Below are 263800 nucleotides of genomic sequence, written 5' to 3'. Positions count from 1 at the left end.
GGACTCAAACCAGCTCTCCAGTGTGGAATGCTGGCATTGCAAGTGGCTGCTCAACCTGCTGTGTCACAACACTGGCCCCAAACCAACTTGTTTAAAATGCATAAAACTCCTGAAGATATATTACCAGGAGTGCCCCACAGATGGCCAATAGGCATGTGAAAATATGTTCAACATAATTGATCATAAAGGAAATGCAAATTTATACCAAAATTGGGTAACACCACACACCTACATGAATGAATGACTCAAATCCAAAACTGCCACCAGTTAAAGCTGGTGAAGAGGTGAAGCTATCGGACTCCTCATCATGGAAATGCGAAACGCAGCAGGCACTTCGGGACAGTTTCACAAAGTCTTACATCAACTTAAACACACACTTAACATCCCACAGTGATCTCAGGCCCCTTACCTGAGAGGAAATTGCATCTTCGCAAAGACTTGTACACAAATGTTTGTAGCAGTTTCATTTGTAGCTGACAACAGCAGAAAACAAGGCCTGCTCCTGAATGGGTGATTTGTGGCACATGGGAAACCGCTGAGCAATGAAAAGGAACAAGAGACACAGGAACCAGCAGGATGCATTTAGAGAGTGAAAGAGGCCAGACCCAAAAAGCTACCTGGCTTTTGTTTGGTTCCATTTCTAGGACACGCTAAGGAATCCTTAAACAAGAGGAACAACAAGTATCAGAGCAGTGGTCACTTGGGGCTGCAGGTGGGGTAGGCTGAGGACAAAGGGGCAGAAGAGAACTTTAGGGGGTGATAAAAACACTCTATGAGGCACTTCCAAACATGTGGAAAATGGAATTAAAGGACAAGTTTATTTTAATGAAAAAATATCTGAAATCTGTGAATACAAGGGGCCTTCAGAAAGTTTGGAGAAAATGTATATTATGAAAAACTATGGGGGGCTGGCGCTGTGACGCAGCAGGTTAAAGCCCTGGCTTGAAGCGCCGGCATTCCATATGGTCGCCGGTTCTAGTCCTGGCTGCTCCTCTTCCAATCCAGCTCTCTACTATGGCCTGGGAAAGCAGTAGAAGATGGCCCAACTCCCTGTACCCCTGCACCTGCGTGGGAGATCCGGTAAAAACTCCTGGCTCCTGGCTTTGGATCGGCGCAGCTCCAGCCGTTGACTCCATTTGGGGAGTGAACCAGTGGAAGGAAGACCTTTCTCTCTGCCTCTCCCTCTCACTGTCTGTAACTCTAACTCTCAAATAAATAAATAAAATAAAAACAACAACAACAACAACAACAACAAACCACTATGCACGGGTTTCAAACATTTTACACCAAAAATAAGCATCTTTTAATTCTGTCTTCTAAATTGTGTTGTACTGTTGGTTATCTTGATTGTGGTTGTGGTTACATGACTGTATGCATTTGTCAAAATCATGTAACCAGATGAAGGGTCTTTAAAAAGTTCAGGAGACAAAAGGGGGGGGGGGTCCACCGTTGTGGTGCAACAGGTTAAGCTACCGCCCATTTTGCTGGCATTCCATATGAGCACCAGTTCGAATCCCAGGGGCCCCACTTCTGATTCAGTTCCCCGCTAAGGTAGCTGGGAAAGCAGCAGAAGATGGCCCATGTCTTTGGGCTCCTGCCACCACAAGGGAGAACAGAATGGAGTTCCAGACTCTAAGCTTCACCCTGGCCCAGGCCTGTCGCAGCCATCTGGGGAAGTGAACCAGCAGAAGGAAGATCTCCAGGCCGGCGCCGCGGCATAGCAGGTAAAGCCGCCACCTGAAGTGCCAGCATCCCATATGGGCACCCATTCGAGTCCCGGCTGCTCCACTTCCGATCCAGCTCTCTGCTATGGCCTGGGAAAGCCATGGAAGATGGTCCAAGCCCTTGGACCCCTGCACCCACGTGGGAGACCCAGAGGAGGCACCTCTTCGGATCAGTGCAGCTCTGGCCATTGTGGCCATTTGGGGAGTGAACCAGTGGATGGAAGACTCTCTCCCTCCCCCACCCCGCCCCCGTAACTCTGCCTTTCAAATAAATAAATCTTTCTTTTAAAAAAAAATCATAATATGAAAAATCTATGCATGGATTTCAAAAATTTTTGCACCAAAATATTTGTCTTTTAATTCTACTTTTGCATGGACCTTTCTTCCTATTTTATTTGAAAGGCAGAGAAAGGGGCTGGCATTGTGGTACAGCAGGTTAAGCTGCTGCCTGAGACGCCAGCCTCCCCTGTGAGCACCAGTTTGAGTCCTAGTAGCTTCATTTATTTAATAAAAGAGAGAGAGAGAGAGAGAGAGAAGGAGGAAGGGTTAGAGGAGGTAAAGAGAGATTTTATATCTGCTGGTTCACTTCTTAAGTGCCTGCAATAGTCAGGATTTGGCCAGGCTAACGCCAGGAGTTGAGAATCCAGTCCAGGTCTCCCACCCATGTGGCAGTGACCCAAGTACTTGAGCCATCACCTTCTGCCTTCCAGGGTACACATTAGCAGAAAACTGGATAGGAAGCAGAGGAGCCAGACTTAAACCAGGTACTCCAGTATGGGATCTGGGTGTCCCACATGGTGACTTAACTACTATACCAAACACCTGCCCCTTCCATGTGCTTTATTTTTTTAAGATTTATCTATGGAACTGGAGTTGTGGCATAATGAGTTAAGCCACCACCTGTAATGCTGGCATCCGTATGGGCACCAATTCAAGTCTTGGCTGCTCCACTTCCGATCTAACTCCCTGTTGATGCACCTGAGAAAGCAGCAGAAGATGGTCCAAGTCCTTGGGCCCTTGCACCCACATGGTAGGCCCAAAAGAAACTCCTGGCTCCTGGCTTCAGCCTGGCCCAGCCCTGGCCTTATGAGGCCATCTGGATAGTATACACAGTAGATGGAAGATATCTCTCCCCACCCCACTCCACCATGTAACTCTGCCTTTCAAATGAATAAATCTTGAAAGGCAGAGTTACAGAGAGAGAAGGAGAGAGAAACAGAGAGAGACAGAGAGATAGGTCTTCCATCCGCTGATTCACTCTCCAAATGGCTACAATGGCTGGAGCTGGGCCAGGCCAAAACCAGGATCCAGGAGCATCTTCTGGGTCTCCTACATGAGTACAGGGATCCAAGCACTTGGACCATCTTCTGCTGCTTTCCTGGGCAATTAGCAAGGAGCTGAATGAGAAGTGGAGCAGCAGGGACTCGAACTGGTTCCCACAAAAGATGCAGGTATCATAGGTGGCGGCTTTACCTGCTACACCATAATACCGGCCCCTCCAACGGACTTTTTGAAGTACCTTTGTACACTTTTCATAGGGTGCTTTTACTATACATAAATGTTTCAATGAACAAGACTTTTTAAAATAACTATAAGAAATACCAAAAAAAAATAGGCAACAAAAAGTAATGCTTTCTCTATAGGAAAAATTCAAATGCTATAAAAGTGGACACAAGCAAAAATGAAAATCCACACTCTGCCTTCTATATTCCCAGTTCAATGAATAGTTTGTAAATATTCTCCCAGATGTTTGCATGCATACTCCTTTATATCTGTGAAAATATGCAAAGAGTTACGCACGGGAGAGTTCCCGGTTCTGTGACCCGCTTCATTTGGGGGCCTTTTGGTGATGGGCGTCCTTCCCTGTCATCTCCCACCTCAGCACGTGCAGCTCTGGGATGCAGGGGGCTCTCGGTGCATGTTGCTGGCCGGGTCCATGTGCCAGGAGTCAGCTGGCCGGCGAGGGGCAGCTTGACCAGCGAGGGCAGACATTCCGGCAGCTGTCTGAGGCCAGAGGACGCCCTGTGCTTTGGATCGGTTGCAAAACCAGCCAGGTCAGTTTCTCCTCCTATTTCAAAGCACATTTCCTCCCGTCCTCTTGAGCTGCCACAGCGTTCGGCCTGGTGTTACTTGCTCCTAGAACTCTGGAGGCAGGGCGAGATGGTGGCCGAAGAGAAATAATTTTGTAACTGCCGAGCCGTAGTTCACAAAGATTCCTGTTTATTCACTTAGTATTCCTAGCCCAACCAGCTCCCCTGGCCCTTTAGAGTTCTTTCTCAAGGTCACATGAGCCCTTGGTAGTGACAGGGAGGAAGAGGAGAGCGGCTGTGTTGGCTTAGGCCAGCAGATGGGCTGTGCCAGGCCCTGCCACCCCTACCCGAGCCAGAGTGCAATGCCACAAGCCCGAGACTCAGCGTTGGCAGCCAGAAGTGGCAGCTGGCTTTTGGAAAGTTATGTGACAGCTTTGGCACAGGTGCCACACTCACACCTAGAAAGAGCACCAGAGTCCCCCAGGCAGCCATGAGGCCGCTGCCCTTCCCCACCCCAGCACCCCTCCCGTCTCCAAGTGCACAGAAGCTTCGGAGGGTCTCCGTGCACAGGAGCGGTTCTCCGTTCCGCAAACTGGAGGGGACGAGGTGCAGAAGTCACTTGACGGCGACAGCCGCAAGCCGAGCTGTGGGTGATCAAAAGGCGTGGCTTGGGGGTCCCGTGACCAGGTCCCGTCGTAGGGCCTTCACCTTCTCAAGTTCCTCATGGTCCCTAACCCAAGGCTGCGGTGCCACGCACAGCGTGAGCCACAGTGGCGGAGCAACGGGGCTCAGGTCCTGCCTCTGCCACCTCCCAGTCACCTGACCCTGCCAAGCCTCGGTTTCTCATCTTCACTGGGCTGTTGGGAGATTTCTCTGGCATAAAGCAGGGCTTGGCACAGCACCTGGGACCTAGAAAAATGCTCTACTGTGGCTATATTATTACTATTATTCAGAAACTTATCCATCTAGGAGAACACTCAGCATGTTTTCTAAATACTGCAAGGATCCTCACTCTGATTTTTTAAAGATTTATTTATTTATTTAAAAGGCAGAGTTACAGAGAGGCAGAGAGAGAGACAGAGAGAGGTCTTCCATCCACTGGTTCACTCTCCATTTGGCCGCAACAGCCAGAGCCGCACCAACCTGAAGCCAGGAGCCAAGAGCCTCTTCCGGGTCCCCCACATGGGTGCAGGGGCCCAAGCACTTGGGCCACCTTTGGCTGCTTTCCCAGGCCACAGCACGAACTGGCACCCATATGGGATGCCGGCGGCACAGGCAGAAGCTTGACCAACGACACCACATTCTGAGACGGTTGCAGAATAAGGGAGGATGTCGCAATGTGAAGGGCAAACAGTTTTTTTTTCCTTTGAACAACTGCTATGATACCCATAACGAGCGGTTCTCAGAGGTGATTGGCTGTGGTTTGGATGTTAGCTTGGGTGCTGAACGCCCCGCGAAGGCTCAGGCGTGAAAGGCGTGGTCGTAGGGTGGTGGAGCCCTAAGGAGGTGGGCCCTGGGAAGATGGTGCTAAAGAGAGAAGCTGGTATATGAAATGCCACGTTGGGCCCCAACACTGTCCCTGCTTCCTGGCTTGTCAAGTGCTTCTTCTGCCATTGCCATCCACTCCCGACTCAGAGGCCAAACCAACGGAACCTCCTCATCTTAGACTTGAGTCTCTCAGACTGTGGGCTAAGTAAACCTTTTCTTTTTTTCGTATATATATATATATATATATACACACACACACATACATACATACACACACATATAGATATAATTTATTTATTTATTTGAAAGGCAGAGTGACAGAGGGAGGCAGAGACAGAGAAAAAGAGATCTTCCATCCACTGGCTCACTCCCTAAATGGCTGGACCAGGCTGAAGCCAGGAGCCAGGAACTCCAGCCAGGTCTCCACATGGGTGTAGGATCCAAGCACTTGGACCATCTCCTCTGCTTTCCCAGGCACATTGACGGGGAGCTGAATCAGAAGTGGAGCAGCCAGGACTCAAACTGGCACTCCAATATGGAATCCAGGATCATAAGCGGCAGTTTAACCCTCTGTGCCACAACACCACCCCAATGTGGTCTTTTTTTTTAATTTTTAAAGATGTATTCTTTTATTTGAAAGGCAGAGTTACATAGAGGCAGGGCAGAGAGAGAGAGAGGCCTTCCATCTGATGGTTCACCCCTCAAATGGCCACAACTGCTGGAGCTGGGCCAATCCAAAGCCAGGAGCCAGGAGCTTCTTCCAGGTCTCCCACACGGGTGCAGGGGCCCAAGGACTTGGGCCATCTTCCACTGCTTTCCCAGGCCACAGCAGAGAGCTGGATCAGAAGTGGAGCAGACAGCTCTTGAAAATCGGCACCCATATGGGACACCAGCACTGCAGCCAGTGACTTTACCTGCTATGCTACAGTGCCAGTCTCCCAGTGTGGTCTTTGTATAAGGTTAGTTTTCTGGGATATTTTGCTATGTTGATGAAAAACTGACTACTACATTATTATTGAAGAAAAGCAAGGGTTTATTGAAGAAAAACAAGAGGGGGAGCTAAGTGACTGCTCGAAATCACAAAGCTGGGGCTGGTGCTCTGGCATAGCAGGTAAAGCCACCACCTGCAGAGCCAGCATCCCATATGGGCCCTGGTTCAAGTCCTGGCTGCTCCACTTTCCATCCAGCTCTCTGCTGTGGCCTGGGAAAGCAATGGAAGGCGGCCCAAGTGCTTGGGCCCCTGCATCCGTGTGGGAGACCCAGAAGAAGCTCCTGACTCCTGGCTCTGGCAGTTGCTGTCATTTGGGGAGTGAACCAGCAGATGGAAGAGTCTCGCTCTCTCTCTCTCTCTCTCTCTCTCTCTCTCCCCCTCTGCCTCTGCCTCTCTGTAATTTTGTCTTTCAAATAAATAAATAAATAAATAAATATTTAAGAAAAAATCACAAAGCTAACGAATTTGCTAATCTGTTCCCAGCCTCCAGTTCCTCCTGTGTGCCAGGGACGCATACAGCTCAAGGCACTGTGCTGCTCAACTCAGCCGTGCTCTGAGAAACGTTGCTCTGGGCAGGCAGTACCACCTCTGAGTTTTACTAATGTTAAGCTAACATTCACTGAGCACTTACTGTTTACCCTGCACTGTTTATCTGATCCTTTTTTGTGTTTTTTCTTAAGATTTATTTATTTGAAAGGCAGAGCTAGAGAGAGAGAGACAGACAGACAGACAGAGCTTCCATCTGCTGGCTCACTCCCCAAAGCACTGTAATGGCCAGAGCTGGGCCGATCTGAAGAGGAGCCTCCTCTGGGTCTCCCATGCGGGTGCAGGGGCTCAAGGACTTGGACCATCTTCCACTGCTTTCCCAGGCCATAGTAGAGAGCTGGGTCAGAAGAGGAGCAGCCGGGACTCGAACTGGCACTCCAATATGGGATGCCTGCATTGCAAGCAGTGGCCTTACCTGCTGCACCACAGCACTGGCCCCTGTTTATCTTATCCTTAAAGCACACTGTAAGTACCACTTATGGGCTAAGACACCTGGGCAGAGAGGTTGAACACACAGCCAGTAAGTGAAGTCAGGTTGCTAGCCACACTCTAATTTAGTGCCACCACTTAGTGAATGACACTAGGATCTCCAGGGTCCCTGTCAACCTGAGTCACGGTTCTACAGGTCTTAGGACTCCAAGGTGCTGAGTGGCACTCAACTGTGGAGTACAAGATGATGTCCTTGTAACTCTGCCTCTGGGTACTTCCGCAAGGCAGTGGGAACAGACCCACTGCAAGGCAACAGGAGAGCAAGAGCTGGGTCCGTCTCCGGGCACTGGACTCCCAGTCCAACCCTCTCATGCTGGGAACGAGTGGCTCATTCCAGCTACCTTTCCCACAATCCCTTGTGTTGACAAGGGGCTTTCTTCCCAGGATAGGCTCCAAAGACTGAGCTGGGGCTTACGGCCCAATTGTGAGGCAGCCAGCAAGGCCGAGAGCTGAGAATGCAGCTGGCAGGGTAGCCCTGTGCGAGAGGCTGCAGAAAAGCCCAGGGAGGGCTGGCAGAAAGCCTGAGTAAATTAAGTAAATGTAGATTTATTTATTTATTTGAAAGTCAGAGTTACACAGAGAGAGGAGAGGCAGAGAGAGAGAAAGAAAGGTGTTCCATCTGCTGGTTCACTCCCCAATTGGCCGCAATGAGGGAAGCTGCGCTGATCCAAAGCCAGGAGCCAGGAGCCAGGAGCTTCTTCTGGGTCTCCCACGCTGGTGCAGGGGCCCACGCACTTGGGCCATCTTCTACTGCTTTCCCAGGCCATAGCAGAGAGCTGGATGGGAAGTGGAGCAGCCGGGACTAGAACCGGCACCCACATGGGATGCTGGCACTGCAGGCGGCGGCTTTACCCACTACACCACAGCACCAGCCCCTGTTTGTTTGTTTATTTACAGCACTCCCATGCTCTAGTGCACTCTTCAAATGCCTGCAATGGCCAGGGTCAGAGCCGGAAGCCAGGGACTCAGTCTAGTCTCCCACGTGGGTGGCAGGGACCCAGCTACTGGAACTGTCACCTGATGCCTTCCAGGGTGCTGGAATTGGGAGCAGGAACCAAGACCGAAACCCAGGCACTCCGACATGGAACCCGGACCACATGACCACTCCAACCTTAGTTTTTAATTGCATTTTCCATGACCTGTTGAATTACCCACATGCTATGTCATGCTATTCCTGTGGCTTTCTGGAACAGATATAACTGTGGACGTGGGGAGTTACTCAGGGGTGGTTTTCAGGGGCTGGAGTGGCAGGAAGGGCTGACTAGACAGCAGCATGGTGGACTGAGGGCAGTGGAACTGCTCTGTGTCTTGACCATGGTGCTAGGGTGTGTGAAAGTTTAAATTTGTTAGACTGGCAGAACAGTTAACACACTGCTTGGAACACTCCCATCCCATACTGAAGAAACTAGGTTCAAGTCCCAGCCCTGCTTGCAATTCTAGGCTCTTGGCCCTGGCTTGGCGCAGTCCAACCTGCTGCAGGCATTTAAGGGAATGAATCAGCAGACCTCTTTTTCCCCATCTCTCTCTCAAATAAAATACAAAGAAACTTTAAAAAGAAACTGAACCCTAAATTTTACTTTTTATGCAAATTATACCTCGATTAAAAGAAAACCAAAACAAAATATTCCTTGCATTTATGATCTCATTTTATACCCATATCTCCCTCAGGCAGGGTGGGCCCTCTCCTTAGTGCTGTATGCGAGCTGGCTCATGGAGGCAGTAAAACACGCGCAGAATCAGAACCCCAGGCCTCTGAGCAGGAGCAAGGTCAGGCCTCGCTTCACAGCGTCATCATGAGAAAATCATGGAGTGTGTTGACACAAACTTAGGGAATGCTGGTCAGTCACCCTACAATCAAGAGATGCTGTGGGGTGTGAGACATTTGGTTTAGCGGCTAAGACATCTGAGAAGACCCCCCCATCCTACAGCAGAGGGTCTGCAGTTAATTCCTGCCTCCAGGGCTTGATTTCAGCTTCCTACTAATGCAGACTCTGGGAGGCCACGGTGATGGCTCAAGTAATTGAGGTCCTGCTGCACACATGGGAGACTCAGATTGAGTTCCCAGCTCTCAAGCCCTCAGCCCAGCCCAGGTCTGTTGTTGGCATTTGGGGAATGAGCCAGTGGATAGAAATGTGTGCTCTCTCTCTATCTCTATCTCTCATTCTGTGTGTGTGTGTGTGCTTCTCAAACCAATAAAAAGTTTTTTTAAAAAAGGAAAATGAAACCCAGTGAACATGAGATGTTATAAAGCTGTTGCTGCCATAACATGGCATTATTTATTTGAAAGAGTTAGAGAAAGAGAGAGAGAGAGAGAGAGAGAGAGAGAGAGAGAGAGAGAGAGATCTTCCATTTACTGGTTCACTCCCCAAATGGCTGCAATGGCCAGGGCTGGGCCAGACTGAAGTCAGGAGCCAGGAGCCTCTTCCAGGTCTCCCATGTGGAAGCAGGGGCTCATGCACTTGGGCCATCCTCCACAGCTTTCCCAGGTGCATTAGCAGGGAGCTGGATCAGAAGTGGGGCAGCTGGGACTCAAACCAGCATGCATATGGAATACCAGCACTGCAGGCAGCGGCTTAACCTGCTACGCCACAACACCAGCCCCAGTCAACTTTTTTTTTTTTTTAAATAACCAGAAGGAGTGCTTACTAGAATATAGTAAATACATATACCAGTAACATAGTTGTTTATTATCCTAACTACTGTGCACCGTACATAATTGTGTGCTATATTTTTATACAGTTGGCAGTGCAGAAGGTCTGATAACACCAGCATCACCACAGACACAGGAGTAGTGTGTTGTGCCACAACCTTATGGAGGCTACAACACCACAAGGCAATGGAAATCTTTCAGCATCATTACGATCTGATGCGACCTCCAGGTGCACACATCCCAGGTGGTCTCTCTCAATCGCTACGCCAAACACTCACCCTAGATCAGCGATTTTTATTTGTTTGTTCTTTGTGAGTTCCATTAGCAAAGTTCCAGTGCACGTTAGGAGATTCATCCTGGTGTTAACAAAACAAATCCTTTCTGGGTTCTTTTTACAAAAGCTTTGAACAAATGCCCCTGGTTTTTCTGACCAAGGAGTCAAATTAATTCAGACTTCAAGTAAGGCGTGGGCTAAACGCAGACCAGCACTGGACATCTATCTCGTCTGTGGCATACCTCCACAGGCCCTAGGTCCTCAGGGGTATGAAAGACATTTTGAGGGTAATTCAGAGCTTGGCATTACTTCAGGGGCTGCCCAGCCAAGCACACCGTGTAGAGCAGGAGCTAAGCAAATAGCCTCTTCAGTCTTCCATCAGCCCCAGGGTGTTTACATTGGGTAGTACCTCCTGGCAAAGGTACAGCAGTCTTCATGATTTGTTTCCAGATGCTTCTAGAAGGGAATGTCCCATGCAGTCGATCAACAAGACAGGATAGAGATATAAATGGTCGCAAGGTTGAGTCCCACAGTGTTTATGATGTCTCGGTCCATTCAGGCTGCTATAACAAAACACCAGGAAGTGGGTGGCTTCTAAGCAATAGGCATTTATTCCTCACAGCTCTGGAGGCGGGGAATCAAGATCAAGGTGCTGGCGGAGTCAGTGGCTGGCGAGGGCCATTGCCCCCTGGGCAGTGCCTCCTCACTGCATCCTCACACGGCAGAAGGCGCCAGTGAGCTTCCTCGGGCTGATTTCATAAGCACACTAATCCTCTTCGCAAGGGCAAGTGAACTCATGACCCGATCACCTCCCAGATCCCTAGGTCCTAATGCCATTGGCTAGGATTTCAACATTTGCATGTTGGGAGGACACAACATTGTGCGCCCACCATGGAAGTAGGTACAGGGGTATGACCAAGAATACAACAGTCAACACTGGCCTCATAAAACGTCTGTTCTAGTGCAGGCACAAGTCAGTAAGCAAACACCAAATAACAACTGATGGCAACAAAGGCTGCCTACCTTAGACAATAAGGTCAGAAGCCTTCTCCCAGCAGCCGAAGGTGAGCTGGACACTTCCACAGACAGGGAAGCCAGGGCCTGGCCAGGGTGCTGGGGTGAGGGGACTGAAAAGCATGAAGACGGTGCTGGGAAGGAGGTCATGGAAGGCCAGGGCTGGCTGGGGATGATGATGAGGGCTGATGCCGGGAGAGCTGAGGTCAGACCGGTGGGCAGAGGCTGAATCGCACCGGCCTCCCATGCTCGGTAAGGAAGTGGGACTTGCGGTCACCGAAGCTTCAGCACAGAGGGTCGTGGTCTAATTTACCTTTGTAAGTGATCACTGCAGCTGAGCAGAGAAAGGAACAGCATGAGGTGACTGTGGGAGCAGGAACCCAACTTTTTATGAGTTCAGGTGCCTACTACGTGCCAGGTCCTCTGAGGAAGATAAGACATAGAAGGGAAGGATAGACAAACATCATGAGCTTTGCTGTGGAGACCGCGCCAAGGGACTTGGTGATGGTGGGAAGGAGGTACCCTGCTGAGAGAGAAGAGATTTAACTCCCAGATTTCAGGTTTGGTAACTGGGTGGACAGCGGCACCATGTATGGGAGAAGGCAAGATTGGAGGAAGACTGCCATTGGAAGTTTGAGATGCCCCAGTGTCACCCATAAGTAGATGCCGGGTGCATTGGGTGATGGAAAGCCATGGACAGATAAATGATAATGGACCTGAATAGCCACGGGAAAGAACTGAGCCCCAAGGACTTCCAGCAACCAGTCAAGTTAAGGAAGAATCTGCAAGTGGGCAGTGGGATGAGAGTAAAACCACTGAGTGCATGAATAAAACCAACCAAGATACAGGGGGGCCTGACAGGCAGCCTCGCAGTGGGGAGAGAAGTGAGAACAGAGTCACAAAACTGACCACTGAGGCAAAGCACTAGGTGCGATGGAACAGTAGGTGAGCACCTGCCTTGGAGGATCCAGGAGGCCTTCCTTGGAGGCAATGATGCGTAAGCCCCAAAGGAGAAGAAGAAAATGGAAGTGAGTGGGAATAGCTGGGGGGTGAGGATGATACTCAGAGCAGAGGGAGCAGCATGTGCAAATCCTTGGAGGTACAAAACACAAGGTCTTTGGTGGGGCAGATAAGACATTCTGCATGGCTGGAGCTGGAGAGCAGGGAGGGAAAGATGCGGCTGACAGAGGAGCTGGATCACGAAGAGCTTTATGTGTCAAGCTGCAGAGTCCAGGCTGAGCCCGAGTTCACGGGGCGAGGCTGGAATGCTGACTCACGGGAGGGAAGCTGCTCCATTCTCCATAGCTTCTTCTGGCTGCAGAGTGGAGAAGGGCAGAATGAGGGTGAGACTGGAGTCGGGGGACTCACGGAGGCTGTCACCCAGCTGAGAGACGGTGGACGCCCAGATGAGACAGGACTCGCCACGGGGACTAAGATCGCAAAAGGCCTGGAACATGCCAGACCTGCTGATTGACTAAAGGAGAGATAGGCGGGTGAGGGAGGAAAGTGGGGTGTAAGAGGGCCGATAAAAACCATGCAGGTCTCCCACACTGAATTTAGGTCCAGTTCAGGGGCACGAGTCAGACAGATAGTGACAAACACAGTGGCTTCATTGGTGATAAGGCTGAATTGGAGAGCAAGGCTTGGCCTGTGTGACCTTGATATTTCTTGAATGAACCTCACCTACCCAGCCATGGCAAAGCTGGGTCCCCACAGTCCCCTCCAGAAAAGGAGAGAGTGGATTGAATGGAGGATCAAATAGCTCAGGGAGAACGGGCTGATCCATGGGGCAACCCGTTTCTCCTTTAAACTCACCAAGCTGATGAAGGAGTTTGAGAAAAGCCACCGCAAATATGCCACTTTTGTGTGCCAGTGACTCACAACCGTGGTCACCTGGGAAAGAGCAGAGGCATAGCAGGGCTTTCTCTGAACTTCTCTTATCTGCCCAAAGACAGCTCCACCCCAGGGAATCAGTAGTCATGGTCACCTCCCCAAGGAATCTCATCGACTAAGGGAAGATGAAACTCACATGGCAGAGAGGACTGGAGGACAGCGCCACGCCCACACACTTTGTCACATGGCTTTGAGGGCCACCAATTCCTCTTTTCTGGAAACCCTTTACTGTCCCCTAAGTTACCTGCCTCCCCACCCCACCCCCAGGGGCTGTACAGGCTTCCAGATCTCACTGGGGGTTGAGGAGTCCCTCTTCTTTCCCGTCATGCCCCTGTGCCTGTAACAAATGTGCGCATTTTTTCTCCGGTCAACTGTCAGTTTATTTGGAAGACTCCCTTGCTGCACCCTCAGAGGGCAGAGCACAGACGGGCCAGTCACTCAGCTCTGCAAGGGGAATGCAGGAGGGGGCAGAGATACCACGAGGATTCCTCCTAGACTCGTCCCTCCCTGCTGCGTGCATTGCGAGTCCCCTAACTTCTCTGAAAACGTGAGAGGCAGAGGGTTCCTCCTTAGAGCTATCCCTCTTGGTCATCCAGACACAGCTGCTCGGAGCCCTGGGGCTGGTCTCCGACCATGGGCCTCTCCACACAGGCCCTCTCCCAGTTCTGGTCACCATCCTGTCCTCCCAGCGTGGCAACAGAGTGTCAATGGTACTCAACAATCTCTTGTCGTTTCCTTAAAACCTGCCCATAGATTGGTAAACAATCTCTTTATGAAAAACTCCTCCAGCGCTCCTACTCTGAGTGTGCCAGCTGGTTCCTGTGCGGACCCCCGTGGTTACACCCGCTCTCCGAATAAGGAGAAAGCAACCGAATAAGGAGAAAGTGAACACAACTTGACGTGAAAAAAGGATAGGCTGTCTTCTGTGCTTGAGAACGATAACAGGCTTGTGGAGATAGTGGTTGTCTTTTAATAGCTCTCCTCGGGGCGAAGGATGATGCTGCTTACTGAAAAAGGAAAAGCAAAAATCATCCCCACCCCCGAGCAAAAGACACATGCTATGAATAAGACTATTCATACAGATGTGCTTAATCTCACAGGAGCCGCTCATACTCCAAACGCTGTAGTGAAACCTACTTTTCCCTCACTCATCCGTAAGCCTTGAGTATTGAGTTGCCTGTGGAATAACCCAAGTAGATGCGTGCAGAAAGCAATCGCACGTAACAATCTAGAGTCAGAGATTCTGTCTCTGTCACAGCAGTGAGCGTCGGTGCTGCAGGAAGTGGAAGATCCCAGCGTGCAGAGATGGGAAGAGAAGAGGCGGGGGCGCCAAGCACAGAGCCCCTGGAACTCCCACACTGATGCGGCCGTGGGACTGGAGGAGGCCAAGACAGGGAGCATCAGGGAAGCAGGAGGAAGGCACAAGAGTTCTTGGTCTTCAACAAAGAGGTGTGCAGGCCAGCGCCAGTGCTGTGGCCCAAGTGCTTGGGCTCCTGCACCCACGTGGGAGACCCAGAAGAAGCTCCTGGCTCCTGGCTTTGGATCGGCCCAACCCCAGCCATTGCAGCCATTAGGGGAGTAAACCAGCGGATGGAAGATCTCTCCCTTTCTCTCTCTAACTCTGCCTTTCAAGTAAATAAATACATCTGAAAAAAGAAAAAAGGAAAGAAAGAGGTGTGACCAACAGTGTAGAATGCCACTGGCAGGTCAACTAAGATCAGGGCCTTGGATTTGCAATGAAGAGGTCACTGGTGGCCTGGAAAAGGCTGATGTTAGTCAAGGGGTAGGGTTGGAGCCAAATTCTAAAACCTAATGTACTTCTGAATAGGCTTCCACATTGCTATCAAGCTCATCTGACTTAGTAGGTTTGGGATGGAGCCTGAAGTTTTGCATTTCTTTTTCTTTTTTTTAAAGATTTACTTTTTTTTCATTTAGAAGCCACAGTTAGAGAGAAATCTTCCATCCTCTGTTGTACAGCCACAACAGCCAAGCCATGAGCTTCTTTCAGGTCTCCCAGGTAGGTGCAGGGCCCCAAGCACTTGGGCCATCTTCTGCTGCTTTCGCAAGCACATTAGCAGGGAGCTGGATCTTGGAAGTGGGGCAGCTGGGACTCGAACAAGTGGCCACTAGTGTTGCAGGCAGCCGCTTTACCTGCTGAGCCACAATGCCAGCCCCACAGTTTTACCTTTCTAACAGGCTTTCTGGTGATATGTTTACTTCTGCACCACAATGAAAGTAGCAAGGGGTTGACAAGGGCTTAACAAGTCCCCATAGGCCTTCACCAGACTCCAAAGCGTTTTTACTGGAGACGAAAATGAATTCTAAGGGCCCTAGATTGTTATTCACATCAGAGAAGCATGAAGAAGGAAAACCGAAGGAAATCTCTGTTCTCCTATGCCTCCTTCCTTCCAGCATTTGTGACTTGCTCATGCAAGTCTTGCACCAGAGAGTACGTCCTGGGGTGACATTTGGCACAGCAGTTAAGACACGGTCTGGGACATCCACATCTCATATTGGACTGCCTACGGTTGAGTCCCATCTCAATTCCAAACTCAGCTTCCTGCTGCTTTGCACCCTGGAAGACAGCAGACAGTGGCTTAAATGCATGGGTTCCTCCACCCACATGAGAGATGGGATTGTGTTATATGCTCCTGGCTATGGCATGACCCAGCCCTGGCTGTTGTGGGCATTTGGACAGTGAACCAGCAGATGGAATCTCTCTTTCTCTATCTCTCCCCTCCCCCTTTCAAATAAAATGAAAATAGATTTAAAAATTTTTAAAGATTTATTTATTTATTTGGAAGGCATAGTTACGGAGAGGCAGAGCCAGAGAGAGAGTAGAATCTTCCACCTGCTGGTTCACTCCCCAAATAGTCACAATGGCTGGAGCTGAGCTGATCCAAAGCCGGAAGCCAAGAGCTTCTTCCAGGTCTCCCACAGGGGTGCAGGGGCCCTAGGACTTGAGCCATCTTCTATTGCTTTCCCAGGCCATAGCAGAGAGCTGGGTAGCAAGTGGAGTAGCCAGGACTTGAACCGGCGCCCATATGGGGTGCCAGCACTGCAGGCGGTGGCTTTACCCACTACGCCAGCCCCAAGACTGTTTCCATAGAGGAGGAAGGTCCTGGAAGGGGAATTGTTACCTGCTATGCTACAGTGCTGGCCATGATAAAGTTTTTTAAAAATCCAAAATTTCTCCCTTTTTTTAGTGGGAGAAATAAATAAGTAAAACAAATAAATAAAAAAAACTTTTAAAGGGCATTTTTTCTTTTTTTTAAAGATTTATTTTATTTATTTGAAAGAGTTACAGTACAGAGAGAGGTAGAGACAGAGAGAGAGAGGTCTTCCATTTAACGGTTCATTCCCCAAATGGCCAAAATGGTCAGAGAAGAGCTGATCCAAAGCCAGGAGCCAGGAACTTCTTCTGGATCTTCCACATAGGTGCAATGACCTATGGACTTGGGCCATCCTCCACTGCTTTCCCAGGCCATAGCAGAGAGCTGGATCAAAAGTGGAGCAGCCCTCTTCCAGTCCAGCTCTCTGCTGTGGCCAGGGAGTGCAGTGGAGGATGGCCCAAGTACTTGGGCCCTGCACCCACATGGGAAACCAGGAGAAGCACTTGACTCCTGGCTTTGGATCAGCGCGGTGCGCTGTCCACTCTGCCTGTCAAAAAAAAAAAAAAAAAAAAAAGTGGAGCAGCTGGGACTCGATCTGGTGCCCATATGGGATGCTGGCTACTGCAGGCTAAAGCTTTAACCTGCTGGGTCACAGCAGTGGCCCCAAAAGGCAATTCTTAAATTCCAAATTTGTGAGAATTTCCTAGTTATCTTATTATTTCTTCTTTAATTGCATTAGGTCCAAGCACATGCTGAATATCATAATCCCTTGAAACTTGGTGATACTTGCTCAACAAATCATCCATTTAAATAACCCATGAGTTCTTGGAAATAACATATTCTACAGTTGCTGGGTACAGTGTTTTGTCTAGTAGGTCACATTTATTAACTGAGTTGACAGGTTTTCATATATTAGCAATCACCAAGAAGGCAAGTATTAGAATCTCCTGTCCGAGGACAGGTGTGTGGCATAGCGGTTAAGACACTGCCTGGGATGCCAGCGTTCCATATCTAAATACCTGGGTTTGAGTCTGGACTCTGCTCCCAATTCCAGCTTCCTGCTAATGCACACTCTAGGAGGCAGCACACGATGGCTCAAACACTTGGGTCCCAGCTACCCACATGAGAGATCTGGGTGGAGTTCCAGGCTCCTAACTTTGGCCTGGCCTGGCCCAGCCTTGGCAGTGTGGGCATTTGAGGAGTGAACCAAAGGATGGGACATGTGCCTGTCTCTCTTTCTCTGCCTCTCCAATAAACAAATAAAAAATTGGGGAAAAAACCAACCCTTCAATCTCTCTACTTGGGTTGCTTTCCTCCTCACCTCGGCCTACTTCCCAGGCCTCCATCCAACAACCTGACCTGGTCCCTGCAGATCCAGCCCTTGCCCTGATGGTGTTGACTGGCTGGGAAAACTCACACACACTGGCGTTCTACGTCCGTCCTCTCAGCTCTTAACAGCATCCACAGCCTGGACAATTAGCTGGACACTTACAGAGTCTGTCTTCACGGCCTTGCATTCAGCAGTTTCTCTTCTGTCCCCCTGTGAGCAAAGGCGGTTTTACTTTTCTTTTATAACACCTTTATTGAAATATAATTATTGACACACCGTAAAAGTCACTCTTTGAAAGTTCAATCCAGTGGGAGATTGTCGTATTTGTCTTGGCATCCTCTGTAGCAGTGATGCACATCAGAATGGTCTGAAGAGCTTTAAAAATTATTGTTGCCTAGTTCTCACCTGCGCAGGCTCTGGTTTAATTGGTTTGGGGTTCAGCCCCAGGCACTGGAATTCCTTAAACTCTAGAAAAGGAAGAGAGACTGCCGGCGCCGTGGCTCAATAGGCTAATCCTCCACCTTGCGGCGCCGGCACACCGGGTTCTAATCCCGGTTGGGGCGCCGGATTCTGTCCCGGTTGCCCCTCTTCCAGGCCAGCTCTCTGCTATGGCCAGGGAGGGCAGTGGAGGATGGCCCAGGTGCTTGGGCCCTGCACCCCATGGGAGACCAGGAAAAGCACCTGGATCCTGGCTCCTGCCATCGGATCAGCGCGGTGCGCCGGCTGCAGCGGCGGCCATTGGAGGGTGAACCAACGGAAAAGGAAGACCTTTCTCTCTCTCTCTCTCACTGTCCACTCTGCCTGTCAAAAAAAATAAATAAATAAATAAATAAAAATAAATAGAAAAGGAAGAGAGAGAAAGAGAGAGAGAATCTTTCCAAATTTGCTTTCCAAATGATTGCTAGGGCTGGGCTAGGCTGAAGCTAGGAGACTGGAACTCCATCTGGGTCTCCTACATGGGAGCAGGGGCCCAAGCACTCAGGCCATCTTTCTCTGCCCTTCCAGGTGCATTAGCAGGGAGCTCCATAGGAAGTGGAACAGCTGGGACTAGAACCAGCGCTGATATGGGAGGGTGGCGGAGCAGGCAGTGGCTGGACCCTGCTGTGCCGCAGGGGTCATTTTTAACTTGTGGACAGAATGGTCCTCTAGTGTTTTTCACTTTGCAGACACCCATGGACTGTGGGCTATAATAATCAATTAACCCTAACTTCTAGTATCTTGTTAATTAGCTCATCCAAGAGCGACCCATGCCTGTTTTCCTCAGAACCCATCAGCTACCAGCTCTTACCACATGAAGTCTGCTTGTGTCTGTCTGCCCAAGTTCACATGAAAGGAACACAACCAGACAAAAGCACTTAGAAAAACTCAATTCATCTGCAAAGATGTGCAGACTTTGGGACCCAGCTCTTTGGCAGAGTTGGCTTAGCCAGCGGAGCCAGCGTCCCATATGGGTGCCGGTTCGGGTCCCAGATGCTCCACCTCCAATCCAACTCCCTGCTGATAGCCTGGGAAGGCATTGGAAGATGGCCCAAGTGTTTGGGCCCCTGCTCCCACCTTGGAGACCAGAAGCAGCTCCCGGCTGCTGGTGTCTGATCAGCTTAGCTCTGCCATTGCGATCATTTTGGGAGTGAACCAGTGGATGGAAGACCTCTCACTCTGTCTCTCCCTATTAGTAAAATGGCGGCAGTCTTATCTACGGCCCGACCTATACCCCGGACACAATTCTAGGCTCTAGCCCTCCACGCCATTGCTGGAAGCCAGGTGACCCTGTGGCCCAACCATCGGTGTCAGCTCCACCCCCATCCTAACAGGATTTGTTGCTCCTACTTCCCTGCCCACCGCCTTCCCCCCAGCCTGTTCCTGAACACGTGGCTCTTTCTCACTGTCTTTTGTTCTCTCTCTTTTCATTCTTTTCCCTTTCCCTCCGGTCTGTGGGGTTTACCCCACCAATAAACCCTTTGCCTTACTCCGGTGTTTGGTGTTTTGTGGCGGCCTCTCTGTAACTCTGCCTCTCAAATAAAGAAAAATAAATCTTAAAAAAAAAGGAAAAAAAAAAAAGATGTGCAGGCTTCACCAGCAGTGAGAACTATTTAGAGGGACAGAATGGAAAGGGGCGTTCATGCACATCTACATCCAATGTCTTCAGCATGGATGCCACAAAGGTTGTGTGTCCCGTCTCCAGATTCCTGCTTTCAAAAGTCAGGGGTAAAATGGTTCCTCATGTGGACAGCCGGAAGTCAGGGGAAAAGTCCAAGATTTCGCTTATTTTGGAGATCGGACATAAGGGCGGAAAATGTCTTTGTTGCTGTTTTGTTTTTCCTTCCTGTGTGCACTCTGAAATGGCAGCCGCGCAGCGTGGACTTCTGCTTGCCAGCTGGGAGTTGCATGAATGCAGGGGACATGATGGCATCCCCTTCGGCACCTGTTAGGTGCCAGTGAACACTGGAGAAGCAGATCTGTAAAAATGATTTCAAACGGAGAGGCAGCTGCGCCAGTCTTCCAGTCTGCAATTTTTAGCCGCGGTGCTCCGGGCCGGGGCACTCTGCAGACCGCCCGAGCTACGCCGGACCCGGAAGGCGCTTTCACTTCCAGGTACCCCGGCTGCCGGGGGTGGGCTCCGTGGTCCTGGGAGCCTCACGTGCGCCGTGCGGACCGACACTGCCCGCTAAAGGGACGCAAGCCTCTGCGGCTAGGAGAGGTCCCTCGGCGAGGGCGGTCGCGGTGCCCGTGCCGTCACACCACCCCACACCTGCCATCACCACCTCCACGGTTCCCGAGGGTCCGCGTGGGCAGCCAGAGCTGCGCCCCCTGGTCTGCCGCGGCAGGTTACGCCCCAGGGCGCAAAGCGGCGCGACTCCAGCATCCAGGAGACAAAGTAAAACCAATTGCACCAAAGAGAGGCAGCGCTATTTATGCGGCCGGCTTTTCCCCCAGGGCCTCCACCCTGTCCCCCGGGCCCGGCGCCCAGAGCGCAGACGGTGCCCGGCTCCGGAGCCCCAGCTCCCTCCACGTGTCCTGTCTTCCCAGCAGCCTCCTCTGCCGCCTCGGGAGGAAAACCTCCTGACAACTCGCGGTCTGCGGACTACGTCTCCCAGAAGGCGCCGCGCCGCCTCTCTCTCCGCCCTCCTCCGCGGGACACGCAGGCGCCCTGAGCTCCGTCCGCAAGCCGGCCTGGCGTCGACGGGCTGCAGTGCTTCCTGGGATTTGTAGTTCTTTGGGCTCTCGCCGGGCCGTCAGTCCCAAGGACGAGAACTACAAGACTCGGCTGCCCCAGCGTGCCGAGTCCGATCACGTGGCAGGGGGCCGACCGGGCGTGCGTGCCGCCGTTGATCCGGTGCTGCAGTGAGGAGGTGGTTCTCGCCCGTGTTGTGTGTGTGTGCGTGTGTGGGGGTGTGTGTGTGTGAGTGAGTGAGAGAGCGAGTGAGTGAGTGAGTGAGTGTGTGTGTGGGGGCACTTGGCTGCTTGTTGTCGGTGACTTCCCCCTCCCCTCCACCCTTCCCCCTTCCCGCCGCCGCCGCTGCAGTGGCCGCTCCCTGGGCCGTAGGAAATGAGCGATAACGATGACATCGAGGTGGAGAGCGACGTGAGTCCCGGGGCTTCTTCCTTCCCGTGCGGGTTGTCAGGCGGGGACAGCGGCCAGGGCTCTCAGCGGGGCGACGGCGGGAGGGGGCCGGGCCGCAGCCGCCGCCTCCTCCTCCTCCTCCTCCTCCTCCTCCCCCCCTTTCCCCTCCCCGGCCGGGACCGCCTCGGTCGCGCTCCCGGCTCGCTCCCCTCGGGGCTGCCGGGCTGGAGGTGGGGGAGAGGACACGCGGCCTCTGGGACCCCCGGCCCGTTCTCCTGCCGCCACCCTAGCCAGCTGAGGCTCCGTGGGACAGGGCTGGGGTGCGACCGGGATCTCATTGTCCGGATCCTGGGGTCGGCGATCCCCTCCTCCCGGGACCCGCGGATCCTGGGGGGTGCGGGGGGTGCGGCAGAGCGGAGAGGGGTTGGGAGTGTCCCGGCGGCCCGAGCTGGGTCCGAGGGGAGGAGACGGTGCTCGGGAACCCCTCTGGCCCGGGTCGGATCCCGGAAAGAGGGGCGGCGCTCGGGACCCCCTGCCCGGCTACTGGATCCCGCTGGGGGAGGGTGGGGGCGTGGGGCGGGGAGGGAGGGGTGAAGGGCTGACTCCCCCCCCCCCACCCGCCGCTTCCTCCGCCGCCGGCATTTTCTTTCTTATTATTGAGTGTGAAGTGTAAAAATAACTTCTATATTTTCTATTTTTTTTTTCTCTCTTATTCCAGGAAGAGCAACCGAGGTTTCAATCTGCGGTACGTCTCCTACTCTCCATTTCGTTTTCATTTCCGTTCAGTTCTAGTCCTTTCTGGGGTCAGAGAGAACCAGAGATTGTTCTAATACTTTTAATAATGTAGTAAACCCTCCTGTTGCCCGCTAAGGTGAGGTGGGGCCTGAATCCGGGGTGCCGGGGGGTGGGGAGGGAGAGCTGCGAATCCCATAATTCCAGATTCTCAGGTGACTGAGTGCTGAGTGAAGCCAAGACGTGGAATGGCCTGTAGTTTCCACACGGGCTTGCAGCTCCTGCCGTGCGAGTGGGGAATGAGGACAGCCTTTGGAGGCAGATAGTGGCTGGCGTCGCTCCAGGGCCAAGGAGCTGGGAGGCTGAGTTAGGCAGCAGGCGGTGTTGAACCCTAGCCACATAGCTGGGTCCGGCTGAAGCCACATGCAGTAATGGCCCCTAACCGGGAGTCATGGGGCTGGCAGGCCGAGGTGTTGTAGCACCAACGGCAGACCAGCCGGGGCGGGCGGGCGGGCCGTGGCACCAGCCTGACCTGCGGCTCCTTGTGGGCGGCCCCTGTCCCAGTTGAAGGAGAGGGGGATAGAGAATGGTGAGAGCGGCTGAAGACAGCGCTGGGGAAAGGTGATGGAGGCGGTCACCGGTGTTCTCGCGGTGGCTCCCACGTTCTGATGCCAGTGTGCTCGGGCGTGCTCCTGTGCACTCCCACTCGGAGCTCTTGTCTTTGGAGCCGTGCTGCGGGCGTGTGTGGCTAGATCAGAGAAAGCAGAGGAGAGATGCGGAGTAAATCCGCACTGGAGCGGGCAAGAAGAGCGAAGCGTGGCAGAGGCTGTGCTGGTCGTCAGCTAGGAGCCGGGAGCTGTGGGGTGCCCCAGGCAGTGGGGAGCTGAGAGTCCAGGGGAGGGAAGAGGTGGGGCCTGGGCTCCTGGGGGACACAGGCCTCCCAAAGAGGCAGGCGCTCCTCCGCCCCAGTGGGTGGGTATGTGGGAGGAGCACCCGCTGTTGCCAGATCTTCCTGTTGTGAAGGAAATAGTGGAAATCCACAACTTGTATATGACTTTTGTGATTTTCAAAAGAATGTGTGGACCAGCTGTGTGCAGGCTTGGTAGAGTTTGCAGGATGCCGCGGTAGACCCCTGGTGTAGGAATTTAGTAACCACAAAGGCAAGCTCTCTGCATTGTCCCTGTGCGTCATCAGAGCACGCCAAGGTGGCACGGGTTGTCCAAGAGAGACCATTAGGAAAGCTGGCCTGAGAGCTGATGTTTCCACTGAACTCCCAGCGTGCACTTGCTCCTGGCCAGCAGTCGTGAATATTTGCTGTGCTTTATTTCTCTTTGAAGTCATGATGCACACTCGTATTCACCCATGGATGTGAAAATTGAATTCCCTCTTCCCGTTGCTGTTGTCCTCACTAATGTGGCAGCGGAGCCCAGTGTGCCTGCAGCATTGTTTGCCGACCTCTGGCTCAGGGCTGGACCGGGGTTGGTCAGTCAGGTGTCAGTCGCTGCAGAATCCGCCCTGTGCATTTGCATTCCGATGGCTTCCCGGTGAGAGGAAGGTTCTTTTGTGCATGAAATTTTGGCTCACGGTTTTTGGAAGCTTCCTGCTTTTCCAAATGTTCATCCCCGTGGATTCATGTAAATTTGTTGATTAGATTATTAGAGTAGTTCCTCTCCTAGAGGGCGACTCTCATTGTTTTGTCCAGATGTTTTCAGTTTGCTGTTAAGGTGCCTACTTCCCCCCCGTTGATTTTGGGGAGAAGGCAAGGGAAGCAGTTTTGACCCTGTGGTATGAACTTGACACATCTGCTTGTTGGATTTTTAAATGTGAGGCAGAAGATCACGAGCAGCATGGAGACAGAAAGCAAATGCATCTTCCGACGGCCCAGACCACCTGCGCGTGTGCAGGGTGAAAAGGGGTTTTTTGTTTCCTCTGTGAATGCATCTGTTTGCTGAGATTTAGTATAAATAAAAATATTGGCAAAAAATTATGGGGAAAACTGTTTGTAAGTTTTGCCTTAAAAAAACGTTCAAAGGAAAAAGACAAAAAACTGAACAACTCCGTGTTAAGGACTCCAGAGAATTTTTTCGAAGTTATTTGGAAAAGGTTCTGGGGGCCCTAAGCCGTGAAGAGCCAGCCACGGACGTGCTCTGGTGCCGTTCCGGTGTCTGAGCCGTGCTCGGAGAGAAGTGCAGGGGGCAGCAGGCACGGAGCGAGGCAGCCGGGCTGGCTGGAAGAGAAAGTGAAACTGATGTGACGACTGTTTTTTTCAGTTGCCTCTGTGCGAGGGAAAACAGCTTGTCCCGTGGCCAGGAAGCTTGGTGCAAGGAAGCCACGGCCAACAGTGTTCTCCTTTGCTGAACCCCAACCCGTTGCTGAACCCTGCTGGGCAGATTTTTAGTTTGTGTTTGGAGGGAAAAAGGCTGTGTCTTCAAGGATACATTTCTGGAATGGGTCTATTTAGTGCAAGGGAGTGTTTTTGCTTGCTTTCTGCTTGGCGAATGTCTCTGCGCGAGAGTGGCTGTGGAAGTGGCGTGGCGTGGTGTGGCGTGGCGTGGCGTGGCGGCCGAGTGTGTGCTCCGTGTGGTGTTCTCCGTGGCCGCTGACTGGCCAGCCCTCACTGCTTTCCTGGTAGGGCTGTAAAAGCAGCTGTGCGGGGTGTCCCTTCTGAGCCCTGCTGGTAGGAAATGTGTTTGACTTCTCAGAGCTCTGGGCATCCTCAGGAATCGCAGTGTATCCCGAAGGGAATCGGCCTGGTGGCCGCCGAGTTGGAATGCGCCCAGGAGCGCCCGGCGGGCGCCTGACTCAGTGGCGAGCACCAGTGCTGCCCGGGGCCTGTGCTCTCCCTCCGCTCAGTGCTGCCGGACTTGGGGCCCGAGCGCACTGCTGGTTTCAGAGTGGAAGGTGTTCTTCCATTTAAAGAGTCTGTTGTCAGGATGCCAGTGATGCTGCACTGGCGGGTCCGGGAATCCAGCTTGACTTTCTCACTCCGATTTCCTGACCGAGGGATCCTGCCCCGGCTGGCTCTGCTGCGGTGCCGTGTTTGGATAGCACCGTTGCCAAGTGATGGGAAAACCTCGAAAACAGACGGCTCGCTTCGGATGATGCTGGGAAATGGATCCCAGGCAGGAGTGGTGTTAGGAAACTGAAATCCACACGTTCCCGCTGGGGCCTTGGTGGGCTTGTCCCGTCCCGGCCGCCCGTTGTTTCATGTGAATGGGAGTGAACCGTCTTAAGCTGCTCCCGCATTCGGTTGTCTTTATCCTGTCTGGCGTGCATGTCTCAGAAGTAATGGATAACTCTCTGCTGAGGAGAATGTTGGGGCCGTGTATTTTTAATGTCCTTAAGTGTTTAAAAATAATAGCTTGATGAAAATCAAAGCATTAGCTCTCTTTGCTGTAGAATGCAGCCTGCCAGTGTCTTAAGAGCCGTGAGCAGCTAGTCGGTGGGCAACTGTCGGTTCCCCGAATGCTGAGAAGCTTGTCCCTGTCGGCCAGGTCGGCCGGCGTTGTCCTGGGGAACTCGTGCATCCCTTGGGTAATGCTGCGTCCCGCAGTAGCAGGAGGGGAGGCTGCCGGCTGATGCCTCGAGGGAGGGTGCGTCCTCTGGGCAGTATGTTGGGAGGAAATAGTTTTTAAAGATTTTCCTCAATTTTGAACAGCTCTCCTTAGCTTGGATGACCTCCTGCCAGATTAGCAACTTCTGGGCTAACAAACTAATGTTTGCCTTCAACGTCCAGCAACGCTTTAGGAAGCAGGTGCTTGTTAGTGTCAAAGATGGACAAATTGTAGGTGAGGACTTTTTTATTCTGGCTGCCAGGGTGGAAACTTTGGTAGAAGGAGAGCTGAGGTCGAACAGAAACCTTGGCAGAGATGTCAAAGCTGGAAGTGATTTGGTGCCGTGCTTCCGGCTGCGCATCTGTGGGCCACTCTCTGGGTAGCTGCGAGCCGGGATGCCCCAAAGGGAGGGTTTCCGCAGTAGTAACCACAGATCAGCGCTCGCAGAGCAGGCAGAGTCCTGCCCCGGCTCCTGTGGGCTCCGGAGGGGCCTGCTCTGTGGCCCAAGGATACCTCGGTTGTTTAATTAATTCCACAAGGGCACGTTCAGTACCAGCCGTTTTCGTTATCAACCATCTTTCTTAGTACAGGCAAGAGAAAGCTGCCTCATTGGAGTTTTTGTGTTCAAGACACAAATTATTTGCACCCCACACCCTCTACCTCCTTCAAATGGTTTTGATTTCGTGGGAGGATCTCAGATGCCTTGTCCCGGGAGCCCTCCCAGTTTTTCTTTCTCGGCTCTGAAATCTTGGCCCTTTGAGCAAGGGCTGGCAGCAGGTGAAGACAGTTAGGAGGGTGCGGGAGGGAGGGGCAGCGTTATCAGGCTGCATGGACCTGTGGTTTGGAAATGTTTCCCAAAGAGCATTTGCAGCCTGTGTAAGTGGAGTTTTCTAGTCTCCTGTGCTCCTCCAAGCCGCCAGCGATAGTATTTATTTAGGTCCGAGTTGCCCGGGTTCCCTGTTTGTTCTGCAGGTTTTTACCTTGTTCTTAACAGTGAGGCTTGGGGAGCAGAAAAGTCCCTCCTTGCCATTGTCTCTTAAGGGCTTTAAAACTGACCCTGCTTCCGGTGCACAGCAGCTCAGAGGATAGGGCAGTAGGGGCTGGCCTAAGATCCCACTCTTCTGGTGGTTGAACTGGGCCTGGAACCACACAGAAACCCCATCCACTGCTTGGAGAACAGCAGTCCCCAGCCCAGGCCTTCCACCAGGCAGTGGGCCGCTGCCTTCCCTTGTTGAGCCAACTTCTCAAACTTGGCTGGCTCCCCAGATGAGAAGCCAAGATTTCTGCTAATGGTCCACAGCCAAGTTCACTTACAATCCTCTAACCAAAAGACTTGTTGTCCATTTGAGTCCTTTCAGAGCCCAGTGAATGTGAGGGGGGGTGCCCTGCCTGGAGGATTTTGGTGTCAGATTATACTTAGCTCCGCCCCTCTAGTTCAGGCCCACGTGAAAAACCAAGCACAACTTGGTTCTAGCCTGTTTGAGATTTGTAGGGCTCTCCCAGAAGGAAAGCAGACAATTAGAATTTTATTTGTATCAACAAGAGGGATTGTGGGTAACTCTGATGCACACTGCTTCTGTGCACAGCTTCTAAGCTGGGAGAAGGGCCAGGAATTGGAGCGATTTAGTTGACAGGAGTATCTTGGGCTACTGCTGGAGACCAAAGCTGGGTGATTAATTTGCATGTAAATAGGCCGTGTTGGGGGGCTGTATTAGCAAACACTGGAGCAGCAGACACATGTAAATACCCCTTAGCCTTCTGCACTCCTTAGGTGTAGGCCCAGCCCAGCTTATCTCTGCACAGATAACTGGAGGGAACAGTAAGTTAGCTGGGGACTAGCCACTCCAGTGTGTGGAATTCCTTCAGGCTCTTCTCTACAGCTGTGAAAGGCACCTGCTGTTCTCTTGCTCGGATGTTGTGTAATGTAGTGTCTCCCTCTATATTTAGGTGATCTGCTTTTCCAATTTTTATTTCCCCCCCGTTTCTCTGTAATACTCTATTTGTCGCTGTAGTTCAGTAAGCATTCATTTTACAGTGAGTTTAGATTTATGAGATTAGGAGAGCTCTGGAAGTGCTCCCAACCTCTGCCCCCCCACCCCGCCAGCACAAGTGGCACTGGAGGGGGGCCATGGCTGTGCCGGGAGCCACAGGTCTGGTTCAGCAGAGCTGAGGTGAGGTGTTGTGCTTGCGAGACCGCAGCTGCTGCCGGTCGGCGCTCCCTCCGCAGTGACTCAGACTTGTAGGATTAGATAATGGGAGAACTTCAGATCCTTCCATTCCCCCAGTCCTTGTGTGTGGCGTAGATTTCTGTACGTCGTGTCTAGTACAGGGATTCATTTGAGATGGCATTAGTCTTGTGCTAAGGCAAGCTGTTTGTTCTGGTTACTTCCCTTTCAGAATCGCTGGGCTCTGTGTGGGTAGGTGGAAGCCCCGCAGGTCAGCTCAGGCAGCCTTGTGTTCAGGGTGAGCGCTCAGCCTGTCTCTGCCGTAATTCCCTGGAGTAGGTGTCGCGATGTCCTTGCTGCGGGTTAAGTAGTGACTGACTGGGGGAGATGCCCTTGTGACGGGGACCTGCTGAAGCTCTGCGGCCGCCCCGGGAGCCTGTGCTGTTGGCCGCTCTGCGCCTCTGCTCCGGGTCGTTGGCAGGCTTCTCCCTTGCCAGCTGATGGTTCTTTGTAGTTCCGAGCAGGACAGGTGAAAGACTGGGTGTTTAGATAGCGCTAAATGAGCCCAGGTGCCTGAGGGACTTTGTTCGGGGCCTGTGGATGTCAGCAGGTCTGCCCATTCAGAGCTGCCTGTCTGGCCCAGCCTGTGTGAGGGGAAGCCCTCGGCGGGGTCGCACCTCTGACGTCCTTTAGGAAAGGGGCGCTCCGAATGCAGCTGGCAGCTGTCGGTACCTGTGGATGATCTCACTCGTGCATCGGGGTTTTCTAGAGGTTTCGTTTCTGTCGTGTGATGTGATGAGAGCTGCTTAAACCTAGTGCCTTCTGGTGGGCTGGCGAGCGGACCGGAGCCTCCGGTGACGGCTCCCCGTGGAAAGTAGCCTTGCACTAGTGACCTGAGCCCCTGGGGCACCCCCTTCCCGGGGGTCTCTTGCAGTGGGGTGACCGCATCTTAGACAGGGGCCCGCTGGAGGGGGAGGGGCACGGACGTTGCAGCGAGTCTCACTTCGCCCCCACCAATAACTTCGATTTCACTTATGCATGAGCTGGATGCATCGCGCTACTTTGGATGTTCCTGTCACAAGCCTTGCTCACCCCTTTCTCCCCCTGCAGCAGAGCCTAATTCTGGAGACTCCTAACTGCTGTCCTCGACAAGTCCGGCCTGGTCCACTCGCCTGGACAGCGCTGACATCCAACACTCCCAGGCCGTACCCAGCCCACCTTGTACCGAGGCAGAGGAGGGGCATCCCTAACGTGTTCTTTCTCCCATTCTTCCAGGCTGACAAACGGGCTCATCACAATGCACTGGAACGGAAACGCAGGGACCACATCAAAGACAGCTTCCACAGTTTGCGGGACTCCGTCCCGTCACTCCAAGGAGAGAAGGTGAGCTGACGGAGAAAACCGGGCACTGCCAGCTGGCAGCTTGTGGGGCTGAGCAGGGCGCTCACGGATCTGGGAGGAATTGGAGTCGGGGGTATCCGCGTGCCAGTGCTGTCCCTATTTTTTGATTCTTCAGAGGATCATCGCACATCCTACTTGTTGTGTTTTTTGTTTTTTGTTTTTTTACCCTTAGCAAAGCAAAATAGGTCAGATACAGTGGAGCTGTTTGTAAGACAAAGGTTGGAGTTGTCTTTCAAAATTCATATTATCTGTAATAAATTCCTCTGGCAGTTGCTATAAGCAGACGCTGTGCTATATAGAACAGCCTGGAGTTCGTTTGGGGTAACACCAAAGATCCTAGGCCAGTGACTCCCTAGACCACCACAAGAACTTCTTTCCTGTGATTCCAAGTTAGTTCTTACTGTATGTGAACGCTTCCAGGAATGTTCGGACCCGTCTGGGCACCCAGCAGCTGTTGTTTACGAGGTGTGTCGAAGAGCATTTTAAGTTTTGAGAAGAGATTGGAAAAATAAACACGTTCCTGTGAGACAAAGGAAAAAAATAACCTCTCTTCACACACATATGCACCCTCCCCCCGCTGGTGACCTTCCAGAAGCTAGCGTTTTCCCTGGAGGGGTCGGCACCAGCTGTTCCTACATTGGAAAAACAAAATTAGAACCTTTGGGTTAGGGTCACTCCTTGGAATTTGGAGCAAACATCTGTTTGCACGGTTAGTTCCCTCCTTGATACAGAGTGTGGCTGTCTTCTCTTTGCAGCAGTTGGAGCAAGTGAATTAAGTAACAAACTGGGCAGAAGACCTGTGGTTTTTGGTGCAGTGATCCACTGTTGAAAGAAAACAGCTCTTTCATTGAGAGCCAGCTTTGCTCTTCCTGGGCTGGCTCTGCAGTGGGCGTCCTGGGTTTGTTTGGTTATCCAAGATCAAATTCAGAAACATAATTTCCTTCTGTTGGTGCTGTCACTCTGGCGAGTCCTGTGCTTCATGCTTTAAGATGGCGTCTTTCCCTGTAGCTGAAGAATGGGGTAGGTCTGACTTGGATGAAAAACACAACAGGTCATATGAGTCCCTAATATTGTGCAACCAGGATCTGCCATGGGTAAGCCTCCCTAGCGTGGACCTGCGAACCAACGTACTCACCTGGAGTGGCAGCATTCCTGGGGGTACAACACTGAGCGCCACAGGAAGTCTGGGAGAGACCCGCCCTTTTAGTCACTCACTCACCTTTGTAGCACCTGCAGAAGGTTCTCTCCTGCGTGTCTGAGCCGTCGGTGGTGCTTCTTCCTGTTCCGCAGTGTCAGCTCGGATCGCTTTGGTGATTGATGAGCCACGTTGGGGGCGCCTCCTTCTCCTGGGTCTCACACCGAGGCAGGAGGGGCGCTCAGGCAGTGTCTGAAGGGGTGAGCTGTGAATCACCCAGCTCAGAATCTGCGGACTCAGCCTCTCTGGGCCAGCCTGGGAGTCTGTCTGTGTAGGGAGCAGTCAGGTGATTCTTAGGCATTCGTTAGGTTGAGAACAACTGGAGAGGTGAGTCATCGTGCTGCAACTACACCTCTTCCTCATCCAGCCCACTTGACGTTCCAGAACATTCTTCCTAAGCCCTTGGAGTCACATCACCCTGCAGCCTAGCTGCTGAGTCCTTTCTCCAGGGCAGCTGAAGGTTTGAATGTGACAACACTGCAGACAGAACGGTTTGTCGCATGTTGGCCCATTTATCCGTTCCGCGGGTATTTACTGAGCATCTGCTGCATGCCAAGCAGACAAAAGCAGCTCTTACTCTGATTAGAAAATAAAGTGCTAACTACGAGTGTCGGATAGAACTTCAACAGGGAAGCGTGGGTTATGACTTTCATTGGGGCACACGAGAGCACTCCCTGGCAAGGTGACATGCAGGCGGATTTGAAGGAAGGAGCTCTAGGGCTGGGGATGAGCGTTTCAGGTAGCACGTGTGACAGCCAGAGGCAGGAACCGGGCGCATCCCTGGGCCAGCCGAGGAAACCACCGAGAGGCCAAGGTGGACACGGTGGGGAGAGTGGGAGGGTAGAAGCCAGAGATGCCGGTAGGTGAGTTACAGGACTGAGGGAGCTGAGCGCTTAGGGGAACAGAGTTCTCCAGAGCCCTTCAACAAAGCCCAGTTTGAGAATTTACCAGGTGCTACTCTGATTTCAGAATCCTGCTGTCGGGCTGTGTGACACAGAGTGGGTAGAAGAGATGGCTGTTAGCTCTAGACAACCCAGCCCCTTCCCGTCTAAAGAGCGTGGCCTTCCTGTTTCTCTGGCCATCAGCGTTGCTGCACAGGTGCACCGAGTCTGAGAGTCTTGGCCTGGCAGACTTCTGAGTTTCACGCAGTGTTGCAATCTTTTTAAAATGTGGTATTTGAACCAAAGGAAATTGGCTCATTCTTGATTTAGATTGCAGTAAATATGATTGTGACATTATGTAAATATTCATGAAATGATTCACTGTGTGAGTTTTAGGGAGTTTAGATGAAGTTCATGAAGGCAAAGCCTTGGATTTGAACATCTGTGTGTCGTAGATTGACTTCGCACAGCGTTTGGATTGGTTGTCATACGTGTCTCAAGCCTTTCTGTGTTTTTAGAGACATCACTTCTGATTGATTAGGCTCCTGACAGGAATAGGGGACACGTGTGTAAAAGTGTCGAGCTTGGAGTGCAGAGCCCAAACTCCATGTGTTTTTTGTTGTCTGTTTTTTTTTTTTTTAACTTTTATTTAATGAATATAATTTCTAAAGTACAGCTTATGGATTACAATGGCTTCCCCCAACTTCCCTCCCAGTGTTGCCTGTGTTTCTACTGTGAATTAAACATTAGAAAGATTGGGCACCTTTTGCTTATATTAAAAAAAATCAGCAGTAACAGCCATCAGTAGTCATCGGAGGAAGAGTCAGTCCACACTGGCAGTCCGTGAATGTTTGTGCTGTCACTGGGCGGTCACTACTCAGCTGCTGGCACTGGCAGGAGAAGAGACTGCGCCAGGGCCCTGGTTCCCGGCTATAGCGGGACAGGGACTGGCCCCAGGACTCCTGTTGCCATGTCCTGTCTTTCTGCCACACTATCAGGACAGACTGTTTTAAAGCAGGGGTGGGGGGATGGGGAACCTTTTTTCTTCCAAGGGTCATTTGGATATTTTCAACATTTGCAGGCCACACAAAATTATCAACTTAAAAATTAGCCTGCTATAGATTATTAAATCTCGAGTCCAAATGATTTCATGGATCTTATGTGGCACAGGGGCCGGATGTTCCCCTACACCTTGTTTTAAAGGAACCTTGCTTAAAAACTTCTGACTTGTCATTATTTTGGTAGCTTCCCCTGGACGGAGCCATTAATCTTGCAGTGTGTCACCCTGGAGCTACCAGGGCAGGTGTAAGTGTCGCTGAGAGGCAGCACTGAAAATGGCTTCAAAAGTTTATCTGTTTTTTTCCTGAGTCTTCATAGCTGCTCTCAGGCCAAGAAAATAGACCACAATAGCTGGTGTGACCCATTTGGGTTTCACCGTAGGTTCCAGGGCTAGCAAAGGGACCCTTGCACTGACTTTGCTTCCATCTTTTGTGTTCTTGTAGTCTTTCAGCTGGACACGGAGCCCACTGGGAAATCTGGGGTGAAACTGGAACCATCAGCCGATCAGCCAGTGTCCCAGTGAGGGCGAGGTCGACCGTGGCCCATTTTTTTGTAGGGAGATGGTACTTTTCCTGACCAGAAGTTAGTCTTTGTTTTAAGGGTCCTTCGTGGGGTACTAGGGAGTGTTACTCCAGTGGGTTCTTGGCACTGAGCTCACTGTGTTCCTGCAGGAACAAGACCTGGTGGGCAGCTCGTCGGCTGGGCTTTCTGTGAGGGTGTGGTTCTGGCCTCCACCCCGTAAGTTAGCCCTCGTGCCTGCGGCAGAATGAGCATATGCAGTCACACTGTCGCCTTACCATGATTGCCGTTAGTCGCTTTTACCAGTGGTAGCCTCATAGTGGTTCATGGCGACTGCCCATCTTCTCGGTCTCTTCCTCAGTGTCTGTGTATCATATTTACTGCCCTGTCAGGCGGCTGTACTCTGGTTTCTCACTTCTGGCTGGAACTGTGCTGAAAAGAGAGAATCTAACCGCAAATGAAAATTTTTAAAAACTCCAGATTTCTTCTACTCAGCAAGAAGTTCAGAATTTCCTGATTGCAGTGCGAAGCTGCCAGACAGCGCGTCTGTCAGCTCTGTGACAGCCCCTGGCACATACATGGCCGGTCCTCGGCATGTGGTTGGGCACCGAGAGCCCGCGCGGGCTTGCTCAGGCCTTTTGAGAAAGTAGCAGCAGCCGGCACTGTGCGCTCACCTGTATAATTGAGACCCTCACGAGCGGCGTGCAGGGTTCAGAAGTGTAATGGGCGCTGTCTGCTCTGGGGGGTCTTGCTCTCTTGTTGAGAGAGGATTGCACCTAACAATTAATAATACAAGAGCATGCTGAGCCTGGAATAAGAGGTTTAGAACACTGAATAATGTCAGTTTCATTTTCTGTGAAGTCTGCTTCCCTTAACAGGTAGATGTTGAAACCAAATAGTTCCCTTACAGCAGAGAACATGGTGTTTCTTAAAGCCGACTACACTCAGAGCATTTACCCCACTATAGTTTTACGTTTTTTGTTGACTGTTTGATGACTGCCTGCCTGCCCCACCCCACAAGTGCCATGAAGGCGGGGGAAGTGTCTCCTTTTGGTCCTCCTTGCCCTCCGTGCCTGGTACAGTGTGATACACAGTGAGTAGTAACTGAAGGGAGGAAGTCCCGCCTTCCCTGGCCACGGAACTCTGGAAGAGGGCTCATTGCCATGGACACTGGAGGTGAGCCCTTCACCAGCAACACTGTTTATATCGTATCTGGGCTGCTAGAGGATTTTTTTTTTTTAAATCAAGTGTAAATGATAGCCCTAGCCATTTCTCATTAAGGTTATTATCTGGCCAGACTCCAGCTTGGGCAGTTATCTTACATTTTCTACACCTTAAATTGTTGCCCAAATCTCCCTTAAACTTGGGGCTCAGCAACTGTAATTTTTTTTGTTTTTTTAAAGATTTGTTTGTTTGAAAGGTACAGCAACAGAGCGGGAGACAGAGAAAGAGAGCTTCCATCTCCCAGTTCACTCACCAGTGGCCCACAGCTGCCAGGTCTGGGCCAGGCTGAAGTCAGGAGCTCTATCCTGGTCTCCCATGTCCGTGGCAGGGGCCCAGAGATTTGGGCCGTGATGACATGTGCTGCCATCCCAGGCACATGAGCAGGAAGCTAGATCAGAAGCGGAGCAGCCGGGCTTTGAACCGGCGCTTCAGCGTGGGGTGCCAGCCTCACAAGCAACAACAGCTTAATCTGCTGCGGCAAGATGGTGGCCCTTGTGAATGCTTCTATGGAATTCTTGGGGCCAGCACTATGGCATAGCGGGTAGTGCCGGCATCCCATATGGGCACCAGTTCGAGTCCCGGCTGCTCCACTTCTGATCCAGCTCTCTGCCATGGCCTGGGAAAGCAGTGGAAGATGGCCCAAGTCCTTGGGTCCCTGCACCTGCATGGGAGACCTGGAAGAAGCTCCTGGCTTCGGATCGGCGATCGGCACAGCTCTGGCCTTTGTGGCCAATTGGGGAGTGAATCAGCGGATGGAAGACATCTCTCTGCCTTTCCTTCTCTCTCATGTGCAACTCTGACTTTTTTAAACAAATAATTAGATCTTAAAAAAAAAAAAAATCCTCACACACTGTATTTGTGGTGCTGAAAAGCTCCAGGGGCTTTCATTCTCTAATAAGACACCCAGTCTGCCCACTCCTCCTCTGTCCGTTCTTTTTCCTTAAGGTCCAGTGTCCGCCTCTTCCCACTGCTGTCCATGGAAGAGAACCTCCTCCCGTCCAGCCGACTGCTGCCGGCTCCCCCACCAGTCTCCACCTCCTCACCTTCCCCACCCTAGCTGCCTCAGTACTTAGCTGCCCTTAGAGCCGAAGATCTCTGTCCCTTTAACGCCAGCGACTGTTTGTGGGCCCTCTCCTGTGTCTCCCCCGTTTCTGTGGCTATCTTATCCACAACTAAAGGGTGTGCTCTTCCCAGACACCCTGTCGGTCCTGCAGCAGTCCCAGAGAGCAGAGACGCTGGCCTAACAATTCAGCGCGTCTTGAGATCTGGACGGGGAGGGTCCGATGACTACTAGGCCTTCCCTTTAGTGGTTGGTTTTCTGTTTTACTCTAAGAAAGCGTACAGACTTGGAAGAAGAAAAACAAGGGCCCCTTTTCTCTAACACAGCTGCCACTTTCCTTTTATTCCTTAAGGTTCTGTGACAAGGACTGCCCCATTGAAATTTAATGTGAGTCACAAATATGTTTTAAATAGAATTTAATTTAAATACAATTAAACTTTCTAGTGGATACAGTAAAAAAGTGAAAAGTAATAGGTGAATTTATTTTAAGATATTTTATTTAACCTGATACTCAAAAATAAGTGACTTCATGTAATCAGTTTATTAAAACTTTTTAATGAGGAGTGGGCATTTGCCTGGCTATTAAAACACCTCTGGGATGCCCACATCCCACATTGGAATGCCTAGATTTAAGTCCCAGCTTCCTGCTAACGTGCACCTGGGGAGGCATCCACCAATGGCTCAGATAATTGGGTCGCTGTCACCCGTGTGGGATACAGAGACCCAGATGGAATTCCTGGCTTCTGGCTTTGGCCTGGTCCGTTGCAGGCATTTGGGGAGTAAACCAGTGGATGGGAGATAACCTCTGTCGTTCTCTCTCTACCTTTCAAAATAAATACTTTAAAAAGAAAATTATGAGATTTTTTTTCTCTAAGATTTTTCTTGGACTACATCTTAACATGAAGTGTGTTTTATAATTGTGGCACATCAATTCAGCGCAGTCACATTTCAAGTGATTATTAGCCACGGGTAGTAGTGAGAATCTTTTTTTTTTTTTTTTTTTTTGACAGGCAGAGTTAGAGAGATTCAGAGAGAAAGGTCTTCCTTACGTTGGTTCACTCCCCCAAATGGCCGCTATGGCCAGTGCTGCGCCGATCCGAAGCCAGGAGCCAGGTGCTTCCTCCTGGTCTCCCATGAGGTGCAGGGCCAAGCACCTGGGCCATCCTCCACTGCCTTCCCGGGCCAGCAGAGAGCTGGCCTGGAAGAGAAGCAATCGGGACAGAACCGGCACCCTGACCAGGACTAGAATCCAGAGTGCTGGAACCGCAGGCGGAGGATTAGCCTAGTGAGCCTCGGTGCTGGCCGTGAGTATCATTTTGAATAAAGCAGCTAAAAGTAGACTCCTACCACCACCCCCCATTTTAATAGGACCGGAACCAGGCACCATCTTGAAGTGGATATCAGAAGAAACTGGCCTGCCTTTTTTTCCCTCTCTCAAAAGCTGTTAATGTTAAAGCCGTGGATTTGTTGGTGGAGTCAGAGAAGCAAGCACTAATGACATCTGTTTGCGTGTTCCTTCCTGGTCCCTTCACACGCGTGCTTTCCGTGGGTACAAGGGCACTGCTTTCACACGAGCCCGGGCTCCCCGCCCAGGTGACACAGTCTTCATAGTCATTCGGCATGTTTGTGTTAGTCTGGGTTGTGTCCAGTTTTTAAATTTTATAAATAATGTAGAATGAACTACTTGGAATGGCCACTCCGTGGAATAGAGTCCCGGGAGTTGGATTTCTGGGTTGGGCATATGAGCAAGATTTTTGCTGTGTGTTGGCAAAGTGCTTTCCAGGAGGATTGATTTTCATGTCTGTCCTCTTTTCTTACTTTTCGAGCAAATTCTAAAAGCTGGTCTTCGGGTCACATTTTCAGAGTATCAGTTTCACCTTCCTGGGGAAAACACGTTTTTCAAGGGGACAGCTAATTTAGTAGGCAGAACGTAGTGATTGCTTTTATATTTTGTTCATTACCTCTGACAGTAAGTGCTTTTCCACATGTTTGTTTGCTGGCTCTATTTCCTCTTTCAGGATCTGTGTGCTCTTGTCCTCTGAGGCCAGAGTTTGAGGAGGAAGTGCCACACCTTCATTTCAGGCTGCCAGAGACACAGGAGAAGGCGCACAGTCGGAAAAAGGATTTGCGCTGACCCTGAGATCTGCCCGCCCCCTGGCTTTCCTTAAGCGCCGTGCAGAAAGCCTCGAGATGGGTGCCTTTCCCAGTAATCACCAGAGTGCTCCTGCAGGGGCCAGAGGGCTCGGAGCAGCAGGCCTTCAGGGGCTCTTTGCGCTGGCTCTGCCCTCACGGCCTGCCAGCCTCCCTGGTTGGCGTTGGTGGTTTCCATTTTTGAATGAACTTGGTTAACGGAGACCCGGGTTATCGTGTACGACCCTTAGTTTTCGTTTCCAGGAGGTGGCTTATTCAGATGGGAATGTGTGCTGCCTTTGCCCCAGCCCAGCCTCTGCCTTCAAAGATACAGAAGTTGGGAAAGTTTCTGGAAATAGATAGATTCTCTTTGAAGTAACTTGGTGCAAAATAAAACAGGTGTCAGTTGGTGAGTTGGGCAGTAGTTCTGTTTTCCTTTCCCTGGGCATGGCGGTTTGGAGAGTAAGGCAGCTGTAACAGCAGCCCAGTAGGCTGGGTTTTTGACAGTAAAGAGGAAAAGTGATAAATAGAGCCAAGATCGTTATTTCTCAGGCCAGCATTAGAACCCTAGGGATGGCAGTGGTGCCCCGCTGTTAATCTAGTCCTGCTCTTTCCTGTCCCCACCCGCTAAAACAACATGGAGCTTACACAAATGCAAGTCACTGGGGCATGATTTCTGACTCCGCACCTGTTGCAACTCTTGCTTTCTGAATGACAGTTTTTTGAGAACCACTACGTTAGATGGGCTCCATCCTGCACATCAGTTCTGGCACCACCAGGGGCCTTAAAGTGTAGGGTTACGCATCTGGGATGGTTGCGTGCGTGGTTCGTCCTCCCCATCTTGGCCCAGGTTTGCTCCATCCTCTTCAGCTGTCCTGCCTCTCCGGGCTTCTCCCTCCATTTGATTCTTCTCTGCTAGGGCCTGTTTGCTTCTCATCCTCTTTTAAAGGAAAGACAGCCTTCTTCAATGCTGCCTTTTTTTTTTTTTTTTAAGATTTATTTATTTTATTTTATTTGAAAGTTAGAGTTACACACAGAGAGAAGGAGAGGCAGAGAGAGAGAGAGAGATAGGTCTTCCATCTGCTGGTTCACTCCCCAATTGGCTGTAACAGCCAGAGCTGAGCCGATCCGAAGCCAGGAGCTTCTTCCAGGTCTCATGCGGGTGCAGGGGCCCAAAGACTTGAGCCATCCTCCACTGCTTTCCCAGGCCATAGCAGAGAGCTGGATTGGAAGTGGAACAGCGGGTCTCAAACTGGTGCCCATATGGGGTACCGGCTCCCCAGGCCAGAGCGTTAACCCGCTGCGGCACAGCACTGGCCCCTCAATTGTGCTTTTTTATTTTTGTTTGACAGTCAGAGTGGACAGTGAGAGAGAGAGACAGAGAGAAAGGTCTTCCTTTTGCCGTTGGTTCACCTCCAATTGCCGCCGCGGCCTGTACGCTGCAGCCGATGCACCGCACTGATCCGAAGCCAGAAGCCAGGTGCTTCCTCCTGGTCTCCCATGGGGTGCAGGGCCCAAGGACCTGAGCCATCCTCCACTGCGCTCCCTGGCCACAGCAGAGAGCTGGCCTGGAAGAGGGGCAACCGGGACAGAATCTGGCGCCCCGACCGGGACTAGAACCCGGTGTGCCGGCGCCACAGGCAGAAGATTAGCCTAGTGAGCCGCAGCGCCAGCCTCAGTGCTGCTTTAATACAGCTCCTGTCTTACTTTCCACCCAATCATAAAGACTTTAGTCTTCCACGTTATTTCACCTTCCACTGATTCTGGCAGCTTCGTGGAGACGGCGTCCTGCTGGGCTTCAGCGCTCACTCCTTCGGCGGGGTCCTCGCGGACGGCCCTGTAGGCGGGTCATTTCCCCTCCATGAAGTCACTGCCCCTGCAAGTCTGTTCACCTTTGTTCTAGAGCCTCCTGTGTTCTCGCTGTCTTGAGTGTGCCTCAGTCCTCATGTATAAGACAGTGCAGGTAATACACTGAAGGTCGTGGGAGGGTGCCCAGCACGTTGGAAGTACGCAGTGAGTGACAGCTGTCCCCTCATCCTCACTGTCTAGCGCTGTGTGCAGGCCTGGCTTTGGCGTAAGATCCGCAGGGCTGCCAGGTGTCCTCTGTGGCGACTCGCAGAGGTGAGGGAGGCTGAGCGCCACGGTGCGTTGCTTCTCGCTGCTTTCGGGGAAGACCGGGTCCCTTCAGCTGTGGTCTGGTCCGTCTCGGGGCCATGTCCAAATTGTTCTGGAGAGCCATTCCTGTTCAGAAAGGCAGAATCCGAGTTCGTGCCCTCAACTGTAAAATCTCGCCGGCGGGGGCAGGGGCGGAATTCAGCTCCCTGAGTTATGCCAGGCAGCGTCTTATCAGCGCACAGATTGACTGACCGAGTTCTCCTGGCCAGTCACACGCACGTGAAGACCGCCCGTGGACTCTGCGGACCGAGATCATTTCCAGAAAACAGAAACTGAAAGCCCAGTCCCGTTGCCTAGGCCGCGGCTTCTTGGCGTTTACTGTTCACCTGTTATAAACTCGTAAAGCAAGGGAGGCCCTGCCCAGGCCTGCACTTCGCCTGGTCAGCTGATCTGTGTGGTTGGGGAAGACGGGAGGAGGGGATGTTAGAGGAGCCTGGTATTTTCTGGTTTTAGCCTTTCACTTTTTCTCCCCGTGGCTGCACACAGTTGCAAATTTGAGGGAATGCTGTATATTGTGCTTCAATTATTTTTCTTGTTGAGTACCCCAAGAAGGGTAAAACAAAGTGAACTCTGAAGCATGCTTTTGGACCCCTGGAGGGGTCAGGGCACCCCAGGGGACCCGAGGCGCTCCGCATTCCGCAGGCCTCGGGCCAGCTTTACCCCCGCCCAGCTTGCTTCCCAAGGCGTCCTGTGTGCCGAGCATCTCTGCATTTTGTCTGAATCCAAAAACCTCCCTGAAGTCAAAACAGCAGTCACTCGTGGGATCCTCTTCTCTCTCGGCCTGTTTCACTGTGTTTCCTACTTACTTTTTACCTCCTGGTACTAATTTCCTGGTTTTCTGTAAAATATTTGAAGGAGAAACTGGTGCCACAAAGGCTGCCACTTAGTCTGGTCGCTCATTGAGAGTTATCACTGAACATTAGCAAGCACTGTCTGGTTTCAGAAATGTCGCCTTTCCTCCCCTCCCCCCCCACTCATGGGTAGTAAATAAGAGGCAGTGTTGTCTCCTGGGAACTGTTGGTTAAAAAGTAGCTTTAAAACAGGCAAAGTTAGAGGGAGATTGGGATGTAAATACGCATAGCAATTCCATCATTGATGGACAAGATAGAAGTTGGAGGGCTGGCCTGGGTCTCTGAGCCGTGGAGAGAAGTGCACCGGCGGTCACAGAACCCTTCCACGACAGAGGGTAGATCACACCTCTCCCCTGCGTTCCCAGACTTCCTCAGCACTCTGCCACCTACCATGAGTACCACACTGATCATTCCTTTTAAAAAAGCTCTGCTTGAAAGGCAGGGCATCAAAGAGGGGAGAGAGACAGATTTCCCATCTGTCTGTTCCCTACCCAAGTGGCCACAGTGGCCAGGGCCAGGCCAGGCCAAAACCGCCAGCCAGGAGCTGCATCCAAGTCTGCAGCATGGGTGGCAGGGGCCCACGCATGTGAGCCATCATCTGCTGCCCTCCCTGGCATGTTAGCATGGGAAGTGCGGCAGCCAGGATTTAAGCCGGTGCTCTGGTATGGGATGCTGCCATTGCGAGCAGTGGCTGGACCTGCTGTGCCACAGTGCTGGCCATAGCCACTTTCAGTTCTGTCCAGTATCCAGAAATGTGCGTGTTTTAATTAGTCTCTTCTAATTATGTGCTTTTTCTTTTCATTTTATCGCCTAATAATTAGACCCTAATCATGTCCCTTTTGCAGAAATGGGAAACATTGCTAGGCCTGCTCACTCCTCATCAAGCTGCACTACCCAGAGGCAGACAAGTACATCTGGCTCATCCCTCAGCCCACGCCCCTTGGAGTGGAATATGCTCCAGTTCCGAGCGACCTTTCCCACAAACCCCCCTTGTCTGATGCAGGTTCCTTGTTCCAGTGGGAGGGTGTCTGCAGCACAGAGGCCGACGGCTGGCACTCAGGGCCGGTCTCCCCGGCCAGGAGCCATCTTCCCCCGGCCTTTCTAATCTGTACTAGTCAGGTTACACCTGTCAGCACTGCCCTGTGATTTGTCTGTGTGGAGATAATATTTATCTCCTTAACTGGAGAGCGAGTAAGCCTCTGGACACAGGCCGTGATCCAGACCCGTCTCCCCACAGCGTCCGCCCAGCGCACTGCACAGCGCTCTCCCCAGATAAAGTGTTGATTAAATATGAACAGTCTCCTCTTGCGGAATTTGCCTTCCGGGTACCCTGAGGGGAGGGCCTGGTGAATAAGCCCCGCCTCTGATACCAGACCAGCCTGAGGTCTATAAATGGAAGTTGTTGGGGTGCAGTAGGTCCCCTCCCCCCAGGCTGTGTGCCCCACTGAAGGTTCTGGCTCTTAAGAACCCTTTGGGGTTGTGATGCAGAATTGTCGAGCACTGCCTGCCAGTACTAAGTTTTCCTCCCGCTCGGGGCGCCTGCCTGGAATGCTCTACCTCAGCTACTGGAACACCCTGCCTTGGGCTTCTGGGCTTTGTACCCTTCTGCCGGTCGGACTGGCTGGCTGCCTGGCCGTAAGGCACTCTGGTCACATGTGTGGCCTGCAGGGACTCCCCCAGACCGGTTTGACTTCCAGTGGCACAGTAACCCAACAGCCATTTTATTGACCTGTAACTCGCTCGCCGGATGGGTAGCGCCCAGGACAGTCTCGCCATTGCAGAGCCGTAGCTGCTTCCTGCAATGGCCCAGTCTCGTGCCTTCCTGTGCGGACAGTGAACACTGAGAGCTTCCATGATCTGCTCTTTAGCCAGGAAGGTGACACGGTGACACAGCGCCACAGCTGGGGATAGTTCACGACAGTCCAAGGTTTGGCTGCCGTTTAGGACGTTGGTGGAGAACCACACACCCCCAGGCCTGTCCTGAGCCAGCTCGCCCTGGCTCTGGCTCTGGCTCTCGGCTTTCTGCATGAGCTGCCTGTAAGCAGGCCCGAGCTAGGGTGGCCTGCTCTTGTTTTCAGACATGACCGAGCAACCGGAAGAACCGGAGGGGATAGGAGGAGGCCGGGTTCCGGAGTCGGGTGGACCCAAGTTTGGATCCAGGCTCTGCCACTGTGTAGCTGATGCTCTGAGTGAACCAGCACACTTCTCCAGGTCTTGGGTTCCTGCTGGAGCTACTTCTGAGCCTGTGCTTGTAATGTAAGCTCTGGGCAGCACCTGGCACCTGTCTGGCACAAGGAAGGCCCTGAGTAGCCATCAGTCTACCCCCTCAGCTTTGTCCCACCTCATCATCCGCTGGTCTCTGGCCGCCTGTGCCACTGTCACAGAAAGGCTTGGTTCCTTTACTGCCTGGACCCAGTCTTTATTTTGTCCCCTGTGCTTTTTCTCATATTGCAACAGGCGAGCCGGGCCCAAATCCTAGACAAAGCCACAGAGTATATCCAGTACATGCGAAGGAAAAACCACACACACCAGCAAGACATCGACGACCTCAAGCGGCAGAACGCTCTTCTGGAGCAGCAAGGTGAGCGCCAGGCCTGGGGGCTCCGGGCCGGTCCCGGAGCTGAGCTCTGAAGCAGCCTCGGCCCTGCTGTGGGAGCTGGGTAGCTGAGCAGTAGCGCTGAGAAGGGACCGAGCCGCCAGTGAGCAGACAGTGGGGGCTAGGGAGCTGGCTGCCTGCACATTCGGATCTCCCCGTCTTGGGGCTCAGGTGCTCACCTGCCGTAGGGGTCACACCTGGCATTGGGTGTGACAAGAGCTTGGAAGTCCTTGGAGTGGAATATGCTGTGTAAGTACCAGACTCCAGCTGTGCAGGGCCGGTGAGCCCTCCCCATCGTCACCACTAGTCCAGTCAGGGCGGCCTGTGGGCCAGGCCCGTGCTGTTCTCAAATGCTCACACCCGCCTTTTCCTACAACCACAGGGGAAAGCGAGAGCTGACCAAGGTCTTTGTTCCTGGGGAATTCACTTCTCTTCCTCCCTCATGGAAGATGCAAGTAAAAGGAAATGCAAGTAACCACTGGGCTAGAACACCTCACATAAAACACAGCACACTAAAGCAGATGGGCTGACCTGGCAGGCTGCAGGGCAGCGGGCGGCGTGAGCGGGTTGGTCCCAGGCAGAGCGGCTTGCACGTAGGGGCTGTGTGTCAGAAGGCCCAGGTACTTGGTGTGCATTGGTGAGCTCCTTCCAAGTGTCCAGCTTGTCCCTCCAAGTGGATCTTGTACAGGAGCGTGAAGCCGACACGTGTTCTTGGCTGAACAGCCTCAGGCCATCCTTTCCTGCTGTTGTGTGGCCCTCACCCTCTCGTGGAGGCCGGCGCGGCTGGGCCGGCTTCTCTGTCGTGGCACAGCTGACTCCCATGGGGAGCTCACACTCCCATCTTCCATGGCGGGACAGCGGCATCACAGGCCTCCTCTGCAGGCTTGGGAGGGCTGCAGAGTGGCCGTGTTGCTGGGCGCCCAGGTCCAGCTGGGAAAGGAGGGAGGGCAGCGGAGCGTGTGGGTGGAACAGCCACGAGCCACTGTGGGCCGTGGGGGCTGCCAAGCAAGCCCGTAGGAAGAACAGGCTGGACCCGGAGGCGGACGCCTGCTCGCCCTGCCCGCAGACGGCGGTAACGTGCTCCCTTGGTTGCCTTGTAGTCCGTGCACTGGAGAAGGCGAGGTCGAGTGCCCAACTGCAGACCAACTACCCCTCCTCAGACAGCAGCCTCTACACCAACGCCAAGGGCAGCGCCATCTCTGCCTTCGATGGCGGCTCGGACTCCAGCTCCGAGTCGGAACCGGAAGAGCCCCAAAACAGGAAGAAGCTCCGAGTGGAGGCCAGCTAAGCCGCGCGGGGCAGCCAGCAATACAAACTGTCGGCCTCCCCCTCGCCTCGCCTCGGCTCCTCCCGGTCATCGTTAGAGCCCTCACAACAATTTAAGAGACTCTATTTTTCTCTTTCTCTCTCTCTTTTTTTTTTTTGTTTTTTTTTTTAATTTTTATTTTTACGTAGAAGCTCTTGGACAACAGCTCGCGTCCTCCTTCCCCGTTCCCACTGTTTTTAAGAGATGTGTTCCCTTCAGGGATTCCCTGTCCCCACCAGGAGTTTTTAAACCAAAACAGCCCAACTTGGCAGCTTTTCCCTGGAGGACAGACGGCCGGCCGGCCCCCCGAGCACACGGCGGCCCACCCGCTGCGCCCGCCCGGCCGCTCCTCCTGGTCTCCCGCACCCGTGTTTGACAGACTTCGTGAATCTGTGAACTGCTCTCCAGCGAGAAGATGACCAATCTGGAATAATCAGAATGACGCCCCTCCTTTTTAAGGATTTTTTTTCTTGAAAAGTTATTTATCGCTCCTGTCGCAAAGACCAGATCCTGGGAGAAATTCGTGGCATATGAAAGTGGGACAGATTGGCAGCGCAGCTCTTCGGGCATCTATCACTGCTGCTTCTCTCACGAGCTGTGCAAGCCCGCGGTGCGGCCTGTGGGAGGCCCACGTGACAGTCTCGTGGTATGTATGGGAGACAGCAGCCGTGAAGCCGCCGCCACCAGCCAGTGGTGGGGGGCGGTTACTTGGGGGAGGGACAGGGAGGGCGGGTTGGGTGGGGTAGAGGTTTTGTATTGAGGGCCAGTGATGATGTTTTGATATTTATTTCCTGCTACTGAAATTTGAATCTGATTGTCCCTACTTCTGATGATGTCGGTATTGCAAAGCGACAGATTCATAAAGTAATGATCAAATCTTCCTTTCCGTGTGTATTTCTAAGATATAGAGCCAATTGATTTTTTTATGTAAATACCAAGAGCAATTTACCTGGTACTAAACCCGCACCCCAGTGCGGATCCCCCCGCCCTCCCGCAGCCCTGGCCCCACTCCCTTTCCTGCTGTCCAGGAACCTGTCTCCGCTGTGTGACCCGGCCCTGGTTCTGGCTGCGGTCAGCAGATCCCAGTGAAGGCGTTTGTGTGTTGAGGTCTCATTTCTTTGTCTTTTCCTACTCTGTTCCCGGCATTTGCTGATTTCTAGCGCATACTCTGTAGTCTGTCTGTGTTTGATTCCATTCCATGGAAATAAAAGTATGTTGTACATACTGCTCAAGAGTTGTCCTGCAAGATAAGGCTTCCCCCTTTACTATAAGACTATAAATAAAAACTTATTTTATCCTTCTTGGTGGTGGTGTCTTCTTGCCCCTGCAAAGGCCCAGAGGAAAGAGCCTTCTGGAAGCTCCTGGCCCTGTGTGGAAGCCTCAGAGGGCGAATAGAGCTCTCTTCCCTGGGCTTGCGGAACCAGAGCTGCTCCCCTTTCGCTGGGAGGTCTCGACTCAGCCTGAGAGCTGGACAGCGGACAGCGGCTGGCGGGGGCTCTGTTCACTGGCCACGGGCTTTCTGCGGTTCTGTGCTGCAGGTAGGGTTATCAGAGCGACACTTCCAGATCCAGTTCCTGCTAAGCACGTGCCCTTTGGGAGAACTGGAGGCCCTGAGCTGTGGTTTGGGTCCTCCTGGGGATGTAGGCTCGGTGTGGACGTGGCTAAGAGGGGGCAGTGCTGGAAGTCAAGGTTACAGCAGTATCAGGTTATATCTGCTTGGGCCCAGGATCCAACACCAGCCTGCACCCTTGCTTGATTTGGGGAGTAAAAAGCATTTATGGCTAGGACACAGTGCAGCTTTGATGGTCCTGTCTACCCGACGAGGGAGGCAGTGGAGCCGAGTCAGTTCGTTGACTAGAGTGGTAGGGAGTGCTGGGTACATGTCATCCGAATGGCACATCTGTGCTGTCTCCTTGGACACTGAGCGTTGGCTGTTGTTTCTCCCAAGTTTGAAACTCAAACGCCAAAGCCGTGATTAGATTAAACAAACTAAGGGGGCTCCTTCTCAAGGCAGAGGAGAGACGGGAGTTAGCAGTATGGGAAGTCAGGTGATTGCCTGGGCCCCCCAGGACAGCAGTGCCGCCTGCCTCTTTCATCCTCCTCCATGATCTCGGTGTCCCCAGCCTGAGACCAGCCGTGTCATTACCTACAGCTGGTTTGGTCAGGACAGGCACGGGGACTGAGATTCCAGTAGAACCAGGCGCCCAGTAGGCAGGCGGCAGAGCCAGCAGGGTGACGTCCCGAGAACCAGACCCTGGCTCCGGGATAGTGACCGGACAAGAGGGTGAATTTAGGCATCTGTAGATGCGAATGAACAGAAGCAAAAGGGGCACAGTGGCTACTTGGTTCACCTGGCGAAGCCGAAGTCCTGCGTGAGGAGGCTGGTGCTGCCGCGACGGGAACAAAAGGTGAGAGCTCCGGGACTGCACGGGGCCCCCCTGGAGTGAGTCTGTCCAGTGTAAGCACCCCCACGCCCCGCAAGATTGACTGGCGCTTGCCCTCTCTGCCCAGGGGAAGTCAGTACAGTTGGTTTTCCTTTTTTTTTTTTCTTTTTTGACAGGCAGAGTTAAGAGAGACAGAAATTCACCCCCCAAATGGCCGCTATGGCCGGCGCACCGCGCTGATCCGAAAGCAGGAGCCAGGTGCTTCCTCCTGGTCTCCCATGCGGGTGCAGGGCCCAAGCACTTGGGCCATCCTCCACTGCCTTCCCGGGCCACAGCAGAGAGCTGGACCAGAAGAGGAGCAACCGGGACAGAATCCGGCGCCCCAACCGGGACTAGAACCTGGGGTACCGGTGCCGCAGGCAGAGGATTAGCCTAGTGAGCCGCGGCGCTGGCGCAGTATGGTTGGTTTTCATCATTACTCTGCACGCAGTCAGCTGCCCAAAACCAGATAACCTGCTGGGCTGCTTGGTCCCTACAGCAGGTGGCTTCGCTGAGGGGCCTGTTAAAAGTAGCTGCTTTCTCTGCGGCTAGGGTGAGCTCACCATGCCCTCTACCTTTCCAGTCAGACCCGGCGTGAGGGTATTCACAGTGGCCCTGTTTCTGAGGTCCTTCATGGACCAGTCCCATCGTTAAGACAGCTACAACATCAGTAAGAAAATCAGCTGTGCTCACAGAGCGGTCATCTTAGCTAGGGTGGGTCTGCCAAACAAGGCCAAGTACACAGCCAGTGTGTGTGTGCTGGCCCTGTCAGTAGCCTCAGTGCCCTCCTCTATACAATTCCTGCTCTCATGAAGTGATGTTGACAAAGGGCTTGACCTCGGGACCCAGTGAGCACCCAAGTGCTGGCTGCTACCTGAAAACACCTGTGACCAGGAAGGAAGCCCAGCCCCCGGACACCTTCCCTGCAGGGAGGGAGACGTTTCCCACCCCTATCCTGTCCCAGCAAGGGTTACTGAAGCAAGGGACAGCAAGGAGACACGAGGACCCCAGGGCCCTGCGGGTGCAGCCGTCGACTCTGGTGTAGCTCTGCCTGGTTCCCACATTGTGGGGCTGTCTCTGGGCTTTGGTCACCCGTGGAGGCCCAGGCAGAACTGCTCAGAGGGGGTCTTGGGGCCACGCTGGAAGTGCTTGTTAAGAGGATTTCTGGCTCCAGCTCCTGCCACCTGAAGCAGTGGCACAGCCAGAGCAAGGCTAACAAGTTACCCCCCGACGGCCCTCAACCCCACTCAGGTTTGACCTGTGGCGGGGAGAGGCACAGCTGAGCTGAGCGGCCTGCTGGATCTGAGATCCGTCTCCTAAGGCTGTTCGTGGAGGCAGGTGGCTGGGGAGCCAGCCACTGGGCAGGCGCTGCCCTGCTCACGGTGGGGCCCTCACTTCGGGGCTTGGAAGAAAGCCCCGGGTTGCCCGCCACCCCCTTTAGAAACCCGAGCAATGTGCCTGCTTTTAACGCCTCGCACTACTGGCTCTGGTCCCCAGGCAGGATTATAACCCCGCCAGAGCGAGCCCGTCCCCAGCCTGGTCGCCAGGCACTGGTCTCAGCAGCCCCCTGGGTCTAGGAATCTAGACCTAGGGAGGGAAAAGGAGTTTGCTGATGAGAGAGAACTTCTTGATCCTGGGGCAGGGATTAATCAAACCCACCCCCAGTCAGCCCTGGGAAAGGGGATACACGGAAAACATTTTCTGGTGGATTCCTCCGGTAGAAGATCACGCGGACCCAATGTCCCGTCCCTGAGAGTTGGGCTCACCGCCGGGAGGACTGGAGTGGCCACAGCAGGCAAGCGCATGCCCGTTGCTGATGGCCATCGCCCGGCTGGTAAGTGGTTTTGCTCCGGACTTCGTTGTGGCCGCTGCGCGGGAGGGGAGCGCGGGTCAGCAGAGCTGGTGCAGGGGCGCTGGCCAGGGCCTCCAAGCCCGCCCACTTGTCTGGTTGGCGTGTTGGCCACAACCCTTACCTCCCTGGCGATGCTGCTCTGGTTTTGCGGTCACATGGGATCCATCGTAGCACCATGTGGCACGGTGACGCTTGCAGGTGTGCGTGTGAAAAGCCTTGAACTTGTACCTGGTGCTGGGTGAGTGCTAGATCAGTCCTAGCTGCTTGTGGACTGTCTGCCATGCCAGGGCCTGGGCCTGGGTTCTGTTGAAATACAGAGTGAACAGATGCCGTCCCGACGTTCCAGGGTTGGATGCACTGAAGTCCGTACAAGAAAAGGGAGGTGAATACCTGTAGCGTGGCAAAGGACAGGAACAAAAATGCCCGGCCTGTTCGCTGAAGGGACTCAAGCAGGGTCGCAGGTCTGGCACCTCTTTGGACGAGAACCACACCCTCAGGGCTGGGTCAGAGCCACAACCACCGGCCTGCTGGTGACTCGGCCCCCGTTCTGCATTCCCGTGTCAGATTGTCTTTCTGTAGTGCCTGTCGGCCAGCACATCCTGGGCCTGCCCGGTGTAGCTTTTATATATATATATATCTTATATATAAATATATATATATCTTATATATATCTTATACAAATCGTATATATCTTATGTATATAAATCTTATATATATCTTATGTATATCTGATTATATAAATTATATATTATATAAATATATATATAATATATATAGAATCTGATTAGGGTAGTGGTGGAGCCATCTTGTTTTTTCCCTCACAGGGTCCCTTAAGCACTGCCTGGTGGAGTGGAGTGGGGTGGGGATGGACAAGCCCACCGATTGGACCCCCAGGGGCATCTGTTGCATGCACACACACACACACACACACACACATTCACACACCCTGCGGGATGGGCGTGTCTCAGCACCTGAGCTGGAGGCCCTGGACCATTCCCGGAGCACCTATGCTGTGTGCTGGCGCCCCCAGCAGGTCCCGGTGAGGATCACTTTTTTTTTTTTTTTTTGACAGGCAGAGTGGACAGTGAGAGAGAGAGACAGAGCAAAAGGTCTTCCTTTGCCGTTGGTTCACCCTCCAATGGCCGCCGTGGCCGGCACACTGCGCTGATCCGATGGCAGGAGCCAGGTGCTTTTCCTGGTCTCCCATGGGGTGCAGGGCCCAAGCACTTGGGCCATCCTCCACTGCACTCCCGGGCCAGAGCAGAGAGCTGGCCTGGAAGAGGGGCAACCAGGACAGAATCCAGCGCCCTGACCAGGACTAGAACCCGGTGTGCCGGCGCCTCAAGGCGGAGGGTTAGCCTAGTGAGCCGTGGCGCCGGCCTTCCCAGCGCCATCTCTAATGTTGGCTCTTTTTTTTTTTTTTTTTTTAAGGCAGAGAGGATGAGAGAGGGAGAGAGATCTTCCATTTGCTGGTTCACTCCCCAAGTCGCCACAATGGCCAGGGATGGTCCAGGCCAAAGCAGGGGCCCCAAGCACTTGGGCCACCTCCCACTGCTTCCCCAGGTGCATTGGCAGGGAGCTGGATCAGAAGTGGAGCAGCTGGGTCTTGAACCAGCGCCCATACAGGATGCCGGCGTCACAGGGGGAGGCTTGACCTGCTTGCTATGCCACAGCGCCGGCCCCTCTATTCTTAACCTTCTCCAATAAAATAAAAGCCAGGGGAGAAGTGATCAAGAGCCAGTGTTAAGAGCTGTGCCAGAACCTCCCACTCCCTCGCTGAATGTGGTGAATTCAGCCTCTTCCCAAGACGAAGCAAACCTGACAGTGCAGGCTGCTGGAGAGGGGCGTGGCCTCTCCGGAGGCGTCTGCTCCCATAAATGACCACATGGTACGCGTTCACTCGCGCCCGGCCCGGCGGGGTTCGGCTGGCGGTGTGGCTCTTGTGTACGGTGCTTGGGAGCCTCATTGTCCCCCACCTCCTGGTGCCACCTGCAGAGGCAGAGCTAGGCCAAGAGCAGTGTGGCCCACAGCTCTGGGCCAAAAGGCCGGGCTGGGCCAGCCGGTCGAGAAGGCAATGTCTGTCATGCACAGTGACTGCCTACTGCGAGGCCGGTGGGAATGTTTGGAAATGTCCCCACCTACTCCTGAGAAGGCGGCATACAGATCCCGCCTGAGGAGCATTCTACGGAAGTACCCGCACAGAGCTCCCGGCTCGAGACCATCAGAAGCAAGGAGAGTCTGAGGAACGGCCCAGGGGTGCCGGGGGGCGGGGGCTGTTGGCCCACAGCGATGGGGTGTCCTGAATTGTGAGCCTGGGAGAGAAAACTAACAGAGTTAATACTGTAGCAATATTGGCTCATTGGTTGTGAGAAATGCCTCATAGTAAAACAAGATGTTTGGGCACCAGTGCTGTGGCACAGTGGGTTAAAGCCCCAGCCTGTGGTGCCAGCATCCCATATGGGTGCTGGTTCAAGTCCCAGCTGCTCCACTCCCAATCCAGCTCTCTGCCGTGGCCTGGGAAAGCTGTGGAAGATGGTCCAAGCGCTTGGGTCCCTACACCTGCGTGGGAGACCTGGAAGAAGCTCCTGGTTCCTGGCTTCGGATTAGTGCAGCTCTGGCCGTTTGCAGCCAATTGGGGAGTGAACCAGCAGATGGAAGACCTCTCTCTCTGTCTCTCTGTGTGGCTCTACGTCTCTCTGTACTCTGTCTCTCAAGTAAATAAATCTTGAAAAATTAAAAAAAAAAAAAAAACCAGGATGTTTGTAGGGGAAGCTGTTAAATGGATGCACAGGACCTCTGTGTGCTATCCGTGCAATTTTTCTGTCCATCAAATCTTCTAAAGTGCTAGCTTTAAAAAATGCACTCCCTTGCTGGTTATTTTGTAACAAGCTGTGTTTCTGCAGGGGTGTAAGGGGCAAGGGAGAGTTGCCATTGAGTTGGGCTGAGCCGCACGCTCTGTGCCTGTCCTGTCTGCTTCTGTTCCCGGATGTGCCAGAGAAGCAGGAGGGAGGCGCGTGAGGCTGCGCGCGCCAGCTGGTGGGAAGCAGAGGCAAAGCGGGTTATCGCGGGAAAGCGAGAGAACACGTCCAGGAGGCGCCGAGCCACGCTGGGGTCGGGCTGGAGAAGGCTTGGCTGCTGCAGGGGCAGTGGTCAGCTCTCGGAGAGGCTGACTCACCAGGGCCCCGCTGTGAGTCACACGGCGTCACACTGTGCACTGGGCGGGCACGCACTGGGTGCAGCGCACGTAACTACACCACAGACTTGGCAGAGCGCGGGACCCTCGGCACGGGGGAGGGGCGGGGCTGCCCCATGCTTTGTGGCCCTTGACCCCAACCCGGTAAAAAAGCAGGGCAGGCATTCAGTACCTGGGTCATCCAGCCCATGGACCACTGCTCCCCACGCCAGACCTTTGGAGGATGGGCTGTGGGGAGAGCCTGGGGAGGCAGCCGGGTTGGACACGGGTGGGAATTCCGCCACTCACGGAGGGACCCGCTCAGCTCTCTGACCCAGATAGTGCACCTGCCCCGCCCACCTCCTGAGGCTGAGTCAGGGATCAAATGAGGGGAGCCCTGGACCAGGAGGATTCGCTGCGGGTTGCTGTCTGGGTGGATGTGGTGAAGGAGGTTAGCATTTTCCAGGCACTCGGTGAGGACCTGCATGGCCCTGGGTTCGTCTGGGGTAGAGCTTTGTATGTGTCAGGGCACTTGGGGTTGCAAGTACAGACAATGCTCTTCTACTTACAGTGGGGTTACGGCCCCGTGATCTCACCTTACAGGGAAAATATCGGAAGTCCAGACTGCATGTAGGCGCTGGCATTGGGGTACAGCAGGTTAATCCACCGCCACACCAGCAAACTGTATCAGAGTGTCCGGTCAAGGACAGCTCAAGCACTTGGGGCCCTGTCACCTACCTGGGAGACCTCGATGGAGCTCCTGGCTCCTGGCATGGCCTGGTCCAGCCCTGGCTGTTGCAGCCATCTGGAGACTGAACCAGCAGGTGGAAGATCTGTTGCTCTGCCTTTCAATTAAAACTAAATCTTGGCCGGCGCCGCGGCTCACTAGGCTAATCCTCCGCCTTGCGGCGCTGGCACACCAGGTTCTAGTCCCGGTCTGGGTGCCGGATTCTGTCCCGGTTGCCCCTCTTCCAGGCCAGCCCTCTGCTGTGGCCAGGGAGTGCAGTGGAGGATGGCCCAGGTGCTTGGGCCCTGCACCCCACGGGAGACCAGGAGAAGCACCTGGCTCCTGCCATGGGATCAGCGCGGTGCGCCGGCCGCGGCGGCCATTGGAGGGTGAACCAACGGCAAAAAAGGAAGACCTTTCTCTCTGTCTCTCTCTCTCACTGTCCACTCTGCCTGTCAAAAAATAATAATAAAAAAAAACAATCTTTTTTTTTAAACTGCATTTAATTCACCTAACCTACCAAATGTCGTAGTCCAAATATGCATTACTTTTGCAACACTGTGAAGTTGAAGAATTGTGAACTAATGATCCTTTGTGGGCACTGTTTGTGATAGCCAACTCCAGCTGGCTCGCATAACTGAGAATGCGGGGGCAGGAGGGCTTCAGGTGTCGTGTGATCAGGGTTCTGGCCGCAGGCCTCAGGGTGTCCCTGGGTGCTGGCTTCTGTCTAGACAGGAGGATGGGGGCAGGAGGCCCAGGCCATACATTCTGCCTTTTCTGGTAGGAGGGAGCCATGTTTCCCCTGTCGAGTGCCTGGTGCTCTGTTTGGACTGTCACAGGTCACCTGCCTGACTCAGAACCACTCATTGAGGCCACACGGGACATGCTGGCTGGCTTAGGCCGCAGGGGATGACCAGACCTCAACACATGACTAAAGAAAAGAGAGACAGGTAAAAATGATTGGTGGGACGGGCATTGTCTAAGACACCACTTCCGGTGCCCCAGCCCACATCGGAGGGCCGAGTTCATGTCCTGGTTCCACTCTTGATCCCAGCTTCCTGCCAACGTGCACCCTGGGAGGCAGCAAGAGATGGACAAAGAGTTGTGTTATATCTTAATGTTAGCCGTCGCAAAGCACACCGGACACCGGAGTAAGGGAAAGGGTTTATTGGGGAACACCCTACAGACCGGAGTGAAGGGGCGGTGAAGGAAAAAGAGAGGAGACTGTAAGAGAGAGAGACAGAGGAGGGAGAAGAGAGATGAGAGGAGGAGAGAAGCCGAGAGAGAGCAGGAGAGAAGGACCGAGAGAGCCAAGAGCCCAGAGGAGGAGGCTAGAGAGGAACAGAGAGAGAGCAGGAGAGAAGGGGCAAGAGAGAGCACGTGTTCAGGAACAGGCCCTTTTAAAACTTTGCCTGAGGGCGGGCAGGGAAGCAGGAGCAGCCAATCCCATTAGGATGGGGGTGGAGCCTGGCTCAGGTAGCTGGGCCATGCGGCCAACTGCGCCAGTTTCCTAACAAGTTGGATCCCTGCCACCCACGTGGGCGACCCGGATGACTTCCTGGCTCCTTGCGTTGGCTCGGCCCAGCTGCGGCTGTTACAGGCCTTTGGGGAGAGAACCAGCAGATGAGAGATCTCTCTGCCTGAAAGGCTTGGGCCCCTGGAACCCACATGAGAGATCCAGATGGGGTCTAGGCTTCTGGTTGCGGCCTGGCCCAGCCCTGGCTGTTCCAAGTATCTGGGCAATCAACCAGTAGATGGAAGATCTCTTCCCCACCCCTCCCTGTCTCCCCCTCCAACCCTCTGTTCTGCCTTTCAAGTTGATGAAAATAACTAAAAAGACCTAAGACCGCCCCCCCCCCCCCCCCACACTCCCTGGAGAGCCTGTCCCTGTTACAGGAATGCTCTGGACTCTGCCCTTCGAGGCCTTCATGAAAAGGGGCTCCGCAGAGGACGCTACTGCGGGGACCACAGGGCTGCTTCGGGGAGGACTGTCCTTGCGTTCTCAGTGTCTCCGTCACGGGGTATCTCGCCGGGAGAAAGCTGGTCTCTCCTGGAAGCAGGCTCTGGAAGGATTGCTTGTAGTCCTTTGTCTTGATCTTAGGGAGCTCTGGTTAAATAAAGCTCCGTGGCAAGAATCATCGCCCCCTCTCTATCCCCCACTACCCCTCCACCCCGTCCTCTGAGTTCTTGGGTCACCATAGCCCCTTATCTTGTGGTCTCTTGTTTTAATTTATTTCCATTTGAGAGATCTTCCCTCCATTATTTTCCAAAATGTCTGCAACATCTGGGGCTGGGAACTCAATCCGGGTCTCCCCTGTGGGTGGCAAGGGCACAAGGACTTGAGCCATCACCTGCTGCCTCCTAGGGTGCCCACGGCCGCCGGGAGATAGGATGGAGAGCGGAGCCAGGGCTGACTCCCAGGCACTCCAGCGTGGGCTGTAGGCGCCCCAGGTGGTGTCTCAACCTCTGTACCAAATGCCCACCCTGCTGGCTCCTAGGGTTTCTGATCAGCAACTCCCTTGCGGTGTGGGGCTTCCGCAATGCTGACTCCTGTATGGAGCAGGTTGGCACAGAGAAGGAGACAGTGCTGCTTTGTACTTCAAAGGCATAACAAAACCACAGCCCTAGAAAGCCTTTGTTCCAGGAGAGCTGGCTGGGGATCGCTAGGAACGAGGGCGGAGGCTGAAGCCAAGGCCGCACCTGGAGAAATTCCTGACTTAGGTCGGTGCTTTTCCAACACGTCCTCCTCCTGAGCACACCTGGGAAGCTGTGCTTGGAGGTGCTGGGACGCAGCACGTGTGTGACGGCCAGGCGGAAGCTGGGGCTGGCGCCAGGCACACTGGAGCGAAGAAACAGATGGAGGCGAGCCTCCGACCAGCCAGGCTCCTGCACACTGGGCCCAGAACGGTGCCGTCTTCCCACGATTTGTGGGACCTGGGGGGAGCCAGAGCAGAGCTGGCACTGAGCGTCCATCGTCAGCGGTAGGGGAGCTGAGCCCAGAGACCCCGCGTGTGAAGGCGGTCAGGCAAGCACCCTCAAGCTGCAAAACGGCAGCGAGACTGGGCTTCCAGGTTGACTTTGTGTCCTGCGCCACGTGATGTCGCGTGGCTGCAGTCCGACTAGTGGCTTCACAAAAGATCCTACAAATTCAGTGTGGTTTAGGGATACGGCGTCCAGGTGCTGTCACCCCAGAGCGGTTCACGCAGGCTTATCCAGGGCGGAGGGCGGGTCTGAGGGGGAAGCTGGGGCCCCTCCAGGCAGAGATCTGGAGCTGTACTTACTGGTGGGGGTGCGGGACGGTATTTAACTGGGAGAACCCAACTTAATGCCACCGAAGTGTCAGCTACTCGGGGACCAGCCTGCGCATTCTGGGATGGACCCACCTTGGGAAAGGCTCCGGAGTCTCATGGAAATGTCTTCCCCCTGAGAGGACAGGCCCCGGCTTTACCCTCTCCCTTCTGGTAGTCAAACGGTACCTACCCTAGGGCCTGGCTCCAGTCCCCACTCCCTGGTGTTACACCAGCCCAGACGAAAGCGATCCCTTCCCTCTTACCATGCCCATCAGCACTACAGTGGACCACACAATCCCTCCAGGCTTCTGGTGCTAAGAGGGCCTGGCCTTTGGTTGTAGCAATGAGGAGGATGCTTGTCCATGTGCTAACTCCTGGTGCATCCAGGCCGACCCATGACAGCCCTGCCCCCACCGCTGCCAAACACCTGCTCTGGGGCCCTGGAGCAAGTCCCCACTCACGGACTGTGTGGTGTGCTGGGCCCCGAGCAGTGAGCTGCTCCAGGTGTTGGGGAAACCAGCTCCTGCTATGTCCGGCCAGGCCCGCGGCTTCCGCACCTCTCCGGGGTCGCCAGCACCAGTGGCCTGGCATCCCCAGCACACAGGAGACTGGAAGCCCCACGCGCCACCTGCAGTCACCCCTAGCATGGCGTGGTCTCAGGGAACGGATCACAAGTCAGAGACAGCATGGAAAATGTTATTCTTTTATTATTCCAAGGAGGTAACAGGGGGCCCAACCCGCCACAGCCACGGGGAATGAGAGGCAGCCAGCGGCCAGTGGTTTGAGAAGCGCCTCCCGCTGCATCTCCAAGCCCCCGTCTGTGACGGCCAGGTCATAGGCAGGCGACCCCGCTCGGCACCCCACTGCCAGCCGAAGGGCTCGATGTGGAGGCGCCTGGGCCCCTTGTCCCCCACGGCAGCCGATGGCCCTGCCCAGCACTTAACTTTATTCCTGGGAGCCCAGAGCAGGCAGGGTGGGGGCCAGGCCCAAGTCATCAGTCTGGGTGAGAGATCTAGTCGTGTTAATACTCGGGGAGAGAGAAGACAGCGCTGGGAGTGTGGAGCAAGGGGGGACGCGGTGAGTGGCCCCAGGCTGTGGGCGCCACCCTGAGCGCTTTGGGGGATTCTCAGGTACATGATGCGCAGGGACAGGGTGCGAGCCCGGGGGCTGCTTCCCCTGGCCGGAGTGGAACTTGGGGTTCACCTTCCACTCGTTACTGGTTTCCGGGGCCGAAGTCCTCACCCCTGGGGCGGAAGCAGGTGTCATCCATGCACCAAGCGTGGCCTTGCAGGGCTGCATGGTGACTCAGTTCTCCAGCGTGGAGGGGTCGGACAACCGGCCCCAGGAGACCCTCATTCCCTCCACCCCAGCTCCTGTCCCCTGCAAATGACCAGGGTGGGAGGCACGAGGCGGAGGCGGCTCCCAGCGCAGCCCCGTGTACTCCTGCTGTGGGGCCCGGGCACCCCTACGGTCCCCCACGGCCTAGGGCACGCTGTGTACCATGGGAGTGTCTGGCAAGGCGATAGTGGCGCACAGGCGCCGTGGGTGCGGGCGTTCACTTCCAAGCACTGTCCAAGCTGGACCTGCGGGCGGGCACCGCTTCCGCCCAGCTAAGAGATTTTTGGTTTGATAACTTGTGGAAAGAATTTGTGAAAACCACACCGCCGCGTTCTCGTCCCCCAGAGCCACCGGTTTGGTTTGGTTTGGCGTGAAAGGACAGAGAGAGGCAGAGCTCCATAGTGGCTAAGGCTTGTGCCGCACCCAGTGCACTATGGGTCTGGGCGGGGAGGCGGGGGCCGCAGGTCGCCTAGTCGCTGGTGGGCTCTGCCGACACAGACACGTCGTCCTGGAGCTCCTCGAAGCCGGGGACAGGCTTCTGCAGAAAGTGCGTGCTGGCCTGGATCACCTTGTCCGGGCCGATGTTGTACACCGGGTGTGTGGGCTGCTGCGGAGAGAGCAGATGCCGGTTAGCGAGCCTGGGGCACCCCAGTGACACACACATCCTCGCTCCCCCCACCCCCACCCCCCGGCCTCCAAGGCACACAGATGCATCAGAGGCCGTTCAAATCCGGGAGATGGGCCGAACACATCCAGTACAGAGGACACGGGGAGCGCCGCACAGCCCAAGACGAGGCTGTCAGAAGTTCTAGAACGTTCGCAAGTGCTTATGACACTGAGGGAAAACAGTAGTGCACGATACTATCTCTGACTTTTCATTTTTAAAAACTGATGTATTAATTTGTAAGGCAGAATGACCCAGAGGGAGAGGGAGAGAGAGAAGAGAGATTTTTCCATCCACTGGTTCACTGCCCAACTGCCCACAATAGCCAGGGCCAGACTAGGCCAGGCCAAAGCCCGGAGTCAGGAACTCCAACCGGGTGTCCCACATGGGTGGTGGGAACCCAAGTACTTGAGCCAACATCTGCCACCTCCCAGGGACACCGGCAGGAAGCAGGATCACAAGCACAGAGCAGCCAGGACTCGAACCAGCGCCCTGATAGGAGATGCAGGCTGCCTGACCTAGTGTCCCACAACGCCTGTCCCTCTCTATCACTTTTAAAAATGCGTTTGTGGGGGCCGGTGTTGTGGCATAGCAGGTAAAGCTGCTGCCTGCAGCGCCGGCATCCCATACGGGCACTGGTTCAAATCCCAGCTGCTCCACTTCCGATGCAGCTCTCTGCTGTGGCCTGTGAAAGCAGTGGAGGATGGCCCAAGTCCTTAGGCCCCTGCACCTGTGTGGGAGACCCAGAAGAAGCTCCTGGCTCCTGGCTTCGGCCTGGCCTGCCCTAGCCTTGGCTATTACAGCCATTTGGAGAGTGAACCAGTGGATGGAAGAGGCGCTCTCTCACTTTCTCTCTCTCTGCTTTTCAAATAAATAAATAAATAAATACTTTAAGGAGAAAAAAAAAAAAAAACTGATACACAAACTTTTTCCAAGACAGAAAAGTATGAGAGAAGGATCCCATCGGATTTTATGAGGCTACGATATTATCCTGAAACACAAAATGGGAATGAACAACACGTTGAAATCTTAGAGCAGTCTTTCTTATGAACACACGTGCTGGAAACTCCTAAGTAAAAATACTAGCAACCTGACCCGGCAGCGTGCTCAATCCATGCAAGCCCTGCTATGACCAAAAAGCATTTATCCCAGGAATGAAGGGGTAATGCCAGAATGCTGGATTTTAATATTAAAGGAGAAAAAGCAGATGCAGAAGAAGCGTTCAACAGAACGTAACACAAACCTCGCCGAGTAGGAATGGCGACTGTCATGACCCTGCCCACGGGAACGGTCACGGTTAACAGTGACATTACAGAGGCCTTCCCGTTGTAGCTGGGGCAAGACAGGACACCCCCCCCCCCAATACCCACTGTGTCACCACACTGCGGGGCCTTAGCTAACATCACAAGGCAAGGACCTTGAATCAAATGCTGGAGTCAGGAGAGGCGAGCACTCACCTGAAAATGAGATTACTTTCCAATTAGGAAAGTACAAGGGATTCTGTAAATGATTAAGCGAGTCCAGCAAGGAATCCAGATACAAAGTTAATATACAAATAGCATTAGCGTTTCTATATACTAGCAACAAGCTGTTAATAAGGGAGAAAGAAAAAGGTTCCATCACATGGACACACAAACTAAATCACCTAGTGTGGTAATGACACAGAGAGCGTGCCAGTCCTTTACAGAAAATGTCACAAAAGATCACCAAAGGGCAAGACAGGAAAATCAGAAAAACACATATTCAAGAAGCCTTAATATTGAAGATGTTAGTTGTCACCATTGACCTAAAGTTTAGTGCAATTCCCATAAAAATTCACACAGGCTTGTTTCTTAAGATTTTAAAGGCAGAGTGACAGACCATCTGTGGGCTGGTTCACTCCCCTAAATGCCCGCCATGGCTGGGGCTGGGCCAGCCTGAAGCCAGGAGCCTAGAACCCCATCCACCTTGGGCCATCTCCCACTGCTTTCCAGGCGTATTGGCAGGGAGCTGGGCTGCAGGTGTAGCAAACCCACGCTGTGCCGCCACACCACCTCCCGGGCAATGTTGAGGGAAAAGAAAGAGGTGGACAGGATTTGCCTACCTGTGTTCAGATTTGCTTGGGACACTGCAGATAGGCAAACAGGGCAAGGGATGGGAACGAGTGTAGAAGCAGAGCCCTGGTGGACAGAAGCTCGAGTGTGTGTGCCGCACACGCTGGGGACCCTTCAGCAGGAAAGGCTAAAGCGTCAGCAAATCGTGTTGGGGGAAAAGACGCAATTACACCCAACCCTCACTGGCGAGAAATCCCAGAGAATTTACAGTCCAGATGAAAAAAAGCAAACCTCAAACTACTTACTGAGAAGAAAACAGATTTATGATCTAGAAATAAGAAGAGTTCTTTCTTTAAAAATATTTATTTATTTATTTGAAAGTCAGTTACACATACACACGGGGTTGGGGGGTCTTCCATCTGCTGGTTCACTCCCCAATTGGCCGCATGGCCAGAGCCGCGCCGATCTGAAGGCAGGAGCCAGGAGCCAGGAGCTTCTTCCAGGTCTCCCACGTGGGTGCAGGGGCCCAAGCACTTAGCCCATCTTCTACTGCTTTCCCAGGCCATAGCAGAGAGCTGGATCGGAAGTGGAGCAGCTGGGACTTGAACTGGTGCCCATATGGGATGCTGGCATTGCAGGCGGTGGCTTTACTTGCTACACCACAGCGCTGACCCCAGGAGAGTTCTTAGGCAAACCTCTATCCCCCTCCCCCCCCCAAAAAAAAAAACAAAAAAAAAAAACACCAAAATAGTTATGAGCACTTTAAAATTTTCTGTTAAACAATAACAACGAAAAAATACTAAAGATGAAAACTGTTTCACAAACTGGAAGATAGTCACCACCCAGACATAAGTGGCAACAGACTGGTATCGAGAATACACGGAGGGGTTAGCACTGTGGCATAATGGGTAAAGCCACTGTCTGCAGTGCCGGCATCCCATATGGGTGCCAATTTGAGCTTCAGCTGTTCCACTTCCGATCCAGCTCTCTGCTGTGGCCTGGGAAAGCAGAGAAGATGGCCCAAGTCCTTGGGCCCCTGCACCCACATAGGAGACCCAGAGGAGGCTCCTGGCTTCAGATCAGTGCCACTCTGGCTGTTGTGGCCAATTGGGGAGTGAACCAGTGGATGTTAGACCTCTCTCTGTGTAACTCTGACTTCGAAATAAATCAATCTTAAAAAAAAAAATGCATGGAGAACTCTTAAAAATAAGAAAAGGAAAACCAAGTGAAATGCCAAACCAGCATGAAGATGAGCAAAGGATTCGAACTGGCAGGCAATCCGCAGAGACTGGAACACAGCAAGTGTTGGAAAAGATGCCCAGTCTTGCTAGTAATCAGGATCAAGATCAAGATCAGACGGGGACGCCGTTCCATAGCCACCACACTGGCAAAAAGGAAGGGTCTGATGACAGAGCACATGTTGGCACTGCCATGCGCATACAGGCACACAGGCCTGAGCGGGAGGGAAGATGGGTACCCCGCTCCAGCCCAGCGGGATAACGGACGCACTCATGAGCCCAACAAGAATGTTCATGGCAATGCTGTAGTAGCAAAAACCTGAAAACAATCTAAAAGTCAAGCACAGGAGAACAGAGAATAAACCGGCGCCTTTATACAAAGGAGTAGTATACAGCGGTTAAAAGGAATAAGCAACACACACCAACAGGGATAAACCTCAGAAATACAATGGCCAGGGAGAGAGAACCACACAGACTAGCTGGTACACTGACAGTCAGAAATGGGCAAGAATGAGGAACGTGCACAGGTGTGACGCCTGGCGAAGTTAGGACAGAGTGCCCTCTAGGGAAGGAAAGGCAAGACGGGAGGAGGAGGACCTGAGAGGCTAGTGGGGGGACTGTTAAGTCTTGAAGCTGAGCGGTCGCTACTCCGATTTTCTCGGAGTAAGGATGAGGCTGCACGTCTCACTGCTGGGCCGTTTGTGTACCTTCTGCTTGACTGAAACATCCCCCAGATCGAACCAACCCACACACACAGGGAAGGTGGCAGACACAGGTGCACTTCCCACAGATCCCTAGGTGGGAGGTGCTGGGACGTGGTCCCTGTGGACACACCCCCTCGGCCAGGTGGCTGTGGGTCTGGCTGCGGTGGGGAACTGTCACAGGAGGGGAAGGGGGATGTCTGTAAAGGAAGCAGCACCAATCGTGAGGAGTGTTGGGAAGGAGGCGTGGTGGCACAGCTCGAGACCACGGCTGCTGAGCGCAGCGCCCGGGGACAGCTGGAGCCGCCCTTCAGTGCAGGGGTGGGGCCTGTCGAGACTCACAGCCCCTGTGCAACAGCCGACTGGCCCAGTTCCTTGACCCTGGAGGAGAGGCACAGGACCTGTGTCCCAGATAACGTCCCCGGGGGGGCGCTGGGCCTGCCTGGAGGGGGCATTTCCTCCTTGGTCACCTCCGCAGCGACCACCAAGCTGCGAGCATGACTGGCGGCTGCTCTTGGGGGACCCTGGCGAGCGGGCATGCCGTGCCTCCCCCCACCCCACCCCCGCCCGGCCTTACCAGCGCGTTTTCCGGCACACCGAGGATCACGTCGTGCAACATGGCTCCGCTGCCGAAGTGCTGGGCTATGGACAAGCCACTGAGGCAGTAGCAGGTGTGGTAGAAGTCCCGCGACCTGCAAGGACAGGGCAGCTCCGAGCCACACTCCCCGGTCGGCCGTATGCAGGCCGAGGCCTGGGATGCGATCCCACAGCCCACCCGCGTCCGCCGCGTGGCTATGGGGAGCGTGGCCTTCCCCACAGTGGTTCTGAGAGCCGCGTCCTCCAGCCCCCACCCCACCCCACCGATGGGAACTGCCATTCCAGAGTCGGATTCCCCACCTGTCTTCTCCAAAGGGCTCTTGGGAGGTTGTGGTGGGGGCTCGTGGTGGTGCTAAATAGCACCTGCTGTAGAAATCGGCCAAGTTCTCCCCAGGAAACTGCTGGGCCGGCCGTGCCCCTGGACGCCCACAGCAGCGGGCGGGGAGGATGGAGGGTAAGGGGATAGGGCACACAAGGCAGCTCCCATTTGAGTCAGTCACTTACCCTGCCCTGTAGGGGTTGTTGTGATTACAATCTCTGCTTACCACAAGCAGGGGTTTTAAAATCCTGTATCCCGTTCTACTGCAATCAGTTTTGCTTTTTTAAAAGGCTGCAAGCTGCCGGTCCAGCCACCTGTCCGCCTGCCTGGGGTGTGGGAGGGCTGCGCCCTGCTCCCCGGGGGAGGCACTCACTTGCCGGGCTTGTCCAGCAGGCCCCCCGCGGGGCACTGGCAGCACATCAGGATGTACTCCTGCAGGGCCTGCTGATGGAACATCCAGTGGCTCATGCTGAGGGCGGTGTCACCTGCAGGAAAGGCCAAGGGTCAGGGAGGGCCTGGCTGCAGTCCAGCCAAAGCCTCGGGTGTCCTTCGCCTCTTATCATGCGGGGGACACAGTCGGGGTTTCCCTCGCTGCTCCACGCACTCTTGGTACACCTGCTGTCTCCGTGCACGTTCCACACGTCCCTTCTGAACCTTGACTTGTGTCATGGAGCAGCCGGCCCGAGCGGCTCTTCCGCCTTCCTTGGGGGGCGCCCCCTGGTCACCCTGGACGGGCCCGAGGCCACCTCACGGGCAGGCAGTGCAGCAGCTGCTGGGCTCAGCTTTGCAGGTGGCTCCAAAGACTTTCCCCCAGCACAGCTCCTGTTAACCAGACTCCAGGTAGCCAAGGGAAGTCTCTACAGGGGCAATGAAGCCTGCATTTACTCCACTGCCCAAAGGCAGTGGATGATTCTCGGCACAGAAAGTTTTCCCAACAAACATTACTAGGAACTGCGCCCCCTGCACCGTGCAACGTGATGGCCCAAGCAACACTCAGCTATGTGCGTGATGACGCTTAAAGTACACACAATTGGGCTTCATGCTCAGAGAATGTTCCAAGGGCAAACTCGCCAACCAACAGAGCTGGGCAGAGCTATTTCCTGTGCACAAAAGCTGACTGGAGACAGTTCACGGAAGCTGTGCATTAATTCCTGGGTCGGTTTTGTACTCTGATCCCTGGGCTACAGGTGGCAATTGCGAGCTACTGTTTCTTTCTTCCAGTCTTTTTGTTTCTAAGACTTTTTCTGCATAGTCATTATATCTTACATTGTGCTGTAGGCATAAACTTTCCTATTCTGCACAGCCTATTCTGTTGCAGCCATTTGGTGAGGGAACCAGAAGATGGAAGACCTTTCTGTCTCTCCTCTGTAACTCTACCTCTCAAATAAAATCCTTTTAAAAAATGGGCAGATTTAAACAGATTTTTGAGATTTCTTTACTTGAAAGACTGAGTTACAGAGTGAGAGAGAGATCAATCCTCCACCTGCTGGTTCATTCCCTAAATGGCCACAATGGCTGAAAACCAGAGCCAGAAGCTAGAAACTCCACTCAGGTCTTCCATGGGGGCGGCAGGGGCTCCAAGTACGTGGGCCATTATCCACTGACTTCCCACGCTCATTAGCAGGAGCTACATCAGAATAGCAGCTGGTGCTCAAACCAGCACTCCAGAATGGGAGGCCAGCATTACCACTGTGGCAGGTCAGCACCCCAGCGTGTGTTCTTAGCACCTTGGTCAAACATCTGTTGGCTGCAGACATGTAAGTTTACCTCTATGCTCTTTATTCCATTGGTCTATGTGTCTGTTTTTATGCCAGGAGCATGCTATTTCAATACTATAGCTTTGTAATTACATTTTAAAGTCAGGGAGTATATTCTGCTTTGTTCATTTGGTTCACGACTGCTTTGGCTGTTCCAGGTTTTTTGTGGCTACATCAAATTAAAAAGGGAGATCGGGCACTCCCCCAGTGCCTGCAAACAGCCAGGCTGGGTCAAGGCAGAAGAAGGGAGATAGGAACTCAATGGGAGTGCTGTCTCCCAGGGTGTGCCACTGGAAGGAAGCTGGAACCGGGGTGGAGCTGAGACACAAACCGAGGCACTCCACTCTGGGATGCAGGCATCCACCAGGCCACATGCCTGCCTGCTTTGTACAAATTTTACTAGTTTCTTTTTCTAGTTCTGAAAAAAATGTCATAGTTTTTTTTTTTTTTTTTTTCCTCCCCAGTAGGGATTACATTGAATCCATACATCGCTTTGGGTACTGTGGACAGATTAACAAGGATTCTTGTAATCCATGAACACAGAATGACTTTCACTTCCTTGTGTCTGTTGCAATTTCTTTCATCAATGTTTTATAGCTTTCGTTGTATTTTATTTATTTATTTAAGAGGTGGAGTTACAGACAGGGAGAGGGAAGAGACAAAGATCATCTATCTGCTGATTCACTCCCTAAATGGCAACAACGGCTGAAGCTGGGCTGATCCGAAGCCAGGAGCCAGGAGCTGCTTCTAGGTCTCCCACACGGGTACACGGGTTTACTGCTTTCCCAGGCCATAGAAGAGATCTGGATGAGAAGAGGGGCAGCCAGAGACGTCTTCCATCTGTTGGTTCACTCCCTAAATGGCCACAATGGCCAGGGCATGGCCGGCAGAAGCCAGGAGGCCTGCACCTCTTCCAGGTGTCCCATGTTGGTGTGGGGCCCCAAGGACCTGGGCCATCTCCTTCTGCTTTCCTGGGCACATCAGTAGGGAGCGGGAGCAGGATCAGAAGTGGAGCAGCCGGGACATGAACTGGCACTCACATGGGATGCTGACATAACCAGCAGTGGCTGAACCCAGTATGCGCAACGCCAGCCCCAGTTTTCATTGTGTTTTTAAAAATGCATTTATTTATCTGAAGAGCAGAGCAGCAGAGAGATCTTCCACTAACTGGTTACTCCCTAGATGGCTGAAACAGCCAGGGTTGGGCCAGGCTAAAGCAAGGCAGTCTATCCAGGTTTCCCACATGGGTGGCAGTGGACCAATTAGCTGGGCCATCATGATCTGCCCACCCAGGCACATTAGCAGGAAGCTGGTTCTCAAACCAGCACTCTGATATAGGAGGTAACTGGCTGTGCCACAGAGATTTTTCACCTCTTTGGTTAAATTTATTCCTATTTTTCTGTAGCTATTGGAAATAAAATTACTTTCTTGATTTCCTTTCAAACAATTCTCCACTTTGCTACTGAGTTTTATGCGTTGACTGTTGCACCTTCTCTGAATTCATTGATCGGCTGTAGCAGTTTTGGTAGCCCTGTTGGGGTTTCTCTGTATAAGGTCACGTCATCTGCAAACGATGACAAGTTGTCTTCCGTCTTCCCAATTTGAATGCCCTCTTTCTTTTGCCTAACTACTTGTTCTAGATCCTAGAAAGCTTTTCAGTTTTTCTCCGTTCAATATTTTACCTGTCGGCTTACGGACGATGGTCTCTGTTATGCTAATGTACATCCCGGCTATACACAACTTGCTTAGTGTTTTCATTGGGAAGCACTGTTGGGATTTTCTACATCTATTGAGATAAGCATATGATTTTTTCTCTAGGTCTTTTATTTGCTATTTAAATTTTTATTTAGTTTTTATGACATTTTACAAATTCTTTTGGTGTGACCTTTTACATAACAAAGCTCAGAAGGTCAAAAAAATGCAAAAACCAAGATGATCATATGATTTTTTCCCCTTCATCCTGTTGATGTGGTGGATCATGTTTTTCTTTTTTAATTTTTTTATTTGGTGGCTGTGATGGCTGGGGCTAGCCAATCTGAAGCTGGGAGCCTGAAGCTTCCTCTGGGTCCCCCACGTGGGTACAGCGGCCCAAGGACTTGACCAATCATCTACTGCTTTCCCAGGCCATAGCAGAGAGCTGGATCGGAAGTGGAGCAGCCAGGACTTGAACCAGTGCCCATATGGGATGCCAGCACTGCAGGTGGTGGCTTTACTACTGCTACACCACAGCGCTGGCCCTGGATCATGTTAATTGACTTGATGTTGAACTATACCTACAATAAACCTCACTTGATTACGGTTAATGGGCTTTTTAACGTGCTGTTTGCATTGGTTTGCTAGTTGAGGATCTTTGTATCTGTGTTCCAGCACACTGGCCTGCAGCTTTCCTTCCTGTACCCTTGTCTGGTTTTGGTATATGGGTAATACTGACTTCACAGAATGTTTGGGAGAATTCCTTCATTGCATACACATTTATTTACTTATTTCTGTGGGGGGATAATTTAAGAAGAGTTGGTATTAACTTTTTAATTTTTTTTTTTTTTTTAACAGAGTGGACAGTGAGAGACAGAGAGAAAGGTCTTCCTTTGCCGTTGGTTCACCCTCCAATGGCTGCCGCGGCTAGTGCGCTGCGGCCAGCGCACCGTGCTGATCCGATGGCAGGAGCCAGGTGCTTATTCTGGTCTCCCATGCGGGTGCAGGGCCCAAGCACTTGGGCCATCCTCCACTGCACTCCCTGGCCACAGCAGAGAGCTGGCCTGGAAGAGGGGCAACCGGGACAGAATCCGGCGCCCCGACCGGGACTAGAACCCGGTGTGCCAGCACCGCAAGGCGGAGGATTAGCCTAGTGAGCCGCAGTGCCGGCTGGTATTAACTCTTAAAATGTTTGGTAAAATTCAACAGTGCAGCCATCTAGTCATGGACTTTCCTTGGATAACAAATCTGACTCAATTCTGTCCCTTGCTATTGGTCTATTTCGTCATTCTATTTCTTCATGATTCGAGATTGGTAAGGTCTAAGTACCCAAAAATTGGTTCATTTCTTCTAGATCATTAAATTTGTTCTGCACGTAAGTATCCATAGTGATCTCTAACAACTGTCAGTTTGATTGTCTCTCGTCTCTTATTTTATTGATTTGAATCTTTTTTTCTTGGTCTGAATAAGGGTTTACAATCCCGTTTGTCTTTCCAAAGAACCAGCTCTTCATTTCATTGGCCTTTTTTGTATTTTTACTTTGAGTCTCTGTGTCACCTGTTCTTGCGCTGTCATTATTTCCTTACTTCTGCTAACGTCGGCTTCCTGCTTTTCTCATTCCTTGAGGATTCTGAGTTTTGATGTAGGCACTGGTTGCTGTATGTCTCAATGCTGTTTTCTACCATGTATCTCACAGGTTTTGGTACATTGTGTTTCAACTTTCAAGAAATTTTAAAATTTCTTCCTCAAGCCACTGTTTGTTCAGGAATGAACCACTTAATTCCTAGGTACTTAAACAGTCGCCAAAATCCTTGTTACTGATCTTTTGCACTGCATGTGGTCAGGACGGACACTCACCGTGGCTTCTCCTTACGTTTCCTGAGACTTGCTTTGTGACTCCCCTGGGATCCATCCTGGCGCAGGGCTCACGCGTGCTCTGCAGCTGCAGACAATGTCCTGCAGTGTGTCAGGTCCCGGTGATGCAGGGTGTAGCTGCACTCTGCCATGTTTGATGGCTTGCTGCCTGAATCATCTGTCCATCGCTCAAAGCAGGGTGTTAGAGTCTTCTGCTGTTACTGGATTAGAAGCTCTCTCTCCCTTTAGGTTTATAATATTTGCCTTACTTGGATGCTGTAATATCAGGTGTACACAGATTTAGAATAGTTATTTCCTCTCGCTGGATTGAACCCTTTACAATTATTCTGCAATGACCTTCTTTGTCTTCTTACTGCACTTGATTTAAAATCTACTTTATCCCGTGTAAGTACGTCTACTCCTGCTTTCTTCTGGGTTCTATCTGCATGGAGAATCTTATTCCATGTTTCACTTCAAGTTTGTGCGTATCTTTACAAGTGAAGTGAGATTCTTGTAAGCAGCACATAGCTGATCTTGTTTTCTTATCCACTCAATGTTTAACTGGAGAATTTAATCCATTTACATTTAGGGTAAGTATTGATAGGTAACATCTTACTACTGCAACTTAAGTCATGGCTTCTAGTTTTATTTTTTCTTTCTTTTTCTCTTATAATCTTCCCTTGTGGTTAACTGAGTTTATCTAAAAGTGTGCTTTGATTCCTTATTATTTTTCCTGATTATTTTTGGTAAGACTATCTTTTAGGTCTAACAAGCTATTTGAAATGATAGCAACTTATCATAGATTACAACAATAGGAAAAGAAACAAAAGACAAAAGGACTAATAAAGAATGTTATAACACAAATGGATTCCACACATTTTGGATTTTTTTTTCTTTTTTCAAAAAAGTATTTACCTATTTGAGAGGCAGAGACAGAGTCCACACCTGCTGGTTCAGTCCTCAAACGTCACAACAGCCAGGGCTTGGCTAGGCTGAAGGCAGGAGCTGGGAGCTCAGTCCAGGTCTCCATGTGGGCTGCAGGGATCCAACTAACACAGCCCTCACCTGCTGCGCCAGGGTCTGCACTGGCAGGAGGCCGAAACCAGGATCCAGAGGCGGGAAGCAAACCCAAGCCCTCTGATGTGAGATGGGGCATCCTAACTGGCAGGCCAAACGCCCATCCCACCCATTTTAAATATTTCTATATGCCTACATTTTATTTTAAAAAATAAAGATTTATTTACTTGAAAGGCAGAGAGAGAAAGAGAATCTTCCATCTGCTGGTTCACTCCCTAAGCCTCTGAAATGGCTGCAGCTAGGCAGATCTCAAGCCAGGAGTCAGGAGCTTCTTCCAGGTCTCCTGTGTGGGTGCAGGAGCCCAAGTACTTGGATCATCTGCTGCTCTCCCAGGCACATTACCAGTCGCTGGAATAGAAGTGGAGCAGCCACGACTCTAATTGGCACCTTATAGATGCTGGTGTTGCAGGCGACGGCTTAACCTGCTATGCCACAATGTTGGCCCTACTGCCTGTCTCTTAACATATTAAGATGTTTTTCTCTAGACTACATACTAAAGATATGAATGGTTTACATACCATGTTTAGAGCATTCTGAATTTTTTCTAAAGATACATTTATTGGGGGCCGGTGCTGTGGCATAGCGAGTAAAGCCGCCACCTGCATCCCATATGGGTGCTGGTTCGAGTCCCGGCTGCTCCACTTCCAATCCAGCTCTCTGTTATGGCCTGGGAAAGCAGTAGAAGATGGCCCAAGTGCTTGGGCCCCTGCACCCACGTGGGAGACCCGGAAGAAGCTCCTGGCTTCGGATTGGTTCAACTCCAGCCATTGCGTCCAACTGGGGAGTGAACCAGCGGATGGAAGATCTCTCTCCCTCCCTCTCTGCCTTTCCTCCTCTGTGTAGCTCTTTCAAATAAATAAATCTTAAAAAAAAAAAAAAAAGATAATTTATTTACTCAAAAGTCAGAGTTAGTTACAGAGAGGGAGACAGAGAAATCTTCCATCCATCTGCTGGTTGCATCGGCCAGAGCTGGGCCGATCCGAAGCCAGGAGTTTCTTCTGGGTCTCCCACACAGGTTCAGGGGCCCAAGGACTTGGGCCATCTGCCACTGCTTTCCCAGGCCACAGCAGAAAGCTGGATCAGAAGTGGAGCAGCCGGGACTCGAACCAGTGCCCATATGGAATGCTGGCACTGCAGGCGGCGGCCTTACCCCGCTACACCACAGTGCCAACCCCTATTGATGCCTTTTAATGCATTTTATTTTTTTAAGATTTATTTTATTTATTTGAAAGACAGTTACTGGGAGAAGGAGAGAGGGGGAGAGAGAGAGAGAGAGAGAGAGAAGGAGAGGAATATCTTTCATCTGCTGGTTCACTTCCCAAATGGCTGCAGCAGCCGGAGCTGAGCCGATACAAAGCCAGGATCTTCCTCTGGGTCTCCCACGTGAGTGCAGGGGCCCAAAGGACGTGGGCCATCCTCTGCTTCTTTCTCAGGCACATTAGCAGAAGTGGAGCAGCCGGGACTCGAACTGGCACCCGTGTGGGATGCTGGCACTGCAGGTAAAGGCCTTACCCCACTGGGCCACGGCGCCGGCCCCAGTGCATTTTAAATTTTGCTTAGTGTGTTTTTCAGCAGAAGGATTTCTTCTGGATTTTCAGAATGACTTCATCTCTGTCAAGTCTGTTAAAGTAGCAGGACGTTTCTGTGGTCTCGTGAATGCTCATCCAAGAATGTGCGCGTGTCTGCTGCTATCCGGTCGGTCTGTGGCACTTACTCACTCACTGGGCAAGGTTATGGTTCCCAGAAAGTTCTTGAGTCTTACTGGATTGACATCATCTGTGCACTGATGATGCAGGTATTTTTCCCAGTCTCTGAAATCTGGCTTTGATTGTGGCTGACCTTCCAGAAATTCTGAGCGGTCTGCCTATTTCCTCTAGGCCTGTAGATACTTCCGCTATTTCAGTCCCTAAATCAAGGTTTGCCACACGTCCACTGTTGATGTGTTGTTGCCGTTTCCGCCCCACAGGATACCCTGAACCTAGATTTGCCCCTAATCTGCTATTGGTTTGTTGTTCAGAATCAACTGAGGAAGTGTGGAAAATGTATTCTGTCTGCTGGGACTGCAGTGGGCCCAGACATTGAGTCCTGTGGCCCCCACCACTGCGGTGCTAGATTACACCTGGACCCCAGAGCCCACAGAGACCAGCACAGCACAGAGGAGAGACCAAGGCCTACACTGCTGTGCGGTGTCTACTGCTGAGATAAACTCTCAGCCTGACGCCACCATAACCAGCAGATGCTGCTGGCTGGTAGTACAGAGGCCCAGCCAACTGTGGCCACAAGACTCCAACGTGGTACCAGGGCAGGTTGACAAGTTCCATCTGTAGGCACTGTCAGGATCTGCCCTGTGTTGGGTTTTACCTGTCTGGCACTGAGTCCCAAGACACAGTTCCTGTGGTTCCTTGCTATCTGCCCAGGTTGGTGCCAAGGTGGGTCACACCTGGCTCTCCATACATGAGGCTCGCAGTGAGTCCACACCACTGGGATGCAGCTCTCTACCTGATGCTGAGAAGGGCTAAAGGGTCTGTCAGCGCTGGCCTAAAGGAACAGAACCAGGCTTTATCTGCTACTGTGTCTCACCATGGTAGGCCCAGCTCTGGGCTTCCACCAAAGTCCTAAGCTCACGTCTCTCCCTACTTCCCAGTGGCTGGAGTCTTGCTCCGTTGTCTTCTAGTGGTTGGAAGAGTGTGGCAGAAACAGTCCCTGGTTAAGGAAGGTCCAAAAACTCGGTCAAGCAGGTACTGGCCTTGGGGGCAGGGACGTGGGGCCCCTTCCAGGATGGGCTTTTCTCATGGCAGACTCGGCGCAGTGCTTCTAGTCTAAGGCCTGGACTTCATTCGCAGCCCCTCTCCCAGGTGGGAGACAAGGCATCTCTCTCTCTACATTGAGCTCCTTGGAGCCGGGGGGACAGGTGCCACAGCCATCTCTTCCCTGATGATCACACTCACACCAGGCACCGCGGTCTCCCACACAGCTTCCCGAGCGCTTGGCATACGAACGGCTGTTCAGACTGGGGTCCCCAGGACGGCCGACCGCCGGGGCGTCTTAGTCAGCTGCCGTGTGCTCACACTCCCTGACCGCTGACTTTGATTTGCATGCCTTAAGATCATTAATTCGGGGTGCAAACGTTCCATCGTCCTCACTTATAGCTGTGTTTCCTTCTGAGAGTGCCTGTTTGCCCCTTGTCTTCTGAGACCGCACAGCCAATTCTGCTAACCTAGCTTCTTACTGTGTTTGCCGTTTGTCTGCATCACATGCTGTACTTACTGCCTCCATTTTCAGCTTTTGGTAATGTGGGCCTAAAAATACACACACACACTCACGGAGTCTACGCTTAGACCATGAGCATACCATTCACTTTTCCTTTGATTTCTTCTTCAAAGAGCAGAGATAATGGATCTGGGGTTTTGTGGGAGTGGTGATGAAAATGGTCTAAAAGGGAGTGACGGTTGCACCACCCTGGGAATAGATCAAAACCACTGAGTCGCACACTTTCAACAGGTGAATTGTATAATACAGCTATCCTAAAGTTTAATAAATGTGCTTTTTAAAAATAACACCATTACTGAGATAGAATTTTTGTATTATACATTTCACATAAAATAGACCGTTAATTCATATCTTACTACAAATAAAAGCCTATTTAAGATAAATGATAACCTATGGCTAAAACTAGAATCTGCTAAGAAAAAATACTATGTTTCTTATTTAAAAGGATTACACAGTGTTCATTTACTTTTTACAAGTTTGAAAACTTAAAGCTCACAAAACTCTACAAGGGGCTGCCAGAGATCCTGAATTTGAATGCCAGCGCACGCCGTCACAGCAAGATGAAGGGAGCTATGATTACAGGGTGATAACGGCGCACTGGAACCAGCCTTTTTAAACCCTTTCCACCTCTTCCTTCAAGGATAGATCCCTATTACGATGTCATCTTGCATTTCAAAGGTTCCTTTCATCTAAGAAATCCAAAGTCTTTCCAAACCATAGCTGACAGGTGCAGCCACACGTGGCTCAGTTTCAAAGGTGGACAGGAAAAGGCCTGGGTACGTCCCAGACATCACACACAGGAGCTGGTAACCATCAGTCCCAGCAGAAACTCACGGCTCCACAGAACCAAAACACCACTGATCCAGTCAGCATTTGGTATTTCTAAGCCATTAATAATAATCCTTTTTTTTTTTTTTTTTTCCCACTCAGATACTACCAAGAGTGGAAGGCAGGTAGGGACAGAGACAGCTGGTCACCTGGACTCCTGGGCTGCACTGGGCTTTTTGTATTTTGAGTTAGGAACATTATCATTGGCTTTTAGCAACGTATTTGTTCATTAACTAACAATAAAGTAATGCATAAGGAAAAAAGTACAGCACAGAAGGGTACAGAAAACTGGAAGAGGAATCTCTGCCCATCTTCTCCCCCTCCCAAAGGCACCCTGTGTCACAGGAGCCTTGTGCATGCTGTCAGGAGAGGCTGGGGGTGTGCACACACGACGCCCTGGGCCTGACCTTTCACCCCCATGCTGTGTCCTGGATAGCTTTTCCTGTCAGCCACTGCATAGAGCTGTTGTTTGAAGATACCAGAATCAGTTTAACCCCTAACCTTCTGATGGGCATTTAAATCGTTTGCTATTAAAACCATGCCTCAGTGGCCGGCAATGTGGCGTAGTTGGTAAAGCCGCCACCAGCATCCTATATGGGCGCCAGTTCGAGTCCCAGCTGCTCCACTTTCTATCCAGCTCTCTGCTATGGCCTGGGAAAGCAGTAGAAGATGGCCCAAGCCCTGCTTCCACGTGGGAGACCTGAAAGAAACTCCTGGCTTTGGATCGGCGCAGCTCCAACCATTGCAGCCAATTGGGGAGTGAAACAGCGGATGGAAGACCTCTCTCTTGCTCTCTGTGAAACTGTGACTTTCAAATAGATAAATAAATCTTAAAAAGAAAAGAAAAAAAAGAAAGAAAGAAAGAAAACCATGCCTCAGTGAACAGCTCTGCAGGTAAACCCCTGACAGAGCACTTGCTGGGTTCAAAGTGTAAGTGCCTTTATCATTAAACAGATGTCTCCAAACGACGCCAGCAAAGGATATACCCATTGACATCCCCACCAACTACGAAAGCACCTGCTATCTCAGACACAGAAAATCAAGTTTTTAAATCTCTACCAATCTGACAATAAAGAACCAGTGTCCCAGTATTGCGTTTCTTTAACTACGAGTGAGCTGAACAACTTCTCATCCGCTTAGCAGCCACCTGTCGTGGTTGAGAGCAGGGCTGAGGGCAGCTGGTCTGGATCCACACAGCCCTTGGAGGTGACAATCAGCACTTATAAAGGAAGCCACTAAATGGGGACAATGTAAGCATTTTTGGGTGGTTCTGAGGATCAAATGAGAAAATACAAGGCTTCTTCAAAAAGTTCATGGAGAAACGGAATTGGAAGTTTCTTTTGGTACAAGGATTTTCGAGGGGCTGGTGTTGTGGAGCACTGGGCTAAGTCACTGCTTCTGACGTGGCCTCCCATTTCACGGTGCTGCTCTGAGTCCTGGATACTCTGCTTCGCAGCCGGTTTCCTGCCAGAGTACTTTGGAAGGCAGCGGACGATGGCTCAGGTACCCAGGCCTGTGTGACTCAGGCGGGAGACCTGGATGGAGTTGCTGGGTACTGGCTTCAGCCTGGTCCATCTGGGGAGTGAGCCAGTGGATGGAAGCGCTCTCTCTCTCTCTCTCTCTGATTCTCCCTATCACTTTGCCTTTAGCTAATTAATTTTGAAACTCACGAATACTGTTTTCATAATATGCATTTTTTCATGAGCTTTCTGAAGATCTCCGGCATCTGTGAAATACTTGGCTTAGCCTCTAGCCCAGGAGAGAACTCTGCAAGTCTCAGCTGCCCGCGGTGGTGCAGTGGTCCTGGAAAAGGTACTAACACCACAGTTCTTTTTCTGGGAACATTCACGTCCTTTGCTTGCTTTTCAGTTGGGTTGTACTTCCATTTCTTATTGATTCGTATTTTTTTTTTCCGAATTAAATAGCCCTTCATTTGTTCTGACAGTATTTTTCCCATCTTGTTTTTAGAGTTAATTTCTTTAGCAAAATAACTTTTTCCTTATGTAAGAAATGCACATCAACTTTAGAAAATGCAAAAAAAAAAAAAAAACAAAAAAAAAAAACACCATCACCTGTAACTTCATATCCCAGGTACTTTGTGTTTTTTTTTTTCTTTAAAGCCAACTCTTCATTAAAAATCAAATGAAACACAAAGTGCTTTGTAACCTGTCTATAGCAGAAATATACTGTGAATATTTTTTCTACGCTGCATTTGACCCCCAGGATCAGTAGTTTGTTATCCATTCAAAACACTTCCCTTCCTCCCAGACCCCTATCCATTCCAAGCCCAAGGAACTCACTGTGTCCCAGGAGGGGCGACCCTGAGGCCCAGCGTGGGCCCATCCCCAGGCCATGAAACAAGCCCGAAGCACTGAGGCTCCTCAGAGACAGAGCTCTGTGTGACCAAGCTCTCCGGCACCTGCGCTGCAGGACAGGGAGTGCCCGCCAGCGCCCCCTGGAAGACTCTGGAAGCTGGCACTCCCGACGTGGCACTACAGAACGACCGCATCTCATCCCTGCCTGAGGCAGGTTGCTAAGAGACTGACCGTTGACCTCATGCTTGACCTCACCAGTTCTAAATAAGGAGACTGCGAAAACGCTAGGGTGTTTCTATTCTGCAAGCGCTCCTTTTGGGGGAATTCCTGATTTTCCTACTAAAGGTCGAGCCACTGACTGTGCAAGCTCCAGTGTCGGGGGACTTCGTGCTGCATGCCCTGAGTGGCCCCAGCCGTGAAGCCAGGGCAGGCACAGACAGCTGGCACAAAACAGAGAATAGAGAACGAGGCTCAAAAATCCCAAACACCACCAGAAACAGTGTGGGGAGACAGCTAGTGGGACAATCACCTTTCGCATGGGCAGTTAACTCCCTGAGTCCCGAGAAAGGCTTCCCAAGAGATGCCCTGCAGAGAACAGACCAGCAAGCAGCGGGGCAGCCAGGACGTCCCCTCTCCACTGAGCCCAGCTCAGGGCCAACGCGGCCTCCCGCAGAGGAAATGAGGAAGCAGCCGGCCTGAGGTTTGATGAGCCAGTGGCCCCAGGGTGTGTGCTTGCTGTCTACTCTTGTTTCTACGGGGATGAGAAAACCCACGCGCCTTTCTCCACTCCAATGGTGCGAGTGGATCAGACTTGCCTTTCGGTTACTCAGTGAATTTACGACGTTTCTGTTGATGACAACCATGCAGCCAGCTAGACGTGGTGGGTCCTGTCCCTTCTCCCCTGTATACAGTTGCCTTTCTTGTCCCCACGGCGACCACCACGTGCACTGTGTGGGTTTTCAGCTCTGACATGACCAGGCACAGCTCAGTGCTGGGAAACGGTGGCTTCACACCCAGGCGAGGTGGCAGTCTCCGCAGGGCCCGGGACAGGGGCAGGCTGCTCCCTCCAGAGAGCAGGAAGTCAGCACCAGCCTCCTCCTAGAGTTTAAAGGCAGCTCATCCAGCCACCACCAGTCTAAAGCAGCAATGAAAAACCCTTAAACCCCTGGAACCAAATCCTATTTGGCATATGCAGGGGTTTCAGACCCGGGGCTCCAAGTCAGGACAGACCCGAGTTCACTGCAACCTCTCCGGAGAAAGCTCTCTGGCCGCTGGCTAGGTTAGAATGGAGGGAAACCGGGGCGCCCCGGCTCCCAGCTCCCCAGGCTCACCTTGAGCGTGCAGCGCGCGGTGCAGCAGGGGCAGGAGGCCCGCCTGCCAGAAGGAGTAGCAGCCGTCCACCAGCTTGTTGCAGCGGCCCTGGAATCCGCCTTCGAATCGCATCTGCCGGCTCGTCACCCATTGCTGAGAACGACACAGAGGGGAGAGGCAGTGGGGGATGAGCAGAGGGCCCCTCCAGAGGGCGTGGGGGAAGGAGGGAGGGCTTCCGCTCCCTGGGACTTCTCCCTTTCCTCCCCTCTAAGCAACAGTCCCAGGGAGAAGCATTAAGCTCACCCTTTCCAGACAACTGCTCTTTGCTGGGTTCCAACTCAGTGCAGGCACATTGAGGTCACATTAGCATGTAACCTATAGAAGTCCCTTCATACACACACCTCAGAGGCAGGTGTTTTACACAGCTGGCGCTGGAAGTCTGCTGCCTGTGATGCCGGCATCCCACATGGGGGCCAGTTAGAGTCCTGGCTTCTCTGCTTCCTATCCAGCTCCCTTCTGATATGCCTGGGAAAGCAGTGCAAGATGGCCCAAGTGCTTGGGCCCCTGCACCCACCTGGGAGACCTGGAAGAAGCTCCTAGTTCCTGGCTTAGGTCTGGCCCAGCCATGGGCTGTTGTGGCCATTTGGAGAGTGAACCAGTGTATGGAAGATCTACCCCCCAACCCCTATAACTCTGCCTTTCAATAAAAAACATCTTAACAAACAAAAACAAAAACCTCCTTTTGGGACAGTCTTAGCCACACTTTTAATTCTAGCTTCCTGATAATGTGCACCCTGGGAGGAAGCAGGTGATGGCTCAAATACTTGCATTCCTGACTCATGGGAGACCTGGATGAGATTCCAGGCTCCTGGCTTCAGCCTGGCCCAGCCCTAGCTGTTGCAGGCATTTGGGCCTGGAGTGAATGAGCAGATGAGTGCATCTCCACTCCCCACTTCCAAAATAAAATGAAAATAAATACAAATTTAAACACCTTAAATAGGAAATTCAAGGCACGACTGCCAGTAGCTCATTTCTCGTCACTTCTCTACTTGGAGAAGTTCATTAAAAGCAGATAATGGAATTCTGTGATGATCTCAAACTGCCACTGACTTTTCCCGGGCACCTAAGGAAATTCACTCCAGGCCTCTCTGCAAGTGGCTAGCTGGGCTGCAAAAGAAGCCACTTGTCCTGATCACTAGGTGACCACTGCCCATGCTGGCCCTGTTTCTCTCAGGGGGACCTGATTGGCTGATCCAAGCACTTTTTTTTTTTTTTGCTTTGAAGCTGCAAAATGGCTTTTGGTGTCACTCAGGGGTCACATGTGATACCTACCGCCACTCTTCCCTTGTCTCCCAGCTTCTAAACATTCTCTATTGCTAACATCATGGGTTTGGCCCCTAGCAATGACAGCCGTGGCTGGCTGAGCAGACAGGACATCTCACCCTCTCCTCCTCAGGTAGGGGCAGGGTTCACACATCTAGAATATTGTCATTGTAATTAAAATCCTTATTTCTGCCTGGGAATTGGATTTCTAGGTTTCATCCCATTTTGATCAGATTTTTCAATGTCTCAGGAAGGCAGGCACCAGCACCGTGATAAAGACCCCCTGGGATGGCCACATCCTGCACTGTGCCTAGATCGGAGTCCTGGCTCTGCCTCTGCCTCCTTTCCTGGGAGGCAGCAGGTGACGGATGGCTCAAGTAATTACGTCCCTCCTCCCCACACGGAGACAGAGTTTCTGCCTCCTGGATTCAGCCTCATCCAGCCCTGGCTGCGGTGGCCGTTTAGGGAGTGGCCAGTGGATGGAAGATCTCTCTCAAAGAAGATCTCTTTCAAATAAAAAAAAAATTTTTTTTTTAAGATTTATTTATTTGAAAGGCAAAGTTACAGAGACAGAGAGAGAAGTCTTCCATCTGCTGGTTCACTCTCCAGATGGCCACAATGGCCAGAGCTGCACTGATCCAAAGCCAGGAGCTTCTTCCAGGTCTCCCACATGGGTGCAGGGACCAAAGGACTTGGACCATCTTCCACTGCTTTCCCAGGCCATAGCAGAGAGCTGGATTAGCTGGCCAGCGCTGTGGCATAGTGGGTAAAGCTGCTGCCTGCAGTGCAGGCATCCCAAATGGGTGCCGGTTCGAGACCCGGCTGCTGCACTTCCAATCCAGCTCTCTGCTGTGGCCCGGGAGGGCAGTGGAGGATGGCCCAAGTCCTTGGGCCCCTGCACCCACCTGGGAGACCGGAGGAAACTCCCGGCTCCTGGCTTCAGATCGGCACAGCTCCAGCCATTGCAGCCAACTGGGGAGTGAACCAGCAGATGGAAGACCTCGCTTTCCCTCTGCCTCTCCTTCTCTGTGTAACTTTTACTTTCAAATAGAAAAAAAAAAGTTTTAAGTCCAGTGCACAAAGCTGGGGGTTTCGGCATGGAACATCAAGCCTTCCAGAGCCTTCAAGATGACGGTGAGAGCGAAACACTGCTGGTGATACCCTCACAGGTGATAACATGCTCACGCAGCGTCCCACAGTGGTAGGCAGACATCTGAAGTCAGGAGGAGGAGGTGAACGCCAGCTGCAGGTGACTTGCCTGGGGGTCGTGTCTGGGGGGGGTACGTGCTCCCCAGAAGACCCAACGGGGAATGCTTTCTCCTGGGTGGCTGTGTGTGTGTGCACACACTAGACCTCCACGGATCACTCAGCTATAACTCAGACTCCCTGCAGCTGACTGCTTCCCGAGTTCGTTCTGGTTCCTGGCCAGACATAAATGCTCGGGCCACCTTCTCAAAGCAATTCCCCAGCTCTGTCTAGAGAACTCATTACACGTAGCTACTGAATGAGCACAGAGCGTGGTGGGGGATAAAAGCTTGGCTTCAAAATCTTTCTGTAACTTTGTCTTGCAGGCGATCATTTCTAAGATGCTTGATAACTTCCAACTCTAAGAGACGGCAGTGAGTGACAGTATGAGGAGGGTTCTCTGGATCGCTCCAGATGTCTGAGATGACCCTGGGGCTGGCCGAACGCGCCATGTGGAAAGTGCAAAGCCAGAAGATACAGCCGAGACTGAGGGCAGCTGCTCCCTCCTTCCGCAGTCTCAGAACAGTGCTGAGACCTCCAACAGGTGCAGCTAAAGCTTCCTTCCAGCACGTGCGGCTGAGGGGTTCAAGGCGGGCAATGAGCCCTTCCGAGGGCCGAGGCCTGCCCGACATCTCAGCGCAGTCGCACATCGGAGACCTGCGGCCCAGGGCGGGGCACAGCTCGACAAGGACTCACCAGCAGGCTCTTCAAGTTCAAGGAGCGTTCTCTTTTGAGGATCATCAGTGCAGCCAGGCCACAGAAAGTGTAGCCGCCGTGGGCTTCCATTCCTGGCACCCCACCGATGCCGCCTTCCCAGTTCTGACACCTGAGAAGAGATGGGGAAACGCAGTGGGCAGTGAGCAGACGCACACGGTGCAGGACCATCCCAAGTGGCAGAGGGGTTAAGGCATCGACTGCCACAACCGTGAAGGGAACAATGCTGACTATTTAACTCTGGGATTTCTCTGTTCCAAAAAAAAAAAAAAAAAAGAAAAGAAAGAAAAAAAAGAGAGAGAGAGGCTGGCACTGTGGTATAGCAGGAAAAGCCGCCACCTGCGGTGCCGGCCTCCCATATGGATGCCGGTTCGAGTCCCGGCTGCTCCACTTCTGATCCAGCTCTCTGCTGTGGCCTGGGAAAGCAGTGGAAGATGGCCCAAGTCCTTGGGCCCCTGCACCCAAGTGGCAGATCTGGAAGAAGCTCCTGATCAGCGCAGCTCTGGCTGTTGCGGCCAATTGGGGAGTGAACCAGTAGGTGGAAGATCTCTCTCTCTCTCTCTAACTCTGACTTTCAAATAAATAATAGGTCTTTTTTTTTTAAAGAGAGAAAAACCCTATTTATTTAGAAACAATCTGTTTATGTAAGAAACTTACAAATTACTACTTTTGCATTATAACAGGTTAAAATTAAAATGGAAAATTACTCCCAATTCTCATTGGTTTTAAGTACAAGTCTTATGGGTGAAATTTTTTGTTTTCAAAAAGTTCCCATGTTGAACATAAATACTTTTATAACTGCTCAAAAATAAATTTTATTTTTTAAAAAATATAATCTTCTATACAAAGTATCCATTTATTATTTCTTAAAGATTTATTTTATTTATTTGAAAGAGTTACAGAGTGAGGTAGAAACAGAAAGAGAATGAACTAGTGAATGGAAGATCAATCAATCAATCTATATGCCTTTCAAATTAAAAAAATAAAAAAAAATCAACAGAAACATTAAATAAAAAAAGTATGAAAGAATAAACAATTAAAAGCAAGTCTCCTGCCCACTCTGGCCTCTTACTGGACACGATCACGCTGTTTCTGTGTGTCAATCTACACACACACACACACACAGACACACTCTCCACTTTCCCTCCCTTTGTCTTTACAGAGGTGGGAGCGCCTGTGACACACTGTTCTGCACCTGGCCTTCTTCACTTAGTGAGTTCTGTGGGAGTTGTCTTCTAACTGACACAAGAGGACTGAGCACCAGAGTCCAGTAAAATGAGAAGTAAAGGAATCGAAAAAGGTACGCCGACAAGGGGCAGAGAACAGACGGGATATGAGCACAGACAGGAAGTAACACAGTTCTGAATGCTCCGAAAGAGGAAGAAGAAGTGGCCGACTTGGCAGGAGAAACCACCCCTCAAGGAATAGGGGACAGGACAACAAAAAATGAGGTGACTGGCTCCAGTAAAGGCTGACGGGTCCCATTCCCCTTGTAAAAGTGGAGTGGTTTTTTTTTTTTTTTCTTTTTTTTTGACAGGCAGAGTGGACAGTGAGAGAGCGAGACAGAGAAAGGTCTTCCTTTACCGTTGGTTCACCCTCCAATGGCCGCCGCGGCTGGCGCACCGTGCTGGTCCGAAGCCAGGAGCCTGCTTCCTCCTGGTCTCCCTTGCGGGTGCAGGGCCCAAGCACTTGGGCCATCCTCCACTGCACTCCTGGGCCACAGCAGAGGGCTGGCCTGGAAGAGGGGCAACCGGGACAGAATCCGGCGCCCTGACAGGAACTAGAACCCGGTGTGCCAGTACCGCAGGCGGAGGATTAGCCTATATAGCCGCGGCGCTGGCCAGTGGAGTGGCTTTGAACCAAATCGATTGGTTGCAAATTCGCAAGAGAACTGGGGAGACTGCCAGGTGCCCTCTTCAAAGGAAGCCGAAGAGGAGAGGTTGCAGGGATCTGAACCCCTGGACATCCGACAGAGCTGAGAGCAGGTGGGGGCACCATACTGCACAGGGAGTAAGTGGGCGCCTACAGTTTGAACACCAACACCCAACTCTACACCCCTACTAGTATTTCCCAACACTGCTGCCAGCTTCACACCCCAAGCAAGAATCTGCAAGATTCCTCTCTAAGGAAACTGATGAGCCCAAGACAAAAGCCCTGCAGATACCGACATGTGAGCTCCTGGCTTCGGATCAGCACAGCTCCAGCCGTTGTGGCCATCTGCAGAGTGAACCAGAGGATGGAAGACCTCTCTCTCTGCCTCTCTGTAACTCTGCCTTTCAAATAAATAAATCTTAAAAAAAATAATAATAATAAAATGGAGGGGAAGAACTGACCAAAGACGCTGTAATAAAGGTATAAAGGTTCTAAGTACTAAAGCACATACACTCCCCCCCCCCCATCAGAGGTGGCCACGGAGCACGCAGCACAGTGAACGGATGCACATGTGTTGTCGCCAAGCTTCCAAAGAGCAGGGATAAAGATTCCCAGTGCCTCTGCAGGGGGTTGTGGGTCAGACCAACAGAGAGAGAGAAAAGTGGCACCAGTATGCGCACACGCACACACACACATGCATACACACACACACACATGAGCACCGGCGGGCAGCATGGCCCAGTGGTTACAGCCACAGGCACGTCCACTTGATTTCCGTGTACTTCAGCTTCATGTAAAACCAACTATCGCATCATTTGACATTTAAGGAAACTATGACAGGGAGAAGTTAAATAACCTGCCCGAGGCAAGATGCTAGCAATACATGGGAAAACCGGGATTCAAACCCAAGCACTCAGATTTTCATGTCAAGTGCCTTAAAAAACAAACAAACAAACAAAACAGGAATCCCCCTGCAAAGAGCAGCTATGCACACCATACAAAATACAGAAAACAGCTTTCCGAGGCCTCAGCAGACGCCCTGGCTTTTTTTTCTTTCTGGTTCGCCCAGAGTTGATGCAGCAAGTTGGGGATCAGGGAAGGGCAGCTCACACGTTAGCAAAAGGTCAAGCATGCTTCTGGTGGGAACAGTCAGGCTGCCGAACTTAGGGAGGAACCCGGACACAGCAAAGTCGGGAAAGGAAAACCGAGACGTCTCCCGTGTTTAAATTCAGTTCAAGTTTCTGCCTGAACCACTCACACGCTGGGCAAACGGAAAACAGCTTTTACCCAAAGCTGATCTGAGAGAGCTGAGCCACTGTCCACTGCAGGGCGCACGGGGCGCAGTCTGAGAGCTCCCCGGGCTGACTGCCTGCTGAAACTAAACCATCAACACCCTGCCCGGCAACCTAACAGAACCCAGTCTGCACAGCCTAGTGCTGCCCGGGCTGGGACGCAACCCAAAACTCACTCAGTGCACGAAGACTCGGGACAGCGTGCCAGGCCAACACCACAGCACTCGGGTGTTGGAATGACCAGCCAAGGATTTTAAGCAGATTCTACAATTGCATATTCACCACAGTGAAGACAAATATAATGAGTGAATAAAAAGATGGGAAATCTCAGCTTAAAAAGAACCAAACTCCAGCAGTGCTTACTCTTGATTTCTAAATGACAGTGACCTTGTCATTGAGTGCTTCATGGTCCTCGATGAATGTTGGCTATTATGATTATCAGCCTTGTTCACAACAGCACCAGGAGGTAACAGAGCAATGCTTACAAAATTCACGAGGACTATAGTTTATGACCATCTCCAACTTAGAAACCCCTAACAAAATAAACTATCAACAGGGTATGATATCGGAATAAAGATACATGTCACAGCATGGGAATGATCAAGTAAAACAAAACAAAAACATTCAGGAGCTTCCGCAAAGCAGAGAAAGGCAGTGAATTTCATGCTGACAGGAGACAGCACAGTCTGTCCAAGGCTGAGCAGGAGGGAAGAGGGTCTGGGAGGGATGACTCAACACACACATGTGCACGTACACACACACGCTAGCAGAGATTACCTGAAGTGTTTGCATGAAGTGCAATATTAAAGCTCTGGTGAATCTGGGAATGAATTCATGATCTATACATTAACACCAGGAAAACAGTTACACAGGGGCTGGCACCGTGGCTCAGCGGGTTAAGCTGCCACCTGCAGCACCGGCATCCCATATGGGTGCCAGTTCAAGTCTAATGGCCTGAGAAGGCAGTGGAGGATGGCCCAAGTGCTCGCACCCCTGCACCCCAAGTGGGTGACCCGGATGGAACTCCTGGCGTCAGCCTGGCCCAGCCCTGGCTGTTGGGGTGTCTGGGGAGTAAACAAGCAGATGGATGAATTCTCTCTCTATCTCTCTCTCGCTATACCTTTCAAGTAGATGAAAACAAACAAATGAATAAACATTAAACAAAAACTACTATAGAACATTAACGTCTAGGGAAAAAGTAAATATTTTTTAAATGCACAATCCTACCATCTCAACACATCTCTTATAATTTTATATTCTCTTCCAGTCCTTTTTCAATTTTTTTTTCCCCAAGGAATGTCTTGGCGTCCAGCTCTCCAAGAGGCTGGGAAAATGCCCAGCTTTGCTCACCTTGCTATCCACTCAGCCGTGCCCTCGAACAGGTCTGGGGTGATGATGTTGGTGAGCGAGGCCACCGAGGCGGCACAGTACGCGCTCCTGCAAAAAAAAGAAACAGGAAAAGGTGTTACCCCTGGGGGAGGAGGCGACGTGAGGCTCCAGGAACCTCGCTCTGCCTTGTGAGCCGGACTCCCCTCCCGTCCTCACTCCTGGGACACGGTCAGAGGCCTCCTGGGTCTCCAGCTGCTCATGGTCTTGGCTGCACAGAAAGAACACGACACTCTATTCACCCCACAGCCACAGGGCCACATCTACAGCACAGGAAATGACAGCCACGTCAACCCACTGGCTCCTCTCCGACACGCCTGCTGTGGTTCCCACAATTCCACGCTGTCACTCGGCTACTTGGGCTGTGCTTGCTCATTCAGATGCCAGGGCTGTCTCAGGCCCAGGGTTCCCGACTTTAGGCCCTTCAATTCCTGAGGCACTCAAGGCTAACTTTACTTTTTCTGCAAGGGGACACAGTGCAAAGTAGTCCACCGAACTCTAATTGGCCACTTAGACCAAACCAGAGGCGTAGGTGTAGGGGAGCCCACTCAGATACATTCCCTAAACCTTTCGTGGGAGAGGAGCTTTGATTTTAAGCTCCCCATGAGTATGCATACACACACACACACACACCCCTTCAAAGCAAAGAGGAGGAGGAGGCACAGGTGCTCACTGTCATCAACACGCTGCCCCACAGAGCTGCTAGGAGCTCCTCTGGGGTCCCTTGGACAAGGGGGTCTTGCCCCTGGGTGTGCTGGCCTTACACATAGCTTAGGAAAAACCACACAGGGAAGACTTCAAGGGTGCTCGAATGTACAAAACTTTTCTGATGTTAGCTGTTTCTTTGGAAATTATTTAAGTCGGATCACGAAGCCCGTTCCTGGAGAGGGCGTGTGAGTTCACTCGCCCTTCACATCTTTGCAACCCCTCCTCCCCCAGACGCAATGACTTCGCCATAACTCTACATGCAGCCTGCTTTGCTTCCCGTTCTCAGACGCCTGCTGTTTATGAATTTGTACGAGTGAGTAGAAAGTCTGTGAAGCAAAAACCACATACATCATATGTGAGTGAAAATGTACAGGAGTCTCTCTAATTTTATCATGAAGTTTACTTTCCTTTTATACATAAATCATTAAAAAATAATCTTTTTCCTAAAAAAAGGAGCATGCCTTTTTTTTTTTTTTTTTTTTTAAGTATTATCCTATGTGATTTGGGGTAATGCTTGCCATCCCACCCTTCCAGCCCTGACTCGCCTGGGGACATACTTTGCTGCAGGTCCCCTGCTGTCATGAACACGCCCACAGACTGCCTTTTCTCCTCCACCACACTCACCCCACCCCCGCCCAGACCCCCAGCGATCTTTTCAAATACGCAGCATGGGAGAGTCAAACACTACTGCCTTCAATTCTGCGCACAAATCCTTTTTCTAAGGGCTCATGAGGAACGTGGGTCTGGTTTCTGCCATATTCAGTATGGACATAACACAGAGGTCCTCCAAAGAAATCTGCGGAAGCTGCAGGCATTACTCTCCCACCTGCGTTTTTATCAGCCCTGCTCACACCAGCCAAAGGCACAGCGGAGGCTCAGCCACAACAGCAGGCATCAGGGATGTGGGAGAGCCACCTGTGCCAATGCCAAATGTCACTGTTCACCGTGAGCTGACTGCGAACGTCTGATCTAATTTCCTTCAGCCCGTGAGCCTTCCAACCAGTCTCAAGCCTGTGTGCTCTTGAATCCTAACGCAAACCTGGAGGCGGGAAGGCGGCCTGCGACGCAGTTTGCGTCTCATAGTTGGAAGAGAGGTGGCACAGCATCAATGGTCCTGGGTCTCAGGCTGAGGTGGGGAGGGAACGGAATGTCGCTTTGTCGTGCGGTTTCCCTCCAACCATTGCCCTTCTCAACTCTGTCCCCTGCTGCCCACCCTCACTGCCATCATCCAAATCCAAACCACTCCACAGCTCCCTGGATCCGCCTGCTAACCGACCTCCCTGCCTCCGTCCCTGAAGCCAGAGGGCTTTCTCTAGAACACGACAATCCACTCACTGCAACCAGAGAGCGCCTGACAAAATGTGGACCAGATCGCAACCCTCTCTCTAAAACCCTTCAGGTCACCGGGCTCCCCAGCTATGTGGTTCCCAGTGTGTGGGCTCCTTGTCCCCCTACCAAAATAAACTTATCTGCTAATTCCACTTTCTATGAACGTTTTTAACGGCACGTGTATTTACTGAGTCCTTACTGCGTTTCTCTCTTCTTTCCTATCCCAGAGGGAGGATTCCATCACATCACACGGTGATCCATGTTATACAGAATGTCTGGTACACCCAGCAAATGTTTGAAAACAAAAGCATACGATTTTGGTGTCATATCTTGATTACGTGTAAGCAGTCAAGGGACAATGACCCTGCGGACAGCTGTATCGCATCCGCTGTGGCTGTGACACTGGGTCGCTGGCACGTCACCCGAGCTGTCACTCTGAGACAAAGCAGCAGGGGCGCGCTAGACCCGATGGGCGCGGCAGCCTGAGAAAACCCCACTCACCTCACGTCCACTTCCCCTCCCACGTGCATGAGGAAGGAGCCGTCAGGCTGTTTCAGGGAGTACAGATACTGCAGCAGCTTCTCTCTGCGGAGCAAAGGGGAGACGGGCGGGAGGCGGCCACGGTCAGTGTGGGGGCAGCAGGCGGGGCGCCCTCCTGGGTTTCCGCGACCGCTGCCTCTGGCTGTACCTGTTGATGACGTCGTAGGCCTCCTCGGTGCCAATGATGCAGAGTGCGTTGACGGCTGCGTACGTGGGGGCCAGGTGTGGGTACTGCCCAGGGCCCCCTCCAAAGCCACCCTCTGGGCTCTGACACAGCTCCAGGAACCGACACACGCTACAGGGACAGCCGGAAGGGGAAACAAAGTCAGACAGCATTCCTCTCAAAACAAACTCCTGCCAGGTCCCATGCTTGCCAGTGACCCTCCCACCCTCCAAAGGAAAAGCCCTCTCCTCCCACGTGCTGCATAGAACCCCCTGACAGGGGGCTTAACTCCCTACCCAGCTATCATCAGTTTTATATGCCCTCCCATTTGAGTTTTTAAAGATTATTAATTTGAGAGGCAGAGTTACAGACTGGGAGGAGGGAGAGGGAGAGAGGTCTTCCATCTGCTGCTTCCATCTTCGGCCAGAGCTGGGCCGATCTGAAGCCAGGAGCCTGGAGCTTCTTCCAGGTCTCCCATGTGGGTGCAGGAGCCCAAGTACTTGGGCCATCTTCCACTACCTTCCCAGGTGCATTAGCAGGGAGCTGGATCAGAAGTGGAGCATCCAGGACTTAAACCAGTGCCCATATGGGATACTGGTGCCGCAGGCACAGGCTTAACCTACTGTGCCACAGTGCCAGCTTCCCCCACCCCAATCTGAGTTTTTAAAATTATTAATTGGGGCCAGCTTTGTGGCACAGTGGGTTAAAGCCCTGGCCTGAAGCGCCGGCATCCCATATGGGCACCGGTTCTAGTCCCGGCTGCTCCTCTTCTGACCCAGCTCTCTGCTGTGACCTGGAAAAGCAGAAGATGGCCCAAGTGCTTGGACCCCTGCATCCACGTGGGAGACCTGGAAGAAGTTCCTGGCTCCTGGCTTCGGATCAGCAGAGCTCTGGTTGTTGTGGCCATCTGGGGAGTGAACCAGCAGATAGAAGACCTCTCTCTCTCTCTCTCTCTCTCTGTAACACTTTCAAATAAATAAAATAAATCTAAAAAAACCCACCTAATTTAAAAAATAAGTAAATAAGTAAATAAATAATTTAGTTGAGAGGCAGAGACACACACAGAGCTCCCATCCAGTGGGCTTACAATGACTGGGGGCCAAAGCTGGGAGCCACAAATTCGATCCAGCTCTCACCCCAGTCGCTGGGCAGGAACCCAACCACTTGAGCCACCTCTGCTGCCTCCTGGGTAATGTCAGGAGCCAGAGCTGGAGATGGAACCCGGGCATGGATATGGGAGGCGAGCATCTCAGCCCCTGGGTCCAACACCCACCCCCGAGTCTTGGAATCAAAACTAGGGACATACAGGTGCCTCAAAGTCCACGGGAAGAGGGAATTAAAATCTAGGTTTGGTTTGATGAAAAAAAAATTTTTTTGAAATCCATGTATAGATATTTTTTAACACCCATTCTTCATGAAGTTTTTGTAGGAAGTTTTGTCTTCCTCACATGGTCGGGAAGAAACGAAGCTGCCACAGATATGACATAAGAGCCTCGCAGGCTGCTTGGCCAAACCCCTCCTGTTCTCCCTCCCCTGTGATCCTGCACCTGCGCCACCAGCCTCCTCCTTGCCTCTGGGGACCTCCTGCTGCTTCCCACACTGACCACCGAGGCCCACCACGAGTACCCCTCGGCCCAGTGAGACACGAGCTCCTGACTAGGCTGTGTCCATGGTTAGGAGGATGAAGGAGAGGTGGGCTTCCACCACGAGGAGCAGCACACTTGCACGGGGCACGGCTGAGTCGCATCACGAGGAGGCACCCAGGCTACGGGTCCCTGGAGAACTTCTCACACTAACCACACGACACTCCAGTTCCCTTCAAGAGGAAAACTGGTTGTTTTGTTTTGTTTTGTTGTTGTTGTGTTTTTGTTTTTGTTTTTTTTTTTTGACAGGCAGAGTGGATAGTGAGAGAGAGAGACAGAGAGAAAGGTCTTCCTTTTGCCATTGGTTCACCCTCCAATGGCCACCATGGCTGGCGCGCTGTGGCCGGCGCACAGCGCTGACCGAAGGCAGGAGCTAGGTGCCTCTCCTGGTCTCCCATGGGGTGCAGGGCCCAAGCACTTGGGCCATCCTCCACTGCACTCCTGGGCCACAGCAGAGAGCTGGCCTGGAAGAGGGGCAACCAGGACAGAATCCGGCGCCCCGACCAGGACTAGAACCCGGTGTGCTGGCGCTGCTAGGTGGAGGATTAGCCTAGTGAGCCGCGGTGCCGGCCACTGGTACTTTCGGTTTTTTTTTCTTTTTTTTCTTTTTTTTTGAGTCACTTATTTAAAAGGCAGAGTGCCACAGAGAGAGGGAGAGACAGAGAGCGGTCTTCCATCCACTAGTTCACTCCCCAGACAGCTGCAGCAGCCAGGTCTGGGCCAGACTAGAGCTAGGAGCTCCATCTGGGTCTCCAATGTGAGTGGCAGGGGCTCAGGTATTGGGTCACCTTTTGCCGCCTTTTGGGGCACACTGGCAGGAAGCTGGGTTGGAAGTGGAGCTGCCGGGGCACAAACTGGCACTCCGATCTGGGACGCAGGCATTGCAAGCAGCAGTTTAACCCACTGGGCCACAACGCTAGGCCCAGGAAGCTATTTATTGACAGATTACCTCTAAGCATGGCATCAGGTTACCCGAAAGTTAGATGAGGGACTTCAGAAACGTTCCTGGAAGATGGAACTTAAAGATAAGTTCGTTTTGGAACAACAACAAAATGTTGAAATCTATGCACACAGGGTGTCTTTAAAAAAAAAAAAAAAAAATGTGGGAAATAGATACCACAAAAACACCCTGCATGGATTTCAACATTTTTCTGCACCAAAATAAACTTATTTTTTGCTTCCATTTCTTAATTCTGACCTTGTAAAGCCCCCTTGTGTATCTCCTGACATTCGGCAGAAAAGCACCGTGGTCCGGGGAGCCGGCACCAGGTGGCCGCCCCAGCCTCGGCGGGGTCCCAGCCTCCCAGCGGGACGCAGCCCCAGCGCCATGGACTGGAACGAGCTGAGCTGCGGGTCTGCTCAGGGGACCTCCTTCCCTGGCCTCCTTCATCTCACTTCTTATCCAGGCTGCCAGAGGGACCACAGAGTCCCTGTTAATCTCCGTGAAGGCACAAGTTCATTATTGGCCCCCCACACTTGCTTATTTGATGACTTCTGATTTCAGACCTTCCCTGTGTGGGCAGGGGCCCCAGAGACAATGCGGCTCACTTGCTGCTTTGAGTCCTGAAACCTTCGCAAGTTATAAATGATACACACTTGGGGCTGGCGCTGTGACACAGTAGGTTAATGCTCTGCCTGCGGTGCCAGCATCCCATACAGGTGCCGGTTCTAGTCCCGGCTGCTCTTCTTCCCATCCCACTCTGCTATGGCCTGGGAAAGCAGAAGATGTCCCAAGTCCTTGGGCCCCTGCACCCACGGGGGAGACCTGGAAGAAGCTCCTGGCTCCTGGTTTCAGATCAGCACAGCTCTGGCCGTTGGGGCCAATTGTGGAGTGAATTAGCAGATGGAAGACCTCTCTTTGTCTCTCCCTCTCACTGTCTGTAACTCTACCTCTCAAATAAATAAATCTTTTTTAAAAAATGATATACTCAGGCCGGTGCCACAGCTTAATAGGCTAATCCTCCGCCTTGCGGCGCCGACATACCGGGTTCTAGTACCAGTCGGGGCGCCAGATTCTGTTCCGGTTGCCCCTCTTCCAGGCCAGCTCTGTGCTGTGGCCAGGGAGTGCAGTGGAGGATGGCCCAAGTACTTGGGCCCTGCACCCCATGGGAGACCAGGATAAGTACCTGGCTCCTGGCTTTGGATCAGCACGGTGCGCCAGCCACGGCGGCCATTGGAGGGTGAACCAACGGTAAAAGGAAGACCTTTCTCTCTGTCTCTCTCTCTCACTGTCCACTCTGCCTGTCAAAAAAAATTTTTTTAAATAAAATAAAAAAATTTCTATTTAAAAAATTGTATTTTTATTGATTTCCATGTTATTTGAAAGAGAGAGAGAGAGAGAGGTCCTCAATCCACTGGTTCACTTTCCAAATGCCTGCAACCATCAGGGCTGAGTTGGGCCAATGTCAGGAACCTGGAACTTGGCACAGGTCTCCCTCGGGGTGGCCGGTTTACAACTACCTGAGCTATCAGCTGCTGCCTGCTGGGGTGCGCAATGGTAGGAACTGGACTGGAAGCAGAGCTGTCACTTGAACCCAGGCTCTCTGGTACAAGACACGGGCATCCCAAAGGCATTTTAACTGCTGCAGCAAATGTCTAATCCCGTAGCGCACTTTTAACAGCAATTAATTTTCCCAGAGAAATTTTGTTCCTAGCATATTTTCCAAATCAGCATCGATTCTTGTGCCATTTCTCAGAAACAAACAGCTAATAAACTCATGTCCTGACAAAGGCTGGCTGTTCTAGCACATAAACTTTCCGTTCCACACAAGCAGAAGGCTTTAGCTGATATGAAACTCAAGGGCACATTCTAACAAGAAGAGAGGTACCTACTCATCCATTCCCTTCCCCAGCTCCTAAGATAGAACTGTGCCGAACGCAACACTCTTGAGCCTGCAGCCTGAAGTCTGGAGTGAGCGAGGATCTGAATGTACCAGACACCTTGCTACCATGCCCCACGCCAACCTCCCGCAGCTGACATGCTGTGTCTGTCTTTGGAGAACCAGGGGGTGGGGCGTCCCCTGGACCTCACATACTTCCAACTTACAGGACATTCTGGTCCCGGGGCTTTCCAACTTCTGCCCTCAGGAACTGGCAAACTGACCGTGAAACTGTCAGCTGTCATTAGCAGACTTCATAGCAAATCCAAAGACCAGAAAGTTAACTGCACTTCTACCTATCAAAAGGGGGGGCGAGACACTTGTCTTTGAGACCAGAAACTCACCAGGGAATGAAAACTGACAAGCATGCAAACCCTGACATAGGTCATGCACTAGGTGGAAAAACCTGTACCCACAAAACCGTCTGTTTAGACAGACTATGACTACAAGATGCAGTCAATTTTCTTTAAGGTCAGCAAGGCATTCCTACTCTAGGTTACGTGACAATCACTGACAAAGTGGCCAAATGTTTTCTAGATCAGGGACCATCAAACTCAGTGTGTGTGCTGCAATCATTGGAGAGGGGAAGAAGAACACAGACCCAGGCCTGCAGAGGCAGCGAGCCTGCTCTCTGTGTCTTTACCAAATTCCTGGGTGATGGGGACACATACAAAGTTAGACAGTCATCAGTCTTTGCTGTACAGTTAGAATCACGTAGGGGAAAGTCTGAGTGAAAAAACCAACAGTCAGGCCACACCTAACGCCAATGAAATCAGAATCACTGAGGGTGGGACCCAGAGGGAGGGTTTTTTTTTGTTTTTTTTGTTTGTTTGTTTGTTTGTTTGTTTTTTAGAATTTTATTTGAAAGACAGAGATATAGAGAGAGGTAGAGTCAGAGGCAGAGAGGTCTTCCGTTCCGCTGGTTCACTCCCCAAACGACCACAACGGCCAGAGCTGCGCTGATTCAAAGCCAGGAGCTTCCTCCAGGTCTCCCTCTTGGGTGCAGGGACCCAAGGTGTTGGGCCATCCTCTACTGCTTTCCCAGGCCATAGCAGGGAGCTGGGTCAGAAGAGGAGCAGCTGGGACTAGAACCAGCGCCCATATGGGATGCTGGCGCTGCCAGCTGGGGCTTTAACTCACTGCGCCACAGCGCTGGCCCTGAGGGACGTATTTTTTTAAACTTCTTGTTATGAGCCCAATGTTCAGCCAAGTATCAGTGCTTCTCCAATTTAGATACGCATGGAAATCACCAGGGGTCCTTGTGAAACTGCGGCTGCAACTCAGCAGAGCCAGATGGGCCCAAGATTCTGCAGGTGGACCACAATGCTGCCGATCTGAGGGCCACATTTCGGGTAGCAATGAGATAGATCTGCACTGTCCAACAGGTAGCCGCCAGCCACGTGAGGCTGCTTCAGTTTTGTAATTTAAATGAATTAAAATTTAGAAGCCAGTTCCCCAGTCACAAAAGTTACATTCCCAGGGCTCAACAGACACACAGGACTAGTGGCTCTCCTACTGGAGCGAACGAATACGGAACATTTCCATTATCACAGGAAGCTCTATTGGACAGCACGACTCTGTCATTCAACTACTGAAGGAGTACCTCACACTCGTGAAAGGGATCGAGTTCAAGGCAAGAGCATCAGCAACATATTGCCAGCCAGGGGGGCAGGCGAGCTGGACGTCCAGGTGGTGGTGGACTGAGCTAATGTGGTTCATTCTGCACACCACTGTCCACAACCCAGATGGAGCGCTCAAAAGCACATACAGTAAATAAGCTCATAGTACAAGAAGAGAGGGGCAGTCAGTTGAAAGCCAGTACGAACAGAGCAAATGAAACAGGTGCAGATGGCAAGTAACACATTAGGGATGGCAAGAGCTGGGGACGGGGTAAAGCATACAAAGGCACTACAGAAAGTTAATGGGAAAATGGAATTAGAGATAAGCGGACTTTGGTGCAAAAAAACAAATCTGAAATCCATACATAGTTTTTTCATAACATGCATATCCCAAGAACTTTTGTTAGAATCCTCACATATGGATTTCAACCCTTTTTTGTGTGTGTGGCAAAACAAACTCAATCTTTTAATTTCATTTTCCATCAATATTTTGAAGCACCTCCATATAAATACAAGAGGGGAAAAGACTAAGAACACAGCAGAAAATGAACCAGAAATTAGGGCCCACCAGTTGTGAACAATGAAGACAAAAAAAATAAAATAAAGTTTTTTGGGACGGGCATTCGGTACAGCAATTGTCACTCGGGACACCAGCACCACATATCACAGCATTCGGGTTCAAGTCCCGGCTCCACTCCTAATTCCCGCTTCCCGCTAACGCACACCTTGGGAGGCAGCAGGCGATGGCTCAAGTAGTTGGGTCTCTGCCTTCTACATGGAGACCCAGAGTTGAGTTCCTGGTTTCTGGCTTTGGCCTGGCCCAGCCCCAGCTGTTGCTGGTAATTGTGGAATGAACTGGTGGATGGAAGACAGATCTCTCCCCCTCTCTCCACCTTTCAAATAAACAATGACAATAAATACATAAATATTTTTAAAGTGCTTGTTAAAAGCACCCTCCACTCAGCATCAGTCAGAACTGCATCTGGCTGTAGCCTCCATTTCCCAACTCGAAGCGATTTCAGATCAGAGGTGTAAAAAATGGCTAAATATAAAAATGTACTTAGAGGCTTACTATTATAGACAAGCACAGGGAGGAACTACCCAGCAAACTACTTCAAGTATACCAAGGGTAATTAGTTACACACTCCAAGAAGAATGTAACAGACGGACAGGTTCCCACAGACAGACTGAAGGCCTAGAATGAGCTCTGGAAACAGTGACAGGGCTCCCTGTGCAGAACAGCTTAGGAGAGCAAATCCGAGGCACGCTGGCCGGCCAGCTGGTGTCAGGGCCCAGGACTGCTTCCCACTGCAGGCTGTGAAACCACTTCAGCTGACACCGCAGACAGGCAACACCTGCCCAGCTGCAGTGAACAGGTAGAGGACAGGCGGGGTCTGTGGTTGATGGACTCCAGGAGGCCAGCAGGGTTCGTCAGGCTAACGGGGCCGACTCTTCCTCCAACACGGGCAATCCTCTGCCCAGCTGCTCTTGGGGGAAGGCAGCTGAGGGAGACACTGACTTTCAGAGCAGGGTTCTCGCTTCAGCACTACCGACACTTTGGGCTGGATCAGTCGACGGGAGGGACTGTCCTGCAGGGGACATGGAACACCATCCCTGGCTACACCCACTAGGCCAGAGATGCAAGCAAAACAAAACCAAGACACCCAAAAGACCAATAACTACATATGGTGTCCTCATTAAAAAGAGACATAGAAATTTTAAAAATTAAAAGGAAAAACCACTTAAAGGCTTATGCAAAAGACAAGCTACTAAGAATATTTTATTATTATTTGAAGGGCAGACACACACACACACACACACAGGGAAAGAAACAGACAGAGACCTTCCAAGCATTGGTTCACTTCCCAAATGCCCAACAGCTGGGGCTGGGCCAGGCCGAAGCAGAAGCCAGATCTCAATCCAGGTGTCCCACATGGGTGGCAGGGACCTGGGCCACCCCTCTGCCTCCCAGGACGTGTATTAGCAGGAAGCTGGAGTAGGAAGCGAAGAGGGGCCTCAAACCCGGGCACTCTGATGTGGGGTGCAGGTATCCCAAGCAGCATTGTTCCTACTGCATGACACCTCTGCCCCTACTAATAACCCTTGGAAAGGGAAATTAAAAAAAAAAAAAACAACTTTGAAATACCAAAATTTGAATTGATATTTGGAAAAATTCTATAGGCTAAAAAGTCCTAAAACAGTTTTCAAGTGAAAGCAACTCTTAACAAATTTAAAAGTCTAACTTTAACAGGGCACCAGTCTTCCAATGATTTTCATTTTGTTCTGTTCATTAGAGCAGCTTTCAATAACAGAGCATGCTATTCTCACTAGCGCATACTTCCCAAGGGTGCTAAAGTCATTAAGCAAAGCAAAGGTATTTAGTCTGGTTCCAAGATACTAATTTACTCTATTTATATGCACACATAAATTTGCTTTTATGATCCTATAAGCAAGGCGAGCTAAATCCCTACCTATGCATATATTATTCTTGGAGAAAGGTCTGATACCGGCAGTAAAAATCCAGCTTTGCCGGCTTTGGTCAGCAGTCACGGAGGCTGACAAAAGTGGTTCTGTCCACTAGAGGGAACTCAGCCTATAATACTTTTCCCTAAACAAATAGCACAACCATGGACAGAATAGGAAAGCGGCGGTGTGGGTGGCGCATGCTAACTGGGGCAAGGCGGGAAGAACAGGACAGGGAAATAAACCCCAGGGCTACATGTTCTGCCTGTAGGTCACCTGAATGTCTGCATGAAGGGAAACCCAGTGACCACATTTCAAAGCATTTTTCTTCCCTATGCAAAATAAAAGGCAGTATCCCATTTCAGGTACTCAAACAAACAAACAAAACCACCAGATCTTTACAGAAGTCATTAACTTTGGTCTGTATCTTACTAAAAATATTTTTAAAATATTTTACTTCCTTATAGGTCAGAGCTACTAGGCTCTGTTCATGACAAATTGCAAAACAAAACAGAGTACAATACTGGAAAGTCTAAGTGATTCTTTAAAGGCTCATTAAGTCAAGGCTCAGAAAAACCACAGGGAGAGCTTTGAAGGCAGCTGTTGTAGGAATTTTAGAAGATGCAAGTAAGCTTAAAAAACTAAAAATTTAAAAATCTTTAGGGGCTGATGCTATGGCACAGTGGGTAAAGCCGCCCCCTGCGGTGCCAGCATCCCATATGGGCACGAGTTTGAGACCCAGCTGCTTCACTTCTGATCCAGCTCTCTGCTATGGCCTGGGAAAGAAACAGAAGATGGCCCAAGTCTTTGTGTCCCCACACCCGCGTGGCAGACCCGGAAGAAGCTCCTGGCTTCTGATCAGCGCAGCTCTGGCAGTTGCAGTCATTTGGAGAGTGAGCCAGCAAATGGAAGACCTCTCTCTTTCTCTGTCTCTCTCTCTCTCTCTCTCTCTGCATAACTCTGACTTTCAAATAAATAAATCTTTAAAAAATAAAAAATAAAATTAAAAAAAATTATCTTTAAACTCACCATTTAGATATAATTACTACCATGTATATATGTATTCTTCTGGCTTTTTCTTCACATAGAATCATCTATAATTTTAATCTATAAAAGTTAGATCTTTTAAACTATTTTCACTAATACATATTTTTATATACAAATATGCACATTTACATGCAAAATTACATTACAAAATTTTTTACTGACTGCAAAGTATTTCACTGTATGTACTTACATAGGCTTTAAATAAATTTTTTAACTAATTTATGTATTTGGAAGGCAGAGAGACAGGAAAAAAACACAGATATATTCCATCTGCTGGATTATTCTTCCAAATGCCTCCAACAGCCAGGGCTGGATCAGACTGAAACCAGGAGCCAGGAACTCGGTCTGGTTCTCCTGCATGGGTGGTAGGGACTAGTACTTGGACCTCCTAGGGTGCATGTTAGCTGGAATCAGAAGCAGAGTCAGGACCCACGGTCTCCCCTGCTGGGCGCCTGGACTTTACAGAGTCCTCCATCTCCTCTCTCCTCTCACATCCTATGTCCCCATTTTCCTAGCGTACATCCTGAGTGTGGTGGGAGGAGGCTCCCCAGACAACCCCCAACCTCCGACTGGTATTTCAAAAACACATGGGCCTTTATGTTGACAATTAAATTCCTGTTCCTGCAGAAACTGTGTCCAACTCTACTTCCAGTGCTGGAAGCCACTGGGCGGGCAGCAGCGCCCCAAGGATGAAAACACTGCAGGATTTACCCTCTCTCTTTGCAAAAAAAAAACTGTGCATGGGTTTCACATTTTTTTGCACCAACACCAACATAGCTTTTGATTCCACTTTCCACGAACTTTCTGAAGCACCCCTGGATCACAAGGGTCAATGGCCTAATTCTTCATTATCTTTCCCATCGCATTCATCACAAGACACCCTGCCCAGGAAGGCAAGAATGAGAGGTTATTGTTAAGACAGAATGAATGAGACAATGTGCGGTTCTGTCTTCTGACCTGACAATGTGACTGCAGCAGGGGCACTGTGGCCAGGGAGGGGCACCGCCTCGTGCCCACGCATCCTGGCACAGCCGCCTCCTTGTACTGCATGCAGAAAAACCAACCTGGCTCAGGACCCTCCTGTGCCAGAGCCCTTGCCCCCCGGCAGTGAGGAACTCAAGCTTGCTCGCTCGCTCTCAGGGGCTGGTCTCTGGGATCCAGTTCCCGGCTGCCCTTTCCCACTCCCAGGACGGGACTAGGGTTCGGTCCTCCTTCTCCGAGACAGAAACCATCTGCACAGGCAGCTCAGGACAAGGCTCAGCTGCCCGGTCTCTGATCATTAACCAGGGGCCTGAGCACGCTGCCAGTCACGGCGTTTGACCACGCGGCCAGGCCCCTCCAGGACCACGCGACTCCTCCGGGCACTTCTCGGGAGGTGTTTATTGAAGGCAGAGACAGGTCTGCTCCCTGGGTTGGCACCGCTTGCCCCGAGAAGCTATCCAAATGCATGCTGTGCTTTCTGGCAAAGTCGTGGATGAAGACAGACAGCCAAGAGCAGAGAGAAAAGGCCACAGAAGGAACCAGAACTCTCTCGGAGTTCAAAGTCTTGTTCTACCCACCCGCCCACAACAGGGCTTCTAACGTGGAGGAGTTTCAGGATGTTGTTGGAGGTCAAGCAAAGGACAAGGGGTTGCTTTGGAGCACCCATTCAGCGCAAATAACAGAGAAACAGGAGAACCCCAAGCCCTAAATGCAAGTTCAGAGAACACCCCCAGGTCCCCCACCCCCACCCCCAAAGCCACACTTACTCTGTAGCCACTATCTGGGGGATGGGTTCATCCAGCAACTCCAAGCTGTGCAGGATCCAATAGCAGAGCCAAGGGCGGCTGGCATCCAGACACTGAGAGAGAGAGGGATGGGGAGAACACACACCCCTTATTCAGAACCATTCCCAGACACCGCGGACAAGGCCACATCCGTCTCACTCCTGGCAGCCCGGCAAGGGGGGTGGGGGACAGCACCCTTGCTTCAACGTCCATCAGTGCAGGAAGGACTTCACTCTGTGGCCCTAGCCAGGGGCTGAAATGACCATGTACGAGAAAAGGACCATGGGATAAAAACCCCTGATCTTGGGGCTGGCACTGTGGTGTAGTAGGTAAAGCCGCCACCTGCAGTGCCGGCACCCCATACGGACGTCGGTTCAAGTCCTGGCTGCTTCACTTCCGATCCAGCTCTCTGCTATGGCCTAGGAAAGCAGTAGATGGCGGCCCAGGTCCTTGGGCCCCTGCACCCGCATGGGAGACCCAGAAGAAGCTCCTGGCTCCTGGCTCCTGGCTTTGGATCGGCATAGCTCCCGCTGTTGCGGTCAATTGGGGAGTGAGCCAGCAGATGGAAGACCTCTCTCTCTCTCTCTCTCTCTCTCTCTCTCTCTGTGCCTCTGCTCACTCTGTGTAACTCAATGAATAAATAAATCTTTAAAAAAAAGAAAACTCTGACCTTGAACCCCATGGGTCCTTCCCAGGTGAGGACTTCTTACACACCAGGAAGTTAGGGGCTGCTGCTTTCTATTTTCTACTATGTATCTCAGGGGGGTAGATAATCTCAGGAAGGGATTTCCTGGATTAACTCAATATCTACTAAGTATCTCCTTGTGCCAAGCACCCTGGACATGACCAGGAATGAAACGTGGCTCCCCTTGTTGAGGTGCCTGGGACATAGAAAAGCGTGTGGTTATTTGTAGGAGAAGCAGGCATCAGATCGACACCCAAACTGATGAGTTATCTCACGTCTTTCTGAAACAAGCCAGAACATGAAACATGCACTGCATACAAGGGTATTTCGAAAAGGTCGTGGAAAATGGAATTAAAAAATAAGTTTATTTTCGTGCAAAAAATTTTAAATCAACACAAGCTGTTTCATAGTATGCATTTTCATGAACTTTTTGAAGACCCTGCATATACCTGGATAAATAAATCCCACTATGGGCAGAAATGCAATTTTTTTTTTTTTTTTTTTTTTTTTTGGACAGGCAGAGTTAGACAGTGAGAGAGACAGAGAGAAAGGTCTTCCTTTTCCGTTGGTTCACTCCCCAAATGGCTGCTATAGCCGGCATGTTGCAGCCGGCGTGCTGCGCCGATCCAAAGCCAGGAGCCAGGTGCTTCCTCCTGGTCTCCCATGCGGGTGCAGGGCTCAAGCACTTGGGCCATCCTCCACTGCCTTCCTGGGCCACAGCAGAGAGCTAGACTGGAAGAGGGGCAACCGGGACAGAATCTGGAGCCCCAACCGGGACTAGAACCCGGTGTGCCGGCGCCACAGGCAGAGGATTAGCCTAGTGAGCCTCAGCACCGGTGGGAAATGCAATCTTGAGGGAACATCACTAATTCTGCCTCGGGGAGCTGGGACAGGTTTCCAAAGGTGACAGGCGAACAGAGCTGAAAGCTAATGCAAGCCATCAGTGGTGACTGAACATCCGAGGCTAGACAGGGCAGGCAGCAGTACTGTTCCGGCTTTACAGATTACAACTACGTAAATGAGATCCAGAGAAATTATCCTTTTGCAGATTACAAAAATAGTGTCCGAGCTGAGACAAAAAACCTAGATTTCTGGACTCTCAATCCAGTGCTCTTTCCTTTGACCTAAGCTGCTCTCCACAAAACTCTGCTGACAGCCCCTGCTGCGGCTAACCTACCACCTGAAGGCGGCCCGGTGTGGTGATGCTGCGTGGGTTTGACCTGCTCTTGTTCTTGCAAGCTTACTGGCTTTGGGCAAAAAACTTGACCTTGCTATGCCTGTTCCCTTAGCTGTTAAAAAAAAAAAAAAAAAAAAAAAAAAAGACTGACCTCCCTCATGGAGGAGTTAGAAGCACATGAGAGAGATGATGGCAAGTTTTCAGCACACTGTTCAATAAACTGTTAGCTGCTGTGGTATGAACTGACCAGGTGGACGGGGCCCTAATAGCCGGAACTTGAGTCAAGAATTGAAAACCGACAGCCCACAGGACAAACTCGTCCATGGAGATGTTTAATGGTTGAAATGTTTCATTGTGAACGGGGGTCGCTAAAAATTTGGATTTCCAGCTTCATTTGCAAAAATAAATAAATAAATTTAAGATCCGGCAGCCCTGGATCTGCAGCCCCTGGAGGGCAGCAGCTGGCAGGTGCAGGGTCAGCACAGGGGGCCACAGGGCTGGTCTCAGTTTCTACTTTGTCCCTCCCCCCTCTCACGCGGCCAGCTTAGGTCCTCCAGGCAGCTGAGCTGGCAATGCCCTGCCATTGATGATCAAATGCAGAACTTCAAATGGAAAGCAGATTACAAGCAGAGCTGCTCTGTGCAGAGAGGGCACAGCTGAGAGCCCACCTGCTCCTGTTCTCCCTTTCCTTGCCTGCCACTCAACCCCGCCCACCGCCCACCACCGCCCACCACCCACCACTATCACAGCACTGAGGCTGCGAAGCCACAGTTCTATAGAGTGTGTTTTAAGAGCTGCTCTGGCGCCTTGCGGCGCCGGCACACCGGGTTCTAGTCCCGGTCGGGGCGCCGGATTCTGTCCCGGTTGCCCCTCTTCCAGGCCAGCTCTCTGCTGTGGCCAGGGAGTGCAGTGGAGGATGGCCCAGGTGCTTGGGCCCTGCACCCCATGGGAGACCAGAGTACCTGGCTCCTGCCATCGGATCAGCATGGTGCGCCGGCCGCAGCATGCGGGCCGCGGTGGCCATTGGAGGGTGAACCAACGGCAAAGGAAGACCTTTCTCTCTGTCTCTCTCACTGTCCACTCTGCCTGTCAAAAATAAAAAAAAAAAAAAAGAGCTGCTCTGGGTTTGGGCCTCCACGTGAACCTCCAGCTCTCTCTGGGTTTCACAGACAAGGGTCCTTCAAAAAGTCCGTGGAAAATGGAATGAGAAGATAAGTCTGTTTTGGTGCAAAAAAAAAAAAATGTTTGCAATCCATGTGTAGTTTTTCATACATGTGCATTTTTCCATGAACTCTTGAAGGCCCCTGGTGCTGTCCCTGTGGCCCACATGAAAATGGGACCAGTTTATAGGGCAGGGGTGGGGAACCTCTTTTCTGCCAAGAGCCACTTGGATATCTATCACACCATTCAAGGGCCAGGTACAATTCTCAACTTAAAACTCAGCCTGCTGTAGCTTGATTGCATTTCAACTCCCACCTGTGGTTGCCTTGGCAGGGACAGAGCCAATGATTATATGGCCCTCAGGCTGATGTTCCCCACCTGGGTTACAGGGCAACGGGTTAGGACAACCAGGCCACTGGCTTACAGCCACTGTCAAAGGGGTCTAAGAAGAAAGTGTGCAGGCCCTCAACCCCAACCACCTGGGGTCCCACTTGCTCTGGGAGGACGACAAGACTGGAAGTGCCCAGTGCTGTCCCTTTCAGAAGAGGGAGTCCCAGCTCAGTGACCACCAGCCGCACAGCACAGTGCCATGAACCTGCAACGGGTTGGCCCAATGGTCATCTGTGTTGAGAGAGGAAAAGCGGGGAGGAGCTGGCTGACGACAGGCTGGGGCTCCGGGGCACTGTGTTTACCTCATAGGCATCTGTCAGCTGTCGGAGGCCTCTTTTCAGGTAGTGGAAATGCTTCTCCCTCTGCAAGATGAGCCTGGAAAGACAGAGCGCGTGTAAGTCTACGCTGCCAGTGGAGGCGCCCACCCCACGCGTGGACACGCTCCGCTGAGGGCGGGCCCCGACAGTCGCCAAACCGGCAACCCACAGGACCTTCAGCTCCAGAGAGCCACTAGCCCCTAGGGAACAGGCATCTCTAAAGTGTCCACAAATCAGGCCGGTGGAAGCTTCCAGCGAGATCGTCTCCTACAGGTGCCGGCTTGGGCCCACGTGGCCAGGCAGTGACGACCCACTCACAAAGTGCCCCCACGACCCAACAGAGGACAGGTAACCGTGGCTCCCCACGCTGCAGACACATAACACCTGCACCTCGCCACTTCGCCGCCTTGGCTAGCCGCTGTCACCTCAGGCTTTCTTCTGTGATAACTCCTCCGGGGTTCGGAGGTGGGACCCTGCCCGCCCCCTGGGTTACCCATCTAATTCCCTCCCTGCAATGCCACCTCCCACATGCTGCCCATGGCCCTGACCACAGAACTGTGTCTGGACTCTGTGGCCCGTGGTGCCCCGTGCACTGACATCAGCAATGCTGGGAATGTGCCGCCCATGGCCACCTGCACAGCCACGCAGAGGGGCCTGCGTGGTTATGGAAGGAAGGGAAAAGCATGGAATGTCAAGACATTGGCTGTGCTTGCTGATTACAGAAAGAAAAGAGCGGCCCCTTCCCAAGGGAGCCACGTAAACAATTATTTACTGAACTCCCTCCTACCGCACTGTGCTCAGAGTAAGATCATTAACGAAGCCTTCATCCCCCCAAAAAGTCTTCCAACCAACTCAGTACAGGGACGGGGAAAGCACATACGTGGCTATGCTACAAAAAGGCACAATAGGTACATTTAATGAGGCACCTCCTGAACAGAAGTGATCGGGGACGTTTGGGAGAAAGGTAGAATGAGAGGTGGGTGGCCCTGGCAGAGGGAGAACAACTCAGTTCAAGCTTAAAAAGCTTGCGCATTGGCCAGTGCCACGGCTCACTAGGCTAATCCTCCACCTAGCAGCGCCGGCACACCGGGTTCTAGTCCCGGTCAGGGCGCCGGATTCTGTCCCGGCTGCCCCTCTTCCAGGCCAGCTCTCTGCTGTGGCCCGGGAGTGCAGTGGAGGATGGCCCAAGTCCTTGGGCCCTGCACCCCATGGGAGACCAGGAGAAGTACCTGGCTCCTGCCTTCAGATCAGCACGGTGCGCCGGCCGCAGCAGCCATTGGAGGGTGAACCAACAGTAAAGGAAGACCTTTCTCTCTCACCGTCCACTCTGTAAAAAAAAAAAAAAAAAAAAAAAAAAAAAAAAAAAAAAAAAAAAAACACCTTGCACATTATAGGGGTAGGGTGTGCAAGACGCTGGCGGGTGGGGGATCCTGGCCTAAACAACGAAAGGCACCGCAGAAAAGGTGGTGGAGGCCTACTTCACAGGGCGGGGACATGATGAATCTTTATTCGATTTAGTGCAAAGTGACCACGGCCGCGCCTCCCAACTGCCCGAGAGCAGCAGGTGCTCAGCACGGTTTACGGCTGAACTCGGCAAATGCACTACACTGGGCAGAGATGGGGCAGAAAGACGGGGCGAGGGGCCGGTGCTGCAGGAGAGTGGGTTGAGCCTCCTCCTGCAGTGCCAGCATCCCATATGGGCACCAGTTCTAGTCCCGGCTGCTCCACTTCTGATCCAGCTCTCTGCTATGGCCTGGGAAAGCAGAAGAAGATGGCCCAAATGCTTGGACCCCTGCACCCGCGTGGGAGACTCTGAAGAAACTCCTGATTCTTGGCTTTGGATTGGCCCAGCTCCAGCCATTGTGGGCATTTGGGGAGTGAACCAGCAGATGGATGGAAGACCTCTGTCTGTAACTCTACCTCTCAAATAAATAAATCTTTAAAAAAAAAAAAAAAAACGGGGCAAGGAGCCCTGAAGAGCCAAGCAGGTGGGAGGTCCTCAGGGTAAGTGTGTCGACTTCAGGACACACGGATCTGAGGGCGCTGGAGGTGTAGGGATGAGGATGCAATCGGGCCGCTGGGGACACCTGTGCTGTGGTTTGTCCCTCCGGAAAGGCACGCTGGGATCTGATGCCCGAGGTGACAGGGCCTCGAAGCGTGGATGAGGTCACGAGGGACTGGCGCCCAGCTCGTGGTAGCCGGGACGTCCTGGGGATGCGGAGTTCCCCTTGCTCCGACTCTCTGCCCATGCACCCCAGCAGCACAAGGCACTTGTGAAGTCGAGCAGCTGCAGGTGCCACACACGCTGTTGGACGTCCTGCCTCCACTCCCTGAGACAAAACAAACCTTCTCTTTATAAACTACCTGGGTTTATACTCGGGTATTCTGGTGTACGCCAGCAGCTACAGCACCAGACAACACGGGAGACTCGGGAGGCATCCAGGTTACACCCACAGGCACGGAAGACTTCTCTGCACGCGAGTGACAAGTGGAGCCGTAGAAGGCGACCGTGGGGAGGAAAAGTCTGGACAGAAATGGGAAGACCCATCCCGAAGGGCTCACAGAAGGACGAGGAGCGCGGCGAAGCCAAGAAATGCAGGGGAGGGACGGAGGCAGGGCCGAGCACAGATGGTAAAGGAGAGAATTTCACAGGTACCCAGCAGCAGCAGGCGCGGCAGCAGGGCTGAGGGAAAAGACAGCAGAGCACAGAGCACTCGGGGAGTGGCAAGGGCAGACTCAGATTCTCCGAGAGGTCCGGTGACCAGGAGGTGCACCACAGGGCGCGTGCCGACTCTCCCTAGAGCACGGTCCAGAGATGGACACAGTCAGGGAGTGGCACACAGGGCCCTGTCCAACAAGGCAGTGTCCAGGGCAGCGTGAAGGCTGCTGGCAGCACACAGAAGGCACGGAGGAGCAGAAAAGCCTTCCCAGAGGCTAAGACTGGGAGGACGCGAGTGACCAAGCAAAACGAAGAGGGCTGGGGCCGGCGCTGTGGCGCAGTGGGTTAACGCCCTGGCCTGAAGCACAGGTATCCCATATGGGCACCGGTTCGAGAATGGTTGCTCCGCTTCCTGTCCAGCTCTCCGCTATAGAGAAAGCAGTAGAAGATGGCCCAAGTCCTTGGGCCCCTGCACCCTCGTGGGAGACCCGGAAAAAGCTCCTGGCTCTGGATTGGCACAGCTCCAGCCATTGCGGCCATCTGGGGAGTGAACCATCGAATGGAGGACCTCTTTCTCTCTCTGTGTAACTCTTTCAAATAAATAAATCTTTAAAAAAAAAAAAAAAAAAGAAGAAGAAGAAGAAGAAGAGGGTGCCATGGCACCTGCAAGTGGATTTAAGTCAGACTGCAGAGGTGCAGAGGAATGAGTCACCCGGGGCTTGCAGGTGCACTCGGGAGCGTGGGCTTAACGCCGAGGGAAAACCACAGTCCTCTGCCGCAGCCGGGGCGGCCCTTGAAAACCTTATGCTGAGCACAAACTGCCAGCCACAAAACACCGCTTACTGTGCGATTCTGTTTGCATGAAATGTCCAGAACAGGCAGAGGGTAGACTGAGTGGTTGCCAGGGACTAGGAGTCACTTAGGGTAGGAGCAGGTGGGAGGATGTGGGCTGACAGCTACAGAATTTCTTTCTGGGGTGATGAAAAAAAAAAAGCAAAAACACTTCTAAGATTTTATTTATTTGAAAGGCAAAGTTACAGAGAGAGGGAGCGGGAAAGAGAGATCTTCCACCTGCTGGTTCAGTCCCCAAATGGCTGTAACAGCTGGGACTGGGTCAGGTGGAAGCCAAGAACTTCCTCCAGATCTCCCACAGGGGTTCAGGGGCCTAAACGCTTGGACCATCTTCTGCTGCTTCTCCCAGGCCATACGCAGAGAGCTGGATTGGTAGAGGAGCAGCTGGGACTCAAAACAGCGCCCATATAGGGATGCCGGCACTGTAGGCGGCAGCTTTATCTCTATGCCACGATGCCGGCCCCTGTTGTAGGTATATGAGGAGTGAACCAGTGAATGAAGATCTCTCTCTCTCCCTCTTTGTCACGCTACCTTTCAAATAACTAAGTCTTTAAATTATATATATATATACATACACACACACACACACATATATATATAGAGAGAGAGAGACAGACAGACAGACAGACAGACAGAGACAGAGAGAGTCATTAAAGTATTTCAGGCACGGCAAAGACAAGGTCAGATGTGCATTTTCTAGATCCCCCTCCAGGACTGCACTCAGCAGACTGTGGTGAGCGCAGAGGCAGGAGACCACGACCCCAATCGCAGTGTGCATCAAGTGGCGTCTGTGAGGGGGCCTGGGGTCGGGGGTGGCACTGGGGCTCCAGGCAGGTCTCTCAGGTGGAGGCAAGGTGAGCAGGTTTGACGGCAAAGGGGAGGCACCTAGAACGCAAGTGCTCAGAGAAAATCCACCCAGGGGAGTCCCCAGGAGGAGGGGGAGGCCTGGGGTCACGGGAGAGGAGACAGGCAGGAGCGTGAGGCCAGCCAGACCGAGGGCCGGAAGGCAGGAGGAGGAGCCTGGGAGTGCACAGGGGCGGCCTCGCTCTTCCCGGGAACTAGGGCGTCGGCTGTGGCGGTCAATGTGCGTGAGCCTGCATGAGACCCTGTGGAAACCAGCAGTGTGGACGGTCAGCGGGTGCTGCTAGGGGATTTTCTTTTTAACTTTCCTTGACGATTTCACTTTGGCAGAAGCGGTGAGTGGAGCTGCTACAGGAACAACGCGCAGGATGGGAAGGGCAGGAAGGTGGAAGAGGAGCAGACTGCGGGGAGAGCTCCTGGTCCGGGTGCCAGCCCAGCGGAGAACCACGGCCAGGACGTCCGTGACGGGCGGGGAGATCCAGCAGGGGCCGGGACAGCAGCAGTGAGGGCAGATGAGAGCCCACTCAAGGGCTGAGGACAAGCACAGGATTTGGGGCCGAGACGCCTGGTCTCTAACTCTCAGTGGACCTGCTCACAGTGTGGTTTTCTATGGGCAAACGCCTTTATCTGAAAACCAGTCAAAAGAATTCCTCTGTGCCCGACACCCTGGGACGCTAACACACTGGAGAACACTCTACACCCACGAAGGACACCAGCCACGGCATGGAGACGAGTCAGGCAGGAAGATCGAGCTCCCTTGTCACAAAAATCCTGCTATCCAAAGAATAAGGGCGGGGCGCGGGGCGGGGGGCCCTGTGGTGTAGCGGGTAAAGCCGCCACCTGCAGTGCCGGCATCCCATATGGGCGCTGGTTCGAGTCCTGGCTGCTCCACTTCTGATCCAGCTCTCTGCTATGATAAGGACATCTTCAGCCATTACAGGCAGCTGAGGAGTAAACTAGTGGATGAAAGACCTCTCTCTCTGCCTCTCTAACTCCGCAGTTCAGATAAATAAAGTAAATCTTAAAAAAAAAAAAAAAAAGGGCAGAGAGTAAGGTCAGTTTTGGACTGACGAGAGGAGACTGCTCTCACTGGACACATGTCCCTTTGAAGGAACGGCTGTCAAAGAAGCAGCTGAAGTCCAATCAGAGAGAGGCTGAGGAGAGGGGTGAGCAGAGTGAAGGATGCAAGACGGGCTCTGGTGTGGGGGAGGGTTCCTTCAGCACCCTTGGGTGTCACAGACCTTCCGGTGCAGAATTCCCATCAGCCAAGGACTCACCTGCCCCATCAGGTTCGCCAAGTTTAGAGCTGAGTTAAAGAATTCCTGCCCCTTGTCTTTGTAAACATTCTCACCAGTTTCCAGTCACCAGGAATTCAAAGACCTTGGAGACAGATGCTCTCTGCCAGAGAGTGGGAGACTTTGCGGATCGGGATCCTGATGTGACAAGAAACTACCCGGAGCCCTGGAACTCCGTGCCCGGGGAACACCGCAGGACAGGAAGCATCAGTGTCCTGTCCCTTCAGCTCCTCGGGATCCCTAGGGACGCGAACTGCACCGGCACAACGGTGAGCCCCCCACCCCACCCCACCCCACCTTGACCTCAGTCACAGGGAGCCACACCTCCGGGCTCCTGCTGAAAGGAATGAGTTCCTGCGGCTTCACCTGAAGACAAACTATAGCCACAGTCAGGGAAAAGGAAAGCCCCACTGTGACTGTGTCCACCTGGCGTCCATTCTCATCCTTGTGATCATACACACACGCACACACATGCACACACCCTAATGCTAACACATGTGTGTTACTCTAAAATCTTGGAAAAAGTCTTTGAGTGTTTGTTTCAAGGACCCCACTGCCAACTGACTGAACTCCAACTTCTCAGAGGATCATAATACATCAAAGGGACATACAATGGGGTCTTCAAAAAGTTTGCGGAAGTGTGTATTCTGAAAAAAACTATGCATATATTTCAAAATGTTTTGCACCAAAATAAAACTTAAATTCCATTTCCTACAAACTTTCTGCAGTCCCCTGCAGATCCAGCTCCTTCTGGCGAGGCAGGAACTGCACGGGGAGGCTCACCATCCTGCACTCAACTGTGCTGCCCTAAAACCCATCCGGTGAAGCCCTAACCCCCAACACCAGGGCTGTGTTTGAAATCAAGGCCTTGAAGGCCGGTGCCGTGGCTCACTAGGCTAATCCTCCGCCTTGCGGCACCAGCACACCGGGTTCTAGTCCTGGTCGGGGCGCCAGATTCTGTCCCAGTTGCCCCTCTTCCAGGCCAGCTCTCTGCTATGGCCCAGGGAGTACAGTGGAGGATGGCTCAAGTACTTGGGCCCTGCACCCCATGGAAGACCAGGAGAAGCACCTGGCTCCTGCCATTGGATCAGCACAGTGCGCCAACCGCAGAGGCCATTGGAGGGTGAACCAACAGCAAAAAGGAAGACTTTTCTCTCTGTCTCTCTGTCTCTCTCACTGTCCACTCTGCCTGTCAAAAAAATAAAAATAAAAATAAATTAAAAAAATGAAATCAAGACCTTGAAAGAGGTAGCCAAGGTCAAGTGCGGCCATAGGCTGGGGCTCTAACCCATCAGGACTGGTGCGCCTACAGGAAGAGGAGGAGACACCAGGAATGAGAGAGCCCACAGCCGCAAGAACACGCCATCTGCACCGAGACAAGACATGGCCTCAGGACAGACTTGCCAGCACCAGATCTTGGATTTCCGGGCCCCTGGGCTGTGAGAAAGCAAATTTCTGTTGTTGGAGTCACCCAGGCTGTGGTGCTTTGCTGCAGCAGCCCAGGCTGGCTCACCCCCTGCCGTTCCTGTATTCAGTTCACCTCCAGGGAAGTTATAGAAGAAAAGCTCCTGCTCCTCCTGCTTTCTTTCCTCAACAGCTCAGCCCCAAGGTCATGGGTGCAGCGAGGCGGGCTCTGTGCTGGGCAGGGATGGGGTACAAGGGTGTCAGTTCACAGGGGTGAGGACACATCTCTGCACAGAGGAATGGGAGGTCCATGTGTAGTCTTTTCATAATAAATTTCCACAAACTTTTTCAAGGACCTTCGTATGCATGGACTTCAAAACTTTTTTTGCACCAAAATAAACTTATCTTTTAATTCCATTTCCCACAAACTTTAAAAAAATATATTTACTTTCATCTACTTAAACAGCCAAGTGACAGAAAGAGGAAAGTCAGGTTTTCCAAATGCTGATTCACTTCCCAAATGGCTGCAACAGGTCAGGGCTAAGCTGGGCCCAGGCCAGGAGCCTGGAACTCCATCTTGGTCTCCCAGGTGGGTGCCAGGGGCCAGATGTTTGAGCTATCACCTGCTGCCTCCCACAGTGCATTAGCAGGAAACTGGATTGGAAGCAGAACACCTGGGACTGGAACCAGCGCTCCAATATGGGACGTGGGCATCCCAAGCAGTGGCTTAACCCGCTGCACCACATCTGCCCCGTTCCCCTACAAACTATTTTTTTAAGATTTTATTTATTTGAAAGGCAGAGTTATGGAGAGAGATACAGAGGGAGAGAAAGAGATCTTCCATGTGCTGGTTCACTTCCCCAATGGCTGCAAAGGCTGGGGCTGGGCTAGGAGCCAGGAGCCTCATCCAGGTCTCCCATGTGGGTGCAGGGGCCCAAGCACTTGGACCATCTTCTGTTGCTTTCCCAGGTACATTAGCAGAGAGTTGGATCAGAAGTGGAGCAGCTGGGACTTGAACCAGCGCCCATGCGGGATGCTGGCATTGAGGCAGCGGCTTAACCTGCTGCACCACAGCGGCGGCCCCTCTCACACCCTCATATGCATGTATTGGGCAGCAATAGAAACTGTATTTCTATGGGTGAGCCCACTGGGGCTGAAGTCCCTTTTCAGCGTGCCTCTAGCCAGTTCCCTCCAACCTCATCTCATGCCTTCTCTGAGCTCTGCTGTTTTCTGTTGCATGCTGTTTCCTCTGCCTGGCACACTCCGGCCAACCCCACTTACCATACGGGTCTCAGCTTCAATGCCACTTCCCCTGAGAAGCCCTCCCTGACTTCCCAATCTAACTCAGGTCTACCCTGCAACTCTCTCAAGAAGCCCGAGAATCACCGTGTTGTGCTCATTTGTTTAACGTCCACCTGCCCCTGACACTGAGTGCCGAGGAGGGGCGGTGCCAGGCCAGCCTCGCTCCTATCTGTTTCCCAGGACCCAGCAGACTGCCTGGCCCCGTGCAGATCCTCCATGCATGGTTACCAAGTGTGTGAAAAAGGGGACGACTTCAAATGAACACGGCAAACGTGCCTCCTCCCCTAGACCGGGACCTCCCTGACAGCTACGCCTGACGGTGACAGGTGAGGGGGCAGGGCGTTCCATCTCATTGGCCCCTGGGAACTTTCTAAACCCTTGAAAGCCAGGAGCCTCTCATCAAAAAGTGAGCATGAGGGGGCCGGCGCTGTGGCAAAGCGGGTAAAGCCGCCACCTCAGTGCGGACATCCCATATGGGCGCCGGTTCTAGTCCCAGCTGCTCCTCTTCCGATCCAGCTCTCTGCTGTGGCCTGGGAAAGCAGTAGAAGATGGCCCAGGTCCTTGGGTCCCTGAACCCATGTGGGAGACCCGGGAGAAGCTCCTGGCTCCTAGCTTCGGATCGGCGCAGCTCCGGCCATTGCAGCCAACTGGGGAGTGAAACAGCGGATGGAAGACCTCTCTCTCTCTCTGCCTCTCCTCCCTCTGTTTAACTCTGACTTTCAAATAAATAAATCTTAAAAAAAAAAAAAAAAAAAAAGAGCACAAGGCGATCGGCAGTGAGCCATGTGAAGAAAGGCAGGAGGGGAAGTGAAGGTGGAGTGTTTGCAAGCACCGGGGAAAGAACAGTTGGGATCCAGGCATCTTCCACCTGCTCAGGATTTGGGCAACTCTGACAGCACTGCATACAGGAGTGGCGGATGAGACGGGCACCCTGCAGGGGTGAGGTGGGAGCTGCTGTGAGAGCTTCCACGTGCAACAGTCTGGCTCCGAGTCACTGTCAACATAACCTCCAGGGACCATCATCTGTGTCTCTTGCTCACTTTTGCCCCAGCGAGAACAATTTGCAAATCTGATGTGAAAGTGTATGGGTGCGAGGTTTGGTTATTTCAGGTTTCTTATTAAAGCTAATGTGTAAATTCATAAGGGTGTGAAATAGCAAGAAAACCCACGAGGAAGGCAAGATTCATTTTCATAGGAAAGCAGGGTACTGATACACTGAACTGGTCAAAGCAGGGTCCAGATGTCCCTGGGGCAGGGCGGCGGAGGCCGGTGTTCAGGGCAGCGGCTAAGACAACACTTGGGAAGCCCCATCTCCCAATTCCAGCGTCCTGTAAGTGCACACCCTGGATTGAATCCCCAGCTCCTGGCTTCAGTTTGACCAGGCCTCAATGTTGTGGGCATTTAGGGAGTGAATCAGCAAATGGGAGATCTCTCTTCTCTCTCCCTGTGTGTGTGTGTGTGTGTGTGTGAGTGTGAGAGAGAGAGAGAGAGAGAGACCAACCGACCCTCTGGCTTTCAAGTCAATAAAATAAATTTTTAAAGATGTTCCTTGGTACCAACAAGTTCACTCCAGGATACCATACGCCATGCACATTTCAGAGCCTTAGAAAAAAGGAAAATCATTTCTGGGACAGGGATTAATTATAGAGTGTGCCAACATTCGTTCCCAGCCTTGAATCTGAGCCAAACCTGCTATCCAGCTTTGGCTCTAGAAGGCTGTGAACAGGACGCCTGCTCCAGCCTCACAGCGGGCGTCCCTGAACCTGTGTGGTTCTGTCACATCTGATCAGCATCACGGCCTCAGAAACACAAACCAGCCCCATGGCCCAGACTCCCTGCTGACGCCTGAACAAGCACTTTAGCCAAGGGAAGGTCTGCTCCTGCATGTACGGTCAGACTTTTTAAATATTGACTGCTAAGGTGCTCGGCATTAAAACTGGAATAATGACTTACAGTTCTGATCTATTTGCAGGTTTATTCTTATATCCAAGAATTAACTATGTGATGGCAATGCTTGGTCAACCTTCTACTGATAGGCGGATTTCTATTCTCAGCCATTTGGCCAAAACATATACCACCACCAACTGGCAGCCTTTGAAGCTCTGGTTTTCGCAGGTAAATACTGACAGAGTTGGGGGGAAAGAGCAGGCTCCCGAAACAGACTCAGGGCCTTGAGATTTTCTATTTCACAGGGGTCCAAGCCCAAGAGGAGCACTTTTGTCTCCCACCCATACCTGATGCGAGACCCCATGAATCAGGGGTTTTCACTCCTGTGTTGTCCTCTACCCCCGCACCCCAAGACAACTTCTGCCCATCCTCCCTTCCTGTCTCAGTGGGAGACGGCCAAGGGGCTGGCGCTGTGGCACAGGGGGTTAGGCAGTCACTAGCAATGCCAGCATCCCATACCAAAGCACCAGTTCAATTCTTGGCTGCTCCCCTTCCAACTCAGCTCCCTGCAAATGCACCTGGGAAGGCAGTGAGAGATGGCCCAAGTGCTTGGTTCTCTGCCACTCATGTGGGAGCCCAGGATGGGAGTTCCTGGCCCCTGACTTTGGCCTGGCCCAGCTCTGGCTGATGCAGCCATCTGGAGAGTGAACCAGGAGACAGAAGATACCTGCTTCTCTCTGTCTCTCCCTCTCTCTGTTGCTTTGTTTCAACAATAAATAAGTAAATTTTTGCATGAAAAGGGAACATGAAATAATCAGTGGTCCCTCCTGTGGGAGACATGGAGGTTGGGGGCCCACAGAGCCCCCAACAGTAGACAGAGCTGAGCCAACTCCTGTCAGTCACCTGACACAAAGCCCCGCCCTAAAGCAATCCTGCCCTTCACCATGTCCCACACCTCTGGGGGTGCCGAGCCTGTACACACTGTGGGTGGTGGCAGGGGTAGCCCCTTGGATGCCATTATGTGTCAGAGAGCTCCTTTCTCCCGAGCTGCTGGAATAAATGGTTTTGTTTCCTAGATGCCAGCTGCGCCTTGTGACAACAGGAATAACTCACTTGACTAAGTTCTGAGCCTTGGGTTCCTGCAGAGTGGGGTGAGCAGTTTGGGGGAAGGCCCCTCTGCTTAGCTGGTGTTCGCTGCCTTTCCTCTGCCAGGGAAGGAAGAGAAGTCAACCTTCCCACTCGTCTTTCTCTACAAGCAAACATCTTCCAACCATGCTCTGCTTTGGCTAATTAGAAAAAAAATGTTTTTAAAGGAAATGGTAGCAAAATAGAATGATGGCAAAAAAAAAAAAAAGATACAGAAGGCCGGCACCGCGGCTCACTAGGCTAATCCTCCGCCTAGCGGCGCCGGCACACCAGGTTCTAGTCCCAGTCGGGGCGCCGGATTCTGTCCCAGTTGCCCCTCTTCCAGGCCAGCTCTCTGCTGTGGCCAGGGAGTGCAGTGGAGGATGGCCCAGGTGCTTGGGCCCTGTACCCCATGGGAGACCAGGAAAAGCACCTGGCTCCTGGCTCCTGCCATCGGATCAGCGCGGTGCGCTGGCCGCAGCGCGCCAGCCGCGGCGGCCATTGGAGGGTGAACCAACGGCAAAGGAAGACCTTTCTCTCTGTCTCTCTCTCTCACTGTCCACTCTGCCTGTCAAAAAAAAAAAAAAAAAAAAAAAAAAAAAGAGATACAGAAGCAAGCAAGGCTGCAACATCGGTAATGCCCCTGGAAGAAGAAGAAGAATCAGAGGCTGACTGGCCAGGACTTAGTCTGGTAAGAGACCCGGAGAAGTGAGGAGCCAGTGCTGGCGGGTTAGGCCAGCCACAGGCCCTACGGTCCAACCAGAAAGAATCACTCAGCCAGCAGCCTGGCCACACCTTTGAGCAGAGACTCTTAAAGAAAAGTACTCTATCACTAAGATCAAACGGTGTTACGGTGCACCATACTACGCCGCTGCCTGTGACGCCAGCATCCCATATCAGAGTGCTGGGTCAACTCCCTGCTGCTCTGCTTCCGGCCTAATGAGCAGGGGAAGGCAGTACATGTGTGGGAGACCTCGATGGAAGAGCTCCTGGCTCCTGGTCTCAGTCTGGCACAGCCCCAACTGTCGTGGCCATTTGGGGCGTGAACCAGTGGATGGAAGAGCTTTCTCTGTCTCTCCCTCTCTGTCACACTGACTTTCAAATAAATGATTTTTTTCTTTTGATGACCACACAGTGTCGGCGCTGTGCCACAGCAGGTAAAGCCTCTACCTGCAGTGCTAGCATCCCATATGGGCCCCTGTTCGAGTCCTGGCGACTCCACCTCCAATCCAGCCCCTGCTAATGTGCCTGGGAAAGCAGCAGCAGATGACCCAAGTATTTGGGCTCCTGCAACCCCTGGGGGAGACCAGGAAGAAGCTCCTGGCTTCAGAACAGCCCCACTCCGGCCGTGCGGCCATTTGGGAAGTGAGCCAGCAGATGGAAGATCTCGCTCTGTCTAATTCTGCCTTTCAAATGAATGAATAAATTAAAAAAAAAAAAAATGACCACACATGGTTTTGAATGAATCCGATGGTCTCAGAGAAATAACTGGTGATTAAAGAGAAAAACTAATAAAGGAGTGAAACCACCTTAGGAAATTACAAGGTGATACATAAAACATCGGGGAAATGAGAAAACAAAGGCTCAAGTTAAATAATGAAGTTCTTATAGTTTCTTGTTGGAATTCCTGACCTCCCAGGGCCCAGAAAAGTTCAACTTGCTATGTTCAGAGGCACACAAAGGCATTCTATTTCTCACTGGAAATCTCACCCTTAGGATCTGCTGCACAGCTACGAACAAAGACGAGGCTGGGAGAAGCTCACATTTCTGACATTTTTTCCAGACAGATAATAATTTCCATCAAAGGACTCCTTCCTGTGCCGTGCACCGGGCTCTCTTCGGCTGCGTCAAAGTGCCACCCAAGACGGGGGAGCTTGGGCGTTCTCGTCGGAACCCCAGCACAGCGGCCGCGAGAGCACAAAAGCCCTTGAAAAGCCCTCTCTGCGCCTTCAGGCCTCAGCGCCCGGGCCTCACAAGGTGCTCAGGCGGAGCCTCTGCCACCCAGGATTCTAGCAGGTGAAAACTTGGGTCACAAGCGCCACGCCCAGGTGGCCACAGGTCAGGCAACACCAGGCTCCCCTGTGCTCTGACAAGGTCAGGATCAAAGAAGGAGAGGCTCCACCCACAGGGTGGGGCTGGTGTCCCCCAAGTCCCCCTCCAACTCCGACCCACAGCTTACCTTGGTACAAGGTGGTTGAACTTGTACGAGCTGAAGACTTCTTGGATCTTCTCTTCTACTTTTGCCTGGTAAGGACGCAGGACATGGGAGAGAGAAAACAGAGACAGATGAGACTTCCGACAACCTTGCCTTCCTGTTGCCACGATGCCCACTGGCTGGACGCGCTGCCATGGTGCTGTACTTCACAGGGTGAGACTGGGTTTGCAGGCTCTGCGTGATGGCAGCCTCAGCACAGGGGGAGGAGAGGGAGGCTCCGTCAGTGCTGGCGCTTGGGTCCCTGGCACTGCCACTCAGGGAGGGGATAAAGACAGGTCCCTTTCCCGTGTGTGGGAAACCAGGAAATGCCACCCCCAAATACGCCTCCGTGACACCAGAAACTGCAGACGCAGGAGCAGCTTTGAAACCAGGCTAGAAGCTAGCCTTCTGTAAGCCGAGTTGACGTTCCTAAAGAGGACTTCCCCTGAAGGGAGGTCTCCCTCTTTACCTGGAAGGGAATCAGGACTCTGAACCACAAGGGAAGGCAGGGATATCAACCGGCAGCAGACCTTCTGGAGTTCACCGTGCGTTCCCCAACCCATCGCCTTGCCTGCAACCTTCTTCCTCCATCTTGACGCTAACATAAGCCGGCAGTGAGGCAGACTTGCTACAAACTTTACTTTTGTCAATCTGTCTTTTCTTAAAGAGCTTCCAAGAATTTAGAAAGGGAGCAGGAAAATGGATTTTTCTCCCCACTGCCTACACTTCAAAGCTTCATTTCTTGCCTGTTCTCTGAGGCCGTGTGGCCTCCCTCAAGCACACGGTTCACTCCTTCTCAGGCTCATACTTACCGTCAGACTGAACGGTCTAAGCAAAAGTATAAGAACGGTCTACGGGAATGAGAAGAACGCCGACCGTCAGAACACCCAAGAAACGGCGCACCAGGTCAGACGTCACACACGAGACTCCCTGGCCCCACAACGCAAAGACTCTCAAAAGCCGTCAGGTCCCAGCACCAGCACACCTGCTCCACGTAGGAACGCGCGACTTCCTTGAGATTTCAAGACACAGTAGTCTCTCCCCGGGAAATTTCAAAAATGTGTCACTTATTTCTGAAGCTTTGAGTTACACTGAGTCACAGCTTCTGGTCCTTTTGATGAATGTGCAAGAATTACTTGTGATGGGGAGGGGAGCTGCGCCGGGAATCATCCAAAGTTGCAACTACAGAGGGGCATTTGGTGCAGCAGTTAAGACATCACTTAAACACCTGCACTTCAGGGCTGGCACTGTGGCGTAGCAGGTAAAGCTGCCGCCTGCAGTGCCGGCATCCCATGTGGGTGCCGGTTCAAGTCCTGGCTGCTCCACTTCCCATCCAGCTCTCTGCCATGGCCTGGGAAAGCAGTGGAAGATGACCCACTCCTGCACCTGCATGGGAGATCCAGAAGAATGTCCAGGCTCCTAGCTTAGGATTGGCTCATCCAATGGATGGAAGACCTCGATCTCGATCTCTCTCTCTGCCTCTCCTCTCTCTGTGTAACTCTGACTTTCAAATAGATAAATCTTAAAAAAAAAAAAAAATCTACATTTCATAACACAGCACATGGGCTCAAGTCCTGCCTCTGCTTCTGATTCAGCTTCCTGCTAGTGTGCCTGGGAAGCAGCCGGTGATGGCTTCAGTACTTGGGTTCCTGACACCCATGTAGGAAACCCAGACTGAGTTCCTGGCTCCTGGCTTCAACCTGGCCCAGCCCCAGTTGTTGTGGGCATCTGGGGAGTGAATCAGCAGATGGAAGACTGATCTCTCTCTTTCAAATAAAGTAGAAATAATTTAAAATAAGATAAAATAGCAAAAAAACTTTTCATTTATATTTGGTTTTAGGAGATGCTTTGATGTTTATCTTTGAACATGAGTTTGGCTTAAGAATTTTAAATGCTTCAAAAAACGGACCTGCGTGTGTTTGGGGAAGTAAGAAAGCTGCCCCAGAGTTCCTCCTAATTCCTGCTCCGTTCCAGACACTCACACACAGAACACAATCTGCATTTGTGCGTCAGGCCTTCCTGGCTATAAACTAGAAAGGACAGAACAATACAGAAGCAGCACACCCCAGGAACATGATCCAAGGAAGCTCTGCCTAGGTAGACCAGTAAGAGCTGAGCGAGCTGATGCATCCCCTACCTAACAAAACCAAGTGGGAGGAAGACTCGCTTCCTGTGCCCCGATACGAGCCTCTTGCAATCCTCAGGACCCAACCCCACGTTAGGGTGAAGGGAGCCCGCCTTCTCGCCAGCATCCTGGGCCAGACACCTCAGGAGAAAACCTTCAGTCTGGACACCTCATCTCCAGCTCCCATCTGGGTACCAGAGACGGTCGAGGACCAAACGTGGACGCTCACTTCTAAACCAAGATACCCGACAGCAACATGGAAATAGTTACACTGAAAAGGAAAGCTGCTTAAAGTAGTCCTAATACAATCTCCTTTCCTTTGGATTTAGTCATCCCTATTCTTTTTCTTTTCTTTTTTTTTCTTTTTTTTATTTTTTGACAGGCAGAGTGGACAGTGAGAGAGAAAGACAGAGAGAAAGGTCTTCCTTTGCCGTTGGTTCACCCTCCAATGGCTGCTGCGGCCGGCACGCTGCGGCCGGCGCACTGTGCTGATCCAAAGGCAGGAGCCAGGAGCCAGGTGCTTTTCCTGGTCTCCCATGGGGTGCAGGGCCCAAGCACCTGGGCCATCCTCCACTGCACTCCCGGGCCACAGCAGAGAGCTGGCCTGGAAGAGGGGCAACCGGGACAGAATCCGGCGCCCCGACTGGGACTAGAACCCGGTGTGCCGGCGCCGCTAGGCAGAGGATTAGCCTAATGAGCCGCGGCGCCGGCCCATCCCTATTCTTAAAAATAAAAATAAAATACTTTTCATTCTGAACATTCATTTATTTTATGTGAAAGGCAGAGTTACAGAGAGAGGCAGAGAGAGAGAGAGATTTTTCCTTTCACTGGTTCATTCCCCAAATGGCCACAATAGCTGGAGCTGTACCGGGCCAAAGCCAGGAGCCCAGAGCTTCTCTTGGGTCTCCTACGTGGGTGCAGGGGCCCAAGCACTTGGGCCATTTTCTGCTACTTTCTCAGGTGCATCAGCTAGGAACTGGATCAGAAGTGGAGCAGCTGGGAATCGAACAGGCACCCATATTGGGTTCCAGTGCTGCAGCTGGCGGCTTAACCAGCTACCCCACAGTGTCAACCCCAAAACAGGGTCTATTTCAATGCAGTTAGCAACAGGTTCATACAGATATTTCAGATATTTAGTAACTGACATGTCTGAATTCTAAAAAACCCAAGTACAACAGATCAGCTGTTCATAATGGCCAAATAATTTTCTTCTAAGAACTGGTGTATCTGTTAACAGCTTTACTGAGACACAATTCATACACCATTCAATTCACTCATTAAAGTGTATGGGGAGCAAGTGTTTAGGCTACCAGTTAAGATGGCCACATCTCACATCAGAATACTGGGTTTGACTCCTGGCTTTGGTTTCTGACTCCAGCTTCCTGCCAACACTCACTCTGGGAGGCAGCGGTGATGGCTTAAATAGCTGGGCTCCTGCCACCCTCAGGGGAGACCTGGATCAAGCTCCTGGTTCCTTGCTCTGGCCTCAGTTCAACCCCAGCCCTTGCAAGCAACTGGGAAGTGAACCAGCAGCCAAGAGCTGTCTCTCTGCCATTGAAATAATTTAAACATTCAGAAATGCTTTTAAGTGTCTGGACCAATGGCTTTTAGCCATTCACAGAGTGGTGCATCCATCACCACCGTCAATTCATAACATTTTCAACACCCCAAAAGGGAATCCCACACCTCTTGGCCATCAATCCAATCTCCCCTCCTCCTCAGTTCCCGTTAACCACTCACCTACCTTCTGCCTGTTCTAGAACTTTCTATAGATGGAGCCAAACACGTGGACCTTAATGCCTGGAGTCGTTCACTTTGTGTGACATCTTCCAGACTCATCGATGTTGCAGCAGGCACCCACATGCTATTATTAATACTCTATTAATATTATTATAGGAATTTGCTGAACAATATTCCATTGCAGTCACATCACATCTTGTCTATCAAATTATCAGTTGATGGACAGGTAGGCAGGTTCCATTTTTTGGCTGTTAAATATTCTATTGTTATAAATGAACATGAAACTCCCAGGAGGGCACTTTGGCATGGCTACTACTTATTATTTTTCTATTATTTTCAGAACAACAGAGAGGCAGCAAAAAGAGTGGGAGTGAGAGCGAGTGAGTGAGTGAGTGACTGAGAGATCTTCCATCCACTGGGTTTCTCCCCAGATGTCTGCAACAGCCAGAGCAGGGCCAGGCTGCAGCCAGGAGCCTGGAACTCCATCCAGGTCTCCCACGACTCGTAAGTATCCAACACTTCTCCCAACATTATCTCCTGCCTCCCAGGGTACTCGTTAGCAGGAAGCCGGAATCAGAAGCAGAGCCAGGACTCAAACCCAGTCACTCTGATATGGGATTTGGTGTTCATGTGGTGCCTTAAACCCAGCATCACATGCCTGTCCCCGCTGAGTACTTTAAACTAAAGGACAGCGTCCAGCACTGTGGCGTAGCAGGTAAAGCCACCGCCTGCAGTGCTGGCATGCGATATGGGCACCGGTTCGCATTCCAGCTGCTCCACTTCTGATCCAGCTCTCTGCTGTGGCCTGGGAAAGCAGTGGGAGATGGCCCAAGTCCTTGGGCCCCTGCACCCTCATGGGAGACCTGGAAGAAGCTCCTGGCTTCAGATCGGCACAGCTCCAGCGGTGCAGCCATCTGGGGAGTCAACCATCGGGATCAAAGACCTCTCTCTCTCTCTCTCTCTCTCCATCTCTTTCTGCCTCTGCCTCTCTAACTTTGCCCTTCAAATAAATAAATCTTAAAAAAAGAAAAAAAAAAACTAAAGGACAGTGGAAAGGCTTCAAAAGCAAGGTCTCTTTGACCATCTCCCATCTTTCTGTCTCTCCCAAAGTGAGTCACAGAAATCAGAATTATTCTCACCAAGGCAGGTCACAGAAACTTGAACTCCTCCTCCCCGAAGTAAGCTATAAAACCTCTCCCTTCTCCTTTTACGTTCTCATTCTAGAAGGATCCTGTGCCATTCTTGGGAGGAAAGGTGCTACAGAGAAAGGTCAAGAAGACTGAGCAGACAGGCCCTGCTGGGTTCCCGTCAGTCTAAACCATTAGATTATGCATAAAATCCAATCATATTTTTACAAGGCTATCCATTCTTTATCGACCCCGAGCACGAGAACAGACAATTTCCTCTGGGTCACTTCCTTTTTTAAATTTTTATTTATTTATTTATCTATCAAGAGACAGCGAGCCACACAGAGAGAGCTTCTACTTATTGGTTCATTTCCCAAATGCCCACAACTGCCAAGGCCAGGAGAGCCTGGAGCTCAATGCAGGTCTCCCACGTGGGTGGCAGACACTCAATTACTTGAGCCACCACTTCCTCCACGGGTGCAGTACCAGCAGAAGGTTGAAATCAGGAGTGGAGCTAGGATTTGAACCCCAGAATACTCCAGTATGGCACCTTCACCATGGCACCAAACACAAGCCCTGGGTCTTTATTTTCCAGGGCTCCCATGCCACACAAAACTTTGATGAAACAAACGTGGTGTGTTTTTCTCTTATTCCCCTATCTTTTGCTTCAGGAGTGTCAGCCATAACCCTTATGATCGGTGATAAAGGTACCACCTACAGACCACTCCGGTACAAGTTTTGGGGTGGACATGTCCCCCCCCCCCCATGTCTAGGAATGGCACTGCCAATCACGTGCTGATTCCATGTTTAACTCCAAAGAACTGTTGGACAGTGGTAGCACTTTATAACCTCACCAGCAGGTGTATAAGGGTCCCACTTTCTTCATCAACAGCTGTCTTTATCTGTGATTTTGATGACTCATCCTGGGGGGTGTGAAGCAGTAACTCCTTGTGGTTCTGATTTGCATCTCCCTCATAGCTAACGATGTTGGACATCTTGTTCATGGGCTTACTGGACACTTGCTCACTTTTTTGGAGCAATGGCTAGTTAAATTCTTTGCTCATTTTAAAAATTACTGAATTGTAATAGTAATTTATATAGTCTAGATACAAGTTCCTTATCAGATAAACAATTTGCAAAAATTTCAGAACTGGTATGCCTAACAGAAAAAGGGGGCAGCGTTGTAGCATAGCAGGTAACGCTGCCACTTGCGATGCTGGCATCCCATGTGGGAGCTGGTTCGAGTCCTGGCTGCTCTTCTTCCAATCCAGCTCCCTACTAATTTGCATGGGAAAACAGTGGAAGATGGCTGGAGTGCTTGTGCCCCTGCACCCATGTAGGAGACCCAGAAGAGGGTCCTGGCTCCTGGCTTCAGACTAGGCCAGCTCCAGCCATTGCAGGCATTTGGGGAGTAAACCAGCAGATAGAAGATCTCTCTATCTCTCTCTCTGTAAACTCTCCCTTCCAAATAAATAAATCTTAAAAAAAAAAAAAAAATAGAAAAAGGTCATCTCAGAATAGTATACTTTTTAAGAGTACAACTTAAAAAAATTATACTTAGTAATACACCTGCAAATTTTTTAACAAATAGTCGTGGATTAATAAAGAAGTTAAAAAAGTATTTGTCTGGGGATGAGGAGACCAAAGCAATCTCCAAAGTAGGCAACACCCTCTTTTGTGTCCCCTCTTCCCCACAAAGCTTGCTGATGCCGCAGAAAATCTGAGTGACTGTGTTGCTGGGAAGACGCAAACAGTCTGTTCCGACTGGCAGGGCTCAAAGAGAAGAAGACAGCTAGTCATGCAGAGAACAAATTAACTGGCTGCTGTCCTTAGAAAGCCTTGCTTAGGGCCTGCACCGTGGCCCACTTGGCTAATCCTCCGCCTGCGGTGCTGGCACCTCAGGTTCTAGTTCTGGTTGGGGCGCCGGATTCTGTCCAGGTTGCTCTTTGAGTCCAGCTCTCTGCTGTGGCCCGGGAAGGCAGTGGAGGATGGCCCAAGTGCTTGGGCCCTGCACCCGCAAGGGAGACCGGGAGGAAGTGCCTGGCTCCTGGCTTCGGATCGGCGCAGCACGCCAGCTATAGCAGCCATTTGCGGGGGGTGAACCAACGGAAGGAAGACATTTCTCTTTCTAACTCTGCCTGTCAAAAAAAAAAAAAAAAAAGAAAAAGAAATAAAAAGAAAAGAAAGCAAGCCTTGCTAAAAAGCCTGATCCCAAGCTGGCCACTGGCAAGCCTCCAGAAAGGGTCTCACCTACTTGACAAGAAAGGTTCACTGTGTCTAAACCATGTGGGTTACGTCCGAAACCAAGCCCCCACACAGAACCTCGGATGCGAGAGACCACCAGGCCCTGGTCTCCCAGGGTCTCCCAGTCTCCCGCCCTAGCTTCAAGTCTCTTACTCTACTTTTGTGATCACAAGTCAACCTCTTAGCAAAATTAGCCCACATTCTGAATTCAGGGAGTAGTCCCGCAGGTCCTACACCAAGACTCCTGAGGTCATTTATCTCCCGGATAGATAACATCTCAATGTTTGGTCCTGTCGGGAGGGGCTGCTCTCCCAGGAACCTCAGGCCCCAAGCAAAAAAGTAACCACAGCCTGTGCATAGCCCCAGACTGACTGGAGCCCAGCCTGACAACATCAAAATTCCCACAAGCAACGTATCACTGAGGGAGGGGCCACAAGCACTAGACCAACCAGGAACTTGGACTTGGGCTGAACCACACAGCTTTCTGCCCCAATGTCAATCTCTAAGAACCTTTACCCCTGACGCCTTGGGGAGCCCAGGAATTAAGCAACAGCTGGCTCCCTACTCTGCAACAAATACCTACTTCCTCCCACCGCCCAGTGTCACTGATCCGCCTGCTGCACATTGGACAAACGGACTCAGTTTTGGGGGGCTCTAGAGCAAATCCTCCAGTTTTGGGGGTGTTCTGGAACATGCTGAACCAGCTGCCTCCCTTCTGAGATGTGTGAGGCAGAGGGTGCCCGTGTGACCAGCTCCCAGTGAAACTGCAGACGCCAAGTCTCCAAGGAGCTGCCCTCGAAGACACCACTGTGCACACGTCACCGCGGTGCCATGCCGGAGGAATGCAGGGTGCCCCAATAGGCCACTCCAGAATACGCCACTCGTCATACAGATGATTTTAAGCTAAACGCCATGGAGAACCAGGAGATGCAGGAAAACCAGGCACAAGGTTTTCGTTTTGTAAAGGAAATTTATATTTGCAAAGGAAAACCCTGTGTATAAAAAGTGCCTTTTTCCTGCGAACCAGGAAGAGGGCGACTGTTCAACTCAGCCGTGGAGAAGGAGCCGACGTAACTGCTTCCCACACCGCACTCCACGACTCTCCGCTACAACACCTCTCTTGGTTATCTCCCCATAACCTGCTCCCCTGCTCACAAGTCCCAAACCCTCTTCTGCGTGTAGGCTGTGATGCGATGGAGCCATCCCTTTGGGTTACTCACCCCTGGGGGCTCCCGGGTGTGCCTGTGTACACACGCTAACGCATCTCTTTCCCTCGATCACCTGTCTTTCTCCAGTCTGACCAGTCCACCTGACACAGCCCCACCCAGAGAACCTCAGACAGGCGGGGGTCAGGGGATTCCCTCCTCCCCTACAGCCCACCGAGAGTGACTCAGGCAGCTCGATTCTGCGCTCCTTTCCAGCTCCACCCACGCCCCTTTGCCCTCTGCTGGTTCTGCTTCATATCCTCTCACTCTCTACAAGAACTGTGGTTCTAAGATGTATTAGAGTCACTGAACCTACAGGTGGTCTTAGAGCCTCCAAAACACTGGTAAAGAAAGGGAAATTTAGCCTTCGGACAGAATTAGGGGAAGTAGTCATAACAATTGCAAGGCCTATTTTTAAATTCCTTCCTAAAAATGTATTAAAATCTTCACTGTACATGTGGACGCAGGGAGGTGGGTTGGCACAGCGGCTAGGCCGCCTGAGGCAGGATGGATCGAGAGCTTCCTTGGTGAAGACAGGACAGGCAACTACTTGGCCTAGGCCAGCGACCCGGCACGCGGCAAACATTTATGAACAAGAAACAGGCCCTTTTCACCATTATGCAGCCGGACCCCAGCCACCTCCTTGCACTGGGCAGATGAGCAAAAACTGGTTTTTACCAAATCCAGCGGCTACCTTGACCTCGGACCAACCTAACAGTAAAACACCACCCTCCGGGGAGGAGACTTGAGATGCTAACGAAACATGTAATGTCTGTTACAGCACCTGAGCCAACAAAGACCCCACTGAGAACTCCCAAAGGACCTTCCTGCCAGTACAGGTGCCTCCAATCCACCTATAGCCCTGGGCAGGGCAGCTGCTCCCCTCCCAGCCTGCCTGCAGGGTGTGTCATTATGCTCCACCCATAAACCTCTGTGCCCCATCCTTAAGGTCTTCTCAGGGTCAGCAGAAAGAAACTGGACCTCCAGGCCCCCCCAACATCTCTATGTAACACACCACATAGCATACTGGAGTGCCTGGAGCCCAGGTCGGCTCCAACTCCGGCTTCCTGCTAATGCACACCTTGGGAGGCAGTGGTGATAGCTCAAGCAGTTAGGTCCCTGCCAGCCACATGGGAGATGTGAATTGGGTTCTGGGCTCGTGGCTTCAGCTTAGCCTAGCCCTGGCTACTGTGGGCAAACAGAGGACAAAAGATATCTCTCTCTCTCTCTCTCGCTTTTCAATAACTAAATAAATACAGGGGAACGAAGGCTAACAATTTTCACTTGCGTAAGTCATGAAGCTCTGCACACGCTCTGGCTCTCAAACTTCAACATGGAGATGCTAAAGTGTGTTCACTGTCCCTAGAATTTCCAGCTTCCTTCCCATCCCAAAGGAAGTGACTGTTCTATCTCATTTCTCCTTTCTACATAAGAGCCCCCTCAGGCAAGGCAGTTGCCTACCCATACAATTCAGAGGCTGTTTAACAGTCCCATAGCAACAGATAATTTTCTTTTGCATAAAACAGCAGAGGCCCATAGGTTCCTTTCCCTTGGGACCAAGACACACGTTCATAACCATGTTAATGGAAGGGATAGGATTCTCCTGGGAGAAGGAATGACAGCCTCAAGCACCTGCTCTGTTTCATAAACGCAGTTGCAAGAAGTTATGGGAAGGGCCGCCAGCATTAGTCACAAGGTGGTCCCAAGAGATTTGCTCTTGAAAATTCAAATATGGCCTGAGTGAAAGGAACTTTGATTGGATCCGGTCAAACACACACACCAAAACAAACAATCCAACACTTACACAGAAACTTGGGAGGCCTAGCATTGTGGTACAGTGGATTAAGCCACGGCCTGTAGTACTAGCATCCCATATGGCTGCTGGTTCAAGTCTCAGCTTCTCCACTTCCAATCCAGCTCCCTGCTAATGCGCCTGGGAAAGCAGTAGAAGATGGCCCAAGTCCTCAGGCCCCTGCCACTCATGTGGGAGACTCAGAAGAAGCTCCTGGCTCCTGGCTCCTGGCTTCGGCTTGGCCCACCCCCAGCCATTATGGCCATTTGGGGAGTGAAGCAGAAGCTTGAAGATCTTTCTCTGTAACTACCTTTCAAGTAAATAAGTCTTAAAAAAAAAACCAACCAAACAAACAAACAAAAACAGAGGCCAGCGCTGTGGCTACTGGATAAGGCCGCCACCTGCAATGCCAGCATCCCATACAGGCGCCGGTTCAGGTCCTGGCTGCTCCACTCCCGATCCAGCTCTCTGCTATGGCCTGGGAAAGCAGTGGAAGATGGCCCAAGTGCTTGGTCCCCTGCACCCACATGGGAGACGCAGAGGAAGCTCCTGGCTCCTGGCTTTGGGTCGGCACAGCTCCAGCCGTTGCAGCCATCTGGGGAGTGAACCAGCAGATGGAAGACCTCTCTCCCTCTCTCTGCGTAACTCTGACTTTCAAATAAATAGGTAAATCTTAAAAAAAAAAAAAATCACAGAGTAGAGGGCATGCATTTGGCTAGCAGTTAGGATACCCGCTAAGATGCCTGCATCCCTTATCAAGCGCTTGGGTTTGACTCACGGTTTTTAATTCAGCTTCATGCTAATGCAGATCTAGGGAGGCAGCAGGTAATGGCTCAAGTATTTGGTCCTTGCCACCTACATGGGAGATCTAGATTGAGTTCCTGGTTCATGTCATGGCAAGAAGGACAGATGAAAAGTGAACCCTCAGTTGCAAGTTTCCCCCTTTCTCCTTCCCTCCCTTCCCCCTTCCCTCCCCCCAATGCCTGTCAAAAGACACACAATTTTTAAAATTTTTGGATAACTGGGAGATTAAAAATAAACTGCATATTAGATGGTATTATGGAATCATTTCTATTTTCCTAGGTGTGATATTATTGTACTAATATAGAATGTCATTCTTGGGGCCGGCACTGTGGCATAGCGGGTAAAGCCATCGCCTGTAGTGCTGGCATCCCATATGGATGCCAGTTCCAGTCCTGGCTGCTCCACTTCTGATCCGGCTCTCTGCTATGGCCTAGGAAAGCAGCAGAAGATGGTCCAAGTCCTTGGGCCCCTGCACCTGCGTGGGAAACTTGAAAGAAGCTCCTGGCTTCGGATCAGCACAAGTCCAACCATTGCGGCCAATCAGGGAGTGAACCAGCGGATGGAAGACCTCTCTCTCTCTCTGCCTCTCCTCTCTCTGTGTAACTCTGCCTTTCAAATAAATAAATAAATCTTAAAAAAAAAAAAAAAAAGTCATCCTTAGGAGTTGTGTGCTTTATTATTTAGAGGTTAAGTATTATGACATCTTCACCTTTCAAAGACTCAGGAAAGTTATTCAAATATTTTCATAGACACACAAAAAGTTCACAGGAAACAAAAAATAAGCTTTGGTGAAAAAAAAATTTGAAATCCATGTTTATAAGGAACCCTCAAACATTTTATGAAAATACTTGTTAAGCAAAAACTATGCATAGATTTCAAATTTTCTTGGCACCAAAATAAACTTATCTTTTAATCCCATTTTTCATGAACTGTCTGAAGTGCTTTCATTATCACACGTACATTTGTGAATTACTTATTTGTATACATGCAACACACATGCAAATCAAAGGAAAAACTCTGCGCTAGATCACGTTTTGGATGTTTGCCATCTCTACACTTCACCAGGCTATTTCAGAACTAGGTAGATGGAGAAGTTAACTTGTAAAAAAGTGACAGTGACACAGACCCTTTCTGTCCACAGAAATGCACCTGCTACCTGGTGAAATACACTTAATTATCATCCTTTAGAAAAATGACCAGTTTTGCATCCATTTATAAAAATGCACCTCATCATTACTTATCTAAGTATCTGAATCTTTAAATGTTTACAAAAAAAAACTCATTTGTTTATTTGAAAGGTAGAGCAACAGGAGAGGGGGAAGATCTTCCATTTGCTGGTTAACACTCTCCAAATGGCCACACAGGCCAAACTAGGAGTCCAGAACTCATTCCAGTCTCCCTCATGGGTGGCAGGGACCTGAGTCCTTGGATCATCTTTTGCTGCTTCCCAGGCACATTAGCAGAGAGCTGGATTAGAAGTGGAGCAGCCAGGACTTGAACCAGAGCTCCCATATGGGATGCCAGTGTTTCAAGTGGCAGCTTAACCCACTGCACCACTAACACAGACCCTCGAGTTCTTTTCTTGAACTCAGTGTAGGATGTTGCTGGTCTCTTCATTAGTTAATGATTTAAATAAAATCTTTGCCACTGTTCATCTTATATCATAGGAGTCAAGATGTTACTCTCTTTTACAAGGTATCACTAGAGTAGGTGTTTGGCACAGCACTGACACTGGTTAGGAAGCCTGCATTCTAAATCAGAGTCCCAGCCCTGCTTCTGATTCCAGCTTCCTGCTAATACAAACCCTGGGAGGCAGCAGGTGATGGCCCAAGTGTCTAGTGACTACCACCCACTTGGGAGACCACCTGCATTAAGTATGGGGCTCCTGGGCCCAGCTGTTGTGAGCATTTGAGGAGTGAATCAGCTGATAGAAGGTCCGTCTCAATCTTCCTGCCTTTCAAATAAACAAAAATAACACAAATGAAATGTATCCTTTAACAGCTGATTTGGGGTAGATTAGGTGGAGGGTAGACAGATACTGTCAATTTTCCTGTACATTTAAATCTTTTTCTAATAACAAGTTGGAGGAAATTAAGAATTTAACAGAAAACATATAGTATCTGGACTCCAGCCGATTCCTTTCTCTAGATGTACGAATTTTGAGAAGTGAAACAGATCTGCATATAGGAGTACGCCACACAGTGAATTTATGTGCACAGGAGAAAAAATAAACATTTAAATGGATTATAAAGCATCTCCAGTACTTTGAAAGCAGACCCTCTGCAATGAGATTCCACTCCACAGCTGCCAGCAGCAGGAAAGACAGCAACAAATGCTGGCGAGGAAGGGGGACCACTAGAGTCTCATCCAGTGCTGGGGACAGCGTAAGATGCACAACAATTCTGGAAAAAAGCTAGTGGTTTCTGACAAAACAAAAAATACATCTACCCTGTGACCTGGCAAGTCCACGTCTGTGTTTTCACCCAAGAGAAAGGAAAGCACGTGCCCAGAAAGACCTCCACACAGACGCTCACAGCAGCTTTATTGCTAACAACCATAATCTGGAAACTTCTCAGTCCACCAACATTACAGACTTTCAAATGACAAAATTTTTAAAAAGCTGTAACAGGGGCCGGCGCTGCGGCACAGCAGGTTAACACCATGGCCTGCAGTGTTGGCACCCCATACAGGTGCCGGTTCAAGACCCGACTGCTCCACTTCTGATCCAGCTCCCTACTAATGCACCTAAGAAGCAAAACATGGCCCAAGTGGCACCCACGTGGGAGACCCAGAGGAAGCGCCTGGCTTTGACCTGGCCCAACTCGGCCATTGCAGCCACTTGAGTGAACCAGCAGATGAAGAGATCTCCATCTCTCTCCTTCTGTGTCACCCTGCCTTTCAAAGAAATAAAACTTAAAAAATAAAATCTGACATTTATAAAAATATCATTCAGCAATTGAACAGGGACAATTAGTGATAGGTGCAACATGAATCAATCTCAAACATGCTAGGTAAAACATGCTTTGCACAAAAGAATAAAACCTGTATCACTTCATTTAGATCATATTCTAAGAGAGACAAAACTGATCTATTTTTAAAAAAAAATCAGTGGTCAGCATTGTGGTGCATCAAGTTAAGCCACCACCTGCAACACCAGCACCCCATGTTGGTGCTGGTTTGAGACCCGGCTGCTCCACTTCCAATCCAGCTCCCTGCTAATGGCCTGGGAAAGCTGCAGAAGATGGCCAAGTGCTTGGGCCCCTGCATCCACGTGGGAGACCCGGAGGGAGCTTCTGGCTCCTGGCTTTGGCCTGGCCCAGCCCCAGCCGTTGGTGGCCATTTGGGGAATGAGCCAGTGGATTAAAGATCAATTGATTTCTTTCTCCTTCTCTGTAACTCTCCCTTTCAAATAAATAAAAATAAATCTGAAAAAAAAAAAGTTAAAAAAATATCAGACATTGGTTGCTTTGGGGAAGGGGGAGAGGCATGGGGACTGATTGGAAAGAAACATGAAGAAGCTTCTTCCTCTCCCACCCTCCTTCTTCCTTTGAAAAGGAGAGAGAGGCAGATCTCCCACCCATGGGTTCACTCCCTAAAGTCCAATAGCCAGGGCTGAGCCAGGCTGAAGCCAAGAGGCAGGAACTCAATCCAGGTTCCCACTGGAGTGGCACAGACCAGCCACTGTGCCCTGCCTCCCAGGCCACACATTGGCAGGAAGCTAGACTGGGAAGTGGAGCGAGGACTCCAACCAGGCCCTCTGATGTGGCACACAGGCATCCCAAGTGGCATCTCAACTGCCGGACCAAACGCCCACCCACATTGTCCTGTATCTCAGTAGAGGTTTGGTTATGCAGGTTTGTGCGCTTGCCAGAACTCAGTGAATGTCAACACCTGCTTATGATACACAGACTTAGTTGTGTGCAAATTTTAAACCTGGAAAAAACAATGAACTCTAGTTGACATGCCTACCGAAGTATGTAGGCAGAAGTGTATTGATAGCTAAATTTGAAATTCGTGAAAAAGATAAAATGAATAGATAAACCAATGCGATTTAAGTATACAAAATGTCAAAAAAAATCCAGAAGGTGAGTGTAAGTGTAATGGTATTCATGACCAAAGTCATTCAATTTTGCTGTGTTTGAAAGCTACTAGGAAAAAAAACCCCAAATACATTATTATGTGAGAGTTGAAGGAATGTTTCGCGGTTAGCACTTCATCTTTGCTCTGTGTTCTAGAGTCTAGAATACATCGCAAAACACAAGAGCCAAAGATTCCTGGAGAAGCCTGCTCCATGCTCACCCATGGCCCTTAAAGCGACAGCTTGTTAAAGCGCAGGCAGGCAAAGACTCCTCCCCCACGACCGCAGCTGGAAAACCAGTAGCCGGGAAGCAGGTTCCCCAGAAACCAAGCCATGCTTGTTAGAATTCTCTGGTGAGCTTGGGCTTAGACGCAAAGACACACAAACCACAGGGATGGGCACCCCTCCCCCTCCACCGAGGATTCCGATGCCTGCTACCATCTGACAGAGCAAGGAAGGCTCCGGGTAGTGGGAACAGCCACTGAACTTCTGCTCGGAAGAGAACTCTCTCCATCCCAACTGCTCGCCACCTTCCCTTCACCTCGGCCAGCACAGGGTAAACGTCGGAAACAACCATTTTTTCAATGTTTTAACAGACAACACACTTCTCTGAACAAATCTCCTAACATTTTGGGGGGTGTGGGAGATCAGCATACGCCACCCCAAAAATAGGACTGTGGGAAACCAGGGTACGCCACCCCAAAATAAGCCTCTTTGGCATAAGGATTATTTTGAGCTGATTATTCCGAGCAACACCAGACACCGGAGTCTCTGTGGAAACAGAGTGGAAACTGCCCTCTTGTCGGGGACGTTACATCCAGAAAGGAAGTCCCCATTTGTCTTTTTCTGCACCGGGAAGAAAAAGAGAGCTTAAAACCACTGAGACTAGGCCGGCGCCGTGGCTCACTAGGCTAATCCTCCGCCTAGCGGCGCCGGCACACCGGGTTCTAGTCCCGGTCGGGGCGCCGGATTCTGTCCCGGTTGCCCCTCTTCCAGGCCAGCTCTCTGCTGTGGCCAGGGAGTGCAGTGGAGGATGGCCCAGGTGCTTGGGCCCTGCACCCCATGGGAGACCAGGAAAAGCACCTGGCACCTGGCTCCTGGCTCCTGCCATCGGATCAGCGCGGTGCGCCGGCCGCAGCGCGCCGGCCGCGGCGGCCATTGGAGGGTGAACCAACGGCAAAGGAAGACCTTTCTCTCTCTCTCTCTCTTTCACTGTCCACTCTGCCTGTCAAAAAAAAAAAAAAAAAAAACCACTGAGACTCTTACCAGTAGCGAAGGCAGGAGGTAGGTCTGTGTGACACACTGCAGGCTTGCTCAGCGGGCTCCTGCAGGCCACCTCCCCAAGACTGGCCTCTCCAACCTGCTTCCAGCTTCCTTTGGGGGACGAGGGGAAGGTGGCGGTCAGGCCTGAACACCAAGCCACCTCTCTGGGATCCACTCAGTCCTCAGGCTATCTCTCCTGTATGTGAAGTGGGCAAGCACATGTTGACAAACCTGTTTTTCTCTTGTTAAGCCATGTGCCTCTCTCCCCTACAATTCCAAGATTCAACAGGCGCCAACCCATTCTTATCCAGCCCATGAGCCTCTCTGCTACAGCTGAAACCCGGAGTGAAGGTTCCCGGGAGCTCTTAACCTTGGCTGCAAAACAAAATCACCTGGGAAGCTTTAGCACCCCCAGCCCCTCCCTGCCTGCCTGCCTGCCTGCCTGCCTGCCTGCCTACCTACCCACCCCAGGCAATTAAAGCAGGAGACCTGGGGGTGTATTTTTTTAAAGACCTCCAGGTGTGTGGCCAGATTTGAAAACCACTGCCCTTACTGTCAGTTTCCTTTTTAAAAACAACTGTCTAACATCAGGTGCTTCTAGAAGCAATACAGAAAACTAAGGTTAGGGGCAGGTGTTGTGCACAGTGGTTAAGACACGTGCATCCCATTTCAGAGCGCCAGGTGTCTCATTCCAGCTTCCTGCTGGTGTGCACTCTGGGACGAAGCAGGTAAAAGATCAAGTATTTGGGTCTCTGCCACCCACATGGGAGACCTGGCGGGAGTTCTTGGCTCCTGGCTTGGCCTGGCCCAACTCTGGCTGTTGCAGACATGTGGGCTGTGAACCTACAGATGGTCTCCTCTCTGTCTCTCTTTCAAATAAATAAAATTAAAAACTTGAAAATTATTTTTCAAATTAGTTTGTATCATAAGCCAAAATGAACACTGAGTTTCCCAAATGACCTATACAGCCACAATTTATGTTAACCACACCTCGCTCAAAAGCCAAGTGCTTCTTCTCATTATTATTCAAAATCCAGGTACTTCTCATTATTATGATTCAGGAACCTTCTAGAAGCACTTCTCCTGACCACTTCTAAGGCTCATGCATATATGCAAACCTGGTAAATATAAAATCTAACATCAGGGCGGTGTTGCGGCACAGTGGGTACAAACCTGCTACCAGTGACACTGGCATCTCATATGGGCTCCTGTTCAAGACCCAGCTGCTCCACTTCCTATCCGGCTCCCTGCTAATGTGCCTGGGAAAAGCAGTGGAGGATAACCCAAGTGTTTGTCACCCATGTGAGAGACCCAGAAGAACCTCCTGGCTTCAGACTGCCCCAGCTCCAGCCATTGCAGTCATCTGGGGAGTGAATCAGTGGATGGAAGACCTCTCTCTGTCGCTGTAACTCTGCCTTTCAAATAAATAAAAAATTAAATTACATTAAAAAGAGGAGAATATCTTTAGGATAGGAAAGTTTTCTTGAAGAAGCCAAAACCATAAGGGAAAAGATTAGAACACAGAGGTGAGCAAGGTTAAAGGCAAACAGGAGCCTAGGTGAAGCTATCTGAAACAGATGTAAAAGATAACTGTTTTCCTCAAATTCAGACTTCTGAGAACATCAAATCTTGGAGAGAGCGTGGTAGAAATGACTCCAATACGCTTGGCTTAGCGTTTCAACTGCTGCAGCCACTCTGTGCCGTGGCGCAGTAGGTTAATCCTCTGCCTGCAGTGCCACCATCCCATATGGGCGCGGGTTCTAGCTAGTCCCTGCTGCTCCTCTTCCAATCCAGCTCTCTGCTATGGCCTGGGAAAGCAGTAGAAGATGGACCAAGTTCTTGGGCCCCTGCACCCACGTGGGAGACCTAGAGGGGGCACCTGGCTCCTGGCTTTGGATCAGCACAGCTCTGGTCATTGCAGCCATTTGGGGAGTGAACCAGCAGATGGAAGACCTTTCTCTCTGTCTCTCTCTCTCACTGTCTATAACTCTACCTCTCAAATAAATAAATAAAAATTTAAAGGGGGGAGGGGGTGAAGGGTAGAAGGAAGAGCTATTTTTCTGTCCACCTTCGTGGTATTTTAACTACTAGTTAAAAACAGCCACGGCCCACATGCCCATCAACAGGGAGAGACAGGATAAAAAGCACTATTCTGTGTGACATGTACGTTGTCCTGTCTACCTACTATGTACTACGCATGCCAAAAACATACAGTAACATAAAAAAACAACAACACCCATAGCACACCCTTCCATCTGTCTGATTCTGGCCCCATTTCTTGTCTAAAACAATTCTGCACCTCGCTGTACACTGTAGGTTACTGACAGATACTGAAGGATTCCGGGGAGTGTCACCCCAAAATAGGACACCTTGGAATGTCGGTGTTTTAAATGAAAGGCTCTCGGGACTCAGCAGAGGCTGGAGCCGGCTTTTCTCTGAAATTCTCTTATCTACCTAAAAGGCACATCTGCCAAAAGGGAACACCATTGCCTTCGGCTCTCTGCTTGCAGTTTCACTAACCAGAGCTCAAACTCACGTCCAAAGAAGGAATACTGAGAAACGGCACCACACCCACGCAAACGCTGCCACAAGCTGTCCTCAGTCCCACTCGCCCCGAGAAGAATCATCGTGTCCGTCCTCTGGGCCCAGTTCAGTCCCACTGAAAATCATTTCCTACCCCTCCAAATCTGCCCACCCTACTCCACCGCAGGGAGTGGTCCTCTGGATGGCACGTTGGGAAATGCGCTTGCCTTTTCCCTAGTTAACCTACTGCCAGTTTATTTCAGGAGGCCCAGTGACTGAACCTCCAGAGGGCAGGTCTGAACTTGCCTGCAGTATGCAAACTCTGCCTTGTCCCACTGAGCTCTGAATCCACTGACTTCCCTTCCCACAGTGGAAAACCACTTCTGCCTCCACTCGCAACGCAGTTTCTTTACTCCACACAAATCTGTGCCGACTTTTCCTTTGAACTGGCCCTACCATCTGCCTGGACCCCTCACACGTCAGTAGAATGAAATTTTTAACACGTGTTCATTTTTATCTGTGTGAGTCATGATTTTTACCTTTTTTCTGAAAATGACCTTTACCAGCATTTACACATTGATCATTTTGATTTGAGATCAAACGCAGTGCCAAAGAGGGCAAGATGACAGAGTGTGACAATTTATGTGCATTGTAGAAAAAAACACACAAAGTTGTTTATGGAGGCATAAATGGATTAAAAGTGGATGCTGAGAGGATGCACACCCACCTCCTGACAAAGGTAGCTTCTCCGGGGGTGGGAGGCAGACCAAAATGGAGGCGGGGTTAAGGAAAGCTCTGGCTAGCTTCCTAATTGCTTTCCTCTAAACAAATAGCCAGAAGTAAAAAAACAAGATGTTGGCAACTGTTAATTCTGGGCCATAGGAAAATGGCTGTTAATCATGTCACTGTTTATAATTTTTGTTAGTTACAAAGTTGTTAGTGGGGAGAAAAAGGATTACATGGTGCTCAATTGTGTGCTCACTCCTACACAGGCCGCCAGCTACAAAGAAGCCCTGCTCTTAATGCTGCCTGGTAAGGTCAGTTGTTTAGATCCTAATCCACCTTCCCATCAAAACAACTACAGCTGTTAGGTTCCGAGCCAGCCTTCCCAATCCTACTAAGAGGAAAAGGTAACCAATGCTAAGTCCTGACAGTACCTCTCTCCCTTTCTCATACAGCAAAAAGGGGACACAGGGGCTGGTGCTGTGGTATAACAGGCAAAGCCACCGCCTGCAGTGCCAGCAACCCATACGGGCACTGGTTCGAGTCCTGGCTGCTCCACTTTGAATCCAGCTCTCTGCTATGGCCTGGGAAGGCAGTAGAAGATGGCCCAAGTCCTTGGGCGCCTGCACCCACGTGGGAGACCCAGAAGAAGCTCCTGGCTTCAGATCAGTGCAGATCCGGCCGTTGCAGCCAAATGGGAAGTGAACCAGCAGATGGAAGACCTCTCTGCTTCTCTGTAACTCTGCCTTTCAAATCAATCAATCAATCAATCTTTAATCTATCTGCCTGCATTCTCAACAGCTCTCTACTTTCAAGACATCTCATGGGGTTTTCTAGAAACCCAATCAACACAAACACAGAATACAAAGGTCTTCTTTTATCTACTGGGGAAACATCCCAAGACTCCCAGTGGGCAGCTGACAAAGCAGACAGTACTAACCCTAAGTGTAAGCACTGCCATCCTGCCCAGTACCAAATGACTGCTGGGCGGGTAGCACACACAGAGTGGATACACTGGACAAAGAGATGATTCACAACCTGGGAGGGACAGGGCAGGAAAGCATGAGACTCATCACGCCACTCAGAACACTGCACAACTTAATACTTAGGAATTGTTGGCCGGCGCCGCGGCTCACTAGGCTAATCGTCCGCCTTGCGGCGCCGGCACACCGGGTTCTAGTCCCGGTCAGGGCGCCAGATTCTGTCCCGGTCGCCCCTCTTCCAGGCCAGCTCTCTGCTGTGGCCAGAGAGTGCAGTGGAGGATGGCCCAAGTGCTTGGGCCCTGCACCCCATGGGAGACCAGGAGAAGCACCTGGCTCCTGCCATCGGATCAGCGCGGTGTGCCGGCCCGCAGCACGCCCGCCGCGGCAGCCATTGGAGGGTGAACCAATGGCAAAAGGAAGACCTTTCTCTCTGTCTCTCTCTCTCACTGTCCACTCTGCCTATCAAAAAAAAAAAAAAAAACTTAGGAATTGTTTATTTCTGAAATTTTTGACTTAATATTTTCAGACTGTGGTTGACTAAACCTGCAAAGAATGAAACTGAATAAGGAGTCAGTACTGTATTTTCCATTCACCACTGAGTGGTAAAAACTGATAGATTTGGTCCTTGCGCTTTCAATTTTAAAAGTCAAACTCATTATACATCCACCAACTTTTAAAATTTTATTATTTTTAATTATATATTATTTTTTCATTTATTTACTTGTTTTACTTTATTTAAAGAAACCGAGAGACAGAGATCTTCCATTTGCTGGTTCACTCCCCAAATGCCTACAACAGCTAGGACTGGGCCAGGAGTCTGGAACTCCATCTGGCTCTTCTAGCACATGGGTGGCACACCCAAGTGCTTGAGCTATTATCTGCTGCCTGCCAAGATGGGCATTGGCAGGAAGCTGGATCGAAAGCGGAGCGGTTGGGACCGGAACCAAGCACTCTGCTGACAATGACTTAAGCCACTGTGCCAAACACTGCCCCACCCACCCTTCACATCCTGGTATCATTTCCCTTCTGCCCACCTCTCCCCGCCTCTCCCAGAGGACGACTGTTCGGGAAAGCAGGTTTACTGCTCAGAATCATGTAATGGCTGAAACTGTGGGAAAAGAATCACTATGGTAAATAGAAGGCAACACTCTTCCTTAAAAAAAAAAAGTCTCCCTCAGAAAGAACAGGTCACTTTATAACCAACACTTACACTTCTACTCCCCTTCATGTGGGGGGTTAACTTTTTTGGATACAAAGTACCACTTGGGTAGACACTGTAGCCTAAAATAACCTCAGAGTTCAGTTTTATTTTTATTTTTTTTTTTATTATTATTTTTTTTTTTTTTTATTTTTGACAGGCAGAGTGGACAGTGAGAGAGAGAGACAGAGAGAGAAAGGTCTTCCTTTTGCCGTTGGTTCACCCTCCAATGGCCGCCGCTGCAGCCGGCGCACCGCGCTGATCCGATGGCAGGAGCCAGGATCCAGGTGCTTTTCCTGGTCTCCCATGGGGTGCAGGGCCCAAGCACCTGGGCCATCCTCCACTGCACTCCCTGGCCATAGCAGAGAGCTGGCCTGGAAGAGGGGCAACCGGGACAGAATCCGGCGCCCCGACCGGGACTAGAACCCGGTGTGCCGGCGCCGCAAGGTGGAGGATTAGCCTATTGAGCCACGGCGCCGGCCAGTAATTATTTCTAAGGATAGGAATTCACCCTTCCATGTGTAAGCTGTCATTTAAATTAGCCTTTTAAAGATCTTTTTAAGGGTGGGGCTTTTGGTGAAGCGATTAAGATGCTACTTGGGATGCCTGCATACCATATCAAAGTGCCTGGCTCAAGTTCCCACTTCTACTTTTTTTTTTTTTTTTTTTTATTTAGTTGAAAGAGTTACACAGAGGAGAGGTGGGGGGGGGTCTTCTATCTGCTGGTTCATTCTCCAATTGGCCTTGACAGCCAGAGCTCTGCCAATCTCTGCCAGGAGATTCTTCCAGGTCTCCCACATGGGTGCAGAGGCCCAAGGACTTGGGCCATCTTCCACTGCTTTCCCAGGCCACAGCAGAGAGCTGGATCGGAAGTGGAGCAGCCAGGTCTCAAACCGGTGTCTATATGGGATGCTGGCACTGCAGGTGGCGGCTTTTACTGCTACACCACAGTGCCGGCCCCAAGTTCCAACTTCTACTCCAACTTCCTGCTAATGCGCATTCTAGGAGGCAGCAGATGATGGTTCAGACACTTGGGTCCCTGGCATCCACATGGGAGACCTAGACGGAGTTCTGGGCTACTGGCTTTGTCGTGAGCTAGCCCCGGCCACAACAGCTACTCTGCTTCCCAGACCCACCTTCCTGTTAATGTATCTTAAACGTCAGCAGGTGATGGCTCCAATGCTGGGGCCCCCGACACCCACCTGGGCATCCCAGGTGGGAGCTCAACCCACTGGCTACAACATCCACCCCCGCAAACTTTTTTTGCACCAAAATAAACTTCTCTTTTAATTCTGCTTTTCCATGAACTTTTTTGAAGTACTCTCATACTTCCAATTTGGCAAAAAAAAAAAAAAGTTTTTGGGCTTTTTAACAGGAAAAATGAGGTATTTGGGGTTGCCGTATGGTCAAGCAATATGGTATATGCTGAATTTCAATTAAAAAAATCAATTCAGATGGGTAGGCCGCTCCCCATATAACCCAGTGCACAAAAAGCAAGGAAGTGTGGTCATGCTGAGAGACTTGTTCCACCTCCACCTGCTAGGCTGTCAAGAGACCACAGCTCGAAAGGAGTCACCAGCGGCAGGCCAGCCCTCTCTCTAGGAATCCTGCTGGCCCCTCTTGGGTGATGTGGGCTGGCCTGTTCCCAACATTTGATGCCAGCCCCTCAGCCTGGCTCTCAACACCCCAGCGCCCCAGCCCCTTCCACAGCCCCCTGTTTCCGCCACCTCCAACTGCACCTCCACCCCAGCAAGCATCTTCCCCACTGCCCCAGGTCGCTTAGCACCTGGGTCTTCTCTCCTAACAGCTCCTTCTATTGGGAAGGCTGCTCCCCAACTCTACCCTTCATAGTCCAACACAGTTCCAAGTCCTCCAAGAAACTGCCCCGACTTGACCCTTGGCTGCCTCTTACACACAGTAGAAAGCTCGTGCAGGTATAGTGGGTAAAGCTGCCGCCTGCAGTGCCAGCATCCCATATGGACACCAGTTCAATTCCTGCTGCTCCACTTCTGATCCAGCTCTCTGCTGTGGCCTGGGAAAGCAATAGAAGATGGCCCAAATGCTTGGACTCCTGCACCTGCATGGGAGACCCGGAAGAAGCTCCTGGCTCCTGGCTTTCGATTTGTGCAGCTCCACCGTTGTGGCCACCTGGGGAGTAAACCAGTGGATGGAAGACCTCTCTCTCTCTCTCTCTCTCTGCCTCCCTTTCTCTCTGTGTAACTCTGACTTTCAAATAACTAAATAAATCTTAAAAAAAAAAAAAAAAGAACTCTTGTGCAGTGCTTTCTCTTGCCTGCCCTGCTCTCTGTGCACACACTCTCTCCTGAGCTTTCTGCTGAAGATACCGACAACCCCTGGAGACGACTGTCTTCACAGGTGCACTTGAAAGAGAAGTCAGCCTATTCCTGTGAGCCAACTGAAGATCTGAAATACCTCTTCAAAAAGCAAAAAGATAAGCCTTTTCTTTCTTCACATCAAGGTCGCTGCACCTTGGGGCCAGTGCTGTGGCGCAGCGGGTTAACGCCCTGGCCTGAAGCGCCGGCATCCCATATGGGCGCCAGTTAAAGACCTGGCTGCTCCACTTCCAATCCAGCTCTCTGCTATGGCCTGGGAGGGCAGTGGAGGATGGCCCAAGTCCTTGGGCCCCTGCATCTGCATGGGAGACCTCGAAGAAGCTCCTGGCTCCTGGCTTCAGATCGGCACAGCTCTGGCCATTTCAGCCATCTGGAGAGTGAACCAGCCGATGGAAGACCTCTCTCTCTCTCTCTCTCTCTCTCTCTCTCTCTCTCTGCCTCTCCTCTCTCTGTGTAACTCTGACTTTCAAATAAATAAATACATCTTTAAAAAAAAATCGCTGCACTTTAAGGCAGACATATTAACTCAACAACTTTTGAGAGTAATGATGACCGTGTGGGGGACATAGCCATTGGTAGTGACTGAAAAACCTGTTGTAAACCACTGTTTCTCGCGAGGCTTCTCCCTCTGAGACTGTCACCGTCAGCCTACCAGCCTGAATCACAGAGTGGGTGCAATGTGGTGGCTCCAGCAGCACAAGGTATGCTGCCACCGGACCCTGCTTTCTACAGTCATGAGGGGCCCTTCCTGCATCACAGTCAGCAGCCAATAAGCTTAGAGACCATCAAAAACTACCCAACAGCTGGGGCCGACATTTGGCACAGTGGTTAAGGTATCGCTTGGGACTCCGGCAGCTGGTTTGAGTCCCAGCTCTGCTCCTCACTCCAGCTTCCTGCTAAGGGCACCCTGGGAGGCAGCAGAACTGGCTCAAGTAGTTGGGTGCCTGCCACCCATATGGGAGATCTGGACTGAGTTCCAGCTCCTGGCTGTTGAGGTCATCTGAGGAATGAACCAGCGAATAGATCTCTCTGTGTCTGTCTCTCCTTCTCTCTCTCAAGCTTTCAACATTAATTAATCAATTAAAAAAAAAAAAAACAAACAAACAAACTGGGGGCTGACACTGTGGTGTAGTGGGTAAAGCTACCGCCTCCAGTGCCGGCATCCCATATGGGCACCAGTTCGAGACCCGGCTGCTCCACTTCTGATCCAGCTCTCTGCTGTGGCCTGGGAAAGCAGTAGAAGATGGCCCAAGTCCTGGGGCCCCTGCAGCCAAATGGGAGACCTGGAAGAAGCTCCCGGCTGCTGGCTTTGGATTGGTAGAGCTCTGGCCAACGAGGCCAATTGGGGAGTGAACCCACAGATGGAAGACAACCCCCCCGCCGTGTGTGTGTGTGTGTGTGTGTGTGTATAACTCTTTCAAATAAATAAATCTTTAAAAAAAAAAAAAAAAACTATCCAGAAGCTGGCCGTCCTCATTATGGGCACCACGATCACCTCCCACCCAGGCTACTACAGCAGCCTCCCACCTGGTCTCCCTGCACCCAGCCTGCACAGGAACCTGCATGAGCTGTTAATGCCACGCCCCTGCTCAGGGCCCTCTGATCTATGTAGCAACCTGAGTCTTGGCAGGAGACAGATGGTACCAGTGGGTGATCCAAGGGGCACTCCGAACAGAGGTGTGGGGCAAGTGTGGGAAACCATGAGGGAGATGTGCATCTGGAGCTGCTAACACAGGGGCAGCTGATCCCTCCTAGGCCTGAAAGTGGGGTGAGCAGTGGAGGGGGAGACCAGAGCTCTGTGGAGAAGGTGTGACCCTGCTCCTAGGGGAACTCCACCCACACACAACCTCGCCCCCCGCAGGGAGAAGATGCTAGCCAACCTCATTCTTCTCCCTCTCTCTCACCTCCTCGCAATATTTCCCATGGCCTAATACAGCCAGCAGCCAACAGGCAGGCAAGGGAGCCCACCACTGCAGGTGCGCCCCCTGGGGCACATCCACAGACCAGGGCGGAAGAGAGCCCAGGGAATCAGGGGGGTCCGCTGAAGCTGCCCAGCTTGTTCGGAGCATTCTAAAGTACTTACAATGACCTTATGGAGGGCCCTCCACGACCTGACCGCACCTCCTAGTCTCCTGTTAACCTCCCTACTCACCAGACACACTCGTGCCTCAGGTCCTTTGTACATGCTGCTTGCTCTGCCCCAAATGCTCTTCTGTTAATCCATGCATGGCTTGTTCCCTCATTTATTTCAGGTCTCCAGTCAAATGTCACTTCATCAGAGGTTCATCAGAGGAAATCTGTCCCATACCCATTCCTGGAATAGCCAATCCCACTCCTCCTGCTTTGTTTTTCTCCACAGCACTGCTCTCTAACACACTGGGGATAGATGGTGATACTTCTCTTTTTTCAGACCACCTCCCTGACCTGGAACAAAAGGTCCCCAAAGGCATCAGGCTGGCTTCCTTTGTCCACTGACATATGCCTGGCACAAAGAAGGTACGCACCCTTTTGTGGAACCAATGAAAGACCCAGGACTTAACGGTTCTTTCCAATGTTTCTAGGTTTAACTCCTATCATCAAAGTATTGTTGAACAAATAAAAAAGTCTCCTGATAATCAGGTAAAAACAGGTAACAAGCACTTGTATTAATCAGTAATAACACAAAAGTGAGTTGTTGGGGCTGGCGCTGTGGCCTAGCAGGTAAAGCTGCCTGCAGTGCCAGCATCCCAGTTCAGGTCCTGGCTGCCCCATTTCCAATCCAGCTCTCTGCTGTGGCCTGGGAAAGCAGTGGAAGATGGCCCAACTGCTTGGGCCCCTGCACCCGCGTGCGAGACCTGGAAGAAGCTCCTGGCTTCTGGCTTTGGATTGGCACAGCTCTGGCTGTTGTGGCTATTTAGGGAATGAACCAATGGATGGAAGACCTCTCTGTCTCTGTCTCTGCCTCTCCTTTTCTGTAATTCTTTCAAATAAATAAATAAATCTTAAAAAAAAAAAAAAAAGTGAGTTGCCAGCAAGACCCTGGGCATAAAACAGAAGTTTCAGTCTAAACCAAAAGAATAACATTAGCATCCTCGTACACAATGCCTAGCAACGTTATTATTTCTGATGAATGTTCCAGCACTAACCTACCAATCTGGTATTTCTCTATGCCTCCATCGTCTCACCTGTGAACTATATAAGGACTGAATGATGAAATGTGGCACAGCAGGTAAAGCTGCCACCCGTGACACCGGCATCCCATGGGAGCACCAGTTTGAGTCCCGGCTGCTCTGCTTCTGATCCAGCTCCCTGCTAATGCACCTGGGAAGGCAGTGGAAGATGGCCCAAGTGCTTGAGCCCCTGTCACCCATGTGGTAGACCCAAATGGAGTTCCAGGCTCCTGCCTTCAACCTGGCCCAGCCCTGGCTGTTGTGACCATTTGGAGAGTAAATTAGTGGATGGTAGATCTATCTCTGACTTAAATAAAATGTGAGTTGGGGGCAGGTGTTCTGTGTAGCAAGACACCGCTTGGGACACTCATATCAAAGGGCCTGAGTTTAAGTCTGGCTCTGCACCCAATTCCAGCTTCCTGCTAATGTTACCTTGGGAGGCAGTGGATGGTTGGATGTCTGCCACCTGCCTGAGAGACCCACATTAAGTTAGTTCTAGGCTCCTGGCTTTGGCCTGGCCCAGCCCTGGCTATTGCAGGGATTTGGGGAATGAGCCAGCAGAGGGAAGACAGACCCATCTCTCTCTGCCTTTCAAATAAATATATTTTCAGTGTGAGCTGGAGTAACAACACAGAAAAGAAATGTAAGATCCTCTACTCTCTATCATACTTGTGGGCCTCGACTGCAAAGATTTTCTGTAATATCAATGTTCCATATCAGAACCTAGCATCCACTCCCAACCCTGGCCATAGTCTACCATTTTTTCAGACAAGAACCTGTGGTATCTCTACTATATTCCCATCACTTGTTATGCCCAGCTAACCAGAACGTAAGTGTTGATGTGTTCCTAGTAGGAACTAAGCAGGTAGAAGCTCCAACACTCTCCTGAAAGCAAGCAGTATATTGAGGAGAAAGTAGACCAGAAAAGCTCCTGGTAATATCCCTGCTTTTGGTTTGCCTCGAACTTTGGCCGTCTGTGTACCGGTCTCGAAATTCACAGAAGAGCTCCCAATTCCCTTTTCTCTGCTGGCATCCTACCCGTACCCCTGATCTGCTGAGTCAATTCAGTTTACTACAAAAAAAAGGCAACCCCATAGTCCAAAGTCAGATAAAAAGAAAAAGGCTTGGCCTGAGTCAACGCAACAATCCACCACTCGGGAATCTGCAAAGATCCTGTGGGTTCTCCTTGATGGATCTCTCTGTAATCTTCTGCAAAAGGCTTCTTGTAGGACACAGGGTGGGTGACTAAACTGGGGAGGCAGATTCAAAGGATAAGGGTTTCCTTTGCACCCTAAAGTCCACAAAGTATAAATCCCCAATTAAAACACTCTCTGGGAACAGGCATTCAGCCTGGTCACTGAGATGCCTGCCTCCCACAATGGCGTACCCAGGTTCAATTCCTGGCTCTGTCTCCAGATTCCAATTTCTGGCCAGTGACACCCTGGGAGGCAACAGATGATGGCTCAAGTGATTGAGTCCTGCCGCCCAAGTGGGAGACCCAGACTGAGTTTCCGGCTCCTAGCCAGAGTCAGGGGGAGGGGAGGGAACCTGGCTTTGTTGTGGCCATTTGGAGAGTGACTAGCAGAAGGATGTTCTATCAAATTATAGATATACAATTTGTGTGTATATATATACACACATACATACACATTTTTCTTTGCTACTGTGTGTATAACCATGTATCCAAGCTCTTGTTTTTGTTATAAATGGATAACACATATAATTATATTTGAGACATACTTCTACAATATAGTTACGTTTGCCCAGAGGCTTCCAACTTCATGTATGGTGGACACCGCAGGTCCCTCCAAAGTTAAGCCTGGAGACTGACGGACGAGATCTTGTTTTGGGAAGCGGCCAGCAGCTTCTTTGTCAGTGCTAAACAGAATCACCCTGACCACTCCCAGTGACAGATGGGTAAACAGCTCCACAACTAAATCGGGAACGACGCCAACTGGGGAAGACAGCACAGCACACGGTTCACCGCTCAGCTCCCGAACACTTTACAAAGCGACAGGTCGGATCCTACTCCTAGGCCTTGGAGGACAGACAGCAAAATTCACACTTTCATTATGGCACTTTCCCATCTGCGCTATTTCCCCTCCTGCCCTCCCCAGCCAGTGCTGAGGTCTGGGACTGTCTTATTTCTGTGTTACTAACGTCGGCTCCGCGTCCAACACACACAGCTGCCGCTGCAAGGGCTGGACGACGACCACGCACACCCACGCGGCGGGCCCCGACCCTGGCCCCTGGAGCTCGGACTCGGACTGACACTGTGGCCCGGCTCGCCGCGGCCTGGCCCTGCTCTCCGCTCCGCTAGCCGGCGGGGAAAGCGCACCATGCACCGCAGGACCGCCCGGCAGCACGCAGCGGGCTGGCTGACCCGCTGTGCCTGCTTCCCTGCACCCGGCACGGACAAGAGCGCCTCCGCTCTCCAAGCCCCCAGAAGCCCGGGGACCGTCCTCTCCGCGAAGCCCTCCTGGACCACGACCCCTCCCCACCCCGGCCCCACAAACGCTCCACTCCGGAGCCCCGGCGCTAGGAGCGCCCCACCGTGGGGGGGGGGGGGAGGCGCCGCGGTGCACTGTGGGAGTCGTAGTTCCTCGGGGAGCCCCGCACGCAGGCGGCCCGACGGACGGGACTCCCGCTCCCAGAGGCCCCCGCGCAGCCGCCTCGCCCAGCCCTGCCACCTCACCTGTTCTATGGACGTGACTGTTGCCACCGAGTCGTCCTGCAACCGCTCCCGCGCGTGCTCCGGCCTCAGGCTGTACAGCGGCTCTGACCAAACAGGGTTGGAAGATGGAGGGCAGTAGTAGGTGAAGGAACTCGGAGAAGCCATGGTCAGAAGAGCGGCGGGCGGTGTACAGGACTCCGCTTCGGCAGGCAACAACGCGCATTGAAACTCGAGCGGGCTAAGGCGCTACGGGGAGCGGGGAGAGTCAAAAAGGTTTTGAACGCGAATGGCTCTCCTCCCACCTACACACCGTCTGGGAGTGAGTTACTGGGATACTGCCGCCCCCCCTTGGGCAGCCGAGCTGCTGCAAGAGCTTAGCTTCCCAGAGGCCTGGAGAGATGGCCCTGGATGCAAATTAAACATTCTGCGAATTCTCACTTAATTGCAAAGCAGTAGTTTGCAGTTTCTGGAACCCAAGAACCCGATGAGTGTAACTTTTAAAGTATTTCTGACAGCTCTCCTGATTGCCTTCAGTCATGCTTTGAAAAAAAAATTATTTTACTAACAGAATTTTTGAAAATTATTTATTTATTTGTTTGTTTGAAAGTTAGAGCCAGAGAGAGAGAGAAAGAGAGACAGAGAAAGAGGTCTTCCATCCACTGGCGCACTGGTTCACTCCCTTAACTGGCCAGGCTGAAGCCAGGAGCCAGGAGCTTCTTCCGGGTCTCCCTCCTGGGTGCAGGAGCCCAAGCACTTGGGCCATCTTCTGCTGCTTTCCCAGGCAGTGGAGCAGGATCGGAAGTGGAGCAGCTGGGACTTGAAACAGCACCCGTATGGGATGCCAGCATTGCGGGTGGGAGCTTTACCCACTGCGTCACAACCCTGGACCCTGTGAGGCGTCAGGTGGGTTAATAGGCAGGCAGGGTGATCCCAGTGGGAATTTGGGGTGTAGAGTGCTTGCTTCCCCCCAGAAATTATCCTTAGCCAGGTCAGAAGTGCTTGCCTGCCCGCAACTTGGGAGCCTCCAAATTTTCCATGAGAATACAAGGGCGTGGTCATTGCATGCCCCTGAGCTCACAGTTTATTGTGAAAGTCAGTTACCTATCCCACTCTTCTGGATGTATTTTTTTGTTTTATCACGAGCAAGCCATCTAGGATAAAGGATCTTTGTCCTTAATGTGCTGTGCATTGAGATTTAATGCTATAACGAGTACTCAAACAATATATTTCACTTTGTGTTTCCATGGGGGTGCAAACTGTTGAAATCTTTACTTAATGTATACTAAACTGATCCTCTGTAAAAAAAAAAAAAAAAAAAAAATTATCAACTCCCAACTTGACTCTCACTGGGATTAAACATGACAATAGGTCTGATCTGATTTCATCATCATTTAAAAAAAATCATCTATTATTTTTCACTTTATGTTTCTGTGTGGGAGCAAACTGTTGAAATCCTTACTCAATGTATACTAAGCTGATCTTCTATATATTAAGATAATCGAAAATGAATCTTGATGTGAATGGAAGGGGAGAGGGAGTGGGAAAGGGGAGGGTTGCGGGTGGGAGGGACGGTATGGGGGGGAAGCCATTGTAATCCATAAATCGTACTTTGGAAATTTATATTCATTAAATAAAAGTTAAAAAAAAAAGAATTATAAATCAGGTCTGTTGGTGGGTCTTGTAACTGAATGTCAATCAAAAAACCACTCTGGGGTTTTTCCCTCTCTTGGGAGCCTCCCTCCGTTCTGCTCTGGCTGGAGGACTTTGACTCTAATAAATCTTGCTTTTTAAATCTCTCTGCTCTTCCACTTGGAAATTCTTCTTCCATAGGAGACAAAGAACCGAGGTAATAATGTGTCCTCCGCCGCCGTTTTCCTGTAACGCTAATAGAATTATTTGGGCACTTGGCTCCCTCCAGGAGAAGCCAGCAGGTTTTCAACAGAATTGCCATCTTAGTGTTCAGGGATGGGGGCAGGGACGTTATAATTTCCTCCTGCTCGTTGGTGGTTTCCGTGCAGTACCAGAAACCAAAGTGCAATAGAAGAAACAAGTGTGAGTGAAGCAACCAAAGAAATAATCAGTCAGCAGACATTATGAGCACCTACTGCATACCAGGCATTGTGCCAGACCCTGGAGAAGAACTAACAAGACCCCTGCCTTTGGGAAACTTAATCTCTGTGGGATGACAGAGCTGAGGAAATGAACATCATGATAAAGATGAGGGCACTTCAAAAAGCTCAAGGAAATGGGATTAAAAAATGTAGGTTTATTTGGATAAAAAAGCTGAAATCCATGCCTATAGATTTTTCATGATATACTTTTTCCATGGCCTTTTTGAAGACTGTATATATTAGTAAAATGGTGCAGTCTTATTTGTGGCGGGATTTACAACCCCCAGACACCATCCTAGGCTCTAACCCCCTGCCGCAATTGCTGAAAGCCAGGTGACCCCATGGCCCAACCACTTGTGTCAGCTCCAACCCCATCCTAATGGGATTTGCTGCTCCTACTTCCCTGCCTGCCCCCCCGCACACCGCAAAGTTTTAAGGGGACCTGTTCCTGAACACGTGGCTTTCTCTCACTCTGTCTCTTGATCTCTCTCTTATGCTCTCCTCCCTCTTTTTTTTTTTTTTAAGATTTTATTTATTTGAGAGGTAAAATTACAGACAGTGAGAGGAAGAGAGTGAGAGGAAGAGATCGAGAGAAAGGTCTTCCGTCCACTGGTTCACTCCCCAATTGGCTGCAATGGCCAGAGCTGAGTTGATCCAAAGCCAGGAGCCAGGAGCTTCTTCTGGATCAAGTGCAGGGGCCCAAGCACTTGGGCCATCTTCTACTGCTTTCCCAGGCCATAGCAGAGAGCTGGGTCAGAAGAGGAGCGGCCGGGACTAGAACCAGCACCCATATGGCATGCTGGCACTGCAGGCAGAGGGTTAACCTACTACACCATGGAGCCAGCACCATTCTTCTCCCTCTTTTCCTTCTTCACCCCTTCCCTTTGGTCTGATGGGTTTCCCCACCAATAAACCCTTTCCCTTACTCTGGTGTTTGGTGTGTTTTGTGGCAGTTTTACAGTATACGCGTGCACTTCAATTTTTTTTGCACCAAAATAACCTTCAAATTCTATTTTTCAAAGAACATTCTAAGATATCCTGGGATATGAAGATTTGCAATAAATACTAGGAAGGAAAGTAACAGTCTATGAGAGGAACGAATTAACTGCTTGGCCAGGCCCACCCTCCGAGTAAATGAGGAGTCATCCAGGTGAATGACATGGGTGAAGCCCCCGGGGTGAGGGAGCAGCAAGTTGGAAAGAACCTGCCACACATACGCCTGTGTGTGCTTGTCTTATTTCTGACACTGGATCTGAAGGAGTTCATGAGAAAAGGCGTTCTTACTGGGTGTGCTTATTCATCACAGAAACCTCCATAGGACCGGTGGTAAAGTCGTGGTTGTAGGCAAACACTATTACCTTTGGAAGTAGTAGAAGTGCTCTTGATTCTCAAGGTTGACATCAAAAGGACTACACCAGGATTATAATGCCTCGAGGTTAATTTGTTGAGGGTTGGGGTTGGAGAAGGTAAGATAGTAACAGACATTCTGGGTATACCAGAGACACATCAGAGCATCTTAGTAAAATGGTACTAAGCCCAGCCTGGCTCACTAGAAGTCAGGTGACCAAATGGCCCAATCACAAGCTTCAGCTCTACCCCACCCTAGCAGGTTTTGCTGCTCCCACTTCCTTACCTCTGCAAAGCTCTATAAGACCTGTTCTAGTACAGGCTGCTGCTGTTCTCTCTTGCAGGGAGACAGCCTGTCGGCTTCCCCCCACCCGACAAGAAACCTTTTCCCTACTCCGGTGTTTGGTGTGCTTTGTGGTGGCCTTTCATTTTCCTCTGCTCCCACTCAATTCCAAGTCACAAGTCTAAAATCCTGAAGACATCGGCTGATGGGATCTCACAGACAGCTGCCACTCCAGTAGCAGGGAGAAGCACTCAGGAAGGTTCCAAAGACAAGACTGGAATGGCATAAAGGCCTCAGGTGATACCTACGGTATCTGCAGGCTGACTTCCTTCTCGTCCAGGTTCAAAGTCACTATACTACCTCCCGCTAAACCTACCATCAGGCTTTTCTTTCCTGTTGGAGAGAAAATGCTCAGCTTCCAAACCCAGTAAGGATCTGGGTTCTTGTCAGCCCAGGATCTAGTGGCCACCTTTCCTTCTGCCCAAGTTGAGACAATGTTGCATACCGTGGAGCTCTATTTCTACAGTCAAACAGCAAAATGCAGTCACAGGAGAAAAATACAGAGCCTTGGCCGGCACTGCGGCTCACTAGGCTAATTCTCCGCCTTGCGGCGCCGGCACACCGGGTTCTAGTCCCAGTCGGGGCGCCAGATTCTGTCCCGGTTGCCCCTCTTCCAGGCCAGCTCTCTGCTGTGGCCAGGGAGTGCAGTGGAGGATGGCCCAAGTACTTGGGCCCTGCACCCCATGGGAGACCAGGAGAAGCACCTGGCTCCTGCCATTGGATCAGCGCGGTGCGCCGGCCGCAGCGCGCCGGCCACGGCGGCCATTGGAGGGTGAACCAACAGCAAAGGAAGACCTTTCTCTCTCTCTCTCTCTCTCTCTCTCTCTCTCTTTCACTGTCCACTCTGCCTGTCCAAAAAAAAAAAAAAAAACAGAGCCTTGCATACCAGGTAGGGGACTATTTAACCACAAATGTAAGGGGATCAGAGGTCAGCAAGGGCTGAGACACAGACACCCCACCACGGTGGATTTTGGAGGGTTAACAGGATGTCCTTGAATGTGGAGTTGGGAAGAGTTACGCAGCAGCACCTGCCATTCAGACAAAGCCTCAAAAACACAGATGATGGTGAAATGTAGTAACAATTAACAGGTGATGATTTGTTTATCACCTTTATTTTCTTTTTTTTATTTTATTTATTTATTTTTTTTTTGACAGGCAGAGTGGACAGTGAGAGAGAGAGACAGAGAGAAAGGTCTTCCTTTTGCCGTTGGTTCACCCTCCAATGGCCGCCGTGGCCGGCGCGCTGCGGCCGGCACACCGCGCTAATCCGATGGCAGGAGCCAGGTGCTTTTCCTGGTCTCCCATGGGGTGCAGGGCCCAAGCACCTGGGCCATCCTCCACTGCACTCCCTGGCCAAGCAGAGAGCTGGCCTGGAAGAGGGGCAACTGGGACAGAATCCGGCGCCCCGACCGGGACTAGAACCGGGTGTGCCGGCGCCGCTAGGCGGAAGATTAGCCTAATGAGCCGCGGCGCTGGCCCACCTTTATTTTCAATATATGGAATTTGCTTTAATTTTTAAGTCAATTTATTTATTTGAAAGGCAGAGTTACAGAGAGAGAGAAAGAGACAGAGAGAGGGATTTTCCATCCACTGATTCACTCCCCAAATGGCTGTGGCAGCCGGGACTGGGGCAGACTGAAGCCACGAGCCTGGAACTGTGTCCAGGTCTCCCAAGTACCTGGCAGGGGCCCAAGCACATGGGCCATCCTCCACTTCTTTCCCAGGTGCATCAGCAGATGGACCATAAGTGGAGCAGTCAGAACTAAACCAGAGTTTGTATGAGATGCCTACGTCACAGGAGACAGCCTAACCCACTGCACCACAATACCGGCCCCCTGGAATATACCTTAGTTATTAATACTGTCTGTATTTAGTAACTGGTTCCCAGAATGCCTGAAATTTGACAGTGGATTTTTGTGAGGCAGTGCCATGGTCCCCTAATACCACTAATGCTGGTCTGCCCTGAGCAGGGGACAACTACCTGCACATTAAGCAGGGATACGCACTGTGAAAACTCAACTTGCAAATTCACCTGACAAGGTGAGGCTTCCAGCAGAGCTAACTTCCGTGCGTGTCAGGAGAGGGGTGATCTTGTTATTTGGAACCACAGTTACACATGTGTGAAAAGTGACAGGGATACATTTTGCTTGCTTTAACTATGTTTAGGTGTAAATGAGTGTAATTTTCTAAAATGATAACATAAATCCCAGAGAAGATAAACGTGCCACTTACAGGAAAACAAAGCCAGAATGAAGCATTCCAATGTCTCTCCTACCCCCTTAACTGGGCAGCCGGCTGGTCTGGTTAACAATCCAACATATTATTTTAGGAGCTTGAGACAAGGGAGAGGGCACAGTCAACGTGAGAGAAAAGGTTACAATCACAGTTTGGCAAAGAGAAAATTCTCTCACCAAGATAACATGCTGAGGTCAGCGCCGCGGCTCACTAGGCTAATCCTCCGCCTGCAGTGCTGGCACACCAGGTTCTAGTCCCGGTCGGGGTGCCAGTTCTGTCCCGGTTGCCCCTCTTCCAGGCCAGCTCTCTGCTGTGGCCCGGGAATGCAGTGGAGGATGGCCCAGGTGCTTGGGCCCTGCACCCTCATGGGAGACCAGGAGAAGCACCTGGCTCCTGCCATCAGATCAGCGCGGTGCACCGGCCGCAGCGGCCACTGGGGGGTGAACCAACGGGAAAAGGAAGACCTTTCTCTCTGTCTCTCTCTCTCACTGTCCACTTTGCCTGTCCAAAAAAAAAAAAAAAAAAGGCCGGCGCCTCGGCTCACTAGGCTAATCCTCCGCCTTGCGGCACCGGCACACCAGGTTCTAGTCCCGGTCGGGGCGCCGGATTCTGTCCCGGTTGCCCCTCTTCCAGGCCAGCTCTCTGCTGTGGCCAGGGAGGGCAGTGGAGGATGGCCCAGGTGCTTGGGCCCTGCACCCCATGGGAGACCAGGAAAAGCACCTGGCTCCTGGCTCCTGCCATCTGATCAGCGCGGTGCGCCGGCTGCAGCGCGCCGGCCGCGGCGGCCATTGGAGGGTGAACCAACGGCAAAGGAAGACCTTTCTCTCTGTCTCTCTCTCTCACTGTCCACTCTGCCTGCTAAAAAAAAAAAAAAAAAAGATAACATGTTGTGACATACTGTGGTGAAGTGTGGCTTTCATGAAAAATACCTCATTACAAAGTTCTCATGTCATACGGGACTAAAGTGCTCCCTAATCTTCAGGTCCAGTGCCTGCTGTGAAACAAGGCTCTTCCAGAAATCCTGCACGCTGCATACCCATAAAGGGGAATAAATACATCTTCCCAGATAATTCCCAACAAACAAAGTTACAAAACTCAAGAGTAAATAGAATTCATTCTCTCCACTGAACACTCACCCTGTCTTTCGCTTGCACACAAGGTTTTGCTGCACACAGGCTGATCACTTTAGGGTTACAGAGCCTGTGCCAAGATTAAACATTTAAAGGGAAAAAGAAAATGAAAGCCGGCGCCGCGGCTCACTAGGCTAATCCTCTGCCTTGCGGCGCCGGCACACTGGGTTCTAGTCCCGGTTGGGGCACCAGATTCTGTCCCGGTTGCCCCTCTTCCAGGCCAGCTCTCTGCTGTGGCCAGGGAGTGCAGTGGAGGATGGCCCAGGTGCCTGGGCCCTGCACCCCATGGGAGACCAGGAGAAGTACCTGGCTCCTGCCATCAGATCAGTGCGGTGCGCCGGCCGCAGCGCGCCGGCCACGGCGGCCATTGGAGGGTGAACCAACGGCAAAGGAAGACCTTTTTCTCTCTCTCTCTCTCTCTCTCTCTCTCTCACTGTCCACTCTGCCTGTCAAAAAAAAAAAGGGGGGGGGAGAAAATGAAATATGCTCAGTAGGGAATATTTTGAAAGCTAACTTGGGATGGTTGGTCTAACATGTATAGCCAAGGAGTTTTTGCCAACAGAAGGTCAGTAGAGTCTGTATCTGAGAGTCCCTGATGGTTACAGGACTGTGCACCTGCAGGCAAGACTTCAAGACTTCAGCCTTCCAAGCCCCAGACAAGCAGCATCAGGGCTCCCACACAGTTCAGGAGGAGACCCTGCACATCTCCTGTTCCTGTCATTCTTGAAAAGTTTCAGGTCGCTATGTTCAGTTTTAGATCCTATCTTTATTTCCCCATCAGATAGATGTCCAACTGTCCTAGCTTCTGTGTGACCAGCACAAGCAAGGCACTGGTGCTGAGATCAAGAGAACAAGCCGTCTTTTGCTTGGGTTCACTGAGTGGCATGTGTTGGGTTGTATCCTGCTCCACCCACACCGCTCCCCAAGTTCACCTGTTAAAGTCCTAACCTCGGGATATTAGGGTTTGACATTATTTCAAAATGTGAGCTTCACGCAGTAAAGGTCATGTGTGCTCATTAGGGTGGACTCTATTCCAGTACGGTTGGTGTTATTCTAGAAAGGGGATATTTGGCCCAGAGACAGATGTGTACATAAAGAAGATTATTTGGGGCCAGCGCTGTGGTGTAGCGGGTACCTGTGGGGAGCAACTCGGACTAGACTAAGTTACTGGAATTAAGACTTATTCTATGCATCTGCTCTCCCACAATATGGCGCTGAGAAGGGAGTAACAACTTCTACGCAGCTGCCTCTCGCCAATTTGATTGACTGAGCTGCAGGAGCTGATCTTGCTCCTGATTGGAGGAGAGCAGTGTACTCGGCGTGTGGGTAGCAGAGTTGGGATTGGTGGAAGAGGACTATAAAGGAGGAGAGAGACAACATGCACCAGGAACATCTAAGAGGAACATCTATCTGAAGGAGCACCTGTGCAGCCCCCGAGAGAGCCGGCTGGTGGTGTGCCGCTCCCCCGCGGAAGTGGGGAAAGTGGCAGGGGGAACCACCCTTCCACGGAGGTGGAAGGGTCGGTAGCCAACCCGGGAAGAACCAGCAGCAAACCCGGGGAGGGCCGAGCAGACAAAAGAATAGCGCAGGGTCCTGTGTCGTTCCTCCACGAAGATGGGGAGCGACAGGTACCAGCATACCATATGGGCACCGGTTTGAGACCCAGCTGCTCCACTTCTGATCCAGCTCTCTGCTATGGCCTGGGAAAGCAGTAGAAAATGGCCCAAGTCCTTGGGCCCCTGCACCCGCATGGGAGACCTGGAAGAAGCTCCTGACTCCTGGCTTCAGATCGGCGCAGCTCCAGATATTGCAGCCAACTGGGGAGTGAACCATCAGATGGAAGATCTCTCTCTGTCTCTCCTCTCTTTGTGTAACTGACTTTCAACTAAATAAATCTTAAAAACAAACAAACAACAAAAAAAGATTATCTGATGAGACAGTGAGAGCAATGTTCACTCAGGATGGACAGTGAGAGCAATGTTCACTCAGGATGGTATTTCAAAAGGGAAACTGGAATTAAAAGATGTTTGGAATCAGAACCTGTAAAGAAAACACACACAATATTTGAGTGCCTTGGCATATAAAGATTTTTTTTTTTTGACAGGCAGAGTGGACAGTGAGAGAGAGAGACAGAGAAAGGTCTTCCTTTGCCGTTGGCTCACCCTCCAATGGCTGCTGCGGCCAGTGCCGCGCTGATCCGATGGCAGGAGCCAGGTGCTTCTCCTGGTCTCCCATGGGGTGCAGGGCCCAAGCACTTGGGCCATCCTCCACTGCACTCCCGGGCCACAGCAGAGGGCTGGCCTGGAAGAGGGGCAACCGGGACAGAATCCGGTGCCCCGACCGAGACTAGAACCCGGTGTGCCAGCACCACAAGGCGGAGGATTAGCCTAGTGAGCGGCGCCGCCGGCGGCATGTAAAGGTTTAACTGTTAGTAGCGAAAAAAAAAAAAAAACATGAAAATTAGTGGTAACAATTACTGTAGTGTGCTAATTACTGCACTAATAATTATTAAGGGACAATTTAACATTTTTGAGGGTTTAACCTAACACAATGTATAACTTAAATAACAAAATGAAAATATATAGTACAATTACTTTTCTAAATCACACCTTTCCTGGGGGTGTCAGTACCAACATGTGGAAGTATTTTATCATAATATCTTCCAAATATACATCAGTTTTCTGCTCCACCAAGGTGATAGCGAATAATTTAACCATTTGGCACAAAATAATTTCACCTGATTTTTAGTGCAATCGAGCGAAAAGACATAGCTTTGTTAATTATAAGAGCACTTTCGAGCTTCTCATTAAAGCTTGAACTTCTCATACAGCTGGTAAGGCCAAGGCGGTGGACTTTGATAGAAAAGACATCACGGATGGATCAGGCAGTGGAACCACTTAGTCGATTGCGGGTGCAGACTGCTGCTGCTTTCTTGCAAGCTTCCGGCTCACAGCCTCTCACCGACCTGTCTCCTCCATCACTGGTATTACCTTCAGCTCTGGCCACTCCCACCTGATTCTCCACGTTCTCCCCTTCATGCTCCTCAGGATAGAGTACTGTGGCCTCCGCTCCGCAGCCTGTGGCCTGGGCATCCGGGCCAGTGCTCCTAAGAGCGTGTGCTTTGGAGATGTGTATAAAATAGCACGGTTCCCTAGTAAAGCCTGTGAGTAGGATGGCTCCATGGAGGGGCTCAAAGCATCTGAGTCAAAGTATTGGTTTGGGATTGGGTGCTTGGCCTAGCGGTTAAGATGCCAATTAAGACACCTGCACCCCGTATCAGAGCGCCGAGGTTCGTACCCTGACTCCACCTGCTAATGCAGACCCTGTGAAGCAGCAAGTGATGGCTCAAGTCACTGTTCCCGCCACACACAGAAGACCTGGATTAAGCTCCCGGCTCCTGGGTCCATCCCTCTCCTAGCCACTGCAGCAGGCATTTAGGGAGGGTGAGCTCTCGCTTTCTCCCTGTCTCTCAATTTAAAAAAATCATTTTCATGTGTGGCTGATAGTTTCTTTTTATTGCTTTCAGTTTAAAATTCACCACCCTGACAGTGAGGACCTTGCCTTCCTGTATGGAACTATATTAACAGATGGAAAAGATGCTTACACCGAGGACCCAACCACCAACCTCTGTGTGTTTGCAGATGAACAGGTATTAAAACTGTGATTTTAGGCACGAGAGGTAAGTCACGGGGACCTGGAACTTGCTTGTTTCCTTTGGCTCAGGTTGACAGGAGCCCTACTGGCTCGGGAGTGACAGCCCGGGTTGCTCTGCAGTATCATAAAGGACTTCTGGGACTGAACCAAACCAGAGCCTTCAGAAGCAGTGCGACCGGCTCCGTGTTCACAGGGAGTGCCGTGCGGGTGAGTGACGCCTTCAGTTCTGGGTTGCAAATGTGCTGCTTAGGAGGCTGAACGGGCTGAGCTGCCTGCTGGGTAAGTTTTCTCTCTCAGCTCTCAGAGGGGAATTTTAAAAGAGGCTTATAAAAAGTTCTGTTCAACTAGGATGCTGAAGCTCAAAGTGTGCTCTTTGGATCCCATGGGGGTCACCAAAATCATTTCTTTCTTTCTTTCTTTTTTTTTTTTTTTTTTTTGGACAGGCAGAGTGGACAGTGAGAGAGAGAGAGACAGAGAGAAAGGTCTTCCTTTGCCATTGGTTCACCCTCCAACGGCTGCCGCGGCCAGCGCGCTGTGCTGATCCGATGGCAGGAGCCAGGTGCTTCTCTTGGTCCCCCATGGGGTGCAGGTCCCAAGCACTTGGGCCATCCTCCACTGCACTCCCTGGCCACAGCAGAGAGCTGGCCTGGAAGAGGGGCAACCAGGACAGAATCCGGCGCCCCGACCGGGAGGCAGAGGATTAGCCTAGTGAGCCGCAGCGCTGGCACCAAAATCATTTCAATGCATTCCCAAAGTCGAAACTATGTTCATAAGAAAACTAAGACATTGGTGGGAGTTATGTCGTAGCAGGTAAAGATGCCAGCCACAACAGTGGCATCTCACATGGGTACTGGTTTGAGTCCTGGTTGTTCCACCTCTGACCCAGGTCCCTGTTATGGCTTAGGAAAGCAAGGGAAGATGGCTCAAGTCCTTGGGCCCCTGCACCCACAAGGGAGACTCAGATGAAGCTCCTGGCTCCTGGCTTCCACCTGGCCCAGCCCTGGCCATTGCGGCCGTTTGGGGTGTGAACCAGCAAATCAAAGATCTCTCTTTCTCTCTCTTTGCTTCTCCTTCTCACTCTCTAATTCTGACTTTCAAATAAATAAATCTAAAGAAAAAAAAGAAAAGAAAAAGAAAGGAAAGAAAGCATTTGTTTTTCACTTGCATTCTCTTGAGTGCACAGGGAAGTTCTCTAGAGGCTACCTGATGGGTGATCAAGTGACTACAGCAGCGCATGTGAGAATCTTGTGTCTTGTGTTAAACCAGACGTGAGGGAGGTTTGCCAAAGTGTAAAATGGGCTGCTGCTGTGGTGCAGCAGGTTAAACTGCCACCTGCAGCACTGAGCCCATGTGGGCACCAGTTCAAGTCCCAGCTGCTCCAATCCAATCCAGCTCTCTGTTATGGCCTGGAAAAGCAGCGGAAGATGGTCCAAGTCCTTGGGCCCCTGCACCTATGTGGGAGACCCAGAAGAAGCTCCTGGCTCCTGGCTTCAGTCTAGCCTGGCTCCAGCCAATGTGGCCATTTGGGGAGTGAACCACCAGATAGAAGATCTCTCTTTCTCTCTCTCTCTCTCTCTCTGTAACTCTGCCTTTCAAATAAATAATATAAATATATATGTATGTGTGGGGAGCAACCCGGACTGGACTGAGTTACTGGAATTAAGACTTATTCTATGCATCTGCTCTCCCACAATATGGCGCTGAGAAGGGAGAAACAGCTTCTATACAGCTGCCTCCAGTTCAACCAATAAACTGCAGGACCTGCTCCTGATTGGAGGAGAGCAGCATACTCGGCGTGTGGGTAGCAGAGTTGGGATTGGTGGAAAAGGACTATAAAGGAGGAGAGAGACAACATGCACCAGGAACATCTAAGGGGAACACCTGAGGAACATCTGAGCAGCCCCCGAGAGAGCCGGCCGGCGGTGTGCCGCTCCCCTGCGGAAGTGGGGAATGTGGCAGGGGGAACCGCCCTTCCACGGAGGTGGAAGGGATGGTAGCCCACCCGGGAAGAACCAGCAGCAAACCCGGGGAGGGCCGAGCAGACAAAAGAACAGCGCAGGGTCCTGTGTCGTTCCTCCATAAAGACGGGGAGCGACAGTATATATATACACTTTTAAAAAGTAAAACAATGCCACTTTTCTTGTTAATGTTTTTGTTTCTTTTGGCAAATAACGATTTTCAAAAAGCTCATGGAAAATGCATTTTGTGGAAAAAAAAACTATCTGAGGATTTTAGAAAAAAAATTGCACCAAAATAAGATTATCTTTTAATTCCATTTTCCATGAACTTTTTGAAATCTCCTCTTAGAGTTATTTTCACAAAATTTCATTTATATGTGAATGTGTAATGGGTTTGTTGTTTAATTTTATTTGTTTATGTAATTGATTTGAAAGGTAGAGGGAAAGATTTTCTATCAATTGGTAAACTCCCCAGTACCCACAAAAACTGGGTCCGGGCCAGGTGGAAGCCAGGAGCCTGGAGCTCAATCTGGGCTCACAAATGGGGGGTAGGGCCCAACTACCTGAGTCACCTCCTGCTGCCTGATAGGGTGCATATTTGTAGGAAGCTGGATTTGAACCCAGAACTTGAACCCAAACTGATGTGTGACACGGGCCTCCCAAGCAGCAACTACACTGCTCTGCCAAACACCTGCCCCTGGGTTTCTGAATTTTTAAATGAAGTCATGAATAAGAATCTTTAATTCTTCATATAGTAAATATGCAAAGTATCTTCTCTTGGTTTTTGACTTTCTTTTTTAATTTGAAGGCAGAAAGACAGAGGTAGATAGAGAGCGCTCCTATGCACTGGTTCAACCCCCGGATGTCAGTGAGCTGGGCTGGGACTAAAGCCAGCAGCCAGGAATGCAGTCCAGGTTGTCCATGTGCACGGCAGGAACCTAATTACTTGAGCCATTACCACTGCCTCCCTGGGTCTGCATTAGCAGGAAGAAGGAACCAGGAGCCAGATCAAACTAGGCTCTCTGATGTGAGACAGAACGTCTTAACTGCTGGGCCAGTTGCCTACCCCTATGGTTTTTTTTTTTTTTTTTTAATTTAAAAGTCAGTTACACAGAGAGAAAAGGAGAGGCAGAGAGAGAGGTGCATCTGCTGGTTCACTCCCCAGATGGCCGCAACGGCCAGAGCTGCGCCGATCCGAAGCCAGGAGCCAGGAGCTTCCTCCAGGTCTTCCTATGTGGGTGCAGGGGCGCAAGGACTTGGGCCATCTTCTACTGCTTTCCCAGGCAGCCTAGTCCCAGCAGCCAGGACTAGAACTGGCACCCATATGGGACATTGGCATGGCAGGCTGCAGCCTTACCCACCATGCCATGGCGCTGGCCACAGGAGTCCTCAAATCTTAAGGCATAAAGTGGTCCTGAGACCACAAGGTTTGAGAACCACTAAATTAGGGTTGGGGGTTTTTGTTTTTAAATTTTGTTTCATCCTATATGAACATCTCATTTTATATAATGGGATATGAAAGCCCTGAAAAGTTAAGTATGTAGAATTCTTGTGATGGAACCACATTGTAAATGTGCTAACAGAGCTGACTGATGCATCTACTCAGTAAATAAAAGCTACCGTGGAATTAGTTAATTTACATTTAGTAATCTACCCATAACGAGTCCTTTAACAAGGCCAACAATCATCCTAATACAGCTGTCTTTAGGGTTTAGTTTTTCTGAATATCGAATTTTGAGTTAGGGATCCCTCTATCCGATGATCTCACGATATAGCAAACCACTGTATTTTGTATACAACACTTGGGGCACACAGTCCTCTGAAACCCGAGACTGAAGATAACATAATGGACATTTTTATGTACTGCACTGGGTGTCAGTTTCCAAGCTAAGCACGTCAGACACACTGAATCACTTACACTTAGAGGAATCCGACATCAGCACTGTCGCCCTCAGGGACGTGTCACCGGTCTCTCCTAAAGAGGGACGCGGCATCGGCGTGCCCAGGGCAGCCTGCAGCTGCCGCTCCTCGCTCTAAGGCTGAGAACCGCCTGGGCTACGTCTGCGACCTTCACACGAAGCTGTGCTGGAATCCAAATCCTCCGGGAGATTCAGGACCAAGCTTTTCCGCAGATGACGTTCAGGGCCTTTAAGGGGAAGGAGGGATAACTGCACCTGCCCTGCTCAGTCAGCTCCCAGCTCGCTCTGGGGCGCAGCCTTCCTGGGGACAGTACAGGGAGTCTCAGACACCCAGACCAGAGGCCGGCCCGACAGGGATCGCCCCTTGGTACGGATGCCCATCCTACACAAGGTTTCCATGGCACACGGGCACCTGTACCAGGGAACCGCACAGTCTTCTCACGGCGCCACGCGCCTACAGAACTCCAGTCATCTAGCACCCCACAGTGTTTCCATGCCGGCTATATATCTCACATATAAAAATCCTAACTAGCTCATCTCTCAATCCGCACCCCAAACCCCGTGAGCTAAGCGAAGCACAGACAGGCTGGCTGCACAGCAGTGGATGCTGACGCGGGCCCCGCAGCGCTGGCTTTTAAGCTCGCGACGCCCCCAAAGGGGCAGGACGCACGGCAGCCTCAGGGGGCGTGGCCGAGACCAGGAAGTGGGTGGGGCTGCGGCGCGGTCGCCTAGGTTACCAGGAGGCGGAGCCAGCGAGGCTGCTGTGGCCCGGATGTCGGGGCGTTCCAGCCGCATCCGCTGACCCTGGAGCGACTGCCAGAAGCCTAGGAGCGGCTCATGGGTGAGGGGGCGCCGAGGGTCGGGGGAGCGCCTGTCTTCGCCGCGGCTTCTTGGCTGCGCGGCAGGTCCGGGCTGGGCTGGGCGCGGCGCCTGCTCGCCCCTTGCCGCCCTTCCGGCCCGGACTCTTGCCGGGGTCGGGGTGGTCGCTGCTCCTGGCGCGTTGGCCGCCCACGGGAGGCCGGGCCTCTGGCTGTCCGGTCGGAAGTGTGCCCTCGGCCGCTGTGTTTCCTCCGAGGACTGCGGTAGTGCGCACGGGCCGGAAAGGCAGCCGCCGCCGCTGGCTGCAGAGTTGACCGGGTTCGGCCGCGGCCGCAGGTGCGGGTGTAGGAGGTCCCTCCCGGGGAGGCTCGGCGGTCGCGCCGTAAAGTCGTCGCCGTCCTCCGCCTCAGCGAGCGCTGGGAGCCGGAGTTTCGTTTGGAACGTGATGGGCTCTTGCTTTGTTTGTTGCACTGGTTTTCAGACCCTGGGCTTTGAGAGACCTTGGAGTATTTATATTCCAGTGTAGGAAGATAGATCAGGAAGTTCGCGGAAACTGGGGTTAGAAGACACGTTTCTTGTGGTGCAAAAATTTTTGAAACCTGTTTTTTGCACAATGCACGTTTTCTGGGAACTTTTCGAAGACCCCTCATATTTGGCAAGCATCTCGTAAATAAAGTCCGTAGGAAAAACTGCGGATTCTTTAACTTCTGCTCTCAGCAGAAGCGTGAAACAGTTCGTGCTCATGCCTGAGCCTAGAACAAGGTGATTATGATGAGTTAAGCAAGTGCCAGTTAAAGTGAGGAAGCCCATGGGTCTGAAAACTAAGAGATTTTGTGAAAATGAGAATATTAAACTTGAGTCGTTTGCACCTGGGCTATCCCTGTTTGAATTCCAGTCTCCTTGAATCTGGAAGGAGAAAGGTGTCTCTAGGTGGTGAGTTCGGGAAGCATGTGAGAAATGGTTGTGAAGTCATTAAATGCACAGTGTCCCACAATAATTCACATATACACCGCGCTTGACCGCGTTCCCAGAGAGCAGGGGCCCTGGTGTTTGCTCTTAGTTGTGCGTGTGGACTGAGTGGACGGTCGGCAAGTGAAGGGCATGGGTCTCTGATTAAGCATCGCTCCCTCGTGGCTCCTCCCGCGGGTGAGGTCCGGGCGGAGCTGCAGGGTCTCTGGAGCTGCTGTTTTGTTTTCCCCAAGCCTGAGATTGCGTGAATCTTTGTTCAGAGCTGAGTGTGTTTACTCCAGGCCTGCCCTCGGTTCTGGAATCACAGCCTTTTGCCTTTGTGCTGTTAACACACGTGCTCCTACACACAAAGGTGGGAACAGGTGCTGTGTGCACAAAACAAGCAGCCGCCTTCCGTCGGGTCCGCATTTTCGAAAGCTTAGTTTGGAATTTTATGATCAGTGAAGTTCCCAAGTGGAGTCCAGTCAAGGTGGGTGGCTCTGTGGAGCCCAGGCTAGACCGTGAGGTCTGGAGATGCCTTGCTCTGCTGGTCCAGGACCTTACTCACAGGGTGCACTCAGCACGAAGTCCAGGGTTGCCTTCTGCAGTGCCACACACTGGAATACACGCACCAGGCTCTTGCCTAATCCATGTCGCGTCTTACAAGGAAGCTGTGATGAGCTGTGTCTGCCCAGTGCCTCAGCTGTTACTGCATTATTCTTTTCTAATCACAAAGATGTCACTCTACTGGCGTTTGTTTTTAAAAAGCTGTCGATATTCAACCAGCCTGCCTTGGACTTTACTGCGGGAAGACCCTGTTATTTAAAAACGGCTCAACTGAAATATATGGAGAATGTGGGGTGAGTCTGCTGTTTGTGTTACTTCATTGGTGAAGTCTGTTTGTTTTGTGGAATCTCTTTAAAATATACTCATTAATTTATAAGAGAGAATATGAGACATTAATAAAGTCCTGGTTGGAATTGTTCTCTTGATATCTGTAATACGTCTTTCCTTGAGAGTCAGGTATTAAGTGTTTTTAAAAACCTTTTATAATTTTATGGTAATTTCTAATTACATTTAAAAAGGATCTAGTGCATTGGCTTGTCCATTCAGTTAACATTATAATCCAGAACATTTCTCGGAAATCATTTTTATATGATGTTAGTAGCTAGGTTTTTCATTGAGTGTTTACTATTTTGGTAACTAAGTAAAAAGAATCCTTTCTACTTTAACATTTTATAACTTTCTACTTTAACGTTTTACAACTATAGCACAAACACTGTAGATTTCTTTTTGTCTTATGTATGCTTTAGTCTTTATTTCTGAAAGCTAACATAGACTTAAATGTTTAAGATGCAGTGCGACGTTTAACAGTGTGGTTCGGGGCGGGTGTTAGCGTCCAGAGTGTCTGCATGTAAGGTTGCTCTCTGTGCATTGTAGGTGTGCCCAAGAGGACAGAGGACCGACGCCCAGAAGCTCTGTCAGCCCTGCACGGAGTCCCCGGAGCTGTACGACTGGCTCTACCTGGGCTTCATGGCCATGCTCCCTCTTGTGTTACACTGGTTCTTCATTGAGTGGTACTCAGGGAAGAAGAGGTCAGCACGTTCTGTGAAGTGTCCACAGGACTGGTGCTAGAGTAGTTGCCATTTACAAGACGTTATTAAGCACTAATAATTGCTCTTGTGTTGTTTAAAGTTAGTAAACCCATTTTTCCTTTATATTCTGATTACTTTTTTTTTTTTTTTAAAGATTGATTTGTTTATTTCAGAGGTAGAGTTACAGACAGAAAGTCTTCCGCTGGTTCACTCCCGAAATGGCTGCAGTGGCCTGAGCTGGGCCCATCTGGAGCCAGGAGCCAGGAGCTTCATACAGGTCTCCCACTTAGGGCCATCTTGCACTGCTTCCCCAGGCCACAGTAGAGAGCTAGATTGGAAGTGGAGCAGCCAGGACTCGAACTGGCACCCGTATGGGATGCTGGCACTGAAGGCAGTGGCTTAGCCCACTGTACCATAGCGCCTTCCCCTGTTGTGATTACTTTTTACTGTGGTAAGAAAACTCAACGATAGAGCATGTCTTAGTAACTATTAAGGGAACTATCCCTTTTTTTTTTTTTAAAGATTTATTTTATTTATTTGAAAGAGTTACAGAGAGAGGTAGAGATGGAGAGAGAGGTCTTCCATCTGCTGGTTCACTCCCCAGATGGCTGCAACAGAGCTGAGCTGATCCAAAGCCAGGAGCCAGGAGCTTCTTCTGGGTCTTCTGGGTGTAGGGGCCCAAGGACTTGGGCCATCTTCCACTGCTTTCCCAGGTCATAGCAGAGTTGGATCAGAAGTGGAGCAGCTGGGACTCGAACCGGTGCCCATATGGGATGCCAGCACTGCAGGTGGCGGCTTTACCCGCTGCGCCACAACGCCAGCCCCTATCCTTTGTTCTACTGAAAATGATCTTGAAAGAATATTTTTAAATTTCTCAACTGTAATACTTTGAACAAAAAATGATTACAAAGCTGTATATTGATTTAGAACAAATACTTTGAATTTTAATATTAGTCATCTAATATAATGTTGTTAAAAGTGATCCAGCTTTAACTTAGTTGTAAAAACTTGTGCTAGGACATTAAGTCAGTAGACATTTTTTGGGCACTGTGTTTTGTGTTTGGAAGATCCGGGTAGGAGACACAGAAATGACTGACATGGTGTATGGTCATAAGCAGAGGAGACAGATGTGTACATAGCTATAGTATGAATCAGTCCTAGAGACGTAGGGACTGAGTTAAAAATGAATGCTCTGGAGTCACGAAGAAGGGAGAGAGAAATTGTGCCCAGTGGAATCTGGGAAAGCTCAGGAAGAACAGTGTAGGCAGAGAAATCCCACGAATCACGGTGTGGGCGTGTGAGGTGTCTGATCTGGGTTGTCACAGAGTGAGTCAGTGAAAGGAGGAAGGCTCTTGTAAGGATGTGACCTTTACTGTGGGCATCAGGAAACTGTGGATTCTGTCTCGGCACCCTTCAGCCGCACGGCTTTCCCTGACTTCCTCGGACTTCTCAGAACCTTGTCTGCTTTCTGTGCGCTCCCTTCCGCCTCCACGAGCTCACTGCCCAGCCTGAGTACGTGTCCTCCCGCTGCACCCTCCCACCTGCCTGCCTTCCTCAGACTGCAGCTCCAGTGCACCTGCTGGGGAGAGGCCTTACCGACCCAACCTGCAGAGATCGCTCTCCCGCGTTTTCTTTGACAGCTCTCTTGTTTGTTTTATTTTCATGATCGGCTCATTTAATGTCCCTCCCACGCCAGGCTTTGAGCTCCGTGGGGCGGTGGCGTCTCTCATTGTCCTCGGTGGACTCTCAGAGACCCGAGCAGCAGCTGGCACATGACCACAGTCTGTGTCGGCTGGGTCGGTGGTCAGTTCATGAAGGTCTGGGCTGGGAAAGTAGCGTCACTGGGTGCACGTTAGGAAGATGGTTTCTGTGGAGGGCGGTAGAGGTGAGGTACTAGAAATCTCTTGTCCAGGAAATGACGGCCAGACTGCAGTGTTGGGGTGTGCAGACGATGGTCAGATGGGAGTAGAATCAGCGTTTCCCTGGATCTAGGGTAATTTTTTATGATAGGAAATCACTCATTATTTTTCAAAAAGGATTTATAAAAACACTTTTGAAATAGCAGGCCTCATGCTGCTTTAATTTCTATTAAATGAGATGTTAATATGAGATATTAATGAGAGATGAGGGTGAGAAAGAAGATGTTATAAACTTTTAAGTAAAATAAAATTACCCTTTATCTAACTTAAATAAAATGACTCAGTTAATTGAGTGGGACTTCTGTGCTCATAGGAGAGAAGTAGGGGTATATGGGTGTACCTCACCAGATGCATGTTAGATTTGTTTTGAGAAACATGAAGCAGAGGGTAGAACAGAGGAGTGACCTGTTCTGGTAGCAGAGAGGGGAAGAAGGAGCAGGTGCTGTGGACAGCAGGCTAAGCTATAGCTTAAAACACCAGTATCCCACATGACAGTACCTGGTTTAAAAACCTAGCTATGCTGGCGCCGTGGCTCACTAGGATAATCCTCCGCCTTGCGGTGCCGGCACACCGGGTTCTAGTCCCCGTCGGGGCGCCGGATTCTGTCCCGGTTGCCCCTCTTCCAGGCCAGCTCTCTGCTGTGGCCCAGGAGTGCAGTGGAGGATGGCCCAAGTGCTTGGGCCCTGCACCCCATGGGAGACCAGGAAAAGCACCTGGCTCCTGGCTTCAGATCAGCGTGGTGCACCAGCCACAGCGGCCATTGTGGGGGTGAACCAATGGAAAAAGGAAGACTTTTCTCTCTGTCTCTCTCTCTCACTGTCCACTCTGCCTGTCAAACAAACAAACAAACAAACAAACAAAAAAACTGGCTACTCCTCTTCTGACCCAGCTCCTTGCAAATGTACCTGGAAATGCAGCAGATGATGGCCCAAGTACTTGGGCTACTGCCACCCATGTGGGAAACCTGACTGGGTTCCTGGCTTCAGGCTTTGGCCTGCCCCAGTCCTGGCTGTTGTGGGCTTTTGGAGAGTAAACCAGTTGGAATCAATCAATCTCTCTCTCTCTCTCTCTCTCTCTCTCTCTCTCTCTTTCTCTCTCTCTCTCTCTCTCTCTCTCTCTCTCTCTCTCTCTACCTTTCAACTCAATCAATAAATCCTTTTTAAAAAACAAGATAAAAAGAGGGGAGTGAGCACTTGGCCCAGCAGTCAAGATGCCACTTGGGATGCCCGCTTTCCCTGTAGAGGACCTGCTTTGATCTTCAACTCCGCATGTCATTCCAGCTTTCTGTTAACGCGCACCCTGGGAGGCAGCAGACAATCACTCACGTGTGTGGGTCCCTGCCTCCTGCATGGGGGCCCAGATTGAGCTCTGGGCTCCTGGCCTAAGCCCAGCCCAGCCGTCGATGTTGCAGAAATCTGAGGAGGGAACCAGTGGGTGGATGATCTCTCTTCATGTCTGTCTCTGCCTTTCAAAATAAGATGAAAATTAAAAAACACAAAGCAGAAATTTGTAGTTAGCTCTGACTAGGAAATTGGTAGCAAAGAATATAAGAGCCATCTGAATTTTCTTGACACTTCCCACTTAAGGCTGGCTGAGGCTAGACCAGTGTTTTCAGTCTTTGTTTTTCTTTCTTTCTTTCGTTCTTTCTCTTCCTTCCTTCCTTCCTTCCTTCCTTCCTTCCTTCCTTCCTTCCTTCCTTCCTTCTTTCCTTCTTTCCTTCCTTCTTTCCTTCCTTCTTTCCTTCCTTCTTTCCTTCCTTCTTTCCTTCCTTCTTTCCTTCTTTCCTTCCTTCTTTCCTTCTTTCTTTCTTTCTTTCTTTCCTTCCTTCCTTCCTTCCTTCCTTCCTTCCTTCCTTCCTTCCTTCCTTCTTTCTTTCTTTCTTTCTTTCTTTCTTCCTTTCTTCCTTTCTTTCTTCCTTTCTTCCTTTCCTTTCTTTCTTTCCTTCCTTCTTTTCTCTTCTCTTCTCTTCTCTTCTCTTCTCTTCTCTTCTCTTCTCTTCTCTTCTCTTCTCTTCTCTTCTCTTCTCTTCTCTTCTCTTCTCTTTTCTTTTCTTTTCTTTTCTTTTCTTTCTTGGCAGAGTGGACAGTGAGAGAGAGAGACAGAGAGAAAGGTCTTCCTTTTTCCATTGGTTCACTCCCACAATGGCCGCTGTGGCTGGTGCACCACGCTGATCTGAACCCAGGAGCCAGGTGCTTTTCCTGGTCTCCCATGGGGTGCAGGGCCCAAGCACCTGGGCCATCCTCCACTGCACTCCCTGGCCACAGCAGAGAGCTGGCCTGGAAGAGGGGCAACCGGAACAGAATCCGGCGCCCCGACCAGGACTAGAACCTGGTGTGCCGGCGCCGCTAGGTGGAGGATTAGCCTAGTGAGCTGCGGCGCTGGCCTCAGTCTTTTATTTTTCATTATCACCTCTATAAAGAGCCATTTTTTCCCCTAATTCACCCATTAAATTTTCATTTCATAGTTACACTGTTTTACATATATATATACACACACTTACATACTGTAAATGTGTCTGTGCTTCCTGAATATATGAACTGTAAGATTTTTTTGTTCTTAAGAGCTAATTCTTTTTTATTTTTTTTAAAGATTTATTTATTTATTTGAAAGTCAGAGTTACACAGAGAGAGGAGAGGCAGAGAGAGAGAGGTCTTTGATCCGATAGTTCATGCCTCAATTGACCTCAATGGCTGGAGTTGGCTGATCCAAATCCAGGAGCCAAGAACTTCTTCTGGGTCTCCCACGTGGGTACAGGGCCCAAAGACTTGGGCCATCTTCTACTGCTTTCCCAGGCCATAGCAGAGAGCTGGATTGGAAGTGGAGCAGCTGGGTCTCAAACCGGCACCTATAGGGGATGCCGGCACTTCAGGCCAGGGCGTTAACCAGTTGTGCCACAGCGCTGGCCCCAAGAGCTAATTCTTGCCTACTTAGAGGAGGTATTAACCTACTGAATGTGTATGGCTAATTGTTAATGAAAACTGTCCTCTCTGGCAGCCTTGCCTTCTCCAGAGTTTAGTCTTAAGTTTATCATTAAGACCAGGGCGGGGCCTGTGCTGTGGCGCAGTGGGTTAAAGTCCCAGCCTGCAGTGCGGCATCCCATATGGGTGCCAGTTTGAGTCTCAGCTGTTCCACTTCTGATCCAGCTCTCTGCTGTGGCCTGGGAAAGCAGTGGAAGATGGCCCAAGTCCTTGAGCCCCTGTACCCACATGGGAGACCCGGAAGAAGTTCTTGGCTTCTGACTTCAGATCAGCTCAGCTCTGGCCATTGCAGTTATTTGGGGAGTGAACCAGCAGAATGGAAGACCTATCTCTCTGTCTCTGTCTCTGTCTCTACCTCTCTCTGCAACTCTTTCAAATAAATAAAATAAATCTTAAAAAAAAGGCAAAGATTGGCAGAAGTTGCATATTTTTATATTGCAGCTCCCAAAGCAGTCAGAAGCTGTGATTCTTACATAATTGTTTTTTACATAATTTACGGCTTTTAGGATGCATTCATTCGGTGATACACAGGGAAGCCTGCAGTATGCCCGGTGGTATTGTAGGCTGTAGGGTTCAGAGATGACTAAGATGTGGGCGCTCAGAGTCCTCTGAATGACAGTCCAGGCGTCACCTTGTATACACGTATGTATGTTAAAGGTGAATTCAGATTTTTAATGCTGGCATGAAGAAGAGAGTAGTTGGCTGTGCCCTCCCAGAGGGAGTGATACCTCAGAAGAAAAAAGCTATCTTTAAGCTGGATGTTGAAAAAATGAGTAGAGTTCACTAAACAGAGGAGTTGAAAGGCTCTCTGAGCAGGAATAAGACGGGCAAGCATGGATGCACAGGGAGGATGGTCTGAGCTGGGGGTGGTGTGTGAATCGGGGTGAAATGAGGTTAGGGCATCCTGAGATTGGAGCAGGAGCAGTCCTAGGAAGTGTTCACAGAACCTGGAGCTCACCCTGAGCCGATTGTGGACACAGTTTGCCGGGTCGGTAAACCGCGGCTGGGTGGAAGGTGAGGCCTGCCCCGACGTGCGGAGGCTCCAGGAACATGGAGTGATGTGGACGGCTGGGAGACACTGCTGGTGAGGGGAGCTGCTCTGAGAGGCGGAGGAGACTCAGTGTTCCCCAGCAGGGCCTCCATGGTCAGCCTGCAGCCTGTGAAGGTCACGCAGGGGGGTCAAAGGAGAGCACGGGCAACACAGCAAGGCAGTTACCATCCTCATCTCTGTCAGACGGCCGGGGCTTCTCCTCCTAACCACCCTCGTCTCTGTCAGACGGCCGGGGCTTCTCCTCCTAACCATCCTCATCTCTGTCAGACGGCCCAGAGTTCTCCTCCTAACCACCCTCGTCTCTGTCAGACAGCCCGAGTTCTCCTAACTGTCCTCGTCCCTGTCAGACAGCCGGGGCTTCTCCTCCTAACCACCCTCGTCTCTGTCAGAGGGCCCGGAGTTCTCCTCTTAACCACCCTCATCTCTGTCAGACGGCCCGGAGTTCTCCTCCTAACCACCCTCGTCTCTGTCAGAGGGCCCGAAGTTCTCCTCCTAACCGTCCTCGTCTCTGTCAGACGGCCCGGACTTCTCCTCCTAACCACCCTCGTCTCTGTCAGACGGCCCGAAGTTCTCTTCCTAACCAAACTCGTCTCTGTCAGATGGCCCGGACTTCTCCTCCTAACCACCCTCGTCTCTGTCAGACGGCCCGAAGTTCTCCTCCTAACCAAACTCGTCTCTGTCAGATGGCCCGGAGTTCTCCTCCTAACCATCCTCATCTCTGTCAGACGGCCCGAACTTCTCCTCCTAACCGTCCTCGTCTCTGTCAGACGGCCGGGGCTTTTCCTCCTAACCACCCTCATCTCTGTCAGACGGCCCGAAGTTCTCTTCCTAACCACCCTCGTCTCTGTCAGACGGCCCGGAGTTCTCCTCCTAACTGTCCTCGTCTCTGTCAGACGGCCCGGAGTTCTCCTCTTAACCGTCGTCGTCTCTGTCAGACGGCCGGGGCTTCTCCTCCTAACCACCCTCATCTCTGTCAGACGGCCCAGAGTTCTCCTCCTAACCACCCTCGTCTCTGTCAGACGGCCGGGGCTTCTCCTCCTAACCACCCTCGTCTCTGTCAGACGGCCCGGACTTCTCCTCCTAACCACCCTCGTCTCTGTCAGACGGCCCGGAGTTCTCCTCCTAACCACCCTCGTCTCTGTCAGACGGCCGGGGCTTCTCCTCCTAACCATCCTCATCTCTGTCAGACGGCCCGGACTTCTCCTCCTAACCACCCTCGTCTCTGTCAGACGGCCGGGGCTTCTCCTCCTAACCACCCTCGTCTCTGTCAGACGGCCCGGACTTCTCCTCCTAACCACCCTCGTCTCTGTCAGACGGCCGGGGCTTCTCCTCCTAACCACCCTCGTCTCTGTCAGACGGCCCGGACTTCTCCTCCTAACCACCCTCGTCTCTGTCAGACGGCCCGGAGTTCTCCTCCTAACCACCCTCGTCTCTGTCAGACGGCCCGGAGTTCTCCTCTTAACCGTTGTCGTCTCTGTCAGACGGCCGGGGCTTCTCCTCATAACCACCCTTGTCCCTGTCAGACGGCCAGGGCTTCTCCTCCTAACCACCCTCATCTCTGTCAGACGGCCCGAACTTCTCCTCCTAACCGTCCTCGTCTCTGTCAGACGGCCGGGAGTTCTCCTCCTAACCACCCTCGTGTCTGTCAGACGGCCCGGAGTTCTCCTTCTAACGTCCTGGGGAAATGCGGGGCTCTGAGTGACCCTCCTGTCTGAAATAATGGAAGTCTGGGAAAGATAGACTCTGAGACATGTCTGATCCAGCTCTCTGCTGTGGCCTGGGAAAGCAGTAGAAGATAGCGAAAGTGCTTGGGCCCCTGCACCCACGTGGGAGACCCGGAAGAAACTCCTGGCTCCTGGCTTTGGATCTGCCTAGCTCTGGCTGTTGCAGCCATTTGGGGAGTGAACCAGCAGATGGAAGACCATTCTCTCTATCTTTCCCTCTCTCTAACTCTACCTGCCAAATAAATAATTTTTAAAAATGATAGTCAATAGGTTAATCAGTTCCAATTAAAATTAGGGATGTAGAAAAAATACAAAGAAATAATGGAATGTAACACTGGGTGATAAAAGGAGATGAAAATAAAAAATAGATACTGTGCAGTGCAGAATGAGAAGTATACTGTATTAGATACTGTGCAGTGCGGAATGAGAAGTATACTGTACCTGTAGTACCTACTGAGAATCCGCCAAGATTCAGACTCGGGAGATGGCCACAGGCACACTGCGCACCCGTCTACCCGTCTGCTCAGAAGCAGCACGGCTTGCTGGCAGGGCAGCCTGAGCCGTTGCTGTCAGTAATAGCTTCTCAGGCAGCCAGCCCAGGTGCAGGCGGAGGAGATCTCCACTGGGTGGGTGTGGAGGTGCTGCAGACTTAAGAAATAGTGACTTCAGGTTTTACAAAAATAATGGAAAAGCGATTCATATAACTGGGAAGAAAAATATATCTGAAACATAATTAAAAAAAAAAAAGAAGTCTTGCTTATATACGTCATCGTTAGCTGCAGAACATGGAAAATGGGGTCACACAGAGGAGAAGCAGGGTGCGCCTGTTAGCAGGCCCAGTTGTGCTCACCGCTGAAGTCAGCACTTGTGTAGCCGTATGGGCTGGTCATGTTGAACACCGCAGCGCATCGCACCTCTGCGTGGTCCCCTGTGAATATCACGTGGAGCAGAAAGGACTGCCCGTTCAACCCATGCAAGCCTCAGAATAGAAGTAGTCAGTGGTGGGTTCATACCGCTGAATTTTGGAGTAATTTGCTATGATGGATGATGGAAACATTCAGATAAAAAACCCAAAGCATCTACCCACTAGACATGAGAAATAATATGAGTTTACTAAAGAGGCTGTAAGATAAGCACAGAATTTGTTACTTTCCTGCAACTCCATTTGCAGTGCCACAAGCACTATTGTAGCAGGATTTGTGTAAGGAGACAAGACACCAAGGCCTCTTAGCAGGAAGTAGTCTTTTATTATGCCAGCTTAAGACCCAGCTGGAATTTCTTATCCGGAAGCCTGAGCCCAGAACAAAGAGGGGTATTTCCTTATATGTGGTTTTAGCCTCTTTGTCTCACTTACATGGCTACATGCGGACGTTCTAATGTTACATGGCGGCCCCAGGCATTGATAGAATACCTAGTTACTGATGACTGTACACTCACACTGAGCCACCCGGCCTGCTGTTTGGCAAGGGTTACCACCATTGCTTTGTACTAACGAGCGGAACCTGAGATGTTAGATGTGCGCAGACAGGGACGTTCGTGGGCAGGCAGGGCACAGCTACATTTCTTCCCCAGGACAGATGCCACCTTTTCTCCTTTTCTGACCTTGGGAAAGCTTCCACCACAACTTTAATCATGTCACTTGGAAACAAGTTTAATTAAAAAACAAAGGCCTCGGGGCCAGTGCTGTGGCGCAGCGGGTTAATGCCCTGGCCTGAAGCGCCAGCATCCCATATGGGCACCGGTTCTAGTCCTGGCTGCTCCTCTTCCAATCCGGCTCTCTGCTGTGGCCTGGGAAAGTAGTGGAAGATGGCCCAAGTCCTTGGGTCCCTGCACCCATGTGGGAGACCTGGAAGAAGCTCCTGGCTCCTGGCTTTGGATCGGCGCAGCTCCTGCTGTTGCAGCCATTTGGGGAGTGAACCATCAGATGGAAGACCTCTCTCTCTCTGCTTCTCCTCTCTCTGTGTAACTCTCTGACTTTCGAATAAATAAATAAAATCTTTAAAAACAAAAACAAAGGCCTCTGCCACCCTTTAAATTACATTTATATTTGAGAAGCTAATCTTAAAATTTATATGAAAGGGCCAAGAATAGCCAAGATTACTGAACAAGTAGGAGAAAGTGTGTAATAGGAAGAATTATCATGTTCTGTTGTCACACAATAGATTAATAGACCTCAGGAATAAAAACAGAACCTGAAAACCAGTTGTAGATGAAGCTTAACATGGTAGAAGTGCATAGAACATTAGTGGGGGGTAATGAGGGCCTACTCAACACGATGCTACCGCTGGGGGAGTGGACGTCCTTAGATCCACCCTTACACTGTACACGGAAACCTCTTCTAGGTCAGTTAATGGCTTAAATGTGGAAAGCAAAACCTTAAAACTTAGAAGAAAATTGAGGGTCATACATTTTTTATCTTCAGATGTAGAAGAAATAGGAAGCCAACTATATTAAAATTGAGAACGTGTTCATGAAGAAGGTGCAGGTTCAGTTTGCAGGCTGAGGAGGGCCTTTGCGCACGTGTACCTAAGAGTGGATAGACGGTGGTGTGACCCTGGTGTCATTACACGGTGGGGCCTTCTACGGGTGGCAGCACTGGAAGTGACCTCAGCTGTACACAGCACCGTGGGTGCGTCTGGAAATGGACTTCTGAATGGAAAAGAAAGTCCCCAGATGATTCCGTTCGTGCAGTAGCGATCAACAACAAGCAAATTCTCAGCCATACAAACAGTGGGGGTAAAAACTTTAGAAAATGTAACGGTGTAATTTGATTTAGTGCAATGGTTACTCTAGGGGTGTAGAATAGGGAGGAACACAGAAGCAGATAAAAGTTGTTGACTGTTTTAGTTACTGGGTAAGGTGGTGTGAGTATACAATGTTTATTATGTTATTTTGCTTTGTAAGTGATAGATGTTACTTGTCACCTTTTATGTGCTTTTTGTATTAAGATAATTTAAAATAATGCCTAGATATCTTTAATTTTTTTTTTAAAGATTTACTTACTTGAAAGGCAGAGTTAGAGGGGCAGAGAGAGCTTGCTTCCATCTACTGGTTCACTCCCCATATGGCCGCAAGGCAGCTTCACCAGCCCTTAAGAAAATTTTAATAACGATTTGGCCATATACTAAAGATGGAAGGTCTAATTCCTGCTCTTCTGTTACCCATCTGGGTAATACACACTGTTACCTGGGATGCGTATTTGTCTCTTTTTAGAAAATAAGGTTACACTTTTCTTGGACGGTTTTCATGCTTGGCTTTTGTTATCTCTAGAAGATGTTTTGGTTTGGGGATTTTTCAGTCAGAAGAGGCTTCGTATAGAATCCGTGTGTCAAAGCACAGAGGTGTTTTACTAAAGCCGTTTGAAGCTCACGGTTCCTGGTAACCAGGCCTCTCTTGCTTCCGGTCCTCTAGCTCCAGTGCGCTTTTCCAACACGTCACGGCCTTATTCGAATGCACCATGGCGGCTCTCATCACCCTGCTTCTGAGCGACCCGGTTGGGGTTCTTAACATCCGTTCCTGTCGCGTGCTGATGCTTTCGGACTGGTACACGATGCTGTACAACCCGAGCCCCGACTACGTCACCACGGTGCACTGCACCCACGAAGCCGTCTACCCGCTGTAGGTATCTGTTGGGGCGGAGAGGCATTTTAGTTTAACTTTGTGGATTATTATAGATTTCATTCATTTCAACAGATCGGGCCTTGTGAAACGGCTTGTAGGCACTGGGGGAGATTGTGGAAATTATTTTCTTCTCTCAAGGCATGCAAACGTAGTGTAACAGGTGGTAATAGAAACACAACTGGTATAAAAGAAGCGAAGATATTTTTGTGTTGGTGGTGAACTACGTATAAACACTGCCACAGTGAACTTTATATGTTTCTTAGAATTGTTTGAGTGGAGAGCTTTAAGGAAACCCCTTTCTATATGTCCCTGAAAAGCAATAGAAGAAGAAATATAAAAGAAAGAATACAGGCTTTGTAAACAAAACCAGCCTGGGTTGGAGCTCTCAGTCTTCCAGCTGTGACGCCAAGTTGAACATGTGAAGAGCCTCTTGTAACCTCAGTCTTCCCACTGGTAAAATGGGAATCACGGTATCTTACAAGGTGCTGTGGGGACTACATGAATCACAATATTAGATACCATAGGCTGTGCCTTACAAACAAGAGTAACTTAATAGTAACTGGCCTTGTTACTGGGGTGCTTGGGTTAGTGTTTCTTCATGTTTGTTTTTTCCAAGTAAATATAATTGCCATTGGACTGTTTTATTTTAAAATATTAAATCCATAACATTCCGTAAGATATTATTGTAGACTGGTTTCACAATTTCTGTAACTTGGTGTACATTTTTCTGGTTTTTTTTTCCTTGCTAAAAGTGAACAGAAAAACCTGGCATTTCTCACAGTAGTATCAAATCCCCATTACATAATGTGTTCAATGAAATTAGTTCTTTTTGAGCAAGTTTTCAAATAGTAAAGTGCCAAGAACATAAACAAACATGTATGTAAAAAGTGATTTTCAGAAAATAAGATTCAGATATTGAGATAAGAACATGTTTTCCACTTGCCAACCCTTGAGTCTTTTGAGTTGTTTGTGTATGTGTGTGTATCCGTCTGTACACTGTAGTGCATATATCAAGTGCTGCGCAGGTCCTCCTGGTGGACTCACTGACTCACACAGGTGCAGCCCTCAGGTTCAAGTACTCTGGTCGTGTACCGTCCTGGGGACTCGCAGAACTTAACCTGCCCCATTTAGAAAACTGAAGTGTATTTGGTTATAAAAGTGAGATAAGATACGTAAGTTCATGCACATTAACCGCTACTTGTGTCTGTAGTAGTTGAAGCAGCTGTAGAAGGGTCAGACACTGCAGGGAGCTAGAAATGAGCCGGCAAGCAGGTGCTCGCAGCCCTCATGCTGCACCAGGAGCAGCCATTCTCACTGATGACCGATTCCTGCTGGGTTGGGTCTAACCTCAGAATCTCGTCTTAGCGTTGTCAGTCATCACACAGCCTCACTAACTGGGGCGTTTTCTACCTGGTCACCATCTCTCAGTTAAGCAGATATATATATATGTATGTATGTATGCATGTATGTATGTATGTATTTTTTCCCTCAGCGGCTTCAGTGATAGCCACAATGGAACAGCTTACCTGCCGTGATTTCTGGGAGGTGACGGTTGAGGTGGGGTCCTCAGGGAGCTCCATCTCAGTGCTGTGAGGGATCTTCTGCGGTTCTCCATGAAAGCTCTGCCCGCCAGCAGTGTGCGAGACTCACCTTTTTTTTCACATCCTCACCAACACATTTCATCTTTCAAGACTTTTTAAAAATTTTTTTTGACAGGCAGAGTGAACAGTGAGAGAGACAGAGAAAGGTCTTCCTTTACCGTTGGTTCACCTCCCAATGGCCGCTGCGGCCAGTGCACTGCGCTGATCTGAAGCCAGGAGCCAGGTGCTTTTCCTGGTCTCCCATGGGGTGCAGGGCCCAAGCACCTGGGCCATCCTCCACTGCACTCCCTGGCCACAGCAGAGAGCTGGCCTGGAAGAGGGGCAACCGGGACAGAATCCAGCGCCCTGACTGGGACTAGAACCCGGTGTGCCGGCGCCGCTAGGCGGAGGATTAGCCTAGTGAGCCGTGGTGCCGGCTTTCAAGACTTTTTGCCAATTACCTTACTGTGGTTTTAATTTGCACATCCCGGATTAATGATGTTGGACATTTTTTTTCATATTGCCCATTTGTGTGTAGGAATGTCTATTCAGGTCTTTTAATTTGACAGGCAGACTGAGAACAGAGCTGCCGTGTACTGGTTCACTCCCTAACTGCTCACAGCAGCCAGAATTGGACTTGGTCAATCCAGGTTTCCCGCGCAGGTGGCTAGGGCCCAACTGCGGGAGCCGTCACCTGTTCCCTCCAGGGTCCGCACTGGCAGGGAGGGAGGGGGTTGGAGGCTGGAGCGGCATCCGCCTAGGCACTGGACGTGGGATGTGGGCATCTCAGTCCCTGCTGGTGTTTAAAGTGCATTATTTTTCTTGCTATTGAGTTGAGTTACATACATGTTTGGGGTACTAACCCCTTATCAGATACTTGGCTGGCAACATTTCCTCTTTTCTCCGTAGGTTGTCTCTTAGCTCTGTTTGTTGTTCCCTTTGCTGTACAGAAACTGTGCAGTCTGATGTAAGCCCATTTGTCTCTTCTCCACTTTGTCGCCCAGGCCTTGGGAGTCATAAAACTGTTGCCTTCTGCAGCGTCATGGAGTTTTCCCCAGTGTTCACTTCTAGCTGCTGTACACTCTCAAGTCTTACGTTGAAACCTTTATCCCATTTTGAGTTGATTTTTATATGTAGTGGGAGGTGAGGGTCTAACTTATTCTGCATGATAGCCAGTTGTCCCAACAGTGTTATTGAAGAGACTGCCCTTTCTCCATTGTGTTCTTGGACTCTTGTCAGAAATCACATGACTGTAACTGTGTGAGTTTATTTCTCAGCTCCCTGTTCTGTTCTGTGGGTCAAATCATAACCAGATTGTTAATGCCTGCGTAGTATTTGAACTGCAAGTTGAACTGTTGGGTGAGAGGGTTTGAACACTTCAGGATCTTTGGTGTGTGTAAACTGCCCAGTGCAGGCACCAGATACACCTGCTGCACCTGTGGTAGTCTGTGCGTAAACAATGTTCTTTTGAAACCTTTTTTAGGATCTTTGATTTAAAAACGATTAAGGATAAGAAAGGTTGCAGACGTATGTTTGATGTTACAAATTGCTTGCTCTATTTCAGATACACCATTGTGTTTATTTACTATGCGTTCTGCCTGGTGTTCATGATGCTGCTGCGCCCTCTGCTGGTGAAGAAGATCGCCTGCGGGTTAGGGAAGTCCGACCGGTTTAAGAGCATCTACGCCGCGCTGTACTTCTTCCCGATTCTCACAGTGCTGCAGGCGGTCGGCGGAGGCCTGTTATGTAAGTGGATGCGTGAAGCCGATGAAATATATCGTCCGCATGTGTAGTAGTACTGCTGCTCGCTTGATTTTGGAAGGTTGGTTTATTTAAAGGCAGTTACAGAGAGAGAGAGAGAGAGGGAGAGAGGGAGAGAGTCTTCATCTGGTAGTTCACTCCCCAAATGGCCACAGTGGCCGGGGCTGGGCCAGGCCAAAGCCAGGAGCCAAGAGCTTCTTCCAGGTCTCCCATGTGGGTGGCAGGAGCCCAAGTACTGGGGCCATCTTCTGCTGTTTTTCCCAGGCCGTTAATGGGGAGCTGGATCAGAAGTGGATCAGCTGGGACTCAAACTGGCGCCCATATGGGATGTGGTACTGCAGGTAGCTACTTAATCCGCCACACCACAGCCCCAGCCCCATTATTTTATTTTATTTAGGATTTATTTATTTTTATTTGAAAGGCAAGGTGATAAAGGAAAAGAGAGAGAAATCTTCCGTCTCCTGGTCACTCCCCAAATGGCTGCAACAGCCAGTGCTGGTCCAGGCTGCAGCCAGGAGCTGGGAGCTCCATCTGGGTCTCCCTTGGGTGGCAGGGGTCCAGCTATCTGGCCCATCCTCTGTTGCCTTCTCAGGCACAGGAGCAGGTAGCTGGGTCAGGAGTGGCGCACCAGGTGCTCGGAAGCGGGGTGCTGGTGTTCCAGGTGGTAGCTCAGCTCACCACCACAACACTGACCCCGGGAGCTTTTTCTTTAAAAAAATTTTTTTAAAGATTTATTTTATTTATTTGAAAGACAGAATTACAGAGAGAGGTAGAGACAGAGACAGAGAGGTCTTCCATCTGCTGGTTCACTCTCCATATGACCGCAATGGCCAGAGCTGCGCTGATCCGAAGCCAGGAGCCAGGAGCTTCTTCCAGGTCTCCCACGTGGGTGCAGGGGCCCAAGGACTTGGGCCATCTTCTACTGCTTTCCCAGGCCACAGCAGAGAGCTGACAGGAAGTGGAGCAGCCAGGTCTTGAACCGGCGCCCATATGGGATGTCGGTGCTTCAGGCCAGGGCGTTAACCCACTGTGCCACAGCCCTGGCCCCTAAATTTTTTTTTAATCTTGAAAGTGAACATCAATATAGATTTTTCTTTTTCTTTTTCTTTTTTTTTTTTAACTTTAAATGTGTGTTTTTTTTTGTTTTTGTTTTTTTGTTTTTTTTTTTTGACAGGCAGAGTGGACAATGAGAGAGAAAGAGAGAAAGGTCTTCCTTTGCTGTTGGTTCACCCTCCAATGGCTGCTGCAGCTGGCGCGCTGCGGCCGGCCGGCGCACCGCGCTGATCCGATGGCAGGAGCCAGGTACTTCTGGTCTCCCATGCGGGTGCAGGGCCCAAGCACTTGGGCCAACCTCCAGTGCACTCCCTGGCCACAGCAGAGGGCTGGCCTGGAAGAGGGGCAACTGGGACAGAATCCAGCACCCCGACCGGGACTAGAACCCGGCGTGCTGGCGCCGCAAGGCGGAGGATTAGCCTAGTGAGCCGCGGCCCCAGCCTAGATTTTTCTTAAAACATATAAACTTATTTTTAAAATGGGCTTGTCGGAATGAAATAGGAGTTTTCAAGAGATCTGCAGCAGTTAATGAAAATTGATTTTTATTTAGAGAATACCTTGTATGTGAAGTTTATAACCGAATTGGGAAATTTTTTAAAAAATCGAAATATAAAAAATAAAAAAACTGGTTTCTGCACATAATATGTGGAAATTAGTCTTGCTGGATTATTCTGTTTACTTTTAACGTAGGTCTTAGATTTCCAAGTTCCTTTATGATAATCTTTTACACAGACTGGGTATCATTATGCAGATAATACATGCAGGTAATGCATTTTGTGGCAGAGCTTGGTAATGTGTCTTGGCTAAAGGTGAGGATAGAGCTGAGGATGGGCCAGGGGAGGAGGATGTTGGAAACTGGGCAGAGATCTGTGTTCCTCCACTACTGGCTTGTAGAAACTTTCATTTGGCCGGCTGGTATCCATAATCCCCGCCAGCTCCCACTGCTGCCTGTTAGAGCTGGCTCACCTGAAGTATTTTCCTGCCTGGTTCCTGCGCTTGCCTGGGGCAGGGATGGGGACATCCGGCCTGAGAGGTACAAGGCCTGGAAATCATTTGATCCGGTCCTGGTAAGGTGACCGCAGGTGGGACTTGCAATGCACTACATCAGTAGCAGGCTGGTTTGAAGTTGATCATTTTGTATGGCCCTGGAATGATGCTATTAAATACCCACAATGCCCTTGGCAGAAAACGTTTCCTCGCCTGTGCCGTAGGGAATAGGGACTACTGTTTATTTATTTTTTTTCCATATTGGAGTGCTGGTTCAAGTCTCAGCTATTCCACTTTGCTTTTCTTTCTTTTGTTTTTAAGATTTATTTATTTACTTGAAAGGCAGAGTTACACAGAAAAAGAGAAAGAGAGCTCTTCCATCTGCTGGTTCATTCCCCCAGATGGCCACAATGGCTGGGGAGCTGGGCTAGGCTGAAGCCAGGAGCCAGGAGCTTCTTCCAGGTCTCCCATGTGTGTCCAGGGCCCCAAGCACTTGGGCCATCTTCTGCTGCCTTCCCAGGCTCATTAGCAGGGAGCTGGATTGGACTGGAAACATTAGCCATGTGGGATGCTGGCACCACAGGTGGCGGCTTAACCTGCCGTGCCACAGCACCAGCTAAGACTAGTCTTTAAGAGGATGTAGGGAGAAGAGTGAGGTCATCAGATTTGCATTTGAGTGGAAGGTGGATTGTGGGGGGAAGAGAGCCTGGAGCATCAGTTCAGAGTCTGACAGCCCAGTGGCAGAGAATCAGGGAACGGGGAGCTCTGCCAGAGGCCGAGTTAAGTCAGCTTTCAGGTGGGGGGTAGGGAGTGAGACAGAGTGTGAAGAAGAGCTTTCTGACTTAGCAGCTGGTACATGGATAAACAGTGAGAACTGGAGGAAGCAAATAGGTTGGGAGGGGAATAGAATTCGGTGTCCAGTGTTCGTGTCACGGTGGTTGTTATTCCAGTCTGGAGCCTGGGAGACTGTGCGTCAAGGCAGGAAAGGATTAAGAACTGGCAGCCCTCGGTCCTGCGTCCTAGCCCGGTAGTGTTTCCCATCATAGCTGCCTGCGTTGGGGAAAAAACAAAAAACCACCTTTTCCAACACAGAATGTTTTTGGATCATTTTGTGAAAAGCCTTCACTGAAAGGCATTGATAGGTCGGGTCGTTGTCACCACTGGCCTGAAATAAAGTCGCGTGCCGTCTGCCGAGATGAGTCAGAGCACATCATGCCAGCTGCTGATTGTGCAGCACTGAAAGGAGAAACAGGTGAGCTCTGGTTCGTAGGTGGCCCGGCAAATCCGAGCAGAGGGCGACAGCAGGGTAAGCGTTGGGATCGAGGGTCTAGGAGGGAAGACACTGGAATGATTAGGGAGATGGCAGAGCCAGCGGACCAGCCTGGAATAGTTCCTGAGGCCTGTTTCACGTGCTCTGCAGCTGAGCCATCGGGGAGCTGAAATGCAGATTCCCCGGCCCCGGCCCGGTGCCTCCCCCCTCCCCTGGACTGGGCCTCACTAGCATCCCATCTCCTCCTCGTGGCCTCCCGCGGCTTTTTCCAGCAAGTCTTAGTGTGCATTGGCAGCGCGTGCGGCCCCTTCTGGGCGGGGCTCACTGAGGGCTCAGGCGCTGGCTGTGAAGGGAAGGCTCTGGACGCCGGGCAGGCTGCAGTCCGGCCTCTGCGGAGGACTCGGTCTGACCGCGGCCTGAGTGAACGCTGGGAACTGCGCCAGGTGGGGCTGCGGGGAGGGGTGATGAGCTTCACCCTGAGCTGCTGCAGGCTGACTGCGAGAGAGAGACCCCTCCCGCACTGCCTCTCAGCTTTCCCTTGGTTTTACAGTACTGTGCATTTAAACCTTTTAAGAGAAAGTGCTTTGCAGAAAGGATTTTGTTTAAACCATTGCTACTGAATTCTCAAGTAGAAATGTATAGAATCTTGATACTGAAGAACTGGACGATCTGTTCCTTGAGGTTTCTTGATAAGTGAACTCTTCTAGAGTGAACCCAGTCACTCTTAGCAGTCGCCTCTCTCAACCAAAGTTCCCCACTTGAACCACAGAAAGTACAGAGCTGTTATATTTATAAAATGAATCTGATTTATTTGGGAGGCAGCGCTCCCATCCGCTAGTTCTCTCCCTCAGATGCTTGCGAGGCTGAGCCTTGGCCTGGCTGGAGCTGGGAACCAGGAACTCAGTCTGGGTCTCCCGTGTGCGCAGCAGGGACCCAACTGCTTCAGCCATCACCGCTGGTTCCCCGGTCACAAGCGAGCAGGAAACTGGGCTCTGGGACGATGCTGGGCCTCAAACCCAGGCTCTGACGCGGGCTGTCAGTGTCAACGCCAGGCCAGACGCCTTCCTCAGAAAACCACGAGCAACTGTTCTCTCCATTTCCCCAAGTTTGGCCATAACTCAGTCAGTGTCATTTTAGATACACAGGAAAGAAGTCAACTCTGGATATCCACTGATGCCTTGGGCAAGAATCTTCAAAGGTCAGCCAAGGGTAGTTTTTCATTTGTAAATCATGGAAACGCTTCCCACATGTCTTGGCATATGAAAATTACATGAAACGCAGATCTTGCTCTCCCTAAAGCTGTACAGGAACAGACTGTATTTTCTATGGCTGTTTCCCAGGTGCAGTTGTGGAGCTGGGTGATTGAGGCGGAGACTGGCCTGCAAGGCCACAGTATTTCTTACCTGGTTCTTGCCTGGAGAGTTCGCTGACGCCAGCCTCAGCATGCTGGGACGTCAGGGCTAGCACAGGACTGCTTGGGAAAGGATTCAGCTCTAGGGAGAATTACACTGTTTGAATTTACTTAGTGGTTTATTCAGAAAGTCTGTGTAATATCTAACGATACCAATGCTTGTCTTTCAGATTACGCCTTCCCATTCATTATATTAGTGTTATCGTTGGTTACCCTGGCTGTGTACATGTCGGCTTCGGAAATAGAGGTAGGAAGCCTTTTTTCTTGTCTAAAAGTGCATTTTGTTTTTGTTTTGGTAAATTTGGCGGTTGAATAGAACAGTACCTATGATAGGATTTAGTAATCGTTGGCTAATGGGTGGTACTAAGTACTTTTTAGTTGATGAAGTTTACGGAAGGTTCTGGATTTTGGACCATGTGTTTCCTTGGGAAGTTGGTGACGTAGTGAAGAAGGCTCAGCTGTCCAGCGCGATGGAGAAAGATCACTGCACAGTGTTTACCACACAGCAGATACTTAAGTACTGAAGAGTGGAAACTTGCTAACAGTATTTTGGGAGAAGGATAACAGTGCTGCCCTATATGTAGAACTACTTCCAGTTTCGTTCCACAGTGGCAGCAGTCATGCTGTGTGTTCCATATCCTGTTGTACCCCAGTCTTATTTTCTTCATTTTGGAAGTTTAGTTCTGGCCAGTAGCACTTTGGTGATTTGCAGATAACAATAGCAGCATTAGTTCTGATACTGAGTTGTGGGTGTTTCTTTTTTGAGATTATCTATTTTGTGTCTCCAACGTTTTAGTTTCAGTAGAAAGCCACTATTATAAAGATCTCTACTTTTTGTTGTTTTGTTATTTAAATGTCTATTTTCAAATATTTTTGATAAAAAATTTTGACTCATTTATGGGTTGGTGGGTGAATGGAACATCTTGTCATCACATTTATTTATTATTTATTTTTAAGATATATTAATTTATTTGAAAGGCAGAGTTAGAGAAAGAGGAGAGACAGAGAGAGATCTTTGATTCGTTGATTCACTCCCCAAACAGCCACAATGGCTAGAGCTAGCCAGTCAGGCGCCAGGAGCTTCTCCCAGGTCTCCCACGTGGGTGCAGGGTCCAAGCATGTGGGCCATCTGCTGCTGCTTCCCCAGATACATTAGCAGGAGCTGGATCAAAAGTGGAGCAGCCTGGATTCGAACCAGCACCACAGGTGGCAGCTTTACCCTCTATGCCACAGTGCTGGCCCTCACATTTATATTTTAAATATTCTGTTTTTAAGGATCTAAGCCATTATGAGGCAGAAATATGAACTGTACGTGAGGAGTAATAGTGTCTTTGACTCTATGGAAAATATATTCATGAAGCTGAATCAAGATGAACATTTTTGCACATTATTTTTTTCACATGCAAGCTTCTGAAATTTTATATTAAAAATCATGTGGTCCTCTTTCTGCTTAAAGTATCAGATTCAAATGATTGTTCTAACTCCATTAATATCTCTGGTGGAAGAAGCTACACACCAAAGGAATCAAAGTGTGAAGTGTCTTCGTATTCTCCTGCTGTGTGCTTGCCAGTGATGCCTACAGAGGGCTTGCACTGGCGGCACGGCTGGTGGGACCTGTGTTTCTCATGATTCTAAGACAACAGAGGCCTCAGGAGTCGGCTGCTGCCTGCCTGCCTGCCTGCCTGCCGTGGAGAGGCTGCTGGCCGTGGCGCTTTTCCTACTGCACTAGTGTGAGAGTGAGATGAGAGAAGACTTGGAGATCACTGTGACTTTTAGGTGGAGTCGCATCAGAGGGACCTGTGGTATTTTTGTAATGGATTCTTTTGTCTCCAGTGGTAGACTGCTTGTTTCTCTTTTATGATTCATCTTTCATCAGCTCTGCAGTATGATTCAGTTGAAGATGAATTAGTTTTGACACTTCTGCCAGCTCTAGGGGAAGATCTGAGGGGAGAAATGATTGAGTATCCTGAGTGTAGGTAGAAGTTAACTAGATGCTGCTAGGTGAACGGGCAGCCTACTTCCCTGCGCCTGTGGCTCTCTCTGTCCACGTAGTGCAGTTAGCGCCCTCCCCAGGCGTCAGCAGGGACTGCCTCGGAGGACAGTAGTTCTGGGTGGTCCTTGAGCCGGGTGGTGACGGCTGCTGGGACTAAGGTACTGCCCTTCCATCCCAGTGTCTGTGCGCACCGTCCATGTCACGGTAGTGTTAATGGGTCCTTCCCCTTTCTGCACCGCTTGGAGCTTTATTAACGAGTAAGAGAAAGGGATGCGTCCACGTCTCCCTGCTGCCGCCCTCTCACCCTCCAGGCAGGGAAGGAAGCTGGGTTTGTGTAGCTCCGAGCTCCCCCTGCGGACTCGGAGCCGCAGCAGATCAGGGCGGGGAGAAACAGGGACACAGGACCCTGTCCCGTCCGTTTCCCGGCGTGGTGCTGTGGCTGAGTCCCCTGCAGCCCTGGGCGCCTCTGTGACTGTGGGAGGCTCAGTGTCCTCACCAGCAGGGCGGTCCCTGGGCGGGTGACCGAGAGACGACCTTTGCAGCTCGGTCTGATCGTAAGCCTAGGATTGTGGGTGTCAACAAATACGTTTTACATGAGACTGCATTCAGTTATCTGGCTGAGTCTTCCTGATAACCTGTGTTTCTCCTTTCTTTAAAACTGCAGAGCTGCTACGACCTTCTGGTCAGGAAGAAAAGACTCCTCGTTCTCTTCAGCCACTGGCTGCTGCACGCCTACGGAATAGTCTCCATCTCCAGGGTGGAGAAGCTCGAGCAAGATCTGCCCCTCCTGGCCCTGGTGCCCGCACCCGCCCTCTTTTACTTATTCACCGCCAAATTTACGGAGCCTTCACGGATACTCTCAGAGGGAGCCAACGGACACTGACCGTAGAATGCCAACAGCGAAGAAGCTCTCAATTTACAGAGCCCTGAAGACGTGTTAAAGTGTCAGCGCCGCTCTGTCCTGCTCGGAGCGAGATGCTTGGTGTGTGCTGTCTCCTCTCAGCCTCCCCTGTGGTGGGGACACAGAGTGCGCAGTGCTCCGTGACCTGGCACAGCCTCCCCTGTGGTGGGGACACAGGGTGCGCAGTGCTCCGTGACCTGGCACAGCCTCCCCTGTGGTGGGGACACAGGGTACGCAGTGCTCCGTGACCTGGCACAGCCTCCCCTGTGGTGGGGACACAGGGTACGCAGTGCTCCGTGACCTGGCACAGCCTCCCCTGTGGTGGGGACACAGAGTGCGCAGTGCTCCGTGACCTGGCACAGCCTCCCCTGTGGTGGGGACACAGGGTGTGCAGTGCTCCATGACCTGGCACAGCCTCCCCTGTGGACGGGACACAGAGTGCGCAGTGCTCCGTGACCAGGCACAGCCTCCCCTGTGGTGGGGACACAGAGTGCACAGTGCTCCGTGACCTGGCACAGCCTCCCCTGTGGTGGGGACACAGGGTGTGCAGTGTTCCGTGACCTGGCACAGCCTCCAGGGCACCAGGGAGCTGCAGAAGCTCCTGCCTCAGCAGTCCAGCCGTTCTCAGAGCAGAACCACTCTCCTGTGTGCCTGTGGCTGTCCCCGTTTCATAAGGAGGCCTTCCAGCAAGTGTAATCTGAGATCCTGGGCAGTAGTAATGTGCATGCCTGTTATGTGTCATCTCCTTTCACTCTGTGATAAATCCAAGGACAAACATACTTGTGGGCTCTGATGCAGCTTTGTGTTATCTATTTATTTTCACCAGTACAGTATTCTGATTATATCACAAAAATAGAACATAATTTATATAACAGGTTTTCTGTTTGTGGATGATTTGGTGGAAGACGTGTTCAGATTATTGTTCCTGTAAAGAAAACAGTAATAAAGAGTTTAGCTACGATAATTCTCAAATATACTGGCATTTTTTGACACACTAAATTCAGAATGTAAACTTTAAAGAAATGTATTCATTCCCAAATGAATAAATACATATACCCACATATTTGTTTCTTATAACTCACTTTTGAAGGATTTATACACACACATATACATGACAGATGCTGCCATGTTTTATTGGTCCTTAAGAGCTGTTTTTTCACATGGTGACATCTCTGAATTAGGATGCATCTTACTGTTGATGGCTTCTTAGATTTAAGGAAATGTAAAATACACACAGCACACGAACCGTTCCCTGTGGTCGGCTGTTGGGAAGTGTGCTGTGATCTTTACATTCTGAAGGCTTCAGAAGACTCGTGCTTACAATCATGGGAGCAAAATAAAACATTTTAGCATTAACCTAATCTTCTGACCATGTTTATCCGTTTGTACTATGTAGAAGGCTCTCCTGGTTCTGCTTGGTGGGGTTGGGAGAGTGAGTTAAACCTCACACTCTTAAGACTGGCATTAACAGTTACAGTACATGAAAGCAAGTGCACTCACTTTTCCTGTAGCTTTGTTTCTGCCTCCGGGGTTCACGACCGCTGTGCCCTAGAGTTACCTTGTTAGGTGGTCTTCGCTAATGCCTTTTTCCTGATGTGTTTTGCATGCGGGAACTGAACTTTCTTGGTACTCTTCTGATCCTTTTCTGTAGGAATAAAAATAAAATGTCAGGTTTTTTTTGTTATTTCCTACAGGTTTGGGTGTTTATTAGAGTTCATTAAAATTCTGAGTTGGCCAAAGTAATTGTGTCGTCTGGTGTCGGGAAGTATATGTATCTGATTACCAGGACTGTATCACCTGCTCCTGCCACAGTTACAGCCATTTAAAAAGCTCCAAACACAGAGGGGGAAACCATGCAAGACATTAGGATGACAGATCCTCAGCAGCAAAGAATGTCAGGAATACGGGCCACGTATCTGTATTTTTAATTTGCTTTTATATAACCAGTTCATAGCCACCATAGTTCTAATGTTCTAAATAACTTGTTAAAACATGGTCATTAAAAATATACGACGTGGGGCCGTCGCTGTGGCGTAGCAGGAAAAGCCGCCGTCTGCAGTGCCAGCATCCCATATGGGCGCCTGCTTGAGTCCCGGCTGCTCCACTTCTGATCCAGCTCTCTGCTATGTCCTGGGAAAGCAGTAGAAGATGGCCCAAGTCCTTGGGCCCCTGCACCCGTGTGGGAGACCCGGAGGAAGCTCCTGGTTCCTGGCTTCAGATTGGCACAGCTCCGGCCATTGTGGCCATCTGGGGAGTGACACAGTGGATGGAAGACTCTCTCTCTGCCTCTCCTCTCCCTGTGTAACTCTTTCAAGCAAATAAATAAATCTTAAAAAAAAAAAAAAAAAAAATACATGTTTGCCCAAGCTCAGCCCGGTTTTTTTTTTTTTTTTTTTTTTTAAGATTTATTTGAAAGAGTTACACAGAGAGAGGAGAGGCAGAGAGTCTTCCATTCGATGGTTCACTCCCCAACACGCAGGTGCAGGGGCCCAAAGACTTGGGCCATCTTCTACTGCTTTCCCAGGCCATAGCAGAGAGCTTGATGGAAGTGGAGCAGCCGGGACTAGAACCGGCTCCCATATGGGATGCCGGTGCTTCAGGCCAGGGCATTAACCCGCTGCGCCACAGCGCCAGCTCCTCTGTTAAGTTTTGACTAAGGTCCTTGTACTGTATAACAGTTCTCACTCGCTGTGGTGTGTGGGTCATTATTTTGCTAACCAGTCCTGAACAGGTAATTTCAGAGTCAAGTATTTTCTTGGTTAATTTGGGCCAATTGATAACGTTAGCACTTACCCTGTTATATACTTGACTGAAACCATTGGTTTGCAAGAGTTGGCTGTACTTCGGAGCCAGATGGAGAGATTTTTTACAAACAGGCCTGGGTCTTACCTCCCAGAGACTCCTGTTGAATTGGCCCGGGGTGCACCTGCTGGTGATGTTAGGATCACTGGTCCAAACTGTCTGCTAGTCCAGACCTTAATTTTTCCAAGATCCTTCGGACAACGGCTGGGTAAATGACTTTATTATTTATCTGAAACAGGATTCTGTTTTAATTAGAAGTAGGTTCTTTTTCAGAATTACTAAAATGCAGGGGCCGGTGCTGTGGCACAGAGCATTAAAGCCCTGGCCTGAAGCACTGGCATCCCATATAGGTGCCGGTTCGAGTCTCGGCGGCTTCTCTTCCGATCCAGCTCTCTGCTATGGCCTGGGAAAGCAGTAGAAGATGGCCCGAGTCCTTGGGCCCCTGCACCCGCATGGGAGACCCGGAGGAAGCTCCTGGCTCCTGGCTTCAGACTGGCACAGCTCTGGCAGTTGCGGCCAACTGAGGAGTGAACCAGAGGATGGAAGACTCACTCTCTCTGCCTCTCCTCTTTCTGTGTAACTGACTTTCAAATAAATAAATCTTAAAAAAAAAAAAAAAGATAGTTAATTAACTATGTGGTACAATACTCTAAAGACCTTTGTCCTTTTAAAACAAAATCCTTTTAAAAACTTTAACAGTAACCTGAACTAAGTTACTATATATAACGAGGTATATACCAAGAATTGACATTCACCTTTGGTTCACAAGAAGGAAAGTTAAGGTAAAGTAGCAACTTGGGTGTTCTGGGTGAGCAGGTGCTAATGGGGCTGTCACCCCCCACCTCCATCCACTCGGCCTTGCTCCGTGCAGTGCTGGGCCAGGTCATGTGTATGCAGCTCCTTCGGGAAGACACCTCTGTACCCCCAGTATTCCAATCAGTCTGGGCGCTGTGGGGCAGCTGTTGGGCACGGTGGATAAGATGCCCCCGGGGATGCCTGCATCCCCCTGGGAGAGTGCCCATGTCTGAGTCCCTGCCCCGTTTCCCATTCCAGCTCCCTGCTAATGTGTACCCTGGGAAGCAGCAGGCAATGGCTCAAATACTTGGGTCCCTGTCCCAATGAAGTTCTGGGCTCCCAGTTTCAGCCAGAGCTGGGCCAGGTGTTTGGGGAGTGAACCAGCAGATAGAAGAGCCCTCTCTCTTTCACTCTTTCAAATAAATCAAAATAAAAAGAAAAGGCCTGGGGCAGGCCTTGCAGCACAGTGAATTAAAGCTCCCCAAGTCCCGGCTGCTCCGCAATTCTGACCCAGCTTCCTGGGGGCAGCAAACCATGGCCAGAATGGTTTCTGCCACCCCCGGGGGAAACCGGATGGAATTTGCATCTGGCTGTGTGGGCATCCGGGGAGTGAACCAGCAGACAGAAGAGCTCTCTGGAGCTGTGCCTTTCACATACATAAATACTAAGTAAACACTGGAGCCTTTCCCTCCACTAGGAACTACTCTACCCATCTCCGCATCGTCAGTTTCTCACAGGGTGTGTGCTTTAAGGTTTAGGGGCTGTGTCCACTGAGCTTTGTCAAGGCAACGCTGCAGGTGCCTGGCCCTCCCTCGGGTGCTGGCTGCATTAGTGAAGCCAGTGCAGCGATCACCAGGGAGGGCAGGCCTGCAGGTGTGCGCTAACTGCGCTGTTCACAGGAGAACAGCACAGCAGACGGCGATCGGCTGAAGAGATCCGGGGCTGCTACAGAAGTGCCCAGGAAGGACGCGTGGAATCCAGGAGACCACGGTGGCTCACAGGTGGCCAAGCATTCAGACTCCTCCTTCCTCCCAGGAGGGTGGCAGGTGGCAGGGCTCTGAAGAGGGCCAGGCGTGGGGCTGGTGCTGGGGACCTGCTGGTATCACCAGCATTTCACCACGGGGAAGCGGGTGCGGGGGTTCCGTCTGGTGTTAGAGCCTCGGGTCCCCCTCACTCCTGAGCCCACACTGTGCCAGTCAGACAGGCGCAGGGCTGTGGGAAGCCGAGCTCTTGCACAGTTTCCAGTCCAGAGAGCTCTCTTCAGCCAGGTTAGTTCTTCCTGTCGGGGTCTCTCTTTCTGCTTACGCCGACCTTCAATCCACCTGGGATTTCATGCACATTTGAGTGATACCGGATTCTCCCGCTGTACCAGGGGTGGGCAAGCTACAGCCTAAGGGGAAATTCTTCACAGTGCAGGATCAGTAGCTGCTGGCAACGCCAAAAATAGTTATCCTCTGCCCTTTACAGGAAAAGTGTGCCAACCCCTGTACCAGCCTTTGTGTTCCATTTGGGCAGAGGCAATTTCTGGCTCATTCCCCCCTGTAGCCCAAGTAGCATTAACAGTGAAACATGGGATGGAATCTAAAAAATGGAGAAATTTCCAGGATCAACACATCCAATTATCAACATCTCAGTGGCTACAAATACGAGGTATTTCACACGCTTCATGGAAACTGGAATTAAAAGCTAGGTTTGTTTGGTGCATACAAGGAGCCTTCAGAAACCTCATGGAAATGCAGATTATGGGAAAACTATGCATGGATTTCAAAATATTTTTGCACCAAAATAAATTTATTATTCAGTTTCATTTACTACTAACTTTAAAAATTTTTATTTATTTATTTGAGACACACACAGAGAGGGAAAGACAGAGAGAGAGAGCGAGATGGCTTTCACCCACTGTTTCACTCCCCAGTTGCCCACACTGGCCAAGGCCAAATCCAAAAGCTCAATCCAGGTCTCCCACATGGATGCCTGGGACCCAACCACTTGAGCCATCACTGCTGCCCCCCAGGTGTCCATTATCAGGAAGCTGGAATCAGGAGCGGAGCCAGGGGTTGAACCCAGGCACTTCACTGTGAGGGGCCAGCAACTTCACCAGCATCCTAACCGCTAGGTCAAATGCCTGTACCGACTCGAGCTTTCTGAAGTAGCTCACAGACTGATTCTTGATTTGGAATTTGTCAAATCACCAATCTACTGACTGGAAATGTATTTTCAGTAAGAACGTACATTTTTTCATATAAGCGACACTTTTCATTTTCAGTTTTCCCAGACTGCGCACTGTGCACCAGCTCCTCATGGTGTGGGACCAAGGGGTCGGCCTTATCCTTTCTGTCTCAGCCTGCGTGGGCCCTCAGCTTTGCCTGGCTGCCCGCAAGGCTCACTCTCTCTGTGAGCGGCCAGAGAACACGATGTCACTGTCAGCACCCCCTGCCCCCAGTTCAAGGTTGGAAAACTGTGCTGTGTAAGGTCAGAGAAGAAGTACTTCAGCTTGGCAGAGCACCCTCTGTGGCTGCAGCACAAACGCAGGCATTCGTAGTGTGTTCACGAACGAGCACAGCTGTGCGTCCTCGGAACAGTTCTTTCTGGTCATGGATATTTGAATGTTATGATGTCATGGAATATTCTTTTAATTTCTTCCCCAACTGTTAAGCAATATAAAACCCATTAATTCTGGGGTTTACAAACACAGCAGGGGGGCTGGTTTATTCTGGGATTGTAGTAAGTTTGCCCCCGACTCTTTACCATTTTTTTTTATTTGTATTAGTTAATTTGAGAGGTAGAGGGAGCCAGGCAGATAGACATACGGAGACAGCTCCCCAGTGCTGGTTCACTCTCCAACTACCCTGGGCGGCCAGGGCTGGTCCCAGTGCTTGCGCCATCACCATGGGCTGCCAGGGTCTGCATTGGCAGGAGGCTGCAGTCAGGACCTGGAGCCCACGAATGAACCCAGGTACTCGGGTGTGGGACGCAGGCGTCTTCTGAACACCTGACCCAGGAAGACAGGGAGAAGCAGCTGAGACCGTGATGGGGGCTGCAGAACCAACATGTCCCAGTTCATGTCACTACAGTTTGCATCAGTCTGTTTTCTTAGCGTCTGGTGTTTTGTTACGCAAATGAAAGCTTTGTGAAAAATCAGAGACCTAGGTCAGTGGTCTACAAACTCCTGACCCCTAACCTCTCATGCCCAACTTATTTGTGCATTTGTAAATTATATATATATGAGGGATTCTCAAAAATTTATATTTTATATTAGGCAATTTATATTTTAATTCCATTTTTACATAAGCATTTTTGAAGCCTCCTCATATAGATCTATACATACGGATCCATACATAATAGGCAGTTGCACAATATTAAACATAAACAAAGGGAGAAATTTAAAAGACATAGAGGCCGAGCCGGCACTGCAGCTCAATAGGCTAATCCTCTGCCTGCGGTGCCGGCACACCGGGTTCTAGTCCCGGTTGGGGGCGCCAGGTTCTGTCCCAGTTGCCCCTCTTCCAGGCTAGCTCTCTGTTGTGGCCAGGGAGTGCAGTGGAGGATGGCCCAAGTGCTTGGGCCCTGCACCCCATGGGAGACCAGGAGAAGCACCTGGCTCCTGGCTTCAGATCAGCGCGGTGCGCCGGCCGCAGTGCACCGGCTGCAGCGGCCATTGGCGGGTGAACCAACGGCAAAGGAAGACCTTTCCTCTCTCTCTCTCTCTCTCACTGTCCACTCTGCCTGTCAAAAAAAAAAAAAAAAAAAATAGAGGCCAGCACTGTGGCTCACTTGGCTAATCCTCCACCTGCGGCACTGGCATCCCATATGGGCACCGGGTTCTAGTCCCGGTTGCTCCTCTTCCAGTCCAGCCCTCTGCTGTGGCCCAGGAAGGCAGTGAAGGATGGCCCAAGTGCTTGGGCCCTGCACCCGCATGGGAGACCGGGAGAAGCACCTGGCTCCTGGCTTCGGATCAGTGCTAGCTCCGGCCATATCGGCCATTTGGGGGGTGAACCAACGGAAGGAAGACCTTTCTTTCTCTCTCTCATTGTCTAACTCTATCTTTCAAATAAAATAAATAAATAAATAAAAGACTGAGAGAAGCTGAATGAAAGAGGGGCCAGCATTGTGGAGCAGCAGGTTAAGCCGCCATCTGTGACGCGGGCAGCCCAGCCTGGAGCACCAGTGTGAGTCCCGGCTGCTCCACTTCTGACCCAGCTCCCTTCCATGTGCCTGAGGAAGACGACCAAGCGCTGGGCCCTTGCCACCCACGTGGGAGACCCAGATGGAGTTCCAGGCTCCTGGCTTCGACCTGCTCCAGCCCCAGCCACTGCAGCCATTTGGGGAGTGAACCAGCGGACGGACCCTCTCTTTCTGTCTCTCCCTCTCTCTGTCACTCTGCTGTTTGAGTAAATCAATCTTTAAATAAAGTTGAGTAGGACAGAATTTCTAATACTTGAATCTGCTGTGTGAGTCAATCACCTTACTCCACTTTGGAGAGCCTTAGTTGCTCTAGAACTAGAATCAGGGATCCAGAGTCCACATCATTAACCCTTGACATCCCCTGCCTTCAGCTGCAGTTTGAGATGGGGGACAGCGCTCCCACGTGACCACTCCGGGACCATCTGCCAGAACTGACAGTCGGGGCTGGATTCCAGGTCCGGCCACTTAAAGTGAAGTTCACGCTGCCACACTGCCCGGGTGGGAGACTCTAAAGAGGAGGTATTTGTTCTCTCCCTTTATCAGCATTGAGTGAGTCCCTACTGTAGAACACTGAGTAGGCGCTTCTGTGTGAGGCCCGGTGCTACACCCAAGAGATAAACAGGGCACAAACAAAATGACCCCAGCTGTCAGGGAGCCTTAGGGAAACCACAGGCGAATGGAAATAGGAGTCCTGCGGGGAATAATGGAGGAGGGCACTCGCCAGGTGTGCTGCAGAGGGGAGGGGGCGCCTTCAGTGGGCCTGCACGGCGGGGAGGGGGTGGTGGGGGGTGGAGAGAACCAATTTCCTTTCCAATACAGAGCCAAGTTGGCAAGCAAAGGAAATCACAAGACGGGAACAAAGCGGGAAAGAGCTCCCGGGCGCTGAGCGGGGCGGAGGCAGGAGGGCGGGCGCAGGCCTCTTCCGGCTGGGCCCCGCCCCCTGCTTCTCCTCCGGGTGATGCGAAGAGGAAGGCGGGGAGATGGAATTGGACAGAAACCTACAGAGGTGCCTCAAAGGTTTTATGGGAAAAGAGAATGAGAAGATAAGCTCGGTTCGGAACAGAACAATAGTGGAAATTCACGTGTAGCGTCGCCCCTCCTGTAAGGGCCTTGGATTCTAATGTCACGTTCTGTTTCTTGGGAGGAAAATATCTTACGTAAATGCCACAGAATGTTGGGATGTGACGATGCTTGAGGGCGGACGTTCAGATGTACAGGGGCGTGTGTGTGCCTGCGGCTGACTGTTTATGCTTTTTGTACTTGTAACACTCAGACAACGGAGCTCTCCGGAACATGTGCACTTTAATTATGAGTCCTACATTATACCAGTTGCCCGTCAAACGAATTTCAGTTTTAATTAAATGGCTGAGCCGACTGGATGGAATAAAAATGAAAGGCACATTCACCAGATTGCTCTACTACTTATTTCTGTTTGGGTGTGCTTCCATTCAAAGCAACATGATTCTGAGTATGACGTTTTAAATTGAAAATGGAAGTAAACATTCATTCCCTGCTGAAAGACCAAATAAACAAATCAAGGGCAGCCAGCTCCTATGGGACAATGACTCTGACCCTCACCACAGCCGCCGCAGCCACTGGCCAAGGACAGGCAGGACTCGGTCAACAGCTGGCAGCTTCCTTATCTCATTAGTGCCTATGCAACAATAATATTGGAGGACTGACCTGAGAAAGCCAAATATGCTCTAATCCAGCCCAAAACACGTGTGCCTTCTAGGAGCCTGCTGTCGGCTTCCCCGCCCAACACCTTCCAACCAGACCTCACCGGGCTTCCCACGCCCCCTGTCTGCTCTGGAGTCTCTGCTTAAAAGCAGTGATGGTGGCTGCTGTGGTCTGAATGCTCCCCTGCCCCCCAGTTCATGTGTTGTAACCTGGTTCCCAGTGGGGCGGGGTTATGAGGCAGGCCTTGGAAGGGGCTTTGTGGACATGGCGGGAAGGTGCCATCCACGAACCAGGAAGGGGAGTCTTTTTTTTTGGGTGGGTGATGTCCCTGCATTTTTTAAAAGGCTCATTCATTATTTGAAAGGCAGAGTTGCAGAGAGAGAGAGGGAGAAATGGGGAGAGGTCTTCCATCTGCTGGTTCACTCCTCAAGTGGCCACAATGGCCAGGGCTGGGCCAGGCTGAAGCCGGCAGCCAGGAGCTTCCTCTGGGTCTCCCATGTGGGTGGCAGGGGCCCAAGCACCTGGGCCATCCTCTACTGCTTTTCCAGGTGCACCAGGAGGGAGCTGGACCAGAAGTGGAGCAGCTGGGACTGAACCAGCACCCCAAGGGATGTCCACATCCCAGGCCACACCCCTGCTACACCAGAGCCCCCGCCCCAGGCAGGGGATTCTTAACAGACCCTGAAGCTGCCACAGCCTCGCTCTTGACTTCCCAGCCTACAGAACTGTGAGGAACAAATTTCCATTATTTACAAGCCACTCAGTTTACAGAGGGTTCTTACAACAGCCTAAATGGATGAGTCGGGGCTAACTGCACTGCTACAGCTAACTCTGCGTGAATGGCTCTCACTCATCCGAGTGGTCTGCGTTTGCTATTGCCTCCTTTCCGCAGGTGACTAATCACGACGATCCTCAAACCGGATGAAAATAGAGGATGTGCTGTCAGTTCCTCAGTGAGACTTGCTTTGAATGCAGTCTACTTAAACTTGTTGTTGCCGGCGCCACGGCTCAATTGGCTAATCCTCTGCCTAGCAGTGCCGGCACACCCGGTTCTAGTCCCGGTCGGGGCGCCGGATTCTTTCCCAGTTGCCCCTCTTCCAGGCCAGCTCTCTGCTGTGACCAGGGAGTGCAGTGGAGGATGGCCCAGGTGCTTGGGCCCTGCACCCCATGGGAGACCAGGAAAAGTACCTGGCTCCTGCCATCAGATCAGCACGGTACGCCGGCCGTGGCGGCCATTGGAGGGTGAACCAACGGCAAAAGGAAGACCTTTCTCTCTGTCTCTCTCTCTCACTGTCCACTCTGCCTGTCAAATAAATAAATAAATAAACAAACTTGCTGTAACACAGCCCCATCAGGCTTCCAGTAAGAACAGAAGACTCACTTGTGTGAAACCAGGGCAGGCGACACTCAGAGATAATTCAGCTCCTACAACTCCGCTTGACTGACAGTTAAAGGGGATGGCTGGGCCTAGCAAAGAAAATGCAAAGAGAAGCGAGGCCCGTGCACACCAGAAGTCTCACCTGGGCCTCTGGAAACGCCTTCAGCTGATGAGAGTTTACTGCCAGCGATCGATCGTCACTGGTCACTGAAGCACCACTCCTTCTGCGGAGCGATACCCCGGCACAGCTTTACCAGAGAATGGAATCTTTTTAATCCTGTCATTTCCCCTCATTTTGCCTGCCTTTGATCACATTTCACTTTCTACATGTTTATCACACTTTACTTTCTCGCCTGCCTTTAAAGTAGCCGTCTAATATCATGCTCCTTAAAATGAAACCCAAACACCTCAGATGGACCTGTACCACTGCCGAACGAGCCCACGTCCGTCTCCTCCCTCCCTCTCTCCCCCAGCCTCTGCTCTGCCTCCTCCTCCCCACTCCCTGTCCCCTTCCCCCGTCTCACACTGCACGAGGAGTCCCCTCCATCTCCTGCTGCAGCCCTCACCTGTGCTGCGCCTACCAGGACGTGGGCCAGGGACAGGGCGGAGGGGAGCATGCCTCCGGAGAGGCTGGGCTGCTTGCTCACGAGGCACAGAAGGCATCGCTGGGTTTTCAGGGAAGAAAACAGTTGCTGTTTTCCTGCCAAATTCAGCTCAAGAAGTAAGGGTGAAGTTGTGCCGGCATCCCATGTCGGCGCTGGTTTGTGTCCCGGCTGCTCCACTTATGCTCTAGCTCTCTGCTATGGCCTGGGAAAGCAGTAGAAGATGGCCCAAGTCCTTGGGCCCCTGCACCCATGCGGGAGACCCGGAAGAAGCTCCTGGCTCCTGGCTCCTGGCTTTGGATCGGCGCAGCTCTGGCCGCTGCGGCCAATTGGGGAGTGAACCAGCGGATGGAAGACCTCTCTCTCTGTCTCTACCTCTCTTTCTCTGTGTAACTCTAACCTTCAAATAAATAAATAAATTAAAAAAAAAAAAGCATAGCCTCACCATGTGACTGTTGCTCCACACACACTCACTGCTGGCACCACCCTCATCAGACACCAGACCTACAGGGCTGCCCGATCTTGGACTTGAAATTCCAAAACTGTAAGCTCAATAAGCCCGTGTCTCCTTATAGTTTCCTCTGGTAGTTCATTGCGGTGGTGAGAAGCTGAGTGATAAACTTACGACGCAGGTCCACTGATGATTCCTGCTTCATGAGAGAACGCAGCTCTTCCAGATTCCCTTGGAGCCAAGTACTGATACTTTCGATTTTTTCATCCCTTTCGTACAGCTTATCTATTAGATTTTTTATTTCTTGCAAGGTCTTTTCGCCGGTGCACACCAAGTCCTTAAAGAGATGGTATATTTGGGTGCACGAATACAGATTGCAACAAAATAGAAACAGATTCTGAGCGGATCATGCCCCCAAAACATTAGATATACAAATAGGATCAGGCATACCAATGAGGATGTGTGTAAAGTTGCTAATTCACAAAGTTCTGTAAGCGATCTCATAGAAACAGATTATGGAATGAAAAGATTTAATGCAATGCTCACTGGCCTCACAGCTTTAGCTGCATAAGGCAGTGGGGAGTGGTGGCATAAAGAGCCAGCTGACCCTCAGAGGAGCAGAAAACTGCAAAGGAGACTCGGCGTAAGAGAAAGAACTTGGGAGTCAGGTAGGCTCTGAGCTTTAAGTTCCCATAAGCGCAATGAAATGGATGTTGTTCCACTCAATTATTGTTTACAGCCCTTGTCTACATTCCCAGTAAACTAGGCTCTTTTTGATTTTTACTTGTTAAACTTCTTATCTGGTTAAGTACTAAGCCTTTTTACTGCAATGTAAATTTAAATTCTGCTACCTCAAAAGCTAAAAAAAGAAAGGGAAAAGGAAGGGGGGGGGGAAGGGAGGTGAAGAGAGGGAGAGAGGGAGGGAGGGAAGAAGGGAATATCAGTGTGTTCTTAGAATTGTATCTACCTGCCGGCGCCGCGGCTCACTAGGCTAATCCTCCGCCTTGCGGCGCCGGCACACCCGGTTCTAGTCCCGGTTGGGGCACCGGATTCTGTCCCAGTTGCCCCTCTTCCAGGCCAGCTCTCTGCTGTGGCCAGGGACTGCAGTGGAGGATGGCCCAAGTGCTTGGGCCCTGCACCCCATGGGAGACCAAGAGAAGCACCTGGCTCCTGCCATCGGATCAGCGCGGCCGTGACGGCCATTGGAGGGTGAACCAACGGCAAAAGGAAGACCTTTCTCTCTGTCTCTCTCTCTCACTGTCCACTCTGCCTGTGTAAAAAAAAAAAAAAAAAAATTGTATCTACAAAGCACATCCAATCTGTTAAAAACTAATTAAAAATTTAAATAAATTCCCACAAGTTCACTGCATATTTAGTGTTGGGAAAGTTACTTAAGCTCTCTGAGCCTCAATAGCTTCATCTCAAAGAAATCTCTCTTATAGACATGATGGGGGAGTTCAGAACCCACAACTTTGTCCTGAAACAAAATGTGATTCCATTCGAGCTGGCCCAAAAGAAAAAAAAAAAAGGAGGAAGAAAGAAAAAAAAAAGCCTTTCCCTCTGTGAGTGGCAGAACAGGAAGACAGGTTCTCCAAGGATTAAAATTTCACAGGGGTCTTTGGAGCAAGGCACGCATTTTGGGGTGCGATGGTCACACAGCTCTGTGGTTCCCCTGCGATCCTGAACTCCCACTCTGGCACAAAGTGTGCATGTGCACACACACACACACACAACCCCCACACACATCAGGTAAATGAAGAAAATATGGTATTTATGGAGGCAGCACACAAAAATACTCACCTTAACCATGGTCTGAAAGTCAGTCCACAGATCCACATAATATGCTAAAATGAAGATTAAAGAAATACGGTGGTTACTCAAATACCCTGGACATTTATATAAACTGTTGTTATTGGTTTTTATCTTTCAAAAATCACTTTAATCTAAAAGTTTCTGCTCCCAATATAAAAGAACAACTAGATCAGACTCGTGCTCCCTCTGCAAACACACAGACAAGGGCGCGAAAGATGTGAAACATGTTTTCAGATGTTGGGGAGAGAGCAACACAGGACCGCCACACCTGAAAGAAGGGGACCAGGAGGTGAACCCCACTGTCTCCAGTTATCGGCCGCTGGGGGGCCCTCTCCAGGCCACAGGGTGGACAATGGAGTCTTGTACCCAGTCACAAACATCTGCACAGAGATTAGCAAATGGAACTCAGTAACAGATTTGTGCACATGGGTTTTATGGATATTCGGGATGCAATCGGTCACACTGACAGCATACGGGGGGACTGCATCAAGGGTCTTAGCGGGCAGCAGAGGCCAGGCAACCGAGCACTGCACGCCTTAGACGTGACCCCCAGAATGCACCTGGACACCCAGCCTGGGGGTGGGACCTCCCCACTGGCAGTCCTGTGCGTGTGTGGTGACAGCCTATTGCAGCGAAATCAAGTGCCTCTGGGTGACTCCACTGGGACAGGAAGCCTAAAAGCTTGCTCCCATGAGCCTCCGTGGGTTTCCCTTTGTTGATTTCACCATAACCAAAACACCCGTGAGTACAACCTCTGCATCCTCTGTGCCTCCCAGCTCATCACCACACCCGAGGCTGGTCCTGGGACACCTGATACTACATTAAGGCTGCAAAATCTTGCTGAGAGAAATTTTAAAGGACCTCTATAACTGGTGATAATGAGGGCACCTTGAAAACTTGAAGGAAAATGCTATTCAATGATGTTTATTTTGTTGTAAAAAACTGAAAGTCATGCATAGCTTTCCTTAACATATTTTTATGAACTTTTTGAAGACCGTTCATACGATATGTTTTGAAATGGAAGACTTAAATTTGTTAAGATGGCAATTCTCCCAAAATTGATTTACAGATTCAACACAAACCCGTTAACATCTGAGCAGGCTTGTGTGTGTGTATGTGTGTGTGTGTAGAAGCTGACTCTAAAATTTATATGTAAATCAAAGTACTCGGAATATCTGAAATGATTTTTAAAATATGCACAAGATGTCAAATTTAAATTACCTGATTTCCCAACTGCATATGAACCTACAATCAGGACTGTGTCATACTGGTATTAAATTAAAACATTTACAATAAAATAACAGACTCAAAACATAATTTGGCCGGCGCTGTGGCTCACTAGGCTAATCCTCCGCCTTGCGGCGCCGGCACACTGGGTTCTAGTCCTGGTCGGGGCGCCGGATTCTGTCCCGGTTGCCCCTCTTCCAGGCCAGCTCTCTGCTGTGGCCAGGGAGTGCAGTGGAGGATGGCCCAAGTGCTTGGGCCCTGCACCCCATGGGAGACCAGGATAAGTGCCTGGCTCCTGCCTTCAGATCAGCACGGTACGCCGGCCGCAGCGCGCTGGCCGCGGCGGCCATTGGAGGGTGAACCAATGGCAAAGGAAGACCTTTCTCTCTGTCTCTCTCTCTCTCACTGTCCACTCTGCCTGTAAAAAAAAAAAAAAAAAAAAAAAAAACATGATTTTTCAGAATGTCACAGGGGTAGTGGTGAAAATGATAACCCTGTCAAAAATGCCGTTAGGGGCCGGCGCCGCAGCTCAATAGGCTAATCCTCCGCCTGCGGCACCGGCACCCCAGGTTCTAGTCCCAGTCGCCAGATTCTGTCTTGGTTGCTCCTCTTGCAGTCCAGCTCTCTGCTATGGCCAGGGAGTGCAGTGGAGCATGGCCCAAGTGCTTGGGCCCTGCACCCTGTGGGAGACCAGGAGAAGCACCTGGCTCCTGGCTTCGGATCAGCGCGGTGCACCGGCTGCAGCGGCCATTGGAGGGTGAACCAATGGAAAAGGAAGACCTTTTTCTCTCTCTCTTTCACTGTCCACTCTGCCTGTCAAAAAAAAAAAAAAAAAAAAAAAAGGAAAAAGAAAAAGAAAAAAAAATGCCACTGGGGGAGGGGGGCGTCTGGTGCTGTGGCATAGCGGGTTAAGCCATCACCTGCAGTGCCGACATCCCTGATGGACTCTACTTTGAGTCCTGGCTGCTCCACTTCCAATCCAGCTCCCTGTTAATGGTCTGGGAAAGCAGTGGAAGATGGTCCAAGTGCTTGGGCCCCTGCACCCATGTGGGAGACCTGGAAGAAGCTTCTGTCTCCTGGCTTTGGCCTGGACCAGCCCCGGCCATTGCGGCCACTTTGGGGGTTAACCAGCAGATGGAGGATCTCTCTTTCTCTCTCCTTCTCTGTCTCTGTCTCTGTTGCCTTTCAGATAAATAAGTTTTGTTTTTCTTTTAAATGCTCCTTGTAACAACTGAATATGTGTAAGACAAAACAATGACCTTCAGCCCTTACCTCACACCATATGAAAAAGTTCATACAAAATGAACCGGAGAGCTACTCATAAAAGCTAAAAGTAAAGAAGTTATAGGGGAGCACTTCAAGGCCTTGGAACAGGCAAAAAATTTTTAGGCAGGACACAGAAAGTGTTGATCTTTTTTTCTAAAAACTTTTTTTCGGTCTGAGAATCCCAGTGATTCTGCAGCAGAACAAACTGCTGTGATATCTGCTGTCATGTTTCGGCAGTCATACCCCTCGAGCATATCATATTTTAACTTGAGAGCTCCTGCATTCCTTTTTCATTTTAAAAGATTTATTTATTTATTTATTTATTTATTTATTTCAGAGGCAGAGTTACAGAGAAAGAGGGAGAGGCAGAGACAGAGAGAGGTCTTCCATCTGCTGCCTCACTCACAGATGGTCACAAGCCAGGAGCCAGCAGCCAGGAACTTCCTCCGGGTCTCCCAGGTGGGTGCAGAAACCCAAGCACTTGGGCCATCCTCTGCTGCTTTCCCAGGTGCATTAGCAGGGAGCTAGATCGGAAGTGGACCAGCCAGGACTCGAACTGGCACCCACATGGGATGCCAGCCTGCAGGTGGCAGCTTAACCCACTACGCCACCCCGCCAGCCCCAAGTACTGATCTTAAAAGCCAAAATAAAGTACAGCTCATCCAAGGGAAAACTGTTTCCTCTCTGGGCCACCACTAAGGAAATGGAACATGAAGCCTCAGTCTGAAAAGGGCCTATGTTCAGAACGGTGAAGACGGTAACTCAACAGTAAGAACACAGCGTGAACTAAGGAGCACCGGATTTGGAGAGCTCTGACAGACTGCATTTTCCAAAGAACGCTAGGATACATGCCCGTATTTCATAAAGTTTGTAGGAAATGAAACTCAAAGTTCATTTCGGTGCAAAAAGTTTTTGAAATCCATGTATGGTTTTTTTTTATAACTTGCATTTCCATGCATTTCTTGAAAACCCTTTATATAAGTGGGTTTCAAAGAATTTTTGCACCAAAACAAACTTCCCTTTGAATCCCATTTTCCAGGCACTCTTTGAAGCACCCCACAGTCTATTACGTGTGCTCTTTCCCTAGCTCGCTGCTGACATCGCTCCCACTGAGTGCTCGTGTCTACGCGCCCTCCCCTTGTACCTGGGCAGCTGCCTCGACTATCAGAGCATTCGGGAAGCAGCACTCTGACGTCTGAGGCTTGCCCATAAAATGCCATGAACTTGCATTTTGTTCTCTTGGGATGCTTGCTTTTGGAACTCAGCAGGCCAAGCAGCTCCTGAGAGAGGCCGGGAGGAGCTGTTCCTTCCACAGCCCCCACGAGATGCAGCTCAGAGCCAGCATCACCTCCATGCACTTGAGAGAGTGGGTCTTCCAATGATTCCAGTTCCCAGCTGTGGAATTAGCCCCAGTCTCCCAGTCACCCCAGGTGACCCTGTAGGAGCAGACACAAGTTGTCGCCACCAAACTCTGATCAAGCTGTCAACTTGTGAGCACAGTAAATGATGGGTCTGAAGCCCCGTGTTTGTGGTATTTGTTACCCTGCAATAGACAACTGATTCGAGGAGCTTCACAAAGAGATGGTGAACAACCAGCAAATAAAGCAAAAAAAACCCAGTGAAAATATACTTGACCACATCACACATCAGAGGAATGCAAATAAAAACCACAATGAATTACCACTCCACTCCTATTTAAATGGTTACAATGTTAGCACTCTTCATTGTTTTACACATCTTAAGTGCTGGTGAGGATATGAACAAGGGAAACTTTTCTACGTTGCTAGCTGCTGGTAGGATAAGAAACTGCATTGTACAACCACTTTGGTGAACGGTCTGGTAGTGCTTTACAAAGGTAATCATACACAAACCACATGATCCAGCGATTCCACTCCTGGGTATTTACCCAAAAGAAATGAAAACATATCCACAAAAATGTGTGTCAGCAAATATTCACAATAGCTTCACTTATAACAACTTTGCAAGATGGAAAAACCCAAGTGCCATTCAGCTGGTGAATGGATAAATGAAGATGGTCTTTGCACACCATAGAACACTGCTGTGGAAAAGAACTGCTAACTGGCGACACAAGCACCAGCACGGATGGATCTAAAAACGTTCTGCTGAGTGCACGAAGCTGGGCTGAGGAGCGTGCATACTCCATTACCTCTTTTATCTGATCATTAGGGGTCGACAGCAGATCAATGGTTTTCAGGAACTAGAGGTGGGTGACGAGGAAATGGCCTGTGAAGGGACATGGCGTGAATTCTGCAATGACAAAAATGTTCTAGATCTTTCCTGTAACTGTAGTGGTTTAAGTGGCGTGTACATTTGTTGAATCTCATGGAGCTTAAAGTATGTGCATTTTATTGTATGCAAACCAATGAATTTGATTTAAGCAAAATAAAAATATATGTAAAGAGTACCCATGGCTCATTACTTACTCTGCTGAACTATCAGTTGCCAGGAGAGGCTACTGAAGTTATGCCTGAGGGCTTCCTGTCCATTCCTCCATTTCTCTGTGCTGCCCTTCAGATACGCAATATACTAGAAAGTAAAGGCATGGGATTACTTTCAGCCGTTGAGTTGCCGTAGATTAATGACCCACACAATCATTCAGCCAGCATGGATTTATTCCTCCTCTGCGCCGTGTGCAGAGTTAACAGGGGTGAATGCCCTTGTATTCTGGGGAGGGAGATGGAAGTCACTGCTTCCCATTGAGCACCAAAGCAGCAGGGCAGTTTGAATGTAAAGGGAAACCAAAAGTTGTTCTGCCTCAGCGCATGAGGTCTGCAACAGAAATACTTTTGCAAAAATGTATGCACAGGAGATGGCATAAAGCAGCGTGGGATCTGGAATTCCCCATGCAACTCTCCCTTGAAGTGGGTGAAGTGGGCAGTCTACGTGTTAAAAGTCATGAATTTCAGCCGGTGCCGCAGCTCACTAGGCTAATCCTTCGCCTGCGGCACCGGCACCCCAGGTTCTAGTCCCAGTCGGGGCACCGGATTCTGTCCCGGTTGCCCCTCTTCCAGTCCAGCTCTCAGCTGTGGCCCGGGAATGCAGTAGAGGATGGCCCAGGTGCTTGGACCCTGCACCCGCATGGGGGACCAGGAGAAGCACCTGGCTCCTGGCTTCGGATCATTGCGGCACGCCGGCCGCAGCAGCCATTGAGGGGTGAACCAACGGAAAAAGGAAGACCTTTCTCTCTGTCTCTCTCTCACTGTCTAACTCTGCCTGTCAAAAAAAAAAAAAAAAAAAAAAAAGTCGTGACTTTCTCTTTTGACCACCCTGTGCTCCAGATCCCTAGGTGGTTAACAGGTGATGGCTTAAGAAGTTGGGTCCCCGCCACCCATGGGAGACATGGATTGAGCTCCAGCTCTCAGCTTCAGCTTGCACCAGCCCCAGTTGGTGTGGGCATTTGGTGGGGGGTGAACCGGCTGATAGGAACACTATCTCTCATTCTGTGTGTCTCTCAAATAAATTATTAAAAATTAAAGAGAAAGTGTTGATTGGCACCCTTGTGCGTTGCTGGTGGGAGGAGCTATTGGCAGTATGCACTGAAGTGGAAGGCATGCGACCCAATGGCCCTGTAATTCCATTTGGGATGCACACTCAAGAGAAACATGTAGATACGTGCATCAAAAACCTACTCTAGAATGCTCATAGCGACACTATTTCTAACAAGCCAAAGTTCAAAATTCTCCAAACACCATCAACAGCAGAGTATATGAATAAATTGTGGTATGGGCGTACCGTGGAATACTACCCAGAACTAGGATTATTGAACTAACTACAACCTATAGTAAGCATGAAGCTCACAAATATGATGTTAAGCAACAGAGTGTATACTGTATCATTCATACATACTGGTAGTATTCAAAATCAAGTAACTATTCTGGTGGCAGAAGTCATCTATGGGAGTGGGGGCAGTGCTGATGGCACTGGTTCAAGTCCCAGCTGCTCCACTTCCAATCCAGCTCCCTGCTAATTCACCTGGGGAAGCAGCAGAGCATGGCCCAAGTGCTTGGGCCCCTGCACCCACGTGGGAGATCCAGAAGAAGCTCCTGGTTCCTGGCTTTGGCTTGGCCCAGCCCCACCATTGGGGCCATTTGGGAAGTGAACCAGCAGATGGAAGGTCTCTCTCTCTCTCTCTGCCTCTCCCTCTCTCTTTGTAACTCTGGCTTTCAAATAAATAAATAAATAAATCTTTTAAAAAAGAAAATAGTCACTGATGGGAGGGAAGTTTGTGCCTGCAAGGGGTGGAGAAGGCTGGATATTGTTGATGCTTTCTTTCCTGATCTGTGTGCCGACTGCACAGGGGTGTTCACTGAGCTGCAGACCAGTGATTTTAATAGCTATTCTCATCTTTTCTGTCAGAACTATTACCAATCCAGGCAGTCAAACAAAATCATTGTGCAACGCGAGATGCTCTTGAACTTACTTCTTTTAATCTTTTATTTTCCAGAAGCAAAAGCTCTACTTTTTGATCATTTACGTAGATTTCATTTTCCAAGCTCTTGAGAATTTCAAAATGGTCTTTAATTTTTTTGCTTTCTTGATCTCGTAAGTGTTTTACTTCTTGCTTCACTTTCCCCTGCCCAAACATAAAACCCATCATTGCCTTACAGGATTTCAAGAGTGGGGCACCTGGGCATTCGACTATATAGATCACACTCAGAGCAGTGTTCTCAATTTGGTCCTGAAGCACGGGGCTGACTCTATGATCATCTTCCCTTAGAAAAACTTCAAAATCCCAAAGCCAAGTCATGAACCTGTATTCATAAACTGCAGGAAGGGGACTCATGGACCCCACTTAAGGAACCCCAGACACTGAGACAGTCTCACAAAAATTTTATTTTTATATATAAACAACTCTCTGGCAAAAATAGGGAGGGAGAATTTATTGAGCCCTTAAAGGAGTGTGGGGAGCAACTGAGACTAGACTAAGTTACTGGAATTAAGACTTATTCTATGCATCTGCTCTCCCACAATATGGCGCTGGGAGAGGGGTAAACAACTTTTACACAGCTGCCTCCAGTTCGACCATTAACCTGCAGGAGCTGATCCTGCTCCTGATTGGAGGAGAGCAGCGTGCTCGGCGTGTGGGTAGCAGAGTTGGGGTCGGTGGAAGAGGACTATAAAAGAGGAGAGAGACGGCACGGTGTTGGGGGTTGGTTGGAGAGTTCGCTGCTTTGTTCTTCCTCATTTCTCTCTACTCATTCTTGCTTTGGAAGTTCGCTGTTTGCTTATTCTTACTTCACTATAGAAAAGACTTGTAAAAGGGGAACAACAAGCGTCCGGTCCTGTGCGGCTCCTCCGCGTGCGGAGGAGCAGCAAAGGAGGATTTAATATTCCTGGAAGGAAGAAGCAAATTACTTTATGAATTTTCCAGAATTCTCTAGTCAGTTCCCACTCAGTTCTTGGTCACAAATCACATGGTCTTTGGGACTGGTGCTGTAGCTTAGTGGGTTAAAGCAGTGGCCTACCATGCCGGCATTCCATATGGGTGCCGGTTCAAGTCCCAGCTGCTCCACTTCCAATGCAGCTCCCTGCCAATGCACCTGGGAAAGCAGTGGAAGGTGGCCCAAGTGCTTGGGCCCCTGCACCCACATTGGAGACCCAGCTGAAGCTCCTAGATTCAGTCTGGCCCAGTTCTGGCTGTTCTGCCTTTCAAATAAGTAAATATTATCTTTAAAAAAGATACATGATCTTTATTCATTGACTAATAGTCAGCAGCCTCATCTTCCTATGAAAATAGAACTCAATGCATATTATGCTTACAATTTTCTCTCTCCTATTTCTGTGCATTGCAGAGAATAGGATGGTTCCATTTTAAATTAATCAGCTCCACTTAGATAGCTTATCGCTAACTGTTGTTTGTTAATTTTAAAAAGGTAGCAAATATTTCTTTACTGGTTCCTATTTCATCTGCACCCCTTCATGACCTTTGCACACTCATCCTTAATAAGCACGGTCCAGTATCTAACTTGTAAATAAGGAAACTAAGGTCCACCCAGTAATTTTCCAGCTATTACACATTAGTCGGTTCTAGAATTTACCTTTCTCTGTCTCCATGCACGCATACACCTATACACACATAGATACACATGCACATATAGATGTTACATATGTGTATCTATATGTGACTAAAAGTTTAAAACACTGGAAGGGTAAGTTTAACAAATGTAGGTTACGTGAAAACCTCGTGGTGCCGGGTAAACATTACTGTCTGGTTACACTGGTTCTACTGAATCTACATTACACTGGTTCTACTGAATCAAAGAATAAGCACAGAGTCTCTTACCGCATCGTTAAAGTATCTGGAAAAGTCCCTCATGAACTGATAAATGCCATTGTTCATCATATTCTCCTCCTCCTTGTGTGCTATTTAAAGAAGACACAGAACAACATAACGGCTCATAAAGTCTTCTGGTTAAAATAACTAAAGTAAGAGGCATGCCTGGTTTTAATAGTCAAATGCTATTATCATGCTTATAACAAGCCAGCCAACAGCATCCCCCCCCACCCTCCAATGCTGAATCCATGCCTGCATCTGACTCCTCAGAATCAACCACTTTTTAACTTCTTGTAGCATCTTTTTCTATATTTTGCCCAACTTTTTAAAAAAATATACTTACATGGGTATATCTTGGTTCATAATTTTTTTAACTTTTATTTAATGAATATAGATTTCCAAAGTACAGCTTATGGACTACATTGGCTTCCCCCCCGCCCTGATGACTTCCCTCCCACCCACAACCCTCCCCTTTCCTGCTCTCTCTCCCCTTCCATTCATATCAAGATTCATTTTCAATTTTCTATATATACAGATGATCAATTTAGTATACATTAAGTAAAGATGGTTCATAATTTTTTAAATTTAATTTTCTTTCATTTTTACTTTTAAAAATTAATAGGCATATAAAAGTTACACACATTTATGGGATGCTATGTCATGTTGCATTACATATATACACTATATAATACCCAACCAGCATAAACATATTGTTCAAGAATTTAACATTTCTTTGTAGTGAAGGCATCCAAAATCCTATCTTCCATGGGTTTTCAATAGAAGAATACAGGGGCCAATGCTGTAACAGCACTGGCATCCCATATGGGTGCCAGTTTGAGTCCTTGCTGCTCTACTTCTGATCCAGCTCCCTGCTAATGGCCTCGGAAGCAGCAGATGTCCCAAGTCCTTGGGCCTCTGTACCCACATGGGAGACCTGGAGGAGGCTCCTGGCTCCTGGCTTCAGCTTGGCTCAGCCCCAGTTGTTGTGGCTATTTGGGGAGTGAACCAGCGGATAGAAAACCTTTCTATCTCTATCTCTCCCTCTCTCTCTGTAACTCTGCCTTTCAAATGAATAAAAATAAATCTTTAAATATATATATATATATATATATATATATATATATATATGGGACCAGCACTGTGGTGTAGCGGGTAAAGCTGCTGCCTGCAGTGCCGGCATCCCATATGGGCATCAGTTCGATTCCCAGCTGCTCCACTTCCAATCCAGCTCTCTGCTATGGCCTGGGAAAGCAGTGGAAGATGGCCCAAGTCCTTGGGCCCCTGCACCTGTGTGGGAGACCTGGAAGAAGCTCCTGGCTCCTGGCTTCAGATCGGTGCAGCTCCAGCTGTTGCGGCCAACTGAGGAGTGAAGAGTGAACCAGCCGATGGAAGACCTCTCTCTCTCTCTGCCTCTCCTTCTCTGTCTGTGTAACTCTGACTTTCAAGTAAATAAATAAACCTTAATATATATATACATTTTAAAAATAGAAATATTCAGTACATTAACCTTATCTATAGTCACCTTACTGTGCAGTAAGAACCCCAGAGCGTCTTACTCCTTTCTATAACCTAGTACTCACTGATCAACCTCTCCTCACTTCTCCCAGCCTGTGATAACCACCATTTACTTTTTTTTGACAGGCAGAGTAGACAGTGAGAGAGAGAGACAGAGAGAAAGGTCTTCCTTTTTGCCATTGGTTCACCATCCAATGGCCACCACGGCTGGCGCGCTGCGGCCGGCGCACCGCGCTGATCCGAAGGCAGGAGCCAGGTGCTTCTCCTGGTCTCCCATGGGGTGCAGGGCCCAAGCACTTGGGCCATCCTCCACTGCACTCCCGGGCCACAGCAGAGAACTGGCCTGGAAGAGGGGCAACCGGGACAGAATCCGGCGCCCCGACCGGGACTACAACCCGGTGTGCTGGCGCCGCTAGGCGGAGGATTAGCCTAGTGAGCCGCGGCGCCGGCCACCATTTACTTTTAACTTGAGATGACCTGGTTCAGACCCCACCTGTGAGTGAGAGCGTGGGATACTCATCTTTATGTGCTTATTTCCCCTAAGATCATAAACTCCAGTTTTGTCCATGTTGTCGTGAGTGACAAGATTTCAACCTTCCGTATGGCTAATATTCCGTTGTCTATATGCACGTTTTCTTTATCCACTCATCAGCGTATGGCCACTTCCGTTGTTTCCGTTTCTTGGAAACACTGTGAAGAGAGCTGCAGGAAACATGGGAAGGCAGATTGCTCTTTGACAGAATGAATTCCATTTCCCTTGGATACTTGCCCAGGGGCAGAATTGCTGGATTGCAGGTTAGCTCTGTCTTCACTTTGTTTTAGGAAGTTCCATGTTGTTTTCCACAATGGCTGTCTAATTTATAGTCCCATCAACAGTGTGCAAGGGTCCCCTCTTCTCCATCTTCTTGCCAACACTTGTTATCATTTGACTTTTTGATAAAAGCCAAACTAACTGGAGTGAGGTGATGTCGCACTGTGGTTTTGATTTGCATTTCTCTGATGATTAGTGAAGTTTGGCATGTTTTCATGTACCCACTGGCCATTTGCATGTCTTCCTTTGAGAAATGTCTCTTTAGATCCACTGCCTGTTTTTTTAATTGCGTTATTTTTTATTTTGCAATTGAGTTGCGTTCCTTAAGTATTCTGGATATTAGCCACTTGTCAGATGGATAGCTTTCCAATATTCTCTTCCATTTTGTATGTTATCTCTTTACTCTGCTGATTGCTTTCTTTGATGTGCAAAGCTCTTTAGCTTGTTGAACATCAGCATTGGAGGTCAGACCAAAGTTCACCCTGCTCTGATCTGCTACGCAAGAGGGCTCAGTGCATGATGCTGACCTATCAGCCAATGGTGATGCGGGATGGGGTAAGAGACTGCTCACCCAGCATCACAGAACTCCGATGGGCACCAAAGCAGACCTGGAGGCTCTGTGCGAAGGCACTGGCCTGGAAACAGAGACCAACAGGATCTGAGCTGTGATGGGTTTTTCCAGCCCGGCACTGAGCCCCCAAGTCTCGTGATTCTTTGTTGCCTGCTGAAAGTTGTAGGGTGAGCGACAGAGGTGGACTCAGCCACTCAGGCAGGCCCCAGGTAGGCACACTTGGGTCTCACAAGCACCAGGCTGAATACAATCTTGGGAGTGCACACCAGGCCTGCAAAAGGCTGGTGATGACACATGCTAAAACGAGCCCGTCCCACCAGGCACAGATCTCTGCCTGATACCGGGACAGAGAGCCTGCCAAGGGCACTGTGCCCAGCGTGGGCTGCACCAGCTCAGCACTGAGTCCCAGGACACAGTCCCATGGCCCCTTGCTGTTACCCAAGGCCAGAGGAATGTGAAAAAGGCAGCCCTCTGGTCATCCAGATGGACCCCAGGCAGGTCACTCCGGGGCCCCAGAAAGTCACAGGAGCATCTCCCGAGCCCGTCCAAGGATGGCAGTGACTCGTGCCACAGGGCTCTGCCTGATGCTGGGAGAGTCGGAGGCTCAGCCTGTGAGCAGAGGCCTCTGGGCTTTACAGGTGTCGTGTCTTGGCATGGTAGGCCCCGTTCTGGGCTCCCTCTCTCAGCCTCTCCTTGCAGGTGAAGCTTGAACTGTTTGACAGCACTTGGGAGGTGGGTGGCAGAAGCAGCCCTGTTCTGGAAGCTTCAAATATTCACTGCAAGGGTGAAGGCTGTGTACAAGGGCAGCAGGGCTCAGTCCGACTGGAAATTTTTCCCAGTGGACCTGGCACTGGGCTTCCATTACTCTCCCTGTCCCAGGCAGAGGCCTCTCTCCTCCCTGCACTCCTTGGAACTGGGGGAGGGTGACATGGACAGCTCTTGCTTGCTTGCTTCAAGGTGATTTTTTTTTCTTTCTTCCTCTTCCTTCCTTTCTTCCTCTTTCTCTTCTCCTTCTCTTTCACTCAATCACTTTTATCCATTGCAGGACATAATACATCAAGATGACAGAGTTACAACTCTGTTTAAATAACTATGGGCCATTTTCTTTTTGCAAAGACAGGTACTAAACGGCATAAAATCAGATTAATAACATATCAAAATCAGATGTGAAATGTAGGTCATAGCTCTCATCTACTCTGTCTGCTGTTAAAGATGCATCCTCAGACTTCCACTCTGCCATTCTGTCTTGGGGAGGCTCTATTCAACTTGACCTGATGTTCCCCGAAATTTACAGACAAAACTTATTAAAAGGGTCTGACTGTGTTCTTAGCAAAGAGAAACAGTCCACCCTGCATTCTACGTAACTACGGATGTGATTTAACCACAGCACTTTGGCACACAGTATTACTAGTTCTCTTACTATATCAGGTTCTGGTTTTCTGAAATCCTTTCCCTTGGCATCACTGGAAATAAAACTTACATATTTCAAGCCTTCAAATTAAAATGCTATCTTCGGCCGGCGCCACAGCTCAATAGGCTAATCTTCCACCCAGCGGTGCCAGCACACCGGGTTCTAGTCCTGGTCAGGGCACCAGATTCTTTCCCGGTTGCCCCTCTTCCAGGCCAGCTCTCTGCTGTGGCCCGGGAGTGCAGTGGAGGATGGCCCAAGTGCTTGGGCCCTGCACCCCATGGTGTGCCGGCTGTAGCGTGCCAGCCGCGGCGGCCATTGGAGGGTGAACCAACGGCAAAAGGAAGACCTTTCTCTCTGTCTCTCTCTCTCACTATCCACTCTGTCAAAAAACAAAACAAAACAAAACAAACAAAAAAACACGCTATCTTCATATATTCGTGGTACCAGGCTGATGTGATCACACATATCCTTTCTGATTCCAGGCTAACTAGATATGCATTCGGAGCTGTATTAATCTATCAAAGCAAAAGAACCCAACTTAATATCAAGAGGAATTGGGACTTTTTGTGTAGTATCTGATAGAGAAAAATTTATTTTTGACATGTTCTATTCAGGTAACAGTTTTATTATACATTGTCCCAAATTGCTCAAATAAGAAATCAAATATAATCAGACGTTAATTATAGCCAGTGATGCCACACTTGCCTGTGATCTGTGCAATATAAACCCACATCCACGCCTCAGTGGCACCCAACCATTCAGCACAGCTCCTTTAACTGTCATCTGTTTGAAGCTACCAATCTGAGCACGACAGACTATTTTTTTTCAGGCTTTGGTTGCCGTAGGGATCTCAGCGGGGCTGGGAGGCACCAGCTCAATCTTGACTTAGTGCCCAAACGTGGCATTGCAGGCTTCGAGTAAGGCACAGTCGTGCTCAACAGCACCGGGGCCTTCTTCGTGGGGTCACAGACAAAGCAGACCGTGGCTCCAGGCTGAAAAGTCTATTTTTCTTATGTTTATGACAAGACAAGTACTGTGGACTGTGAGCTGGCTTCTGCAGCTTCTCCTAGAGTTAAAACATGCCTTACTTTTTAGAATTTGCTCAGGGTTCTCTGTAAGTATCATTCATTCATACTAACAGCTGCAACAGGATCCCAGAATCTTTCTGGATCTTACTGGCCACGTGGCGACACACAGCAGTGAACCCGTGAGTCCCATCCCTCTCCCCTTCCTCCCACCCATCCTGAGCCGTGCCTTCCGAAGGCTCGGGCTGACCTCCTGGGAGCTCCTCCTGCAGTCCTCTGAAGCTGAAGCTCCTGTGTTCTGAATCTCAGATCCCCTTCTTTTTCTTGATTTATTCTATGTGTTGAAGCAAATCGGGTATGAACTTCACGAGAAGGTGTAAATGAGGTGACTGTTTTGCGATATTGAAGCAAGTCTCTCTTCTACATGTGTAGGCGGTGACTGATGGTGTGGCTGGGTAGCTAACGTTGGAAGTCACTTGCCCTCAGAAGTGTCTAACTTCTAGCATAGCATCGCGGTGACACGGTCCCAAACAGGGCCATGCAGGGGGCTCAGCAGGTAAGACGCCAGTCGGGATGCCTGCACTCCTTACTAGCAGGCCTGAGTTGGAGTCCTGGTTCTGTTCACCACTCGCTTGTGACTGACGGCTCGCCTGGGGTGGAAGAGAACAGGGAAACCCTTGCCCGGACTTGAGGCTGCCCCGTACCTGAAAGAATAGCGCACACCTCTTGTAACTTCCGGTGCTTCTCTGTGTATTCTTCTTCTGCCATCTGAAGTTGTGGAAGCTGATCAACTAGCTCATCTTCTTTTTCTCTACTAATTTGTGCTTTCTGAACAAATATCTCCTTTAAAGAAAATCAAAGAATTGAGAAGTACAATTTTGGAGAATTTTTACAACATTTAAGAATAGAATGTAAGTTCTTTAAAATGTATTGTTTATTGGGGAGAGGGGGGAGAGAAAGAGAGAGAGAGAGTGAAGGGGAGGAGAAGAAGAGTAACCATGAGTGTTCCCATGCCACCTGCCAGTGGTTTCCCACACAGTCCCACCTGCCACCAAGGCTGTTGCCAACAGCTCCACATAATCGAAGCATGTGCTTTTTTTTTTTTACCTGAAAAAAATATATCTTGTGGTGCTACTTTTTCAGGGGAAAAAAAAGATAGATTCAGAATGAAATGGAAGCCTTGTTCATGGATTTACTTTACATTTAACTGATAAGAGCAAGATACGTTATTTCCCCTCCCCCTCATATAGTCATCCAAAATTGTAGTTATATATAAAACAAAATTTACCTCATATTTGGTTAGCTCCTCTATTAGCATTTTTTCATTTGTAATAAATTCTGCTTCTTCTTCTCTTAATTCTACTGTAAGTTTGTCGATCTGTGCCACAAATTCCTCGATCTCCTTTTCTCTAAGAGTGGTCTAGTGGGAGAAAAATGAGGTTTGTCGTTTCTCTCGTACTGAGCAGTCAACCAGGCAGTTTAAATGGCCCGGTGAATTTACATCTTTTCCACAAGATGTGTCTCTGACTTCAGATTATATGTTTGTTTGTTTGTTTTTGACAGGTAGAGTAGACAGACAGTGAGAGAGAGAGACAGAGAGAAAGGTCTTCTTTGCCGTTGGTTCACCCTCCAATGGCCGCCATGGCCGGAGCCAGGTGCTTCCAAAGGCAGGAGCCAGGTACTTCTCCTGGTCTCCCATGAGGTGCAGGGCCCAAGCACCTGGGCCATCCTCCACTGCCTTCCCGGGCCACAGCAGAGAGCTGGCCTGGAAGAGGGGCAACCAGGACAGAATCCGGCACCCCAACCGGGACTAGAACCTGGTGTGCCGGTGCCACAAGGCGGAGGATTAGCCTACTGAGCTGCAGCGCCGGCGACTTCAGATTATATGATTTCTCAGTAACCCCTGAGAGGGGTTTTATTTTTCCCTTCTAGAAATTAGGTGTTCACCAAACCACACCTATAAAAGGCCTGAGGACTGGGAGGGGCCGGAATGGGCAGGACAGAGGGTAAACACAGGTGATGAATGGATGATGCTGGGCTCCTGTTTTTCAAGCGTGTCCCCCTAAGCACTGACCTCAGACCAACGTGTGGTTCCATGCTTCACAAGCGTATTCTGGACAGAACTGCTACTCACTTGCGGGACTCCTCTAGTAACACGCAAGTGGATACAGTTCTCAAGGAAATGAAACAATTTACACAAGAAGTCAGCAGCAAGGGAAAATGCCTTTTAATAAGTTTTTTAATATGGAAGGAGAATCACTGATATGAAACACAGGGAACTACAATAATTCTAAGTCCCTTGCGTCCCCTTACCTCTCGGAATAATTGAGCTCGTCTGCGTTCTGCTCGCTCAAGCTTTTCTGCAAGTTCTTGTACCTCTGCCCTTGCTTTGACTCTCCAGCGCGCATGCTTTTTTCTCAAACAAGCTATTTTCCACTGTGTTATGATACTGGATATGAGGACGAGGAGAACGACTGTTAAACTGACATAGCAGAGCGCCCAAGAGCAAAAGGAATTCAGAGCAAAACAAATTGTGATGATACAAAATTGTTTGCGATGCAGACTATGGACATTAACTGAAAAACAAAAAAAGACAAAACACTGACTGCAAGGAGTAAGAAGTCATGTCTGTTTGTCCAGTAGGACAGTGGACAAAACACATTCACTGGCCCGCCTTGCTTGAGGTAAAAGATAGGAATGGACATGGCTCTGGGCAGGTAGACAAAGACGAGGCCCAGGTGGGGACAGCAACAGAATGACCTAAATTGTTCAAGTAAGTTCCATAAACTAAATTTCAGTAAAGGATTTCAGTGTTCTGAGTTCTCACATTTTCCTCCTTAACAAATATAAAAACATTACATATTTGGAGTTTGGGAAAAGTGGAAAAGGAAGGAAGAAGAAGAAAGAAAATTGGAGTCATCAATAATAACATTAACAATAACAACAACAATACAATACAGCTAAGTGTAGCAAGTCCATTGTAGGTCCACCCATGAACCTAAATATTTTGCATGAGAGGACTTCAAAGAGTTTGTAAAAAAATGGAATTAAAAAGATTATTTTGGTATAAAATATTTTTGAAATCCATGCATGGTTTTTTCACAATACAAATTTTCCATGAATGTTTTGATGACCTCTTGTATGCATGGATTTCACAATTCTTTGCACCAAAATAAACTTATCTTTTAATTCAATTTTCCATGAATTTTCCAAGTACCCATGTAGAATTTTATCTCATTTACATTCACAATTTTTAAGGTGGGTACTATGATCACTCCCCTTTAAAGGGATGTGAGGCAAGAGAAGTTAACCACTTTCCTCTGTCCCCACACCGGTCACCTCCCCTGTGGTTCACCCAGAAGCTTGGGTGAACAACAGGCCTTGTGCAGATATGGACAATGTCATTCTTTGGTGACCCCACTCAATTGAAACAGAAGGAAAACTTTGTTCTGTTCAATACCTCAGTCAAACAAACACACAACTTCATTAGCACGCTCATTCCATGGATTCCAGTAACCAACAAGCACTCCGCACTATTCAGTAACACCACACATAGTATAGCTACCCGAGATGAACCTTTTTTGTTTTGTTTTACCATCTCTGACTTTCTCTTTCCAGGTTTTCACTTAGGAGTTTTACTTGTTTCCGGTATGTTTCTTTTGTTGTTCTAAAAGCAAGAAAAATATATTAGATTTAGCATTGCTGGGAGCTGCTAGAATATACAAGATACACTCTGTAGGTAAAGTATAATTCTTTCTTTGAAATTTTTAACTGACATAAAAATTGTACATATTTATGGGATGCTATGTGATGTTTTGATATGTGTATACATTTTGTAACGTCCAAATTAGGGCAAACGTGTCTGTCTTCTCAATCATCTAAGAAAACATTCACTATCTCTTCTAGCTTTAAGAAGAACATTACCATTATCTATAGTCCTCCTCCTGTGCAACAGAACACCAGAACTCCCAACTCATATCTAACTATAACTTCATACTTACTTTTTATAAGATTTATTTATTTATCTGAAAGTCAGAATTACAGAGGGAGGGAAAGAGAGAAATCTTCCATCCGTTGGTTCACTCCCCAAATGGCCACAAGGTGGGAGGGGGCAGGGGACGGGATCGGGTCGGACCAGGTCAAAGCCAGGAACCAGGAGCTCATTCAGGTCTCCCATGTGGATGTGGGGCCCAAGCACATGGGTCATCCCTGCTGCCTTCCCAGGCTCTCTAGCAGGGGGCTGGATTAGAAGCAGAGCAGCCAGGACTCAAACCGGTACCTATTTGGGATGCTGGTGCTGCAGACAATGGACAAACCCAGCACCGGCCCCAGCTTATTATACTTATTAATTAACCTTTCTCCATCCCTCCCGACCCCCTTCTATCACCAGCCTCTGAGATCAACTTTCTTGGTCTTCACATGTGCGTGAGATCATGTGGTACCCGTCTTGCTCTGCTTGGCTTATTTCACATAACATAATGGCATCTAGTTCCATCCACAATGTGTAAATGACCCTTGTTCACCCTGTTCACTGCTGAGTAGCATTGCATCGTGTGTGTGTGCCACGTTGTCTGTACCCATTCAGCAGCTGATGGACATTTAGGTTGCATAGTTCTTAAGCTCAACAGACACAAACTGTGCAACAACTAAAGGTTTTAGTGGCAGGCTGACAGAAGGACAATTATAATTGGTTCCAGAGCAAACTGATTTTTCAAGCCTTGAGGTAGCTATCCAAGAATAGAGAAGAGGCGATTCTAGGGGAATAATTGAGGAAGGCTTGCTGGAGATGAACAGACAAGGAAGGTGGACTGGCAGAAGGAAGGCACAATGTTGCCCAGGTGGGGACACAATCGTTTACAAAGATGCAGCAGCGAGCACCAGGTCGCACTCTGTTTTGACATTAAGCAGGCTTCCTGCATATGCTGGATAGGAGGGTAAGAATACGAGGGGCCCAAAAAGTTTACAAAGAAAAGTACAATTAAAAGATAAGGTTATTTTGGTGCAAAAAAAAAAATGAAATTCATGCATAGTGCTTCCATAATATGCATTTCCCACGAACTTTTTTTTTTGACAGGCAGAGTGGACAGTGAGAGAAAGAGACAGAGAGAAAGGTCTTCCTTTGCCGTTGGTTCACCCTCCAATGGCCGCTGCGGCCGGCGCGCTGCGGCCTGCACACTGCGCTGATCCGAAGCCAGGAGCCAGGTGCTTCTCCTGGTCTCCCATGCAAGTGCAGGGCCCAAGCGTTTGGGCCATCCTCCACTGCACTCCCTGGCCACAGCAGAGAGCTGGACTGGAAGAGGAGCGATTGGGACAGAATCCGGCGCCCTGACAGGAACTAGAACCTGGGGTGCCGGCACCGCAGGCGGAAGATTAGCCTAGTGAGCTGCGGCGCCGGCCTCCCAAGAACTTTTTAAAGTACTCTCATAATGCTATGCCACAGGAGGAATTAAGTCACCAAATTGTTGAGGAGCTCTGGGTTCTAGGTTGGGTTCTGTAGACTCCAGAAAGCCAAGACAGGTTCTGGAACCACAGGAAAGCGGGAGCTGAGGAAGGCAAGCCTTTTGTGACTGGGCGGATGGCAGTGTGCAGGTAACGGAAGCCTGTGTTTTTGTTCCCCTTCTTCCCTGTGAAGTGCTTCATTCGCAGAAGTGAATTAAAGCCGCAGAAGCAAAATATGCATAAATGAAAAATACAATATGAAATTCTGCAAACAAAATGTCAAAGGCTCGGCATATTCATGAATGAAATTTGGAATACAAAGTGCTGCCACACCAGAAACGTGACTTGCTCATGTTTTCTCTATATTTGGAATCAGCATGGGCTCTCAATTTCCTACCAAAATAAATCCAAACTCCTCCCCTGAATCTCTGAAGGTCTTCACAATACACCCAGCCTTAGTGATTTTGATATTTACATGTAGAATAGGCCCAGAAAGGATGTGAACCATCCTTCTATTTGATGAGCAAACATAAAACTCTAACTTGCTCTCAAGGGTCTAGTTCAAGTTTTTAAATCCTTACATAACAATAATCACCTATCTCTCATTCTTGTATAATTCACGCTTTATTTTTCTAACTCATATGTGGCTCATTATTTCTTGTGTGTTAGGCTGGCTTAGCTGTGCAACTAAACTATGAACTATGAACATGCCAGTGTTGGTGGAAGTGTGCAATGCAAGCATGATTGTGTGGGAAAGTTTGACAATAACTACAAAAATGGAAATTATGACTGCCTTTAAGATCTAGTAAATCAATTTTTCAGACTTCATTATAAAGAAATAGTCCCACATGTTAACTTCAAAAATCGTTTGTAATATTGGAAACAGGAAAAAACCCAAATACTCATCAATAGAGTGCTGGCTAAACAAGCTGTAGTATAACCTGAGACAGGCATGTGGCCTAGAGGTTAATACACCTGCATTCATACTGGTGCATGAGCTTAATTCCAAGCTCCGGCTTCTGTCTCCTAGCCTCCTGCTAACGTAGACCCTGGGAAGCAGCAGGTTCCGGCTTCTGTCTCCTAGCCTCCTGCTAACGTAGACCCTGGGAAGCAGCAGGTTCCGGCTTCTGTCTCCTAGCCTCCTGCTAACGTAGACCCTGGGAAGCAGCAGGTGATGGCTCCAGTTTTTGGGTTCTTGCCACTCACATGAGAGCCTGGATTGGGTGCCCAACTCCTGGCTCTGACTGGGGCCCCAGCTTAGTCCTGGCCATTGTGGGTATTTGTGGAGTCAACCAGCAGATGGACACTCCCCATGTCTTTCTCTGTCTTTCATATAATAACATCTTAAAATAAAAAATATATAGTATATATTTATGCATATATATTAAATAAATATTTATAATGTTATACAAAATGAACTTAAGGTGATAAAGTTCAATATATTTATATTACATAAAATATACTATAAAATTTAAGGGGCCGGTGCTGTGGTACAGCAGGTTAACCAACCGCCTGCAATGCTGGTATCCCATATGGGCGCAGTTTGTGTCCAGTTTTCATCTGGCTCCTGTTAAATGGCCCGAGAAAAGCAACAGAAGATGGTCCACATGCTTGGGCCCCCGCACCTATGTGGGAGACCAAGATAAAGCTCCTGGCTCCTGACTTTGGCCTGACCCAGCCCTGGCCTGTGGCCACTGAGGAGTGAACCAGTGAGTGAAAGATCTTTCTCCCTCCTTCTCTCTCTCTCTCTCTCCTTTTCAAATAAATAAAATAAGATCTTAAAAAAAACATATGTATAAGCTATAAAAGGAATACTATGGAATTGGAGAAAGGAATGAGGAAAGATGTCTTATATGTATGATTTTTTCCTTCTTTATTACGAAATATGAGAATACTTCAAAAAGTTTGTAGAAAATGGAACTCAAAGTATGAGTTTATTTTTGTCCAATTTTTTTTTCATAATATTAGGGAAATGCATCTTATGAAAAAACTATATATGGGGGCGATGCTGTGGCGCAGCAGATTAAAGCCCCAGCCTGCAGTGCCGGCATCCCACATGGGCGCTCGTTCGAGTCCCGGTTGCTACACTTCTGATCCAGCTCCCTGCTAATGTGCCTGGGAAAGCAGCAGAGAATGGATCAAGTCTTAGGCCCCTGTACCTACATGGGAGACCCAGAAGAAATTCCTGGTTCCTGGCTTTGGATCAGCCCAGCTCTGGCCACTGTGACCATTTGGGGAGTGAATCAGTGGATGGAAGACCTCTCTCTCTCTCTGTCTCTACCTCATTCTGTAACTCTTTCAAATAAATAAAAATAAATATTAATATATACATATGAATAGAAAAATATTTTTAAAATATTTATTTATTTATTTGAAAGGCAGAGTTAGAGAAAGGCAGAGAGAGAGAGAGAGAGAGAGAGAGAGAAGGGTCTTTCATCTGCTGGTTCTCTCCCTAGATGGGCACAATGGCCAGAGCTGTGCCTATCTGAAGCCAGGAGCCAGGAGTTTCTTCCAGGTCTCCCATGTGGGTGCAGGGGCCCAAGAACTTGTGCCAACTCCCACTGCTTTCCCAGGCCATAGCAGAGAGCTGGATTGGAAGTGGAGCAGCTTGGACTTGAACCATCACCCATATGGGATGATGCCACTGGAGGCAGTGGCTTTATCAGCTATGCCACAACGCCAGCCCCAGAAAAATAGTGTTTTTTTTTTTAATTTTTTTTTTTGACAGGCAGAGTGGACAGTGAGAGAGAGAGACAGAGAGAAAGGTCTTCCTTTGCCGTTGGTTCACCCTCCAATGGCCGCCGCGGCCGGCGCATCGCGCTGATCCGATGGCAGGAGCCAGGTGCTTCTCCTGGTCTCCCATGGGGTGCAGGGCCCAAGCACTTGGGCCATCCTCCACTGCACTCCCTGGCCACAGCAGAGAGCTGGCCTGGAAGAGGGGCAACTGGGATGGAATCCGGTGCCCCGACCGGGACTAGAACCCAGTGTGCCGGCGCCGCAAGGCGGAGGATTAGCCCAGCGAGCCGCGGCGCTGGCTTGAAAAATATTTTTTACACCCAAATAAACTCATACTTTCAATTTCCTTTTCTTAAAAACTTTTTGATGTTTTCTTGTAGTTTCCAACTCTACAGAGAAGTACAAATAACAGTACAAAAAAAATCCCATATACCCTTTACCAACTTCTCAAATGTTTCCATTTTACCATATTTGTAATTCTCCCAAGATAATTTTAAGTGAAAAATCCAGTTACAGAAAAGTATAAGCCAATGTTTGGATACCCACAGATACATACCTGTAAACAGCGATTATCTCTGTAAAGACATGGTGAGATTAGGGTAACATTTATTCTATAAGTTGCACATTTCTCTATTTTCATTGTAAAAGCAGATATAGGCATTACTTTTTTCATCAGAAAAGAAGAAAGTGAAAGTGATTTGGGGCTGGCGCCGTGCTCACTAGGCTAATCCTCCACCTGCAGCGCCGGCACCCCGGGTTCTAGTCCTGGTTGCTCCTCTTCCAGTCCAGCTCTCTGCTGTGGCCCGGGAAGGCAGTGGAGGATGGCCCAAGTGCTTGGGCCCTGCACCCGCATGGGAGACCAGGAGGAAGCACCTGGCTCCTGGCTTCGGATCGGCGCAGAGCACCGGCCATAGCAACCATTTGGGGCATTTGGGGGGTGAACCAATGGAAGGAAGACCTTTCTCTCTGAATCTCTCTCTAACTCTGCCTGTCCAAAAAAAAAAAAAAAAAGTGATCTGGAACAAGAGAAATGACCATCATGGGTGAGGGGATTCGGTGTGGTGACAACGTGCAGGCTCGCTCTTGTCACTGGACCACAGCTGTTCCTCGTGTGCATTTGGAGCCTGCTATCCCTTTAATGAAGGCATCAATGCTAATGACTTTTTGGGACTGTATAACAGAGAAAGCTAATGATAAATTTCTGCCTCTTTTATTGCGGTGTAGTAGAAACTGACATTGATCTATGGTTACCATTTATTAAAAAGTAAACGCAGACAAGAGTCAAGACTGAAGAAGTCAAAGGCAGCAACATACTGATGAAGTTCTCGGAGGGTGACGAGTCCTTCTTCCATATTTCTGATGTCTACCTTCCTTTGTGCTATGAAGTTTTCTTTCTGAGCAATGAATGCCAGTTGTTTCTGATTTCTACCATGAAAAAACAGTTATCATTTGTTAAGGGGGAAACAGTTTTAATTCCTCAGCATGAGAAAATACGCAAACATACAACAGGTATTTAACAAATAGTTTGGGGAGTCCAAATTGTGAACTATTTACCAATATAAATAAATAAAATTAGAAAACAAAGGGTTTTTTTGTTTTTTGTTTTGCCAGTGGTGGCTAAATTTAAACTTATGCCTAGGATTCTCACAATATTTACGAACATTTCAGAGCTCACGGGAGAACACTCATTACAATAGTAACCGCAAGAAGAGTCCTGTTTCACTCCGTCTCTCTGCGAGCTGGGTCTGCCCTCAGCACTTATCACGGTGTCCTGTTCTATGAAGGGCAGACGAGTCCATCAGATCAACTTTGAATACTGGCTTTGCCTCTTAATAACAGTGTCACCTTGGGCAAGAACCTTAGCCTGGGGATAAGCCTCAGTTTCACCATCCATAAAATGGGGATTACAATCCCTGTCTCACTGGATTTAATAAGTTGTCAGGTACTTGACCCAGGACATGGACCGCCAAAGTGGTTTTTATAGAGTAGCTATTCTTTGCCTTAACTTGCAGCATGGAATAGCATGGCTGAGACAAGTTAATGGCTTTGCTGGAATGCTTAGACATTGACTGGAAATGGCCCGTAACAGACAGTGTTGTATCTAAGTCTATAAAACTACTAAGGGCTGAGTTGCTATCTCCTCACTTTTTCCAGAATTTATATATTAAACTCTTAAACCTCTAGGTGATGGAAAGATAGAGAAAATTAGAGTCATTTTTACTTTCTAAATTACACATTTCTGTTTAACTTTAAAAATAAGGCTCGGGGGCCGGCACTGTGGTGCAGCGGGTTAATGCCCTGGCCTGAAGTGCAGGCACCCCAATGGACGCTGGTTTGAGACCCGGCCACTCCACTTCCAATCCAACTCTCTGCTATGGCCTGGGAAAACAGTAGAAGATGGCCCAAGTCCTTGGGTCCTTGCACCCACGTGGGAGCCCTGGAGGAAGCTCCTGGCTCCTGGTTTCGGATCAGCGCAGCTCTGGCCATTGAGGCCACCTGGGGAGTGAGCCATCAGATGGAAGACCTCTCTCTCTCTCTCTCTCTGCCTCTCCTCTCTCTGTGTGACTTTCAAATAAATGAATAAATCTTTTTTAAAAAGTAAGGCTCAGGCATCACTTTTTTTAATCACACACACACACACAAAATTAAAGTGATTTGGAGCGGCAGCAATGAACGCCATGGAAGCCAGTGCTGTAGTAACATTTGGGGCTTTGAGAAACAATTCAGTTTGGATGAGGGCGTGAGGATGGGGCCCTCATGATGGAATTAGTGCCTTTATAGGAAAAGACACCAGAGAGCTCACCAGCCCTTGGCCTTGTAAGCCAGAAAGAAGACCTCTGCTAGCCCCCTGCCACGCCGGCCCTGGAATCAGGCTTCCAACCTCCGTAACTGAGAGCTCAATGTCTGTTGTGTAAGTCAGCCAGGCCATGGAGTTTTATTCTAGCAGCTGGAGCTAACTAAGACAGAACCCAACAATGACGGCCAACTTTTAGTGTCACGGTAACTTGTCATCAGTACATTTCAGGATTCCAAAGGCTAACTCACTTAGTATTGACCTGAGAGAGGTTTTTGCCCAAAAAATACTAACAATTTCCTTCTCTGTAGGCTATTCAACTGGATGAGATGAAATGACTGCAACACCTCTCTGTAGCTTAAAGGCTTCTCCTAAGCGGGCCACGGTAATTACATTTCCATATGATTCAACTGCGAGTGCAGTAATGATTATTACTTACATAACTTCCTGCTTGCTAGAGGGTGCTGTGAGCAGCCATTTTAAAAGCATGGGTGAATGCTCACTATCTGTTTGCAGGCAACGCATGAAGTCCTGGAGATGCCGAGTAAGACAAGAGTGACTGCCCTGACCTCCTGGCAGCTCTGGGACCAAGCGCTTTGTGCCCAGTGGACGATACTGTGGTGACCCGTGATAAGGAAGGACACGAGCGAGGGGCTTCAGGAGGTTCATGCTGGCAGAAAGGAGGTTGAGGCACTGGGACTAGGGAAGCAGAAAACGGCCTTTGAAGGGCGAGTCACACAGAGGGGCTGGGCGAAGGGAGCGATGCTGGAGAAAGGCAGAGCGGGTACCAACCGGAGTCCGATAGGTGGAAAAGACAGGGGATTTCCTTTACTCATTGCCCAGTCCATTGGGTTAGGGGGTTGTCCAATGGCTGAACCCTTCTCCGGGCAAGGGCCTGCAGGTGTGGAGCCTGTTTATGAAAAAGGCAGGGAAACCTCGTCGTTTCTCCGGATAGTCTCACAGGGTAAAAGCATAATGACTCCTCTGCGTTCTGAATTTAGAAGAAAAATTAATGAATTTGGTTTTCACGTATGTGCCTTGAACCAGGCACGAGAAGCATTATTTAGAATGACAGAGGCAGATTAGGGGCGTGCTTACTAGAATATGTCACTTTTCTCAGCAGAATGAAAAACTAGGATGAACCCCAGTAGAGAATCACCACTTTGAAGGCAAGGAAAGCCCCCCAAACCACAGCATGCCGAGTCACGTATGGATCATGGTGCAAACGTACTCATCATAGATCTTCCGTTTGTATACAAAAACTTTATCCTCCTCACTTAAGACAATCTTCAACTGTCTCATCAGAGTCTGCAGTTTCTCTCGTAGATCTCTGTTCTCTGATTGCACCCTGAGTCGTTTCTCAGTCAGCTAGGAAAAAACAAAGGAACTGGATAAGAGGACTTAACTCCATCACCCCTTTGAGGAGGGCAGCATCAGGCAGGCAACTCTCCAGGGCACTCGGTTTGCTGCTTAGTGCACAATGAATGGGCCACAAATGCCATCCATGTCATGGGATTCAATGCCACAGCAAAGCCGCGATCGCACCTTCTGGAGCCTTTTACAGATGATGACAACAGTGTCTGCAGGCAGCAAACACGGGTGTGAGGCCACAGAGTAATGATCCATATGAAGTAGGAAACGCTGTAGACACACTGTGATCACCCGGTGGCAGCTGTGTCCTTTCCCCGGAACAGGGACTATTCTAAGGGGAAAAGGTAGCATACACAGACGCTCTCGACTAGATATTATGCTTGCTTCTTGTTAAGTACAGTTGCTCTATATCTGTGAGTTCTGCATCAACCAACTGTGGTTCAAAAATATTTGAAAAAAAAATTCAAGAAATTTTCCAAAAGCAAAACTTTGTCACGTGCTGGGGACTATGCTGAATTCACACAGATGCAGTGATGGGCAGGTATCCTATAAGGCACTATTAGTAATCCAGAGATGGTTTAAGCAAAAGCCTGTGTGTAGGTTGTATGCAAAAACTTCAGCTTTTATAAAGGGGACTTGCGCAACTTTTGGTTTCAGTTTCTGCAGAAAATCCTGAAACCAGTTTCCCACTGATAGCAAAGGAAGACTGCGTTTCTATTTGAGGACAAAACATAGTACCCATCAGTTTCTGCATGAGGTAAGAATTTGGTCCTGGATGTGTCTAGTGAATTGCTTCAAATGAGTGAAGAAAGGTTTAGCGGGAATGCAGGACTGGAAAGTTCAAAAGAACCTGCACGAGGACCGCTGAAATAGCTAAGTCAAAAAATGTTGTCTTCAAAGTGTTGGAAGAACCAACCAGATAAGGAGGAATTACTGGGCCTAATTCTAGGAGAAGAATCCAGGGTGACAAGGGTTGCACTTAAAACCTTTTGGTCTGACATTTACTAACACGGAAGAAACCACTTAGACCCCGAGTTTTTGTCTTCTTGAGTGACAAAGGGGACCAAAGCCCAGGTGTAGGGTTCATCCAGATGTGGAACCTGGATCAACCTCCCTCTGCTGGGGGCTGGGATCCCAAGGAGCTTCGCTTCTGGAAAAGGGTCCATGGGAAACTGGCCAATCATAGTCCTGCCTGACCTCGATAGCCAGGGAATTCAGGGATGAAGATGGTTTTGGACTGGCAAACTAGTAACACTGAACACCTGAGGCAGAAAACAAAGGAAACCTGAAACAAATGAGACATATGCCACAAGTGTGCACTGGAGAGCTGAGTATTGTGAAGTTGTAAAATCCTCTCCATTAGCAGATTTAACACATTCACAGTGAAAACCAAAGCAGGCTTTTCTGGTAGAATCTGACAAACTGATAAGCATTCAAAGGGCCAAGAATACTGGAGCAATCTCCAAGTTGAAGGATTTATATTACCATCTATGAGACTCATTTTAAAGTTACCATTCAAGACCATATTGTTTTAATATGAGGAGACACAAATAATCCAACTAAACAGAACAGAGCCTACAATCCATCCATACATTTATGATCCACATTTGATTTCTGATGATAAATCAATAATAAACTTATGATAACAATGCAACTGTGACACACTGGAGAGGAGTACTATCTTTTGATTAAATGGTACTGACGAATGGAGCAACTTTATGAAAAAATTTGAATTTGATCATTGTCTCACACTTCACACACATATATAAATTCCAGGTGGTTTATTGTTTTCGATGTGGAAAGTCAAACAAAAAGCTTCTAAAAGATAATGAAAGACAAAATCTTCATGACACAGGTCACAGAAAGCATTAACCAAAAAGGAAAATATTGATAAATTAGGCTTCACTAAAATTAATGTGATTGGTTCACAAATCCTATGTATTTACAGTTTACATGCTATTCTGTATAATATTTCATAACAAAAAAGTTAGACCCCACAATCAGTATATTTCCAAAGAAAATGAAATCAGAATGGCAAATGCCCTCCCATGTTCAATGCAACAGCATTTACAGTAGCCAAGATGTGGACAGAATAAACAAGAGTGTCCATCAAGAGATGAATGGATAAAAATGTGACAGATATGCACAACGGAATACTACGCAGCCTTTAAAAAGACGGAAATCCTGTCATCCACACCATGTATGAGCCAGGCAGACGTTACGTTAAATGAAATAAGCCACACACAGAAAGACAAGTATGCATGATCTCGTTCATATGTGGAATCTTACAGTGCTGAACTCATGGAAGTAGAGTAGAATTGTGGTTACCAGGAACTGGAGTTGGAGGAGGAATTGGGGAGATCTGGGTGGGGGAAGTGTTAAAATACAGTTAGAATAGAGTTTTTTTTTTTTTTTTTTTTTTGACAGGCAGAGTGGACAGCGAGAGAGAGAGACAGAGAGAAAGGTCTTCCATTGCCATTGGTTCACCCTCCAGTGGCCGCCGTGACTGGTGTGCTGCGGCCGGCGCACCGCGCTGATCCGATGGCAGGAGCCAGGTGCTTTTCCTGGTTTCCCATGGGGTGCAGGGCCCAAGCACCTGGGCCATCCTCCACTGCACTCCCTGGCCACAGCAGAGGGCTGGCCTGGAAGAGGGGCAACCGGGACAGAATCTGGCGCCCCGACCGGGACTAGAACCCGGTGTGCCGGCGCCGCTAGGCAGAGGATTAGCCTAGTGAGCCACGGCGCCGGCTAGTTATAATAGAGTTTACTATCAATAATTTGCCTCCAATAATCTGTGAGAATTGCAATGGGATATCATTAAGAGCCCAAAATTCCCACTCTAGTGAAAATAATAAGTGGGTCATAGCCTATTTATTTATTTGAGTGATCCTCACTCGTACCATGGAATTGGGTTGAAGGCTATGAATTGAAGAGAAACACGTCTACACCTCCCTCTTTGACCTGGTGAGCCAGGCCAGTTTGGGGACCCAAACTATTCAGACATTCATGAGGCTGGAAAATGTGTGGCTGTTACTTGAAGACTGTCTAACAGCTGTTACAACTGAGATAAATGGAATGGGTAAAAACAAATTGCTCAGAAAATGAAAAACAATTTAATTTATTTAATTCTTTCACGTGTATTTATTTTAAAGGCAGAAGGAGAGAGATACACAGAGATGCAGAGAGATCTCTTATCTGCTGGCTCAATCCCAAATGCCCACAACTGCTGGGGCTGGTTCAGGTGGAAGCCCGGAGCGCAGTACTCAGCTGAGTCTCCCGTGTGTGTGCCAGAGACCCAAGTACTTGAGCCATCACCAGGTGTCTCCCAGGGTGCTCATTAGCTGGAAGCTGGAATCAAGAGCAGAGATGAAAGCTGGACCCACGCATTCTGATTACAGACAACTTCGGGAGCCAATACTGTGGCATGGTGGATTAAGCCAGCACTTGCAATGTCGGCATTCCATAAGAGTGCTGTTTTCAGTCCAAGCCGCTATGCTTCTGATCCAGTTCCCTGCTAACATGCCTGGGAAAACAACAGAAGATGGTCCGAGTCCCTGGGCTCCTGCCACCTACGTGGAGCCCCAGAAGGAGTTCTAGGCTCCTGCCTTCAGCCTGAACCAACCCTGGCTGTTGCAGCCATTTGGAGAGTGAACCAGCAGTTGGAAGATCTCTTTCTCTGTGCCTCTCCTCTGCCACTCTGCCCTTCAAGCAAATAAAATAATTTTTTTTTCTAAAGGGAACTTTGGTTGGTTTATGTCTTCTCATATGTTTGAAGCCAAAAGAATTAGAGTAAGACAAGCCTAGGGGGAAGACATCCTTAATGCTGATAATTCACAAAGCCCCTAATGGAAAAAATTTAATGGTATAAATCGTTGTTCTGAAAGGATTCCTCTTCGGATCTCCCCAGTGAGCCCCAGGGTATGGATGCAGGTCTCAGACACAGGACAGTGCTATACTTTATCACAGAGAGAGAAGAATTGGGAGGTGGGGGTCCTGTATTTTAGAGCAAGAGGATGGATGAGTACCTGTAGGAGGAAGAAAAGGTGGGGGGCAAGACGGCCCGGAGGTCTGCAATGAGATTCTACTGTCCCCTCATCACCACCACGTCCAGCAGAGTTTGCAGTAGATCATGAAGTGCTCAGCATCACTGAATTCGTTTTAGAAACTAGTGAAAGGGCTGAATTTTACATCCTGGTTGACTGAGGACGGTGGGCAGAGGGCACCGGACACGACAAGACTCGAACTGTGGAAATAACTGTACGCAGAAGGGCACTGCAAAATGTTTGTGGAAAATGGAATTAAAAGGTAAGTTTGTTTTGGTGCAAAAAATGCTGTGATGTATGCATACTTGTGTACAGGACTTAGGAGAGGAGATACCATGGGCATTTCTCCTTCAATGCCAGGGGCAGGAAGAAATTCCAGGATGCCTAGCGTGCCTGTGTATTTCTGGGTATGCATAAATAAATACAGGTGTAGTGTGCATCTGCCTCATAATCTAGTATCTGACACTCAGTAACATACTGTGAACAATGCTAGTGCTTTTTCAACCAAGGTCCTTCCATTGCATTTTAATGGTATTCCCTTACTCCTGATTTTTTACTACCCTAATCAGTGCTTCACTGAATATCTTGCAGCTAAATTTTAGTTTAAACTGATATTTACTTCTGAGACAATATCTCTTTTAACTTATTTAGAAAATGGCAAGAGAATTCTCCTGGGGGTTAAATCTACCTCAATTACTTCTAAGTAATACAAATATTTTAAAGTGCAGAACAGCTAAACGATCATAGTTTTTCTAAATAATTCACATGAAAAAGATCCATTAACCATGGACATTCCTGATGCAAAAAACCACTATTCTCCCTGAAGAGTTACCAAAAAATTATTCATCTTTATATTGGCACATTTTCTCTTCTGCATATTTAGGATACTTAGAGAGGCAATAAAAATCCTTAAATCAATTACTGTGAAGGACCATTATTATTAATCAATAAAAATTGACTTAAATTCCACACTGCTCACACCTGTTTAAAACTTTAACTAAAAAATAAGATATAATTACCTTCTGAAACTCATAATTTCTTTCTTCCTACCTGTTTTATCTTTTGCAGATATTCAGTTTTCTCAATATTGGATATACTGTCCAGCTTCTCCTTGTGAGTTGTGAATAAACGCCTATGAACAAAGCGAGCCAAACAGATTCATATCAGAGCATGTTTTCTATCAAAGCCACAATCAGTTAAGACATCAGAAACTTCCAATTCCCTTCTCCCCACTCAATGTATTGATCTATCTAGGTATTGGAATCAACAAAAGTATTGTACTTTAAAATAGATGAATGAATATTCATTTAATTATTCGTCCACTTGAGAAGCAATTATTGGACACCTGTGTTCTGCCAGATATGTCCTAGATGCTAAGGATAAAGCATAAGCCAAGGCTCTACCCTCATGGAAATCATATTCTAGTGGAACAGTCAGAACAAAGGCAAGGTATCAAAAATAAATACTTCAGATAAGGGTGAGTGTTCCAAAGAATACCAAGTGTGACAGTGACACCTGACAGCAGGGGCTCCATTTTAGAGCACCCAAGACTCCATCTTGAGAAATCCCCCCACACCATAAGACTCTGGTCAGAAAATAACTATGGTCTAAAACTAAGACAACAACAGTGCACTGCATCCTGCTTGGCAAAACATTGAAACCCCTGGCATGATCGCTCAGCCTTAAAACAAACAGGCTGCACCTGGATTAACGTTAAGATTATAATTTATTCATATCCCACATATGATTTAGGTCGGTACCTGGACTAATGTCAAGAGTGTAATTGGGCCGGCGCCGCGGCTCACTAGGCTAATCCTCAGCCTTGCGGCGCCGACACATCGGGTTCTAGTCCCGGTCGGGGCGCCGGATTCTGTCCCGGGTGCCCCTCTTCCAGGCCAGCTCTCTGCTGTGGCCAGGGAGTGCAGTGGAGGATGGCCCAAGTGCTTGGGCCCTGCACCCCATGGGAGACCAGGAGAAGTACCTGGCTCCTGCCATCGGATCAGCGCGGTGCGCCGGCCACAGCGTGCCGGCCACAGTGGCCACTGGGGGTGAACCAACGGCAAAGGAAGACCTTTCTCTCTGTCTCTCTCTCTCACTGTCCACTCTGCCTGTCAAAAAACAAACAAACAAACACTGTAATTGATGAGGCTGGTGCCCTGGTGCAGAAGGTTAATCCTCCGCCTGTGGCGCTTGCATCCCATATGGGTGCTGTTTTTTTAGGTTTGTTTGTTTGACAGGCAGAGTGAACAGTGAGAGAGACAGAGAGATAGGTCTTCCTTTGCTGTTGGTTCACCCCCAATGGCCACTGTGGCCGGTGCACCATGCTGATCCAAAGCCAGGAGCTTCTCCTGGTCTCCCATGTGGGTGCAGGGCCCAAGCACTCGGGCCATCCTCCACTGCACTCCCGGGCCACAGCAGAGAGCTGGACAGGAAGAGGTGCAACCGGGACAGAATCCGGCGCCCCGACCGGGACTAGAACCCGGTGTGCCGGCGCTGCAGGCGGAGGATTAGCCTATTGAGCCGCGGTGCTGGCTGGGTGCTGGTTTTAATCCCGGCTGCTCCTCTTCCAATCCAGCTCTCTGCTGAGGACTTGAAAGAAAATCTTTTCAGGCAGAAAGAACAGCTGTTGATAAGATCCAGAGACCTGTCACTAGGCTAATCCTCCGCCTAGCGGCGCCGGCACACCGGGTTCTAGTCCCGGTCGGGGCGCCGGATTCTGTCCCGGTTGCCCCTCTTCCAGGCCAGCCCTCTGCTGTGGCCAGGGAATGCAGTGGAGGATGGCCCAAGTGCTTGGGCCCTGCACCCCATGGGAGACCAGGAGAAGTACCTGGCTCCTGGCTCCTGCCATCGGATCAGCGCGGTGCGCCGGCCGCAGTGCGCCGGCCGTGGCGGCCATTGGAGGGTGAACCAACGGCAAAGGAAGACCTTTCTCTCTGTCTCTCTCTCTCTCACTGTCCACTCTGCCTGTCAAAAAAAAAAAAAAAAAAAAAAAAAAAAAAAGGATCCAGAGACCTGGGGGTGGGGGAGTGGAGGGGGGAAGCTTAGTGAATTTGAGGAAGGGGTGTGATGATGCTGGAGGGATAGACAGGTACTCGATCATGTAGGGTCAGGTAGGAGTTCAGATTTTATTCTGAAGGAAGCCAGGGGAGGGCTAAAAAACTATTATTATTTGCGAGACAGAGAGACAAAGAGAGAGCTCCCATCCACTCCCTAAATGCTCACAACAGCTGGGACTGAACCAAGGCGAAAGCCATTCAATCTAGGTCTCCCACGTGTGGTAGGATCCCAGAGCCCTCACTGTTGCTTCCTGGGTCTGCATTGGTGAGAAGCAGAAATCAAGAGCTGGATCTGGAAACCACCCAAGTGTTCCAATGTGGGATGTGGGCCTTTATCTGTTTATTTATTTTAAAGATTTATTTATTTCAAAGTCAGAGTCGGGGGAGACAGAGAAAGAGATAGATCAATCTTTCAACTGCTGGTTCACTCCCCAGGAACCAGGAGCTTCATCCAGGTCTCCCACATGGGCCATCCTCTGCTGCTTTTTCCAAGCCATTAGCAAGCAGTGGGATTGGAAATGGAGCAAACGGGACATGAGCTGCTGCCTACACGGGACACTGGTGCCACAGGCAGCGGTTTTACCCTCTACACCATGATGCTGGCCGCAGGATGTGGGCCTTTAAACTGTCAGGATGGATGTTTGCTCCCCAGGAGAGAATTTTTAGAAAATGTTTGTTTTCATTTACTAGAAAGGCAGAGCAGAGAGAAAGAGAGAGAGAGAGAGAGAGAGAGAGAGAGAAAGAGAGACAGAGAGAGAGAGAGGAAAGAGAGGAGAAGAGAGAAGAGGGAGAGAGGGAGAAGGAGAGCAAGAGAGAGCAAGCGAGCAAGAGACAGATCTGTCTGCTGTGTCACTCTCCAAATGCCCACATTAGCCAGGGCTAAACCAAGCTGAAGCCAGGAGCCAGGAAATCCAAGCAGGTTTCACACATGGGTGGTGGGGCCCAGCACTTGAGCCATCACCTGCTGCTTCCCAGGATGCACTGGCAGGGCGCTGGGTTGAAGTGGAGCAGCCAGGATTCCAGCTGGCACTATGATATGGGATATGGGCTTCCCAAGCAGTGGCTTAATATGCTGTGCCACAACGCCCACCGCAGGGAAGGATATTTTAGCAGAGAAATAACATGAACCCCCGATATGACAATTCTGGTTACCCTGTGGAGAAAGACAGCAGAGGAGGAAGACAGACCAGGTAGAAGGCTGTGCGGTCAAGAGAAGATAATGGTGGTTCCGATTAAGATTCTAAGAGTGGAGGTGGCATGTAGGTGCCTACAGGATATACAAGGGCACTTCACAAAGTCCTTGGGAGGTGGGCAGCTAGCCTGGCAGTTAAGATGCAAGTTAATATGCCCACATCCTGTATCAAGAGTATCTAGGTTTGCTACCTGACTCTGGCGCCTGACTCCAGCTTCCTGCTAATGCACACCTTGGGCGATGGCAGCTGGTGGCTCAAGCAATTGAGAATCTGCCATTCATGTGTGCCAACCTGGATTGCATTCCTAGCTCCAGGCTTTGGTCTCAGACCAGCCCTAGCTGTTGGGGGCACTCTGGAGTGAACCAATGACTGAAAGTGCTCTCTCTCTCTCTCTCTCTGTCTTGTGTGTGTGTCTACTTCTCCAAAAAATGTTAAAGAAAAAATAGAAATAAAAGATATATTTGTTTTGGTGCAAAATATTTTTGAAATCCATGCCTAGTTTTTTCCATAACATACATTTTCCATGAACATTTTTTGTGCAAAAACTATGAATGGACTTTAAAATTCTGTGTATCAAAATAAGCTTACTTTTTAATTCCATTTTCTGTTACCTTTTTTAAGTACTTTGTATTTTGAAGATGAGAGTAAGGGGATGTACCTTTGGATTTGGTTAGAGTTGGGTTAGGGTTAGGTAGTGAGGACAATAGGAGTGGTGGGTAACTCCTAGGCTTTGGGCTGGGGTAAGTACCTAAGCGGTGGTGCCACGTTCACTGGCAGGGGAGGCTGTAGGAAGAGCTGTGGAATCAGGAGTTCTATCTCGGATACTATGTCTGAGGTGTCTAACAGACCGTTCAAGCAGAGAGGTCAGGTCAGCGACAGAGGCTGCGTGTTTAGACCCAGGGAAGAGGTCAGGGATGGATATGTACACGTGGGAGTCACCAGGGTACAGAGCAGGCTTGAAACCATCAGACTGGAGTGGGGGTTGTGGCGTGGAGCGTAAACTGTCACTTGCGACTCCCACATCCTATACGGGAGGACTGCTTTGGTCCCAGCTACACTGCTTTTGATCCAGCTCCCTGCTAATGCATTCTAGGAGGCAACAGATGATGGCTCAAGTTCTTGGGCCCCTGCCACCCAGCCGTGAGGTCTGGTGGGGTTATAGGCTCCTGACTCCAGCCTACCCCAGCCCCGGGCTGAACCAGCTAAAGGAAGTGCTCTTTCTCTCTCTGTTACTCTGTATTTCAAGTAAATAAAAATAAACATTTTAAAAATAAAATAAAGCCATGAAACTGGAAGAAAAATCACATATGGAGAATGTGAACAGAAAATCATAAAGGGCTGAGAACTCCAAAACTTGGACAGAAAAAACAACTGGAACAAGTTAGGGTCCTGAGGACGACCAACTCGTGTAGTAAGTGAAGGAACAGAAGGCGTGTTTGGGAAGCCAGACGAAGGGAGTATTTCAAGAAGGTAAAAGTGATAGACTGTGCCAAATTCCACCATGACTTTGAGAACTGTAAGGGATAGGCTAGGCCTCTAATGTTTGACAGGATGGATGGAAATCACTGGTAACCTTGGTAACTTGTAAATCATTTCAGTTACCCCTCCAAGCATCTAGAATCTTAATAACTTCACGAATTTTAATGGCAAGCATACACTGTGGGTTACAAAGTGGACATCACTTATGTACAACATTTAGCTTCCAGATTTCCCATGGGCTGAAAACCATTTGAATGGCAAGGAGAGACCATAGCAATTTAGAAAGGGGACACTGGGTTTGCCTTTAGCTGTATAAACAGAGCAGGCCAGCTCTCAGCAGTGATAAGCAACAAGGACCAAGCCATCAATCTGTGGATCTGTAATGCATCTGAGGCGCTCTTATTGTCTAAACACACAACAGAATTTAAACTTGTGGTGGAGGGATTTGTTTTCCATCAACATTTTGACTGCAAATAGGTAACAGTGCTATTAAGCAACCTTCCTTCAAGTTAAAGATTTCACTGGGGAAAGTACGGCTTACGCTCTGGATTAACAGGAAGGTGAGTGTGCCTATTACTTTACTTTCTTGCATTATTTGCTCTTATAGAATTTTAGAGAATACAATGCTGGTTTTTCAAATCCACCAAGCAATTGCTGGGTTGCCTCTCTTCACCTCCACAGGTAGAAAAAATGAACTAAGAAAAAAGTGAGAATATAGAGAATTTTCTTTTAATTTCATCAAATTAATCAAAAGCACTTTTTTCTCGATAAGTTGCCACAATAATGAAAACGTTTGAAAAGCCAGGATTACAAAAAAATGATGGGCCATTAAAAATGTGTGGTCAATGACTCCTCACTTCCTTCTTGAACATATATTTAAAACAACTTAGCTAACAGAAATACTGCTTATAAATAAAACTTTATTGATAGAGGGATATTTTTCAATGTAACTGCTCATAATAACTTATGGCCTGATTCACATGTGTTCCACTGTGACTTTTTCCCTAGTTTTTCTTCAAAATTTGTATGAACTAAAACTATTAAATCACTTAGCAAGAAAAGGTTTATTTTTCCTGAGTTTTAATTATGGTATATTAATTGAACTTGGCATATTTTAAAATTATTGCCTATTTTAAGCACATTATACTCTGCTATTGTGGGGCTCTTTTTAAAATTTTTATTTATTTGAGAAACAGAAAGAGAAAGAGACAGAGAGGGATAGAGAGAGCGAGACAGAAAGAGAGAGAGAGGGGCAGTCAGGGGGAGAGGGCTCCCAGTCACAGGTTCACTCATCGAATGCCTGCAAACAGACAAGACTGGCCTGGGCCAAACCAGGAGCCTGGAACTCAACCCAGGCCTCCCAGATGGGTGGCACAGACCAACCACCTGAGCCATTCCTGCTGCCTTCCAGGGTTTGCATTAGTAGGAAGCTCAAATCAGGAGCTGGCGCAGGGCACTGAACCCGGGTACTCCAACATGGAAGGCAGGCATCCTAACCACTGGCTTAACAGCCAGCCAAAGGCCTGCCACTACAATTGCTGTGGTTGTAATCACAGTACATTGAAATCTACGAAGGAGGATTCTACCAGGGAAGTCACTCGTCTTTGTGGCGTCTGCTCGGCCCATAGGTGGTCTATTGAACTGTCAATGAACCACTGAGGCGGGCCCCAGAAACCACATTGTAAGACTACATCTTCCAGGCCAGAGCTGACTGCACTAGGAGCCAAGACTGGACTAAACACATTCCCATGTGAAATCGAGGATTCTTCTGGGAGAGTCGCTGGCCAGCCTCTTCAGATGGCTGGACCTGTGACTGACAGTCAATACAGAGAATTTGGCTCAGCCATAGTGTGCATGTGTTCACCAAGGAGAGAGCACCGTATACAGCAAAGAGGGAAGAATGAAACACTCAGAGAGGAAGCAGAGTGTGAGCCTTTGGATGGATGGGAGCCTGGCCCCAGTTTCTGGTTCCAGTCCTGTGTGGAGCAGTGTTCACGCCCGACGGCCTTGTATTTTCTGAGTTCTGCAAGCCCTGCCTCACGACGAACAAGAACTGTTCCAGGTAGGCTGTGGCCTTACAGCGTGTCCCACTAGGCCATGCTCCACGGGCATTTCTGTTTGTAGGGAGTCAGGACTGGAAATGGGAATAATACAAGTACACTTCAAAAAGTTCATGGAAAAACAGAATGAATATATTATGCTTATTTTGGTATAATTTTTAAAAATCCACACAATTTTTTCATAATATTCATTTTCCATGAACTTTTCCAAAGATCTTGCACCTTCCAAAGAGTTCTCGCCCCCTTTTCCAAACTGACTACATCACTCTTAGTTTTTTGTTCCCTTGATTATCTCAAAGCCTGGCTAATTTCAAACTGAAGAGATTAATTTTAGTGAGCTAAGAGAATACAATTTTCATCTAATATTAAATAAATATTTTTAAATGAAGTAGCATATTCACCTCTGGAAATGCTTGAGTCAAAATAGTGTCTCACTTACATTTTGTCCTCTAGCATCTTGCAGGATTTCTTTATTTCATCCACCTGTTTTTCCCAATGATTTATTGATCCATGTAGCTCTGACATCTCTAAATTGTGATCACTGAGAATCTATTGAAAGTTCAACACAGATATGGCATCCAGTCATCATCAAGTGATTCACAACAGCGGCTCGACTGCGCTAAACTCATGAATCAGTCATTCAACTTTAGCTTCGATCTGTCCTTCAGTGAAACAGAAAGCAATCACTTTCTTTATAACTGAATCTTGGGCAGAAATAATTCTGAAATCATCAGAAAAAAGCAAACTTTGGAGTAGGGGACAAAAAAATATAGCAGTGAGAATCTGAAGACTGCAAAAAAAAAAAAAGGTTTTCAGACAAGAATTCCTTTTGTCTACCATTTTAAAAGATTAAACAAGTTGGGGCCGGTGCTGTGGCGCAGTGGGTTAACACCCTGGCCTGAAGCGCCGGCATCCCATATGGGCATCGGTTTGAGACCTGGCTGCTCCACTTCCGATCCAGCTCTCTGGTATGGCCTGGGAAAGCAGTAGAAGATGGCCCAAGTCTTTGGGTCCCTGCACCTGCATGGGAGACCGGGAAGAAGTTCCTGACTCCTGGCTTCAGATCGGTGCAGCTCCAGCCGTTGCGGCCATTTGGGGAGTGAACCAACGGATGGAAGACCCCTCTCTCTCTCTCTGCCTCTCCTCTCTCTATGTAACTCTGACTTTCAAATAAATAACCTTTAAAAAAAAAGATTAAAGAAATTAATGCCATCATCATCATCTTCAAAGTAATATCCCAGAATACTAGAATGAGAATTACATAAAATAAAAACAAATTGCATCTTTTGTTTCAGTTGATAGCTATGTTCACATGGAAAAGAATTTTTATTTCTGAATATTCAATCAATATTTAGGATGGAATACTGTGAAAATGTTAGCACGATTTATAAGTTGGAAGAATTGATGGAGAAAATTCAAAGTGAAACAGCTATTTTGCTGCTCTGGGATAAAGAAAAGGGAGGTCAGGGCCGGCGCTGCGGCTCACTAGGCTAATCCTCCGCCTAGCGGCACCGGCACACCGGGTTCTAATCCCGGTCAGGGCGCCGGATTCTGTCCCGGTTGCCCCTCTTCCAGTCCAGCTCTCTGCTGTGGCCTGGGAATGCAGTGGAGGATGGCCCAAGTGCTTGGGCCCTGCACCCCATGGGAGACCAGGAGAAGCACCTGGCTCCTGCCTTTGGATCAGCGCGATGCGCCGGCCGCAGCGCGCTGGCCACGGCGGCCATTGGAGGGTGAACCAATGGCAAAGGAAGACCTTTCTCTCTGTCTCTCTCTCTCACTGTCCACTCTGCCTGTCAAAAAAAAAAAAAAAAAAAAATTTAAAAAAAAAAAGAAAAGGGAGGTCAAACGCATTAGCTTTGGGGATTCCACTTCATTGGGTGAGAGGGAGTAGAGCTGAGAGTGGGTTCAAGACATCCCTCTTCCCGCTGACAGAACTCCCCTGGACACAGTATTTAAGCTGCTAGCCCTGGAGTCCGGGTGGGGTGAGAGTGGCCTGTGGGTGAAAGCCACTCACACAGCATCTTCCCCAGAGCACTCCCAGGCCACACGGATGGAGTGTGTTCACACAACCTCTGCATTCCCCTTTCCGCCCAGTCGGACCTATTTTGAAACATCCTTACCACGCTGAAATCTCAAATCAGAGAATGATATCTCTAAATGCACATATTTGGGAGAAAAAGTGATTTTACTAATGTTGTGTGATTGGATATCATAATCGGTATAATGAGCAACACCACCCTGTATAAAGGATAACGGGTTAAACAGCATTCTGGTAGAAATGGATGCTTCAGTGTTACTGCTGCACCAGTAACGATTCGCATGTGATTATCAAAGTACCTAAGACAAATACACTGAAGACTCACTGATTCAATTAATTGTGGTAGATTAACAGACATTTCTGTTTTAATTAGTGAAGTGTTATTAACATTAATCACTTAAATTGTAGTCACCTCCATAAACTTCAATTTTCTCTTTTTAAAAATAGGATAGAGGGGCTGTCACTGTGGCGTATCAGATAAAGACACTGCCTGCAGCACCAGCATCCCATAAAGGCGCCAGTTCGAGTCCCAGCTGCTCCTCTTCCAACCCGGCTCTCTGCTATGGCCTGGGAAAGTAATGGAAGACCCTAAGTGCTTGGGCCCCTGCACCTTTGTGGGAGACCTGGAAGAGGCTCGTGGCTCCTGGCTTCAGACTGGTTCAGCTCTGGCTATTGCGGCTATTTGGGGAATGAACCAGTGGATCTTCCATCTCTCTCTCTCTGTAATTCTGACTTTCAAATAAAATAAATAAATTTTCAAAAATATTGATTCATTTATTTGAGAGAGTTCACTCCCCACTCTGCAGAGCCAGAGCCAGGTACTGAGCAGATGTGGAATATCAGTGTCTCAACAGCTAGACCAAATTCCCACCCCTCCACGGCCGTTTGAGTTTTCTTCCTATCATCATCATCTCTGGTTAGTTCTACATGTATTTTTAATCAGCATTTCCACAGTAGCTTGTCCATCAAACACAATTTGTACCTAAGCATTCTCTTTCTTCTCACCATATTCTTGAGGAAGAAGGAAACACAAATGTACTATAACAGTTTAAGCAAAGTGTCTGAAGGGTCAACATGTCAAGGACATTCTTCTAGAATGGTAAAAAGATGATTTTTTTTTAAAAGATAAATTAAAGTCAAATCCTTCTTTATTGAGGCACCTATGTCAGCTTTGAGAGAATATAGTTTTTTCTTACCACTGATCTGATGGTAACTATTTCTTTAACTTTTGACATTTTAGCTAGTAATTTATCCAATTCTTTCTTCTTTTTGTAAGTCTCCTTTCTCTTAAGCTCACAGATTTTTTTGAATTCTTCAATCTGTAGTGACAAACACAATAAACTAGTTAAAAATCTATTAGCACACACAGTTGGGAAATTTTAAAAAAACTGTTAACAATTCATACTCAATCTAAGAACACCAACAAGTAAAAAGCAAAATAACTTCACAGTTTACTTTTTTTTTTTTTTTTGGCAATATCACATGAAGGACTGTGAACCACAAGTACCAAACTGTAATTATAGAATATTGAAATAGTAAACTTTCAAAAACAATAAGAAAAACCACTAATAATGAATTATGAAATCACTTGTCACTGTGATGATTTTCTAGTAAAACACCATAAAGTAATGCTTACAACATTTACAGTGTGCTGAGACAGAGGACCCAAGGGATTGTCTGGGGGCCAGAAATTCACATTATTTAGTGGGAAATAAAATTGACTAAAGAAAATCCCTGAAGACGGAGCAGCTTTCTTGTCACTTTAACAAGCTCAAACATGTTCTGATTGTTTTTCAGACCCTAATGAAGTGAGCCACTCTCTGTCAAAGGGACACACCTGTCTGCAAAGCGGAAGGTCAAGAACAAAGCGGCTAACTAAGCAGAAGCAAAGGCACACTGCGTTCTGTATGAGAGCTGTGACCACGTATGAACAGGTGGCTCTCCGTTAGAGCCAGAAGCTGCTACTCCGAATGGACGTGGTCATCACCCATTTCTCCACACCAGGGCTCACATGCACGTGAATGAAATGTGGTCATTAACACACTGGGGTGAGAGCAGGAAGTCTGCCTTCTTACAAGGTCTCAGAGTTACGGAAACAATACTGGCAAAACAGAGTGTGTGTGTGTGTGTGTGTGTGTGCGCGTGCACACGCGCGTTAGGGGACATGATACAGGTCTGAAGAGTCTCTGACATCTAGCAAAATTTTTCCTTCCTTATAGGAAGTGAATTGAAAAGTGGAAGAAAAGAGGGGGGAGCCTGTCGCTCCCCCTCTTCGTGGAGGAGCAACACAGGACCCTGCGCTGTTCTTTCGTCCGCTCGGCCTTCCCCGGGTTTGCTGCTGGTTCTTCCCGGGTTGGCTACTATCCCTTCCACCTCCGTGGAAGGGCAGTTCCCCCTGGCCGCATTCCCCACTTCCGCAGGGGAGCGGCACACCGCCGGCCGGCTCTCTCGGGGGCTGCACGGGTTCCCTTAGATGTTCCCCATAGATGTTCCCGGTGCATGCCGTCTCTCTCCTCCTTTATAGTCCTCCTCTGCCAATCCCAACTCGGCTGCCCACACGCCGAGTACGCTGCTCTCCTCCAATCAGGAGCAAGTCCTACAGTTTATTAGTTGAACTGGAGGCAGCTGTGCGGAAGCTGTTTACTTCTCTCCCAGCGCCATATTGTGGGAGAGCAGATGCATAGAATAAGTCTTAATTCCAGTAACTCAGTCCAGTCCGGATTGCTCCCCACAGGAGCCTGCACCTCAGAGTTCTCCAGGTCTCTGCATCCGGGGAGTTTTACTGTGTGGGGGAACAAATAAGGCAGGCCTTCGGCTGTCCACCCGGAAAGCTTCCTGCCTACGGCTCTGTTCTGGGAAGGCAGACCAGGATTAGGCAAGCATCCAGCCACCACCTGGGTGTGGAAAGCCACTTCTTTATCTGGGTGTTGTTTGTGGCTACTTCCATGTTAAAGTGGCAGAGTTGTGAATCTGTGAGACACTGGTTCTTCTCAGAAAATGCTTGTGGGTCCCAGTAGACTGTTGATACAGCACTAAGGTAGATGATCTCATGTTTGCAAAGTCCCTATAGGAAGTCCCTCTGGGCTCCCTTTCTTGCACCTTAACGTTTATACTAAAGAGTAGTGGGGGGACCAGTACTGTGGCGTAGTGGGTTAAGCTGGCGCTTGTAAGGTCGGGGTTTCCTGTGAGCACCAGTGCTGTGGCGTAGTGGGTTAAGCTGGCTCTTGTAAGGTCGGGGTTTCCTGTGAGCACCGGTTGAAGCCCCGGATGCTTCATTTCTGATCCAGCTCCCTGCTGATGCATCTGGGAAAGCGGCAGATGATGGCCCCTGTCACCCATATGGGAGACCTAAATGTCATTCCAGGCTCCTGGCTTCAGCCTGGCTCAGCCTTGACCAATGCAGTCATTTCGGGAGTGAACCAGTAGATGGGAGCGCGCTCTCTCTCTCTCTCTCTAACTCCTTAAAATAAAATATATAAATCTTTTGGGGAAAAAAAATTAGTCCAACGGGGCCCGGCGCTCAGAAGTGATGAATTGATCAGATAGACGAGGCTGGGCTTGTCCCGGGCCGCTGATTATCGAGGCGATTCTGATCTGAGCCAAAAAAAAAAAAAAAAAAAAAAAAAGGAAGGGAAAAAAACTTCCCTGTAAGTCTCAAGAAGTCTGAAACTCATTCATTCGATGAAGTAACACAGCAGGCCTACCAGCTACAAGCCACACAGCTACTGTTGTTCTTAGCGCTTGGGGACAGCAGAGATGAAAACACACAAACCTGTCCTGTGAAGTCTGCCTGCTGGAAGACTCATACTGGAAACCAACCCCTGACCTACTGGCTTGTTGCCAGGAGAAGTGGAGACGAGCGACAGTGTCCCACCCCTGCTGTCCCTCCCCCATCCTGGAAGTCCTCGTCCAGTTGCGCCCACACAGACACCATAATCTCAGTTCCTGTAATGTAAGTGAGCCACTCCAACTTGGGCAAGGCTCTGGGCTATTCAGAGAGCACAGAGTCCTGGCCAGAGGAGGAGGTGATATTACAGTGGAGGTGATATTGACGCTGCTCAGCGATGCTGTGGCTAAAGCTGAGGTAGATATTTGGCTCAGCATTTAAAACACTGTTTGGGATGCCGGCATCCCGCATTGGAGTGCCTGGGCTTGAGTCCCGGCTCTACTTCTCAATCTAGCTTCCTGTTGATGCGCATCCCGGCAAGTAGCAAGCAGTGGCTCAAGTGCCTGGGTCCCTGCCACCCACTTGGGAGACTTGGATTGAGTTTCTGGCTTTGGCCTGGCCTAGCCCTGGCTGCTGCAGGCATCTACAGAGTGCATGAGTAGATGGGAACACTCTCCTTCCCTTCTTGCCTCTCAATAAATAAAAAACGAATACAAAAAGCAGTAAGATCCCTTTTGGCCCTTGCTGTCCTGAACTCTCCATTTCAATTTGCTAACATTAAACCCAAGAAAGGTTTCGCCCAGTAAGAGGAGCCCTGCAGGACTTTTGAGACAGATTTCAATTGGTTCAAGCACTGCAGCCCAGGGTAACAACCCCAGAAGAGATCCAGGGAGTCCACATTTTATAAATTCCATTTAATAGCTACCGTCCGCCTCGGCGACAGCATCAAGAGGTGGGGACTTGGGTGACTAAGTCATGAATGAGGGTCCTTAGGAGTGGGACAAGGACTTTGTGGAAATTAGCTAGGCCTCTTGCCCTTCCATGCCTTCCTTCCACTGTGTGGGGACCCAGTGTTCCTCTCTTCTGGAGAAGGCAGCATTTGAGGCACCGTTGCGGACGCAGAGTCTGGCCCATCAGACTCTGGACCCACTGGGCCTTCGCTGGCTATCCAGAACAGTGAGGTATACATTGCCATTAGCTACAAGTTACCCATTTTCACGTGTTGTGTTGCAGCAGCACAGGCTGAGAGAGACTGCACCAGGTATACGGCAATGCCTGCCGCAGGAGGACTGGGGCGGGGCTTTCTACGCTCAGGGAGAAGTGTGCGTAGCTTTCATGGAAAACTACTTCTGACGAGGCAGGCACTTTTTAGGATAAAGAAGCTGAACTGATTGGAATTGCCAAACAGCCCAACTCTTATCATGGAATTTGCTGCCTGAGGAATCAAACTGTTACTGCCACACTTTATTCCTTTAAATTTGAATCAAGATTCAAGCAATGTAACACATGCCCTTCTTCCTTTCCTTCTTCCCTCCCGCCCTCCTGACCCCCTTTGGCTTCCTCTGTCTGCCTATTTATACAGCAATGAGGCAGGCCCACGTCCAGTGTCCTGCATTTGCAACCTGAGGTTATGCCAATTCCCACTGCAGACAGGGCAACAGCAACTCTGACCGTGGGGTCTGCTCCAGCCCTGCACAGGGAGAACAAAGGCTGCTGCTGGGGACAGCTAATGTGGAGACAGCCCTCTGTCTCCTGGGGTGACCGAGGCAGGACGAGGAAGACGGGAGTTTAATCATCAGGTGGGAATTTCTTTTTGTTTCTTTATAAACTCATTGGAGTTTTTTTTATTAAATTTTCTTAAAGATTTTATTAATATAAAAAGAACAGATTTCATAGGTACTGTTCTAAGAAGATAACCTTCTTAGAACTTCAATCTTCTTCAGTCTTCTCCTTTAATCCTCCACCTTCCTTTCTCTTTAATTTTTGCAAAGACATCATTTTAATCCACTCTATAATCATAGGCTTAATTCACCACCTCATATTCAACAAGCAAAAAGTAGGAAGATCACAGTTCCACAGGAGTATGAACAAGGACTAAAAACAACAATCATGTCACAAGACGTCCATTATTCCTACAAATTTTTTGTACTCTGGGGCCGGCGCTGTGGCGCAGCGGGTTAAAGCCCTGGCCTGAAACGCCAGCATCCCACACGGGCGCCGGTTCTAGTCCCAGCTGCTCCTCTTCCAATCTAGCTCTCTGCTATGGCCTGGGAAAGCAGTAGAAGATGGCCCAAGTCCTTGGGCCCTTGCACCCACTGGAAGAAGCTCAAGGCTCCTGGCTTTGGATTGGCGCAGTTTCAGCCATCCCAGCCATCTGGGGAGTGAACCAGCGGATAGAAGACCTCTCTCTCTCTCTCTCTCTCTCTCTCTCTCTGAACTCTTTCAAATACAAAATAAATCTTTAAACAAAAATTTTTTTGTACTCTATATTAACTTCCACTTATCAGAGAAAACATATTTGTCTTTTTGAGATTGGCTCATTTCACTAAGTATAATGGTTTCTAGTTGCATCCATTTTGTTGCAAAAGACACGATTTCACTCTTTTTTATGGCTGAGAAGTATTACATAGTGCATGTATACCACATTTTCTTTACCTAGTCATCAGCTGAAAGACCGCCAGGTTGATTCCATATCTTTGCTATTGTGAATTTAGCTGCAATAAACACAGGGTACAGATAACGCTTTTATATGCCGATTTCATTTAGGTAAATTCCTAAATTCCCAGGAGTGGGATGGCTGCGTCATACGGTGGGTCTATTTTCTTCAGACTTCTGAGAACTCTCCATACTGTCTTCCATTTAGGCTGTACTTGTTTAAATTCCCACCAATGGCATATTAGGGTGCCTTTTTACCCAAATCCTCACTAGCATTTACTGCTTTGTGATTTTTGAGTGATAGCCATTCTAACTGGGTTGAGGTGAAACCTCACTGTGGTTTTGATTTGCATTTCCCTGATGACTAGTGATCCTGAGCATTTTTTCATGCTTTTATTGGTCATTTGAATTTAATCCTTTGAAAAATGCCTGTACATGTCCTTTGCCTATTTCCTAACTGGATTGTTTGTTTTGTTGTTGAGTTTCTTGAGTTTTTTTTTTTTAAGATCCTGGATATTAATCCTTTATCAGCTGCATAATTTGTGAATATTTTCTCCCATTCTGTACGTTGTCTCTTTGCTTTGTTGAAAGCTTTCTTTACAGTGCAGAAGCTTCTTAGCTTATACTCCCACGTGTTTATTTTTGCTTTATTGCCTGTGCGTCTGGGGTCTTTTCCAAGTCTTTACCTATGCCAATGTCTTGCAGAGTTACCCTGATGCTTTCCTCCAGTAATTTGATGGTCATAGATTTAGATCCTTGATCCATTTTGAGTTGATTTTTGTATATGGTATAAGGTAGGGGTCTTGTTTCATACTTCTGCCTGTGTAGATCTAATTTCCCCAGCACCATTTGTTGAAAAGACTGTCCTTTCTCCAGGGATTGTTTTGAGCTTGTTTGTCAAAGATTAGTTGATTGTAGATGTAGACGTTGATTAGTTCTTGGGGTTTCTATTCTGTTCCACTGGCTTGCATGTCTATTTTTGTGCCAGTACCAGGATGTTTTGATTATAACTCCCGTGTATTACATCTTGAAATCTGGTATTGAAACAGCTTTGTTTCTGTTGCTTAAGACTGCTTTGCTATTTGTGTTTCCATATGAATTTTAACACACTTTTTTTTTTCTAGATCTGAGAGGAATGTCCTTGGTATTTTGATTAGGGTTGCACTGAATCTGTAAATTGCTTTCACTGGTATGGACATTTTGATGATATTAATTCTTCCAATCCAATGAACATAGAAGATTTTTCCTTGTTTTTTTTTTTTTTTTTTCTGGTTCCTTCTGTTTCTTTACTTAATGCTTTGTAATATTCATTGTAAGGATTTTTCATATCCTTGGTTAAATTTATTCCAAGGCATTTATATTTTCTGGTTGCTATTGTGAATGGTACTGATCTTACAAGATCTTTCTCAGCAATGGCATTGTTTATATATTCAAAGGTTTTTGATTTTTATGTGTTGATTTCTTGATGTGCGATTTTGCCCACTCTCTTATGAGTTCCAATAGTCTCTTGGTGGAATCTTTTGGTTCCTCCACGTATAGGATCATGTCATCTGCTAATAATGATAACTTGACTTCCTCCTTTCCAATATGTATCCTCCCCCCCCACCATTTTTTTTTTTCATTTTCTTGCCTAATGGCTCTGGCTAAAACTTTTAGAACGATATTGAATTGCAATGGTGAAAGTGGGCAGTGAACGGGGAATTTCAATTAGGATGGCACAGCAGATAGCCCAGTCCCTACACGAGCAGAAAAGGATTTAGCAGTTATCCATGTTCCCACAAAATTGTGGGCCTTAAAACATGGTTTTCTCTTTACGTCCTTGACTGTGTGTAGCCCCTCTGCACGCTGCTCACTCCTCTCTGATTTATTCAGCAGGTGAAGCAGTTGTGGACAGGGGCCCTGTCTGCTTGGTCTGCACTCCCTGGTCCTGTCAACACAGATTCAGCCTGGGGACTGTCAAGGGCAACTGGCTAAGGTGGAGGCAAACTCCTCATCCCTCTATGGCTGCATGTGAGCAAGGGGCTACTCAGTGTTACAGCTCCTGTCACTTACATTCTTCTCCGGGGACCACAAGCTGAGACACGACCAAAGTCACTCCCAAGAGGCTCACTGGGTCGTTGGGTCTCCCACTCTAGTCCCATCCCAGTGTTCTCAGCAGAGTACATGGAGAGCAAGTGCCAGCCTCACAGACAAATAAATTCTTTTCTATTTCCTGCCCCAGAGTCTATACAATTCTGTATTTGTAAAAAATAATAAATTGTGCCATTTACCTGTACAGTCAGAGCTTGTTTTTTTGTCAAATACTCTGCTTTTTGCTTTTCTATTTCCTCCTCTGCCTCTTTAATGCATTTTTTTATTGAGTCTATTTCTTCTTTCTCAAAGCTGATTCTGGTGTAAGTCTCACTTATGTAAACAGTGGCCGTGGCTTTCTCTTCCAACGCGTAGTTGAGTGCCGTGACAAACTTCTCATACCGCCCTGCCAACTCTTCTTGCTTTTCACTGGGGCACAAGAAGGCTCACAGAGTGAAGAGAATCATACTTAGGAAGGGAACTGAAAGTCTGAGGGGGTGGCACCATGGCATTGTAGGTTAAGCCTCCACCTGGGGCACTGGCATCCCTATGGGAGCTGGTTCATATCCCAGCTGCTCCACTTCTGATCCAGCTCTCTGCTGATGGCCTGGGAAAGCAGTGGAAGATGGCCCAAGTGCTTGGTTCCCTGCACCCACATGGGAGACCCAGAAGAAGTTCTTGGATCCTGGCTTCGGATCAGCCCAGCTCCAGCCGTTGTGGCTGTTTGGGGAGTGAACCAGTGGATGGAAGATCTCTCTCTCTCTCTCTGTTTGTCTCTCTGTCTGTCAATTTGCCTCTCAAATAAATAAATAAATCTTAAAAAGAAAAAAGGAAAAAAGAAAGTCTGTCTGGCCAGGTAGCCCTCATTCAACAGGACATTGCAAGGGATACTAATTGTGGTTGTGATGGTTAAACTTGGTTGAGAAGAGAATAGAAGGAAATACTAAACAAGCAACAACCTGACAAATGATGACCCACCTCACCCTATCCATCCAACATGTCAGGCAGTAAGTGCAGGGTACTGTGCCTAACAGTGTCGAGCGATTCAAAAGTCAGTGGCATCTGGCCAGAGGAGCGTTTTGATGGGCATCCTTGCCATTTCTTTTTCTTTTTTTTCTTTTTTTTTTTTTTGACAGGCAGAGTGGACAGTGAGAGAGAGAGACAGAGAGAAAGGTCTTCCTTTGTCGTTGGTTCACCCTCCAATGGCCGCCGTGGCCGGCGCGCTGCGGCTGGCGCACCGCGCTGATCCGATGGCAGGAGCCAGGAGCCAAGTGCTTTTCCTGGTCTCCCATGGGGTGCAGGGCCCAAGCACCTGGGCCATCCTCCACTGCACTCCCGGGCCACAGCAGAGAGCTGGCCTGGAAGAGGGGCAACCGGGACAGAATCCGGCGCCCCGACCGGGACTAGAACTCGGTGTGCTGGCGCCGCTAGGCAGAGGATTAGCCTAGTGAGCCGCGGCGCCGGCCATCCTTGCCATTTCTATCTTCCTATACTGGGCTGGGTAGTGAAGCCAAAGAAAGGTGGTTATCCCACCACAGCTCCAGCTGCTCCAGGAGAAGGCTGGGCTTCCTCTGGGCAGACACCAGAGAAACAGGAGGCTGCGTCCAGCCTTCCACCCTTGCTGTTCACTGGATGCCCGAGCCCTAATTTGCATCATCTTATCTTCTCCCAGCTGCAGCCACATCCGAGCTCAGCAGTCATTAATGTCACACATCCACTGCTAGCCATGTCCATCTGAAGACCTTCATGTTGGGAGAAATGTCAACCTCGAGGCTAACAATCAAAGATTTTCAAGAGTGGCAATTGGATCACTTTCTCCAATTTCATTTTGAAAGGTTTCCAGAATAGAAAAGCTCTTTTTCCTCTCCTAGTCCCCAGGGTTAGACCCAAAAGGGTTGTGTGTGACTGAAGGCTCAGAACAATAGAAATAGGCTGTCAAGAAGTCTATGATGCAGAGGTGGAACTCTGCAACAGAAATGCAAGGAAAAGCAGCTCAGGTGGGAGGCTCGATGAAGGTGTCAGACAATGGGTGCTTTGTGGACCCAGCAGAGGAAGCCCTCAGGAGTGACTCAACCTAAGGACCGAGGAGCCTCAGGGAAGCAGAAACCCTCGCCTGGTGCATTGTGACGGGTTGAGGGGACAGCACACACACAGAATCTCGGGCCTGGGGTGAACACACACAAGGACTACATCCAGAAGAAGAGACGCTCACCATGTCCAGCTCCACCAGCATCACCCAGACACTTGTTAGAAACACAAATTCTTGTCCCTCCCTCCACTCTACAGGTCTGCTAACTCAGAAGTTCTTGAGTGGGTTTCAGCAATGTGTTTCAACAAGCAGGGTAAGTGTTTCAGATGCCCACTCAACTTTGAGAATCACTGATCTGCAGGGCTATGATGTTGCTAACTAGTTGAAAGGAATATCCAGTCTGGGTATTACTATTCCTACCATTGGTGCAGAAACAGATTCGTTTATATGACACTCCCCGGCAACTGCGGCTGGCACACACCACGAGCAAATCTGCATCGGGGATTCCATTTCCGAAACTTGTGTGGTCGTGGAGCATCTCCTAGAGCAGGTGCTCAGGCCTGGTCTGGGAAATGTGTCCCTAGGCCTTCAGGCCTCCTCCAGTCCCGAATGCTTTGCTATCTGTGCACCAAGCAATCTTCTGATTGTTTTAGCTTTGCAAGCTTTTCTCCCAGCAGTGAGGGCCCTTTGAACATTCCTCACTCCAGAAAACCAACATTCTGACACTTATGCTTTAGTTTTGCAAATCTGTTCACAGCACTGAGCTACCCTTCAACTCATTTTTTTTTTCCCAGAAGGATCTGCATAGGGTAATCAAAGTTTGACTCCCTCTTTATAGATAGAATAATTAAGGACTACAGGTAAACCAGGGGTCTGAGACCACACAGCTCAAGAATAAAGAAACTAAGAGGTGTGAGATCCTGAGCTATAGGCTGTTATATAGTTTGTCTCTTAATTACAGACACAATGTGGAACCCTCTCCTGGGAGCCAATCCAATCCCTGCCCTCCAGAAGATAGCGAGTATGACTGAATATGTTTAAGGAACTGAATACAATGGACCTGGTTGGAGGTTTCATTTCCAATATGGTTCCTGCAAGATTCCTTGCATTGCTGGTGGGCGTCTGTAAATTTAAATAAACAAAAATGGGAACTAAATCCATCCTGAGCCTCTACCTTTGGAGGGAATACTGTTCTGCATTATGTAAGCAATTATTGAGAGAGAGAGAGAAAGCTGGTTCACTCTTCAAATGCCTGCTTGGCCAGGGCCAGGCACTCCATCCAGGGCCTGAGTTCTTGAGCCATCACCTGCTGCCGCCCAGGATGCATTAACAGGAAGCTGAACTCTATAGAGTGAAGCCAGGACCTGAACCCAGGCGCTCCGACATGGGACGTGAGCACCCCAGGAGCTGTCGTAGCCACTGTGCCAAAGACCCACCATGCAGGGCGCATCGGAGCCAGTGCGTGATTCACAAACAGCAGTTCTGGATCGCTCCGACCCTGCACTGCCATGGTTGAGCCGGCCAGGGCAGCCTGAGTCATCTTCCAAAAGTGACCTCCCCCTCCTCACTCGCCCCGCCCCGGCTCACCTCAGAGGGCCAACCCTTTAGGACAATTTTCGCCATCCACTCCCAGACCCCCATCAAGTACATCAAATTTCAGAAAAAAGAAAAGTAACTTACCCCAAGTCTTCATTTTCTTCTTCCAGTTCAATGATTTTCATCTTCAAAAACTCTATTTCATTATTCGTCTTTCTGATTTTTGTTTGTATTTCATTGATCTCCTGCAGATTTAATCTGCGAGCATCTCTGACACATTCTTAAAAGTAAAGTTTACTGAATTATTTGAGAGGGCGCACAACGGTTAGGGGCTGACTTTTCAAGTCTTGAAAAAATTATGCCTGCCGCTGAAATATCCTTCTAAGTATGTGTCTGGATCCGACGCCTCTTACTTGCCTCTTTGGTTCTTTTCACTCTCACCTATTAATCGTGTCTCTTGTTTCCAGGCCTGCAGCCGTGACCGGCTGTGCACAAGCCCTGAACAGACTGCACCCTGGGCTCCGATCCGCGCGAGGACTTCTCACTTCCGGCCTACGCCTTCCTGTTCCCGTACCGTGGGACTTAACGAGCATGCGTGCGTGAGCCGGAAGTGCGAGGGTGGGACTAACATCGGGCCAATGACGGAGAGGAGTCCAGGCACAGATTGGTCCCCTTCCTCACGTGACTGGCGGTACTGAGAAGGGGCAGCACTGGGTCTCGAGGACTTGTTCTTATGATTACTTAGATGCAGTCCTCGGCAGTAAACATTATAATGCCTCCTTCCCATCCCTGTTTTTGCTCTCTCTTCTTCCTTGCTTCTGTCTCCTTATCCCATGGTGCTCTGAATTGCGCTCCCTTAAAACGTAATAATGCAAAAGCCATCGCTCCACACTCTGCCTTTCGGGAAACTCAATGTATTAAGAACAAGTTATTGTAGGATCAGCCCTGTGGCGTAGTGGGTAAAGCCGCCTCCAGTACCGGCATCCCATATGGGTGCCGGCTCGAGTCCCGGCTGCTCCACTTCCGACCCAGCTCTCTGTTATGGCTGGGAAAGCAGTAGAGGATGGACCAAGTCCTTAGGCTCTGCACCTACATAGGGGACCTAGAAGAAGCTCTTGGCTGCTGGCTTTGGATCAGCCCAGCTCTGGCTGTTGCGGCCATATGGGGAGTGAACCGGCAGATGGAAGACCTCTCTCTGTCTCTGCCTCTATGTAATTTTGCCTTCAAATAAATAAATCTTTTTTTTTTTTTTTTAAGAACAACCATGAATGAAACTGGAATTTTGGACACCTGTTTAGAAAGATGCTGGACTACTCATTTTTAAATCACAGATAGATTCCCTAGAAACTGGCTGTTAGCTTTCTTGGGTGAGCTAGGCAATTCTCCACCCCCTTCTCCCAAGTTACAAGTGAGACTGCTCTTTGTAGCAAAGTTTTACAAACACAAACATGTCTACATGAGTACATCACCTGAGGATATTGTTAAGATGCAGACTCTGCTACAATATTGATGGTGGGGGGGGGTTCAAAAATTCTGCATATTTCTAACAAGCTCTCAGACCCTGCCCATGCAGATGGCTGCAGGTGCCAAGACCATATGACAAAAGGCCAATTAAATTACTTGGCTAAGTATTCAGCAGGTATCAGGGAGCTTCGAAGCTCATATATTTTCCACTTCCATAGCATTTTTCCTGATTATAAAAAGATCCCAATCTGGAAAATAAAGGAAACAAAACAGAAACCCTCTTTATTCTACCTTTGGTGCAGATGCTACTATGTCTTGTTTTTCTCTGTACATACAGTTTGTTATAATCTCCCTGTCAAATTAGACACCAAGTGTATTGTTGTATAATCTGTTGCACCATATGGTGTCTAATTAGGAGATAGAATTCCCATAGTACAGTCAATCAGCACACAACAAGACTCAGTCAATGACACACCAGTATGCACTGCATCCCAAAGGATTGCAATGATGCTGAAAATTCCTATTACCTTGTGACACTGTAGCCACCAGAAGGTCCTAGCACAATGCATTTATCGCAGGTTTGTGGTGAGGCTGGTGGAAACCAACCTACCGGGCTGCCGGTTATATGAAAGTGCAGAACCTCTGCAGAGTACATCACACTTGACATTGATAACAGAGGACTCTGCTACTGCCGTAAGTATTTACTGTACTGTTTATCATTAATTTGGAGTTAAAGTTGGCTGTAAAACAGTATTCTGCACTACACCAGCTGCACTGTCATCTTTCTGGTGTTTACTACGTCTGCTGATCACAACAAGAGACCGTATCCAGTGGCTGACCTGCACCATCTGGGTTTGTGTACGTGTGCTGTGATGCTCGCACAACAACAAAAACATTGCCTAACAGTGCAACACCCAGACGTAGCATCATTGTTAAGTGACCCAGGACTACACACAAGAGGGGAACTTTAATATAAGGAAAACTAGAACTGCAACCCAGGTTTAGAGTAATGAGGTGATGGGTAGCAAAAAGCAAAGAGAACCCTAAAGAATTCAGAGAGAACAGGGACAAGGAGCAGATGGCATCCCATGGGCTGAGTTGGAGTGCTCGAGGAAGCAGCACTTCCAAACCCGAGAGGGCAAAGCAGGTCGTGGAATGCTGGGCTGCTGGAACCTGCTGGAAATCTGCTCTCCGACATGTTGGAAGACCTGCCCGAGGAGAGGGGCCACACTTCAGAACTCACTGCGGTGCTCCCCAGGGCAGGTAGAGAAAGCCCTTCACAGAGAGGCCCCTCGCGGGTGGCATCCCACCAGGGGGCTACCTGAAGGGCAGACGCTGGGCACCGCAGGATCCTGGCCTGGACAAACCACATGCACTGTAAGTGTGCAAGTCTGAGCGCACTGGAGCCAGGAAGAGAGCCCCTCTCCCCTCCGCGTCCTTCTAGTGCCCTGCACTGACAAAGCTAATGAAGGGGCAATGCCTAGGGGCCAGCTCCCCTACCACAGCGCAGACAGTGAAGTGGAGATTGGAGCCGAGAGGCTACAGATGGATCAGAGGGACATCTACTATTAAATTTTTGTCATTTATTAAGGTTGTTCTTTTATATTAGTTAATGAGTTAATTAATTTGGGAGGCAGAAAGAGAGGGAAAGAGACAGATTATGTGTTGATTCACTCCGACGATGTCCATAAGGATCGGGGTTGAGCCCAGCTAAAATGGGAGCTGGTAACTCAATGCAGGTCTCCTATGTAGGTGGCACAAACTCAATAACTTGAGCCACCACCTGCTGCCTCCCAGAGTCTGTGTTAGCAGGACCCAGAGGTGGGCACGGAACCCAGGCACTCCAGGGTGGGGTACAGGAATCCCACCTGGTGTCTTAACTGCTAGGCCAAACAACCACCGCTGAGCTCCCTGGGAAACAGAGTTTCCGTGTGTAGAGAATTTATTGTGCAGTACTGTCTGGAAAACCTGCTGTGAGGAAATACGAGAATCAGCGCTGGGCAAAGAGGGAGGTTGGCTGCTTGTGCGTGTGATGAGCTGTGATGCGGACGACACTTCAGAGTGGTCTGCACCACCAAATGCAAAACTCTACTCTAAATGGGTCAAAGACCCACATGTGAAAGCTAAAGTCATAAAACTCTCACAAGAGAACACGGGACAGCTTTATGACATGGGAGTTGGCAGTGATTTCTTAGATATGATGCCAAAAGCACAGGCAACACAAGAAAAATAATTAAACTACATCAAAAATACAAATTTGGGGGCATCAAAGTTCACTATCAACAGCATGAAAAGGCAAACCATGAAATGGGAGAAAATATTTACGGATCACATATTTAGTAAGGGGTTAGCATCTCTAATGCACAAATAACTGCTATCACTCAACAACAACTTATAACAAAACTGGCCCCCGTGAAGATGGGCAAAGTACCTGGACAGACATCTTTCCAAAGAAGGTATAACAGTGGCCAATAAGCACAGGAAAAGCCGTTTAGCATCACTGATCTTTAGGGAAATGCAAACTTAACCACATGAAATAGTATCTCACACTCATTATGGTGGCTGTCAAAAACAAACAAAAAACACCAAACCTAGCAACACCCCAGGTAGTAACAAGTGCTGACAAGGACATGGACAAACTGGGACCCTGGTACATCGCTGGTGGCAATGAGAAACAGTGCAGCCACTGTGGAAAACATTATGGGAAATCTTCAAAAAATTATAAGTAGAGCATCATAAAGCCAAGGAATAGTTGTGCATGTATATCCAAAAGAACTGAAAGCGAGGTCTTGGGATGGGATCGCAGAGAAAGAGAGAGGTCCTCCATCTACCGGTTCACTCTTCAAATACCTGCAAACAGTCAGGCTGGGCCGGGCAATAACCAGAAACTGGAACCCAGTCTGAGTCTTCTATGAGAGTGGCAGGGCCCTAAGTACTTGAGCCATCGTCTGCGGCCTCCCAGGGTGCACATCAGCAGGAAGCTGGAGTTGGAACAGAGCAGGGACTCAGACCAAGGCGCTCTGACATGGGATGCAAGTGAACCAAGCCACATCTTTTGACTACACTGCCAAACAGCCATCCCATAGTTTTATATATGGTGAGTGCTTCCACTTAAAATAGATGGGTCTCCTTGTGTTTGTGATGTGTGCACTTTCTAATTATATTTACCCAAGCAACAGCTATTTAATTCATCCTCTTAAAAGTATTTGGCATATTTTCTTATAGGATAAACTAAACGTCTACAGCTTATAACCCCCAAAGTACCTTCCACTTCCTTGTTAATGGTATTGGGTAGAGTTCCCAACAGGAAGTACAGCCTGCTGAATTCCATGCTCTCAATTTCCAGAAGATCGATTGTGGCTCTTCTCATTTCTTCCTGAAAATTTAAGTTACATTTTAAACAACTCACAACACTAAAACAGTACAATCATCTATCCCCTGGTTCACTCCCCTAAAAGGCTGCAACAGCTGGGGCTGTTCCAGGCGGACTCTCTGGGCCGGGAACTCCATCCGGGTCTCTCGTGTGGGTGGCAGGGGCCCAATGACTTGGGTCATCCTCCACTGCTTTCCTGGGTACATCAGCAGGAAGCTGGGGCTTGAACCGGTACTCTGACGGGATGTGGTGTCACAGGTGGTGGCTTCATCTTGCTCTGCCACAACGCCCTAGGACATTGTTTTAGCTACTTCTTCAACAGGTCTTTGATAGGGGCCAGGTTAAAAGTTTGTTTTTGCTAAGAGCAGTTAAGCAGTGAACAGATGTCAACTTTTTACCAGTTTTACAAGGCATTGCTTGTACAGAATGGTTCACTGGCCCCACAGACACTATGAATCAGCGACTGTCTGTTGATTATTAAACACTGCTTACAAGTTGGTGGCCCACACATTTGCCCACGTGGCCCACCCTTTTCGGGAGCTCAGTTACTGCTCAGATAGATAGACTGCCCTTCCTGAGTATGTCCTCATTCCCTGCACGGGCCCAGAGCTCTGCATGGAAAACCAGGTAGCATCTACAGCGGATCAGTCCTGGCGCAAACACTAAATGAACTGAGGACAACATTTTAAAATTCTGAGAAGTTTCCCTCCTCATCTATTAAAGTCTCTTGGACAGAGTTGGTGCTAAGTGAAAGTCTGATGAAGAAACACAAGGGACTTTAAAAAGTTTCATGGAAAAAAATGGAATTAAAAGAAGTTTATTTTGATGAAAAAATCCTTTGAAACTCCTGAATAATTTTTTCATCACATGCATTTTCCATGAACTTTTTGCAGCAAACTAAGTGAAAGATTAGAAAAATAGCTCATATAGATAATACGATACCAATTTCTTCACGGCTACAGAAATGTCCTTAAGAAAGATTCCAGCTTCTTTATTGCATTTAAAATAGTCACTTTTCAGTGATTTTTCTGGGGAAAAAAGAGAAAGAAAATTAAATCTTTTATTTATCTGTCCAAATCATGGTTATGTCTCTATGATCTGGCTGAAATATCCCCCAGCTGCAAGGCCCATCTTCTACCTCGGAATTCCTACAGTACTTTACATAAATCTCTTTCATACTTGTAATTTCCTATGTGATAGTCTTCTCGGTTTGCTATACATTTTATGCTCCTTAAGGACAAACTTCTCAGGACCAGCATTGTGGCGTAGCAGGTTAAATGCTCTCTACAGTGCCGGCATCCCATATGAGCGCCAGTTCTAGTCCCGGTCACTCCCACTCTCACTCTGCTTCCGACCCAGCTCTCTGCTGTGGCCCGGGAGTGCAGTGGAGGATGGCCCAAGTCCTTGGGCCCTGCACCCGCATGGGAGACCAGGAGGAAGCACCTGGCTCCTGGCTTCAGATAGGTGCAGTTCCGGCTGTTGCGGCCACTTGGGGAGTGAACCCGCAGGTGAAAGACCTTTCTCTCTCTCTCGCTCTGCCTCTCCTCTCTCTGTGTAACTCTGACTATCAAATAAATAAATAAATCTTTTTTAAAAAAAGCATATTTAAGTTAACTTTAAAAAACCTCCATTGTCATTTTTACTTTTGTTAAAAAACATGAAGCATGGGATGAGATTGGGTATTTGTAAAATGGGCAAGGGAGAAGTGGACAGAGTTTCATTCATTGACATACAGAGGCACTTAAAAAGTTTGTGGAAAATGAAATAAAAGTTAATGTCAGTGCAAATATTTTTAAAAATCGGTGCATCCTAGGGGGTCTTTAAAAGTCTATGAAAAAATGTATTATGAAAAAACAGTTCATGAGTTCCAAATATTTTTCACCAAAATAATATCTTTTATTTATTTTTAAAAAAGATTTGTTTATTTATTTGAAAGTCAGAGTTACACAGAGAGAGAAGGGAGGCAGAGAGAGAGAGAGAGAGAGGTCTTCCATCCAATGGTTCACTGTCCAATTGGCCAAAACAGCTGGAGGTGGGCCACTCCGAAACCAGGAGCCAGGAGCTTCTTCCTGGTCTCCCACATGGGTGCAGGGACCCAAGGACTTGGGCCATCTTCCACTGCTTTCCCAGGCCACAGCAGAGAGCTGATTCGGAAGTAGAGCAGCTGAGACTTGAACAGGAGCCCACATGGGGTGCTGGCACTGCAGGCGGCAGCTTTACCCGCTATGCCACAGCGCCGGCCCCCAAAATAATATCTTTTAATTCTACCTGTTGGTGACATCTTTGAAGCACCCTCATGCTTTCCAAACGCTTTGTTTGAAGGCATCGGAAAGGAGAGGCCTTCAAAATGCGGCCAGGTACAAAGAAGACAAGAAGCAGACGGCACAGGGAGACGGCAGGAAGAGAAGAGGAAACAGAGGCAGCTCTGGGTACCTGGCCTGATCCGCACTGCATGGTGCGGGCTTGGTCTACCGGGGCGCCAGGCCTGCCAGCTTCCCGTGTGAAACGAGTTTGATGTGACTGATGCTTGACTGGTATTGTCTCTGTTTTTCTCCTTATGACCTTCTGACAATTCCCATTTCACAAGGGAGAAATCTAAGACTTCGGAGGTCAGATAACTGCACAGTTGCTGACCTGATAGTGGTAGAGTCTGGATTTGAACTCCGGAGGTGTGGCTCCAAGGCCATGGTCTCCAACGGTCGTACCTACCCTCAGTTCCCGGGAACCTGGGGCCCTCTGAGCTAAGCACTCAAACCAAGGGAACAGCAGGGAGCGTGCGAGCGAGCGTGTAGGAAGGGGCAGGCACTGCTTGTGCACACTCACTCTCTCTCTTTACTGCTTGAATAAAAGTAATTTTTCCTGCTTGCCAATGACCTGGAGAGCTACATGCTCCATTAATTTTTTTTATTTGTGCATAAGGACCAGGGTTGAAGGGCCACGTGGTCTAGGGTCAAAGGTGAAGGTCACTGCCAGTGACCGTGGATATCCCTAAGTAACTTCGGTTCCTTAGGATAATTCTTGTGCAAGCCTATGTGAGAAGAATTGCGAAATAAAACTAGTTCCTCTAAGAAGGAAATAAGAAACTGCCCCAACCATCAGTAACATAGTAGCAAACCAATAGGCTTATTCTGAACCAGTGAGGCAGAGTGGAAGAGCGAGCCCCCCACCCCCACCCCGCATTGGTTTTCAGGCTGAACAAAAACCGCCCTTTATTGGACTACTCTGATCTCAGACTTAGGAAACTTGATTACAGGTTCCGCTTTCTAACGAAAAATTAGTTTGCCCCAGCTCCTTTCAAGGCCATTTTCCGTTGCAATCTCCTAAATGTCCTTTTTTTGTCCGGTTTTTCTTGCCTAACGCAACAGGAACCTCCTACACACGAACTCTCAGCCCTCCAGCTTGCCGCGGCACAGAGAGGGCAGGAGGAGCTCGCTGAAGTCGAATGCAAAAATCCAAACGCACGTGAGCCCACAGGGCGCAAGCCCAGGACAGCGGCTGCGGAGACTCGGCCTGGTCAGGTCACGGCTGCTCCGCGCCGCCTCTCTCTCCCCAGCCCCCATGTCAAGGCTCGGTCTCGGCCCGGGGGACGCCACCCGCCGGGGGACGACGTCCCTCCCCGCACCCGCAGCCCCTCACCCACGGCAAAGAGCTGCTCCAGCGCGCCGGCCGCCACCGAGGAGCCCAGGCTGGCGGGGACGGTGCAGAGCTCCAGGGAGGGGCCGGTGGTGACGGCCACCTCCCGCATCAGCTTCTCCGCCGCAATAAGCTCTTTGGTCCAGGAGCTCAAAGCCATCTTGCCGCTCCCGCCCGCTCCTCCGAGGCCGCAGCGGAAGACAGCAGTTGCCACGGGCAACGAGGACGCCGAGGGTTCCCCCGGGCGCCCCCTGGCGGTGGGCCCCGGGTGCCTACGCCTTGGTTCTCCCACAAGAGGAAGACGTTGGATGTTGGATTTAAATTTGCTCCTAAAGTTGTACTTACGAATTGTATGAAACTTGTATTCCTTAAACAAAAGGCTTCTGGGGGAAAATACATAAATAAATAAATAAATAAATAATAAATAAAGTGGAAACTGTATGAATCTACAAAGTCTGTCTTTTGTGCTCTTTCAGAACCTCCCCTGTATCTATCATCCATCATTAAGGACATTTTACTTCGGCTCAGTGGTTTTCCTGTCCTTGCCTGTCTTCCCCTCAAACCGTAAACGCTTTGATGACCGGGACAAAATATCATTTTTATCTGCAGCTCCAAACCCCAGCCCAGGGTGAGGTACAGTCTCACAGGTAGTTCCCCTCCCTCTTGCTATTTAGAGAGAAGCAAGGGGGTTTAATCTCCCCTTCTGAAATTTTCTTTACAGATATGGAAATTGAAATATGAATGATGGCAAGAGTAACAACAGCTTTTGGGAGTGGCTTTGTGGCACAGTGGGTTAAGCTGCCGCCTGCAAACTCAGCATCCCATATCCCAGTGCTCTGAGTGCTGGCTGCTCACTTCCCATCCAGCTCCCTGCTAACACTCCTGAGAGAGCTTGAAGTGCTCGGGTTCTTGCCACTCATGTCAGAGACCAGGATGGAGCTCCAGGCTCATGGCTTCAGCCTTGCCCGGCCCCGGCCATTGCAGTCCTTTGGGAAGTGAACCAGGGGACAGAAGGCATCTCTTTCTCTTTACCTCTCCATCTCTTTCTGTCTCTCCCTCTCTCTGTCACCCCGCCTTTCAAATAAATCTTTTTTTTAATCCATTTTTAAAAAATTATTTATTTATTTATTTTTTGACAGGCAGAGTGGACAGTGAGAGAGAGAGAGACAGAGAGAAAGGTCTTCCTTTGCCGTTGGTTCACCCTCCAATGGCCACTGCAGCCGGCGCGCTGCAGCCGGTGCACCGTGCTGATCCGATGGCAGGAGCCAAGTACTTATCCTGGTCTCCCATGGGGTGCAGGGCCCAAGGACCTGGGCCATCCTCCACTGCACTCCCTGGCCACAGCAGAGAGCTGGCCTGGAAGAGGGGCAACCGGGACAGAATCCGGCGCCCCAACTGGGACTAGAACCCGGTGTGCCGGCGCCGCAAGGCAGAGGATTAGCCTAGTGAGCCGCGGCGCCGGCCCTCAAATAAATATTTAAGAAACCATTTATCGGTTACTGAGTGCCTTTATGTCCCAGGCAACCTTCTGAACGCTGAATGTTCTGTCCCCACACTCGCACCTCATCCTCATTGCCGGAGGCCGGTGCTATAGCCCATTTGCCAACGAGGATATTGAGCTATGCCCCGAAGCCTTGTGCCTCACAGCGGCCACGTGCAGCAACAGCGGCGCGGTTTCTAGAACGCAGGTCCCCTTCACCAGGGAGTGGCCCTGGACACCGTCTGCAGGCACCCGCCTCTCTCCACCCTTTATTTTCTGTATTTGGTCGATTGGTGTCCAAAGCTGTTCCTGCTCTGCTGTGTGCTCCTCCGTGTGGCAAGTGCAAGAAGCCTACAGACTCCGTTTCCAAACACCCCCAGCAGCTGGTTTTGGTACGAATTCCACCAATAGGAGACACAGCTGGGAGAGCAGCAGGCCAGGCAGCCGTCCAGTCTTTGCCTCCAGGAATGGAGTGTCTTCAGGCCTCCGTGGACCGTAGGTCCCAGCAGGTGGTGGTTCCAGAAGCAGCCCGAGGCCAGCCAGTGCCAGCAGTCCAGTTGCTCAGCGCCAAGTGTGGCCCGTGGGCAGTACTGGAGTTGTGACTGCTCCCTGAACTCCGGATTTTTTTTTAAAGATTTATTTATTTCTTTTAAAAGTCAGAGTTACACACAGAGAGAAGGAGAAGCAGAGAGAGAGAGAGAGAGAGGGAGAGAGAGAGAAGGAGAGAGGGGTTTTCCATTCGCTGGTTCACTCCCCAATTGGCCACAACGGCCGGAGCTGTGCCAATCCAAAGCCAGGAGCCAGGAGCTTCTTCCAAGTCTCCCACGTGGGTGCAGGGGCCCAAGGACTTGGGCCATCTTCTACTGCTTTCCCAGGCCATAGCAGAGAGCTGGATCGGAAGAGGAGCAGCAGGGACTAGAACTGGCACCCATATGGGATGCCAGCACCCCAGGCAGCAGCTTTACCTGCTATGCCACAGCACCGCCCCCTTCCCCCAGGTCCCGTTTCAGTAACTCTTATCACACATTTCCACTGTGACAATTTCTTCTCTTCTGGAAACATCTAGTCAGGACTGCAGGTCAATTTATAGTGACACCAGATGATCCTTGTACCCAGCCTGGATCACATCACTCTCTATTTGCTAATGAAGACTAATCCCTAAGCAAGAATTTGTAGTCCACCTCATTTACTGCAACTGCTATAGGATTTTCATTTCTAATTCCCTTCTTGTCTTTAACACATCTTCCCTGATCGTTCTTTGGGAGAAATGTTCAGCTTCAGGTTTGTGTCCTGCTTCCTTTTCCATGAGATGCCCTTTATAAAACTCAACTCATCCTTTCAAAAGGAACTTTATTAATTCTGAAACGGAACCTGGAAAAATAATATGAACAAATGCTTCCCAAAAGAAAAAAAATTCCTAAGAAACTTATTAAAAGAATGCTCATCCTCACTAGCATTCAAAGAAAAAGCAGTGTATCCATTGTCCTTGTGATAGTATTAAGATTTGAAAAAGGGGCCGGTGCTGAGGCCTATTGGGTAAAGCTGCTGCCTGCAGTGCCAGCATCCCATATGGGTGCCTGTTTGAGTCCCGGCTGCTCCACTTCTGATCCAGCTCTCTGCTGTGGTCTGGGAAAGCAGTAGAAGATGGCCCAAGTCCTTGGGCCCCTGCACCCACGTGGGAGACCTGGAAGAAGCTCCTGGCTCCTGGCTCCTGGCTTCAGATAGGCGCAGCTCTGGCCATTGAGGCCATCTGGGGAGTGAACCAGCGGATGGAAGACCTCTCTCTCTCTCTCTCTCTCTCTCTCTCTCTCTTTCTCTCTCTGCCTCACCTTCTCTCTCTGTGTAACTCTGAATTTCAAA

General features: G+C 49.8%; 4 protein-coding genes and 2 non-coding genes across 17 annotated transcripts; 4 read left to right on the top strand and 2 right to left on the bottom strand.

Moving 5' to 3' along the window:
* Positions 1-20824: 20824 nt before the first annotated feature.
* MAX (MYC associated factor X) lies at positions 20825-45252 on the top strand. 4 transcript variants are annotated; one of them, XR_001795371.3, is made up of 6 exons: positions 20825-21125; positions 21823-21849; positions 28831-28938; positions 42508-42631; positions 43029-43113; positions 43747-43903. XR_001795371.3 is itself a non-coding variant. In XM_002719526.5 (5 exons), the coding sequence occupies exons 1-5, from the start codon at positions 21090-21092 to the stop codon at positions 43932-43934; spliced, it is 483 nt and encodes a 160-aa protein (XP_002719572.1). In that variant the 5' UTR covers positions 20825-21089; the 3' UTR covers positions 43935-45252. The 4 variants fall into 4 exon arrangements, 2 of the variants coding, with proteins under 2 accessions (XP_002719572.1, XP_002719571.1); XM_002719526.5 differs by lacking the exon at positions 43029-43113 and having other exon boundaries at positions 43747-45252; XR_011384832.1 differs by lacking the exon at positions 21823-21849 and having other exon boundaries at positions 20829-21125.
* Positions 45253-56105: 10853 nt separating this feature from the next.
* On the bottom strand, positions 56106-147006 carry FNTB (farnesyltransferase, CAAX box, subunit beta). 2 transcript variants are annotated; one of them, XM_008271856.4, is made up of 12 exons: positions 145712-147006; positions 115694-115758; positions 102115-102187; positions 98382-98473; positions 86968-87114; positions 86781-86864; positions 84207-84293; positions 79675-79804; positions 76431-76563; positions 62680-62791; positions 61968-62082; positions 56106-57361 (listed from the first exon to the last, which is right to left on the bottom strand). In XM_008271856.4, the coding sequence occupies exons 1-12, from the start codon at positions 145853-145855 to the stop codon at positions 57224-57226; spliced, it is 1320 nt and encodes a 439-aa protein (XP_008270078.2). In that variant the 5' UTR covers positions 145856-147006; the 3' UTR covers positions 56106-57223. The 2 variants fall into 2 exon arrangements, with proteins under 2 accessions (XP_008270078.2, XP_051682357.1); XM_051826397.2 differs by having other exon boundaries at positions 56106-57358.
* Positions 147007-155719: 8713 nt separating this feature from the next.
* Positions 155720-156873, top strand: LOC127484656 (uncharacterized). The gene is made up of 3 exons (XR_011384858.1): positions 155720-155839; positions 156383-156505; positions 156580-156873. It is a non-coding gene; the product is annotated as an uncharacterized protein (transcript).
* A 4215-nt stretch (positions 156874-161088) lies between these two features.
* JKAMP (JNK1/MAPK8 associated membrane protein) lies at positions 161089-187737 on the top strand. 6 transcript variants are annotated; one of them, XR_011384856.1, is made up of 8 exons: positions 161089-161228; positions 162923-163014; positions 163595-163749; positions 174833-175039; positions 178187-178368; positions 183275-183351; positions 185762-186228; positions 186540-187737. XR_011384856.1 is itself a non-coding variant. In XM_017349412.3 (7 exons), the coding sequence occupies exons 1-7, from the start codon at positions 161225-161227 to the stop codon at positions 185978-185980; spliced, it is 936 nt and encodes a 311-aa protein (XP_017204901.3). In that variant the 5' UTR covers positions 161089-161224; the 3' UTR covers positions 185981-187737. The 6 variants fall into 6 exon arrangements, 3 of the variants coding, with proteins under 3 accessions (XP_017204901.3, XP_069921194.1, XP_069921195.1); XR_011384857.1 differs by having other exon boundaries at positions 161149-161228; positions 162891-163014; XR_011384855.1 differs by lacking the exon at positions 161089-161228 and adding an exon at positions 161564-162139.
* Positions 186163-260666, bottom strand: CCDC175 (coiled-coil domain containing 175). Of its 3 annotated transcripts, XR_011384854.1 has the most exons (21): positions 260464-260666; positions 257770-257855; positions 256719-256830; positions 252135-252270; positions 248626-248854; positions 241230-241352; positions 238435-238544; positions 231258-231339; positions 226025-226161; positions 223314-223424; positions 217420-217491; positions 216138-216273; positions 215113-215244; positions 214529-214667; positions 208501-208580; positions 206638-206790; positions 204641-204743; positions 199692-199735; positions 198066-198228; positions 187499-187643; positions 186163-186923 (listed from the first exon to the last, which is right to left on the bottom strand). XR_011384854.1 is itself a non-coding variant. In XM_002719516.5 (20 exons), the coding sequence occupies exons 1-20, from the start codon at positions 260618-260620 to the stop codon at positions 187561-187563; spliced, it is 2388 nt and encodes a 795-aa protein (XP_002719562.3). In that variant the 5' UTR covers positions 260621-260666; the 3' UTR covers positions 187263-187560. The 3 variants fall into 3 exon arrangements, 2 of the variants coding, with proteins under 2 accessions (XP_002719562.3, XP_069921193.1); XM_002719516.5 differs by lacking the exon at positions 186163-186923 and having other exon boundaries at positions 187263-187643; XM_070065092.1 differs by lacking the exon at positions 186163-186923 and having other exon boundaries at positions 187263-187643; positions 256719-256826; positions 260468-260570.
* On the top strand, positions 243491-243630 carry LOC138847344 (small Cajal body-specific RNA 2). Its single transcript, XR_011385085.1, has one exon. It is a non-coding gene; the product is annotated as a small Cajal body-specific RNA 2 (non-coding RNA).
* Positions 260667-263800: the final 3134 nt, after the last annotated feature.

Source organism: Oryctolagus cuniculus, chromosome 20 (assembly GCF_964237555.1).
Source record: "Oryctolagus cuniculus chromosome 20, mOryCun1.1, whole genome shotgun sequence".
NCBI lineage: Eukaryota > Metazoa > Chordata > Mammalia > Lagomorpha > Leporidae > Oryctolagus > Oryctolagus cuniculus.
This window is presented reverse-complemented; position numbering and strand designations above follow the sequence as displayed.

What these genes read in the sequence shown, in the direction of transcription:
- JKAMP (XM_017349412.3), top strand. An exon ending in CACGAAGCCGTCTACCCGCT is followed by an intron (nt 175,040 to 178,186) that starts GTAGGTATCTGT and finishes GCTCTATTTCAG; the next exon opens with ATACACCATTGTGTTTATTT. An exon ending in GGTCGGCGGAGGCCTGTTAT is followed by an intron (nt 178,369 to 183,274) that starts GTAAGTGGATGC and finishes CTTGTCTTTCAG; the next exon opens with ATTACGCCTTCCCATTCATT.
- CCDC175 (XM_002719516.5), bottom strand. Translation starts at nt 260,620, where the DNA reads ATGGCTTTGAGCTCCTGGACCAAAGAGCTTATTGCGGCGGAGAAGCTG. An exon ending in AACAAGCTCTGACTGTACAG is followed by an intron (nt 241,353 to 248,625) that starts GTAAATGGCACA and finishes TTGTCACTACAG; the next exon opens with ATTGAAGAATTCAAAAAAAT. An exon ending in GGTGTGCGCTATTCTTTCAG is followed by an intron (nt 208,581 to 214,528) that starts GTACGGGGCAGC and finishes TTCTTTAAATAG; the next exon opens with CACACAAGGAGGAGGAGAAT.
- MAX (XM_002719526.5), top strand. Translation starts at nt 21,090, where the DNA reads ATGAGCGATAACGATGACATCGAGGTGGAGAGCGAC. An exon ending in CGTCACTCCAAGGAGAGAAG is followed by an intron (nt 28,939 to 42,507) that starts GTGAGCTGACGG and finishes ATATTGCAACAG; the next exon opens with GCGAGCCGGGCCCAAATCCT. An exon ending in CGCTCTTCTGGAGCAGCAAG is followed by an intron (nt 42,632 to 43,746) that starts GTGAGCGCCAGG and finishes GTTGCCTTGTAG; the next exon opens with TCCGTGCACTGGAGAAGGCG.
- FNTB (XM_008271856.4), bottom strand. Translation starts at nt 145,855, where the DNA reads ATGGCTTCTCCGAGTTCCTTCACCTACTACTGCCCTCCATCTTCCAAC. An exon ending in GCCTACGACGTCATCAACAG is followed by an intron (nt 86,865 to 86,967) that starts GTACAGCCAGAG and finishes TTTGCTCCGCAG; the next exon opens with AGAGAAGCTGCTGCAGTATC. An exon ending in GTGTGCCGGAAAACGCGCTG is followed by an intron (nt 57,362 to 61,967) that starts GTAAGGCCGGGC and finishes CTCTCTCCGCAG; the next exon opens with CAGCCCACACACCCGGTGTA.